At 46.7% G+C, this 285,251-nt stretch overlaps 6 protein-coding genes across 19 annotated transcripts; 2 read left to right on the forward strand and 4 right to left on the reverse strand.

The window, feature by feature from the left end:
* Positions 1-6,211: 6,211 nt before the first annotated feature.
* Positions 6,212-28,904, forward strand: Dhc1 (dynein axonemal heavy chain 1). Its single transcript, XM_076807840.1, has 33 exons — positions 6,212-6,304; positions 11,136-11,375; positions 11,509-11,663; positions 11,777-12,000; positions 12,072-12,349; positions 12,427-12,600; positions 12,715-12,944; positions 13,018-13,217; positions 13,333-13,556; positions 13,720-13,895; positions 13,971-14,153; positions 14,214-14,612; positions 14,748-14,998; positions 15,117-15,604; positions 15,684-15,938; positions 16,024-16,252; positions 16,366-17,039; positions 17,335-18,140; positions 18,217-18,424; positions 18,501-18,887; positions 18,983-19,155; positions 19,220-19,586; positions 19,678-19,872; positions 19,941-20,079; positions 20,212-20,488; positions 20,728-21,169; positions 21,260-22,617; positions 22,757-26,334; positions 26,461-26,687; positions 26,763-27,074; positions 27,322-27,773; positions 27,849-28,143; positions 28,493-28,904. Exons 1-33 carry the CDS (start codon positions 6,212-6,214, stop codon positions 28,877-28,879), a joined length of 14,076 nt encoding a protein of 4,691 aa, XP_076663955.1. The 3' UTR covers positions 28,880-28,904.
* LOC143366636 (RISC-loading complex subunit TARBP2) lies at positions 28,111-31,779 on the reverse strand. 5 transcript variants are annotated; one of them, XM_076807839.1, is made up of 4 exons: positions 31,452-31,773; positions 30,712-31,235; positions 30,346-30,644; positions 28,111-28,129 (listed from the first exon to the last, which is right to left on the reverse strand). In XM_076807839.1, the coding sequence occupies exons 2-4, from the start codon at positions 31,051-31,053 to the stop codon at positions 28,126-28,128; spliced, it is 645 nt and encodes a 214-aa protein (XP_076663954.1). In that variant the 5' UTR covers positions 31,054-31,235; positions 31,452-31,773; the 3' UTR covers positions 28,111-28,125. The 5 variants fall into 5 exon arrangements, with proteins under 5 accessions (XP_076663954.1, XP_076663953.1, XP_076663951.1 ...); XM_076807838.1 differs by lacking the exon at positions 28,111-28,129 and adding an exon at positions 28,992-29,459 and having other exon boundaries at positions 31,452-31,779; XM_076807836.1 differs by lacking the exon at positions 28,111-28,129 and having other exon boundaries at positions 28,992-30,644; positions 31,496-31,768.
* A 1,013-nt stretch (positions 31,780-32,792) lies between these two features.
* Positions 32,793-39,056, reverse strand: LOC143367179 (2-aminoadipate transaminase). The gene is made up of 7 exons (XM_076808802.1): positions 38,343-39,056; positions 36,126-36,402; positions 35,871-36,032; positions 35,533-35,785; positions 35,298-35,412; positions 35,132-35,237; positions 32,793-35,041 (listed from the first exon to the last, which is right to left on the reverse strand). Exons 1-7 carry the CDS (start codon positions 38,502-38,504, stop codon positions 34,830-34,832), a joined length of 1,287 nt encoding a protein of 428 aa, XP_076664917.1. The 5' UTR covers positions 38,505-39,056; the 3' UTR covers positions 32,793-34,829.
* On the forward strand, positions 32,858-35,116 carry Mrrf1 (mitochondrial ribosome recycling factor 1). Of its 2 annotated transcripts, none has more exons than XM_076808812.1 (2): positions 32,858-33,459; positions 35,086-35,116. In XM_076808812.1, exons 1-2 carry the CDS (start codon positions 32,858-32,860, stop codon positions 35,099-35,101), a joined length of 618 nt encoding a protein of 205 aa, XP_076664927.1. In that variant the 3' UTR covers positions 35,102-35,116. The 2 variants fall into 2 exon arrangements, with proteins under 2 accessions (XP_076664927.1, XP_076664926.1); XM_076808811.1 differs by lacking the exon at positions 35,086-35,116 and adding an exon at positions 33,542-33,785.
* A 711-nt stretch (positions 39,057-39,767) lies between the features above and the next one.
* On the reverse strand, positions 39,768-183,942 carry Egfr (epidermal growth factor receptor). Of its 3 annotated transcripts, XR_013084997.1 has the most exons (13): positions 106,074-107,120; positions 66,702-67,030; positions 48,321-48,656; positions 47,647-48,031; positions 46,462-47,138; positions 46,250-46,379; positions 45,677-45,987; positions 45,169-45,470; positions 43,770-44,978; positions 43,198-43,603; positions 42,935-43,114; positions 41,134-42,717; positions 39,768-41,069 (listed from the first exon to the last, which is right to left on the reverse strand). XR_013084997.1 is itself a non-coding variant. In XM_076808741.1 (12 exons), exons 2-12 carry the CDS (start codon positions 66,832-66,834, stop codon positions 42,410-42,412), a joined length of 4,377 nt encoding a protein of 1,458 aa, XP_076664856.1. In that variant the 5' UTR covers positions 66,835-67,030; positions 106,074-107,120; the 3' UTR covers positions 39,768-42,409. The 3 variants fall into 3 exon arrangements, 2 of the variants coding, with proteins under 2 accessions (XP_076664856.1, XP_076664857.1); XM_076808741.1 differs by having other exon boundaries at positions 39,768-42,717; XM_076808742.1 differs by lacking the exons at positions 66,702-67,030; positions 106,074-107,120 and adding an exon at positions 183,210-183,942 and having other exon boundaries at positions 39,768-42,717.
* A 3,934-nt stretch (positions 183,943-187,876) lies between these two features.
* On the reverse strand, positions 187,877-216,369 carry Mesk2 (misexpression suppressor of KSR 2). 7 transcript variants are annotated; one of them, XM_076808792.1, is made up of 11 exons: positions 215,988-216,369; positions 211,223-211,626; positions 210,557-210,676; positions 208,699-208,752; positions 199,184-199,383; positions 198,901-199,021; positions 196,432-196,720; positions 195,320-195,589; positions 194,847-194,931; positions 192,608-192,652; positions 187,877-191,515 (listed from the first exon to the last, which is right to left on the reverse strand). In XM_076808792.1, the coding sequence occupies exons 2-11, from the start codon at positions 211,435-211,437 to the stop codon at positions 191,370-191,372; spliced, it is 1,545 nt and encodes a 514-aa protein (XP_076664907.1). In that variant the 5' UTR covers positions 211,438-211,626; positions 215,988-216,369; the 3' UTR covers positions 187,877-191,369. The 7 variants fall into 7 exon arrangements, 6 of the variants coding, with proteins under 6 accessions (XP_076664907.1, XP_076664908.1, XP_076664909.1 ...); XR_013084999.1 differs by having other exon boundaries at positions 191,374-191,515; positions 192,532-192,652; positions 215,988-216,366; XM_076808793.1 differs by lacking the exon at positions 192,608-192,652.
* Positions 216,370-285,251: the final 68,882 nt, after the last annotated feature.

Here is a 285,251-nt window from a genome sequence, read left to right on the forward strand (position 1 = left end):
TTTAAATAAAAAAAATACGATGCACAGTACTAGATGCAATACGTGAAAGGAAAAAAGATTTTTTGAGAAATGTGTTATAGCTTTTGGGTAAAAAATTTCCAAAGACCACCCTTTTTTCGGCCTCCTGACTGAGCATGACCCCTTAAATTCCTCAGCGGTAACGAGATTCTAAATACTTTAAAGTCGCTCAAGGGGAACGAAGGAAAGGGAACGAAGTGGCGGGAGGCAGTTCGAAAAGCGTACGAAACTCGCTGAAGGAGAAGAGGAGGGTTAATAGTGGCCGCGTTAGAAAGAAACACCGAAGCGTTGCCTATTTCTTTCTTCCTCTTTCTTTTCTCTGGACGCAACGCGAATGAAAATTACGTCGGGGAGAATGAAACCGGAGGGGGGTAAGGGCGAAGGGGAGATCGTGGAGCTGGTCCCTGGCAGTTTTCCGGGCGGCCTCCGTTATTAACGATTAATTACATTTTTGTACCTAGCCGCTAGTTTTGTACTAGTTTTGTAACGTACCTCGCCACCGGACGTGCTGTTATTGCATATTTTAAGTGGTTGTTAAAATGGAAGGTTGATCGATCACCCGCGGGTGCTCGCCTTTCATCGTGTGTTTGTACGATCGATGATCGTCGCGACACTGAACCCCTACTCTGTGTGGTAAACACGAGTGGAACGCCCGTGAATATTTCATTTTTACTGGGCGGTTTCGACTGGTCGTCAGTTTTTTTTCAAATACGGATACTGCTGCCGGTCAATGCGATGTTTCTTTCGCCCCATTTTCCTCGCCGTAAAACCGCGAGGAAAGTTGTCAATTGTAATGCTCTAGCGAAATTGGTTCGCTGCTTTTAAGGGGTCATACTCAGTCAGGAGGCCGAAAAAAGGGTGGTCTTTGGAATTTTTTTACTCAAAAGGTATAATACATTTCTCAAAAAATCTTTTTTCCTTTCAAGGATTGCATCTAGTACCGTGCATCGTAATTTTTTTATTTAAAAATATTTAGCAATAACTGAGTTATTGTCTGTCACTCGAAGGTTCTCTAAAAATAAAGGCTTCTGCGGTGACCACTGCTGCTCGAAAGTCGATCATCTGAAATAAAAAATTCAAAAGAATTTACTTATTATATTATATTATCTAGTATTTGAACGAAGGATTTTTTTATCCCACGCTTAGTTTTCTTTTAAAAATTGAAACTTTTACTTTAAACATCAGCCATTTTTTCCCAAATCAATATTTCGAGAAAACCTTCGTTCAAATACTAGACAATACAATATAATAAGTAAATTCTTTTGAATATTTTATTTTAGATGATCGACTTTCGAGCAGCAGTGGTCACCGCAGAAGCCTTTATTTTTAGAGAACCTTCGAGTGATAGACAATAACTCAGTTACTGATAAATATTTTTAAATAAAAAAAATACGATGCACGGTACTAGATGCAGTCCTTAAAAGGAAAAAAGATTTTTTGAGAAATGTATTATACCTTTTGAGTAAAAAATTTCCAAAGACCACCCTTTTTTCGGCCTCCTGACTGAGCATGACCCCTTAAGTAACGTCCTTTTCAAGCAGTTTGCCCGTGGCGTGCGGCAGTTCGTTGACTTCGGGAGAATGAAAATAAATCCTGCTCCCCTGAATTGGGTGGAATTAATTGGTAAATGAAATGCAGTCAATTATTGCCGACTTCCTCGATCGGGGTTGCCACGTTCTACGGACTCTTAGAGCCAGTTCAGCGACGAAGGTGAAACGCGGGATGAAGAAAATGAAGGGGAAGGTACCTCGTGTAAATTGACATACTGAGTGCTCCATTTTAATGAATTATAATTAAATGCAAAAAGAACGTCACGTCCACTTTGCGATACTTCAACAAAAACCTTTGGAATTTTATGTACTTACGGACTAACTGTAATATTCTCCAACATGGACTAATCAGAATAGAACGAGGAACAGGTTCGTCGTTAGTTTTCAAATCGTACAAATGCGCTTGCGAAATCTAGCGCGTTACGAGCTGCTTCGTTTGATCGCTGAAACATTCAATTGCGCGTAAACAATCAAAAAAAAAAAAAAAAAAAATACGTGAATTAAATGGTGAAAAGGATTGTATAGGATGCAAGCATGCGTTAAGGAATGGTGTTATCTGTTACATTTTGCGCGCAAAGACGGCAGTATCGCATCGACGCGGTGTACCGGCGACGCTCTCGTCGAGATGAAATTCGACGGAGTTCTGTAACCATGCGTGCTATGTATATAAGCGAAACCGTGCATGTTGTAAATACGTGAAATACCACGTGCTTTCATCCTGAAACCGTTACGAAATTTGTAATCGAGGCGATGGGAACTCGATTCGCGGTGCAATTCCGGTTGTCCGAGCGCAATGACGGGTGTACTAGATACGTCGCGATATGACTTCGACGATAACGGTACAATATTAACGATTATTGTCCTAGAGCATAGTATAGTAAACATGACATTCCAATAATAAACTGCGAGATCATAGATACGTCTAATTTCTTTTTGTACACCTGTTCGATACCTCCGAACTCATTTATCCTATCCTCCTTACCACACAGCACCATGCGCCCCTAAAAATGCACCGCTTGAGATCTGCGAGTCCCGAACAGTTTTAGCATCGCAAATTTTACTGCACATCCCTCTGCTTCACCTTAGTTCGAGTGCCTCTATGTTAATCGATCAATCTTGCATACAGCACTAAAGGAGCAGAAGTTATGATATCGTACGATCGATTAAAAGAGGCCACTTCTTTAAAATTTCATAGATTTCATTATTAAGTGCACCTATTCAGAGAGCTCTTTATAAACCCCAGATGATTCCAATTGCTTAATGGTATTTGATTTACCAACTGATAAGCACGAAATTATCACCCGGCAAAATGGTCTAATTACTAGAAATAGCCTGGCGAATATCCACAGCGTGGAACCTCTCCTGCTTCCTCTTGTCCTCGCGCGTTGGACGAAGAGGAGTTATTCGAAGCCCTCGGGGCGTCCCTCTTCGCTGCATCCAACGCAAATACGAGCGAGAGTATCAAGCAACGCGACGAACCCCGGGAAGCCTCGGACTCCGAAAGAATTCATAATCCCTTGCTATGCAGGCGGTAGACCGTCGTTCCACGGAATTAAAGTTTAAAAATCATCGTGCACGGCCCTCTCGCGTACGCTTCGCCTATAGGCGTGCGCGCGTTCATGACCCCTTTTTTCCCAGACATTGGCCAGGAAATGTAGGTCGGTCGACGGAGTCCTACGTTATACCTTACATAAATGCGCCTTAACCATCGTCTTTACACAGAGGGGCCGTAAATGTGACCGTAGGTGTTGTTCACACCATCGTTTTCCCACACGTCCAGCCAGAAATCGATTTCGAGGACAACTTCGATACTGAACTAAGTTTAGAACGTATAGCGAGCCTGTAGAGCGTTTTTAGAGTTGCAGAGGTTGCAAAGTGTAGCATTTAAGTTCGTATAGAATTCTTATTATTACCACGCTAATTAATATACATGTCACGCTAGGTCCACCTTATTCGTCTACCACCCGGCTCCAGAATTTACAAAGATTAACTTCAAACGTTAAAAGTTCGAAGCCGTCGAATCCACGCTGTTCCTTTTGTATAATGAATCGTAGATCTAGACGATAGGGAGGAAAGATCTCGCACGACATTGCTTTAGGGTCGATAGCCGAATCATTAAAGAAGGCGGTACATAGAGTGAAAGAGAACCTCGTAGCCTGGAGTGTGTCCGTCCTGACACGGAGTGGTACTACTTGCTCGGCGCAGCAGCCATTAGTCAATACCTCGACATTAGTCGATACACGCGGTCGGTCCGCCGCACGGGGGCTGGAATAGGGTCGAAAACCCCTTCCATCGAGCGGCTTCCTGGAAACAGCGATACTTGGTGGCAAACTTTTGAATTCTTGCCAGCCTCCTCCATTGTTCCCTCATGAGCTAATCGATACCATTTTATTGCCGGCGTATGCAGAATCTCCGTCTTGCTCGTGTGGCGCAGACGCTTCTGTTGTTTACAGAGGCGGTGCAACGAAATTCGAGAAGATGTTGGCGAGGGAAGCCCTGGCGAACCGCGCCTCGTTTAATCGCGGACTTGATCGCGCTGAATTTTTATGGAGCAGATTTTCGGATGGCAGTAGCGGCAGAACCGTTCTATTTTAGATCGCAGAAGTCTAAAATACGGCACGGAGGAAATTGATAGCTAGAGGGGACATGAGAAATAGTTCCACTTGCTGACTTCCACAAAGAGCAAGATGAGGGAACACTCAACGATCAACCCTCTGACGAGTGGATGTCCCAAGAGAAGTATAAATTCGTCTGTGCAAATATTTGCGAGTAAAGGGAAGCCACTCTGACCGAAGAGTGAACGAGGGTGCTTTTTCTTTAGATGTTATTTACCGATGTCTCGCCCACGTACCACTAACTACCTCTGTGCAAATCAATTAGTACTTGCGCCTTCCCGGTGATCGTCCATCGGTCGATGCTCGCGGGCAACTTTTTGACTCGGTGCCAGGCCAATCAGTGCCGGCGCACATTAGTCATCGGTGCCCCTTTCCTTATCTCGATAATGGCTCCTCGCTCGATAAGGCTGCTTATCGTGCCTCCGGCACCGCTTTGCCTTTCGCCGAGTTATTCGAAACTTCTCGGACATCCCTCGGTGCGAGCAGGTTTTACCATGCCTTCGACCAGGAATCCAAGGAATTTTAGGTAGCCCCCTCCCCTCCGTTTACCTATTAATACATCGTTAAGGCGAGCGGTGTGGGTGGTAGGAACAAAGGGAAGGTAGAGGAGACAGGGGATGATTGCTGGCTAAAAGACCTGGTAACGGAGTTAATGTCGCATTACGACGTGGACTGCACAGGGACGTGGATTGTTCCGGGGGTGCGCCGTTACGAAAGCTGAAGAGAAATCGTCGAAATGACGGAGTCTACCGAGGAAGCCAGAGTAAGCAGTGACGAAAGGCGAAACCGTGCATTTAATTGACACCGTGCTCGCGCCGGTTTTCGATTGGGCGATTTAGCAATTAGCGCGATAGGCGGTTCTGATAACGGGCTTAGCTGTTGCGGAAGGTCGTAGATAATTGGCCGTTCCGTTTTGCATGAATTTGGCAATGTTCCGCGGAGATCGTTACCCCTAGATCCAGAGATAGCGAGCACGGTACGCCTGAGATTTCTGAATTTTAAACGGCTTCACGCGAGATTCGTTTCACGCGCGGGCTTCTTGCAATTTCGATCGTTATCTGGCTTGATTCTTGCACGCGTTGCAATACTCGCTCGGCGCTGCACCCTTGCATGCGAGGAGCGCGTTAGTTTTGTATGCAAATGCGAAATGGGCTTGCGTTATGATCGGCGAATTGATTTGGGGAATGCTCGCGATGTGACGCGTATTATCAAGCGAATATTCTATTTATTATCCAAGCGATGCGTCATCCGATTCCGGTGGAAATGCTGGCTGACTTGTGTGGAATTACGCGTGATGAGTTGCGTGCTAGTAAAGATTACTGTTGACCGATGGTGTTCCGATAGGAATTGTATTTGCCACCAGTTTATTTAATGCCTTGCTTGAATAAATGTGTTGACCTGCGTAACAGTACTATCAACGATTGCGATGATGCACTAAATGCTTTGTCATTTGGAATTTTGTACGAATTAGGGAATACTTGTGGCCTTTGACTTTTACTCGGTGAATTTTATTTCTAAATTTATAATTAACATTGTGCCTCGAACGGATCATCAGTTATGTATACCATTAGCTTATCGATCTTCCATTAGGAGAAAGCAAAATAAAGCTACGATGCAGTGATATAAATACAACTTCACGTAACAGCAAGTAGTAATTTGAAGTTCGTATTCGTTAATCTACACCCCCAACGTTGCTATACATCCCCATCACTTTCCTTCCGTCATCAATAATGCATTATTCCGTCGACTCGCGACACCTCCACCGCAAAAGGTACGAAAAGCACACACACACACAGCGTGCTACCGACCGCTGTTGGTAGTTTCGCGGGGAAATTCCCACATGACACGAACGATACGTAGAAGGGCGGTACCAGACACGAACCTGTGGCATTCGCCCCTTGCACCACTTTCCTCGCTGTTAAAAGCTCCCCCAGTTTGTGAGTGGAACCCTCGGCGAATCCTTCCTTCGTTCCATCCTTCCCTTCGTCAAGTGATTGTTTCGGCTATCTACGCTCCATTCGCTGCAACATGTTCGTACAAGCGCCAACTATGTTGGTCCAACAAAACTCGGGGAATTCGGAGGAGGACAGCGACGAGGAGGGCACAGGGGACGACCTTCAGGTTCAGCATTTTCCATTTCTCTGTTTTTTACGCATCGATCCTTGGTCCATTTCCTGCTTCGCCTTATTTGAAGCATTAGTCAAACTGTTATTTGCGAAGATCGTGACCTTTAACTTCACTCAGCAGTCGAAGGAAATTAAGCATGAAGCTTCTGTTCTAGTGAATCGACCTTTCTCCACTTTTGAAGGGAAACGCGCGGCTATGTTATTCACCATTGTGAACCTTTTAAGCTGTGATTCATTTTGTTGCTTATAAATTTATAAAATTCTGCCTTTATTGCGGTTTCTTGGGTAAAAAGAAATGTAGAAAGTAAATAATATTGTGAGCCTGCTAAAGCCTTGCTAATGAAATAACGGTTCAAACCGTACAGGTAAAGCTACCTTACGAATAATGCGGCACTAGCAAAATTTTAATTACTTTTACATTTCAATCGTCATATACTTTGTTCACTACTTTATTCACTATCACAATAGCAACATAAAGCATGTCGCAAATTCAGGGAACAAATTCAAAAAGTCACAGAAAAAGACGACGCATGTACCTTACTGTCTGACTAGTGATGGGGCGGGACCACTTGCTCCGTAGCTACAGTGTAGATTCTACACTTACGATTCGCTTAAGGGGGTAGACACGTCACGTGACCTGGCCGATTCGGCAGGTCGGTATTACAGCATTTTTTTCTGCACAGAAATGGTAATACCGATAGATCGACGATTACCCGGTGAACGCGAGAGGAAGCTGTTTGCTATTTCTGTATTCTATTCTGAATAAGGAAAGAAATTCTCAGCTGTTCCGTTATACTTATAAAAATTTAAACGGAAAGTCGGCTGGTACTGTAAACGTAGAAAATTCATTGTACATTTTAATTACATGAAATGTGCTTATGCTACAATATTCTACGTTACTAGTAAGGAATTCTAAGTGAAAAGGGAAAATAGATGAGGGAATGTCCCCAGAAAATGAAATTTGTTAGGTTAGACATTTTTTTACTAGCAAAGCACCGAAACAGAACATGAAATACACTTATTACACGTCCTCTGCAGAAAGCAGTTATCAACAAACATTATATATACAAAATTGTATTGAATGTTGAATTGGGCTAGTGAAAATGCGCAGACTGGATGCGCGTGATTATTATGTGGTCGGCTCCTCGAAGTGACAGAAAATATAACCTAAATATATGCTATATGACAACAAATGTTTAGTGGCTATTTCAGCTTCGAAGGCATCCTCGATTCTCTCTCCGAAGACGTTACTTAGTGCCACCTCTTTCGACATCATGTTCTCCTGTTACAAAGCCCAATTTTGTGCATTCTGAAAATTTTTGTCAGATTTTGGCCCAGGTATCAGGAGAACATGAAGCGAAAAGAGGTATTCTGAATTTCAGCTTCAAAGGCCTCGCCTTAAAGTTGCAAATAAGAGGCGCTAAGAGCTTGGTTTTTCAATTTAAAAATCTGAAAAAAATTCAGGACAATAGTAACAATCATACGTACTTACAGTAAAAATATAATTATAGTGCCAAGCCTGCTTCGATACACAATCGGCATTTCGCAGCATTTTTTCGTAGTTTTTTATTTTTCACAGCTTGGTTTTTCAATTTAAAAATCTGAAAAAAATTCAGGACAATAGTAACAATCATACGTACTTACAGTAAAAATATAATTATAGTGCCAAGCCTGCTTCGATACACAATCGGCATTTTTCAGCATTTTTTGGCGTTTTTTATTTTTCACAGCTTGGTTTTTCAATTTAAAAATCTGAAACAATTCTCTAATATGTGCCCCGATAACAGAAATGCCTCTGATTTTTTTCAAAATTTTTCATCCCCTAGTATAGGAGAAATTCGGCAAAAACCTGATTTCCTATTTTTGCCACCTCTTCCGACATCATGTTCTCCTGTTACAAAGCCCAATTTTGTGCATTCTGAAAATTTTCGCCAGATTTTGGCTCAGGTATCAGGAGAACATGAAGCGAAAAGAGGTATTCTGAATTTCAGCTTCGAAGGCATCCTCGATTCTCTCTCTCCGAAGACGTTACTTAGTGCCACCTCTTTCGACATCATGTTCTCCTGTTACAAAGCCCAATTTTGGTCATTCTGAAAATTTTTGCCAGATTTTGGTCCAGGTATCAGGAGAACATGAAGCGAAAAGAGGTATTCTGAATTTCAGCTTCGAAGGCATCCTCGATTCTCTCTCTCCGAAGACGTTACTTAGTGCCACCTCTTTCGACATCATGTTCTCCTGTTACAAAGCCCAATTTTGTGCATTCTGAAAATTTTTGCCAGATTTTGGCCCAGGTATCAGGAGAACATGAAGCGAAAAGAGGTATACTAAAGGGTATAGCCGGTTAAGATGGTCAAATGTGCTCTTGAACCGAATTCGACTCACGATGAATCATTCGAAAGCTTATTAAAAAAGAAACATTTGTGGCATTTTTCAACTTCGTATCTCCACCCGGAGGGTAGTAAAGGGCAAAAATAGGAAATCAGGTTTTTGCCGAATTTCTCCTATACTAGGGGATGAAAAATTTTGAAAAAAATCAGAGGCATTTCTGTTATCGGGGCACATATTAGAGAATTGTTTCAGATTTTTAAATTGAAAAACCAAGCTGTGAAAAATAAAAAACTACGAAAAAATCGGTTTTTAATTTTTTTAACTGCGGCGCAACAAATTGAAAAATCTAAAAAAAATTCAGGACAATAGTAACAATCATACGTACTTACAGTAAAAATATAATTATAGTGCCAAGCCTGCTTCGATACACAATCGGCATTTCTCAGCATTTTTTCGTAGTTTTTTATTTTTCACAGCTTGGTTTTTCAATTTAAAAATCTGGAAAAAATTCAGGACAATAGTAACAATCATACGTACTTACAGTAAAAATATAATTATAGTGCCAAGCCTGCTTCGATACACAATCGGCATTTTTCAGCATTTTTTGGCGTTTTTTATTTTTCACAGCTTGGTTTTTCAATTTAAAAATCTGAAAAAAATTCAGGACAATAGTAACAATCATACGTACTTACAGTAAAAATATAATTATAGTGACAAGCCTGCTTCGGTACACAATCGGCATTGTTCCGCATTTTTTGGCGTTTTTTATTTTTCACAGCTTGGTTTTTCAATTTAAAAATCTGAAACAATTCTCTAATATGTGCCCCGATAGCAGAAGTGCCTCTGATTTTTTTCAAAATTTTTCATCCCCTAGTATAGGAGAAATTCTGCAAAAACCTGATTTCCTATTTTTGCCATCTCTTTCGACGGCATGTTCTCCTGTTACAAAGCCCAATTTTGTGCATTCTGAAAATTTTTGCCAGATTTTGGCCCAGGTATCAGGAGAAAATGAAGCGAAAAGAGGTATTCTGAATTTCAGCTTCGAAGGCATCCTCGATTCTCTCTCCGAAGACATTACTTAGTGCCACCTCTTTCGACATCATGTTCTCCTGTTACAAAGCCCAATTTTGTGCGTTCTGAAAATTTTTGCCAGATTTTGGCCCAGGTATCAGGAGAACATGAAGCGAACAGAGGTATTCTGAATTTCAGCTTCGAAGGCATTCTCGATTCTCTCTCTCCGAAGACGTTACTTAGTGCCACCTCTTTCGACATCATGTTCTCCTGTTACAAAGCCCAATTTTGGTCATTCTGAAAATTTTTGCCAGATTTTGGCCCAGGTATCAGGAGAACATGAAGCGAACAGAGGTATTCTGAATTTCAGCTTCGAAGGCATCCTCGATTCTCTCTCCGAAGACGTTACTTAGTGCCACCTCTTTCGACGGCATGTTCTCCTGTTACAAAGTCCAATTTTGAGCAATCTGAAAATTTTTGCCAGATTTTGGCCCAGGTATCAGGAGAACATGAAGCGAAAAGAGGTATTCTGAATTTCAGCTTCGAAGGCATCGCCTTAAAGTAGCAAACTAGAGCTACGCCTTTCATGGGCCTTTAAACAGTTCGCGGTTAATGTGATGCTTTTGAAAGACTCGAAGCTTGTAATTTCTGAATGCAAAATTTTTTCTGTTGCAAAATTTTCTTCAATATTTTGCTTTACTTTGGACACTGATATTATTACATATCAACACAATCTCGTTGAACCTAGAGCAGAGCGCTCCGCATTGAACCTTCCTCTTTCGAATGAGACCTCGCCCAGCCCCAAATCTGCTCATATAAGGACGAAAAACGAAAAATCCCGAACCCATGTTTCGGGCCAGATTGTGTCGGTATACAGCGCGCTGCATTGCCCGTGTCTACCCCCTTAAGCGAGTGACAGTGGCGCAACCAGAAGGGGGGGGGGGTAGAGGGGCCCTGGGACCCTTCAAAGAAGAGGCTTTTATAAAAAGAAAAGACAACTGGATTTTATTCTTTAAATAAATTTTTATAATCCCCCAAAGAATTTTATTGAATTTCCGTTAAAGATATTTTTATCCGTTCAACTCGGCTCCCCCAAGATTAAATCCTCAGTGCGCTACTGGAGAGGGAATATACTTTCGGTTCTGATATTCTAGAGTAATTACCACGAGGTTCATCACAGTCCTCTACCAAAGTCACTTTGTCCTTCACACGCCAGCCTGACAAGCTCCTTTACTCGAAATACCACTGTACACCCAATGAATACTTAAGTTCATGTCACTTACCCATTATCTGACAGCCTGACATGGCTTATGTAAAGACCTCATCTTACTCCCAATTGATGAAACCTTTTCAGAACGAAATAGGTTCGCGCTACACGCCTTTCAAGCATCCATAAAACATGTGGCCCCTAACCCGTACATATACTCTGCACATTCGCGCTCTGCGCGTGTAACGACGAGAATAAACGCCTATCATCCTCATCGCAGAAACGCCGGGAAGAATGCGAGAGAAAGGCCAGACGAGGGGAAATGGATCCTCGACTAGAATTCGCTTTCCAGCTTTTGATGGATGCGACGCAACTGTCGCGCCACGAGGTCATGGATCACGTATTCGAGGGGGACATGCTCGATGAAATCAATCTACTATTTCTACCGCACATGAGGTCCACCCTGGTCTGGTATTACCAGGAGGTGGAGGAGCCGGAAGCCCTCCGCCCTCCAGAAACGGTAAAGGCTCGCATAAGTGCGACGTTCAGTCATTTTTCCAAGAACATGATAGTTTACTGTAAGAGAATTTGTCAGAACGAAAGTTACTGAAACGGCGGGGGAGTATCTTGGGTACAGTCATCGAATTCTGCAGACACAGACGAAAGTCTCGAGTGCCAGACCAAGTCCCACTGCGCCAGCACCGAAAGTTAAGGAGCAGAAAGAGATGAAGGAGCTGGTGAAGAAGAAACTGTTCTTGACCGATGGGTGGCAAACCCCTTGCACTGGGATATGCATCTACATGTTTAGGTAGCTTCAGCAGCAACCAAGTTACGAAGAACAGATAGTGTTTAAAAGTTCAAGTGGAGGTATAGTAGAAAGCGTCAGGATTAAATCCTGACTGAGGGAGGATCCGATTTCAGGATCAGCACCTCGAAGCAGTTGCCTGAAGAAGGGTTTCAAAAGGACCTATACACTGGAGTAATAGACACAAAGAAGGTAGGCATAATAACAGCAATCCAGCGAGTGGTCGAACACGTATTCATGGATGCACTTGCGCATCCGGGTTCAGAGGGAGAAGACGACTGTCCGATGATCAAGAGTCTCCTGTTACCTGGTTTGAGGTCCTTCTGCAGTGCGCTGAAAGGTGACAGTCCTCTCGCTCTTCAAATTATTATCTTATATGACTAATATGTAAAATGTTCCACATCTCCACAGTCTGCGAACAGGTGGCCCACGAGGGACGCATATTCGACAACGACGAGATGTTGATGCGGGGGGTGCGCAACTTCGAGGAGGCCAAAGCGTTCATAGCGAAGGAGAACGCAGTGAACCTCGTAGAAGAGAGGGTGAACACTTGGATTAAGAAGCTGAAGGATTTCATGGCGGAAAGCAAGCAGGTGAAGCGAGAGAACGACACTTCCGGGCCTCAGCAAGAATTAGAGTACTGGAAACGAAGGGGAGCGCAGTTCAGTCAACTAGTTAACAAGCTTCAGGTCCTGTTCTTACAATCGCGCTGTTTCGTCCATGAAAACTGTGGGGCAAACGTTACACGTGCCTTATACATTTCTAGGATCATGAAATACGAATGTCACTTCTGTGCCTCCAAGTCGCGCGCTCGAAGCTGATAAAAGACTGGGTGGACACAGAGGATGAAGTCACGTACTGTTACAACGAAGCTAAAGACAATGCGAAGTTCATCCAGGCGCTGGAGAAGTGCTGCCATTGCCTGTACTTGGACGATCCAGTAAGATAATTGAACACTGTGACTTGGTATCGGAAGCACTTCTTCCCAATTTTAACGTAACAAAAGAAACGGCATTGGAATAAAAGCTGCTCAACGTCGCATTTATACTTTCAGGTGAAAATGAGAGATTCCCTCGTGTCACTGTTACAAACAGTTCGTTTAATATACAGTGTCTCGAGGTACTATAACACCTCGGAACGAACGAGTTCATTGATGATAAAGATCACGAACCAGATGATCGTGGCCTGCAGAGACTACGTCACGAACAGAGGTCGAGAGTCTGTCTGGGGTCAAGACCGAGCAGCTGCCCGATCGAAGTTGAAGCATTGCTTAAGACTGAACAAGTAATGGTAAAATTTAATGCCAGACGTATTTGTCTAATTTCCTGAGCAGATGGTAATGCTGTGGCGTTCGAAGGGCTTACAGGGAAACCTACAGATTAGTCCGATGTTCGCCAGCTATAACGGAGCAAGAGTTCGCGTTCTCCGAGACCCACGTGTTTGGGAGGTTCGATTCCTTTTGCGACAGGATAAGAAAGATCTTGACCATGTTCGAGCTGATACAGGATTACAAGAGCCTGTTCGAAAGGCGAATGGAGGGGCTACTGTTAGGGGAAGGTACAAAAGCCTTTGGACGATATCGATTAGAGCAGAATACACCGAATTTCACGAATATATTTGCAAGTTCTCAGTTCTTCTTTTGTGATCGCTCTGTTGATTTCTGCTTCAACAGCACTGGATGACGCGATAAAGAATTTCGAAGAGGCTGAACAAGTAGCTACCGCTAAATCCTACGACTATCTGGACCCAAGAAATACTGATTTCGACATCGACTACGACGACTTTATGACAAAGACCGATGTTCTGAAGCAGAACATCGGCAATATCATCGAGAAAAATTATGCCGACGTTTGGGAAACGCCTCAGGGTATACGATTTTTAACACGATTTGAAAAAGTGAAGTAACGCTTTGTGTAAACCTAACAGTCCATAAAATACCATCACGCAATTTTATTGCTATCCAAATTACCATACAATTCTTCACTAACATGCATTAGTACGATCTTGCGTGCACGTAATCTGTATCTAATTAATTCGAAGCTATATTCCTTCATTCAAGGTTAGTGAAAAGATACCATTAACAAAGCTGGACGAGAAATACAACATAGTGGTAAAATACTGCGACCGTGAAATCGACAGGATATTAAAACTGTTTAGAAGACAAAGAGACGATCCGCCGTTACCCAGACACATGCCAGCGATCGCTGGAAGATTGACTTGGGCCAACTCACTGAAGTAACAGATACGTCCCATCATTCATCCTATTTCTACTACCAAATCTACATCCTCTACCTTTCTATTTACAATTAGAGTACACCTCGACGAGCTGGCGACATCGGTGTTCAGTCACCCTGTGCTGAAGACACTGCAGCTCGCACTTGAATTAGAAAAAAGGTACCACCATGCTCTGAGCGTTCTGAGTCAATATAGATCGGACATCGCTGAAGTCTGGACTCATCAAAATTCCTGGGTCATCGAAGACTGCTTGAAACGGTAAATCGATGATCAGCCCCTTGCAATCGATTCGAATGACCACTTTGCTTCAACGACCAGGTATTTGCTGGTGGTAGACGATAAAACCGGGAAAGTCAGGGTTAACATAGAGAGCCGCGTGGTCCTGCTGCTTCGCGAAGCTGACTCTTTGGCCAAGCTGAATCTCGAAATACCGATCGTCGCGTTAACGATCCTGGCGAAGAAAGATCAGTTCACGCTGATCACGGACTCTTTGCACCTGATGATCGAGAGCTTCGTTTCCACGGCCAGGCGTGTTAAACTGGAGGTCAGACCGCTACTGCTGCCACATTTAGTCCGCGTTGCATCGCTACTGGAGCCTGGACTGTTTTCCCTGACGTGGACCAATCCAGAGTGGAAGGATTTCTATGGGAGCACCAAGCAGCAGATCAAAGAGTTCGACATTCTGATCACGAGAGTCCACGATGTGTACGATAACAGGTGCGCATAGACCGCGATAGAAATCTCTGTGGGCTTTAAAATTCCGCGTCTACAAAGCTTTTGGTATCGACCGATGGGTTAAGGAATTCAGTAGGCATGTTCAATGATAAGACTCGTGTGTCCATGGGTTTCAAGGATTCTCCAAGTGCTGACAAGCATGCAGAAAGTTACCTTACACGCGCTACCAGATTCTGATCAGCCTTGGACGATAGAGGAATTCGTGGAGAATACCGAGGAAATATGCAGGCTCGCAGCGGTAGATTTGTATCGCAAAAGTATGATGGTGGAAGAGGCGGTCGAGGAAGTACTGGATCTCGTTAAGAACGCTGCGGAGAACTTCAAAAGCGCCGCTAATTCCGACCAATTTGACTTTTTCAATACCGAAGGTGATACGTGACGTTATCTCCTGTAGCTGGAGGACTCCGCTGTACATCCTTCGCGCTGCAGAATATCTCTCGCTATCCAGATCTTTCTGTCGCGATTTATTACGCGATTAATTTACAGAGACTGACGAAGACGTGGACCAAGCCGTCCAGCAGGACTGGTCGTTGGTCTGGAACTTGTTCGACAATCCTCATCAACTTCTGGTGACGACAGGTACCCTGCCGAAAGGAATGCAGGACATGGTGCGAAATGCAGTTTCCGAAATGAGGAGATACTACTCGAGAAAAGTCGTGGACGTTCTAATAAAGGTCACCAGAACCTCTTTGGACGCCATCAGGAAACGATTCATCCGTGAAATCGATCCAGGTACCTTTCGATGGAATATGAATGTCGCGTGCAAAAATGACAGGCAGGGCCGTAAATTAATTATTATTCTTAAAACAGAAGGGACACCGAGCCCGATATTTCTGCTGCATGCAACCTTAATGATACCAGTAGTGACTGTGAAGCCTAGCTTGGACGATGTTCAAGAAGTTCTGTCACTGGTTGGTAAAACTATTGCTGGCGTCGCGAGGGGTGTTTCGCAGTGGAATTCTAGGGTCAGCAAGGTAGACTTTCAGATTTCAGAACGATGAAAGATTGCACTGAGTATTAGGGAATGATCGGCGGGATTATTTAATCGAATAGAATTCTTGGGGACACGCTTATCCAAGGAGGAGCTTCGCAGATATCGTGATGCGGGCTCAAATGCAGGTTGCGAAGAAGAAGCTGGAGGAGCCAGAGGATCCGAAAATTAGGAGGCGTAGATTGTACAAAATTATTTCGGAGGAACGACCGATTTTCCCCGTTCAAGAGAGGAACTTTCACGCCTTGGTGATGGACAACAAGGAAGTGATAAAACTGTTATCCATACTGAGCACGTCCATGCAGGAATTTAAGCCAGTAATCAAGTTTATAGTAATTTAAGGATTCCAACAGTATTGAAATTTTGTTGAATCCAGGAAAAAGTGCGTTAACGCTGTTACAGGATCTCGCAGAATTCATCGATCGGTGGAAACCTTACAAATTCCTCTGGAAAGACGAACGAAGCATGAGGGAATTGCTGCAAATTTCCTTGCCAGAATTTGAAGCCACCCTTCGGAAGCACAGTGAACTTGAAGACCTTCTAGCTACGGAACTAGACATGATTATCTTTGGGACGTCTATTGCTATCTCTACAGAGAAACTGAAATATGGCCTTTATACGGAAATCAAAGGTTGTCGCTAAGAACTTAATTACAAATATTTACATAAAAATATCAACGGAATTCGCAAATCAAAAGCAGAATAACACTCCTTTGACATAAACTTTATGGTGTTGCTTGCACAGCGTGCACTCACAAAATCGGCCAAGCCATGAAGAAGAAGTATCGACGCGAAATGGAGTACGTTTACGCGTTGATGAACGAAATGGAGCGGAAGCTGGACCGTCAGATTCGCGACCTCGACGATGTGCGGCTCATCATGGACACCCTGAAGAAGATTCGCGAGCAGGAAGTGGACATGGAGCTGAAGATCGACCCTATCGAGGAAGCTTTCAACATCGTCACGAGATACGAAGTGCCAGTGGATCAGGATTGTCTGGAACAAGTCGACAACTTGAGGTACACTTGGCAGCAGTTGCTCACGCGAGCACAGGAGAGCCATGTACTGCTGTTGAGATTGCAGCCTCAGTTCGAAGAAGATCTCAGAAACAATCTCGAGAAGTTTCGGCTGGATAACGAAATGTACTGCGCGGAGTACAGGTCCTCGGGGCCTATGCAGCCGGGCCTGAGCCCAAGAGAAGCCTCTGACAGGCAGATTCTGTTCCAGAACAGATTCGACGGGATGTGGAGGAAGCTGCAGACTTACCAAAGCGGCGAAGAACTGTTTGGCTTACCGATGACAGATTATCCGGTGCTGTCGCAGATCAGGAAGGAGCTGAATTTGCTTCAGAAATTATATAAACTGTACAACGACGTCATCGACAGAGTCAACAGCTACTACGACATTCCTTGGGGCGAGGTAAGGTATTTCCAACGAAACCGATCTACTAAATCACGCGGAAAATAATCAAAAGCCTTTTTTACTGAACAATTTTTACTAAAGTACCGTTAGTACGTATTGATATGGAAATCGCACGATCGCGCAGAAAAGGTCTGGGTTAGGCAATTGCATTCCTCTCTCGATCTGCCTACGAAGCCAGTCCTTCCACAATCCTCTCGTTCCCCATTCTCCTTTCATCTCCGAAAAAGGAACCTCATCAATATCGGTGACTGAAGGTGTGCCGTATAAGGAAGGACGTTGAAATAATGTTCAGGTGAACATCGAGGACATAAACAACGAGCTAATGGAGTTCCAAAACCGGTGCCGCAAGCTGCCGAAGGGTCTGAAGGAATGGCCGGCGTTCTTCGCCCTGAAGAAAACGATCGACGACTTCAACGACATGTGCCCGCTTCTGGAATTGATGGCCAACAAGGCCATGAAGCCGCGTCACTGGCACAGGATCGTGGAAGTGACGGGGTACACGTTCGATCTCGAGAGCGAGGGCTTCTGCTTGAAGAACATCCTCGAGGCGCCTTTGTTGAAGTACAAGGAGGACATCGAGGACATCTGCATCTCGGCCATGAAGGAGAAGGACATCGAGGCGAAGCTGCGGACAGTGGTGAACGAATGGTCGTCCCACGAGCTCACTTTCATATCGTTCAACAACAGGGGAGAATTACTGCTGAGAGGGGACACCACCGCCGAAACGATCGGCCAGCTCGAGGACAGTTTGATGGTCCTCGGCTCTCTGATGTCCAATCGATACAACGCGCCTTTCCGCAAGCAGATACAGCAGTGGCTCACGGATCTGTCCAACACCAACGAAATACTTGAGAGGTGGCTGCTGGTGCAGAACATGTGGGTCTACCTGGAGGCGGTATTCGTCGGGGGTGACATAGCGAAGCAACTGCCCAAGGAGGCGAAAAGATTCAGTAAGATCGACAAAAGCTGGCAGAAGATCATGCAAAGGGCACACGAAACCCCAGGCGTGGTGCCCTGCTGCGTGGGGGATGATTTGCTGAAGCAACTTCTCCCTCATCTGCAGGAGCAGCTGGAACTGTGCCAGAAATCTCTGAGCGGGTGTGCGATTAATATTTCCTCTGACTTTATAATCATTGCGAAATTGTTCAGTGGTCAATGGTAACTGTGATTGCAGGTATTTAGAAAAGAAGCGTATGATGTTCCCAAGATTCTTCTTCGTTTCCGACCCCGCTTTATTGGAGATACTGGGCCAGGCGTCTGATTCTCATACGATACAGAACCACCTGCTCTCCATTTTCGACAACACGCGTTACGTCAAGTTTCACGATATTGAATATAATAAGATGACTGCCATCGTATCGTCCGAGGGTGAAACAATCGTGGTGGGTACTAGAGGCGTTAGAAATGCACAGGAATAGAAGATCCCACGCTAATCCATCGCACTTTTTAATTAAATAGCTAGAGAAAGCAGTGCGGGCGGAGGGTTCAGTGGAGACGTGGTTGATGCAACTTTTGCAAACATCCCAACAATCTCTGCACTCGATAATCAGGCAGTGCTATTCGATGATCAACGACACGAACTTCAATCTCCTCGGTTTCCTGGACAAAATGCCCGCCCAGATCGGTTTGCTCGGAATACAGATGGTCTGGACCAGAGATAGTGAAATGGCTTTGGCGCAAGCTCGCGCGGACAAGAAGATCATGACAGAAACGAACAACAGATTTCTCGATTTGCTGAACACCTTGATCGATCAGACTACCAGAGATCTCGCGAAGATCGAGAGAACGAAATTCGAGACCCTGATCACTATACACGTGCATCAACGAGACATCTTTGATATATTGGTACGTTCTTGGAACAAAAGCTTCGTGTATTTAATCACCATTGCTCGGTTTCCTTTTACAACCATCTACATTTCTCGAAATAATTTCTCGCACAGTGCCGTTTGAACGTGCGATCGGTGAACGACTTCGAGTGGCTGAAGCAGTGCAGATTTTACTTCAAGGAAGACCTAGACAAAACGTCGATATGCATAACAGACGTAAATTTTACGTACCAAAATGAATATCTAGGCTGCACGGAACGGCTAGTTATCACTCCATTAACGGACAGGTAAGTGCAACGAATTACGTCTAAACTCCACTGGATGTACTCCCGAATTCATTCACCTACGCAGGTGCTACATAACTCTAGCGCAAGCGTTGTCGATGTCAATGGGCGGTTCACCGTGCGGGCCAGCTGGAACTGGGAAAACTGAAACAGTGAAGGACATGGGCAAAACCTTGGCCAAGTACGTGGTGGTCTTCAACTGTTCCGATCAAATGGATTACAGGGGGTTGGGGCGAATTTATAAAGGTCTGGCGCAGAGTGGTTCCTGGGGTTGCTTCGACGAGTTCAACAGAATTGAGCTACCAGTTCTATCCGTCGCTGCTCAACAAGTGGCGGTCGTTCTGGCCGCGAAGAAAGAGAAAAAAAAACAATTCGTCTTTACTGACGGCGATCTGATAGACATGTGCCCCGAGCTGGGAATATTCATAACTATGGTAAAGAAAACTTACATGTAATAAAGCATGCTGTATTAGAAAATCAAACTAAAGGACTGCGAGGCTTGGAATTGAAAAATGCGTGTTGTAGAATCCTGGATACGCTGGTAGGAAGGAGCTACCAGAGAATCTGAAAATTCAATTTCGTACCGTTGCCATGATGGTACCCGATAGACAAATTATTATTCGGGTGAAATTGGCTAGCTGCGGGTTCTTGGAGAATATCACGCTTGCTCGTAAGTTTTACACGCTGTACAAGCTCTGCGAGGAACAACTTACCAAACAGGTAATTCTACGCGAGGAAAGTTCGAACGAATAGTTTGGTAAGGGTTGGCAATCTGTTTCTTTTTAAAGGTTCACTATGACTTCGGCCTAAGGAACATATTATCCGTGCTGAGAACTCTGGGAGCGTCGAAAAGAGTGAACTCGAAAGACTCTGAGAGTACAATCGTCATGCGCGTGTTGAGAGACATGAATCTTTCGAAACTAATAGGTAACATTGCTGCGGAAGGCCACTAAATAAGTTGACACCGCTTAAAAGTAGAAGTGTTTAGTATAATTCAGTCAGAGTTCATGTCTCTAAAGCACCGTGAATTTCTTTTAATTGCTCCACTAATACTTTCAGACGAAGACGAGCCACTCTTCATCTCCCTGGTGGCGGATCTCTTCCCGAATCAGGCTCTGGAGAAGACTTCTTACCCGGAGCTAGAGGCTGCTATAACCCAACAAGTGGAAGAAGCCGGATTGATATGCCATCCACCATGGGTGTTAAAGTTGATACAATTATACGAGACGCAGAGTGTGAGACATGGAATAATGACACTGGGTCCAACTGGAGCTGGGAAAACGACGTGTATACAGATTCTGATGAGAGCTTTGACGCAGTGCGGTGATTTCCATAGGTAATCGAACTTAAGCATGTTCACAGAACGATTTATAGAACTTCAGATGGTGAGCGTATCAGAATGCCCACAGTCGAGACTTACGTAGTCTCAACACTATTGAACGGGTCTTCTGGGTTCTAGTCAGTTTCGGCGTAATAATCGCCCATGAAACAAGCTCCAAGTTCCGAGTATCATTAGGGAGAAATAGTAGGAAGTTTCCTCCGTTTGTAGACCGATGATTGACACCAACTTTGCAGAGAAATGAGGATGAATCCAAAGAGCATCACAGCCGCTCAAATGTTCGGCCGACTGGACGTGGCGACCAATGACTGGACCGATGGGATATTCTCAGCCCTGTGGCGGAAAACCTTGAAACTAAAAGAAGGAGAGCACGTGTGGATGGTCCTCGATGGACCCGTCGACAGTATCTGGATCGAAAACTTGAATTCCGTGTTGGACGATAACAGAACCCTCACTCTGGCGAACGGTGACCGTTTATCGATGGCACCCACGTGCAAGATCATCTTCGAACCCCATAACATCGACAATGCTAGCCCCGCCACGGTGTCCCGTAACGGGATGGTGTACATGAGCTCCTCGGGGCTGGACTGGAACCCCGTAGTGACTGCTTGGTTGAAAACACGAACCCCTTTGGAGGAGGAGGTGTTCGGTCAACGTTTCGCGGATTCCTTCGCACAGGTAAGAGGGTATTCAAGGGCCTGTAGATTCTGTGATTCCAGATTCCAGAAGTTCTATCAATTTTATGGCAATGTTTGCACATCGTCACAGATTTTCTCATGGAGTACTCAAGTTCTGACGCTGACCATTGATGTCCTGCAATGCAACATAGTGCGACAGATGCTGTGCCTTCTCGAGGGCCTGGTTCCCCCCGAGACGCCCATAGAGGAGCAGGAGGATGAAGAGACGGAAGAAGAGAAGCGTCAACCAATGACGGCGGACCACGTGGGACGCCTCTACGTGTTTGCCTTGGTCTGGGGCATAGGCGCGCTTTTGGAAAAGCCCGACAGAGGAAAGTACGACTCGTACCTCCGTGAAAACTTCACGAGCATGGATCTACCAAACTCTGAGAAGTATCCTGATGCGATGGTGTTCGATTTCTACGTAACGGACAAGGGTAAATGGGAAACCTGGGCGAGCATGGTGACCAACTACGTGTATCCAGAATACTCGACACCTGATTACAGCAACGTGCTGGTTCCCATTCCTGACAACGTGAGGATACAGTATCTGATTGACTTAATCGGTCGTCAAGATAAAGCTGTGCTGCTAATAGGCGAGCAGGGCTCTGCTAAAACGGTCATGATGAAGTCGTACATGAGAAAGGCGAATCCTGAGACTACGTTGAGTCGATCCTTCAATTTCAGCTCGGCCACGAGCCCGTGCCAATTTCAGAAAACGATTGAGAGCTACGTGGAGAAACGTTTGGGTAACACGTTTGGGCCGCCGGGAGGCAAGAAGATGATGGTGTTCGTGGATGACATCAATCTACCACAGATAAACGAGTGGGGTGACCAAGTTACCAACGAAATCGTCCGTCAGACTATGGACATGAAGGGCTTCTACTCCCTCGAGAAGCCTGGAGACTTCACCAGCATCGTGGATATGACGTTCCTTGCTGCTATGAGCCAGCCTGGCGGAGGAAGGAACGATATTCCATCGAGACTGAAGAGGCAGTTTTGCATCTTCAATTGTACGTTGCCTGACGAGGCGTCCATCGATCGAATCTTCAGCGCCCTGGGGGAGGGCCACTACAACGTTAAACGAGGATTCTCGATGGAAGTCAGGAGTCTCGTGAAAAAGATGGTCCCTCTGACGAGGATACTTTGGGACAGGACTAGAACCAACTTGCTGCCAACCCCAGCTAAGTTCCATTACGTGTTCAGCCTCCGAGACCTGTCGAGAATCTGGCAAGGCATGGTTGGCACACTGTCTACCGTTGTTGACAAAGAAAGTGTCCTGATGCTGCTGTGGAAACACGAATGCAGCCGCGTGTTCAGTGATAGGTTTACTATAAAGGCTGATAAACAGTGGTTCGAGGAAGAGATAGTAAGAGTCGTAAATGACAGGCTGGGGGAAACATACGTGGACATGCTGGGCCAGAATCCTGCATTCGTGGACTTCATGAGGTAAACATTTGATTCTACGCTAAAATTGATACAGGCAAACTTTCTCATATCTTTTAATGTTTAATAATCACTTCATGCTTCACTTATGTAGGAGGAACACCATGTGCCATGAAATTGCTATTTTAATTGTAATTCGTAGGGATGCTCCAGAACCCACTGGCGATGAAAGCGAAGACGCCGACGTGGAGTTGCCAAAAGTGTACGAACCAGTTTACGACGATCAAACTCTTCGAGATAGATTGGAAATGTTCCTATCGCAGTTTAACGAGATGCAAAGGGGCTCTGGTATGGACTTGGTCTTCTTCCCCGACGCTATGTTGCACTTGGTCAAGATATCCAGGGTCATCAGGCATCCGAAAGGGAACGTGATGCTGGTGGGTGTCGGGGGATCGGGCAAACAGAGTCTTACAAAGTTATCCTCCTTTATCGCTGGCTACAAAACCTTCCAAATCACTCTGACGAGGTCTTATAACGTGGCGAACTTCTTGGAAGATCTCAGATACCTTTACCGAGCGTGTGGAGCTCAAGGTAAAGGGACCACCTTCATATTCACCGATCTGGATATCAAAGAGGAAGGTTTCTTGGAGTACCTAAACAACATCCTCAGCTCCGGCGTGATCAGTAACTTGTTCACACGGGATGAACAACAGGAGATCATATTAGAACTGACTCCTATTCTCAAACGCGAGAACCCGAAACGGTCCATCAACAACGAGCTGGTCATGGATTTCTTTCTACAGCGAACTTGCCAAAACCTACACGTGGTCTTCTGTTTCTCTCCCGTCGGAGAGAAGTTCCGAAACCGTGCGCAGCGTTTCCCAGCTCTCATATCGGGATGCACCATCGACTGGTTTCAGCCATGGCCCAAGGACGCCTTGATATTGGTCGCCAAACACTTCCTATACGACTTCGACATCGCTTGCACGAACGAAGTCAAGGCTGAGCTGGTGAACGCCCTGGGCTCCATACAAGACATCGTTGCGGTCACATCCGCTGAGTATTTTCAGAGATTCCGTCGAGCCACCCACGTCACGCCAAAGTCGTATTTGAACTTCATCGGCGGCTACAAGAACATCTACCACAGCAAACAGCACGAGCTTGGGGAGGGAGCTAAGAGAATGGACACCGGCCTGGCGAAGCTGGAGGAGGCTTCAATATCGGTCGAAATCTTGAAGAGGGACCTCGCCGCGATGGAGACGGAACTGGTGCAAGCTTCTGAGAAAGCAGAAACTGTTTTGTTGGAGGTGACCGAGAGAGCGATGCAGGCGGAGGCGTTCAAGAACCAAGTGCAAAAGGTGAAAGAAAAGGCTGAGCAACTGGTGGCCTGCATAGCCGAAGAGAAAGCACTGGCTGAAGAGAAACTGGAAGCTGCTAAGCCAGCGCTGGAAGAGGCGGAGGCTGCTTTGAACACCATCAAGCCTGCTCACATAGCTACCGTCAGGAAGCTAGGCAGACCACCGCATCTTATCATGAGAATCATGGACTGCGTATTAATTTTGTTTCAACGCAAGATTGGATCGGCCGTAGCAGACGCTGCTGCGGCCTGCCCAAAGCCTTCTTGGGCGGAATCCTTGAAACTGATGGCCAGCACGACGTTTCTTCTTCAGTTACAGAATTATCCAAAGGATATAATAAACAATGAAATGGTCGAGCTACTGCAGCCTTACTTTAAGATGGAAGACTATAACATGGAAACCGCTAGGCGAGTCTGCGGCGACGTGGCGGGCTTGTTGTCCTGGACCAAGGCCATGGCTTTCTTCCACTCTGTGAATAAAGAGGTTCTTCCGTTGAAAGCCAACCTGGCCATGCAGGAAGCCAGACTGAAGGTAGCCATGGAAGATCTGGCGAACGCTGAGAGGGAACTGTCTGAGAGGGAAATGGCTCTGCAGGCGGTTAAAGAACAGTACGATTCAGCCGTATCGGAGAAGCAGAGGCTGATGGATGCTGCGAACGTGTGCTTCAGAAAAATGACTGCTGCGACTGCGCTGATCAACGGGCTGGGAGGTGAAAAGGTACGCTGGACTGAGCAGAGTAGCGAATTCAAAGTGCAGCTGGGACGATTAGTAGGAGACGTTCTGTTAGCTACGGGCTTCTTATCGTACTGTGGACCATACAATCAACAGTACAGGGCCAGCTTGGTGTCCGCTTGGATGAACATTTTAGCGACCAAATCTATTCCCTTCACTAAAAACCTGAATATCACGAGCATGCTGGTCGACAGTGCGACCATGTCTGAATGGACGCTTCAAGGTCTGCCAAACGACGAGCTCTCCGTGCAAAACGCGCTTATCGTAACCAAGTCGTCGTCGTATCCCCTGCTGGTAGATCCCCAAAATCAGGGGAAGATGTGGATCAAGAACAAGGAGAGCATGAACGAGTTACAGATCACCTCCCTCAATCACAAGTACTTCAGGACCCACCTGGAGGACAGTCTGTCTCTAGGCAGACCGTTACTCATAGAAGATATAGCGGAAGAGCTGGATCCAGTGCTCGACAACGTGCTCGAGAAGAATTTTATTAAATCTGGCTCCATAGAGAAGGTGATCGTTGGAGATAAGGAATGCGACGTGATGCCAGGCTTTATGCTGTACGTTACTACGAAATTGCCGAACCCAGCGTACAGCCCGGAGATCTCAGCGAAAACATCGATAATCGACTTCACCGTCACCATGTTAGGCTTGGAGGATCAGCTGTTGGGCAGAGTGATCCTCATGGAGAAGGCAGATCTAGAGGCGGAGAGAGTAGCCCTCTTTGAATCTGTCATGACGAACCAACGATCGATGAAGGAACTCGAAAGTACCCTTCTACATAGACTCACGTCCTCCGAAGGCTCTTTGGTGGACGACGAAGCGCTCATAAATGTCCTCAGAGAAACGAAAACAACGGCGGAGTCGGTTAATGAGAAGCTGAAGGTGTCTGCTTTGACTGAGAAGAAGATCACCCTAGCCCGCGAGGAATTCCGCGCGGTCGCTTCGAGGGGCTCCATCTTGTACTTCCTCATCGTGGAGATGAGTAACGTGAACGTGATGTACCAGAACTCGTTGAGACAGTTTCTGACTATATTCGACAATTCGATCACGAAGTCGACGAAGAGTCCTATCACCAGCGACCGTATAAACATAATCCTCCGCCACCTCACGTACGAAGTGTGGGCCTTCACTTTGAGAAGCCTGTACGAAAGGCACAAATCGTTGTTCACGCTGATGTTGGGAATGAAGATAGACTGCCAGCGGGGCGTGATCTCTCACGCGGAATTCAACGCGTTTATAAAAGGAGGTGCATCCCTGGACCTAAATGCTGTCGCCCCAAAACCATTCAAGTGGATTCTTGATATTACTTGGCTGAACCTGGTCGAGATCAGCAAACTGGAAACCTTCTCGGATGTACTATCAAAAATCGAATTCAGCGAGAAAGAATGGCGAGTGTGGTACGAGAAAGAGAAGCCCGAGGAGGAGGATCTTCCTTGCGGATACCAGAAGAAGCTGGACGTGTTCAGAAAGCTACTTTTGATCAGGTCGTGGAGCCCAGATAGAACTCTGTCCCAAGCAAGGAATTACGTGATTGAATCTCTGGGAAAGGAGTATGGAGAAGCCAAGATTTTGGATCTGGAGGTCACTTGGCTGGAATCCGAAGTGAGGACCCCGCTTATATGCATACTATCGATTGGATCAGACCCTAGCCCACAGATAACGGCGTTGGCGAAGCAGAAATCTATTCGTAAGCAACTGAATCCCCTAAGTGCGAAAAGTACAGAAGAAACAAGGCACAGATGAATGAGCTTTGTTAATAGATTGCTCGATTACCGCTCCCCAAGCAACGAAAGACGTACAATTACTGTTACAGAGTTGCGGTCAGTGTCCATGGGTCAAGGCCAAGAATTTCATGCGCGAAAGTTGATCTCGGACGCCATGAACATCGGCGGTTGGGTGCTACTGCAGAACATCCATCTGTCCCTGCCTTTCTGCACGGAAGTAATGGACGCCCTCGTTGAAACGGATACCGTCCACGAGGCATTCAGGCTGTGGATGACCACCGAAGTCCATTCGCAGTTTCCTATTGGTTTACTACAGGTTTGTGTCTTATTCATTAAAACCATTAAGAATGAACTCATACCTACGAGTATTCAAATCGACTTTGTACCCCAGATGGCGATCAAATTTACAAACGAACCACCTCAAGGTATCAGAGCCAGCTTGAAGAGGACTTACCAAAGTGTAACGCAGGACACACTCGACTACAGTACGCAGTCACAGTGGCCCCCGTTGCTGTACGCTGTTGCATTTCTGCACACCGTGGTGCAGGAGCGAAGGAAATTCGGGCCTCTCGGTTGGAACATACCGTACGAGTTCAACCAGGCTGACTTCGCCGCTTCGGTTCAATTTATACAGAACCATCTGGACGATATGGACCCAAAGAGAGGAGTGTCGTGGCCAACTGTCTGCTACATGCTTGGGGAGGTATGTAGGTCTCGTTTGATAAAGTATCATCGGCATTGCTGTGACCATCGGTGATCGATATTAACTGTTCATTTATGTATATCGAATCAATCACCGATCATCAAATCCTGCTCCAAGAAGTCCATTATTACAAAATAGTGTCCTCGTAGTTGGCCATTCGCTATTGAAATTGAAAACACATACTATTAAAGCAAGGATGAGCAACATCATTATCTCTAGTCGTACGACTGTCAATCCTCCAACACAGGTTCAATACGGTGGCAGGGTCACCGATGACTTCGACAAACGATTGCTGACCACCTTTACGCACGTCTGGTTCTGCGACGTGTTGCTACGGCCTGGCTTCGAGTTTTACCGCGGATACAAGGTGCCGCAGACCAGGAACCTGCAAGGATACTTGGACTACATAGATGGACTGCCTGCCACCGATACACCGGAAGTCTTTGGCTTGCATCCAAACGCGGACATCACCTACCAAATAAACACGGCAAAGGGGATACTGGACACGATCTTGAGCGTACAACCCAAAGAGGGAGGTGCACAGGGTGGCGAGACCAGAGAGAACGTCGTGTACAAGTTGGCTAACGACATGTTATCCAAATTACCGAAGCAGTACAACTCTTTCGAAGTGAAAGAGGCGCTTCAACGAATGGGGGCGTTGCTGCCCATGAACATATTCCTGAGGCAGGAGATCGATAGGTGAAGGTCCTACATTCATTCCTCCTTCTTCTTTCGATGAAAACAGACTTTGGTCAATGGTAATGCGTTTCTCAGGATCACGAGAGTAATCAAAGAAGTTCGTAGCACGCTGACAGATCTGAAGCTGGCTATTGAGGGTACCATCGTGATGAGCCAAGGCTTACGGAAATCGCTCGATGCAATGTACGACGCCCGCATCCCGGAGAAGTGGCTGAAGATATCCTGGGAATCAGCGACGCTTGGATTTTGGTACACAGAACTTCTGGAACGGGACCATCAGTTTAGGCAGTGGTGCATCCACGGACGGCCCAAGGTCTTCTGGATGACTGGATTCTTCAATCCCCAGGGATTCTTAACTGCTATGCGACAAGTTAGTTAAAGTTATAGTTAATCATCTTACAACGCTGATCTACTTAACAAGATCACAACTTTTGCAAACATTTCCATAAGGATAAGAATATAACTCCATACGGATTTCGATAGCCTTTACTAATGAAGAATGTGATAAATATGAGGAATATGTTTCACCTGCTTGTAATAAACGGAGTTTTATTTCGGTTATTGTACACTACTTAAACTATAAAATAAGCTCGTGTTCCTATGAAACCGAAAGTTTCGTGTGTACCTCAGTGGATTGCGTGCCTGGTAACGTAGTTCCAAGCTAAGTAACCGAAATATGCTTTTTACATGGTGAAAGGAAATTTGTTCGTATGCTACAGGAAGTGACACGGGCGCACAAAGGATGGGCCCTCGACTCGGTCGTCCTGCAAAATCTGATTACGAGATTCAATAAGGAAGATATGAAGAACCAGCCCCAGGAAGGGGTTTACGTTCACGGTCTGTTCCTAGAAGGTGCATCGCTCGATCGTAAAACCGGCAAGCTGGTGGAAAGTAAACCGAAGGTCCTGTACGAACAGATGCCAGTGATTTACATTTATGCGATAAACACAACGGCGGGGAAAGATCCGAAACTTTATGAATGCCCTATATATAGAAAGCCACAGAGAACGGACACAAAGTACGTGGGGTCGATCGATTTCGAGACCGACCATAATCCTCGGCACTGGACATTACGAGGTGTAGCGCTTTTATGCGACATCAAATGAAATAAAGAGTTTCATAAACCACGTCGATTTCTTTTCATTTCACGCGCTCACGGAATCACCATATTCAATAAGCTGAACTGGGTAGCATTTGAAACAATATATTCTAAGCCAATTCTATGATTCCAAATCACCATATATTTATTGTGTTTTGCATACAAAAGAAATGATTTTGTTTTCGAGAATTCACAATATTCGTTTAGAGCTCAAAATTACTTTACTGGTGAAATTTGTATATCATTTGTTCCAAAAACCAAAATTTCACATAAAAATAAACACTATAAGCGCGTAGCTATAAAATCTGGTCTTGCACTTTGTTTCGTCGTGTTTTAAAAAAATATATCGTTTATCATTAACTCCTTTCCATCTTCACTTACATACTTATTAAAGAGAAAGTACGAAAATTTGATTGTGAAGATCCCAAATAAAAAATTAAGAAAATAAACATGGTGATCATATACATCTATAGTGCAACAGCAGTATAAAATAAATACATAAATCTCTTTAACAACTTTAATAGCGCAATCATTTCTTTACTTCTTTTTCGCATTTCTCTACCTTGGATCGCGGACCATTTAAAATTCTGCAAAAGAAATAAGAACTATATCACGAATTGGTCAGAAGCTCCTTAGTAATTTTTACGATTTCTAGTAAAATTAAAGAATACTTTAAATTATTTCTTTTCATTTTTGTAGTAATTCGTTACAAAAAGAGAAATAACTTTGCCGTATAGACATGTGGCACATTATCACACGTGCAATGCATATTAAATACAAACTACTTTGTATGTTCTTGAAAAAAGAGCTTTCTACCATTGCGATAACGAAAATCTAAATTACGGTTTATACATGATTACAGTTAATCTCACTGATTGGCTTTTTTTTTACAAATGTAAGAAACAACGTTTCAACAAAAACAAAGATTTCGTAAATAAAGAAATATCCTGTGTTATTGAAAATCATTTTAAATAAGACTTAAATAAGATACTTTAGTAAAGTATATGTTGACCTCCCAATAAAATGTTCTTTTCTTTGCGAAAATCTATGTTATCAACTTATTTCAATTTCCAGAGTTCCAGTTATCCTGGCTGCATTTATTCCAAAAGAAACATCATGCTATTAATTAATTTTAATAGCGTGTAATATTCCGCTTCCTCTTTCGTTTTTCCCAACCCAACTTGTACAATGTCCAGTACAGTATTAATTCTCATTACTGTAATATAGGAATCTAGGGCTATAGATTCTAAAGACATACTTGAGATATCTAGATCTATCTTTGACAAGAAGTCTTTAAACTCTGATGATAGGTATTCTACAAACTCCTCGGAAATTTCGCTATGGTCTGGTGGAATAAGAGACTTCAGTTTATCGACCATTTGTTCGCGTGCTTCGCTACTAAACGAGTTCTTAATTTTAAGGTGATACTCCGACACTTTAAAGCCTAAGTTAAGTTTCTTTGTTGTAGGTAACCTTGATAATGTAAGGTAACGGGATTTCGCGATGGCGTTACAACGCGTCTCTTCCTTCATGCTCTCATCTTCTTCCACGTCAGACAAATCTATGTCTTTCATGTCAGCTACCAGATCGTTTATTTTATCTACCATCTTCTTAGCAGCGTCCTGTTTAGCTTGCTTTTTCGTCCTAGAGATGCCGACTTCTTTAAACGCAGCGACTCTGCATTCAATGGTAAAAATCTTTGCATGTGGCGGCCCGATGTCGCTAATTTGAACATACTCGGGGTCTTGTAAATTATTCTCAATACACAATTCCTGCAACAATACGTACCTAAGTAACGCCGCCGCGGTACAGCGAATAAAGTACATGAACACTGCTTACTTGCAAAATACCAACAGCGTTAAGAAATGGCACACTCGGTGGAATCCTCTGCGGCTCCGGAACTACCGGAGCTATGGGTGTTCTTACTGGTTCTTCCCTGGCCGCTGGCAGTTGCGGATAACTATTATACGCAGCGATAACTTTCAACATTGCATGCGCAGCTTCGTGTTTAGCATCCTTCTTAGAACGACCTGTACCGGACGCACGATGACCATCGCACGTCACTTGATAGGTAAACGTGTTCATGTGTGTGCCACCTCCGTCGTGTATAAGCTCGTAGTTAGGTACTAATTGTTTTTTCACCATCATTTCTTGCAGAATAGACACAGGTGTTTTACTCATATTTAATGGTCATAAATCCGGGAACTGTATCTCGGGTTTAATATATTCCAAATATTCGTGTGCACTAGCAATAGAAAGCTCAGTCGAACAGTCTTCTCAATTAGCGATATCAATATTCCACAGAGTGGTTAACAACTCTTTCACATTTGTGCTGCCTTCAAGTATCTCTTACCTAACACTACCTATGACAGAATTAAAAGAGCACGTGAAAACATCTGCGAAAACATGTACACGCAAACGAAAAAGTACGTTCTTTTATACTAGGTCATTTCTGTTTACAGTGCAAAAAAACGAGTATAAACAATTGTTGTTACTGTGATGATGTGCGCAAATACGTGTAAAAAATAACCTAATTACAGCGGTACTGACTACGTAGTGAAAAGAAACTTTCTTAATACCAGTTCTTTGCTCTATTGCCTTAATTTATGTGCTAACAACTAACCACTACGATAAATCCTGAACCGTGTTGATTAAATTGTGTAAATCCCCATGATCTCCAACGCGGCCAGGTTTGTTAATTCCAGCAAACACTGCATGGTACGGCTTGCAACATTTCTCTCGAAAAGTTACGTATAAATCAAATTGTGTGTTAACTTAACATATTTGAGTTCACAATAATTACACAGACGTAAACGTGAAATAATCGGCGACTGCTCTCGCAGCTTCGTTTGAAACACGAAATATTCTGTAGATTCTTGAGTCACGTGACTCGGACGATCTAAAATTTGAACACGCATTGCGAGCATTCTGTTTGAAGTTACGTAAATTCATGTTAATGGAACTGTAATATTCCCACGGAATTAGTTTTGGAAGAAAATCGAAGCTGCGTTAAAACGTCTAGGCATCCACATTGTTCAAATAAACTAGTTATGACCTGTACGTAGGGAATAATGTTATTATAAAGGCGGTTTGAAAATATGCACGAGGTTGATACTTGCGCCGTAGTAACTAACAAATTTTTCAATTAAACTAAACAAATATAGCATGCAACGTATTACCATAACGCGTAATTAGCATTTACTATTCAGTAATAAGTGAAAATAGAATACTCTACTGATAAAAGAACTTATACAAATTTGCAAATGATTTGTGTTATATATTTATTTATTCGATGAATTCTACGTCTTGTCCAAGCCCATTGTAGATCATTGTACAAGACGTTATACAATAATATTGTTAATTTATTACTTTTTAAATAACCTATTTTACAGAGCAGAAAACACTATCGTATCTAATGAAAATAAAGTGCCATGGAGAGTGATCGTTATTAACTGTCAGCGTTAGATGACGCAGTTTGGTTTGTGTTTTCAATTCCTGTTAACAAAGCAATAAATTAAAAACATTTTTCATAATCGGTCGCAGTGGGTCCGGATAAAACCTAAGATTCATCAAATGTATAATATACCTAAATGAATAAATAAATATATGACATTCACTCGTGCCGGAGAACGTTCAGTTCACAGGTATCACCACTAGGCGGCAGTACCGTTCCGTAATCCATAAAATAAATAAATCATTAGTGTAGTAAAAAGCACTTGTCAACTTTATTCACTTTATTATGTAATACTTATCGTTCATAATTGTTTGGAAAGAGCCCAGATGAGATGTAAACTGTACACAACTGAATAAATAAGTGAATCAGATAGTTCTAATGAGGAGGTTCTCGTTGACCTGCGATTTGTGTTAGAACGAGCGATTATTGATTATTGATGATTAATTATTACTAATAACATTAATACTCAAAGTAAACGTCCTTTATTGCGATAGTAATTTCCGTAAGTTGATAGAGGAGAAAGGTTCAAAGATGTGGATTTCAGTGGAGTTAAACATAAACTTGCAAAGGTTCTTAAGACCTCGGATTTTTAAATTAAACAATTGCTCGATAAAACATGTATGGAGCTTGTGCAATTTGAAAAGTTCAAAGAACTTCTTAACAGTACCTTGCTGCAGCGATGTGCATTTTATTGCACATTGTTCTCCTGCTAATTTCAATAATATTAACAAGTTTTCTACCACGAGTATGTTATCGAAAAGTAAAGATCGAGGTAAAAGCGATAAGAAAGTTACTCCCGCACGTGTAAATTTAAATGAAATATCCGAAGTTATGAATGTCGATCGTTTATTGTCACAATTCGACAAGGCGGTGGAAGATTTTAAAGATCAGATGATAAAGCACGTTGGTCTACGCACGAGCACAGGTGCTATCGAGGACCTAATAGTAAAACACGATGGGGACAACTATAAACTTCAAGAACTTGTACAAATAAGTCGGAAGCCCAAAATGATAGTAATGAATGTGACCGCATTTCCACAGACAATTCCTAATATCATCGACACGCTCTCGAAATCTCAAATGAACTTAAATCCGCAGCAAGAGGGCACGACGCTTTATATTCAGATACCCAAGTAAGTTCTATTGATGATTTACAAATTTGAAGTAAACTTAAAAGTATAGAAATTGCATTAAGTTTGTTTCACAATTCGATAGAGTCACGAAAGAACACAGGGAAAATCTAGCAAAGACAGCCAAATTATATTTTGTCAAATGCAAAGATAACATTACTGACGTGAGGAATAAGCATATGAGGGATGTGAAAAAGAAATCCAATTTACCCTTAGACTTATCTTTCAGAGTCGAAGGTTACATAAGTACATTAAGTCACGACTACATTAATAAGGCTGAAAAATTATTACAAACGAAACAGAAGGAACTCTTAGGTGAATCGGAGTAGTCGGTTTTTTTTTAATATTTATTTAAGGGATCTTTCATCATTTGTAATCATTCAAAAAGTATGTATATATATTATGTATTTGTATTAGGCATCTAATGCTGATTACAGTTTATTATATCATCGCATTAAAAAATATACGAACGGCTTATGCCACATAATTTCTAATTTATTGTAAAAAATATAGTTTACGACATACATGCAATATATTAAACTTGAATAATGTCTAGTAATCGTTACAATTTGTAATATACTGTGGCGTACAAAAGTATTCGGCCACCCTTTAAAATCACATAACTTGTTTAAAATTAATCCAAACGACTTGAGTTTTTTTTGAGAAGCTTGAAGGATTAGTTTGCTAAGTGACGTGATTCGTCGTTTTGAAAAAAATGCACTTGGGCGGAATAGCAAAACAAATAGAAAAGGTCGTTTTTTAAACTTTTTTTTTATGAGCCTGTAACGAAAATTCAAAAAACCCGTTTGTAGATTTAAGTAAGTTATATACGAAAATCGCGAAATCCCCGAAATCAGCGATTTTCGACCTTATTCTGCGATATTTAAGCATTTATAGCTCAGAGCAACGTTAACCGATTTTGATGAAATTTTAGGCACGTATATAACTTACTTAAATCTATATACAAACGGATTTTTTGAATTTTCGTTACAGGCTCATAAAAAAAAGTTTAAAAAACCTTTTTTATTTTTTTAGCTATTCCGACCAAGTGCATATTTTTTCAAAACGACGAATCACGTCACTTAGCAAACTAATCCTTCCACCTTCTCAAAAGAACTCAAGTCGTTTGGATTAATTTTAAAAAAGTTATGCGATTTTAAAGGGTGGCCGAATACTTTTGCACGCCACTGTATAATATACATTCTTTTATGATTAGAATGGTATAACTAAAAGCTTTCTTATATTAATACATTCTTAAATTAAGAACAAAACGAGCTGGAAACTTACGTGTAAATGTTAAATGCTTTACAAATGATGCGATATTAATTTCGTTTTCATGCCATGTCAAACTGCTACAGAAACTCTGTGGTATATTATGAGTCCTTGGAATAAATGTTTTTTATATAAGATGCAATAGCTTGGCAAAGTGTTTTTGAAGCAATTTCTAAAACCTTCTTTTTATGAAATCCTATACTGACTCGTAAGAAATTACGAGATTTTTGTGTGTATGAAAACGTTACTCCTGGTATAGCAGATACTTTATGTTCTTCTTGGCACCATTTAATAAAATCACTAGCATTTATTTCTGCGGAACGTATTGATTTAGATTTAACGATGAACATTTTACAGGACTAATAATTCGTAACGAAAGGGAAATATATACTCTCGTACGTACCTAATGGTAGATGAATCCATACAAAATAGCCACCTCCCGGCCGCTGGTAGGAGCAGTCTTTCGGTAAATAACAATCCAATACCTCGCACAATACTGATAATCGTTCCTACGCAGAAGATTTTACATTCGCAATGACTGTAAACTGTCTGGTATGCACGAAACTTACCCCATACACTTTAATAAGCCTATCGAGGTGCGCGTCTTGAATCTTCAGATGAAGTAAACTCGTGATAATACCAGAAACGTAATGATTAACTGCGCCTCCGCTGCGCAAGATCCCTCTGCAAATTTTCCGAATTCATACGAAGTACTCCAATTTCCCAATTTCATGGTGGACGCTATCGATATTCCACCGTCGAAATTAGAGAAGCACTAAAATGGAGGATAGAAATTCTGCTTACGACGATCTAAAGATCTTTGCAATTCGTGGCCTGCACTCGATCCATCCGAAACGAATCGCCGGGGAGAGAATCTTCGAAAATGATCCGTTTGATATAACATTGCCACCTTTGTAGTTGGGATCTATTGGGTCGTCATAAAAGAATAATCGATGGGGTGGAGAGCCACTTCCGTAGTGCAATAAATTGTACACATCGTCACAGGCAACGACGAGAGAATTATTTCGCGCTACTTCCACCAGGCGCTTGCAGCTTTCTGTGGTAAAGTAGCAGTCGGACGAATCAGTAGATTGCTCAGTTATTTGTGGACGGATTAATAAAGAGCGTAAATCATAGCTTACGCGGAGGTAACACTGATCCAGTAGGATTATGAAAAGTGGGAATGGTGTAGAACAGTGCCCAAAATATCTTCTCGTCGTTGAGAAGGAAATTATTTCTCTTTTTCTCCTGTTTCACTATTTCCTCAAAGGCTTCTACGTCTACTACGTCGTCTTTCATCGGTACTGCATCAAAGAAAATACATTTTTTAATCGATCGATACGAGCAATATAACATTGGGAAAAAGAGAATTGTAAAAGCATGATATAACGTAGTACCAGTTACTATTTTCATTAATGGAAATTGTTTCAAAACATCCAAGGCTATCATGTAAGTGACTTCTTCTACGAAAATTACTCCGTCTGGCGAAAGAACGGTGTTGAGTAAGAGCTGGAGGCCATGCGACGCGCCGCAGGTCGATATCAAATTTTCTCTTTTCACTGGATCGCCATATCGCCTACTCAGAAACATTGCCAATTCTTCGCGACACTCCCATAGGCCTGCTGCGATGCCATATTGGAAAAGATGATACTTTCCTCTTTTCCTTTCTTCTTCCTAGCACCGAATACGCATTCACTATAGTACGAAATTTGGTTCTGTGACAAATGCATCTTTCGTTACAAAGCTCAACGAAACACTCGCCCCTTCGTACTGTTACGTCCCGAACTTAAATTTAATTTTTCTTTTTTTTGTAAATAAGCGGGGAGTGCATTGACAACCCTTAGCGTTCTGGGAAAACCCTCGTGGAACGCACTCTTGCTTACTGTATAATAATAAATTTTATCTTTGACAATGGATACCTCCGGACCGTCGTCGTCGCGACACTTGGTCGCTGCGCGATACTCTGATCGTGGGACTGTGCTGAAGCGTCAGCACTCTTCTCAGAAGCCCGTTCGGAAATAATCAGTGTTTCTCATACCTTGCGAAATTTATTTAATGTAAGCGGCGGGGGTGCGTCTTGACAATGCGTTTATCATTCTGGGAGAACCTCGTTGAGCGCGCTCCCGACCGTCGCATCGAAGAGATTACAAAATTGTAAAAGAGTGTGCCGAGTTTAGGGTGCGAAACTGGGTGACTGTTATATTAAGACGAGAGTACCCCGTTTGGAGATTGGGATCAGAATAGTTAGTAGATCGGTAGCGCAGTGTCGAGTGGCCCGCGTCCCAAGTATAAAAAAATAGAAGGATGAAAGTGCGAACACCTAATGACATCATGCATTGGTTGCTGGGGCACGATTAGGATTGCAGCGTCAGCTTTTTGGAGCGGACCTCGCGGCCGGGCGGTCCCGAGGGTGCGAAGCTGGGGTCACTCTTTGTCGTACAGTCGCGGAGAGCGTGACAAGGTGCTCGTGGATCGTAACTTCTTTCTTTTCTTTAATTCATTAAGGTACCTATTTCGAGCCAGAGATTCTGATGTTTATAGTGAATGGACTCAACCTTCCACGTTAAATAGTGTTAACTCCATTAATCTGCGGTTTATATTCTTTTAATACTTTTCTCTTCAATATTACATAATGCTATATTAGTGGCGTTAGGATCAACCTTCAGTTAGATCTCATTTCTTTTTGTGCTATTAAATTCTTGCTATCGTTTGCAATCATAAATATCGCGTGTGAGTGTGTTTCTCTGTTTCCCAGGCATTGAATTGTTCCAAAGCGAAAATCCAAACGAAAGAAATCGTACATTGTAAAGTTGACTGATATAGTGGGTGAGTTGCGCATTTTCCCATAATTTTATAATCACAGTATCTTTTGGAGAACGTCGTCTCACATAAAATTGTTTCTGCGTTCTGTTCAAAATTACAATAGCAGAGCTAACGGAGAGCCAATATTGGTATATCGCCAATATTTTGGGATTTCCCCTCGGCTTCTCAACTTTTAACGCATTGCAATTTGAAGTAAGAGGATAAAAACATCCATGCACATTTGAATCTCACACTCAAGTTCATTTAATTCAACGTAAAGCCTCCTGTTTCCTAATAATCACTGATTGCGGGGCCTGTGCAGGACTAGATCTTTGACCCACGATACTACTCTTCAATTAAAAATTCTTTAACCAATTCTTAACTTTGTACTGTAACGTGCGTAGCCTTTTTCGACGAGATCGATCTTAACTTTTAGAGGGCAGGGATTTTTTCATTGAAATTGTAAATTTTATTTACTTAAAATTTATGCATATATACCACCAAAATGGTCAGCAAAGTATCCAAATTCTTAGGTGGCCACTATAGTGGCCAGCCCGCCCGACCCTCTAAAGATTAAATATCGTTTAACCGCCGTCCAACGCCTACCTGCTAAACACGTTACAGTACAATGAAAGAAAAAACGGAATATAAATAATATTATGCTGCATAGCATAGTGATGGATGTCTAATTTTATTCATCTAAGAGAGATGATGTGGCAGGCTCGATATTCCACGTTTGCTTTTTTATTACGTACTTCAAGAACGTAAAGTTAATAAATATACAGTAACTTAGTAAATAACAAATTTCCTACCAGTCTATGATCCGTCGCTGTCTTTATCATTTCCACGCAATATTGCAGCAGATCGGGGCCCGGGGCACCAACGGATAAATTTACAGCTCCTTCGTTATATACGTTGAACACTGAATCACCGTCAAAAAGATGGTTCAAATGTGGGTCATGTATTGTCTCCATGTTTAGCGCTGCTAGTGTGCAACATGCAACTGACGAACGTTTATCAAGTCCCCTGGTCCCAGGAAGCAAATTACTGGCTTCTTTCTGTGCAATTTGTTGTCGAGAACTTCTGATTGTTGCGAATGTGCATGCGTAAAAAAAAACTACACTGAAATATCGTAGTGTTACACGTTACAAATAGTATCGCATGATTCGCATACGATATTTCACATTTAAAACGCAGTATTATGTTTTATTCTTCGGTACACCTTCTTCGTCGTAAAATAAGTAATTGTATTACACTTTTAACGCATGCAAATTCTGTAACGAAACTGTAAGATCATTTGCTTCCTATGCCCACTGTAAATACTGAATAACGAAGTCGCAAATGAGAGAAAGCATATGCACACACCGCACAGTGACTTGTACGCCACTGATGATAAAAGCGAGAGAAACTCTGGTGGGAGAAAGGTTGTTATTAGTCATTATATAATCGTACAGTTCGATACAACTTATGTGCTTCCAGTCGCTCGAATTCTTGTTATGTAACCGAACACTACCTCCTCCTCAGCATACTGACTCGCGGATTAAACGCAAAGCGGATGTATAATGTTTGAATCGTACGTGGCTATAAGCTCTCACTTTCCTGTTCATCGTGTGACAATAGTAACACGAGAATTAAAGTTTGTAATACAAAGTCTCCTTTTAAATTCATTCCGTGAATCAAATGTCCACTTCGACACTCTCTTACGATGCAAGAATTAGTGTCATCAGTAATTAATAGCTAACAAGGGAACATCTCGAACCCGGAAATTTAAAAAATTCTGAAACTGCGAATATGTAAGGAAGTTTCTCCCCATTATCACGCAATTTTTCTTTACTGCCCAAATTCACTCTAAAAGGGTGTAATTGACCCCTGAAAATCTGGTTATTTTCCGAATTTGTCCTATAACTCGCGAACTGTAAAATAATTTTCTTACCAAATGATAGATCTAATTAAAAGAAGTATCTTTTGTCTGGGAACTTTTTTCTATCTCTTACAATTCGGGAGTTATAACACAAAAACGGAAAATAGCCGAATTTTCAGGGGTTAATTTCACCCCCTTCTAGTGAATTTGGGCAGCAAAGAAAAATTGCGTTGTAATCAGGAGGAAATCCCCTACATATTCACAAAGTTTCATAATTTTTTGAATTTTCGGGTTCAGGATCTTCCCTTGTAAGCTTCTTTATTAAGCTACGTGTTAAGGTAATTGAGCAACAGGGGATGGAACTCGGCGAACGTCGTAAGAATGATGGTGGTTCTTTATTACAATAATTTCTTTACGATATACAATGATATTATAAAGTTTTATAAGTTCTATGTCCACAACCGAATGGCAAATGCAATTCCTCGCAGCTATTTATCTTGGCGATACGAACGTATTGTACAATTTCTAATTCGCACTCGTTGCTTCTGTCGGGTTCTCCTTTTTCGTTTTCTTTTCGCATAAAAATCATGGGACGCGGGAACAGAGAAGGGCAGAGAGGGATTGGAAAGACACGTTTTACAATAATTATTTCTTCGTTTTCCTTGGGCGAGGGCGCACCCCCCCGCGACACCGCGCTGATATCCGCTCAGCAACGAAACGGAAGGATAATATATTACAGGATAGAAATCGCTAATAACGTAACCATTGATAACACTTAACGCAATGTACACGATACACGTATTGGCTTATATCGTTAAGGGAATAAGATGATACTGCATTCCGCGTGTGACGAGACTGGAAACCCGTGGCCGATCGTCCTCTACTTTTGCCACGGCAACGAACAACGAACGCCTATCGTCAATTTTACCTCCGAAGCTTGTTCCTCATTTTTATCACAGAAGTGCACGCGCAGCGAGCGACGTTAAAATTCTATTTGCTCTAACGATAAGATATATCCGCCGCCACGAATGAGATCGTCAATCTCGCACACGCCCATGCACACACGCGCGCCTCTCCTCGCGAAATAGAAACGCACCTAGGGGCGGCGCCGCCCCTAGGTTCTCCCCAACGAAATCTCCCGATTTTGGAACACGTGCAACAAAGTGCTCGCCGTTTTAGCTTGCTCCCTGTACACAACATGGCACGTCCTGATCCTACGATCGCGCGGCACAGCGTGACCAAAATTCCCGTACCTTGGCGCCGCGTCCACCATTTCTTTCTCTTCTTCTTCCTCCCTCTATTTGTATATTCCTTCTTAACGCGATACAGTTGCTTAGCTTTATTCAAGTACTCTCCGTTTTCTACGTGCTCGTAGAAGTCTTACTTTTTAGCTAACCACTAGTCTATGTACAGACGCGTTTGTTTTTTTTATATAAAAGTCGAGATGCTTCCGTGCTTAACGGCCCGAGGCCAATTTCATTGGTCCCTTCGCGAAGGCGATGGCATATAAAGTAACAAAAAAGAGAAAAAAAAAACAGTAATAGAGCGTCGTAAAGTTTAAGTAGAATCGCGAGACAAGATTCGGATGCGAGTCGAGCTTCGAGGACTCTTCCTTCTCGTTTGGTTCTCTCGTTGTTCATCGAGCCCTGGCCGATCTTCGAGTCGCGACTCGGAAAGTCTTCAGATTCGGGCAGTAAACTAAGTAGGACAATTCGTTGTACTGTCGTAGCTTACTGCGATACGAAACAGGCAGCTTGATAGGGGGATCGATGACAGTCTGAGGTGTTCATGAGTGTCCTCGAGAAGCAGTAGAACGTTTCTTATCACAGTCAACGGTGAACCGCGTTGATGTACCGCACCTAGGGCGGTTTAAGTTCCATCGGATCTTCGCACGATCCCTGAACGATTCCGCGTACAATTTCTGCCATCCCCTGCTTCGGTTTCAGATTGAAATAAAGAGACTCGCGTTCCAAACGAAGTATCGTTACGAAGGATTTTAACAAAAGCTTAAAAAACGTAGAAAATAGGTTCCGATGATTTCGATGCTTTGGAAGACAGGGGGTTCGCATTATTATTCTGTCGTTCGCGGTTCAGGCGCTGTGCTAGAATGAAGGGAAACCTATTTCCTGCAGAACGCAGGGGGGAAATGGGGAAGTACGAAGTCAGCGACTAAAAACGGGAGGTCACAGTGATGGATGTGCTGATTACACAGCCAACTAAAATTTGATCTTTTCCAAGAATAAAAATTTGTCTTGTACATAAAAATCAATCTAATTTGAACTAATTCAGACGTCGTGCTGGATACTTTGCTCCAAAACGGGTATATTCTTACGTGCCCCTTCATGGGGCGATTTACCTCAATTAAAACGCACCTTTAGACTGCAGAAACATTACCGATAGAATGTCTCCGTGAATGATGCACGTTGGCACAAGTCCACGGCCACGTGTCTGCTAATTCTCCCTCTACTTTCGTAAGAAAAAGTATGAAATCGATGATCCTATCGCTATGACCTCTCTGTGCAGGTCGAAAGCGAAGTTGGAAGATAAGAGAGAATCAATTGTCTATGCCATTTACTGCACGTCGATCCTTAAACTTTTAGTAGCCTTAACGAAGTGGTAGACAGTACTTTATTTACAAGCCACGGTAAATGGCACATTAAGATTATCTTTGCACTACTCGTTCATCGTACGCGCGCGTAAGAGTTCGTCGCGCGCGAGAGAGTCGTTCCCCTCGCGGCGGTGACATCTTCCTGGTGAAATTAGCACAGTCCACGCGTTCTACGTCTAATCACATCAAACACGGCACTCGTGAGAAGTGTCCTTTCTAAGTACTCTGAGGGATCCCCGTTTCGGGGAACAGGATTCGTGCGTGCACCTGTTCGTGCTCGTTTATTCGCCCGCTTCCGTCGAGATCGAGCCGACCTCGAGCAACGGCTATCCGAACGATACCGAATTCTCTAGCTCCGTCCTGGAACTAACTGAACAGTCCTTGCTTAGCGTCGTTTAGAAGGCTCGGCTTCAGACGGTCGTCTCGTTTTTCCTGAGGGGCTTCAACGGCTGCAACTCCCGCTCCAGCCGATCGAAATCGTTGTAGTACTCGTGGTCGGACTCCTCCTCGGAACTCCTTTGTCTCACCTGAGACCCAAACGTTCCGTTCGTCAGTACCTTCTCCAGGTCCGGCGTTGGAATGCCTAAAGTCTGCGGGGTCAACGGCCCCTCGTCCTGGGACATGATGTACTCGGGATTATCCAGCGACGTCTTGCCTGGGATTGTCAGGAATTCAGGGTACTTCCGGTAACCGTTGTTGACTCGCTTCGGCTCCATTTCTGGAAACGATAAGGCGTCGCGTAAAAATTTGGCGTCGACAAGTAACTTCTTCTCGTTGGTAGAATAAAGCGAAAGGAAATAGGAGGAAGCATTTGTGCAATAAAGTTTCATCTACCGAGTGCCGAACACACCGGTGTTTAAAGCAGTTGCCTCTGGAATTACTTCCAGCGAATGCATTTCGTGCCTACGGTAATTTTTAATACTATCGGTGCCTACCCGCTGGTTTCGAGTCCCCTATGAGATCCATGTACTGCGTCGTGTTCGTCGGCAACTGCGGCGATGGCATCAAGTAATCGTCTTCGTCTAATGGCAAGTCCAGCTTCAGGTTTCCTACTTGAGCCTGTTGATGGGCGGAGTTCACTTCGCCGTCGTAACAGTCGTCCGTCACGTCGCAATCTTTAACAGACGATAATTATTCCAATTGTAGCTTCATTTAGCATTTCTACAGCAGCAGGCGAGATATTAAGAACCATTTTTACCTTTAACGCCAATCATTTTCAACGGATCCGAGCAGTATCTTGAACTGGAGCTATCCGACACACCGCCGTGCCCACAATGCCCATTTGGTGGCGCATAGTGAGCATGCTGAGCGGAATTTCCTGGCTCGTGCGACGCATTTCCGTTTCGATGATTCGCCCCGAACCTCAACAGCTCCCTGTCCCAATTCTGTTGGTTTTGGGGCGTGGGAGAGTCGGCGGCGAGCGGTTTTCCGTTCGGCCAGCAAGCTTTCACGGGCGTGTCCGGCGGAGAGCCGGAAGCGCTGGATGTTGAAAGCCCTGGCGGTATGGGAGCCCTAGATTTCGGCTGAAGGTACTCGTCAGCGTCCACAAGCGCTTCGGGACCGTCCATGGCTGACGCGAGATTTCGTATCATCTCCTTTTCGTCCTGCAAACATGGGGGGACATAAACTTAACATTGAAATCGGAATAGTTCACATTACAGTGAGGAAGTGGTAATATTCAGAAGAAAACTTAATTCTTTCCATGATACACGAAGGATTCGAGTCATTCAGAGAGGTGGATTTTGTACGTGTTACGGTCGTAATACTAACCTGCAGTGTATACGAAGGTAATCTCATGTACTTGTCGCCTTTGATGGCGAGGTATCGACCAGGATCTCTGGACATCTTCGCAAAGTCCTCCGCCAGCTCCTTGAAGCTGGGCCTAGACTCCGCGTCCAACATCCAACACTTGATCATGATCATGTACACGTCGATCGTGCAGATCGCCGGTTGAGGTAGCCTCTCGCCTTTCTCCAACAGCTCTGGCACGTTTCGAGCTGGCACGTTCTCGTACGGCCTGCCACCGTACGTTAGCACCTCCCAGATGGTCACACCGAAGGCCCAAACGTCTGACTTGTGAGTGAACACTCGATGTTGAATGCACTCAAGGGCCAGCCACTTGATCGGCATTTTGCCACCGGCAGCCTTGTACTGTTCCTCGTTGATGTCCAGAAGCTTGGCTAGGCCGAAGTCGGTGATCTTGACGCAATTGGGCGTTTGGACGAGAACGTTCCGAGCAGCGAGATCACGATGAACCAGTCTTCTTTCCTCCAGATAGGCCATGCCCCTGGCGATCTGCGTGCACCAATTCAGCAGCGCTTTCGAGCCGATTTTGTCCTTGAATCTGCGCACGAAGTCGAGCAGACAGCCCAACGGCATCAGCTGAGTGACGAGCATCATCTGCGAGGTCATGCACACGGCCAGCAGCTGGAGCAGGTTGGGGTGCTCCACGCTGGCCATGATGTACGCTTCGTCGAGGAACTCCTTCGAAGTATTCGCCCCGGTACCGTCGTGCAGGACCTTTATAGCCACTGGTATCTTCACGTTTTCTCCCTTCGGCACCCAGACACCTTTGTACACGTTGCCGAACGCACCGTAACCCAGAATCCCGCCCTTCCTCATCTCCTCCTCCTTGATGATGCGCAACTTGGCCAGGTTCGGCTTCACGCCAGTCGGGCGCAAGGGCTCGTTGTCGTCCAAACCAGTCAAAGCCATCGTCATCTTCACCGTGTTCTCCTTTGCTTTGGCCCGCACACGCCAGAAGTACATGATCACTCCTGCCACCACGATGAACAGCAGAGTGAACACCACGACGCTGGCTAGGATAGCTGGCTGAAGTTCGTTCTCCAATTGGAAGCCGGGCCCGGTTTCCAGGGAGCAGTATGGCTCGCTGTCTTGTGGGAAGATCTTGTGAGGATATTCGGGAGGACACGTTTCCGTGCAGTTGAAGGTTGTCGCGTTGCCATCTATATCCTCGTCCTGAAACGATGCAGAAGACTGCACGGTTAGAAACACCGCGGTGGAAGCTTAGTGACTAAACCTTTTATTTGTCAGTTATCCCAATTACTTTATTTAATTCGTCTCGTCTTTGTGTAATTCAAGCATTCTTATCGAGCTTCTTTCCGTGTCACTTATTTCTTCAAATTACTTAATTGCATATATTACTCACCACATTGATCTTGTAGTTCCGGCACTTGTAGCATTGATTCGGGCCCGGTCCAAAGCACCCTCGACACTCGCTGAAGCACGGTATGCAAAGCTGAGTGTCGGCGTCCGCAAAGTGATCCGCGGGGCACTCGTCCTCGCACTGCTCGCCTCTTTTGTATTTCGTGCATTCCTGGCAAACGTGCTCGTGGAAACCGTAGCCAGTGCACTTCTTGCAACGGGGGTGGCACTTGCGGCAGACGGCCTTCCCTGCCAGAGGCTTCAGGGGTCCTTGTTCCTGAGGACTTATCCATTCGTAGTAATGTCCTTAAAAAAAAAATTATATTCGTTTTTACATAATCATCTTTGCAGTTTGATTCCAAGTAGATAATATTGATTTAACCACTTCACTATGTCTTCCAACCACAATGCAGAGATCAAGGTACAAATTATCAAAAATATCCTTGTGTTTCTTTATGCGTTATATATTTGGATCCGTGGATCTATGAAGTACTCTATCAAGAGTCGCTTACCGTCAGGACAGGGCTCCCTCTTCTGCAAGCATCCCTCAGGTACATGATCGTTCATGATCGCCTTATCGCAGCTGTGGCATCCATTAGGTCCAATGTTGTTCTCCGGTCCCTCGCATCCACCCACGCAGTTCTCGTGGCACTCCTTGCACACGCCGTTGTCGTTATACTTGGAGGACGGGCACTCGGGCACGCAGAACGGGCCGTCTCGCGCGTGTTTGCATTTGGTGCAATGCTCCGCGTTCGGCCCGTTGCATAAACCGTCGCATTCCTCGTGGCACAGCTTGCAGGTCTTCTCGTCCGCCTGGTAAATCCTAGGGCGGAACAAAGGTAGTTCGTGAGCGTCTGACTTCGAATCACTTACAGCGCTTGGCGACGGGCAAAAGCAATGCTCGGGAGCTGCGCGCGTTTATGCGGCGCGTGAAACGGAAAGTTAAAGTCCCTTCAGGCTAACGTAGTTTTACCTTCGATCCACAATCTGAGGTGGGCAAATTTGACACAACAGAAGGAACACATGTTATTGGGAAGTTCGTACAAGTTTGTTGAGTAGTTTGACTCGCTCGAGTATACCCTTACCCTGGCGCTTTGCAGTCTTGAAGGCAATCGTTCCCCAGAATGAAGTTCTTGCAGGACAAACACTGCGCTGGACCGGGTCCCCAACAACCCTCCTCAGAGCACTGCTCGTCGCACACCAATCCATCTTTCACTGTAATTAGAGGAAAGTCAATTACAAGTTACTGAGCTGGCGATGTTACGTCGCCCGATGCGGGATACACGACGATGCTTACCGCATTCACTCTCGTTCCGATTATTCGACAACAGACTCTCGTGCTCCGACGACTTCTTGATCCTGGTCCAGTTGATGCTCTGCGCGTAACACAGGTTCTTGTTCTCAAGAATGGCGATGGAGCCGGAGTAGATTTTCTTGAGGGAACTGAGCCCGAACGAGACCAACGACGTCTTCACGATATACAGCGATGCGAAGTATTCGGTGAGTGTTCTCCCGCCGATCACCTCGAGGTTCCGGAAGTACGACAGATTCTTGAAGTCCTTGTGGTCCCCTTGGATGTTCAAGAAGCCGGTGATCTCCTTCAGCGTGCTGAACTCTTCCAGCTTGTCCGGGTGCATCTTCTCGTATCGTTTGCCGAAGCTGAAGTTCGGGTAGACGTGCTGGAAACCTTGGAAGCTCTGGTCCAGAATCGTGATCGATCCCTCGATGATCGTGCAATCCTTGAAGCTGTCTATGTTCCCGGAGTGCACCTTCTCCACGCCCTTGCAGGTTTTCGGGCAAGGGCCGTCGCAGGGCACGCACTCGCCTTTCATAGACTTCTTCTTCGGCGGGCACGATCTCACGCAAGCTCCGTTGTCTTTCAGAAGGTGTTCCGGGCACATTCTCACGCAGGTTGCACCATACGCGTACTTCCCGTCAGGATTAGCCTCCCACGAATACGTCGTAGGATTATACCTGAAGCGAGCGTCACCGTTTCAATGGGCAGTCGTAAAATTTACAGGGGAATCGAACTGCAAGCGTGTGCACTTATGCGCGACTCTGAACCGAGAAATCGATACTGGATAGGATGCGGTGAAGATTTATTGTGAATAAGGTTACCATTGTCAAACATTTTACTGTTTTTCAATCGCTTTAAGCTTGAGAATTACGTGCGTATAAAACCGTTTCATGTATTCAGCTCTCGATCACTGTTCACGGTATCTGAGTACTCCGTGACAGATAAGGATATATATTTATGCAGTATAACTTTAATTACAGTCGATCCAATCGCACAGTAGTGCGAGTCAACGGATCAGCTCACCTACAGTGGCCTCTACGCGAACGTCGGGGCTTTCAGTTAAATTCCCACAATTAAATCAATTAATCCATCTTCAATTAAGGTTTTAATATGAAGTGACTCGAAACTCGCGGTTCATTGGCGGAGATACAGCAGCGCCCTTAATGATTCTGTGGATCTACTTACTTTTGCATCGGCGGGCATTCCTGCGTGCACACACCGTCGTCGAAGAAGTTTTTGCAGGCAAGGCAGTCGCTCTGTTTCGGGCCCGTGCAGCCACCAGCGCAAAAAAGATGGCAACACTCTCGTGGATTGGGCCCGAAGCACCTGCCCTGCCAGCACTGGGGCGAACAGTTCGTCTTCGAGTACCTCTGGCAATTCTCTGGCCCCTCGCCCCAGCATCCTTGCTCGCAGCTCTTATCGCAGTGCGGGCAGACGCGCTCCGGTGACGTGAAATTATACACGTAGAAGTACGTCCCACCCTGGCCAGTGATTATTTCGTCCCAGTTGATCGTTTTGATGTGGCACAGGTTGTAATTGTTGTACATGCCCACGCTCCCGTTCAGGATATCTGGCAATCACACGCGTCATTTACTTCGCTTCAAGCGCACAGTCGGCAGCGAGGCACTAATGCCGGGGTGAAAGAGTTATTTTGCATCTTACAATGTATCGTACGGAGGCTAACTCCTATCGCGAATGTAGAAAATTAAGCATAGATGCTATCGAATGGCCCATTACAGTGCGTTTGTTTTTAAAGAGCAAGGAGGAATGCTATTGCGTCTTAGATTACTTGGTCTCAGACCCAAACTTTCGAACGTATCGATAGGAAAGGAGAAATAAGAAGGCCACTTAGCGCTCACCTCGAAGGGCCGGCATCTCCAAGTTCTGCATCTGACACATCGTAACGAACAGGGCGAATTCGGCATCGTGGATGTTGAGCTTGAAGAGGGTCCTACCGCGTATGATTTGCAACCGCGGCAGAACGATCTTCCGCACGTCCACGTGGCTGATGAGCACATACCCTGTGACCTCTCGTATGTACTGGAGGAAGCTGAGGTCGAATGTCTCGTTCTGGAGCCACGTGATCTCCAAGTTGCCGTCGACGTAAGTACAGTTGGTGTACCGGTCTCGAAGATTCCGGTAGTGGTGCTGCTTGTTGGACGGAACGGAGAGGCGGCCATTGGTCCCGATGCAAACTGTAACAAGAAGGAACGGATATAAACTGTGATCTCGTAAATAAAGGAAATCTATGCAGTCGCTATGAGAACTGAACCCCTCCTGTTCTACTGCTATTCATATAATGAAGCGACACCTTCAACGACCGTGGCTTGGAAAGTAGATATGTACGATTAGAGAGTACATACATGTACTATCGATTGAATCATAATGTCATTTAGTAAATGACTGAAATATAAGCACTGCTCACACGACTTCCGTGCGTCAACGACCCTTCCTGGGTTAGAGCCACCGAGCGGAACAGGCTGAGGTCGCCACCCACATCGTCGAAAGCGCTTCTCCGACCTATAGATAGCTTTCTAAGCTTCGAAAGCGTGCCGCGGCGGTGGGCGAACCACTTCCATAACACGCGGGTACAGGACCTCGTTGTGTAACCACGTACGTACCCCCAGCACCTCGGAATATCTCGTGGCTACACTTCGTGCATCGACATCGCGCGTAAACGTAACCCCAAACGATGATGGATTCGAATCCATCTCGCAATGCCACTGCTCCTCGCAAGCCCAGTGGTACATAAAAGAAGATCGCAAGGAAAGCCTTTCGTTACGTTTCACTGCATCGTTCCCTTGATACTGGAGGGCTAGCTGTCATCCTCCTTGATTGAACCGAAACCTCTTCGGTTCTTCTAGCTAGGCGCGATGCTATTAAAAAGAGCGGCGTTTCAGTGGGTCAGTTTTCCAAAAAACCTAATCGAATCAATTATCGTTCACGCCGGCAACGACTCAGCCGTCGAGTATCGACGCGATATCGTTCATAACTCCGCTAATAACCGGAACACCGATCGACAGCGACGCGGCCTCTCACGCTCCCCAGCAAAAACGCTCGCCGATGATCGACAGACGTCCCAGAACGCGGGCCCGTCCTCCCGCCCGAAACTTCTTCATCGGCCTTACGTCTTCGTCCCCCTGGGCGTAAGGGCGCAGCTACCGATCTTGGCCCCGTCTTGCGCATAGTCGCACGTACCGGGCTCGTCTTTTGGAATTCGGTTTTGCTGCGTAACGCGGCTCGCAAACGAACGCGACGCTGCGTTCCACCGGCGGCAAGGCCCGGGCGAAAGGGCGGTCTTAATCTGGCCCATCGATCGGAATCATGCGCAAAATAATTGCGCAACGACATCCTTCTTGCGCGACCTGGGGGGGCGCATCGCGACCGAAGAAGACGGGACCGCAGCAGAGGCGCGTCATCGGCGGGACAGTGGGCAGGAAAGGGCTGAGGGACCAGGAAAGGATGCTTCGGGACGGTGGAACCGGGCCCTGGTATTTTGTACCGACCAGATGCTACCCCCTGGAAGACGAATGCAGAACGCGCGCACCGACCACGGCGCCACGCACTTCGAGAATGCGGATCGACCGTGGATCTGCATCGGTCCCGGGGACTCTCGTCGGCCAATAAGCTCCGCGGGCCCTCTCAGCTGCGTTTTCTACGCTTCGTCCCGACCGAAGATTAATGTCCTAATCGCTGCGGAAGGTAAAAAACAGCCGCGTTTCTTGCGCGAGAAACACGGGCTAAGCCTTGATCGCGACGTAACCCAAGCGTGCTCCCCTGCGCAAAAAGTTCATTAGGGTTATTAAATTTGCTGGTATTCGGTCGGCACCCTGCTGCACCGCGTTTTGTCGCTTGTCTAGGGAGCCACTCGGTGCACCTGATTTTTATCTGCAGATATAGGGAACGTATATATGTTCGGAGATAGACCGACGAGGATCGTAGGAAATAGGGCAACTTCGAGGTAGCCACAGGCGGGATGTAATTTACCAGTAATCTCAACATACTTCTGGCTCTTCCTATTACACGTACCTGTGCCACAGAGTAGGGCGAAAGTTTATTTAAATAAAAGTTTTCAGTTCGAATAAAAGATAAAAATTTTATTCGTTACTCCGTTAATAAGGATACCTCGGGTTAAGGTAAAGCATCTTTTATTCGATGCGTTATTTAAATAATTTTTTACGTAGATAATGCCCAACTCTGCTATGCTGCGTTCTTTATAACATCCAACAGACCATTATCTGTTTCGCAGCCACGGGAAGAATTTCATTTGAAACAATTTACAAACCCATCGAGACCTTGACGATCCGTGCCGGATAGATTCTCCCGTCGATTAGCCGCGTGTTTCTTCGAAAATTCCATCGTTGTCCACATACCGAGGTACTAATTAGCAGAGTTCGCGAGTACATAACACGTTACCGCTCCTCGCGATCCTCGTTGCCCGCGTAGCTGGAGCCTGGGCTGCGTGTAAAACTAGTCGAAGGGCGACTTCCGCTAACTGGAGGCGCCGTCGGTTTCCTTTTCAGGCAACGCCGCGGGCCTGAAACTCTCGTACATCTCTCGACTCGCCCGACCGTCTGTTCGTTGGCTATTTTACAACAGAATCGTTCCTCCCCCTGTTCTTCTCTTTTATATTCTGCTCGACGTGCGCGCCTCGTTCCACTTTGCTCCGTGACGAGCAAAACGGCGATACGATGGAAATTCTTGGGGAGGTGGAGTATAAGGAGCGTAGAAGAAGCTCGCACCGAACCCACCGGGGACGTGTCGATCACTTTCCTTTTTCTTTCCCCTGTTTCTTCCCGACTTTTCACCAACGCGGATACTTTTCACGATCGAAGCTCCTAAGTTCAATCTATCTTCTAAAAATGGTGAACGATGTGAGCGGAGTATGAAGTCTCATTTCCTCCTTGCCATCTAATCGCTTGCTTATTAGAAAATTATTTGTCCTACGAAATAATTAGTGCGTTTTAAGCAGCGCATACATATTTGTGAGGAATCCAACACCACTCCTGAGACGAGAACGATACCAGTGCTCCGTCCGAAGTGTTCTAAAGACACAAAGGAAGCCCCGAGAACCATAAAAAGGGACGTATATCTGAAATGGTAATTCTCTCGAGGCAGTAGCTGCGAAATGGTCGAGTGGTAAACGCGTCAGGGATGTCGACAGCGTATGACGCACGCGAAACGCGTGTTTCCGCGAGGTTTCCGGGTGACTGAATTACGAGACAGCCCGATGCCAACCGCGTCGCGTCAAGGGGGTGAATTACGACGACGTCGCGATAAAAAGAAGGGGAACGCGCGATAACCGAATGGGCGTTTAGACAGGGGAGAAAAGTGGTGGTTGAAGCAGAAGTGTTGGTCGAGGTCGGTGAAGCAACACGTTCCCTCTCGTTCGAGACCCTACGTGGCATGGCTGCCGCGAGATTCATCGGCCAATTTCGTACCCCGGGGGGCAAGGGGCTGCAGATACATGGCAATTATCTTCGACAACGGGGTTACGAAAATTGCCAGGCGAACTCCCCGGCCTCGAGATTAAAATTCTCCTAAATTTACGAAGGTTGCACGCTTCTGGAAGACAATGGCGATATCGATTACAGGGTCGGGCGTGAACACGGCCGATCTCCAATTATCTAGGGGTTTCTAGGAAGGTTTGCTAGGGTGCCGTTTTTTCGCGCGAACACCCTGCATGCCTATAAATTCATGCTCGTATATGTGCGATGCAAAATTATTTATTTGTTAAAATTATACACATATTATGAAAATTACAGGAGGCCAACTACTGTCATATGAATAATGTTGAATAGCAATAATTGGCCGGGCTGCCGGCAACTATTTTATAACCATGATAACGGTAAAACAGTTATTGGCCCCCTTAAATTTTAATTATCATTGTTATATTACATACATTTATTACGTCACCAAAATTTGCAAATACATTCTATTTTTAAAGAACAAATTAAGAGAGCTCTTTTACCCGGGTCTCCCCTATACATGATCCGAATTATCTTCTTTGACTGGGATATCTACGAGTTTCTCCGGTACCGTTCCCGAAACGGTGATCGAAGCTCGCCTCACGCGAACGAGAACCTACCGTATTCCCAGCCATGCATAATGTATCATCGCTCGGGAACACCGTCGACGTCGATGAATCCGCGAACGCTGGAGGAATCCATCGCCACGTGGACTCGCCAATGAGTGAACCTGCCTGGCAAAAAAAGCCCGATCGGAGCCGCGCTGACGGAGGGAGACGCGGGGTGGGCGCGCAGACGCGAAACCGAAATCCCGCGGCGAGACTTCTTTTGTGGGCGAAAGAGTTGTGCGTTCGCCGTGGGTCCCGGCGACCACCTTCTAGGAGGCGAGCGTCGATTTTTATGCGGCACTTTAGGACGCCATTAAAGGGCCAAAGTAATACGAAATAACCGCACGCCGATGGCAGCGGCCACGGCGCCGCCGACGTCGTTTATTTCGCCTCGTAAACATCGATACACACCGTGGAGCCTCTTCCCCCGTGGGCCCCGCGGGCCCAGCCGATCGGGATCTCTCTCGTTGGCCCCCTCGGCCAAAATATCCGACGGAATAAAGACCGGGTATCGTAAACGCGCGAAATAACCATCGGGCCCGGGCTCCTTCCGAGGCGGACGGGGGAAAAAATCGCTGGTGAGAAGAGACGCCAGAAAAGGGGCCGGGGAGAGGGGGGGAGGACGGTGGAGTGGAGGAGACGGACGAGCGGCCGTGGCTGGCTTGGCCGAGTGGGACTGGAAGCTCGAAGGGGAAACAATAATTTAGGAACACCGGTCCGGGCGAGAGGCCCGACGCCGTGGAACAATGGACTCCCTCCACCTCGGAGGTGAAGCTCGCGTCGTGCCGCACCGAACACCGAGACACTGATTCTCTAATAAAAGTCACGATGTAAACACGAGTTTGCCATCCTCCAGCCCGGGGTAAGCGTTACGAGCGCTGACTCCTGACACCGGCGGATTGGCTGGGATAAAGGGTGGGTACCCTTTGTTGCGGCTTTATTTAAGCCCTCCGTTGCGCGAGAATTAATGTGCGCGGCGGTGGCGTTCTTTGTTCGACGGGCGCACGGTGTTTACGAGCTACGGCGAGGATATTTTCGTCGGGGGTTGCTACGTTTCGGACGCCGATGATGGAAGCGCTTGATAAAAGACGGCTTGGGATTTTGGGCGGTAGGAATTATTCGGCGCTGAACTGTTCCACAGCTAACCCGATTAGACTGCTTTAATTTTCGCCACCAGATTGCGTAGCGGAAATAAGAAAATGTCAATGGTGACCCTGTTCCTTACCACAACCAGCTAAAAACACGGTGGAAAAATCATGTGTCTCTGATTTTAAAAGTTTTTCCTTGCTTATGCTGGACTTTGATTAGCCCCAAGCTCGCGCAACACTCGCGTAAATGTTCAAATAATTTAGAATTATTTTGTTGTAACCACAGTACAGACGTGACGCTTATTATAATAAGAAAAATACGAAATGAGCAGAAATTGGGACATTCACCTTAGAGGCGTTCCTTTATTTTTCTGTCACGGAAAATAAATTTACCGAAGCAGAAATGCTGGGGGCATGGATGCTTGTCAAAGGAAGCTTGAATCTTCAGCTCGCACTGTGCACTGAGCATCCCTCTTTTCAATTGCACCCTCGTAAAAATTCAGCGGCTTGATATCTGCAGGATGTAAGAGAAAAGGAGAAAGTGGACGTACAGATTGTTTGCTCCGACTCGATACGCATTTACGCAGAGCTCGATACTCCCTCGAGGAGCGTGCAATTCCCGAAGCTAACCGCATTTTCTACCACACAGGCTTCTCCCAGCGATCGCGAAACCGATTACGTTCGAACAGCTTCTCGCTCCGGAGCGGGCCCCGTTCGAAGAGCAAACACATCGATTGTTCGCCTCGCGATAAGGGAAATCGAGCGGTCCCGTAGAGGAACCGGTTCCCGATATCCCGCGGCCTCCCCCGATCGGCTACGTCACTTCTGGCCGCGCATAATGACGAGGCCGATTTTTTCTCCGATCGCGATCCTCGCGCGCGAACCTCCTTTATCGCGCCCCATCCTTTTTCTCTGTTTCGAGGGGGGCATCGATCAGGCCGAAAGCCACGCGGAAAATTATTGCGAGCACGAGCTGCGGCGGGCCCCTTCGTCATTTCTGATCGAACTGACTCACAGCCTGGGCCTTAGCCTTGCGTTCTCGATCCGCGCGAAGCGGAATCGAGGAGCGGAGAAGCAGACCAAGGAGCAGAGCGGTCAGATAGAGTACAACCTCTGAGGATGTAGTGGCGTGTATACGTTATAACCATGGCATAACCATTCCAGGGCGTAACATTAATAGCTTTATGGTTTATTGCTTTCGAGTCTGCGGTTAGGCTTCTCTCCGCTCCCTGCAGGGCTGCTATGTCGATGGCTATGGATACTCTGGCACCGTCTACTTCCAGATCCCGTGCCATTATTTTCGATTTCGTTGCGCTTCTTCAGCCCGATCTCCCGAGATCGGTGCAGCGATTCGGTATGTACCTTCTCCTCCCGCCTCTTCGCTTTTGCTTTATTTTATTGGAGACTTATGACCCTCCTATTTGACGACGATCAATATATTTCAAATTATAGAGTTCCATTAGCTACGACACGCTCGTCTCTTTTCCTCCTCCTATTTCTTACGAGATTCAATACAATGCAGCAAGGATTTATCACAGCGGCAGGCTTCCTACGATGCGATAACGCAGCGCGAAACTTTCCACTGGACGCACCAAAAAAATCCCCGCGCATGATACAGATCGAAGAGAACGCAAACTCGAAGGAAAATTATCCCTAATAATACGCTTCGAGTGGCGAAAGGAAATACTTGACGCATAATGCTCCGATCTATAATCGATTACGCAAACGATTTTTGTGCACCGTTACGTAAATCGACTAAACTCTTTCATGCGTATCAACGCCGGAGTATTTAATCGCCCCTGAAGTTTACGGTGTAAAAACACGAATCTCATTATTCCTCGTAATGACAGTACATTGATAAATCATTGATCATTGCGTATACGTATATCGCTTTGTTGGTTTTCTGTTCGCGTTACACGACTGAGGCAGTGATAAACTGAAATATTTACCATCGACTCGCGAGATAGTTCAGCTCCACGCGACCCTAAACGCGACTGACGACCTCGAGGGTTCAGCGCGATTGTTCCAGAGGAATCGTCTCGTCCTCTCTGCCATATTCATCTCCTGCGAGTGTTAATATAGCCGGGGGCAGGGGCGAGGAAGTAATGACGAATCGAAAATGAAGTACGAAGGGCAGCGTGGAGAAGGAGCGAACGACGGCATGTGGAATGCGCTTTGTTCGAGCCTCTCTCTCGCCTCGACGCTTCGAGCGTTTCTTCGCGTCTCGTTCCTTCGCCCTCTCCCTCGCCACCGGTGCCGCGGTGGTTCATTCTCGATCCTTCTCGTTCCCATCTCACCTGGGCAACCTCAGCAGCCGCTGGAACGAACCACGCGTCTGCCGAAGGCACGCGAACTCGCGTCTGCCCTCCAAGATGGCATTAACTCGCGGCCACTGCTCGTAGACACCATTTCTACCATTACTGTCTTTCGCTCCCCGCCATTTCACGGCTTCGTTTTACTTGTCCGTGGCTAAGCGTCGTTCCTGAGATCACAGGGCACAGGTTATGATACCACTTTCATACTTTGGCGACAATATTTCAGGCATTAGATGAGACGCTTCGGTCAGAATTGTTGCAAACTGAACATTCAGTGGTAGCGTCTCTGTTTTTAAAGGTAGACAGTGCGCTTTGATATCCAGATCTTCGTAGAGCAAAATAACGTCACAAATCATGCTGAACTTCAGAGACGGCAGTGTTATTAATTTTAATGTCCCTAGTAGGCCCACCAGACAAGCCGAACTATTTAGCCCGCCTCTCTACACTTCCAGGTTTGGGCATACTCACCCGTTTCACAGGATATCTAACCTGGCGAACCACTTTAGATCCAAGATTGATCTCTTCCACGGATCACTTCCTGCGTTCAAAGCTAGCGTTTACAGAGCGACTTCATCTAATGTTACATAGGACATAGGTCACGTTTTGTATATAACTTTAGATTCTTATATCTCTGTTTATTTTGTGACGTCTCTTTTGTTGTGTTTGGGTGCTGTAACAATGTGCCTCTACTCGGGTCTTTCATATCTTCTGTTTGTTTAAATGGGTATCTGCCCGTTCATGTGTGTAAATAAATAAATAAATTATTATTCGTTGTTTGTTTTCCAAATGGCAGTCTGGAGCGATAAGAATGCACAGCTAGTTTAAGATTCGATTCACCGATTCATGAGGGATGGTAATCTACACTCGACTCGGGGGCAAGGATAGACTGAACCGCCTGCTCGCTCTTCCCTCGCGTTTGCATGCTACTTAGAGACAAAGAACAGATAAGGGTAACTCGTCCGCGGTCAACACGCTGAAACAGTGACCCGTGTTAACAATAGAAGCAGATGCATATCGAGGCTGGTTTCACGGTCGAAGGTCATGTATGAACGTCCCACCTGAAGCACAGTGGTCAAGGTCGCTGTGCATTAACTTTCCTGAATCCTCCAAGACGCTAGTGGTTGCATCAATCCTTCGCGATCTTTCCACTCCCAGTAATATGATACATATATGAATCCTTTCTAACACCAAGCAGCGCCGTCGAAGCTCGCGAGCATCGGAGAACTATCTCAGCCACCACTCGTAAGCGATTTTCGGTAAGAAAACGCGATTAGGCTGAGCAGCTATTAATCTATCCGGCAAGTGAAAGTCACTTTCACCCCTGCCACGATTCTGGAATCCTGAATTATCGATGCCACGGCTCATAAATCATCTCGCCGACCGCCTCGCGGTTTAAATCGGCGGATCCACGATTCGCAGAATGTGCGCGTGTAGCTGTTGCGCCTCGGATAACAATCTGCTTCTCCCTTTCGAGTCGGTTTCGCCAGCTGGGACGCGAGGGGAGATTTTAATATACGAGCCGGAGTTACTCGACGGCCCGTGGCCCCAAGTCATACCTATGGAATCGCCGGGACCGCTGATAAACACGCAGATACGAAAACTCGACACGTTTGTTCGGCCGTGCCCTTTGAAAATCGCGTTCCCGAGACCATAGATTTTCGTCCGTGGATATTTTAATTGCCACGGCGGACGTTGCTCGCGCGAGAGGGGACCCGGAGCTGTCAGCGTGATCGTATCTCTGCGTAATTGTTAATTCCCAGCGAGCATTAAGAACGCGGCGCCTCGACGGGGCCCGCGCGGAGTTCGATCTGATCGCTTCTGCGCGTGCGATCGCATTATTGTCACGAATTTAAAACGGAAAGGGCACGATTGTCGCAGACGATGGCACAGAGACGAGTGGAGCGCAAGTAAAGCTGCGAATAGGCGCGTTGGATAACAGAACGGAGGAGTGTAGGTTTTAGAAAAGGAATTCAACTCGCTTTATGTATATTCCCGAAGCGCATCGAATCCCGAGATCGGTCCCGTTAGCGGTGGCGCGTCTTCTTTGCGGGAATCCGTGCCATCCGGTTCTCTCGTTCTCCGAGCCTCCCCTCGTGGCGAACAGTTTGACATTTAACACGCGGCGGATCGAGCAGGCGCCTACAAAGGGAATCGCTCCGGTGGGATCCTGAACTCGATGCCTCGCGATCGATCTATCCCGCGTGAATCGCGTATCGGGCGTCGACCACCCCTGAAGAGACGTACATCTTCCTCAGGCTCCTCGCCTTTCTCGGTCCCGACCGCTCGAACGAGGAAGAGCAACAAGAGGGACGGTGGACCGCGTCAGGCGTCCAGGACGTGCATTAATGTTGGTGGAAGCGGTCTCGAGGCGCCATGGATCGTGACGCACGCAACACATGCTAATTTCCCGGCTCGTGGGAATCCAGTCGAGATCCCGGCGATCTTCCGTATCTCGATCGGGACCCAAGGTTATCAGGGCGTCGTCGTCTTCTCACGATCACCCTCGCGTTCCACCGATCATCGTGCCAATCGCGTACACGTGTAATACCTTCACGTGCGCGATAGAGGGTGCTCGAGAGTACATCGCAGAACGTGGTTGATCGGTGTCGAGTAGAAAAAGGAACACCTCCTGCATGCACAGTAATGAAATGGAATGGACTGCCTGGTGTACGATAAATACAGACGGTATTCCTCCAATATTTTTCAAATCATGCTGCTGGGTCATTCCACGTGAAGTCGGACACTTTTCGGACCACATCAATTTTTTCGGGGGATCATTGCAAACGTTCAAAAGCAATCTGCATAAAATTGTCATAGATTAAGATAGGGGCACTACTTGACTTTAATTAGTTTTTTTTTCTTCTTCTTTTTATTTTTTCTAGTTCTTGTACGTATGCCACTGTTTTTCTTTATTGTACAAATTGGGCTTGTCCCGTAATAAATAAATAAATAAATAAATGCGGGTGAATTTAAAATCTCGTTAATAACAGAATACAGCTGGAGGTGTTGAAGGAATTTTAATAACCTCTCGCTGCGTTATGATGGATCGATGAACAGCCCAGGTGATTGGGGGTGGGGGCAGTTGTCTAAAGGCGGCAAGTTATTGCTCAATTGAATATGGCACCGTGCAAGAACAGTTTAAAGCGATCCCAAATCGACTACCGCGACAGGGCTCCCTTTATTGTCGCGTTCACCTTGTTATACCCGCGTCATCTGCCGTAAATACGCTTGCCACCGTCGCGCGATCATAAAAACGGGCGTACCGTGACTATGCACCTGCCATATCGAAGATGGAGGGGGATCGGGCTCCTTTTATCGACGCGCTTTATCTCGACACGCTTCGACAGCCGATTTAAGTTGGAGCACGCCTCGAATCGTGCCCCACGAATCTAGCTTCGAGAGCCCGAGCGAAGTGATGCAAGGGTGGATCGATCAGAGGTGGGGGATCTAGCGTGGCTGTTTCACAGGACTCGATCGCGAGGATCGATCGGATCGGGAGTAGCCAGCGGAGCGGCGGGGAACAGCCAGGCCAACTCGTTAGAGGCATTCGACGCGGTAGAATGGAAGAGGATTCGATAAAACGTCGCGAACAGATCCACCAGCTGCTCGACGGATTAGCTTTTGAATCGGCAAAGGGGCGCGCGCTATACGCCGCCCATTGTTCGATCCATCGAACCCGACGCCCCACGAACAGTTCCCGATTCCTTCCCGCTGTTCTGGATTTATGATCGTTTCCATTACCTCCGGGTAAGGTGGTTCTTTTTCCCAAGGAAACGAACAGGAGAAGAGAGATCGCAATCTAGGACCTCGCAGCTTCCACCGTACCCCGACAGTTAGATAGTTTGCTCACGCTTGGCGATTGGGCTCTTGAGTAACGGTTCGTCCTTAAGGTCGAGACAGACGGGGATTCTAATTTCAATAATACTTGCGTTCAGACTGTAACTTGACGCGCAATCCTTCGATCTTAGAATTGTTGCTACTGGAGATCATCAATTTCAAAGGCAAAGAGGAAAGGAACTCTTTCCACGCGAAGGTAACTGGGAATTCTTTTCCTGTTGGTCGCAATTCTTGAAAGTATTAAAAATGGAGCAGCAGCTTACCAAAGGGGCTTCACCTTGCAAACAAGAAGAGAACGGACCACCGTCCCGGCGAAGTATCCCCGTGCAAGAAACAACACCCTGCATCGTGTGAATTCTTCAGAGCTAGGCCTGAATGCAAACCGCGCGAACGCGAAGCCTGGAATTCCGTTTCCTCCATCGAGGACATCTGTCGACCTTGTCGAGGCTTACGCGCAACCGCATCGCGGTCTGCTATTTAGCCTCGGAATGCAAGCGGCAGATTTCAGCGACAGAGGCGATTACGGAGCAATTAAGCTCCCCGAGACATGCGACGATATCGGTGGCAAGAACATGGGATTGATACGAACGTCGTTTGCACTCGGGCAAGAAGCTCGATTTCCCACGTCAGCCACGAGACCACCGTCCACTTTCCCGAAACTCTTCGCAGTGTAGTTACATCGAGTTAATTTTAAAATTGTCACAGTTCTTTTAAATTAAAATATTAAATAATATTTCGCGGAAGGGGTGGCTGACGCTTGTTAGTCCAGAGGCGCCAAATCTCCAAATCCGCCCCTGCCTGAAGGACGGAGAAAATGTTTAAAGCCAGAAATTAGCTTACAGTTGCGTTCGCAGTGAAGTTGTTATTTCGTCAGATTTTAGAAAACACTGCAGTCTTGCAGGAAAGTGGCAAAGTGTTTACAAGGTGTTGCTTTATCTCGCGTTCCAGGGATGTCGGTGGACTCGCTCGCGCGTATCCATTTCCCCTTTGCTTGGCTCAAACTCTTTATGGCTCTTCTCGATTTGCGATCGATGAAAAATCCACCCACTCTCGCCTCTCACCCTCGCGCCGCCGTCCACCCACATTTCGTTCCTAGACCTGCCGGTGCCTGTCTCCCTGTTTGCTCGGGGAACGGCTGGTGGCTCGCCATCCATCAAGCAGCCAGGCAATGGCGAAAGAGACCCCCGGCTTCACTTTCTGAAAGCCCCACCTTTTGACCCGACCGGTGCACCGAGAAACATCTATTCTTCGTGGATACTCCTCGCGGAAGATCGCCGTGCAACTCTCACGAATAACCCGAGACTGGAACGATGGATCATTTTGCAGCGAGGTGAATCGCTCGTTTTATCTTCCACGGATCAATAGCCATTTCGCTGTCCGTATTGAAGAACGATTGCTCGATTGTTGAGGCGAAATCTACCGAACGGCTGCGCGCATTCAAGCTTCTGAACCGCTAAAATGGCATCCCATAGACATTGATATTTTAATATGTTCCTGAGGAATCGAATTCTTTAGACTGCTGTGCTTGGCAATTATCTTAACCCTACACTGCACACGTAGGGTTTGACAGGCCCGAGCGAACGGTTCTCATGATATTGAAAAAAATTGAGGTAACGATGAGCCGTAGTGTTAAAGAGATATTTGTACAGTATTTTATTTTGTTATAAACATTTTTCTTAATAAAAACTAAGTGCAACAGGTAACGTGCAGTCTAAAAATATTTTTCTTCTCAAAATATCCACGCGTTCCTAGATTTGGAGATTTTGGATATATGGGCCCGTGAGGCCCAACGCATGCAATGGTGTAATTTTAATTCACGCGTGCACTGTGGGGTTAACTTTGATTTCTTACTACGAAAACAATGCTACTGATTTACTCATCATAATTTCAAACACGTCAAATTACACGTTAAGTATGTGAATGATTAAATAATTATCTTCCAAGGAATCAAGTTTAATGATTCTGCAAAGAATTCGCATTTTTAAGGGGGCAGACCACTGTAAAATAATAGACGTAGGCTTCTAGTGTCTAAATATTTTTGTGTTTTTTTCAACGCACATTTTGACGAAGAGTAGGTATACCGGAAACGGATTTATGATTCTGATTCTCAAAAAATTGTTTTCTTACCCTTCAATATGTATATATTAACTATACTAAGCAATACACTGATTTACTTGCGTTGTTTGGTTGAAAAAAAATCCCGCAAACACCCTTACTTTTCAGACCATTACAGTGGTCTGCCCTCTTAATAGGTCATGTCTGAAAACACAAGTATTTTCGGGATTTTTTTTAAAAACTTGAAGACTTTTTTAATTTTTCTACAATGCGATATCTAAATAAATAATGGAATTATAAGCGATCTGCAGGCAGCGTGTTTTTTATTACGGTGACCATTGTAGCTTTGAACTGGTTTATCAAAAATAAAAAATTCGACCTTTACGCGATACACGCCACTCTTCGGAAAGGAAAAAGGGGAGGGAAGCCGCGAATCGTGAAGCGTAAAGAGCGCGCTGATTTCATCCATTATTAGTACGCACCTGTTACCATCGGAATCAGGGTTCTCGGCTGGTATGCCGCTTACCTCCCCCGAGGAGGCAAATTGCGAAAGACCTCGGGTGAAAATAATTAATAAGGCTCGCCTCATCCGATATACCGGGGCGTGTGATCGCTTCGTGGAATTCAGGTTTAATTGAATCCGCTCGGCGGACCCATTTACGCAACGGTTACGCGTGTGCGTTCCAACCTGGCGATTCAATCAACTAATTCTGTCAACTCGATGTATCGTTCCGCAGTTAAGAACGAGAAGTGGACGGCGAGCATCGATGGCGATACTGGCTAAATAATAGAGAAGTAACGCTCGCGGCGCGACGTTTATTACCGCGGTCGAAAATACCTCGATCCTGTAATCGACGACGATTAAACTCCGAATGGCATTTATGCGATAGCCAGCTGAAACGCTCGATGGAGGCTGAAGTTTAACAGCGATTACCGCCGGCATTTATTACGCCCGTGAACCGTCCGGTACTTTCTGTCGAACGTACGAGATTGCGGCGGTTGCTCGCAGGCGAACGGCTCGGACCTGTTGCTCATCAGCGGCGCAAACTTTGGGATAATTGCCGCGCACGTGAAATGCTTGAAATAAATACTGCTGAAACGTCTGACGGTGCAGTGGATGGAGGAAACTTAGTAGGCTATTTGCAGCATACTCGTGGTGAGCAAAGATCCTCGAGTATGTAAGTAGTCAAATGTGTCTTTCGTCAGACATTGATGATCACATGAAACTCAAAGTGTACCCACCTTTCTGTGCCAAGTCTAGCGTCCAAAGATTATGCAGAATGCACTCTTTTGCACAAGTGTAATTTATTTGAACCCGAGTCGTTTGGTGCAAAGTGCATCCAAAAACTCAGACAACTGATGCCTCCACGTTTGCAAACCAGAACTTGAACTTCTGCCTTCCAGAGCTTAGAAAGTCACGGTTCCTATGATCCCTATGAAAGCTTGCGTCAGGGATCGCTGCTGATCGACAGCAAATATCCGTGTACCGAACGTGCACGTCGCCAAGACTTTGTTACAAGCGTCCTCCAACGACCGTGGAGACAAACAATGAGCCATCCTCTGGAGATCCTGCCGAGGGACGCTTAAAAAGCGAGGGGTAAAAAAAATGAAGGGAACGCTCTCTACTGTCCCCAACCTGTCCCGATCTCTTCGGGATCCCTACATCGGGCGCAATCCCACGAGTACATAAATATCTGCCTAGCATATTGAACGGTCATATTTCATGGCTGGCAAAAAAAGCCGAACGTCCCTCGGAAATTCAACGTCTCAATCCGTCTCTGGGATCTCGTCAATATTCCGAGCGGTCAATTAAGGCATGCCTCCCAGATGTCCCTCCCTGATCCCGCACATACACACGCCGATAGAGTTGTCCGGGCTAGTCGTATTACACACGAAGTTATTTCGCGTCGCGTTCATGCCCTCCACCGTATCTCCTCCTCCCTTTTGCCGTGGCTGCACCTTCGCGGTTCACCGAGCGCGACGAAGAGGTGTACGGGAGCACGAGCCGAAGCGAACGGCGAACGCGACGGAGAAGACGAAACGGGGATTCGAACGAGCCACCCAAGAAGAGGTTGCGGTGTAATTGATAACTGATAAGCGGGGAACCCGTTCCGGGACTGGCCAAGTGGGACATCCAGAAGGGAGTCGCGCGAAATGCCAAGGGTCGAAAGTGAAATTAGTCGGACAGGCGTGCTTGAGTAATTGGGACTGAACGCTCCGAGGCTTGTTCTACAATAAGACAGTATTGCGGCGACTTGTTCCCCCGAAGTTCACCTCCTCTTTTTTTACTTCAGTGGCTTTTAGCCTGAGAGGGTTCGTATTGGGCCGTAAACCGCGAGCACGTGGAAAACTTGCACGTAACGCTAGTTTATGGCTTCATTACAAAACTTTAATAGGTAATTCACGGGGAATTTAGCTGCTGCGGGGCGCTATAAATTCGATGGTATAAAAGATGTAAATCCGAATGCCGAGATTAACGCGCGGCGCCGCGATAGCCACGGTGATTGCCCGTACGATAATAAATATCGAGAGGCAGCGGCCGCTGTTAGTGGACACATGTTTTCCTCCCGGAGATGATACGCGGGGCTTAACGGGTAATCCGGAAGATCGACGGCGTATCGAGCGCCTACTTAAGGGGAAAGTTGAGGCCGAGCTGATAGAATTAATGCGCCTCGATCAAAGGCCCGGCCGCCTCCGTAAAAACCGAAGCACGAATTTCGTTTAATGTAAAAGCGAACGTGACCGAAAGCGCGCGGGGGGATCGATTCGCCAGCGCGAAAGAAAAAACCGCAAACGGACGACCGTGACTGTGACTGGTTTTTATCAGACGTAGAAACGATGTCTTCGTTAAGCGCTGCTCCAAAATCGCATTCATGGGAGAAGGGGGAGTATGTGACGGAAAAAATAATGAAATCTCCCCTCATCTTCTACCTTGCCTCCCTGTCGCCAGTACTATTTATTCAGTTCCGGTTCTTCGTCTCCTTCCTTGTCCAGTTTCAACGCTTGTATGTAATGCCCTGCAGTTTCGAGCTTTTCAAGGTAGTCGAGTGCAATCACGGAGAGCAGTCTTTTTTCTCAGTAATTGATTATGTGAACGATGCAATGATTTCGGCTCGTTATGTACACCGTGCGCCAAGGTCCTCGTTTGGGACGGATGCCGAATGTTCGGTGTTTGTTAATTGACGCTTCATTCCGCGCGGCGATACGCGTTAAAAGCTCGGAACGATAAAGTGCGACGATTAACTTACTGCGGGGTTTAATCTCGCGCCGAAAAATCCTCCGTCTCCGTTGGATGTCGTTCGGGAACAACGTGCACCGTATCTCCTGCTCTCGGTCGGCCGAAGAAAAAGAATCGAGGAGAATCGAGACGGTGCACAGCAACACGGCGTAAGTTACCGTCGCCTAATGGCCACGGAGGTATCAACCTTTCTTTATCACGTTAATGGAAACCTTTATGGGGACCACTTTAGCTGATATCTCTGGGAATTGCAGCGCCCCGAGGGATCTTGGGTGGTTATCTGCCTGACGAGCTGCATCTTTACGTTCCGGGGTGAGCCCCGAGGACTTTCTAACTCGGGCGTCCGATATATTCCACGGAGGTCGCTATTCGTTGCTTTTCTCGTGCTAATAAATTAATAAATTCTCGCGTGCGTAATTGAGGTATCCAGTGACGAAAGAATTATCCACCTAAAAAGCCAACAATCCAGACAAATTGAGCAAACGTGAAATTCAATTTCACGAACAAACCAAGCATATCGGAAGAGGCAATCTGTAAACTTAGGCAACGAAAACTTTCTCTGTAAGAGTCCCATGTAGCTCCTCTAAGTGCTTGCGCCATTACCTGCGTCGGGAGTTACCGTTTCAACCCCAAGAGGCAACCCTTTCCCCTTTTAATTACCCAATGGCCTTTGCGTGGGCCTTTCCCTCGGCGTCCACGGCGTCGTAACTCTTCGAGCGCGTACATCGTCCAACTTCGGTCGTATATCACGAAGAGGATTACGCGTGTGGTCCAGGAAAATCGAGTTACCAGAAACAGCTAAGAAAGCAATAAAAGTAAACGGGAAAGGTCTTGACAAGCGGCTAAAGCGTGGCTGCATGAGTCGCTCGGGCCGATGTGGGTCAAGCATCGAGACACCATCGGCCACGGAATCCTGTTGTTGTTACACGCAAATGCACCTACACGCGCGTCCCCGAAAGAGCAGCCGCCCGAGCCGCGGCAGGCGAACGTTTCTCTAGCGTAGAGACGCCGGTGCGAGGCGCGAGATTTAAAGAGTTTCCACCTCGAGTCGAGTGGGAAGAACGGTACTTTCCAGGTACTTCAAGTAAAAGGGACCCTTCGGCTAGGCGAGCAGCCACCCACGCGGCCGTAAAGCTGGCGCAACGCTTTACTTTCTACTTTTCTAGACAGCGCCGATGATGTACGCGCGCCCCTCCGACTAGGAAGAGATCTCAGATTGAATTCGAGAGATATCGGTAACGGCGAGCGCTCGTCTTCCGTGCTCCTTATCGCGCGGATAGTTCCTACTCCCAGGCTAATACTTAATTGCGATGGTAATCGTATTGTGCAACGTATATCGACTGCGTTCGAGTAGACAGTTCATAGATTTCGTTCTCCTCCCTTCGTACTTCCCTTAGTTTTATTCTCTATGAAATCTGCTGTCGAGAGAAGGTCACCTGGCCCCTCAAAACCACTCTTTTCTATTCCGTATTCTACTTTTACTAAACGTAATAGAGTAAAGAGACAAAGGATGGTTCAATGGCATTGAGCGTCCAGTTGATCTTGTTTCGACTATGGCGCGATCGCACAACCTTATTCCAGCTGGCTTTGCCGGAATACAAGGCTCGTGACTCGCGATCGAAGCAACTCACTTTTCCCTTTGACGAACTCGGAGTTGAGATCCGCTGACACATCGTAGCTACCGGCGGCGATCAGTAGGAGAAATGTCACGCCGAAGAGGTTGCAGGTCGACAGCGTTCGTGGCCCGTGTCGGTGTTGGAACATGATGAGCTCTCATGCCCTTTACGAACCCATGGGCCTTGCCAAGGTGACCTCGAGGATGATTCCCACTTCTTCGTGCTCCCTTCGACTGTCACGAGCAAGAAGATCGGAAGAAGCTCGAAGACGCGTTTCCGCTGCTGCCATCGCTGTCTCGTCACCGTGTTCCTTGCATGGCTCGTCTCACGAGGATGGTTTACATCTGGAAATCAAACGGTGCTTCGTTAGAATTTATGTAGACATCTATGGTGTAGGTAAAAACGGTGAAACTCTAAGTTTACTACATTGCTGTTAAGAGAAAGCAAGGTCGTCTGATGAATATCTTGCCCCCTGCTTTCCTCTTAAGTACTTATGTGTAGTTAAAATGGATTTTACGTAGTAGAGGTTTAAGATAATCGCTAGGGTTGATTTACACTGGATACTTAGGTGCAATAGAGTATTTCAACTGCTCGATAGATAGTAGTACCAAACCCCTATTGTTTTAAAACACAGAGTACACTGCTTTCACCTGGCCATACATCAATTCTATCGCCCTCGGTTAATTTCTCTGCCCGCTTTCTCACACTCCTCCTGGTTCGCCCGTAAAACCACCGGCAGTGCCTCGGCTCCGCGATCTAAGAGCGACTTTTCCCAGAGCGTCGCACGCTTCCCAGGACTCGGCGCGGCCGGGATGGATTCCCATACTCGGCCGACGCGCTCCTCGATTTGGAAATAGAGCGCCCGATCGCGAAAAAACGTCTATCCGCCTTTTACGCTGGCAATTGTTTTGTCGTCGCCTCGGCCAACGGCTCACCTTCGCCATCCCGGCCGAGGGTCTCGCGGATTGTTCGGTACGGACGGAAAGAAGAAGGCGAGGAAGAAGCAGAAGTGAAAGGAGACGGAGGACTAAGGACGATCGGGCCAGGGACGAGAAAAGGGAAGGAAGACAATGCAGAGAACAGCAGGTGTCTGTTCTTCTCGTACCCTTTCTCTCCCTCGCTCTCTCTCTACCCTCAGCCAGCTCTCCCCGTGGCAAGGATCTGATCCAGGAGGCCCTCTCCGGCCGCTCCTTCTTTGTTCTTTCGCACTCCCCGCGGAGTGGCGAACACGGGTTACCTTATTCGGCCGCGACGGCCAGCGATCAACTTAAACAAATGACGTCGACTAGGGTTTCGTCGGGTTCCTCCCTTCCGAGCAGCAGCCTGATTACGCCCGCCTCGTCGGGGTCATCCCTTGCGGCTGCTCGTCTATTAATTACCACGGTTTCGTGCCGGCTCTCGGCCTCGTCTGGCGATCGCCGGACGTTCGATCGTGTCGATCGTGATTGCCGAGCATTCCTCGCGCTTCGCCTCTGCTTATTGACTCGGCCTCCTCGCTTCTTATACGAGCACTCGTCCTCCCCTTTCTCTCTCTGTTCCTCCCCCTCGGGCCAGCCGTGATAGTCGCCGTGGTACCAGGCTGTCTGCCGATGAGAAAGACGTGGGACGTACGGAGAGGACTCGAGACACGACGCTGGTAACGACGTTACGCTAAAGGGTCGTGAATATTTAATATTCATCAGGACGATCCGGATGCGACTGCGATCACAGCCAGGTGTAGATCGCTGCCTGAGACCTGGATCGGCTAACCGTTCAAGCGACTTAAACGACTCCCCTGCCGTGGATTTAAGCTAATTTAAGGTCACCATCTCTTGCCCCAAATGATTTTTCTTAGATTGTATTATTGGATAACCAGCTATCTGTTTGTCCTTTCTCATTTGATCAAATTCTAAGTTCATAAAAACAGATCGTAGTTTAATATTTCATATTTCATATTCCATATTTCATATTCCATATTTCATATTTCATATTTCATATTTCATATTTCATATTTCATATTTCATATTTCATATTTCATATTTCATATTTCATATTTCATATTTCATATTCCATATTCCATATTTCATATTTCATATTCCATATTTCATATTCCATATTTCATATTCCATATTTCATATCTCATATTTCATTGTTGAATTAGTTTGAAGTATTTTTAGTATTACTATACGTAGTACTAATTAATGTTTAGTTTTATGTTATGGTTAGGCCTATTAACAGTTTATACTGCGGCCTCGCCTTTACTCGCCTTTACTTTCTCCTTATGTACTATACCTTTGTTTTACGAGCAATAAAGACGAAATAATAATAATAATAATAATAATAATAATAATAGTTCTTGGTTATTTTTCGAGAATTACTTAATTCACGTGACCGTCGACTGGATTCAGCCTAAAACGTCTTGTGCACCGTGTTCTAGCCAGAGCCGGCACCGAAACGCATTACATTGTTACGATATAACCGGTCCCCAAGTTTTATTCAAGTTTTATACGCCGAGGCTGCTTATTAAACATTACTCTGCTCGTTGGAGCGAGCGTATGCTGTGCTTTCGAAATAACCGTAATAACGCGTGTCGCAACGGAAAGATTAAGATTTCGTGCACGCGTCGAGTCCATTAACCTGCGGTCGCGTGGCTGGCTTTTTACACCCGTGGTCCTTTGAGAATGTCCTTTCCGTTACGTTCAAGGAGGCACAGTTCGATTTGCCAAGTGTGTCGATACGCGCCGGACCGTTTTGGCAAAAATCGCGTCGACGGATTACGAGGAACGAACCGGTTCCTCGTATGTATCGGTCCATTCCACAGCAGCAAGCCCGCGATTAATGAACAGACACGTTATTAGCGGTAACTGCATCTTTTCTTCCGATTGTTAATGAGCTCGCATAAATCTCCACTGATAACTTCGCGAACTTTAGCTTCTGCTACAGTGCTGCGTACTTTTCCTTATTCTCTATCCAATGCACGGAGGAGTTATTAAACAGATCAATCAGATATCTTCTACACCTTCACCGTGAGAGATTAAGCTTGCAAAACGCGATAGTTTCGGGCAAGCGGGAGAAAGTGAGGGAATTTTTTAGAATTTAGCAGCAACAACGGAACGCAGGTCTTCTAGTTAATCGTGTGCCACTGTTTTCCGCGACATTTCCTGAAAGTCGCTCGTATCACAGAACTTTCCGTCAGGTCCAGCTGCCCGAAGGAATCCTTGTCAGAGGACCGAGACTCGGAGTTGCAACGTAATCGGCTCGCGAAGCTGCGACGCCATAAATAACACCAGCTCGCAGTTTTCCATCGCGGTAAACGTATGTTAAGTATCGCTTACATGGAAGCAGCCACAAAGGACTCGGCCAGTTTCTAATTACACGTTCGTTACTTGTCTCCGAGCGGATAGAAGGCAGAGTTGCTCCGGCCAGCTCGCTCGGAGCGCTATCGACGGGTGACATCGAAAGAATCGAATCGATAAAGTTTCGCTCCCTTCTTTTCCCCGGTCGGCCCGGACAAAGTGCGTTTATCATTGTTACATCGACCGAATTGACACGTCGCGGTGACTAATCGACGGGGTGTGCCTGCCTTTGGTCTCGTTAACTTGTCTCCCGGAGATACGATTCGCGCTTGTATCGCGAGCGAATGCAGGCACGTGGGGCCATGCCTCGCGATACCTTTCTCTTGTAATTGCTCGGGAAATAACTGGGATCAACGTAGACGCTCCGAGTTTCTATGAGCGCCGAAATTCACGGTGACAAGTTCACTCATTGAGTGATTAAAGGAAGAGAATTGATGGAGTAAGATTTCTCTAACTGGTATTTTTTTAGTGCCTGATTCTTTTCGAGGACCACGAAAAGGTTTCTGTAAACATTGGAATATTATTGCATAAATGTTACCATTCTTTCTGCAGATTTAGTAGAAGATTTATGTTTACGAGTCTGCGCAGCCGAGTGTGGCACGGAACGTGCACTCGATAAACAATGAACATTGATAGATTGCAGACTGACATCAGATTCATGGGAGACCATGGCGTTGCCCGTTTGCCAGCTGGTATCTTACATACGACTGTTTTATTAATGTCAACGGGTCGAGATTAAGAGGTGTGGTTCTCCGACTTGCCAAAATAAAGATACCAGGATGATAAACAGCTCAAACATTGCTGCGTTACCGTTTACACCGCGACGAATGTCGTATTTCGTCCCAAGGTGGTTGGAAATTGGAAAGTGCGCTCGAATCGGAGCAACTTTCTTGAAACTCTGCAGACTTGGCCGAGAATAATATCGCTTCTTCCCAAATTCAAATCCGAAAGATTACGTAAACGTCTGCGGTGGCGATTCTCTGGCCCTTCTTTCAATCCTCTCTGCCACAAAGAAAGGCTCCTTCCTTTCTTTCTCCTCCACATTACGAAGATCTACGAGATTGTTCCAAGAGCAAGCTCGTCCCCTCGAACCAGTCGCCAACTGAATCTCCCGGCGAACATTGACTTCTTCCGAACGGCCCGATCGGAGCACGACTATTGACAAATGGATGCAAGCTGTCGCGCTGACCGTCCACGTCAACGACGATAATAAACGACGATAAGGCGGTAAGGACGTAGGCGACTGGTACGCAAGGACAGCGTCGCCCGAACGAGCTCTATCCACAGGGACGAGGGAGGAAGGAAGTCGCGTATCCCGCTGTAAAAAGCCTGGAATCTTCACCCGCGGACCCACCGAGGGAAAGAATCCCTGGAGGAGCTCGGTCGAACGCGGAGTGCCGCGGATGCCGGAGCAGAGTTCGCAAAATGACGATCGAAAAAAAGAAGGGAATCGAGGCAGCCCGGGGACCAGCGCACGGCCACGTCTGGTGTATTTATTGGCGCAAGTCGTCCACCTACAGTGGTTCACACTGGAAATCCTCCACCATTCATGCTTACCCACCTGGACCTCGTAAAACACACTGTATATGAATAAACTAGGCATATAATCCGTGTGGAAATATTCGTACGTAGACAATGGGCTTCAGATATCACCACCCCCACTTGAGTTACTCGACGGAAGCACAGTTTGAGCAAGTTTCGTATTACGTATGAACGAAAGTTATACCTTTCGATATACGGTCAATTTTTTATTTCTAAAGTCGAGCCGCGTGGTTCTATTCAAGAAAAGCCGGAATTTTCCAAATTTCTGTTACTTTCATTTTTATGTTCATTTCGAACTGTTAGAATGTGCACCGTGGTTAGCATATTTGTATATACGGATGGACATAGGAAAGGTGGCGAACGGATTTGAAGTGTGAGCCACTGTACGCTCCACGAGGGTCGCCTCCTTCGATCCTCCCGCTCGTCCTTGTCCCTCGTCCCTGTTTCACTCCCCGCGAGAGAGCCAGAGCCCGGGACCGAGGGCATAAAAGCGGCGTCTTTTGAGGGAGAGGGCCGTGGCAAAAAAAGGGGGGCCCCGTGGAACACGGCGAGCAACCGTGTTAACTGCGCTGCTTATGCATTCATATCCCTGTTCCGCGACAACCTGCTGATTGTTTCCACAAAACGCGACAACCCCCTTGTAGCCGTGTGTCCGGGCCGGTTTTTCGGTGGCCGGCACCTAGCGTGTCTGCTCCGAACGCGACGCAGCAGTCGGGCAAAAAGGATCAATTTGTATGCGGGTGAACGCGCTCCGACACTCGCTTTCTCTCCCCCTAGTCTCTCAGCCCTGTCCCCAGAACCGTGTAACGTCTGTACAACAATGGCCACGGGGGCTGGCGGCCAACAAGAACCGCGGAGGGAGAGATCCTTTCGGAACTGCAACGAGAACGAGGAACCGTGGAACAGAGTCGCGAATATTCCGGGGATTTCGGGAGTCTCATGAACGGGGTACAGATAGGTGGGAGCTGGGAAGGCACCAGCAGCTTCGTTTTGAAAGAGAGCAACGGAGTATTGTAAGTGAAGTTAAAAAAAATCCGCGAATAACTGCAATTCAAATTGGTAAGGATATAGCGTTCAAGTTCAATAAAACAATTTGTGTCGATACCGCACGAAAAATACTTAAAAAAGGCTGGATATCACGGTCACGTCGCACGTAAGAAACCATTTATATCGAAGATCAATCGCAAAAAACGAATTCAATTTGCGAATGAACATGTCAATAAACCAATTGAGTTCTGGGAAAAAGTAATATTTTCAGACGAAAGTAAATTTTGCATTTTTGGCATAAGAGGTTGAAAACTGGTATGGAGAAAACCATGTACTGCACTAAACAAAGAACACCTATTCCCAACTATTAAGCAAGAAGAGGATATCCTACTTTGCATCACTTAGGATTATTTTTAATTTTGTTACACCTGTACGCAGACTTTTCCTGGTGACTTTTCAGAGACATTTTTCGTTTTATTGTTTGTATTTAAGTTCTGGTCATTTTTAATTTGTTACATTGCCATTGCTAAAATTGTAAACATACCATGTACATGTTACAAATACATTTTGACCTGAATTCAAGGATATTTCTATATTTTCATAAACAGACGCTTCTGCATACCTTAGTGTACGCAGACTTTTTATACCCAGTGTAAGTCAAGGGACAGGGTTACCTGTAGGTATCGCACCAAAAAATCAACCGTATCAATTTCAGTCTACCCAGGATCCAAGAATCCTGATCGTATCGCCAAAGTGTGGTCGCCGGTGCAAACAGGAATTCCCGCGCGAGGCTGGCAATAAACGAGCGTAAAGTACGGGTCGGCGATTAACATAAATTAACGTTGTTTACCCGTACGTAATATTTCTTCGGTCGGTATCGCGAGCGTGATTTATCGTAAGGAGAGATCGCGCGGGACGCGCGCCGCGGCGACGTGGCTGCATCGCACGGAGAAAACAAAGAGAAAAGGTAGAAAACTGCCGGATGAAATATAGCAGCGACTTCTGCCACGTAGAATCCCTCTTTCTCCCTCCGCCTGTCTTTTCCACGAGGCGTACGTGGCTGGCTAGGCTCTAACGGTACCGCGCGCTCCGCGCCTTCCTCTGTCAGCCCTTTCGTCAGCGTTCGTTCAAGGTGGAAGCCTCGCAGCCCGCGTTATCTACCGGCGCGGGGAAGTCTGATTACGGGATCGCGATAGCGCGGCCACGGAGTCTCGGTTTCCTGCGGGCTCGAGGGGTACGAAGCGAGGCGGACCGAGCACACCTCGACGAAACGCGACACCGGGACCCCACCCAGGTGTGCGTCGAAATGGATTGCGCCGCTCGAAGGGAGCCGAATCGATCGTCAATCAAGTTCGGCCAAGCGATAATTGACCGAAGAAGAAGGCTGGCTCGGGCCAGAAGAACAGTCGGAAAAAATTAAGGAGACGCGAGTAACAGACGACGGCGAAGATGATGAAGAAGAATAAAGAGCGGCCTGGGGGAAAAGGGAGAGGAAGGAGGTGCAGATGGAGATAGGGAGCGACTAACACGAGAATGAGGAGGAGGCGAAGAAGAAGATGAAGAAGAGTAAGAAGAAGAAGAAGAAGATGACGAGGACGAAGGATAAACATGGGCTAACGGTAAAGTTGGACGTGAGCGCGATTTCGATGCTCTCGGACCAACAGGAGGATACATTAAGGTATCTGGAGGACCCAATCCAAGATACCTTGCAGGGCACCGCGTCCACCTCCCCGTGGTCGGCTCGCTCACTGGCCCCCCATCAGCCTTTCCCTCTTTCTCCTACGTCTTTTGTGGTATCTGCTCGCGAACCAGGTTTGATTTAGAACACGGCACAGTTGCCGGCACAGTTGTCGGCCTGCTGCCTGGCAAAAACTTCCTCTGCTTAACCAACTGAGATCGGACCGCCGCGCCGAGCCGCGCCGGGCCCCAGCGCCGGCTCACTTTCCCACTGGCCCGTATAAGGCACGACATTTTATTTTCTATGGCCCTCGTAGCGAGGGATTGCATGATCGGATGCCGTAAAGGCGAGCCACGACCGGACCCTCGACCCTCTCTCTTGTTCCGCGAGCCCGGCTGGAGCGGGCCACCTTGCTTTTCGATGCAAATCCTAGCCACCGACCGATTGCGCGCTCTCCAATGTATGCACATATGCCAGCCTCGATGGATCGAGCGTGCGGTGTCGTTGTCTCGTACCTAACCGATTTCGAGAAGCCTCGGCGACAAGTTCGCTTATTCTTTGGTAGCTGGTTCAGTTAAGGGAAGCGTAAATCGCGAAGAGCGTGAAAGGATAAATGAAAATCGAGAATATTTCCTTTGTTCGAAATGTCGAAATATCGAAATGTCACTCATTAACCACCAACTGCTTCTTATTTGCAGAAAGGTCCGGTTCTCGCGGATCGACTCCTCGGTTTGGTAATAACGTTCGTGGACTTCGTGATGGCTTTCTATGCGCAGGCTACCAAAACAGATGAAACCGACGGAGAGGGATGATGGAGGGAAGCAATGCCGAGGAAAGTGAAGAAGGCGAGCCTGAAAATCCGTGGATCTCCGCTCACGATCGCTTCGTTTGTCTCGCGTCCCCCCCGAACACCACGATGGAATTTCAAGCCACGAAGTAAGTTCTCCTCGGGGGTCGACCTCTGCACTTCGTGCAGCTCCAGATCGTGACTTCGGCGCGCTCACGGCGAAACGACGCCGCGCCGTGGCCCTTCTTGTTCCACGTATCTGCCACCACGAATCTCCCCGAGAACCGGTCAATTCCGCTGCAAGACTTTCGAATTTCCAAGAAGCACCGTTCGCGAAACCAATCAGCGCCATTGCCGCCATCCCCTTTTACGTATCTGTAGTCTATCATCTATTCGGACACGCCAAGCTGAATTTGTAACTGAATCTGTAACCTTTAGATGCGTGATTGCAATGAAGCAAGGCTTAGGCGTCAGCCAAAAGCATCGGGAGGAACCCAGGCTTAACACATGAGATTTTAAAGATTATTAAGTTGTTCAATAATGGGGGTATCCCACAGGCACAGGGTGCGTAACATAAATACTGGAGAATGGGCGCGAGTGACGCAAAATGATCCATGAAGAATCACGAAGGAGTACGAGAATACTAAGGACCCAGTAATTAGTCCAATGAGCAAACGCCCTGGCCACCTGTAGAGAACGGCGTCCCGTCGAAATTATTGCGCGACACGTAAAGTAGCACGCGATAAAGCCGCGTAATGATAGTGATTATTATTATTATTCCGCCGCACGTGAGTCACAGGGAGCGATCCCTCTCCGGAGGGGATTTTTATGAAGACACGCTAATTACTGCGCGTTCGTGCGGGCAAGTTTGTCCATTTTGTAACTCCGCGCAGGCGTCAATTTGGTCGTTGTCGGTTATTAAACGTCTGCTCGGTATTCGCCGATGAATGGCGTGCTGCACGAACCTCCCTATAAACTGTGCTGCCCCATTTTTCTGATCGGCCCCGAGTTAATAAGAACCTTCGGGGCAGAGAACGGCTACTATGTATCACGTTCGTGACTTGACTCCGCTTTCCTCGATTTCATGGAATTCCATCAATGAACCGCCTGATGAGGCAAAATTACAGAAAATGTATGTAACATCGTTATCCTCGTGTATCTTTTTCAATTCTGTAACGCACGTTATCCAACTTCACAGGTACGAGTTTATCGTGACGCAATCTCGTATCATTTGGTGTTTCCGAATGATAAGAGAGGTGATTCTACTCTTATCAGCGTCGAGTGGTAACAGGTAGGAATGTCCACGGGGCCTTAAAAATTTGGACGTTCCAAACCAATAGAACCTAAACGTTTGAACATTCAGAATAACTTACCGCGCTGAGATTCACGTATCTCCCAACAAGCTTCGCTATCAAGGCGATTATTTAACGAATAATTTAATTGGAGGGCAGTTTGCTGCCTAAAAAAATTAATGACTCCAGCTAGTCTGTATTGAAGGAACCTTTAGTTTTTTTATCTCGCGATCGATCTCGAATTCCGTGGAATTCCACAACGAATTGGATGGGCTATTATTTTCCCGGGCGTAGTGCGCTCCGAGGTCGCCAACAAATTGCTGGTAGCGTCGCGATAGCATCAGCGGCGCGGCGAATGCCATCCCGGGTTCGTGGAAGATCGATCAACGTGCACTCTACCCCGGAGGTAAGGTTATACCTCGGCACTAATCAATGCTTTCACCTTTCCGGGTGCATCCAGAGTCCAGGTATTCCCGATCGGATCGTAAATTGCTGGCTTTGCGGGAGAGACTCGCGCAAACGTTCGTTCCGAGACGGTAGCGCGTCCTCGAGATTCGATTGCCAAACGAAAGCGCGCGGATCGCCGAGAAATTAAATACATTAATTAAATCTGCGTTATTAGAACCCCTATATAGGGAACAAGGAAACCATTCGCCGGAAATTCAATACAATTTCCGCGCGTAGGAGTGCGCGCATATAACACGACATCAGACTTCTGCGTCAACATGTGAATCACATGACTTTGCGATAACTTTCAGAACCATCGGTACAAAAACGGGAGGGTCCTGGCAGTCTCACGTGAGACGCAGTTACGCCGTTGATGTATAAACACTTTTGTAAAAGCGAAAGAGACTCGTACGGCGCATCAGGTATAATAAAAATTATTTTTAATCCGAAACGAGTAAATTCCTTTTCCCGCTCTTTCAAATTAGGATCTTCCCAGAAGAATACATTTGATGTAAGAGTACCGCTCCAAAAATTCCACAGTTCCTAATCGATTTTGTACCGCGCTATGCTCTGGGGATGTCGCAGCGACCGCGAAATCGGAAAGAAAGGCGAGATGGCGAAGATAAAGCGAACGTCGTGATTCGTGGCATTGTGCCGCGTCGAAGATGCCGGCGTTGAAGTCACGCCGGCACCGATTCCGCAGATCCTTATCCTGCGATCAGCCCGTGGCGGGCAGCTCGCTTCTGCGAGCTGAAAGTGCCGCCAGTGCCATTTTTCGAGGCTTACTTACGACGTGCAATGGCACAAAGGGTCTGCCAGCCACGGAGATCCTCGATACCCATGGCCTCGCCGCGGGTACTTTGAAAAATAAAACCGATTGTGCGTCGACAGGCCGTTTTTGTTTTTATTTTTACTGCCATCGTGCGATAATCGTCTTTAAAGTTGTCAGCATCGAGAATCAAAGAATGTTTAGTCGAATTATCTGCGTATGATTTGAAGTGATTCGAGTAGCAGACTCTAGGTTCGTTTGTTTAATGGAATTCACGGACATCGCGTTTGACATTTCCACAAGATGCGTTGAGACCGATCGGAAAGTCTTATCGACACCATTAATCCTCTTCTTTGGTTCGCCCTCAAAATTCCACGAGTAAAAGTCGATTGAATAATACTATCCGATCCACTCCTGAAGCTTCGGCGCCCAACTCTTTCACCGTCCACGAGGATCGTGGGATGAGGATGAGAACATGAACCGCTTGAAATACGTGCTAGGGATTCATGTTCCTCACCGTGTCCCATCCAGTAAGATTCCCAATTATTTACTCCTAAATTATTACAGCGCTATCGGTTTTTCGGGATCGAGAGCATGATTACTAACCAATCGGCCTCTTAAAGACGTATGCAGGAGACATCACTCGGACGCACGATTGCTGAAGTCCACGAGGCTCTTTTCGCCTGGAACGAAGAGGCTGAACGATTTCAGAGGCCTCCATTATGCGGGGCAGCAGAGGAACGGGGTAACCTTTCCAGCGAATTGCAACAAACCGAAATCGACCTCGAGCTTGTCGAAGAAAACGTCGCTGGAGAGAAACTTTCCAGTGCCATGCGTCTACAAAGATCGCCACTCGACCTGTCTGCTCGCGAGACCGACCGGCAGGAAACGCAGCGCTGGGAAGATTAAGGAGAAGATTGCGGAGCCCGCGAAGGACGTGAAAAATTCAAAACCGCCTGAAATTCGCGTAACTGGTGGTCTGGCTGTGAAAGAGCATCGATCCTACGCGCAGATGATCGCCGATTACAGTGAGACGGTATACGCTCGATCTGGCTTGGGGGTCGCAAAAGACGACGCAAATTTGATTCTGTTTAACGGTATCCAGAGAAGTCCTTTCAGCACAGCGTCCGCGGCATCTCCAAAGTGGAGGAGCACGGACCGAGCGGCCAAGAAGGGGAGTTTTCGTACCACTGGATCCGGCACGGTTCAACAGGAAGCGAAGTTCAGCAGCGGGGCGTTCGTGTCGCGTTACGACTGCCGAAACGAGCACAGGAACATCGTGCAAGCTTTTGGGAACAACAGCGACCTCGAAAGGGCGTCCTCGTCGTACGCGACGATGATAGAGAAGTACAGCAACACTACGAACGCGAGCGTCGATCCCAGTGACTGCGGAAACACCGCGATGCCAAGGCGCAACGTGTCCACGAAGTTCAGCCACGCGTCGATGGCATTTCTGGACACCAAAGACCACGATAGGCCGTCGCAAGCACCGCCGGGTGACGCGGCAAGTGTTCCCAAAGACCTGTCCAGGGAGGAGACGAGCAACGTGGACAAACAGGAGCCAGTTGGCTGGATAACGAAAATGGAGGACGTAATAAAGGACCTGAAGCGAATCACCGCGAAGAAGGACGAGGCTCAGGCCAGGGCCAATGAGAAATTGGTGCTGCAGTCGGTTCACGAGCGTGCTCATTGGTTGGACAGGGTAGTTACCGCGCACAACAACAGGATCAAAGACAAAAAATCGTTTTCTGGGGAAACGATGGTGCAGAGGAAAGTGAACGAAAGCATGGAGGTGAATGAGAGTACGTGGGGGAATGACACGGTGCACGCTGCACCGAAAGGAGATCACGATCCCATAACTCAGGCCCCGAAAATGGCTGCCAAGAACAAACCAACGAACCCTGTATCACAGTATCTCAAGGATGGCTCAGCTGGCTCCAACATACCGACGAAGAGCTCGCCCCAGACGCCAACGGCTACTACCACGGCTCCGGTAAAAGAACCTCAAATCGAGCTGAGGATGACTCCCTCGCAGAACGAGTCCATCGTATCCATCAACGTCGACGAGCAGGCGACAAAAACCGCGGGCACCAGGGATCAGCTCTCGGTGGTAATTTCCTCGAAGAGGGACAAAACTGGCAACGTGGACGCGAACAGTCTGAACCTGCAGTCGGATTTCGGCTCGATGCAGATATCCATCAGCGAGAACACGGTCCCCGTGAAGCAGATCGAGTTCTCCATCAACGGCAAGCCAGTCTCGGAATTGAAGAGCATCGTCGCCAGGGCAGACAAGCTTGACGTCGTTAGCTCCATGGATAAAGTGGAGATCAGGATACCGTCGTCCCAGAACAGGGCGGTCAGTGAGCAAACGCAGAACCTGGCCAGGACAGCGTCGGGCCCGGTGCCTGTCCTGAACCTCCAAATAGCCGCGAAGTTCAACGAACCTCGCATGCAGCAGCCTACAGACACCGGCATGAGGACTACGACGACCCCTAAAACGAAGCCTATACCTGCTCCTATTCCTCCAAGGACCAAAACCCTCTTCACGCCAAAACCGCCGTTCAGCGAGGTGAATAACGCGGACGTAACGAGCGTGAGGAGAGACGAAGACGTCGCTGGAACACAGCAAGTTAACCCTGTGCCCACGTTCGATGCTCGTGCTTCAATATCGAGGCAAGAGACAGCTCCGAATGTCGCGGGAAGCAGTCCCTCGACTGTGAAGGGTAACGATGCTGTCATCCATACGGATTCAAATACAAACACACCGCCCACAGGTCCCACCCGTCAACCACCCGTAAACATCGGGAATACGAATCCGAACAAGTCGCCCGAGGATCGTGCCCCTTCGAAAATGATATCACAGTGCACTTCCGAAGACTCGTTCAAGAACATCGACAAAAAGAATGCACCGAATGCCGCGTCCGCGACGGAGGCGCGAGAAAGTGTGAACTTTACACAAACAACTGCGCTGGACCAGCAACTCAGTTCTGTTAATCCTTCCAAGACTGTGACATCTGTGTTACCCGGAAAGGACGCAGCCGCGAAGAAACCGGTATCCGATGAAAAGCAGAAGTCTGACGTCGCTGACTCGACGCATCGCGTTGTTCGCGTCCGGAGTCCGCAGAAACGGGCGGCTGCGAAATCCGCGACTGGTGCGAAGGTATCGAAGCATGCGAAACGGAACAGCGCTTCGAGCGTCGGCAGAATTGTGAAGAAAGTCAAGCATCGCCCTAAGAATAACTCGGTGAAAACCGTTGCTGTTGCGGAAAAGGAGCCCGACACGTTGACTGCGTTCACGCCACGTTCCCCAAAAGCCGTCAAGTACGCGTCGGTAACTCCACAGAGGGCCAACATAAGCGGGAACCCGGAAGCCCCGAAAGCATCGTCGTCGAGGACGGAGGTGACCGATGAACAGCCCATAGTCGCGAGGAAAGTTGAAGGCTCGATGGCTGAGGAAGAATCGAAGATAATCGCGAATGTACCAAAGCCTGCTGGACCTCAAAAATTCATTGCTCCAGTGGGGAAAGCAAACGTACAGAATTCAAAAACGATACTCAAAGACACGGGGTTAGAGAAACCTGCTAATAGATCCGCTGGTGTTTCAGCTGAGTCCAGTGTCCAGTTCGCTAAGGGGAGGGAACAGGACAAGACAAACAGTGCGATCGAAAAGAAGCTGTCAAGAGAAAGTGAGACAGTTGACGAAGTCTCGAGTCAGAGACTCAAGGAGATACTGAAGTCCATGAAGCCGATCGAGAAGAGGGAGGATGGTACGCTGATAGATTACGGAGTGACAGTGCCCTCGAGGAAACCGTCAGGGAAGTTGAGGCAGGCAACGGTGATTCCAACCAAGACGCCCATCACGATCGATCCAAAGAAAGTAATCCCGGTGCCACCGACGAAGCTGAAAGACACTCCGAGTGAAGGAAAAGTCGTCGAACCTGAGAAGATATCTTCAGTGAAGAAGGAAACTTCAACGGAGCCTAAAAACCTGCCCAAACCGGTGAAAATAGTGGACGCAGAGAAAGTGTCATCGACGAAGAAATCGGTTGAAGCGAAAACCTTGAAAACGAGTCAGGAACCGAGTAAGTTCAGCAAACCTGAGCCGAAGGTGGAACCGAAGAAAACACTGACGAAGGATCCTTCGAAGAGCTCGCTAAACTCAGGCGAAAATAACACCAAGCTGTTTTCCAAATCGATATCTCCCGATAAAATAAAAAACGATCCCGTGGAAGGCACCGTTACACCATCTCAACACCAGCTTCCCAAGAATCTGCTTTCGAAGAAAAGTCCGACGCTGCCGGAAGCGCCGCCAAAGGCACCGTTGGAGGGAACAATCGTTCACCCTGCTCGTGCGATGGATAAAAAGGAGGCTAGCGGCGATAAGCTGCCGCTAAAGGGGACGATTCCCGTCTCCTCGCAAAAGACAGGCGTCAAAGTAGCGAAGGACGATAATACGTTTCTAAAGGGATCCTTTGCTGAATTGGAGAGGAGGCTGGGCAATACCGGCAGCGCGCCGTTGAAAGGAACCATCGAGTATCTCCCAAGGAATCAGGACAGTTTATCGTCTATCATTAGTATCAACGGAAAGTCAGGGACAACTGTCGGGGAGACGCAAAGTGAAGGTTTACCAAAGTCGACAGTTACGGAGACGCCTGTGAAGGAGGATGGAGTCAGCGCAAAGCCTGGTGGTACTGTGGGCATTCCTACAGGGCCTGCAGGATTAAAGCCAGCAAGTTCCTTCGCGATGGCCAAAGTATTACCGAACGATAAAATACCTGAGAAATCATCGAGCCGAGGATCGTATATAGAAACCAGTGAGAAGATAAAGAGCGACGAGGGCACGCCTTTCAACGAGGGGCCTGACACTTGCGTATTATTTTCTAGCAACACCATGAGACCGGAAAAGGACATTCTGTACTCGTCCTGGTTACAGCGCTTTAAGGACAAACTGAATGACGACGAAGTCGTTTAATATACCGCGAGAAATTAAAAGAGGAAATATGAAACGTCAGAGTTAGGGGTATTTAAATTTTTTATGCGCTTCACCGGACCAGATGAACACGGAACATTAATGTATTTTTTATATAATACTATATTGAGATTCCATTGTCGTAACAGTTGATACGGAAATATAAACGCGTAACATAAATTCTTCCAATCCTCCGAGCTTCCATAGCCTCGCCTCGTTTCCCTGGCATTTTACCCCAACATCGAATCAAATGAAATCCTTGTGCACTCAATAAAAGTCCTTCCTGGCAGATTACAGTGTGTCACTGTGTATTAAAATTATTATTCCTCCGCGGACGCCTTTCCCTTCGCGTCATCCGCAGGAATGACGGTCCGAAATCACCATCGGAGTGGCGAGGGTACGTCGTGCTAAGTATTCTTGAAGTGAATCGATCAGCGAGGCAATTCCAGTTGATTTCTCGCACAAAGGATAAGAAGGTGATCGTCCAACGCAATTTAATCGCGCGTCCGCGAGTAATCGACACCTTTCGACCGCTGCGAACACAGCCGAATGACGAGTCGCGAGTTTTCGACGTTGTTTGCGCAAGAGTAATCGACCACCTCGGCCACGAGCGTTTTACAAGGGAGGGGACCATGAGAGCGGTCCGGGATTGGGTAATTAAAATTCTCATTAAAGCCAGCGGCGGCATCTTAAAACGCGGCGCGGACAATGGTCTTCGAACGAGGCCACGGGGCCCGAGGGATAAAATGGGTCCGATGGAACGGAGCACGGCGAAGGGGGCAGCGAGGGGAGCAGTCAGTGAGAGGCAGAATGGGACGGAGCTAACAGGCCATGAAGAAGGAGGAAACCCGTGCCGAAGCCTCGTTTACAATCGAGGTATCTGACGGGGCCGAAACTCTGCAGCCCCCTCGTAGCGGGCTTGTTCCTCTGCACCTCGTAAAATTCCTGATCCCTTCGTTACTGAGCTGAACGTGACACGAAACCTTCAAGTCGATTTTTATAGAAACATCTACTCAAACTCCAAATACTGTACAATTTATAATCGTCAACCCTCACTATTAGATTCGCCCCTTCAATTCAAAAATCGCTCACCCCCTTTGCGATCTTCCCTTGTTCCCCACGCTCCCGCTCTCACGTAGCAATCGACGGCTCGTCACAAATTATACCCACGCGAGATTCGAGCATTACCGCGAGCTATCCAACGAGTGGTAAAAAAATAAATGCACCGAGCAAATGGGAGAGAGTATCGCGGACGTTTCAATCTTTCCCAAGATCATGGCTCGATCGCGCAGCTCTGATTGCAGCGGTGCACCGCACCGCGGCCGGTTTCGACGCAGCAGTCGGAGCAATCGACGCGATACCGGTGATTACTCGAACTCGCGGCGGCCAGCAATTTCGGGGCCCTCCGACGCGAAATGCAGTCCCGCGCGCTGGGTGGAGCCCTGCCCATCATTGAGGGCGCCGTTGGTTCGTGCCACGTCCCGAAACCCGTCATTACACACGCGTTCACCGCGTGCATAACCCCGTTGTGGCAGCTTGCCAGTCATTCGAAGTAATGCGCCCCGACAGGCGGAGGTTAAGCGAAGCTTTATCGATGCTTACACGGCCCGTGCATTCCGTTGCCGATTCCGCGGCCAGGCTACAGGCTTCGGATCCTGGCGATCGTCCTTCGCGACTCTCGATCGAATAAGCCGATCGACATTCCTCCTTCATAGGCCCGTCAACGCTATTAGCCAGCATGAAATCACCGATTCTTTATGCCGAGTGGCTCGTTAAGTAGCTGTCACGGCGTTAGAGATTTTTAAGGAGACTGCCACTTATCGTGGATATTAGTTAACCGCGGTTGAAGGAAAATTGCTGCGGCGTGCGGTTAGATGAAGCGTTCAGGGAAAGTTTAAGCGACAGTAGTTCGGACAGGGATTTGAAAGGAAGGTCATTCCACGCGAAGTCGGACACTTTTCGGAGTAACATTTCGGATTTTGGCGCAACTTGGATATGTTGTAGTCTTTAGGGGTATAAATATATCTCGAAGGATTTTTCGAAGTGTCAAAAATTGTGGATGTTACAGCTCTTTTTGGAATATAGTGTTTACTAATTTTCCAAAAATTATAACTGTTGAATTAATAAACTGATAAACATGACCTTTTGGGTGATTACAGTGCAGATATAAGAGTGCCTAATAAAAATTATTTCACTTAATAAAAACGAATATTTGACCATTTATTTAGTAATTGTTCTAAACAAATGCAATTTTATAGTTGAAGGCACCTTTTGAAAAATTTGGAAAAAATAGGAGGATGAAGCCCTGTTTTTCCTCTTTATGGACATGTTTTGAAAAACGTGGACGTTTTAAAATTGGCCAAATGAAAATTAATTGAATGTAACGCTGCGTCAAATCACCTCGGCTTTGCTAATTATTCAGTTGTCCTCGTAATTTGCATCTCGATTAAAATTTTGATATTTTTAATGGAAATGTCAGATTATTCGAGTCAGCTTCGATAATGCAGAACCCCAGATCTTTTGAGGATAGACGAAGACCACAGCCTCGCAGGCAAACCGCGATACCAAGCAAACAATTAGCACCTGCGTCCAGCGCTGTGCACGAAACCGTTCATACAGCGCATTATTCAATTAGTAGGATTGCCCAGTCCGAGCCAGTTAGCGATAATGACAGAGCTTGGTAAATGATAATAGCAATGCACCCTAGCCGAGTGATCGTGCATTCGCGACTCGTAGGAATCGTGGATGCGAAACGCATCGCCGAGCAACAATGAGCAGATGATAAGGTGCGTTGATTATCGAGAGCAGCGGAGTGGCATCGTTCATATTCAGGAATGCAGATGAACGCGGCGCTCTTTTCGCCCGGCATTCATCACGTCCCTGAGCGTCCTTCTTCGTGGCCTAACCTACTCCCCCCGCGGTGGATTCTTTTTCTTTCCCAGGGGGGCCCCCTCAATCCCTTTTGCGTTGCAACGAAAGCTGATCTGACCCCACGAGGGTCCGGTTCATTCCTGGACGGGGCACTGGTTTGATTTATCGCGGCGTTCCTCGCGGTCTCTTATAAATATCCGGGAACAACCCTCCTTGTCTGTCCATCGGTCATCCAGTCGACGGAAGAGATGCCCCGCTGGCTTTTGCTGCTAGGCCATGGGCATCGGGTAAGCTTTCTAGCCTTTTCATATTCAAAGGATCAGGCGAGCAGGAAGATCGATCCATCGGCTGACGTTGTGCTCCTCGGGCGTGAACAGAACTCGGGGGGTTTCGCATCGACTGGAGAATCAAGTGGTACTGTGCAGGGATTTCGCACGTGACATCGACGTAAATTTCATTTACCGTAAAATTCTGTACAATCGTTACAAGAATCGGTTCTATAACCGCTTTTTGTAACTTATATAGAACCTAAAAAATAAAAGTTATGGAACCTAAAAAATAAAAGTTATAGAGCTATATAGTAACTGTAACTTATACTTATATAGTCTGATATTTAGGTTCTTTATAACGGTTATTCCGAATAAAGTTTCTTCATAACTCTTTCAAGAACCGAAATCTTTATAATAACGGTTTCAAGCCCTGCTTTATTTAATCGCGTGTTCGATGGAGGATCTTAATTACCGCAGAGAAATTAATGGAGTGTAGGTTTTAGTAAGACTCACTGTATGCTTCGATGTTAGTTCTGTGTAGATTCCGAAGAACAATAATACTCCGTACCACCTGGACCTCCCTCCGTTAATGGCTCTCATCTATGGCTACGGTTTCCAGTCATACATAGAAAAGTCGACGCGCGATCTGCATAATACTTTCATTTCTATGTACCGACCGTAACGGGAACGGGGAGGAAATATCGCACAGAGCGGGCGTATTGCGATCGTAAAAGCATTCGAGTTACGATCACCGAAGATCCGGATACCCGTGCACGATACGCGTCATCGGTGATAACATAGTTGCGTTCCGCTATCGCGCTCGCTGCAAAGCTGGCGCCGATACCTACAAGCTTAACGAATTTCAATTTCCAGCTTCATGTTTTTCATATTATATCGACTCATCTTGCGAAGCAGTCTCTTTCTACCGAATTCTGTGTAAAAATCTCAACGGCAACCGGCAGAACGTGTTGTCCTCTTTCCTTTTTGCAAAAGGTCTTCGTAGAAGGTTGCAAATTTTTCGAATAAAGGACACTTCTTTGCTCCAGCCGTCGACTCGACATTTCCAAGCAAGAGAACACGACGTTCACACTGACGCACAGCGGTTTCATCCACGCACGAGATCCAGGGACCCGAGCTGCAAGGCCGACAAGGCCCCACTACTGACCGATTCTGCGCTTCCGAGCATTCTTTGTTTGTTTTAATTATGCACCTCGTCGACGCTACTTCTGTTTTATTCACAGCCAGCGTCGTCGACCTTTCATACCTGTCGCGAAACGCCGATCCCACCACGAGGACGGTTTCGACACGATATCTGGAATCCGGCAGCGCGTCGTCCATCTATCCGGAACGTCCAGGTATGTCATTTGATAAATTATTTACGAGAAGAAATCTGGCCTTGGAGAATTTCCAGGGATTTTCCTCGTTGCAGGTTTTTATACAGACCGATTCCGACGATGCTTGAATTCCACTACATTAATCCTTGTGCTTCAAAGCGGACTCTTAGCCACAGGATCTCCATGGAACAAGTCTTTTAGATTCGCTACACTTAGGTAGGTGCTAAAACGTGCCATTTCCGCGACACCCGATCCCCACAGAAATCGATCATCCAAGAAGCTGCTACCCAACTTTAATCCACACGGTCATCGATTCCGCGAGAATCGCTGGCAAGAAACTGGCCAAGAAATAATACGACAAATATCTCCCCGGTTATATGAGACGCGCTGTGCAAACAACTCGGGCCCCTCGACTCCATATTCCACGATTTGTTGCGCATAGCCGCGCGAACGACCGATCGATCACGCGCGCTTTTTACGAGGCCTTTATTAATCGAAGATTATAATCCTGCTCGGCGGTCCGGCGAGATCTCTCCAAAGCTCCCTTCCCTCCTTCGCCGCGTTCTGGCTCATTCCCCTGTTACAGCGCCGTTGCTGCTCCTTCGTAATCCTCTCCCATTTCTGCCCGCGCGGCAGCGGATTAATTATTTTTCTGCGTCCACGTCGGGCTGGGTTCACGGCCGTTCCCGTCGATCTTGGCGATCCCGCCCGGCCATAATCCCCTTGTATCGACTGTATCCTCGAAACACACGAGGCGGGACCACTCGCTTGAGACAACGCAGGACACCTCGCGAGTCTCGTTTCGCGCCCTACCGGCTTCGGTAAATCCGTTGCTGCTTCCCTCGCCGAGCGATTTCGCTGCTTAATCCTATCGAACACGAAACCGCTGAAAGGGTGTGGGGGTGGGTGGAAAAGAGACGTACACGAGGAGCACGGAGGGGGACAGGCGAGAGGGATAAAGTCGCGGAATCGCGACGCTCGGGAGTGCGATAATCCGCTTACGGAACCGAGGAATGCCATCGTCGACCATGCGAACGGGACGACGAAATCGTTCCGAGGGGCACCGCTTAAGTCGCAAAATTATAGAAACATCAAGGGGCCTTAAGGCCCGATGCGTGTCTATCTCGTGGAAACGGGTTTAATCCGCCGGGGATCACGTCCCCTGCCCATTTCTTAATGGGTTCGCTCGGGGTCGGCGGGCAGCAGGCGGACGTTAAGGATAAATTGTTACAGCGTAAGGAATGGTAACTGAAGGTAGTTGACCCGGTTCTCGATCGGAACCCAATTGTCGATCACCGAAGTAAAAAATACTGTTTTAAAATATTTGGTGTGTCGTAAGCACAAGAAATAAAATGTTATATTTATAAACTATTAAAGAAACAGTTAAAAAAATTTAGACGTATAAACAGTGTCATCTGCGAGGAAATAATTATAATACTCGAGTAGTATCAGAGTTTCAACTTTTCTCCTTCTTTCTAGTCATACTGCTTAACGAAGTGCGCAATAGTTTTAATCATTAAAGTTTGTTTCGGAAGTCGGAAAAACGGTTTGGGTTATTTTAATAGTATACTTAAGTAAATATGGCTAAGGAAAAAAAGGTATGTTGCAATGTATTTACTTTTAATATTATTAATTAGATGATCAACAATACCGTCCAGTTTTCCCATCCTCCCATCTCCGAGTTGGAAGCGTGGCCACGTCGAATTCGAGTGCGACGAACAGTCGCAGCCTACTCGAAGAAGACGCGCACCCGTCGACGACACAGCCCAGCACGCTAATTGACCGCGTATTGATACGTCTCTCCGCTGTAAATCGATTACTTTACAGCATGCAAGAGGAATGCGCGACCCTCCCTCGCTGCCAGCATCTGCAACGTGCACGCGCATAGGAGGGGGCGAGTGCTCGCAACGTGTCGTCGATATATTAGCGTAATTCGCCCGGTTCACCGCGGGGTAATGGGGTAATTGCTTTGTGAGTCCCGGGGGCCGCCGTCCAACCGTGTCCCGGCTGTCCCATCCTGTTCCCCGTTTATACGTCTTGCGGCCTGTTCACCGCAAGCCCCCGACAAGCATTACCACCGATAGACATTCTCTCGGAACGCTTTACACCCGGTAGTCGCAGCTGTAAAACCCGCTCCGCAGCAGCACCTACAGTCCCCTCGCAACTTCCCTTTCTTCGTTAAAACGCGCGGCCCTAATGGGACGCTTCTGTATCCCCTATCTACTTACATCGACGGGTCGAAAACCAGACTGTCTTTCTTTCACGGTTCACGGAAAAGCTTAGAGCCAGGTGAGCGGCGTTTTGGACGGAATCGAGCTTAAAGCGCAAAGGTTGCCGAGCATCGTGAAGTCAGAGGAGAGGACAGCGGACGGGCCAGGATGCTCCTTTAGGCTAGCGATCGATCGATCGATCGTCCTGCAGTCCAGAGTTGGTCGGGTGATTTTTCCACGGCTGGTTTCCTGGACACGGAGAACCGTTCGCCGCGGTGAAGCGAAACGCACCGGCGGCGGCGGCTGCTTCTACGGAGACAAATGGAGCGTGCGCGGGTAACCCGTATCGCAGATCGCGCTTCCTCGGGCTCTCCTCCGCCTTCTGTGTCTCTGCTGGAGGCTGCCGAGTGCGAAGTAACGAATCGACCATTGTCGCGTCACCGGCAGTCGCGTTCCTCTCGCCGCGGACCTGAGCGGCTTGATACGCGTGATCCCGGCGACAGAAACGGACAGGAGAATGCAGAAGCGGGAAGGCTCTAGCTGCCTGCTCCAACAAGCCCGTTTAACACTCTGACTGCCGTGCTGCGTTTAGCATCAAGCTCCATCAAGCTACACGCATCGCCTCTTCGCGCTGTTCCCTTTCCAGCTAGAAGCTATTTCGCGTCTCCCGAGGCGTTCTTCGATGACTACGGTACGCGTATCGAAATTGCTCAATCCATTGCTGAATTACTAGCGGTCGATATGGAGCAAGATCGGATCCTTGGGCTTACGCGCGATAACACGTCCAAGTCCTGCTCCTACGCACGAGCAAGAGTAGATTATGCGTCCGAGGTAAGTTTGCAAATTCAGCGATCGCGCTTATTACAAAAGAAAATACGACCACCGTTAAGTTAGACAGTAAGTATACGTCAGAGACCGGTTCGAAAGGCTGGACCGGCTCCGCAAACTGTATCGATCCTCCCGAGGGGTTAATAAGGGCAATAATTACGCTCGATTCTCGCCTTACAGTGTTCGCGACGATATCGATCATCACCTGTTTTTACTACGGGCTCTTTCCTCCTGCTCTGGTCCTTTTTCTCTCCGCCAATCTTTTTTCCCCCCCTCGTTCGCCGCGCGTTTACACGCGCTCCTCTACGACGAAATATAATCAAAGCTCCATTAAAGTTCCAATCATCTCGTTCGACCATCCCGTATCTGTAATGAGAATCGAAATTCTCCCCCCTGCCCCGTCGCTCTTTTTCTCTCCTCTCCCTTCTGCCCCGGGTAGCACGCGTGACTTGCGATTAATAACGCGCGGACGCGTATTTACGAGTCGGATCGTCGACTTTCAAACGCGGACGGTGGATTCATTCTCGATGACCTGCTGTTTCCATTAATCCTTAAAATATTCGCGTCTCGTCTGTTTGTTCGCGCGACGCCGAGCTTCGCGTCGGAAGCGTTCGTGCCTCCATGGAGTTAAATCGCCAATAGGGTATTTTTTGGACCGAAGGGCGGAAGCAAGCTGACAGATGACACGGTCGAAATCTGTAGATCAGGTGTGGCGAAACTTTTGGGCGGAGAAATTTCGATCTGGCATATTTCCGTGGGCCGCGATCGATAAGCCTTAATTACATACTTTCTCTTTGAAAGAGATGCCGGGCACGGAGGTATTTGGCTGTAAGTTGATTAAGTTAAGGGTCAATGATGGGGGATTTTGAAGGAACGGAATGATGATTGGTTCTGCGTTCAATCGCTCGGCGAGCAGAAAGCAGGATAAGTAAGAGTGAACGGTTTCGTCAATCCGCGGCGTATGCATATTTCGTGAACGGTGAACGCCGTCGTCGCGGGTTCTAGCCTCGAGTTGCTTCATTAACGCGCGCGCATTCGCCGTTCAAGGCAGATCGGTCCGAGATTCGCGACGGCGTGAGAACCAAGCATCGGCAGCGATCCCTCGATTCGCGGCATGGAAAGCCTTGATACAATAATCCTAATTGTCATTCGCTGCGTTCGTCGCTTAAATGAGTCACGACGAGCGAAAGGCGCTAGAAGCGTTCGCTATGCAGATTGTCGTCTTCGACGTCGCTCGAGTTCTCCGGCACGAATCGCGGAGCAAATGGAAACAAAGCGCCTAGCTGCGTTGCGGCTTCTGGCGGAGTCCTGGAGCATTGAATTTGTACGAGGACAGGTGAGACCATTCATCAGAGGCTGCGCTCTCCTTATTCCACTCGTTTCAATGAGAACACAGATACCAGCAGAAAAGTCCCTAAAGTCAGACCAAAAGGGAGACCTGAAATACCCTCGGCTCGATCCACTTTATACGCCGCAATCTTCGCCAATTAATCCTTCGCCGCTACGCACACGATCTCGAACCCCTAATAACAACGTTGCCATCAGCTTCAGGGAATCCTGAATCCTCAATCAAACAAACGAGCAGCCGAGCCGAAAGAACCGCGGAATCGACGAAAAAAAAGCGCACGATCCAGCTGTAGAGCAACACGTCGGAAATGGACGGGAACGGGGCAGATCAATGGAAACCCCCTTACCCCCGTGGCAAAGAAAAAGGAACCACCGCGGCCGATCTCCGTCCCCTGATTAGATCATCAAGGATCGTCCGTCGGTGAGCGGGTAAATGGCGACGCAGCGGGCAATGAAATGCAATTTATTCAGGTTAGGGATCACTCCCCGCGAAGATACAATTCGCCTGACGCGTGGAACACCCAGGAGCGACCAGAGAGGGCCGGGGAGACTGAGATAGAGAGAGAGAGAGGAGATGGGAGCGCGCGCGCGCCCCCAGAGCTCGTTATACGGGCAATGGGAATGCGACGGAACGGCGTGCACCGCTCCATGGTGGACCACCCTGTTCGATACCGGCGGACAGGGATCGAAGGACAATGTCTCACTTGAATTTACTATCAGACCCGTTTTCTCCGTACCCGGGCTGCTTTCTTGCGACAAGATTCGCCGTGGGCCGACTACCGACTCGGAGGGGTGCAGGCCACGTTGGCCCACTTCGCGGGGGCAACACTTTGGAACACGAGGCTGGATCTAGTCACTAGTTACTTCGTGGTGGTAGATTTGTCGGACAGTTGTAGGTGAATAGTAGAATTCGTTAATATTCCTCGGTTGGAGCTCTGTTCGCGTGGTTGATTGTTTTGGCGACTCGATAAATGCTGAAGTCGATGAAGTTAGGATTCTTGTATGGTTCGGTAGCTCTCGAGGGTATTTTGATGGTGTGTGAGTGTGAATGGGTAATCTGTGTCAAGTCGCAGAGTGACTCGTGCAGGAGAATGGATGTAACGCACTAGCGATGCGTGTAGGTATCGCTAGATCTTGATTTCAGAAGAACGGGAGTAACCAGTTTGTTCCCCAAGTTCCCGCGAGGGAACAGAGTGCGCAGAACCCGTCGAGCTTTCACATTAGCGGTTCGTTTGCCGATAAACGAATTTCTATCGCCGCTATGCTATTCGCAACCTCCAATAGAAGATTTACACGCCGATGCACCGCGCTCGGCATACCAAAGCGAGTCGCATCACTGTGCGTGGCGATGCGGAGCGCGTTCTTCAGAAGGAAGGGTTGACGTAATCTTCCTTGAATGCCGTATAAAAATACCACGACGCGGGAACGGAACCTCCGATAGAAATGTTAGAATAGCTGCTTCTTCGAGTCGTTTCCCGTAATCGACCGGGAGAACTGTTGCAGCGCGTTGCGTCAGGTGTAAGGCCGCCCACCAGCGCGTTTCCGATCGGCGAAAAAAGGCGTCCGTTGCTCGCCGGGGTGGGGGTGGATGATCGATCGAGTTAAGGTCGACATCCGTTCGACTATTGAGGTCGCATCCGTGCAAACGGAGACGATAAAAGTTACGCGGGCAAGAATAATTATTCAGCGCACTTTTCTCCGTTCTTTCGCTCCATCTAAGTCGAGTCAGCTGACTGGGTGACCGATGATGTCACCGTTGCAGCGTACTCTCCCCGACGCGTTCTCCGGAGCAGCGACACCCACTTGGCCCGACACCTACTTGGCGTGCGACGTCACGATTCGAGTAGGTACTCCTCGTTTCGAATCTCCTTTTCCCTCTTCTTTTTGCAATCCTGCCTTCCCCGTTCCTCCGACCATTTCCCTTGGCTCGCGCTGCCTCTCCCCTCCTACCGCGCGCCCCCTCTCGCGCCGTTCCTCTTTCTCTTTCACCCACGCGTGAAACGGTCATGAGCCTCTCTCGCGGTTGTACGCTCGGCAAGAGGGCTTATTAGAACACACGTAGAGCTAGAATCCTTCGGTTCTGTAAACGGCAGGATTCGCCCACGTGGCCAGAGCGCCTTCAAAGGTATACCTGTCCGTCGTTTTCAAGCGCGCCTCTTTCGAGTCATTAACGAGTTCTCTGCTCGCGCGAGCACCGGACGGGCCGCGGAGCGAAGAGATGCCTCTTTGTTCGGGGGATCAAGGTGACGAGCGACGCGCGCTCCTCCCTGCAACTGCGATCGGATGAAGTCGTCGGTAAGCGCCCCTGCCACCGCGAAACCTGCTGCGAATTCGCCACTTTCCACCGTTTAATGGATCAGCTTGCTGTATTTATATCGTGCTACAGAGATTTATACTGCTTCTTACACGACTCGGTGCCCATCCATTTTCGATCTCTGCAATTCGCGCGATGTAGGCGGCTTGTTCGGAGGCGGTCGCTTCCTGCGATACCGATTGTAAACACGTTGATGTAGATTACAGGTGATACTACCACGACCGCGCTGTAACACAGGAGCATCGAATACTTCTAAACTATCACTTCGGAGCATCCCCCTGCCATTTCAGTGTTGACTGAACCAACCGACCAATGAAACAGTGTGCTTGCAATTAGCCACGGGACGTACAATTCCAATGCTGCTCAACTATCTGAATACTCCTCTAACCGTACAACTTGAAGACAAGGAGACCACAAGCATCTCTCTAAAATTCTTCACGCCACCCTACAGCGGAGCTCTCGCTCGCCGTTCCGTCTCCCTTTCACGGTCGCAAAACACTATGCTCCCAAACGTTTGATAAATCCAGGCCGCGTTTCGCGCTACAAATCCTTACACATTCGCGGCACGTCGGAGGCAGCGGCAGCAGCCGCGTTTTCTTTGGGCCCCTAGGGGTAAAATATCGCGAGGGCCCTCGACTCGTCGCCTGTCTTTTTCCTGCCAGCCCCGTGTCCAGGCGGTGAGCTGCTGGCTAAGTCTCAGGCATTTGCCGCGATCCGTCGAAATATCGGGGCGTCCAGCGTATAATAAGACACGGCAGAACGCTGCTCCGGACACCTCGGACACATGTCACCGGTGCACGGACGAATCCTCTTGTTCCTCGGGCCGCGTCTACGTCCGCCACTCGTCAATTAGAAGCGACATGGTTCCCGACACGAAAAACCTGGCCTGGCTAGTACCACGAATCCGGGCCGAGGGGATTCGGGAGAATGACATTAACATACCGACTGAGGGAGACACGGAGAGCAGGAGGAAGAGAGAGGCCGCTCGCGGATACTGATGGACGTTGGATTCTGCGGCACCGAAGCTTCCGAGCAATTGAAAAATAGGAAGACTCGGATCCTGACGAATGTTAGTCGAAGGCAGATATTCTTGAGAGCACTGGAAGAATCGTGGATGCCTTTTGTTTGAATATTTGGAAATTTCTCCTTTAGAGTGTTGAAATGTTTAGTAGTTTCAAAAACATTGATGATATAGTGATTGATTTTATTGGATATCGTTGAATAAAGTAGGTAATAGGTTTGGCGTAATAATGAAGTTTTATGTGGACTCATACTTTCGTTCTGTAAATTCCATGCTTTAGGAAAGAATCTTGTAGGAACACTGAATCTGTTCGAAGTGACTCGGTGTGTCTCGAGCCCATCACTAGCCGCGGGATAGGTCGTCGAAGGAGGAAGCTGATTGACAAGAAACTCGGCCGACTCTTCTGACTTGAACGTGCTCTCGTGCACCAGCTTTCGAGAAACCGACAAATTCCGCACGATTCCCGGGAATCGATCGAAGTTCGCGCCTGCTGGAACGACGGGGCCCGGGGTAATCAAGGAAGACGACTTGATTCCCCGTTGTCTGTTGTCTTCATCGGGCCTTCGATTGCTTCCGTCGCGATTAGTAGAACTTTGCTTCTGTTCGCTGGCAGATTTGCGTTTCTTCCGTTTTATCGTAAAGAGATAAATACTTGGTTGATAAATTCAGCCTTAGCGCGAAGGGGAGCAGAAAGTTGCTGAGGTCGCAGGCGAAGTCGTGTAAACTACACACCGTCGTAAATTTGTTGAAGCTCGACAGAGACATGTCTCCGTTTTATGTTCAGACAAATGTTTGCACAATAAAGTGTTCAAACACAACTCCCCAAATCTCGCAGTGAACCGTACAAATTCACCCCTCCGAAGATATCGTAATACACTTTTATCGCACGCTGGAACGCGAAAGGGGAACAGAGAGCAACGAAACGAACCGAAGACAGAGAAACGAAGGATACACAGTGACAATGATAAATGCCCCGATAAGCGGAGCAGTAACCAAGAAGATAAAGAACGACAGAGCCGTAGAAAGTACCACGCAGCACGGGAACATGATACAAATTCCGGAATGAAAGAAAATGGCCCGTTAATCGTGACATCCTTTATATCATCGACCACTCGGCATGGTGACCGTTCGTATAACTGTAACACCACTTTGCCATACCTCGAGCGATACAGATTCAGTGAGGAAACTAACCCTAAATGATGGAAAACTTTTACCTTCCACACACTCGATGACACTTCCTCCTAAGTACAGGAAATACAACAAGCTGAATGGACACACATATGTTCACCATTAGCCATTGTCTCGCGACACAACTCTGTCTAGACGCGCTAACTACGCGTCTCCGAGTAGCACCGGCAGCGGTAAAAAGGGGTAGCGCGGCCAGACTCCAAGCACGGGAACGTTCGGTGCAACAGCACTGGACCCGAGGGCTTGCAAACGAACCGGTGACCTTCGATTTTGCCGATGACCGTCGGTCGCCTCGAGGGTCTCGAACAATGGCCCAGTGACAGTCTGGAGTCAGGATCAGGGGTGAAAAGCGTCGGTCAATTATGCAAGGCGCCGTTTCCCGTGTACAATGGCCGGTCGGCCAGCGTCGGGGGAACGCCGTCGGCCGGTTCGAAGACGTCGTGGGATACGCACGCCGAGGAACTTGTACACACAGGGTGGGCGTCAAGGACTCTCGAGGCGAGGCAGGAGAGACGACGGGACCGGTAGGACGGCCATATGTGGACACCGTGTAGACTGCGAACGGGCTGCGTGCACGCCGCGCACGCGAGCCGAGGATTCGCATCGTTTTCGCCTATGCACGAGGACGAGGAGCTCGGACACTTGGTCGGTGCTCTGCCAGTGATTTACGATGCTGGCCGATATGCCACTGAGAACATGGGGTGGGCAGGGGGTGTTTAAGATGCACGGTGGCGGGCAACGCTGCAGAGTTATGCAGTTATTCAGGAAAGTCGGCCATCGCGTATGCGCGCGGAATCGAACGCGTTCGGTTAAGTTTCGGCAACGTAACAGGCAGGAACTGCGGCGCGAATTGCGATCAGGCGGTGCTGATAGGCGATTATTCGATGTAATTGTCGATGAGTTTACTATTTCGACAACCGAGCGGATTGAATTAGCGGAAAGGCTTGAACGTTGACGAGAATCCTCCAATCCCCGATCGTTGGTCCGGCTAATTGATCGGGAGTGAAACTACGCTGATAACTTTACATACGCTGCGGCGGCTCCGAAGGGGATGAGAACACCGCAAGAGAATAGGAGCATAGAGGAGAAGGAAATTAAAAAGTGGCGTGCATTGGGGTCGCGGGCATGCGTGTACACGTTCGAATACTCGTTTGTCGAGTTGTGTCCCGGTGCTGTAAAGCGGACACCGTGTTCCTAGGGAGTCTACTCCGGTTCTCGTCGCAGCGCGCGTGCCAATGTAAGCGACTGTTTCGCGGCCCTGCACCGATCAATCGTGGGCTTTTACACCGTTGGGACGCAAACTGGTTTCACAGGGACGTATTTGCGTTAATGGGGCGCCCGTACGCCGAATACCTACCACGGAATGCGGCACACGACGGAACGAGCCACTCGTTCTGATTAGACACGGAAAAGAAGGCTAGTTTCATATGATCTTTTTTCAGGGAGAACACTTTCTAGGTGCGACAAAGCTCCAGGTGTACGGATCTATTTTTATTAGCCACTCGCCTAAGTAAGCGGTGAGTTGCCCCTGTGAAGCTATTTGGAAACAAACAGCCGAATTGGCAGAGGTTCGGTAAATGGCTGTCCCGAAAAAAAGACACCGTCGATGTTCGTCGATCGCTCGCTCTGTTCCAGATCCCGTGATCGACACCGATAGCGCAGAACTAACGTAACGTCTAATAAAAGCTTCGCCGACGACTACTACACGCGTGTGTCCGTGGATAACCGGCACAACACGCAAGATCAATTATCGGATGATCGAGCACCAGCTCCGTATCGCTTTCCCTTCGTGCGGGGCCGCTCATTTGCGTAAGCGAGCCCGAACCCGCGCACGTAGGCCCGTGGGCTCGCTGCGCCGCGCAATCATAAAAACCGACGTGTAATCGGCGTAATTACGGAGCCAATGAGCGGTTCGTACTTCTAGGTGGATGCAGTGGGTATCTCTGCCTACCCATCGGCCGTCGGTTCGCCTTTCATTTCGAGCGACCCACGTAGAGACGCGAGTACGCCGCGGCGTGCCGCGCGGGTTACGCTGAAAAACGAAATGAACCACGGTTTTCTCGCCGCGCGAACGCCGCAGCGGGCCCGCTTGACCGATCGGATCCGGCGGGCACGAAAGGCGCTGCGATACCTTGTAATTGTACGCGAAATCGCGTGTCGAACGGAGTTCCAGCTACAGGTAGAAAAAAAAAAGGGAGAAAAGCGGCCGAGGTCCTGGCAAGGTCGGAGGATATTCTGCGTACCGAATGGTCCGTTTCTGGAAAGGCATGCAGCTCGCATATGTACAGGAGGAAAGGGGTCCGGGTTCTGTGCGAATTTCACGTTAGCTGGTTTCTTCTCGAGTTGCCTGGGAGTTGTTTCGTGCGCGGCTGTAGGATAAGAGGCTCGCCAGTTGAAAATGTCTAGAATCTTAATAACAGTTTGAATCCTCGCGATCTGGCATTACGCGCACCAAGTCCGGCATCATTACTTGCACCTACTAATTCAAACGAGCTACGCTTTCTATTCTCCTCGTACTTTCGACACAAACGTGAGCAACTCTTGGAGAAACTATTCCTATCACAGAGCACTTGAGTTCCTCTCAACTTCTCATTGCAGAATAAATCCACGTCTTCCTTGAACGTCTAAATACCTCTGAATCGCGAATCCATTATTATCGAACGAGGATGAAGCAGCGAAGGATGAATAAAAAGGTGAAGCGTCAGATGGACGAGTATTATCTCCTTTCCCTCGGCTGCCGCTCTAATGGAGCCGCATCAGCGGAAAAATACGCGGTCATAAGATTCTTCTGCAACCGGACTTGGGCGCTTAACTACGTGCCCGAAGGTTGGATGTGCCGGCGCGGTTGGGGTACGCGCATGAGCGCCTATACATCTCGTCGGAGGTTGAATTCTAGTCGTGGCGAGCCCTCGTAATCTTTAGCCCCCGAGGTCAGCACGAGCTCGTCCAGTACGACTGGAGATCCTCCGTAGATAGAGAAGCCCGCCTGAGAAACCCGTGTTGGTATGTACCTGGGTACACGATGCTACCCCTCTGTATTGGTAGATAGATACCTCGACAGAGACGGACCCGGACCCTCTCCGGAGGCTGCTCGCATATTATGCGGTCGAAGTCGTGCTCTGGCTAAAGACAAAGGGTTCCACGGATGCTGCGCCGAGATAGCAGTAGTCAGAGCACCCGGGTTCAAAGGTTCCAGCTTTCGGGCACCGTGCCTTGGAATTATAGATTTTTTCCTCGCTGCCCCTTTTAAACCTCACCTTTCAGGGATCGGCGATGGGGGGATAGACGAGTTGGATACATGCAGGATAAACGTAAGAGATTATTTATTGATCTCGCGGAGGTCTGAGAAGCGAAAGGAACGTTGGGTATCTGTTACAATTATCGTTATTCGTGGATATTCCAATTTAAACGTACGCTTTACTCGTTAGACTCTTTGTGGGTCGTTCAAGTAGCCAAGTTCTTAAATGTTTTAAGTCACGATCGAAGCCCCGTTGAATGCTGCGTGTTTGTTCCGAGCTTACGTCGAAGATTAACATTTAGATGCTGACGGTAGGTACACAGGTACCTACGTGTAGGAGCGTACGTTACGAGCAACGTCCGTGATAAGAGATAAGAGCGTTGTCCAACAGTGGCTCGTGAGTTTTACCAGGTGTAAGTGGAAACTAATAAAGCTGCTCTTATCTCCCCGATGGGCAACACGTTCGTCTTGAACGTTAACCGAGACGTCGCTCTTAGCAGAAGATCCCTGAACGCGAAAAATTGCGTAGTTTTAAATAGAAGCCTCCAACGTTCCTTCCCGATGACGCTACCTGCACATTACACCGTCGATTGCTTATTAAACCTCTTACCCTCGTCAAAGTATCCAAGCAACGTTCTTTACCGATTCCGCGACGATGATAATTAAGGACGGTATTGGCAATCGTTGAACTCCCTGCTTGTGAAACACTGCTCCCTTGCACGCAGCGTAACCGTGCAAGAAGCGGTGCGAGCGTTCTCCAGCCGCGAGAGGAGGACCAGGCCGCGGCGGCTCTCCGTTCGCGAGAATCGTAATCGCATTCCGCGAGTATCCCAGTCGAAATCAAGGAAGGCACAGCGAGAAAGCCACAGCTCGATTATCGCGCATGGATCTCGGCAGAAGACCGTCCCAGCATTGCCGCTGAATCGAAGATGCTCGTGATGCAATCGCGGATCTATGATCCTCGAGCTGGCTTCGACTCGCGGGAAATCTCAAGCACGAGTGTCCCGGGACACCGTCTACACTCCTCGCAGGATCGCGCCTCTCGTATGCATCCTGGAGCGTGCTGCACGCTATAGCGACCGTTCAAGCGCGACTTTAGCGTCGGTTTAACCTCATTCCTGCCGGTGACGTCACTCCCGCCTTTCCCTCGACTCTGGACCTTCCAGCATCTCCCGAGATGTGCAACTCGGCCGTCTATCGACTATTATAGGCAGACGATTATTCCCTCGAACCTTTCGACTCGTTTTTCCGTCCCGCGCGTAATTCGCTGGAAGCTTCCTGGCCGAGGAGCGCCGAGGAACGACCGGGCCCCATCGGGAATTCGGCGGGATACGCGGGCCAGGGTGCCGTTGTGAAAGCGAGTCGATTGTGAAATTTAACGGGGCTATGATTCGGCACGATTTTCAGGTAATGCGCGCTCGCTTTTTCCTTCGGTTACGCTCGTGCGAGGCTTCGGTCCGTTTTCATGCGCTCGCGGAGGACCGTTTTTTCTCTCTGACCTCCAAGAGTTTCTCTCGCCAGCGTGCGTTCCTTGTAACTCGTGACTGGCATCGAACTTTATTTGGCTCCGCGCGCGACGTGTCAGTCCTCTTTATGCAACGATCGAGGCCCCGAGTGTCAAAGCAATTTCGGTTAATCACGAACGCGGGGTTCGTTCGATCGTTTCGCGGTACGTCGCGCACGATACAAATCGCCCAACGGTTATAATAGTTTAGTTTCTTCGTCGACGATAATCCATACTCGGCGCCGCGAGATTGCTAATAATTGCGCTATCGTACAGTCATTCGGATAAATCACGGTGGAGATTAGCTCTAGGATGTCGCAACCCCGACGAACAATAACGGTTAACGGTGAAAAGTCACTGTGCGCTAAAAAAATTACGCAAATTATATGTCGCTTTCGCGCCGTTCAAACGAACCGCTGACAATTTCACAAATCTATGGCTGATCGAAGTTTCCAATGCCAATGGCCATTAGAAAACAGCTAATGGAGGAGTTAATAGTATCCTGAGCGATGGAGAGGATAACAATAAAACGTTACGCGCCGCCTTTGGAATTTATTGAGCAATCAACCGCTGTGAATCGATTTCAACTGTCTCCCACCTTACCTATCTTTCCGAGTACATATTATTGTCCCCTTAATTGATCGACTCTAGTTTCGGAGCTCCTTATGGGAAGTCTTTTTACGAGCTTTCAGGAACAATGCCTTTCGTGAAACTCCATTGCGATTGCGTAGATTCCATTAAAAAGAGGCAACAGGTACCAATTACAGGGAGATTATTATCTATGCCGGCTAATGGTTTCTGCTTTCAGAAACGCATCGTCACGAGAGGACGGCGGTGATCGTGGAGAGCGGAAAGTCGATGGGTCGTGAAGAAATTAACATTTCTTCTGAAGAGAGGCACAGCGCTTTTTTTCGACGTCCGTGTACGAAAATGGGGAGGATGCGCTGCTGTTTGTGTGCGCGCGCGTGCCTGTGTGCGCGTATTCTTTTCCTAAACTGAAGCAGGTGAGGCATCCCATAGAAAGGTATCCCATAGGGATCCGACGTCAATACCCTCTAACTAAGATGGCCCTTAAGGGTCTGCGCACGGGCTTTAAAGTGTCCCATCGGCGTTCCAAAAGCTACGGTGCCCGTTCGACTCTTCTACATTGTAACCGGGAAACCCGTGAGCCTTCGACCACTTGCTCCAAGTCCTCTTCACGGGGAAAATTATATTTTTAAAGGCGTCAGGAACCAGGTAAAAAAAGCCGCTTTCGCTTTAGGAAACGTTAAGGAGAAGAGAAGGAATTTACACCAAGTGCGTTTCCACCTTAATTTACTCTCTTATGTCCTAGCGCCCCGAAACGTACATAAATGGTTTCGAAGAGGTAGATTTGCTCGCTTATAATTAGTAGCTCGTTAAGTCGCGAGAAGGATGATACGTAATAGCAGAGGAATGCCACGGAATTACACCAATATCGTCGCTGCGGTAATATTTATTAAATCGTGATTTACCTAGTTCGCGCACAAGTGGCAGATCATTGAACTATTTCAGCCAGATTTTACGTGAAAGTTTCGACATTACCGCACCTACAAACTACAACGTTATATGGTACATTCTTATGCTCGCGGGTCCATTAGAAACTGGTCGATGTGACAAATTACGCGATATCAATGGGCCGAGGGATAGTGGAAATGGGCAGCGACTTTGCGCAATCTATTTATCACCGGCGTGAGTCGTGCCTTTCCAGAGAAAATAATGGCCCGCGGCGCGGCGAAACTGCGGCTAACAATGCGCGTTACATCGATTACTTTAACAATCGGTTTTCTTCAAGCCTCCGCGACGGAAACGTGCCGCGACGAGGAAAAAGCGGAAGAATTTCGTGTAGGCCGCCACGTGAAACGCGCGTCATCGGTATTCCGAGGTGTACACCCGTGGCAGCCACGGGAACCTCGATATTATCGGCATTCAAGAAGAACTTTTCCATAAATTCCGACGAAACGTCGGGGGCCCCCGGCTGCATTTTCAGCGACGCGTTTAATTCTATTCTAATCGTATGGATGACATTCTAATGCCATTCCTCGTGATCTTCTCCTTTTTCTCCTCAGCCGGAGCCACGAACGGATTAATGTTCTTTCTGTCTCAGAGTAGGCGCGTCCTTAGACGAGGCAGAACGCCATTTCTTTTTTTTCTTTTTACCTTCATCCCTCGGCCTGCCTCGACCGGGATACATGAACGCATCCTACATCATACACCGACCGAGTGCACGGCATCCATATGTACGCATAACCATAAGACGACATCCCAAACGTGGTATCGCGACGTCCGTACGATGTCGGGGAAGTCGAGGAGGCATCGTTACCGTCACGAACCTTCGCGCAACGGCCACCTAATCGGCTTCGTTTAGTGCATCTTAACAAATTATGCGGGAACTTGTCTGACTTTGTCTACGACGGAATGAATTTTTAATGGGTCGGACATGTAAATCCCCCGCTCCCCCCCCCCCCCGAAGGCCCTATTTCATGCTCTTCAAATGCAGCGGAATACATTTGCCTGTCTGAGGAACGAGGTGACTAGAAACTTTATGAGAATCGACAGGCCGGAGGCGCAGTATGCTGCCCGTTGAATCGGGGAACTGTAGTTTCCACGCATTATTAGAAACTATGCTAGACACAGGCTTCTTCCAAGGCATCGCGTAGGGGAGGCCGGGGCAGATTGTAACAAAAAAAGTTTACACAGTTTTTTCTCGAAAGTGTTTTCCTCAATCAGGAAATAATTTGCGTGAATTAGCACTTACATATGTGGTGAACTGATTGCGTGAAAGTACGTGACAAAATCTTGAACACTTAGACATTTTCATCTTAAACAAATCTGGACCTTTGTTACAATGTGCCCCAGTCCGGGGTAAATTGTAACACATCTGTTTTACTTATTTAAACACAAATATGAACACAAATAAACATTTCTAAAAAAAAATATAAATGGAAACACAGATCAGTATTAAACATTTTATATACACGAGTTAAACAATCGTTGCTTATTCATCTAATTCTATAAAAAATCTTCTTCGCTTTCTTTACTTTTGTCTTTATACTATTTTTTCTACTTTTTGGATTCTCGATTGTTCTGTTGTTCGTTTAGTTGTTCATCCTTTTCCGATGTGTCAGCAAATAGCTTGCTTTATCACCATTTAGAGCGAAATAAGTAGTAACGTGTTACAATTTACCCCGAGCTTGAATTTTTGCGTTTTATCTCAGCAAACGAGAAATTAAACGTCAAATTACTAAAATGCGTACACATTATAATAAACCAATGTGCACTGATTCGTTTGCGACAAAGAAGCGAAAATTCAAACGGTTTCTAATGACGGTTAATTGAAATAAAAGTGCTAAGACAACATTAACTTACGTGCTCTAAATACTAAAATTCTGGGCTATAATCACAAAATGAATACATAACGCTTGTTTGTGTCACTAAAATCGACGGTGCTAATATCGTGAAGCAGCTCTCGCATGCTGTGGCTTACCAGATTTGTCGTTCAAAAGATTTTACTTATGTTACAATTAACCCCGTGTTACAACCTACCCCGGTCTCCCCTACTTAATGTTGCCCAATGATATTAGAGAGCTGCTCAATGTTAGACTTTATGACAATTGACGCGCATATTCTACCCTGCCATACTATTACACGCGCAGCACGATATTCCTCATTTGAACATCCGTTATTTGAACACCCAGGTACCCAGGAGCTTGATATAGCGGTACCGGTGCCGGGCAAGTGGTAACGAGCGGCCGAAAGTGAGGATTGCTCCGTAAATTCGGGGCACGTAGCGACGAAACGGTCACCCCAAAGAGGACGAGCAACGACGGAGGGGTGGAAGGTGGACAGCCTACGTTTTCCCCACGGGCTGAAAGGTTTGAAAAGGTAAGCCACCTAATGGCCCCGAGTTGCAGTGGCAGATGTCACATGCCCTCCAGACCGATGTTTTTCAAACGGGCGTTTGCCGCCAACGCAAGCCGACGGCTTCTTACCCCGGCGTTCAAGTCCCCGGCAGTTACTAACGATCCCGCGAACATTAGGCACCGGAGGCCCCGAAGAGGCCGCGAAGGAGGAATTCCAGGCTTGTGCAATCCGCGTGCTCGAAGGCCTGGACATCGACGCGGAGTTTCTTTTCTGACGACCCAACGCGTGTGCAACGAGTCTGTGAAGCAATTGGAACGTGCCGAGAGGGGGAGGTGGAGCCGGGAAATCTGTTCGCCGACCGTCGAACCGCGTCTCGTCAGCTTTTCAGGGAACGGTCTCGAGATCCCGGACAGAAAATCCAACAGGACGTCCAACAATCGAGATAAATATGAAAATCGATACGACAGGGGAGGTAGGAGACCGAGCAACGCGCTCGTTAGATCGTGTTCACCGTTAGTTCCTAGATCCGATACACCTCTGGCAAGGTGATCGAATTGCGGCGCGACCGCGCCGCGAAATCGGAGTAAGGTCGGTCAAGTGCTAATTCGGATCGCGGGCTGCTCACGCGGAGACGCGCTTTTTCCTCCGCGCCGCGTCAAAATGATCTAGAGCGTTCGGTGGACGAAGGCGGTCCAGCAAAAACCCGTGTAGGTACATCTGGTCACGTAGTACCCGCGACAAGCTACAAATGATTCCGCGGATCTGTTTACGTTTGGAGGAGGGAAAGGGGAGAGAATTTATGGGAGGGACGTGCGTCGCGGCGCGTACGTGAAAGTCTAGGCTCGCGCGATTTCGTGGAAGAAACACGCCGGCGATGCCGTTCTCGGGGGCCCTATATAAATCTTTTGCCCTGAAAAGCGATGGTCGGTATGCCCCGGGGGTTTTTACAGAAAACGCGCGCGTTTCGGTGGCGGCGCGCAAAAGCGCGCGCTACGGACCACGTCGACGAGGATACTCGGAGGAGAGGGCCCCGTGTTGCACGAGGGAAGAATGTACGCAAGAAAGGTTAAGGCGTGTCGATCTACCGGGCCCAGAGCGGCCGTCCCCGACTCTCCACGCCGTTTCTCCAGAAACTTTCGCCGCGCTCTAGCTGCGACCTCAAGTCGCTGGATGTTAGAGAAGACTGCTAGAGTCCTCGGTGGAGAGAGTACGGTAGGGTATGGTCCACGGTAGCGTTGAACTTGAGGAGCATCGAGATATTAAGGAAATTTGAGTACTTCCTGTATGGGTACTGCAAATCGCGAAGAAATATCGCGATACCTCGTGGTTCACGTTTCACTGATTAGGAAATCGGTTCCAAGGTATGCTTCATTTCTGCTTCTTTAAATGTAGAGGTATTATCAGTTATTTCGTTCTCGTGACTTACGAAACTCGAATGTTTTTTCTTAGAAAACATTAATTAAATTTTGCAGGGTGTTGTTATAGTACCTAGCGTGGAGATTTCATGTCGACCAGCTGAAGTTGAAAACAACGGGGTGCTCGAACGTGAGAGGAAGAATGTGTAAAGACACTCACCGATCCAGGAGCGATTCGACCGACGAAATATCCAAGGCAAGGCATTCGACACGTTGCACGTTCAAAACTTCAAGGAAACGAACGTTCACTTTCAAAACAGGCGAGTGTGTCTCCGTGGAGTTTTCGTCGCCGCGTGCACCACACTCAGAACATTCGAGGCATTCGTCCGTTGAAACCCGTATTGCACTTTCACGTAAACGACTTGCTCCCCTGTGGGAAGGGCCGCGTGCACGTGGTTCCTGGATGCCCGGAGAGATCACGGGATTTCACCGGCGGTATTTACCGAGAGCGATGGTCGCTGGATCGTGCTGGACGATCAACGGCTTCAAGAGTCACGCGAGACGGTGGACACGCGCGACAGAAGGCGGCAGACGTCTTCAGACGGGCGCGTCCATGAGATCAACTGATCGCGATGCCACGCGAGATGGAGTTTACGCGGCTGATAAGAGGTGCACGCGCGCGCGCGCGCGTTATCACTGTCGAACGCGTTGACGGGGCACTTCGTGTCGGGCTGGCATCGCTTCCACGAACCCGTTTTCTCGGTCGTCTCGAGTTCCTGGCCGCGAGAGAGGAACGAATTCCTTCGTCGTTCCTTCGAGAGGGCACATAAAATCCCAAAGTTTATCGTCGCCGTTACCAAGCCAACCTGTTTCCACTGACAACAATACCGCGGGGTCCTTCGCGATCCTCCCTCTGTCAACGTGCCCGTGTGCTCCGCTTGCTCCGTTTACGCGCGACGAAGGCTGGAAAGTCTGAGATCGCAGCCACCCATCAGCGTGCCAAGCGTCCCGCCGTTCGAAAACGTCCAGCAGAACGGGTAACGGGGTGCGACAACGATATCGCGGCGGCACACAGCGTTGTTTCACGGATCACTCGCGGCTCCACGATAGTCCGCGGCCGAGAGGAAGAGCGCGCGCGCCCAACAACACACGAGAAAGGAAGAGGCGGCTTTCACGAGAATTCCTGCCGATCTTTCGAGGCCTCCTCTTCGGTCCGCGCGTCTCACCTTGCGGAGAGCGAGTCTCCAGGTCGGCCATGCAACGACGCACAGGTCCACGCTGGGCAGGAGTCTCTCCTTGCCTCTCCTGCACCTCCGGGCCTCTCCCTTTCCACCTTCTACCACCACCACCACCGCACTCGGTACCGCCACCACCAGCGTCGGCAAACGGAGTCGCCACCACCGGAGTGCCTCTCCACCTTCTCCTTCGCTACCTCTGTCAGACTTCCTCGCCTCTCTCGGAACCCCTCTCAACCGGCAACAAGACAACTCCTAGTCCCCCTATACCTCCCCGTACCTCCTCGCTCCCCTTGCCCGCCGCAGAGGCTCTCTCACCTTCCTCCTTCATCCACCTTCTCCAACTTCTCGTCCTTCTTCGGTGGATCACTCGGCTTCTCTACTTTGCTCCTCTAGCCAGGTAGAGAGCGGCCAGCTAGGTATACACTTCTCTCTACGGCCACGGGCCTTTTGTCGCTACGTGGAACGGCTCGGAGTGTGCGGATGCACGGCCACGCATGATCCCCCTCGGTCCTCTACACCTGAGGGTTGCGTATAGTGCATCTGGACGCGGAAAAAACATGTGTTCCACGAGCGTCCGCTCTGACGGAGGCTGGGACGCCGGCCAACTGATTTTACCAAATTGGAGCATTCGGTGGGTGGGCGTTGTGCCACGGCCGCGATTAACATTCCCGAGAGATGTCCAATAAAACGTTTCCAGGGAGGCTATTTGTTAGGGGTCAGATGGCGCAGAGAATTCTAACACGAAGCCACGACCTTGCCGAGGCGTGCTGCAGCTGCAGCTTAGGGTGGAAGAGAGGAAGCGATATCTTATCGAGCGTGGTACGTTGGCAAACGGGAATCTCACTCCGAATCCCGTGCAACGGTGAGGATTCTCAATTCCGCTGCACCAATTGAAGCGTTCGCTGTACGATTCGTAGGTATTCTTAATTCCTGAAACAGGTCGCTGTTGGGGGGAGCTAGGACCACTGCTCGCTGGCATAATCGGCGTGGAAATGTTCGCCGGTACTGTACCTACTTAGTCGAGCAGCGAGTGCCGCGCTCGCAAGAATGTGGAATCGCGTTACGTAAAAGCCACCTTCTTAGACAGGCGTGAAAATACATCGCGCGTTCGGTTTCTGAGAAGACTCCGTTGCTCGCAGCCGTTCCGCGGAAGCAGGCTTTTCAAAAATTACGATTGCACGCTGCCGAGGATTGCCATCGATCTTTCGCTTTTTCCGCGAACCACGCGAGACTGCCTTCACCATAAATATGAAATAACGTAAGCGCCCCGACAAAGAGCCCAGCGGCCGAGAGCGATTCTCCGGTGGAGGTTATGCCCCAAAGCGAGAACGTTCTTTGCTGGTAAATAGCGAAAAAAGCATACGGTTCCGTAGAACTAAAGGCCGTACTGGAATACCAGATCGACGCGAAAATAAGGACAGAGGTTTTCCTTTAAAAATGCGAATGTTAAATATGAATGACCGTGGCTCCGAGAAGAACGTAGCAGCAGATGAAGGTTACTACACGTCAAGCTTTTAGTCAACAGAATTCTGGTTTCTCGCAACATTATGAGCATTGCTTCCAGTACCTTTAATTATGCGAGCTGCAGGAATTCGAGGCTAGCGAAGAATCTCGATGGACATCGTATTTTGATAATATCGCAAAGATTACAGAAAAGTGAAATCAAGACGCCAGAGGTCCAGGCCTGCCCTTGTATCAATCATCTTCAGCCCTCGAGACTTTCTAACAATTGCGTGAGATTCTCTGGAGTGCCCAAGATACGCAACCCTGATGCACCTTTCCCCACGGAGTTCACAAGTGAACCGCGCAGAGGGGTGGCTTCTCGGTTTTAGCAGGTGCCTGTCGATGCTCCCTTTCTATCGTTTAATAGGACCTGAACCCTGAGAAACCACCCCGAAGCCGCCCTTGACATTTTTCGCTCGAACACTGACATAGTACCTGCATTGTTCCCCTCAAGTGGTTTGACTATTTCTACGGCATTGTTTGGCTACGGTCAACCCCTCGCCCCCACAAAAAGGTACCCCGTGGAGAAACATAGCCACGTTAACACGCGTAGCAACGCAGGAACAATGCTGCAAAAATTGCCGACCGAGAACGCCCCATCGAGATTCTATTTGTCATTGTTCGAAAGTCGGCTCATCGTCAGCCTTGCCTTCTTCCCGCTTCCTCGAAGGACGACGCTGAGCTGTTAGTTGGAGTGGACTTTGAAAAATCATCCAGAAGTGTTTGAGTTTGCAAAACAAAAAAGGTAACTTGTAATTAAGGGTAAGACGGAAGGACGAGTCACTATCATCCTTCTGAGGTATATAATTAATCCACAAAATTACCTTTTTAAAAGAAAGGTACAAAAAAGTCCACCAAGTATATGCGCGCCCACAGACGAACGAAAAGAAACTCGTAAATTTATTAGTGTGCTATATTTAGCTTTGCAAAATCAATGATATACAAAAATTGCGCGAATTATAACAATGGCTATTTATACAAACAAAAAATGTATTAAATAATATTAAGCAGATATATTTTTATTTTATACAAATAAATATTTCAATAGCGATAAATATTTTATTTAAAATACTTACGACTGAAGTCCATAATGGTACACTGTGAAACGCTGTTCGAAATTAGTTCAGGTTATTGGGACGTGAAATTGGAGCACTGGGAATTCCTAGCGATACGTGGGAGCTTTAAGGTTTCCACGCAGCCGGAAATGGCGATTCACTTTCCATGGTGACGGTAATTATGGGATGCACGGGTTGCTCCGTGACGATAATAACGATCGCACGAGTTGACCAGGAATCAGCAGGTGGTTTTATGCGCGCGTGGGCCTAAATTTAGCCGCGACATACTCTCCTCTCCTACTCTCTTTCTTCGACTCCCCCTCTGCCGTCGAATTTGTCTCTTTCTGTCGTCCGCCCTTCATCCTGCTCGCTATCTGCTCCTCACCCGTTGATTTCTCGATTCCACGCGTAAAGCAGTCCATTGAGGTGTGACTCGATCTAACGCTCGATGACGAAATTATGCGTCTTCAAGGGGCGCTTGAAAAATGGACGGCAATCGACCAGTAATTAGATGGAAAGTACCGCTCGAAGGAAGTGGGCCGTACGGTCTGGTCAAGCGACAATAATCGTGAACTAATTATGAAAGAATTTCATTCAGTTCGCTGTTGATGCAATGGTATCGAGTTGGTGCTGATTTCATAAATACTGATCGTGAAAAACGACGAGGCAAGCCTGAACGCAACAGTTCTACGCAGGGATGAAGAAACAGTTCTTGAGTACCTTTTTTTTTTAATTCTTAACGAGTACTATCATATCTAAAGTCCACTACAGTTTGCTATGAGATACATATATGTATACTTCAGCAGCTCGAAGGTCTAACGCTTTAAGATTCAACTGTAACCCCAAACTACCTTCACCCATCTTCCGTAGCTTCTTGCAACGAAACAACATCCCAGCATTGTCGAATCTCTGTTTCACAAGAATCCCCATCTCTTTCCAACCCGAACGCCGTCGACCTTAGCACTGCAGCACGCGTCAGCTCTTGGGGCTGCACGGGCAGATCGTTTGGAGGAATTCCAGACGTATCCTGGGCAGGAATCGCAGACAATAATTCCGATAACGTGGAGGACGTTGACGGCCATAAGGAAGCGCGAGATGAATCTCTATGGCGGCTGGCCAGACGTCATGCAGGACAGGGCCAAGCTCGTATCTCGCGCTTCGACGCGCGATTTACAGCTGGCGCGTTGCTTTATTCCCCAACCTGTTCTCCTCTCTGATGCTTCGTCGGAGGAACGCTCGACTCGCATTCCTGCTGCAACGCCGCGCGTTGCTATACGCGAATCAGATAAAAGTGGCACTGGAAAGTATATACTGTGGCCTCCACGAAGACTTTGAAGAATCGCCGTGGATCCAGGGGACACCGCGGCGCAGGAACGCGGGTGCTCTATGCCTGGTCGTGATTTTCAAAATGAGAGAAGGGTATTAAAGTGTCCTCCACCCCGATGCTCTCGATTGCACGAAGCTTCGACTACTACATCTGCACGAAGAAATGTTGGTTTCGTCAGATTTCTGTTAAATGGTCCTCTTGGCGGCTTCTTCTATCAAGATTCACGTATTTTCTCATCGTTAAACAGCATGGCGAGAGGGAACGAAAAGTGCCTAAACACCCTCGAGCCATCTCGCACCGCGACTCTCTCATCTGTGCAACTAACTCTCCCCACGGAGAGCCCGTGTTCCGAGTATACCACGGGCATAGAACACGTCGACTATAACGCTGGTCAGAAGAGAATACCGGTTCGGAAAGCGCAGTGGCGCCGCTACCCGAGGAATTCGCGTTTAGGAAAAAAATCGCGCCAACCGACAGGATTTGAATAAAGCTCGTGTCACGGAGCTTACTCGGCGACTCGTTGGCCGACGCGTTCCTTGAATTCCTCGACACGGGCTCGCGGATTATTGCGCGGAATCGTGTTTGCGACACCACCCCTTGCTGAATTTCTTTCCGAGCCGTCTTCATTCATTCACTGTAACGCTCACACACGTTTCGGCTTAATTACACCTGGTCTTTTGATCGAAGGATTTTAAAGATTTTCTGCTTTGCCGTTAAGCGAACGTTGAGGAGATGTTCGCGACCTAGCGGAAGCATCGACGAGTCGGGCGCACGGTTTGCGGGCAAAGATTGAGCGCCAGTTCCGAGAACTCGTTAATAATAATCCCAGGTGAAATTATTTATTTAGTCCATTTGCACGTTCGAGTCTGTCTCGGTACGTGACTCCAGCGGTAATGAATCCCTCGTATACGTCAGTGAGTTACAACGGCTCACGGGCCCCAGACCGAATATACCTCTACCTGGCTACAGGGCTGTGCAAAAGATGCGCCGTGAGGATAACACCGCCGAGTCTATCGTCCTTTTATTTTCTCCGCTCGCTCGTTCGTTCGTTCCACCCTCCTTTCCCGCCTTCCACGCTGAGAAGCGAGCTCGCGCGCGCGCGCGCGCCCGGGCTCACGCGCCTTCTTGTTCTTCCTCTCCTGTCTATACACCCTTTGTCCGCAGCTTCGTATTTTACTTTCGTGCTAGCAGCAGGAGCCATTGTTCAACGCGTAGAAAATCGAACGAGCGTCCCCGCTGCTCGACCATCTTTTGCAAAAATCACCGTCTGGCGACGGACTTTCCATTTCCTGCGAGACTGCCAACGTTCCTTGTTAAGGGGTTGAAGCAGGGGATTCGCGGTTCTAGTTGAAGTGGGTTTGTTACGAGCACGGTAAGGGATGAATATTCTTGCTCCTTGTAGGGTTACTGGTACGGTAGAAATAATGATGCGATTGGTGGTAAATAATAGGATAAACGTTACAGTAGTTGATCATCTAAGAGGTTCAGTTTAGGTAAAAGCTACGGAATAAGTAACTTGAATTTTATAAATGAAATTTTGTTATACCAGGCGAAAAGAAAAGTATCGAAGATGATTATAACACCAAAGAAACTTTGAAGAAATCAGTAGTTTCAATGTTATGCTATTATAAAAAAACATAATTCAAAAGTATAATTATTTACCGGTCGGGGCATAGTTGTTGACCGGTCTAGGTACAGTTGTTGACCACTTACTGAATATAAAAGAAAATGGCACATTTTTTACTGTAAAATCATTTTTATTAAATCCAACTCTCACCATCACTTTCTGACGATCTCACGGCGGAATGCTTGTACTGAAATCATCGATTCTTGGTTGAAACGAAAGGTAGAACTGTCTTTTCTGATCAAAGTGCATCATTGACGCGAAAGCGCGCGTGTTCATTAGACTATGGCGGCACAAATTTGAAGTGGTCAACTACTGTACCCTGGGCAATAACTGTATCGTTTACCTATAACTGTTTATCGAAAGCTCGTTGTGGTTCTGTCGCTTGTTCTCGCGAGACTAACTGCCCAGGCCACGCTTAGCCCCTCCGCGTCAGTCTCGAAAGGCTCTTCGCTAGGGCAAGGAAACGTCGCGATTTGCGACGCGTTCCGTTCGCTATACTTCTGTTATGAAGCGATATATTCCCCGCCAGTTTTAAACTCGATATAGCGTCTGAATGTATACAACAGGTTGTATTAGAAACGAAGAGAGACATGTATGGATAATCAAGGGTGTTTAAAGGCAAGTCGAGTAGTTGTCGACACTCGAAGCTCGCCGGAAAGAAGAGCTTGTGGCCTGACAAATCCTCATTTGCTCGTCCTCGGCCATCAGCCTCCCACGATTCGTCCCACGGTTGCCAATATTTGCGGAAACGAAAAGGAATGGTAAACACGAGGGCTGTCTCGCCTTTCTCCCGGTGCAGCGTCGAGGCAAAAAGGGTAAATGAGTTACGCCCCGAAGAACTGCACCGACTTGGGCACGATTCATTAGCTGACAGAGGTTTTAATTGCGAGGCCAGGCTTTTTAACCGACGATGTTTGCTTGAAAACCCTGCTTTGTCGAGCTTTCGCGAAGACACAATTACCCCGTTGCTCGTGCCACCGGGCGAATAATGTTCTCGAAGCTAGATTCGAGATTTGTGCATGACAACGACTATTACGGAAGCCCCGTGACTAATCGGCGCACAATTTGCAGCAGCATTAGATACGAGAGGATTAGACGCGCAGTTTAGGAATGTGGACGTAGCTGGGGGACAGGTAAGAAGCGCGACTCCTTTCAATTACGCCGACGGAATCGACATTCCGCGAACGGGCTTCAGCAATATCCCCGCGCGGCAGATTAAAAATTACGTGGAACTTGAGTGAGCCGACCGATAATAGCTGGCATTCCTCTTAAAATCCCGCGGCTCTTTCGTCCGTCGTAAAGACGGCAAAAAGCGACGGCCAGGGTATACTGCGCGATATAACGCCGGGCTTTTAACTAGTTCCCGTTGACACGTGTCAATAAACATTCTACGTTATTGAACGCTGATAGAGCGATTTCTCGGAGGCAACGATTTCTCGAAATATAAATTAGATTGGCGCACATGCAACGTCGTTTTTCCATGCAAGACCAAACGCGCGTAAATTCCTGAAAACTTGCGCTGCTACATCGAAATAGCCTCCGAGCGGTTTTTTTACACTTTCTTCAATGATCCAGCAACTATTTCAATTTCTACAATTTAACGCCGACTAATTGTAAGTTCCAAAGTCAAAGAATTTTTAGAATTTCATTCTTTAAGCACCTGTATGTACTATAAAAAATGAATCCAAGTCACTGATGACGTTAAAAGTAGCTCGAATTATGTAGACACTAATGCCGAATTGCGAATTACTTGTAAACGTAAGGTATTGATAAGGCGGGCTTTGAAATTTATCGGGGCAGTAACAATCAGCGGGTAACGGCAAGGTAATTTAATGGAAGGCATGGAATAATAACGAAACGCACGGGAATACGGTTGATTCGATGTGTTTTTTCGGGTCCCCCTCGCGGTTGGTGCGTTCCGCTGCGGGCCTGTCTTCGATCTCGATCGTTTTTTCATCGATCCGGCCAATTTCTTGACACATGTTCGGCCGTGCAACGTTGAATCACGGGGAGCAGCTTTTTATGGGAAAGCAGCGAGGGCAGTTTAAAAGTCAGCGAGCTAGCTACTTTCACCCGATCCGCGTTGAAAAACAGCCGGGGCCGGGATTTTTTTGGGAATTAACCGGAGCAAAAGTCAGCATACGTCTGGAGATTACGACGTGCGGTGAGTGAAATCCGCGCGGGATCAAAACATTAGCCTTTCTTCTGCTCCCTCGAAGTCGCGCAAGAACCGAATCGCGGAATAACAAGTTGGTACACCTGCCATCCGAACCAGGAATTCGTGTAATTTTTTACCCGTCCACCTCGTCTGGCCACCGTACCTCTCTCGTCTATTAAATCCATCACACACGACTCACTTCCCTCATCGCCTTAAGAGTCACCCTCTCCTCTCTTTCCCTCTATCTACCCCATCCTCCTCTCGACTCCTTCGTTCTGCTCCTTTTTTCCTCGAAATAAAAAATTCATTCGAGTCCCGCGGACGAGGCACGCCGCACTTCCCAGCCGTCCCCGTACCAACGCGACTGGAAAGCGACACGAACGGGCAGCTCTCTGGACGCGGTGCTTTCCAAGTTTCCGCATCGGCGACTCTCCTCCAACTCGCTGACTTTTCGGGGACGTCACTCGAAATCCCCAAGGAGCCCCGGCACTTTGTAGTGACGAAGAGAGGCACGGAGGGTACATCACCTTCGCGTGTTTACCTCTTGCGGCAACCGGTTCCGTCTTCCCTCTGCGCACCTTCGCGGACGGCTATCGTCGTCTCCCTCCCATCGGGGCCGCTTACCTGTGTTCAACCTCACGTAGAACGTACCACCGCCCATCTCCTTTCCTCCTACACCTTTCCAGGTCTCTCCTCCTCGCTTCCAGGTCTCCGCTTCCTCGCCGTTCGTTCCACGGAGGATCCATCCTCGGTCTTTGTCGATCCCGCCTGTCTCGTTCTCCTCTCGGCACCGCGGTATTCAAATGACCTCGGATGATGGATATGCCCGTCTCTCTCAGCTCGCCGGTAATTGCGGCTATTTCTGTCCTTATTTTTGCCCGCGGTGCGTATGGCTCCGGCCGTGCACGGACCTATGCGCACGCATGCAAGCACGCACGCACTCACGGGTCGGCTCCTTTCTTCCCTGTCCGCGTGCCCCTTCTCGCTTTTTCCCCCTTTGCCTGGCCCGTACGGCGCGATACGTGCCTCGGTACCCCGTGGCTCTTATCTGCGGGAATTTCGTAAGGAGCGCGCGGATAAATTGCGCGGGAACCGAGCCGGCGAATGCCTGGCTGCCTCGCCTCGAACCTCTTCTCCCGCTCCTACCGCAGCACCGGAGGTGCCAAGGTACCGAGAACTTCAACCTGCCGATTATCTCGCCGACCTGGGAGGGCACGGCGCCCTCGAAAATGGAGCTCGGGCATCCACAGGCCTCTGGATCTCGGCGGGGCCGAGAGTAAACGATACTCGTTGCCCTCCAACTCTGGCGACTCCGATTCGGCTGGTATCGTTCGGTTCTCCTGGGATACAGCGTATAATGCGGGCTTTCTGCGAACACCGATGACGCAACACTGCCCGTTGCTGGAAGCTTAGGATCAAGGCCCCGATAAGAGGAACAGCGATCAAGCGAATTAACGTAATAATAGTACAATTACGCTAATTAGATTCCTCCAGCTGAACGCGGAAGATCCTTGATGAAATATCGGGACTGCCGACTTTTTCGTTCGACGACCTCGAGCGAGATTAATCCCTTCTCCCTAAGTAGATTGCAGTAAAGTATCCCTCGTTCTACTTAAGTATATCCATTTAAAGATCTGTGCTATTAGACCTTTTACTTACAGGTACTAACAAGGGAAGTTCGGTTACCCGAACAATATGATTTTCTTAAAGGTGCGCAGATTTATGGAGGACCTCGATAGAAGTGTCAGGCAATTTTTCAGGGTGAAAACATCCCTTCTAAGTCCGCAGAATTATTTAACGTATCGTCCTCCTCGGACGTTGTTGCGCATTGAAAGCGCAGCAGCGCGAACCCTTATTGACTCGTCGCTGGACAAAAAGCATCGCGTTGCCCTCCGCGTTTTCTCTCGCCGTTTCCATATTAATCATTCGCGGGACTCTAATCGGCCGTGGTTTCTTGCTTACCGCGGATAATTAATGTTTTCGCGCGCAGGCGTTACGCAAGCGAGCGCGCGCGCTCCGCCGCGATATTTCCAGCGATTCGGGAGAGGACGAGAAATCGCGCAAGAAGCTCCATAAATTGCAATGCGCGAACGGGGGGAGTATCTCGTTACATAAATAATCAATTAGGCGAGCGGAGTTGCTGAGACGATATCATAATCGTCGATCAATCTCCAGCACAGAAACGCCTGGATCCGCTGGAAAATTTACGAACAACGTGGGACCCCCGAGACCATAACTGTGGGCTTCTTGCGTTCCGCGTCCTCGTGCATCGTCGCCGGCGAGGGGGAGAGCAGGAAACGGAGCCACCGCGAAGACGAAAGTTCAATTATCCTACGATCTCTGGATGCAAATGCTACGCGTTGCTCGTTTAACCTTTCCGCCGCGGAGAATCGAGAATATTATCAGGCTCCACCGGCGCCGATATCGTCAAGCTCTATCGCCGCCTCCACTTCCCGATTGCATTCTCACGCCGTGGATATTGCGAGAGAGTTCGCGTATACCGCGGATAGTATCGTCCTCTCCTCTCGGATCTTTTTCACTCGCGCGCTCGTGCTGCACACCGCGCCGCGCCGGGGCTATCTCACGAAGAAATTCTTTCACCCAGCCACAATTCGCAATTACCAACGTGCGCGCGAAACCGTCTGGGAACTCCAGCGAAGAGAATTTGCGAGAAATATCCTCGGTTAAACTGGTTTCGGTGAAACGAGGATTCAGAAGCGAGCCCCTCGCAGAAGTGAGTTGCGAGTCACGCGACTGGGGAGATAAATTATTGCCGAGGAAATGGATATAACTGGCCGTGCTTGTCAGTAACTGGATACTCCTACGATATGGTACCGAAAGAATGTCGAGAGCCAAGAGAAGAAATCGCGTAAAAGTATCCAATAGGACTGTAATCGAGTAATGTCTGATGTTAATCAAAAATCCAAGGGAAATGATTGGAGAAAGGCTCGATCGAGAATTCCTTTACTGCTTCACCGACCTCGTGTTGCGTCCCGGGTGAAAAAGTACAGCATCACTTGCAGAACGACCTGTACACGCGCACGAACGTGCACGGGTAGCTACGGGGCAAACAGCAATCATATCCATAAAGTACCCGTGATCCCTTCGTGCCACAGCCTCGCATGCTGAATAACAGCAACTATTAATGGCCTGTCGGTCATTGCAATCTGTCAGTCGAGCGCACGGTCGTATAAGTGCTTGCAGGTAACCTTGGCGGATGAAACTATCGGCTAGCACGTGCACCTCTGCCTCTCCTGCATGCAGCAGTGAATACGTTAGCCAAGGGGTTCGGCTAACTCGAAATTAAAGGGAAGCACATTCTTCTTTTAGCCTCTAAAGCGCATCAGCCAGGGACTCTGAACACACTGATATAGAATATCCGTGTTTATCACCCGAGGCCTTCACAGAGACACAATAACCCCTTGCTTAACAGAGATAAATGTTACTTGCCGCATACGATTTCCTTTGAGAAAATTCTTGTAGTGCGATTTCCCAATCTTTGCGGGATATTTGGAATAGATAATTTCTTGTTAATTCGAAGGAACAGTGCTAACTGTGATGGATCCCCGCGATGGGAGCAGCAGCACAAGCCCCAACGAATCAGTTTTATGCGAGGAACCGCTGACTCAACTCTCCGGGGAGAGGTGTCTCCGAGTGTCTAGCCGAGTTCGCCCACATAAGACCCGGTTCTGCGACTGCTGCTTAGGCGTACAATTGCCCGGGAACGCGCCAGAACGATCGACGATTAGGCAATACTCGCCATTTTATAATTGTTCCCTCGGCATGTGCAGGCTGTTTCCATCGACGTGGCCTGCAGTTTCGACACACGGGCTGGCTGATACTGTAACCTACGTCTGGCGCGATTAGTTCTCGCCGAAGAACGGAATATTGATGCGAGATTCCGCTCCAGGGAGCCCGCAGCGCTCGAGAGCTCCCACCGCCTAGGATCGATTTTGGTTGGATCGAATCGGTGTTCAAACCGCGTTGAAAGGCAAGCATCGAGTGGCCAGCACACTTTATGGCGGTGGAAGCTGGAGCGCAACGGCAAACAGCTCGTGTGTCGTTACGCGTGCGATTAATTTTAATCGCGCGTGTGAGTGGTTCCGCGACGAGTGTGCAGCTCGATGTTTCTTAGTGCTGATCGAATTTCACGCTCACGCGAGTATCTTGGCGTACCCTCGGTGGTAACTAGCGATTCCGCGTGCCCGTTTGTTGTTGCAGGACTTAGCAAACGTTTCAAAACTGAAACGAAGCACAGCTGTTGCATCAAACAATACACGCTGGTTCTCCTGTTTCGATTCGCCGAAATTTCGACGTCCTGTACAAACCTTTTCTAAATCATAGTTTCCACGTCATCTACGTAACCGCGATAAAGCAATACGTGTGCTCCGCATCGTCGTAATTCATCGCTACTTCGACGTCTGGATTCAACGTTTCAGCGAGTCTTATAAGGAGTTTCGTCGCAAACAGTCCGTCTTAAGGGGTTATGCCTAGTTAGCTGGCGAAAAAGAACGCGATTCTCGAGAATTTTTTGTGGAATATCAATCGAAAGGTTTTTCGAAAAATTGATTTGAAACCACCATTTTTCGATGTCTGAAATGTCGAATGTCTGTTCGTTTTCCGTTAATTACAAATAGAGTTCTGGTTAAAATATAAAATCCTTCGTTCATCTACTGAATTCAAGCATATATTTACAGAATCTTTTTGAACTTTTAATTTTAGAAGATCCCGCTCACAGAAATCATGCTCACCGTACAGCGCCATTTCTCGAAACAGCTTCCGCGAGAATGGCTGCAATTCGTTAATTTTTCAATGTTTTTCTACTACAAAAATTACCGAGAGTTGCTGCACATATGTACTTTTAAAATGCCCGAATAGTTGTAAAAAAATATACAGTAGATATTCCACAAAAAATTCCCGAAAACCGCGTTCTTTTTCGCCAGCTAGCTAGGCATAACCCTCTAATTCATCAGCCCTCCGTTATTCCCGCCTCAAATATCATTTCCCAAGCTCCAAACTTTTGCACGCAAGGGAAAAGCAGACTCAACAGGGAATCGGGGACAACAGTAGTAAGGATAGCGATAATCTGAGCTTGTGTAGCTCCCAAGGAGAAACGTCTGGCTAGGGATGACTCGTAAAGATCCAACCTCTCGGAACGAGACCGGCGACACCATAAAGCAGAGGATACCGATATCGTCCGGTTGGCGTTTACGTTTTCTACATTCCTGTACGTTGCGGAGGCTCAAGTATGCGCGCCTCCACCGCGTAGGGCGTTCGTGGTGTGTACACACGCTCGGCCAAATATATATGGGGAACGATAGGTGATATAAAGCGGTAATGTCGCGAGTACCGTGAAACATAGCTGATTGGGCCGGTTTCAGCCGCGCCTTATCGCTGCCCGTGCTCGACATACATCCACCGTGCAACACCCTGACGCCGCGGCATAGGTGTGCACCGTCGTTCCACGAGGCTACGTTCCCCTGCGTTCATGCGAACCCGCGGAGAGAATTAAGTTCACGTCCCCCCGACCGTGTCGGTCCGAACGTCGTGTACGTTCTATCGTCCCCCTTTCCATCTGCTTAGGAGACGCGACTGGCCTGCAGCCGATGTCATCGAGGCGTTAGATCCGTAGCCGGTATATCTTGCGCGCGTTATCGGGAGCACGGCGTGTCATGGGCTTACATAAAAGAGACGGCTGACGGTATTACGTACGCCTGGCCTCTGCACGGCCATGCAATTGTCTTGGTTGCGTGTGGCTGACACTGTCCCAGACGCGTTTTCATTTGATCATGTGTTTTTCGTTCGATGGGGACCCTTGGGAAGGAAGCGGGAGGCTCTTGAAGAGGTAAGAATGCTTTGAAAGTGATGCACTTCGGTTAGAGAGGCTCCGTCGACGCTCCTGCGCATTTGGATAATGTAAAATCATTTTACTGCTTGCTCTGTCGAGTTTATTGATCTCCGTCATATTTATACCATCGGGTAAAGATTGAAACGGCAAAGAACTCCAATTCCCTGTTTCCGTCTATTGTGTTCTCGCGAGTCTTGTTTCACATAAAACATTTTCGCCTGCGCCGCGCAGCGGTGCTCGCGGACGTGTGTTTATTCGTACAGTAGTTTAGCACGTTATTGTCGGTCTCCAAACGCAATCGGAAAATAACTGTACGGAGGTAACGAAGCTGTCGGCCCCGTGATAGGCAGCGCGTGGGCGTCCGTTCCTTTCCAATAATGTTTTACGCCCGTGCGATTAACTTTTAGCAATGCCGCGCTTTCTAAAATCGTTTCCAGACTGTATCATCTCCTTCTTGAGCCAATACAGAAATTTCAGAAGCAGCGAAGAAGAGACGACGGTCGTGTTATTCGCAATTTTAAAAATTCAAACCACAATGGAGGAATACATGGAGAACGTCGAAGAGGTGCCTCTGAACCTAAGACATCGGGACGAGACGCAAAGCGTGTCGAGCTTTCTTTACCCTGATGTCCGGCACACATCAATATTTAACCGCGATAAAACTCGTCGCCAAGATAATGCGTACGCCGTACCCTCCTTTAATCGCAGATGCACAGAACCAAGGCCCTTCTGAGCTATCTCGTGTTCATCTAACATCGGCACCGATTCAGTTGAACCCTTTCGCATGCAGACGCGCGACTCCTGTTGCAGCGAAGTGCATCCAGTTCTGATGCAACCGCGGAAGCCTCGCCTATCAGGACGTCGCTATTATTCCAGTTCTCGAAATGTCAAGGTGACGAAATCGTGAGAAGACGAGTCTGGCCCTATGAACCTGGCCGCCCACGCGATCTCGCTCACCAAGGAATGGATAAATCGGCGATCGGCGCGCGATTTGCGCCGCCGTTCCCGGGAATAATGCGTCGCAGTACACCTGGCGATAAAGCATCTGTGTGTGTAATTCGATTATCTGCCACGGTTATTGCATTCGTATCGAACAACGAACCAATCGGCTATGGGGGCCACCGTGGTCCTTATCTGGCCCGTTATCGATGTTTCCAACCGTATGTTCAACTCAAATATTGCGAATCGCTCAGCCGATAGCGAGCTTCGTTTACTCTCGTACGCGGCGTAAATCGCTCCAACGTGTTTCCGTGCTCCTGTAAACAAGATCTAGTGAGGTATTACGCGAATCGGCCGCGTATAGTGCCCTGGGATTACGACCAACGTTCGCCGTGGGTCCTTGGGATCGAGCCGAGCTCACCGAGACTCGGATACGATTCGGGGAACGTAATGGTAGATGTTAGAGGCCTATTGGATCAAGAAATACAAGTCTAACTGTGCATGGTACTCTGATAAGTCCATTCTTGCTCCGGTCAAGTGTTAATATTAATATGTGCCGGGATATTACTAACTCTATATCCGAGTGGAACGTTATACCTTCGACTTCTCCGTTTACTTTGGAGGCTTTACTTCTGAGGCTCTCGGTTATCAGTGTCTCGGGGAGATCCCACGTGATCCGAGAAAATATTTTGTAAGTGGAAGGTCTACGAGCGATACGATTCGTGTTTTTATCTACGATCGCGTGTATGGAGCAATCGAAAGTCGAATTAACCTTTGGAGCTGGTATATTTAAGTGGTTACAATTACATTAGACTTTCTATATATAGAGCTTCTCTGCTTACGAAACTCGCAAAGTAAGTTGTTATCGAAATACTAGTTACTCTATTTGAACAAGTCTCCAGTCGACTCTCGGAATTCGGTGCCCAACAGCTGTTTGCTTCTGCCGCTAATTCGAAGTCCACACTCTTCAGCGCGCAGGTATCGAGAACCCACTTTAAGCATACCTCGTTCCCCCGAGATACAGCTGTAACCGTGGCGTCTCAGATTATCAACTTCGCCTAAATAAAGTCAGTGAGCTCTACATTTCACTGACACGAATCTTTCAAACGATCTTCGTTTGCGAAGATACTTCACATATTCTTTTCAAAAAAAAAAAAAAATGAATCCTACAAGAACAATGAAGCTGATCCTCCGCGTTATCCCAATCTTCTCCACCTCTGAGCTTGACGCTTCAGAGGAGACTGCGAGGGCAGTTCCTCTGCGTATGAAAAGGAGCGTGGAAAGGCGGGCAGCATAGGCGAGCCGTACGTAATTTAAAAAAGAGAAATTACGAGCGTAGCGCCGCTCGTAACCCCCCGAGGCCTGGAATGTCAACGGTAACTACCGTCGTACGTAGGAATAATATCGACTTCTTTACGGGTCGTTGTAACAGTACAAAGGCCCCGTGGTTTGCTCCCCCCGCCGTGAATCGCCAGGAGAATGTTGGGGCCCGACCAGTCCTGCATATATCTACGCACCGCGCCAGATGGAGAAAACAAATAGTGTGATCGCTTAACTGTTGCTGTCTAAAGTGACTTTCGTCGGGGCACGGCCGAGTCACGTGTTCAAATATTGTGTAAGGGGGTTTTGTTCGCGGAACGGGGCCACGGACAAGTTACGAGGGTGCCGGGGGATGTGTAGCGATTTGAAATCGTGAGATGGTCGTTTTTGGAGCGGCCCGCGAGACGCGTCTGCTCCTTTCTTTATTGTCATGTCGTTGCTACGTGTTTTCGTGCACGAGGGTTAGCTAGAGTTCCGGACGCCTGTCGATTTACTTCGCTGCAAAGCTATCGCGTAAGGGATGTTCTTCGGTGACCATTTTGGAGCAGGGCACGAGGAATCGCGAGTTCTGTTATAGCCACTCCGTAAAATGACATAAAACTCGTGTCGCACTTATAAAACCCTACGGTTATGTAATCCCGGTCCTGGCGTACGTGATTGTATAATTTATGCGAGAGGGCGCGCAAGAAGCGTGCTTCGCGGTGCCGATGTTTACGGCGGACCTCTACCAGCTGACCAACATTTATTCATTGAAATATTTCGTCGTGGGGTTTGTTTTAACGAGGCGTACTCGACGTTTTGTTTACAGCTTGTTAAGCTCCGATAATGGCGATTACGGTGCACGTGGTGGTGAAAAAGCGCATACGAAGCATGGTTGCACACCGTCACGCGATTACTACACCGTGAGCGATACGTGAGACTCATGAAAACATAACGTTAGCTCATTCATGGCTTTCGTTGAATTCACAGCCCAAACAGTCGAATGTGTGCTCGCCATTCATCGCGCCAGTTCGATTTCGTCTTACGATTTCTTTCATTTGTAAACCGACCGGTGAACTATTCGTAAACAGAATATTCGATCTTGCCCGTGCAGGCAAATAACGAATCCCTTCGAAGCTTTTAAACACGCAATTTGGTGTTTTGACGTGGAAGAAACAACCTTGGAATAGCTTTGCTTGAGAGATTGATATTCAGGGGTCGAATGAAACTGTTAATATTTTCAATTAATTATGAAATAACTGTAATTTTATGACGATTATCTTTTCTGTTCCGAGAAAAATTCTTATAAAATGCAGCGTATTAACTGAAACTTTTATTCCATACATTTTTGTGTAAATCAGAAACTTTCATTTTCTTGAAAGTAAAGTTCTAGTTAAACAGGAACATTTATTATACTATGAAAAAGTAAAAGTTGTGACAAGCAGATTTCCTGGAAATGTTGTGAAGTACCTAGATAAATCTGAAGTTGAAACCTCGGTGAATATAATTGTATAAAAATCACAATTTGCTTTCACTTCTATACATATATATCCTGCTTTCAATTCCTTAAATAATAGTAATTAAAGAATATTCCTAACTTCTATATTTCACCCTTAAATATCTGTTCAAAAGTATACGATCCTCGAGAACTCGTATTAATCGAACATAAAATAACTGTTAAAACTCTGACAAGAAATTTTGAAAGTTTACTCCACTTCAAAATAAACATCTAGCAAGACTAATAATTGAAGAAATTCTTTCTTTCCACATTTGTTCCCCCACCGAAGAAGACAACTTCGATCGCCCTCGCTACCATCGGGGAATAATTATATATTTGCCTCTGCGAAACAATAATATCTCTAATTGAGCGACTCAAAGTGAAGAATACAGTAGCCATTGAATACTAATTTGCATGATTGCATCAGTCTCGCATTATTATCCTATCGAGTTACAAATCCCCGTGTAGCACAGCCGACTTGAACCGTGCGGGATAGGGGATTCATGGCCGGCCATTAAAATTGCAAATTACGTACAAGGGTGTTGACAGAGCGTTCCCGGTTTTTACTGTCCCTTTCTTACGCGTATCGTCCTCTTTTTACGACGCTTCGCGAGAAAAACGTGCGGAGATCTCCTCAACCTTACCTAACGTTTATAGGTTTATACAAAGCTAAATCCATTTGTTGACAAACATAACCGACAAATGAATTCGTTGAAACGAACGGGTCAGAACGTTTCCGCGAATAAATCGCGTCCTGTCCACCTTTACCCATCCTTCTCATGATCAAGTTCAACTCTGACCGAGATTTTCAGGAAGTAAACATCGATGCAAATATGGATGAGTGCAAATTTTATGGACGACCAATACGCCAACCTTCCAACACTGAACACCAGACAAAATTCACTCGAAGAGGGTGCCTTTCTTCCCCGTGTTCGGGGAATCATGATTTCGCACGTGCGAACTGCTCGCAGATTCGCGCGCTGCGCCCAGTCTCCATCCAGCGGCTTTTAGCGAGCGTCGACTAATCATCGCGCGTTGCAGTTACGGGCTTTGACAGTTGCCAGCATTGTTAGTCCGGCTAGAACGATAATTACCAGCCCCGTAAAGGTTCGCACAGCCGGAGCATTATCGTTTCAGCACGGATTTTCGCCGTTCACGGTGCGCCCGACTCTTTCAGCTTCTCCGTTTCTTCTGTCGCAATCGAGCGTTTCGAGCGCCCAGTCCGCGTGTAATTCTTACCTTAGCCGGAAGCAACTGTTCCAGGAAGAACGACGAAAGCAACGACTATTAAAGCCATCGTTTTGCATGGTAGAATATTAGACAGCTAGCTAATGCCACGAGAAATCGAGTTGTTTAATTTATTGCTGCGGAATGGTCTCACGATTCCTCCTTACTTTTCATGACTGACTTGGGGTACGTACCAACATCCTGGAGATCGTAAAGCGAGGATTTATGGTACCCTTTAAAGTAACCAAAAGTAGCCCGTGAGGTGGAAACTTTCTTCAGCTTCGATTAAAGTTAATTTCAGATATTTTAGAGATAGCAGTTTCTGAACAGTGACCGTGATATTTTTGAATTTATTCGATGCACCGAAACCTCGGGCGTCCCCTGTCACGCGGGGGTGCCAACATTCGAAGACAATCGGCTTCTCATGAACAACCACGATTATTCCGAGCCACGCGTCTCGGCGAAGCAACAAGCCGCAAGAAAAGAGAAGAAGAAACGAAACGTGGAACAGGCGAACCAACCAGCCATTACCGATCTCACTAGTCATTACCAAGAGAACTTTCGAGCCCACGGACCGAGCATCTGTCGGCGATAAAACGGCACCTGATCGGTATCCGCTCGTTACTATCTGCTACGAGGTAGGTATGTGGACAGGTATGCAGCCATTCGCGTAACAGCTGAGGTCGCCCTTACGGAAATAAGGGAAAATCTCTTCACCTTCTTCTTTCTCGATCTCCATCGTGGATTGCGAATCGCTGCATCTGGATTTCACTGATCTGATTTAGCCACTTAGTTACTAGCTTCGTGGATAGCACCTTTTGGTAGATACTTGTATTAATGAACAATGTTAATCAGTAGAAAGTGACTAAGATTCAAGGCACAAAGCTTAGGAATACCCAAAGAAGAGTTACTCTCAAAATACGAGACAGCATTGAACTTATTGTAAACAGCGAGTATCAGACGCCAACAGTTGAAGGCTGCACTCCACTGTCCAGTGAAACAGTTCACCGATAAACGTTTCGAATGCTTCCAGCAACTTCGCCATGAAATCCACGACTTTGTATATAAAGCTTAGATTCTGGTGTCCGTGAACTCGAAAGCGATTCTCGTGCCTGGAAGAGGGGCAGGGCGAAGCCAAGGAGCAGCCTGGACGTGGAGCACTTCCGTCTGACGGTGCCGGAGGAAATAGTAGATCGAGGGATTCAGACACAGCCGAGAAACAGGGAGATAGTCGTCCCCACGCGTTCAACGATCGATCATGATCGTAAATCAAGCGACAGGCGGTGTGCTACGGGACAGCAGGATTCCAGATCCGTCGTACGGGATACGAGATCGGCCGAAGTGTCGCTGGAAACGAGGTCGGCCCGGCGAGCCCGATAAATTATCACCGATCGGGAAGAACAGTCCGCGAAACGGATAATTTACGGATTACGGTGAGAGCTATGAATCAAACAAATCCCGAACGGCCGCGGAGCAACTCCGCAAAGCGCATCGTAAAACGTTCCATCCCGCCAAATATGTACGTTTAAAAGCGGCTTTACGAGCCGCGTTATCCTGAATTAGCGCTGCCTCCGCTCGGCTCGCTCGCGAGAAAAGGATCGTTGTTCTCTGCAGACGGACAGGCTGAACAGCTCCATGGAACGAGGAAGTGTGTTTAGACAAAATTCCAGCGACACGTTGGAAAGTTCAAATGGAATATTTGAGAAAAAGTAGTAGGAACTGGCTAATTTTAACTTCCCATTCGAAGGTATTCGTGGAGAGTTCTTTGTGCTCCAAGTCAAATGTCCAATCTACGTGTTTGATGTAACTAACACGTGGATTACGCGCGATACGCTTACCGACCATTAGGACTGTCTTTCGATTATTAATACCCGCGATAATCGATGCAATCGCGTTGTGTAACTAATATACGAAGCTGTCGCAACTCCTTTTACTTTGAACTGCAGTAACTCCTTGCTAATATCTTATCTAATCGTGCCTTTGTGCTCGCAGCGAGCGAGCAACAATCCTATAAGAGATTTTCAGGTTTTCTCTGCGTTAAAGTATGTATAAGGTAAAGGTGAAAGAGAAATGTGCACTCACCGGTGACTGCAGTGTGCATCTTCAGCGCCCAGTTCGCGGTTGCATAACCTCCAGAATTCCGCAGTTCCATCGATTAATCTGGTGCTGTGTGGAAAAAGGCAGAACCAGGTTCCCTTCTTCTTGATCGTGACAGCGCTGTCGAAGATAAATGGCGACTCCGTGGTGTACACGTATGATAGACAATAGGCCCAGAGGCGCGGAGCGTGTGTCGCGAGTAAAACGTTGGAAATTGCATCCCTGGGGTGACATTAAGCTCGCTTGTGCAAAGCGGTGCGAGTCAAGGCGAGTCTCTCCCCGTGTAATTTGTTTATCGAATCAGGGACAAGACGCCTGAGGAATAGCTTGGAAATTATGTCAGCAATTTATGGGAAATTTGTTGCGGAATCCCGAGCTTTCGATTTTCTCGAGAAGATTGAAGCCCCTAGGGGTTTCGCTGTAAGAGAAGCGTTGCGGGTCCATTTTTGTAATAGACACGATAATTGAACTTCAGGGGAATATTCCTCGCGATAGCTGTTCAAAAGGAATACTTATCGGTGGCATCTGCTATAGAGCCAAGCTTCTCGCGTTTGAGAATTGAATACGAAATAGAAATCCTGGTTACATGGTATTTTTTTAACGAGATATCTGAATTAAATGAAAATTTTGCTCGTCTCTGTGTAGGAATATCTGGAGATCTCAATGTCATAGACCAAGAAGCACTGTCACGATCAAATCCTCCTCGCTGATCTGAAACAATCGTCCAGTGTAATACGTTCCAAAGCAAGTCGCTTCTAACGACCTACATCCATAAAACTAAAGAAACCAATATGTACCTTAATACTACCTCAATCACGCGCGAGCCATAAAAATGTCCGTATCGAGTTCACTTACGTTCAGAGGAAAATTATCGGGTATCGCCAAAAGTTGGCACTATTCAATCGTTCCCAGTGATCGTCGCCTTCTCGATCGTCCATATATATCGCTAAGGGGTTGTTTGGGAGGGACGTCGAGATCCTTTCCTCGTCGAACGAAAGGAAACGAGCAGATTACCTTTTCCCCGAGACCCCGCGGCGGCACCGAGAAACGATCCCAAGTATCCCGAATATTTCCAGGGGCACAATCGGCCAGGATGAAACGGGACTGCCGATTAAAATGAAAATCCCGAGGTTCTATGCTTCGGCATCGGTCGTTCGGCTGCGGTCGAACGCGAGGCTGCGGCATCTGCTGGCCTCCAGGATAATTATTTACGTCAGATAGGATCTCGACTGGGGTTCCGCGGCGGGAAACAAAAGAATCCTGCGCAGGGAATGGATACGAGGGGAGGGGAATTCCGAGACAGGGTCTACGCGTCCCGTTTCACGTTTCCCTATGGACGACAGCCGACCGCAGAGCGCTGGGCCTCGGCGGACCAAGGGTCCTGCCTAAGGATCCTGAGAACCCAAGTCGTTCGGCAGTCGTGGTTTTTTCCTCCGATACGGTTAACAGATACGAGACAATGGGTCCTCCCTGCCCGGCATCTATGACGCCGCGAGCTCGAGAGGACCCTCTATGGCTGGCGCGTAATCGTTACCCCTCGTTTTCATAATTGTCACCACGGCGTTGAAAGTTGAAACGTTCGCCCGTGTTTTGCACAATATCGTTACCAGCGCTTCACTGATATATTAGCCTGGGAATCGTACACGCCTGTCCCTCGCGCAGCTAATGAAGAATTATTCGCCGAATGGATACGTGCGCGTGCTTTTATACCGTACGTAAAGTCCGTGCGTGGACGGGCTGTAAAACCGTCGGCGAATAAGCCCACGGATAAATACTTGCATCGGGCAGACGCTGTAAACAATGTTGCTACAAACGAGCTTGATAATTGAGGCGGCCCTTCCTCGCATGCCCGGTACACGTGTACCGGTCGACCGCATCGTAATTCCTCGACTACGCTATAAAGCTTGCTGCGAGTGCCCTCGAAATTGGCTGCTTCGCCGTAAACTTACTCTCGCGCGTAAACCGCGCCAGTCGATTTTGATTTATAACAGATCCACCTATGCCGCGTCCATCAACAATTAAGCAGAGTCGTTGCTCCTTTCGCCTTCGCAGAGCCTCCGAACCCATTGCAATTGAAATCTTCAGCAAAGATACCAGGACACTCAACGACAGCTGCGACTCTTGCCATCCTTGCTGTCCCAGTTACTGCGATTATCTCGCGTATCTCCAGCAGGATCGAGTTTACCACCCTCCCTTTTCCTTCATCCCGTCGAACCGCCGCGACGCCTCTAAACCTAATAAGCGTTGCAGTTTTATCAGCGCCGGCCGCTAGACTATCGCGGAAAGGGTGTCGACATGCAAAGTGAGAGTGCAAGCTTATTCCGGAATATCCAGTATTTCCAGTATCGACGGCTGGCGCCGTTCGATCGATTATAAATTCCGAGCGCGACGCCGCGATTATATAAGTCCCGTGATCGCTTAATTACCTTAATGCTCGAAGTTTAAAGGCTAATGAAACGCTCTCGTTGCGGGCACCGCGTCTCGGTGCAACGGTAGCGGTAATCACTCGTCCCCGGTAGTTGGTAGATTTTTAAGCGCTGGAGAAACGGGCAATCGCGATCGGGAAAGGCGAGCTGCGATACAGCCCCTCCCCGACTATTTGCGTTATGGCGTGGATGGTGGTTGTTACGCGGTGTTTGAGGAAGCAGCGTATTATAAGTATTACAAGTGTTCTTGCTTGTGGACAAGCAACGTTTCCCTTCGTTTATAGTCTATGCAAACCACATCGTATTTCTTGTTACTGTTACTGTAATACGTATTAAGTATAACATCTTCCTGGTGTATCTAAAGTGATTCCCAAGTGTTATCCGTACTTTAATCTCTATTCAGTTCTAGCTAACAGGGGAGATTCGTTAAGGGTCACACGCCGATTTTCGTGCAGCCTCTCAGTCAACAGGTGTTCGCGGCAAAATTCGACAACTGTTCCGAATGTGCCTTATGATCCCGCACGTGACGTAAGTGCAAACAAAATCCTTTCCTGAGAGCGAGCAATGTTCCTGGGCACTTGAGGCCCGTTCCACACCATCGGTCCGGTCACGGCCCGGTCTCGATCAAAACCATATCCGTGAGCGTCCGCGCTAACAAGTCGGACGGGTGTGAACGCTCAGGGATGTGATTTTCATCGGGACCGGACCGGGACCGAACCGATAGTGTGGATCTGGCCTAAAAGTCGCGGAGCCGTCGACAGGAAGACATTTTAAAGCCGTAGACCAGGCCGAAAAGCAATAGTCCGTGTTGAGGACAAAAGAGAGCGGCGACTCTCGCTTCCACGTGGATCAAGGAGACGAAGGGAGGTCCTGGGGCTTTCGCAGCGTGTGGCGTTGTATCCTCCGGTTGTAAAACAACTTGTAAAACGCGCGCCCGAGACGCGTTCTGTCAGGCCCAGTTCTGCCCAGGGGCTATCTACGCGGTGAATCTATGGCGGGCCAGGTGAAAAAGACGCTGAAACGCGACACGAAGCCGAGCTGCGACGCGGAACTTTGTACCAGCGAGTCAGGCGAACTGTCATCCGCGCAATGACAGTTCCAACGGCTACAAAGAGTGGTGCAAGCAGACAGGGATTGCCGTCAGACAGGATTTACTCGGTTGGAAGTTAAATGGTCGGCTTGAAATTGAACTTTGGTAGAGACGATCGGTTTTGCAAAGAGTGTAATTAACGCGTTCCACTTTGGATTACAGCAAGTTGGTTATTCTACCGTGTTGAAAACAGGATTATCCTCGTTTCTGTTTATTTTCGATGGGATTTCTGGTTCTATTGAAATTTATGAAGTTTGAAATTTCCGAAGCGATTTATTCAAATTCGTTGGGGTTTTCTAGGTGAAAATGGGATTAGAGGAATAATTCAAGAGTGAATAGCAAAAGCGGCCTTTCATGCGCGCCCTTCGGTTTGGTTAGTGTTCAACGTTACGACTTTAGTGAAACGCATCAATCTTCTCGCTTGTAACTGTTCTTGGACTCAAGCTCCAGTCATCGTGTTAAAATTATTCAAATTCATTTTCTGAGAAGTCCGCTCTCCGTAGGCAATCCTGTCCTCTGAGCCGTTCACTTAAACTTGACTGGTACAGTCGCTGCGAAACTGCCGGGGGAAAAATGAATTAAGTGCAGACGCGTGTCGCGATCGGTGGACAGTATTATATTTGCATAAATGCAGGTCACGGCACAGTTGAACGCGAACGCGCTCTATAAATGTGCATATCAATTGATTTGCACCGCCAGCGGTTTCGAAAACTGCTGATTTTAATTGGCGCCTCCGCGTATTATCCGCTGCTATGGTAATGATGATCGTTAAACGATTCAGTTGCAGATCGTGGTTTCAAATATCACGAACTGTTGCCCAATAACAATGCATCGAATGTTCCATGTCACTGAACATTACCGTAGAAACTGAAGAAGAGTGACCCAAAAATGGTCCCACGATTTTGGAACTGAATTTTGTGCCAAACGATATGCGACATCATTCGCAACAAATTTTCAAGTTGAGGTGACAATCAGTTTCTGAGATATGAGAGGTCAAAGAAGTGAAAATTCGCTTCGATGTACCTACGGACGTTTATGTCAGTCGGATAATTAAGTAAATGTTCCCAGGGATTTTGCTGACTGCTAGCAACGAATTTGAACTTAGATTTTCCAAATTCATAATGTCTATTGCGAGAATCTCGCTGAACAAGTATATTGATACTCTATCAATCAGAAACACGGCTTCCACAAAATTGAAACTAATTATTGTTAAACCATAAATATTACTTTTGTTTCGAAAATTCATTTTATAATTTCTTACGTTACGAATATTAGAACAAAGTTTTATGAAAATTCGAATATTGAATCGGTCAATGTGAATTTTGAAAATCTAAGTTCAAATTCGTTGTTAGCAGTCAGCAGAATCTCTGGGAACAATTGTTTAAATCTGACATAGAAATCCGTACATCGAAGCGTATGGGCTGACGCGTTAACGAATTTTCACTTCTTTCACCTCCCATGTCTCAGAAACTAATTGCTACCTCAACTTGACAATTTCATGTGATTCATGTCTCATCATGAGGTATCGTTTGGCATAAAATTCGGTTCCAAAATCGTGGGACCAAAAGGAGGCGATTTCTTGGGTCACTTTTCGTCACGTTCGGATAATTTTGGTCTGGAATTCTTGAATTTCCCCAAGTATCTCTGCGCCGACATCTACCAATCTTAATCAAATAGACACGAAGCTTTACCGACGCCCATTAATTTTCCCGGATTTGCTTCACTCAAACTTTCTCCAACGCATCAAACTCTCAAGTACCACAAACTATGTCATCGGAACGAAACATTCTAGCCGCCATCGCTCGACACCTACGTACACCCTTCTAGATTTCATCAGAATCCCTGCCCTACCGTGACCCCGTAAAACAAGAAACGCAGCGACCTATTCTCTAAGAGCGAGGGGGAGAACGACAACCGATCCTTCCGCTGCTGCTGCCCAACAGGGTCAAGATAATTCGTTAAAATGGAATCGCGTCAATCTGAGCCTGACACGTGTATCCCCCTGTTAATCTACCCTCCTGATCTAGGCCCCCATTACACAAGCAAACGAACCACTCTCGTGTGCGGACTCGATCCTGGCTTCAAGTATTATACGCAGGAATATTCGAGTGTTCGTTCCACGAAGCGCGCGACCACCGGGCCGTTTTGTTTTTAAGTGCCGGTTTTTCGAGCCGGCTAACGAACACCGATGGTTATCTGGCCCGGGGCCCGGTGCATTACCATCCTTCCTTGAGGTCAGTTCGGGGTCTGGTTCGAGCCTCGCGCGTGAACTTACCTGAAACAAAAAGAACAGAGCAGCGAATTTAGTCAGATGGCAAATCATCGCGGATACATTTGGCCTAATTTAATTGGTTGTTAGCAAGCTCATTTCTGGAGCTCCACCACGAGGGATAATCGAGACGGGCTCCCTATTAATGTAGCAGATTTCCTATAATTGCTCCATTCCACTCTCATCAAGTAAGTGGAAGCGCGAGGGAAGTGGGAACGTGGATGTAGTACCTTCGATTTGGAAGATTGGAAGACAAACTGTAATTCGTTGACGCAAGAAGCAGGGCAATTTTTCTCAGGGTCTGGGTTGTTAATTAAGGCTTTGGGGGAGGTGTAGAGCCGAAGGAATTGAGATTTGGTTGCGTCAGAACTGAGAGGGGGTATTAAAATGGCCTGGGAACTCGAGTGACCCCATGATTGTTATACATCGATCAATAACCTATTCTCTCAGGTGTCTAGAGGCAGCATTAACATTTATATTAACCATTCATTCATCTGCCCACTAACTTCGGCTACATTAATTCCCGTCCCACCCATCGGGACGCGAAACCATCCCCTCGGATTAGCGAAATAATTTATTGCACTTTCTCTGTCCTCCGCCACCTACACCGTTCCTCTCTCGAACGAGGAAACCATGCATGGCTTGCCACGCTCAAATCGCATTCCAGCAAGGATTCATTGTCAGCGTTCACGGCACACGGGCGATATTTATTGTCCCGATGATAGCGCTAATTCCGCGTGGAAACGCCGGCGGGGTCGTGATTTTATCATTCCTTTACGTTATTCCCCGGCATCGCGTTACCCTCTGATCCACTTCGGTATTCATGCTTTTAATAATTTCAAATTACCGATAAAAATAATTTCACGACAGCTAAATAATTGCCTGAACGTTGATGTTCCGTGCACTGACCATAAAATTTCAGATGGCAGACGGTGATAAATCGTCGCTGCTAAGTATACAGAGCGCGGGTCGCCCGACAGCTTCTCTCGGCTGCAATATTTTATTCAAATTTTAAATTATCGCCCTCAAGAGAGCTGCACGTGTAACCATACTTCCCTGACACTTTCCCTAAAATCACCTTACCCCCGACGTTCTTCCTTAACCTTATCAATTACATCGCGAAGGAATCCGGACACCGAGCACCCAACTACCAAGCTGCAACAGCAGCGGCTGTACGTGGACATGCATGGGGGATTGAATTCTGACTGAAAAAATCGAAAAATCGGTCAACCAAATCCGGCGCCCATCGGCCAGGGGTTGGATCCGCGACACGGGCTTATCCTTGGCCCGCAGGATCGTATTGCTAAGTGTTTAAAACGAGTTTAGAAGCGCTTGTTCAGCGTGGTAGGCTGGGACGTTAACGGTAATCCGCGGCCATAAGGACCTCCGCCATTTGGATTTTATCGGTTGCCCGTGAGTAAAGCATTCTGGGCTGGTTCATTTCGGTCAGTGCCACCTTCCACGTCCTTGCTATCTCATTCTGCTAATGGATCCTGTCCTCAGCTACACGCAGCGATCCTCTACGCGCTATCCAACGCTTACACACGCGTGAAAAATGCCCCAGGATCACATGAGCATCCAACAACACGTTTTGGATTACTCGTCTCTCTGCTCCCCTTCTACTTAAGGAGGTTCGATACCGGAGCAAAAATAATGAGAAATCTTTGAAAAGTGTTTTGATCTAATGTCCAAAGCGTAGGCCGCATCGTGTTAAAATTTCAAGTCGACTGACAGCACGGTTTATGAAAAAATTGAAATCAAAGTTGCGCTCTTATACACAGGCTGTTATGGGAGAAGCGATAAAATTTCTATAAAATGTTACACAGAGTCCTTAAAAATAGTGAGAAAGTCCTAAAAAATGTTGCAATGAAAAGCTTAAGTATTCCTATGAAATTGTAAAAAATAAATTGGACATTTACCGTACGGTTTATTAGATAATTGAATAAATAGACAGCAATGTGCTCGTATTTTTGGAACTGCCTGAAGGAACTGTTTGAAACGTGGCAACGCTGTACGCCAGGTAGTCATCTATACAGTGTATACTTGTACAAAGGATACAGTAAAAATTTGAAAAAACACTACCAAGCTGTAAACATGTATTTAGTAATTTGTTGCGAACCAGCACGAACGCGCAAAGGGACGCCACAAGTGTAAAGTGGAAAGAGAAAAAAAGATGGAAAAAGATACTTTTTGTTTAATTGAACTCCAAAACAAAATATGTAGTAATAATTTTATTAAGAATAGGCATGTAAATAACATTTTTGTCTATATAATTTTTTTTTTATCTAAGATTGGTATCACTGCAGAGCTCCCATGTATAAGCATAGGTTTGCCCCTCTCGCCGCCTGCCCAGCAAGTGAGGTATCGAACCTCCTTAAAGGTCCTCGGCGTTCACAGTCTCTCGCGCTATAACACGGGACGATGTTTACGAAGGAAGGCACAGGAAATTCCTGTCATTTTTTCTACCGTGTAACAGAGTTCCGTAACGTTTTTGATTGGTTATATTGATTTACCCAGGTAGCTGATGGTTAATTAAAGGAACACATCACCGAGGGATCGAACCATTCGCGAGCAAATCTACCGTAGGATCTGCACTTTAAACATTCCGTAGCTAAGAGAACGCGAAATTCCTCAGCAGCTAAGCTCTACTTAGTCTACGCTTAATTATTAAAGCGATGTCGTAATCCTGCAGCGCGCTCGATATTACAGGTAGCTATTCGCAGAGGAATTCGATTTCAATTAAGAGATTACTTCGCCCAGGGCAGGATGGTTTTCTGGAAAAGTCTACCGCACCATCCAACCGGTAAGTGCCTCCTACAGAAGCGTGGGGAGGCTACCTATCCCACTGCGGCTCGAAGAAATACAGCTTTTGTCGAAGGTTCGCTATCAAAAACGCGCGGAGAACAACCATTAATCGTCGGGAACACTCACTACCTATCCGCTGTCGTTCTCGTAAAAAACAACGCTCTTCATCCTCCCCCTGCTGCTACCACCGAACCGTTGATTCCCTCTTTGTCTTCGTCTCCTCCGTCCTCTCCGCCTTTCACCCCCGTAAAATGCATCGGTGCCCGGAGATCGAGACGCGGAGTTATAATTGCCTACTCGTCGAGTCCGACATTCCACGTGCGTTAAAGTTATCGCGGTTGAATCGCCGCGTACGCCATAATGCTCCTTCTTCTCGGCTCCTCTCCTTCTTCTATACACCGTCGGCCCTCTCCGCTTCTTCTTTTTAGACGCTGCTGGCTGAATCTCTCGCGCCGACGAAAAGAACCGGCCGATATCGAGGAAGATCTGGCCGCGCGTTTATCGCGCGCTTATTAACAACGGTCCCAGCCTCTGCAACCCCTGACTATTCTTCTTCGGCACGACCTCGAAGAAGTCGTGCTGTAAGGTGTGCAGCACCGGCGACGGAGGCGCCTGGTTAATTCCAGAGATGTCCCGCACTGACTTCGAGCACTCTCTATATGAACATTGAGTTGACACGAAGACTAATGAAAGAAAAGAGGCTTGACCTGCCACCGTCTAGAGCACCCCGTAGGTTCCAATGAATAAAGTATAAACTGTCCAGTAATTGATAATCCGACTGTGTCATCAAGCCCCCAGTTAGCATCAAATACTTGGAAAGTTATCGAACTTAAATGAATTGTAACAGTGTAACTTTCCTAAGGGGCCATTCCTCAGGTGTGACCCCGCGTTTAATCACCGCTGTGTACGTCACATAGCTTGTATGAGTTTCTCCATACGAATGACACGATTCAACCGTCCACGTCACTCAACGAAACGGGGATCGTGGAGAGGCCAAGTCGGCTTGCCTCTAATTAGAATAATTAACGAAGCTGCTCGCCGCGGATGATCGTTCCACGTCCATTACCCCCAGCCGGAGTGGGCTCTATCGTTGGTATTTTCATAATCACGTATTCGTCCTTGCCGGAGTCCCACGGCCGCCGAAAAATGGCTTTAAAAGGATCCAGCCAGCGCCAGCCGTCCTGGCGGATAAATAAACGGGGCAAAAGGAGAAAAGGGAGAACGGAAAGGGAATCGGTGTCGAGCAGCTAGCAGTGCCGCATTCTACCATCGTGTCGCATGCAAATATCCCCCGAGAACTCTTCGTTCCAGGTGGCACGCATGGCGATCGCCGTTCCCTTCCCGCTCCAACGCTCCTGTCCTTCTCCAAGCAGTCTCGAGAGGACAGTGGACGTAAAATACTAACAGACGTCCAAGCTGCCTCTGAGTAGCAGAAATTAGCGAGCTCGTCCCTTGATGTCCGCTTCTTTCCAGCAGTTTGTGGATCATCGCGTCACACCTCGCGCCTCCAGCACTCTCGAAACGGAATTCCAATCCTGAGAACGATTTCGGCGAACGATTTCAACGAATGGATTAATCGGGCAGCCAGATAAGAGAGATCGGATCATCGGATGTTTCTTCAAATTACTGCAAACGCACAATAAGGCACTTAATACTATCTTCGCTTAAGTTCAGTCTGCTGCATGCATAAATGTGGTCGAAGCCGAGCGACCCCAGATCTCCCTTCTGACAAACGGCAGATTCGAATCGATCACATGCAAATCGCCGTGTTGTGGCGCCTTTTCCTGTATCTGCTGCTTTACTTACAAACATCCGTCGTAAACAATTCGTCTCTCACTGACCTCAAGGACGTAAACACCGGTGACTTCGTTGAACGTAATCGGTTTAACAGAAAAGCAGAAAGCAAACGTGACCGACATGCGTTTTATTAAACCTGAAATGGTAACTGGCCTCCCGGGCATGTATCAGCAGACGACGAATTAAATAATCATCGGCGGAGTCGTAAAGTTCGTTTCACAACGCTTTGGAAATTCGACGAGGGAGGCGATACGCGGTTTTAACGTTGCCAGCGACTGCTAATAAAACACGGGTCATTATGGGTAAATAAACAGCGAGGAGCAAAAGTGCCCGAACGCATCCGTGGTACACGCTCGATCACGATAGCGTGCCTGGCCGTTAATAATCCCGTGAGTCGTGTATCAGCCAGATACGATATCGCATGACTCAGCCATTGTTGTCCTGAAAAGTGAGCATCGTCTTGACCTGCCATCACCGGCCACCGCGTGACCTTCAACCGTCGAGCCGTCGATTGCACCCCGTGCGAGGAGAGTGTGTCCCTTAAAAGGGTTGCGCTAGTGATGGGCGCTGTCCGGCGCTGGGTATCTCCTCAGCCTCGAGCATTGTGATCGATCTCGCCGATAGATAATAACGCGTTCGATCGATGACTCGGCTAAAAGTCGTTAATGAATCACGCTGCGGGAAGATCGTTAAAATTCCAGCGAAATCGGTTCGCGAACCCTTGACCGTAGGGTACAGAAGGTAGACCAATTACAGCAGTTGGCCGCATGAAAACGGTGATGCGAATACGCAAGAGACCTGCACAGGCGCTTAAAGATTTCCTTTCGCGAGCAACAATAGCCAAGGATCACCCGGTATAGCAGCTGTGGCTCGTGATCGTCTTGGGCAGCCTTGGGGCCGCGGTTATGATGTTCTTGTTATTAATTTGTTTTGCGCGCTACCCGCAACACGTCGTGCGGAAACCAGTTTCTCAAGACGTATAGGATTACCGCGCGGCACGACCTGAAGAACCCACCGACAGCTTTCGGACCAATAACGCTACCACGACGAAAGCTCGTCGACTCTTAAAACCGCTTCGGAAATTTCGTTTATCCCGGCCGATCTCGGAACCAGTTTCGAATTTTCGAAGCGGAGGGCCTGCTGCCTCTGCCTACGTGTCGGGGCACATTAGTAGGCGAACGCGTCGCGGACGCTTATGAATTATAGAAACATTAGCATTCCCCTCGCGACAATCATCCGTGAACATTCCTTCGCCCGAAAACAGCGCGTCAGTTCTCTCTCGATGAAAGAGCGGTCCTCGCGTGTCAGCTGGACCAGCGAAAGAACAGCGACGAAATTGAACGTAGCCGAGACTAACAGGTGAACGGCGAGGATGAAAAATAAGTCGGAGCTGAAACTTTGTTCGACGCGGATGAGTTTTGAATGCAGCCTCTCGAGGGACGCGGTGTTCGACGCGGTTCTTATTTACAATACAATATGGAGCACCGCGAGGCAAGAGGAAGACGGACAGAGGAAGAGGTCTGAAAGAAATAGCTGTCAGCTATGTCAGTCGCCACTACCGTTATCTCTCTAGTCTACCTGTTCTTGCCTGGCTGTGGACACAATACGCCGCAGCGGCTGGAGGCAGCAGGGAATTATTTAGTCTTAAGGAAAACGGGGGACAGCCGGTGGTAGAAACGCTGGAAAGCCTGTCACGAGGCAGCAGTTTTGACGCGGCGAGCGTGTGCTTTGATTCCACTCGGAAGAGGAAGAAGAAACTTTTGCCGGCCATTATGTAAAACGTCGCGCTGTTGGACGCTTAATGGAACGCGCGTCGAATCCGAATCCATAGAGTGTTTCTCGCTGCGGAGCGTTCCAAGACGTAACAGAAAAGGCTGCTTGCGAAAGCCGGCATTTTTCCATAAAAATACTTACTAACGAAGGTTTGAATGCAAGGTTTAACGTAATTCAAGGTAGCAAACAAAGTGACTCGTTAATGTACATCCTCCGGAACAGCCACGAGTACACGCGAGCAACAAATCATTGCTGCCGCGAGACGTACACAGTTGAATCGATGCTATACAACTGGAGGGGACATCTTTACGATCGTCCGTCGCGAATGCACCGAAGAATCAATAAGAGAAGCATGGCCCCAAGTTAGAACGAGCGCAATCCAGCGGGTAGACGATGAAATTTCATTAGAGGAGCGTGCAGTCGGCCAAGTGGCAGTACTTGCGTCAAGGAATGCATTCAGCGGGGGGTCAGTGATCGGCCGAATCGTGTCTCGAAGCCGATCTTCTAGTCGGCCACGATCCGGACCCAGGATCCACGAGGCGATTATAAGGAACGGGCGCGCGTCCCGCTCGCAAAAACCTTAAAAGGTTTAAAGACTACAAATTCAGGTCGTGATACACGAGGGAGGGCCCGGTCTTGAGCCATTATTTATGAATTTGGTGCGCCGAAAAAGGCTGCCCGGAGCAGATCTCGGGCCGGAGAGAACGGCGCGGCGGGGTAGATAGCTGGAGCTGGGACCGAGGCACTCTACGGATTTCAAATCGATCCGCAAACCGGATAAAATATTTTATGGAGAACGTGCTTTAATGGCCCTTACGATGGAGGGGCCTCCGCGTCCGCATTGATTTGTGGTTACGGAGGACGACAGACCTTATCGATTGCCTCCCGTGTCCCTCGTCAGCCGATCCGTTTCGAGAGATTGCGATATCTCGCGAGCCCTTGCCTGCGCTGCCTTCTCCGCCGCGGAACCCGGGGAACTCGGAAATTTCGGAATTTCATTCGACCAGGTACAATGGGTATAATGGAGCGCTTCCTTCCAATCGAAATACTAAATAAAACGTCCCCGTTAACAACCCTCATTTTCGAAAGTCTTCAAATAGAAAGTCTCTAAACGCAGCAGAGCAGCGACCGATAAACGGTTAATTTAATTATCGTTAAGCGGTGCGTCTGTGCTTACCAGGTCAGTGAAACACGTCTGATACGAAACACCTATCGTGTTCTATTTGTAACGCGGGTTTCGCGAATAGAAATGTCACGAAGCGACCGAGGCGATTAAGCGGAGTAGTCGTTAAATCCGCGTTTAAGCTCCAGTGCTATCCAAGCAGCGAAGCGCGGGGAGATTTAAGCGGAAGCTGCTCTCGCGCCATTTCGATATCACTCTGTCCATGACGATGGTAGTTTATGAGACACTCTCGAGGCGGATGGTATTACGCCACCGTAACGCCACAGGCACTCGATTTAATTTAAGGTGCACCGTAACGTTCCTCCGCCTTTTTACGTGGGCGTCGAGCGCGTGCTGCCCGTTACTACGATCGACGGGGTGTTAGCCGCGTGTTCAGTAGACCCGACCAGACTTTCGAGAAGCCTCCCACCTCGCCTGGTCCGAATAGTCGGCGGAATGATATTAATTTTTCACGTAGGAGCGAGAGCGAGGCGTTGGAGGGGTCCGATCTGAAATTAATCAGATGCCCTCCTAACCCGAGGCTCGCTCCAACTCGAATGACACTTAATTTATAAGTGATGGACACGGGATACTTACTTAGTACCCCCTGTCAATTATCTTCCGCGTGTTTAAACAGTCGAATAGAAAGCCTATGCAAATGAAGGCGATCTACGCGTATTCCGAAATCGATTTACTTGGAATCGTGACCGAGGCGATTTTGTTCGCTGACGATTGAGAAACCGTGACTGTACTAAGAGTGTTGAATTTCAGAAATATAGGGGGAGCTTCCGATTCTTTTTTAACAGCACAGCAGAACTGAAGTACATACCTAAAAGTGAAGCCAGCCGCGCAATGTACCCAGCTTCAGCTCCTCCATTTAGGCATCGCGTGCCCTCGGAGGACAGAGGTTCCGCGCAGCAGACCCGCGATTCCTACCAGGGGCTGTTAACTCTCAAACCCTCTTCATAAATACCGCTAAGGAACGGTTTCATCTTTACGATCGTGAACGGACGCTTACCGAGAAAACGCTCGGCCCTGGCCAGAGTCTATCCATCGAACGTATCCGCGCTACACACGCATCCTGTGTACCGTTCGGCACGAACAAGCCTCGGCGCCGATCAACGAGGACGTACCGGTCCACGAGGGCCCCGTGTATCGGCTACCGGTCCATATTAATTGCTTTCATAATTCAGTTCGAGCATACGTAATACAACGGCCGTGTTGCCGTCGCCACTTGCCGCGTCGAGCTTTACAGCGGCCCCGGACTGGACGATCCATAACGCTCCCTTCCTCCCTGCCACCCCCTCCCCCAACCCTCGCGATCGCACGCGAGCTCCTTTCAATTAATAAATAAACCGGCGTCGTTCATTAATTCCGGCTTTTCGGAAGTCCAGGATCCGACCGGGACCGCGGCGACCGCAATTAGCCGGGAACGCGCTCCGCGATAAATTAACGTGCCCGCAGAAAGATAATCGGTGCTCGCGGACGCTTGGAAGTTGGGAGATTTAAGGGCCTGCCTCGAGGGTTTCCCTCGGGGGCACGACGGATCGTCGGGCTTTTGGCGCGCGATCCTGGTGCTCCGACCACGAGAAATGGAGCCAGATGATATCTGGATCGGAATGAATTTCGCATCTAGCTCGTTAGCCCGAACGTGCACCGAGGACGGGCGGGCCGCGAGGTCGATGGACCTTTCACGATTCTCCGGTGGCCTCTAATGGAGATTTATTATTCCTCGGTGATCATGGCCGTTCCGGCGAAACGTCGATGATGAATATTGCCCGATCCGGAGGAACGACGAAGGGATTGCATTCGCAGGTGAATCGCGAGGAATCCGGAGAAAATCGCGATAATTGAAATGCGATGGCAATTTGATGGAAATGAAGTGATCGCGAGCGTTCCGTGCCTCAACCCTGCTGAATGCGGGCTTCGCGAGGACAGAGAACAAGACGCGCCTGAAAAACTCGCAAGATTACCTTGCAGTTATCTTTAGGGCAGGCTCGAGGTGTCTGCCAAATATTAGCACAGCCGGTGCAGCTGCCTTGTGTTGGTACCACCAATATTTTCCCTCTTCCCCTGATTGACCAGCGCTTTCTTAACGAGTTAAGAAAGAAAGGATTCCCAGCAAACTTGACGCGATGCGACGGAACAAGGCGATTTTCAATGGCAATAATGCAATTCGTTTTAGATATTACTAACGAAAAGTGAGGAACATCCAAATTCGCGTCGATAACGCTGTCCCAAGAGAAGATTAGATAAATTTCATGGTATTTTTAACTCGTGCAGCTCACCGTGCAAATATTTTACTACCATCGCTGGAATCCTGTAGGTACCTATTTTCGACAGCTTGCTACCACCGCGCGGTATATTTTTCAACACCGCGGACTTGGCGGATAGTTTCTCTGATTATTTTAAGAAACGCGAAGAAGAATAAAATTTAATCACTCGTTTGCCTTCAGGACGAATCGTACGCTGTAGAAATGTTCATCGATCACTGTCATAATTACAGGGAGCGCGTTGCTAGCATTAGAATTAGGACGGGTTAGTTTGACGATGAGAGGGAAAAAGTTGCGCGTGCGTTAGTCAGATTGGACTTGACGGACACACAATCCCCCGCGTACCGAGGCGTAATTAATCGATGAGCTGCAACGTCCATCTGAATCGCGATCAAGACCCGAACGGATTTCACGTGAAGGATTTCGAAAGAGCCTTGTCCCGTTAGGAGGCATTCATTTACCGGTGAAATTGATTATAGTTAGGAAATCCACATCGCGGCAGCGTCAATCAAGCCGCCAGGCTTTTATCGTCTTGGTGAGCCCACGCGCGTCGCTGCCCGCTTGTCCCTTTCTATCACGAATTAAAACGTCCCCTTGCAGCGTTTCCTCGTGGTTCCACGGAGTCGAAACTTTCGACCATCTACAATGCAAATTAGCGGTGTATATCAGATTTCCTGGTGCCAGTCCGATGTTAATTGAATACACTGGACTTACGAAGAAACTCTATCGACATTTAACAAACCTGCCGACTGTTGTTTCTATTGTACAACATTGCGGAAGCAAAGGGGACGTAGATTGAGACGTCAAGTTTTTTCTCCTCCCAAGCAGAAATCTGTCGTGAAAGATTTGGTAACGATCACCCTCGCCCGCGAGCGCAATCAACGTTAAAAGCCACCGTAACGGTGTGGCTCGTTGAGCTCGAATAATCGATCCGGCCTTTAAATCGTTCTTCGCGATCGGCCGTGGTAAGGCGGCTCGGTAATAAACGCGCTACCGATCCACGTTGCGCCCGTTGAGCACGGATATTGCGCAAGCGTCGTTTAAATAGAAACGCTACCAGTCGACGATGGACGAGAAGTCCGCGGCTATTAGCCAACGAGAGTAGATCGATCGTTTCTGCCCAGAACGATACCTACATACCGCGGGACCGATATCTTCGGGGGACGCCGTCGAAGAAACCGGAGATCAAACCGAGTCACGTTTCGAGAGGCCAATAAACAGCGTTCGCGCACAGCACGCGCGGCAAGAAACGCAGAAACAATAATGTACGATCCGAATGGCACAACCGTGCGGCGCATAGGTGCAACTATGGCCCGATAATCGGTCTGGTTTTGTTGCCACCTCGGAATCGTAATTAACAATTTTTTTGCCCCCGATTTCACCCGGGACGCAGGGTCCAGCTGACCGCGCGGCACGTGCCCCGGAAATTGGCTCCGGGGGTTAATTACTCCGGCGAGTTTGCTACCGATAATAACGCTGGCTGCCCGCCACGCCATCATCGTCGATCAAAATTGATTTCGGGCCGGTTCCCCGATTCCCTAATTTCCCTCTCGCACCCTGTAATTTGCACGATGCACCAAACAGGCACCGAGTCCCGGTTCCGGATACTGTTTTCGGTACACGGGCATCCCGAACCCGGGCCCTCGTTACAAGCTTTTTAATGTCTTCTTGGGAGTAGCATTTCGATGCCGCTGTGAACATAGCGGCGAGGAATCGTGGTCATACGATCACTCCTCCGATAATCCTTTAACTTGTCTTTCGCGTCGTCCTCTGCCCTATACCGAAGGCTCGGCCGCATTCTCATGAATATCATCTGACTCGGGCCCTCGGCCGGCTTGGAACCATTCGTTCCCGGTAAACAGGGAGAAACATCGCGGCAGATCTACATTTTTTCTCCCCGTTGCGCCGAAATTTCTTGAACATTTGCGATTCTTGCACTTCGTTAGGACTGTCGGGGCCCGCAATCGTGCTAAGAATAATACATTAATGCGATACCAACGGTGGCCCTTAAAGTCCAAATTCGGCCGTAATGCCGCTGTTTGGAGTTTAAAGATCACCGGGGCCCCGCTCTCCTGGAAACACATGGAAACACTGGCCGGACACGAGGAGGAAGGGTCGTGACATGGCCGATTCCGAGCGGCGATATGCCCGCGGCGCTTTCGGCTGCTCGCTAAATTTGGTAAGACGACTTGCTAATCGCGAGCGATACTTCTTGCACGCCGGCTTTCAGGTAGCCTAATTTGCGTCGTATACCTCGCCCCGTCTCTCTCGATCCTTCTCTCCTCCCTGCTTCTCTCCCTCTACCGTCGGCTGATTCGATTACACGAATTCGAGGCTCCTCCATTTTTGGACGGTCAACGACGATTCGTAATGGACGTGTAACATAGATTAGTGGTGATGTACGGCTTCCGAGTGAAGTATTTATATTTCTCTTTAAAGGCGGCCATTCAATCACCCGACTGACCGCATTAATGCCCATCGATTATACTGTTGCGCACCCAGCGGTAGTATAATCGGTACGATGCTTGGATCTATCAACGAAGGATGATGGAAACTGTTTTTCGCGATCACCATGAACCAATTTCTGGCTCTAATTTCCAGAAAGAAGCGTCTTCGAGCCCATCGCTGTCGATTTCAGGTAACGCTAGCGTGACTGCAGCCGGCAGCCTCATTATCGAGCAGCACTATTATTTTCTGCCGCGAAAAATCCAGAATCGATCGGCAAACTCTTCAGGCTGGGACATTCCAGTTTCGCGGTATAGGATAGCTCGGTACATACAATGTGCAAACACACTCGGTGCATTTCTACGAAAGCATTCGCCTCCCCTGTCGCAGCCTCTTGTTCAGGTAAGAGGCAAGTAAACGAGTTCCATTCCACGGGCGGCTTTTCAAGAGGGAGCAACGAACAGGGGAGCCTCTTTACACCCAAGTCGTAAAACCGTAGACCATCCGGTTCGCTAATCGAACGGACCCCGTGCCCTCTGTTAACACTTACACCGGGCAAATTGTTAATAGCTGCCAGGGGGGCTGGATTCGCAGAAACGCCGGGAATGGATCAATGTAGATGGAAATCAGCGACGTTACTTTTTCCCCAACGTTAATCCCATGCAAATGGCTCCCCGTCGATTTCCATTTCAGTCCTCCGAGCGATTTAAATTTCACGCCGCGCTTCAAAGGTGAAAAGCAGTGCGCGTTACGATAACGAAACGCAATTAGCCTACTTCCATTTCGCGCCGCGATGTGCTTTACTGTAACAGAGGTGGCTTTCACTCGGGGCAATAAAGTTCGCTCGTTAGCGGTGCTTTCGATGCGTGAAACAATATCTTTCACTTTTCGGCGCTCGCGTTCGGTTCCTACCGCTCTGAAAGATCTTCGCCGCTCGTTATCCTTCGCGCGATCTTAACGAACGCGACTCCCTGCAGCCGCCCTGGACGCGACACGACCTGCGGGCGCTGGCTGCGCGTGCAAAAAGCCCGTGAACTCGAGCGCCAATCAGCGAGGGAAGGAGACACGAGGGGTGCCCGACAATTCCGTCGATTGATTCCTCCTAACGAGGAACGCGACAAGGACGAGCTTTACCGAATGGGGATTTACGAAGTGTCGTTGCTTGAAGGCGACTCGGCGCGGTCGCGATCATAAATAGTCCAGGCCCTGGATAGGAATCTTGGTTGTACCGGCGCGAGTTCTGCGGCTTAACGAGCGGCAGGGAAACTGGAAAGAAGTCCCGAGACGACGAGCAGGCGCGAGGAAGATCGAGGGAACGATGTAAGGGGATTCATGCCCGGTGTCGCGCACGCGACTTAACTGGCAAAGAGAGAAAGAAGGCCCGCGCTGAAAGAGACACGCGGATATATCTGATCCATGACAGCCGAGCGGATAACTAACAATTCCAATTCACCGATCAACAGCGGGGCTGTACCTATCTCCCCTCCGACCACCGCGGTTTTCTGCTTTCGCGGCGTCCCCGCGCCTCTACGTACTTGGCTAGCGGCTACGGACGGCTTTCGAAAACCGGCCATTAGGGGCAATTAGGCATGCATCATAGGCTGTAACGTTGGATGCCATACATGGCCAGAAGTCAATGGCTGTGGTAAATAATGGTCTACGAGGCGGAGGAGAGTCCTCCTCCTCGCCTGACGGTGATACCGGGGAGAGGAGAGAGGAGGAGACAGATATCGATGACTATTTTAGAGGGTGCATCCCTAATAGATTGATTTTGTTACACTAGTGGTTCCATTACCAAATAAAGTAGAACTAAAACCTTTTCCTTCTGCCTTCTACGACGCCCCTGCACAACCGCGTCCCTCAAAAGGAACCAGGTGACCTTGAGCAATTCACTGGGAATCATTGCACTTTCATCCGTTCACCAACTGTTCCCCATCTGGTATCACACCGCTATTTCCAAGTCGTTCCAGGGATTTGCAATCAACGCCTGGCGTGATGCAAACAACCTCTGAACCCTCTTTCGAAACTAGTTCCAGGGGACGGTCATTAGCGACTATCAAGCGTCTATCAGACTATCTTGAAAAAGATACCGACTCCAAGGAAGAGAACAGCTCGGCCTGGCACTTTGACAACAGTTTTAGCCGCGGGTCAATGGACGATCTCTAAAAACCAGTGCAGCACGAGAAACCGAACGGAGGCCAGAGAGATCGCAAAATCTCAATACCGTCGCAAGAACGCTCCATTCCCTGGCCCTAATGCACCGATTCCCAGACACGGCGCCGAAAGAAAGGTGAAACGCCGCTGCGTTGCTGACATTTGAAAGTTAATTATCTCGTCCGTGTGGCCAGCAGTGGCGTAACAAGCCCGCGATGTGTCCGCGACACTAGTGGCCACCGTCGCCGCGACGGCAAGAAGTGGCCGGGGATAATTAAATACGAGGGATTGTTCATAAATCGAATAAATTATTTAAGAGGGTACAGGAGGCTGGGGGGAGAGGACACCGTCGACGCGACGCGACGCTACGCGACTCGAGGCGGCGTGTAGATCCTGCTAACGGGTCTCTCTCCTTTCTCGTAGAATGCGGAGTACCGAGGCTCCCTCTCCGACCGATAGGTGATGCTGAGGCTGGAGCTCGATCCTCGAGAAGGCCGTCGACCCCGTGGTTGTAGACGCGCACAACGGACGCGTGCGGAGAGGCCATGCACCGGCAGACCAGCGAAAAGATTCCTCTCTCCGCGTCTTCTGCCCCGTCCTGGACTCTGCCCGCACGCGAGGACTCGCATAGTCGTAGATCCCAGGACTTCTCTGACGGATTTTCACCCGGAGCACCTGCACCAGCTCCGAAGGCTGGCGATCCCGCGGCGACCGAGCAAAAGGATCGATCGCCAATTGCCCGCGCCAATGCATGCTTTCGATTAAACGAGGCCTCGAATTAGTTGCCGGAGCATGGTTTAACGAGGCGCCAAGTCAGCCGGTCTTGTTTAGAATGCCGGTCTCGTTTATTACTTCTGGGTCTAACTGCGTCTTCTTGCTCTCGGCGGAGCTGCTGGAACTCGGCGAAACGCAGACATATTTCGAGGATGCGTCTGGCTGGGAACAGGGTGGATCTACTAGCAGAACCTCCGATTGATTTCGACTGCGCCTCGGAATGACGAGTGGCGATACAAAGAAGGAAGATCGAAGCTTCGACGGTTATGCCCGTGGCCGGATTTTTCTGTACAGTACTTCAATATTTGCGTCGATCGAGGTGAACCTTGAGTCTAAAGTAAACGAAGTCTGTGCTAATGTACTAGCATGGTGAGTGCCCGCTCACGTACGAGGATTAGATCAAATAAAGTAGGAGTCAATATGCTGTCGTTTACCTCGAAGAACTATTCAATATTTGAGAAGTTCTCGAATCCCGGAAATAGTCGGGAGATTTTCTTGTTTCTTGGCCCCGTTAACAGTGCCCGTTACTCTATATCGTTGCACAAACGCCAAATGGTTTCTCTTTTCGAAATAAAAAGTTCCTCTGTGGATTTTAACTGTCCGTTGTGAAATCTCTGCGCAGTTAACTGTCGCTGCAGAATTATAGCTACGAGCACCGTTAATTCGCGCTGGCAGGCTTGAATTGGTTTTCAGATATTTCGACTAATTGGTCATAGATAATAAAACGAACGTTTCGGTGTGCGCGTTTTTTGCTCAATGAAAATGGGGTTAATTAATGCGTTACTGCAGATTGTCTGTGAAAAGCAACGATACATTGCGAAGAATAAAAAACGAACGGCAAAATTGTATAGTTTTTTCTCCACCATGTTCTTTTAACTGAAGTACTAAGATTCTTTAAAATAATTGCTACGAAACTAAGCAATTTGCATGAATTAAAATCCATTTTATTACTAGCGAATTGGGATTTAGATCCTTTTGAATGAAGAATTTTCTGTCTCTGTTCAATTTTGAGCTGTTGATAAAGTAGTTTCGGATCACTTAACCATCTAGGAAGAAAGCGCGAAATAACCAGAACAGTGCACTGACTCAGCTGGTACAGCGATTACCAGTTTATCTATCGCCGATAAGATACCAACAGCATGGATTCCTACTTTACCATCCAACTACCAACATTACATTCTAAAACCCTAGGTTACTAGATCCTCCATGTCCTTTCTCTGCCTTACCGACCAACGCAAGGGAAAATAATGAAGGAATGGTGAAAGTAAGAGGTCATTCGCCAAGTTTTCGCGAATCTAGAGTACGTGGAATACAAATACAAAGTACATTCAAACACGTACACACAAAAAATCCCTATAAATCACCAAGAAAACCTAAAAAATCACAATAGAAGGACAGTAAACCCTCTAAGAAAGATAACGCACCCATCATTAGTACTCGTTTCTCAACAACCGTTATGCCTTTTCTCACCGTTCGAAGTACTTCTATGTAGACGATTGGCTTTGCCTACCTGCCACAAGAAAGTGAAATTAAACTGCCAACGTTCGCTCATAAATCCCATTGATCACTTCCACGAAACCACCCGGCATTCACCCTACAAATCATTGCCCCTGGCCGGTTTTAATATATCATCTGCAGACCCGATTCTCAGCGTGCGGCCTAATTTGTTGTTTGTAAATCAATTGGCTGGAAGGAACGGTGGCAAGAGTTCCAACGTCTTACGTTTATGCGAGCGAAGGTAGGGCGTCACGGATGAGGGCGTACGCGTAGAAGGAAGAAAGACGACGAACATGTACATCGTATGGGCACCGAGTTTCAGAGCCATTTCGGTCGTCATGCGAGAGGACATAAGGAAAACATGGCGACCTCATTGTCTTGGGCTCGTACAGCGACGATCGTGCCGCTAGTGGATAAGATATGCCCGCTCCAAAGCGGGTTAACTCTATCAGCGTAAAACAGTGTCGGTTGGTACGAGCTTGACGGACGGTCTGCTGAAAACATTTCACAGTTTACACTGTCGTAAGCGTGCACCAAAACGCACTACGACTCGAGTTTTCCATTGCGCGGCAAACGAAGCATGGCAGCAGCGGGTCGGTCCCGAGCGGCAAAATTGGAGCCTCGTCGCGTGTACCATGGTACACGAGGAATAACTTTTTTATCAACCTTTTAACATGGTAATGCCTGCATTCGGAGGTTCATTGACAAACATCTAGCAGCTTCATTCATACCTAGCTGCGCGAAGATGAATTACTCGAGATTAAGAAATTTTGTATCACTAACATAAGGAATAATTAATAACTTACAAGGGGAGGACACCATGTGGTAGACACCGATTTTGATGAGCCTTGGCACGATGGATCAATGTCGAAAATAAGTAAATAGGTGTCCGAGCGTTTCAACCAATAGGCCTTAATAATAGAGATATTTACATGGAAATTATTAAAAATTTCATAGTGGGTATACGAAATTTATTTTATTGGGTAAAAATCCCACACTACCCTGGCGCCTGCGGGAGATTCCCTTCTGGAGGCGTCGGGGTACCTTTTGAAGATGTCTCCACGTAAAAAAAAATTTATAATTTTTTTTTTATAAATTATTTTCTTTATAAATTTTATTTTTACGTGGAGACATCTTCAAAAGACACCCCGACTCCTTCAGAGGAGAATCCCCTAGGGGCGCCAGGGTAGTGTGGGATTTTTACCGATTAAAACCCCACGGCCACTATGAAATTTTTAATAATTTCCATGTAAATATCTCTATTATTAAGGCCCACTGGCAGAAACGCTCGGACACCTATTTACTTATTTTCGACATAGATCCATCGTGCCAAGGCTCATCAAAATCGGTGTCTACCACATGGTGTCCTCCCCTTGTTAGTCCAGTAGTAGTACTTACAGGTACATCTAATGGAATGCTACGCCTTAGCAAGGCGGGTCATTTGGAGATAATTATTGCCACCTCAGCGTATTCGAATGAAACTGAGACTCGCTTATCGGTTAAAAGGTGCGGCAGAATGCCAGCCGTTAATGTGACGTCGATTGTCTCGCTAGGTGAGTTTTGGTACGTTTCAGTAAGATTGCCGATCACGTGGGCAAGAATCTGGCAAACGATGAATGGAAGAATCTCTTTCCGCGGACGACGGCATGTAGGCCTGTTCTTTTCGTCATTTCCACGTTATAGCTCGCTCGTTTCGTTCACGACCCCGCTTTCGAGAGCGAGGCTCGTTCTCGCCATTGTTCTAGCAAATTATGCATATGAATTCCCCGCGTCTTGTACAGAGGCTACTGTACAGGCATGAAACGTTCTCAGGACCGACCCAGATGTCTCGGCAGATGATCGCCAATACCCGTTAAGGCGCGTTGAAGAATTCATCAAGGATCCGCGACTGCTGTCCAGATACGAACGCTTTTCTGCTCGAATGGACTCAATGTACCCTATCAGCTTCAGTATTGTTACATAAAGTAGCCGACACGGATAGCTTTGCGGAGACAATTCGGACGACTCACCGTTACTGCCTTCTTCGACGACGCCCATGAATAATCCTTCCGATAATCACCACAAAAGCACACCACGTGTCAGAAACATTCGAAGAAAACAGCTTGCAATAATGCTGACTAAAGCGCAATTTCTCGTATGTATAGCATATCTATCTATCAGCTTCACCGTGATGCACGCTTTCATTTACGAGGCACCGTGCTATTCCCAGAGGACAAACCGGTATTGGAAAAAAGAAAAGCCGAACAGCTCGCTATTTGAACACGCCGCGGAGACACGCTACACCTTGTGCAGGACACGATTGCGTGTTCAAAAATCCCCGGTTCCAAAGAAAGCAACGAAAGCATCGTGTGGACAAGCCGCGAAGGAAACAGGCTCGCTACCTTGAGGGTGCAAAACGAGACGAACAAGACGGACGGGACGCGGCCGCGCGCCGATCGTCCCCGCTCCAGCCGGATTGCATGTTTCCCTGCATCGAAAATCCTCCATCGGTTCATTTTCCCAGGGAGGCAGGCCCAGTCTTTGGTATCGCGTCCCCGTCTTCCGAAGCTTCTTTCGCACGACCGAACGTCCTCGCCGACCACGGACGCACCTAGCTCGAGGACCATCTGCTTCGCTCGTCTTCTGCACCGGGCAGGTTCGGCGGCTTCGAAAGTGGGCGTGCTTCCTATCCACCTCCCCTCGTCATCTTTGGAATGATAATGAAGAAAAAAACTGCACGTCGCAGTGTTCGACGGTGCTAAAGCTGTCCCGCTGCACCAGGGACGGTACACTCGCCCCTCGCTAGTGAAGAAGGTGCTATCGGATGACACTTTCTTCCCATGGAAGCGTCGCGTCGCTCATTCATCCAGAAGTGCCCCATCGGAAGCAGGATGCATCGACAGCCCCTCCATGCCAACCCCTTCTCGCGGCTACACCTTTCTTCCGCGTCCTACGGCGCCCCGATCGAAGACCGGCGATAAGATTTCCGCCCGATTATCCGCACGCGCCGATCGGAAATTAAACGGAGCTGACGCAGCGCCAGAGAGAGCAGGCGAACAGTAGGCGGCTCGATCGAAGCCGAGCCGCTTTTTCCGCAGGAAATCTCGAGGACGGCGGACAATCCGCGCTGATTATTTCGTACCTGCGAGAGAGGAGCGGCGTCCCAATCGGCGGACAGGATGCCGATTAAACGGCATTAAAGTACCGCCGGCGGCGCGGCTCGCGATATCGTACGATTCTACGGTTATCGATTTTACGACAAGCGCGGAGGGCAAGAAATACGAGGAATGACTCGAGCACCTGCAATCCCTGAATCGATTAAATCGTTTGATCGGCTTTCAGTAGATACGTTTAAAGTCGACGCGAACGCGCATCGAGCGTCGTGTGTCGTGCCCCTTTTAGCTTGCGGTTCGTGGCACCGCCGATTTGCGGTTTCGCCTGCCGATTTTTTCACGTAAACGTACATGGAGGAAAGAGATTTGTAGGTGAATGGCTCGCAAGGGGCGTCGAATTACGCGTTTCAGCCGTGCTGCTATAATTTCGTTGAATTTATGTCGCGATACCGTTTCGACGGACCAAATGTAACGCGGCCCCGCCGTAAATTGTATTTAATTCTATGGAACGTGAGAGGTCGGGTCACGATTTTATGTTTATTAATGCCGGAAACATTCTGGAATTCACGGTGCTCGCGTATACGCGCGTCGCTCGTTTCCTTCCGACTAGACGCGTATTTTACACGCTCCTCGTTTGATCCCGATCGATCGGGCGATCGATACTGCAAACACGATTGTCTCGGCAGCCGTAAACTTGGGATGTTTGTTAAATATCGTTAACCGAGTGGAACGCTTTGGGCACCGCTCGATGTTATGCAAACTGGAGACGTTGTATAGACACGAATAAGATCGACACAGTGAGATAGTCATGCTTTGCAAGACGAGTCAATTTCTGTTGAAACGAATGCTGCAAGTTTTCTATAAGTACTGTGATGTGAGGTGGAAATAAATTAGGAGGGAAGCGGAGACTATGGGATTGCCGATAAAACCTTTCGCAAGCAACTGGGGAAAGGTAAGGAATCGCGCGTCCTTTCCTCGAAAGTGTCTTTACCCGCACCAGCATTCAGAAATTCGCAGGAAATCCAAGAACCTTCGGATCAGAATTCAAAGGACAGTTTACGACGACTGCGCATTCTTCGACTTGCTTATACAGTTCCCAGCAGGTGTCTACTGACATAGCTACAACGTGACAGAATTTGCTGGCGTCCATGCGCCACGAGCAGACACGACTATTCTGCTCGGGGAACAATACTCGTTCTTGAAATAATACCAAGAGATACTCGAGAAGTATACTTTTGCTTAAACCTCTTTAGGATCCATCCCAACCGCAATTATTTTGAAGCAACGCGGAAATTTCCGTATGCAATGCCTGTCATAGCTGTTCACGTAAATAATTGCTGTGTGATTATGTGATTTTCAAGAAAACAACCTACACTAAAGTGCCCCGACGAATTTGAAATATTTCAACGCAGATCGCTGCCATATTTCACTGATCTCTGCCACGGCCCACTGCTCATCCTCCCTCGATTTAATCGATTCTCGGTACCTCTGGTTGCTTCTTCTTCTTCTTCTTCTTCTTTTCCCTCGATTCACACCGCGCGAATGTATACATTAAGTCGCGGTTCATAGCGCATCTGGTTTGAATTACGGTTCATACTTTTTATGGGGCCGCAACACGAGATGAATTCTATGTTCGTCTACACATCGTTGCGTCACCGTAAAGCGTCTGCACCGACAAGTTTATGTACTGTACCGTCTCCACGTTTCCCCGCTGTGTTATTGCTCCGACATCGCGGACGATCACCAGCGAGGCGTAAAACTTTGCAGGCGACATCGCCGTCGCGACCAGCACGCAGAAATGGCCAATCAGTCTTCGACATCCGTAATTCGTGGAAGAAATCACGCGAGCTAGCAGTATTAAATCGAGTCTCCTGATAGCTCTATTTATCGATCCCACCCTGATGATTACATTTCAAATCCCGTTTAACGCGATAACTTCTTAATCGCCGCTGTTATATCGGAGGTAACAAACCGTCACACCGTCTAAAAGGAAAAAGATCAGGGAATCCTTCGCGGAAGAATGTGCCTGGAGAAGCAAGTTAGACCGAAGCTAATTAAAACGAGATGGCTTGGTATCGAGGAGGAGAAAAAGGCGATCGGTCGGGGCGCCAAAGGGAGCGCGGCGGCGCGAGATTCACGGAATCTTTTGAATTCTTTGCCAGCGCTCCGAGAACTTAAGGCCCTGGGCTATCGAGGTAGCTTTGTGAAGAGAAAGAGCAGAAGCAGGAGGACGCGTACAACGTTAGCTGCCAGGACACCGCCGTCGTGAAGAAGACTATTTTACAGACTCCAACTTTTTCCTGCTCTTTCTCTAATTTCTAATGCAATCGACTCACGTGACCATTGCCTTCTCGATACACATCTAATCGGTTTCACGGGCGTCTCTCACCTGAAACAGAAAAGAATGGGTACCGTGAGCGTCGGTTCTTTCCAATATAGAAACTATGCGTTGTAGAAAGCGAAACAGATTTTTCAGTGGCTTTCTGGTTTCATTTCGCTGCAACTTCTATCTCGTCGAAACAGTTACGCAGATACTATCGACTGCGCGTTGGCTGATACACGATCGTAAGTCGAATTGAAAACCCAAACGAGAATGCGCCAGGTTAACGCCACGCGATTGGAACAGACACTTGCATAACGCTCCTGATTGAACAACAAAGACATTGGGTCGGTTAATCGAGTGGCCCGAGGGTCTGCCCCCGCTTTTATGCTAATTGCACGGGCCCGGAAAAGAACAACGCGATACGTCAACACCGCGTGTTCGATTGCGTGGACTTCGGCTGATTTAAATTATCCTTGAACAATGTCCACGGCGCTGGGCTGCTTTCACGGGACACCTGGTAACTCGTTGCTTCTATCATGCGTGCTAGTACCGCGTTTCATACAATTACAAAATAGATATAGGTACGCAGTCCCCGGTAGTTTATTAACGACCACCACCGGCGAGTAGCCGCTAATCGCTGATACACAGGTACGAAACGATTGCGTCACGGTGGTTCGTGCGCTATTCCACATTTTTCAACCGCGGGGCGCTGTAATTATAAGTGCCAGGCCCGCGACAGAAAATATTTCGACAGACTCCGGAACGGGTTACGCGGAGGATAATGTTGTAAGCAGAATTTCTCAGCGAAGAAATACGTGTCTTTCGAAACTGTATCGCTGAAACTTTCGGCGGTCGTGGATAAATTCCTTGTAGTGATTTTATCGGCTGTACTTCCGAAAGGGACCGGTGGCCGATCGAGATGAAACTTGGTGGGTATTACGAGGGGTGTGGAAAGACCCCATATATAAAATTTTAGCTTCGGCAATTAATGCGCTCAAAAGATGCAGGGGTAATTGTGCATGAAAGGGTACACCTTACCAATTTTTTGTAATCAGTTTACCACGGTCCCCCCTCTTAACAATATTTCTGTTGACTTATACCGACGCAACGCATTCCACTTTTCAACTTGTCCCGGGTATTAGTATTGGTTGGGGCTAGATTAGTGCGGGGGGCGTGCGCTCGCCCGCGGGCGCGTAAAGCATGGTCGCGAACCGATGTAAGTTTGGCGATGCTAAAAATGAGCCTGAGGCTACAAAATTTAAAAATGATAAAATTGGGGGATGGGAGGGTTTCCGAGTAAGGGAGCCTGCACCAACGTCCAAAAAAAAATTTCCCCCCAAAAAATTAACAATATTTTTTTATTAATATTTCGGAAACTAATAAATACCCGAAGCTGCAATTTTAGATTTAGAGTCCACATCCCCACCCCCCAAACTTCATCTCGATCGGCCACCGGCCCCTTTCGGTATAATATCCATTTTATCGTACACGAATTGCACTTTAACAACATGTTACTTAATTCGAGGCTACTGTGCAATCGAGTTTTGCTCGCACGAACATCATCGAACATTAATAGCATCGCCGTTTCCTTTTCAAATTTGTGCCTGATTGCTCGATCCTTTTCGCCTCGGCAGGTGGACACGCCGATGAATCAAGCGTTATGGAACAAACCGGTCCATTAGCGTGGACATTCGCGGCAACGAGCGATATTCACACGTCCAGGCGATCGGCTGTCGTCACGTGGCGTTTTCCGGTGAACGTACAGAAATCACCCGAGGAAAGCTGAGAGAACTGCAGTAGGAAATGGTATTTTGAGTTTACCACAACAAGTGTGCACGAGCGAGTGCATGCTGGCGAGAGTATGTGCGTTGTGCGATTGCCGAGGACGAATCCGACCAGCAGTTTGTTTCTTTTTCAAGTAAATATAACAGCCCTTCTTTCCGGACGAATGTAAATAAACGGACCACGAGCGAGTAACGCGGTTTTCGATTTCGACCGAAATCCTAAAGAAGAGCTACTCCGCAGCTGCTCCATGTAGACTAGGTCTAGTTGTAAGACACCGCGGGGATATCGCAAGAGAGGATGTCGTTACGTAAGGCACAGCGCGCAGGAGGCTCGTGCCTTGTAGAACTCATTTTACAAGGCGCAAGAAGGTCCGTGCCTAATGGGCTCTCGTAACGGAGCGCGATGAGATCGCCCCGTGAAACAGTCAACGTGACTGGTCTCTTTCGTATTTGCTTATTGCCCGACACACCTCGATGTACCGGGCAGAAACAGCTACCGCTTCAGCGTGCAGGTACCCTGCAGGAATGAAAACTTTCAGCAACGACCGCGTAGCTCGATCTAACCCAGATCTAAACTCACGTTCAGTGATTTCCACCATTCAGAGAGACTCGAGCCAGTGTTTTCTGGCAAGGAAAATATTTGGCGAACCTCGCCGCTCCTTTTCGCCTTCGAGCATGTCGGCTTTGTTCAGCGTACGAAGGGATCGCGTGACGCGCGAGCACGTGAGTGACAAAGCTCGCTTTGGCGCGATCGCGGCCCCGGTGGATTTCAAACATCTGCATCCTGCAAAGAGACTGTGAATGATCTGAGAACGGCTTCGAAGACTTTCACTTCGATTTTGCCGTGGAAGTGGAGCGGACGCGGCAAGTGGTTTCGCGTGTGCATATACGAGCGTTCGATTCCCCGTATTTCCAAGCACTTCATTCCGCTCGAGTATCACCTCCGCCCGTTATCACGCAGCCGCAGCTATTCGCTGTAATTGCTAGATATCGTAGAGTAAATTCATAACTCCAGTCCAGTGTTGCGAATTCCTATCCACCTTCGATTGTATTCTAATCTCGCTAATTACACGTCTACGCTTCCTGCTTCCTCGAATATTCGCAGCCGCGCGGTCGATTCGATTACACGGATATTCCTGATTCATCGATTACAATGGAGAACGTTTAGAAGAGGATGTAACGGGGCCGACAGCCTCAAAGTCCACTAATTTCCGATCGTTAGGTTACGATCCAGGGTCGAGGACCACAGGTATGCCGGGTTCGGCAGATACCGGGGCGAAATGTACGAATCCCTTCCCCTCGGACTCGCGCGACGGTGGTTAACCGGTCGGTTTACATGTGTACAGGTTACTCGAAGCGTGGGCGAGCAAGAACGAGTGGCAGGGCGCGCAAAAAGAAAGGAAGAACCTTCCGTTCGACGGTCGAAAGATATCAATCGTTGCAGCGCTGCAACCCCGCCAGCCTTGGCCGAACAGAAACGTCGTGCGCAATTAAGCATCGTCGATTAAACGAAATTATTCACTCGCTTGTCGTTTCCCCTGGAAATGATATCATATCCCAGTTTCTGCGGACGCAGAAGTGCCTACGCCAAGAGCGGGCACCCGGCGCTGAGCTTTGAATACTTGACGGGGGAAAAAACACTCGTTTCCTCTATTAGATATTCGTAGTCGCGCGTTAGAACTTGTTATCCGGCGAAGTTGCAAGAGAACCGCGAGCGCGAAAATTATACGACCGAGGAAGAAGTCTGCGATGGGTGTAGACAGGCGTTAGTTTCTTGGAACTCGGATCGCGCGGCTGCCAAGCGATCGTTTCTCGATCTCGACACGTCTACCCGCCTGTGCGTCCCGATCGCAGTAGCGTGTGTTTTCAGCGGCGCACCAGAGAATATTAAGTACCCCTTATTGAGTATTCCTGAAATGGAGACCGAGCGGCTAAACGTGTGTCGCCTTCGTCGTGGATTTCGAGAAAAAACGGAGACGAACGTGGGGTTCGATAAGGTTCTGCACGATTCGTGCTGCTTGGATGCTACTCGCGAGCCAAAGACATAGGCCGGCTATAAATTCGTAGAGATGGAATGCTTGATCTTCGTGCGAACACCCTAGTGCATCTGAAAGTATCATTTCTGAGAATAGAATGCTTTATCGAATACTTTTGCACGCACAGGCGCGATGGAGAGACGTAGTTGAGGTAAACCGGAGCGGAACAGAAGCGCGGAGTCGCTGTGCCAGGGCTGTTCGAGCGTCAATGGGGATTTTGCAAGTGCGTCGAGATGCCCCGTCTAATGTGAATGGATCGGCCAGTGAGAGAAGCTCGAAGGACACGCTGGACGTGCTCGTGGAAGTAGTATCTCGTGGAACATCATCGCGGAAACGAACAGCATTATCTCCTCGGGAAGAATCGCATAAAGCGAGTCGTGTGTAATCTGTGCCGCTTTTATCGTCAATGGAAAACAATCAAGAGTGAGAGAATCCCGGGGAAACGGCTCTTATATGCGCGACTGCAAAATAATCCGTTGCTTCTTTGCAGCTGACTTGTTTCGAGCTTCTGCGGGAACGAACGTTTCACGGGACACTGGTAGGTCTCCAATGTCGCAGAAGCAGCGTCGACGATCTACACGACGAACAGAACTCGGTGTTACTTGCATCACCCTGAATTAGCGATTTTATCCTGCTCTTAACACCGCTGAACTGCAGTCTCTTTGGGTTTACGCGATCCGAGGCTTCGTTAAATGTTAGCCAAGCCATAGAGAATAACGATACGGTATCCTTTAAATGAAGTAATAATTCACGGAACGGTGATCTCGATTAAGACGACGATCAATCTCCGTCTGTTCTCGAAGCTACAGGAACCTGCGACCAGGCGGTGTGAGAAAGAAAGTTCGATAGGCGCCGACAACAGGCCCGCATCATCGGCACAGGCATGTCGCGCGAGAGATATGGGCCACTTATGGAATTCTGAACGGTAATTAAGATATTTCCTTAATTAACGGCCAACACCAGCCGCCCGCGGTCAGTTACTCGGAGTGAGGGCGACTATTGAATTAGTACCGCTGCTCGGTTATGCTCCGTAAAGTGCAACGTACAGAAAATAGAAGATAACGGGGGCCGACGAGCGAGGAAATAATTAGCTGAAACCCGTGCCATTGCTCGGATAAATTGGCGCCGATTGTGTGATGAAAATTACTCTCGATAACAGGTGGCGAATAGAAAATCTCACGATCCTATATACTTGTCACAGATTCAATTGCACTCTGTTCAACAGGTCACAAGCAATACCATCAGAGAGGGAAGTACTAAAACCCTCAGAGGACTGGATGCATAGTTTTATGCTCCTAAGATTCTCCTACAATTGTTATATTTTGCGTATGAAATCGTGTATTGCTTCTTCTATTATTCTCCTTGTTCTCCGTCAACGCATCTATCCTGCAAAATGACGGCGCTTGCAGCTCGTTCCGTGTGAAGCAATGACTTGAAATGCCAGCGTTGCTGAAACGAACGGCCGGGACGTCGAAATTACCTAGAAATCGTCCTGCGCGACTCCTGCGTGCTTACGCAATGGTAAGAGTGAAAATGCATCAACACACAGTGATTTCAGCCTGCGATGTCTGTCGATCCTGCCGTGGAAAGTGCACCAATTTGTTTAGCGGTCCTTCATTGTTGCAAATTCATGCACTGAAATGGAATGTGCCGGTCATGTTTCATAGTTGGAAATGAGAGATTTCGGACGACTCAGGTTTTTTACACACCTCTATTAAATATTATTCCAGGAAGAAAAGGGTTTAATAGAATTCCGGAATTAATTATCCCTCGGTGCTCCTAGCCACAACGGTGTTTTTGTGGGGTCGCGTCTGGCACTCAAGATTGGCCTTGATTGTGCATCGCCGGCCGATTGAGAAATGCTCAAGGCTATAATAGCTCTAGCCGCGACCCCCATAGATCACGGTAATTGTCAATTAATATCTCCTAATGGACGCTGGAATCGGAGAACTGCTATTTTATATAACGATTCTGGGACGAAAGGGTTGGTTGTTCTTGATGCTGATCGCCGATCACTCATTAAATACGATGCGCCTTTGAATGATCAATGTAACAGAATATTACTCCCACTGGAGTGTATAGAATTTCACCTTAATTAGTAAAGAAAGTACTAAGTAGTACCCTGTAAACTCGTTGACACGCGGAACGTGTCGTGAACGTATAATCACCGCGTTTGCGACCCCAAGTCGAAGAAAATGGGTACGAATTCCCTGATTGGCATTGTAATTCGAGGAAAGTACTTTCTTGTAAGCACGTCACCTCCCCGTAATACCGTGTCATTAATTTCGTCGCTATAGTTTGGCCCATAATATGTACCTGTCCTCGTTAAGTATGCGTAAAGAGTGCGTGGGTCGTGTACCGGCTAAAGCGTCTCGCGCATGACAATCAACGTGTAAAGCGAACTTAATGGACTAGCGTACCTCGTTTAAATCGGCTTCCACGTTCACGTGAACTTTCAAGCCTTCGACGGTTCAGTTCATCCCGAACAAGAAACTCCGAAGAAGAATAAAAGATACTATGAATGTGATTAAACGCTGCTTTGTGCTACACAACCGTCGTTTCCTTACAAAATGTTCAGCGTACCGTCAACAACAAGGATTGACCTTTACGAAAATTTACTTGACACGGTCGTTAACAATTGTCACCATTCTCTATGGGAATACATTAGAGCAACAATGTTAATGAACGTACCAGGTTTCTCACACACTTTGCCTGACTCTCCAGGTTACGTTAATGATAAGATGACTTATGAAAGTCTGAAGACGTCTGAGACTTCTTATGAAAATCTTAAGGCGTCTAAGCGCCAGTGGCCAAGTAAAGCTCTTCTTCGTTTCGTTCCCCAGCATGCAAAGATAATCTGATCGTTACCGGCGAGTATCAAGTATCAAGATCGTCTTCGTCGCTCCCGTATCTCCGCCGCCCCTGTCAGGATTTAATTACGCCCGGAGAATATCAGCAATCCGAAAAACAGATTTTCACCGGGACACGTTTATCTGCGTCCGCTGGACGATTAGCGAGGGCTGATAATGGCACCCGGCGCAACCTGGAATTACGATCCGTCACCGTGTGAACAGGGCCTAAGGTGAGCTAGCGGCAGTCGCTCGGTTCCCAACGAGCAAAGAAATTCCGTTACAGGGCCGTATCAATCGCGAGCCGCCGTTTCCGTTTTGCAGGCCAATGTACACACGCGAAACGCCGCTCCACCGCCAAAAACACTGCGCGTACTTCCGTTCCATTCAGGGATGGCCCGCTTTATTTCGTTGCAGTAATTACCAACACGCACCTTTGTCCACCCTGCTCTCGGTTACGCCTTCGTGACACCTTGCTGCCATTACGGTGGTGCATCCTTATCCTTCGCACGTCCGTTCGTATGCCACGGAAAACGTCCAATATCTGGCTGGTATCTTCATCGGTAACGGTGCAGGCAAGCAGGTGGCGTCAGTTACATTTGAATTGAAAAAAAAACAAGGACGAAGTCCAACGTTCTAGAGCGAATGCTTGAATATCGAGTACGCGCTTCGTGAACACGATCACCGTCGAGGTGAAATCCGTGTGTTCAGGTTCCTTCTCGTTTGTCAGCCTTTATTTCTTTGTTAAGGTTGCGAGATTATATCACACTCTTCGGTTTTGTTATACAATATCCCTGAAGTTTCTGCGCGTGACGAGGAGCATGGATATTGGAAAGTGGTCGCATAAAAATTGCGTAAACTTCAGCGTCCGCCGTTAGTTCCCCGTGGATAGCACTCTTTTCGTTCTGAGAAACCTTCGGGACGTGGGAAGCGAAAGGCAGGGGCTTCGAAGTATGTTGCACATGTGCCAAGAAATGGGTGGCGCCCAACCATGTGGCGAGAAGAGGACCGATGGGAGCAAGAAACCGCGATACGCTAGGGATCATTGAAAAATATCCATGCGCTCGAGGGATCGTTGCATCGACAGGTGACAAGCTCCGAACCCCCCTGGCAAGTTTAAATACGGATACTAATAGAGCAATCGCGAAACAAACTCCGTTGTCGTTAGAGAATTCCTTGGCAATGCCGTCACAGCACAGTTTGCAACGATGTCAATTAACATTTTTACGCGTTGACACTCCGCGAAACGCGACACAGGTTTAGCAATTCCGCGGCTGTTCGCGAGACGTGTGCGGAATTTTCGTTAGCCAGTTTCGACCCTTTTCCATGGCTTTTTCTTTTTCATTCTGTTCCACGTTCGACCAACTTCCCATTGTAGGGGCAGGCAGCCTGTTGCTTCGCTTTACTTTGGCTCGCTTCCCACACGGGACACGAGCGCATGCATGCATGCATTCTTACGCATACACGTGGAAGGTGATGTAAGGTGCGCATTGAGAAAACCCTTTACGATTATGGGATTGACAGACTCCAACGATGGAGCATTTAAATTGGCTACTGAATATTTATCAAATTGTCCAAAGAAACATTTTCTTGTACTCTGTTAGCGTGCGACTGTGATATAATAAGTTTCCTCGAGTGTGTTTCCCAGCCAGAAAAAGTTAGACCCTAGACGACTTAGGAAAAGCAACGAGTAGTTTCCCTCAGCAAAAATGTTCTTCCGCCTCACTTGTCTGCCAGGTATACTAATTAGTCCTTCCTTGGAATGGGATAATAATTTTCATGCTGGCTTTCCCCCCGGCTCGCCGCTGCTCGGCTGCGTTTCCCGTAGCTGGTTCTCGTGCATAACACTTTGCACGACGATTGTCAAGGATTTTCCTGACGCCTTTATCCGGAAATTGTTCTTCATTCCGCAATTGTCGGTCCCGCTGCATGCAGCGTTTATCGAGTGTTTTTTCTTCAAAGTCAAAGGATTCTCAGACGATTTAATTCCGAAATGAATTCAACTCGTACCAAAGAAGAAGTTTCAAGCATAATGACGCGAGCAGTCTTCCACGGGATACGCGGGAAAATTTACAAGAGTAATTTTATTCGGTGGTGAATAAAAGTCTTGTATAAAATTCCGGAGCAACGCAGAAACCGTGTGATCAGATTTTGTTAATACTTGAACAGCGATTTAAATAAGTAGCGACAAGTGGCTGGGGTGAAAAAACGTGAGAGCCCCAGCGTGATTCTGTAGGGAAATAAACCGTCTGAAGATTATCTGTTTGCTCAACGGGAAGAGGCCCAGAGGAATAAACGTGCTCGGCTTTGAATGTACAGAGTAAACTAGTAGAATGTAAAGAAGGGAAGCAGGACTTTACACATGTCGACTTCGTCGTTCCCTATAAAGGCGCGTGACCCGTAACTGATTGGCGACACGCATGGTTACCCATGGTATTTCGTCTGCGCCGTGCACGTCTATGATCGCAGTTAATTCATCGTTCACCCTCTGTACACGAGCTGCACTTCCTATAGAATCTATACGGGTTCCTATTCCCTTGGTTTCAGCTAAAAGTACACCCTGAGAGCGACGGGTTCTTGGACACTTCTTGGAAACAATAGAATTACAATATTCACTCGGCACGAAGGATATACATAGCACGTAGAAAGCTACGCAGATTTCCCACTGATTAGATATTGCCAGCAGAATATCGACGGCTGCTTATTACACGGAACATACAGTAAGACGTGGAATGAAAATCCGACAACAGAAGGACAATAAAATCTAGTCCTGACCTACCCGTATATGGTTTCGCTTCTGTCGCAAATAAAAACGATACGCCACTTTAAACTATGGTATTAAGTAAATGAATGCCGGTTCCCTCCTCTGGCCTGTAATTTTGTGGGTGACAGAGGCGAAGACAGAGAAGGGAGGAGGTAAGATCGACGAAGGTCAGGATCGTCCCAACGGTGTTCGTGGGTTCACAATGGCGCGCGTTTCCACGAAACCTCGCCGGGCGAAATGCCACTGCCTTCTTCACGGTAGTCCCGCTTGGTGGAGCACAAAACAACCTCGACGTTCGCCAACTCCGCTTAACCATCTTGCTCGAATAACGGAAAACGGTATCGAGGAGCGAGCGCTGGGATTATTATTGTTCCCTGCTGCGGCTCTCGATCGCCGTTGAAATCGGGGGGGAAAAGCGCGCGAAGGACTTTTTGCGCGGCATATACTCGGTGATAACGACTGCCCGTCGCTGAATCGTCGGGAAAACGTATTCATTGTGTTCCTTGCCTCTGGTACCTGCCACGAGATCCACGTCTCGAGTGAAATCGGCTCCGCGTGTAACAGCCTTCCATTGTTGCAGGCACTGGTGTCAGAGATGGGAGCGCAACAAGGTCCATGTCGAATGGGACATTATTTTACGGAGGTGGGTAGTGAAGATTCGTTCTGTTTGATCTATTAGCTTCTGCATTTTCATGACTTTTCGTCTACGAGCGATTCCCTTTTCCGTTTATGGTGCGGCGAATGGAAAGGAGACTAGGCGTGCTTCCATTTGTAGTCCACCTGTGGCGTGGAGGCCGAAGGTCCGCGCAGCGGCAAGGTTGGTGGTCGTTAGAAGAGAAATACGACCGGCATAGCCGCGTCCTCAGCGTCCGCACGATGGATCGTCCTGCTGGATCATTCGATGCGTACGGTTGGATCGATCCGCTCGGCACTACTCGAATCCACAGGGATACTTGGTCCGCGTGGATCGGTCCCTTTGGTCTCGCATGATCGTTCAGAGGCCAACTACGACTACCTACTTGCGATCCGTGATCACGAGGCGAATGATTAATGCACCACGAACAAAGGAACGGGCAGAGAAAGCCAGGTTGTTCGCCGCGGTTGTTATCCAACGATAGAATGCCGTGCCGCCCACCATTTGCTTTTCTCCGTTCGTCGTTCGTGTTATCAGTCGGCAGTGATCCTCGTATCGTGGGTGGTCATCGATGGCGCGAGCCAGCGTTTCGTTTCGGTCAGAATTTTTCCGCGTCGATCGAGAAACGATACGCGGAAGCGAAGAGGCTTAATGAACTGCCTAATTAATTGAGGATAATAAAGTACTCGTTCCTTGCCAACGGCAGCGACGGAGCCCTATAATCTGTGGCTCTAATCAAGTTAGCCTCATAATTGGAAGAGTACATAATAGCGTATCGATTTAAATCAATTTCACACAAGGAACGGTTAGTGTCTGCCGCGGGGTGCCTCGACTTAATGAAACTTCCCGTAGGAGCGAGCAGACTGCTTGGTACCTGGGTGTATTCGATATCTTGATAGAACTCTTAATGACCGCCGTAAATTGCGCGAAGATAGTGGCGCAGAGTGTTGGTAAGCGTGTTGGAGAGGTATGGCAGATGCGAGGTGTGGAGCAGCTTGAAATCGAAAATCATGACCTAGACCAACGGGAGAACGCGAAGAATATAACATAACCTGCGGCAACTCGGGCCCATCTTTCGGAGCTTGCAATGGCTGGGGGAGTGGTTCATCACCTGCTCGTCATTGAGCGTGGGATGATGCACCGTTGCAGGTAAAAGGCTCCCAAAAGAAATCGAGTGAAAAGGGAGAGCCAACCTTGAGGATAACACGGGTTCCCTCCCATTATTAATGAATCATGAATGTAAAGATCCGTACGGCGGCTACCACGTCTATCTGACGGAGTATCGATCCCAATGCGCGCTCACCTTCTGGACCGCAGCATTCACGAATCTTTCGCATATTCGACGGGGCGATTTGGGACCATTTTACCCCGTGTCCTGGGGATCCAGGGCACCTACAACTGTGCGAATGAATACGTCGACATCTGCACGGTTTCTCGCTCCGATTAGTTATCATCTGGGTCAAGTGACGGCAATTGTATTTGGTAGTTTCAGATTTCCAGACACCGAGCACCCTGTTGATCCTCCAGCGCCACTGAAATAGTTATGGACAGATATGCTCCGTCTCTGTTACTGAAAGTATGGCAAGTGTAACTTGAGTATTCTGCGTATCCTGTATTCATTTAGAATCTCTACTGTCGATTGATAGTGAGTCGTGTATACGGCGAGAGTTTGACGTTTCCTCCTACCGCGGAAGGTTGCATTAAGGACGTGAACCTTAAAAGCACAGCAGTGGAAAATTGTTGCGAGGATATAATATTGTGATTCCAAGCGGAAGTACAGTCAGGAAGCTATAAATCTCTTCGTATCGCGGGCTGCAGTTCGAACACGGATCGTGTCAAGATGAATCTCGAGGGTGTTTCTCATGAATCACGGAACAAGGAAGTAATCGAAGACGTTGGCAAGCTGGCAGCTTGCTTTTTTCTCAGACTCTCTGGTCCAGACGCGTCATAAGTTTCCTTAAAACACCGAGAAGAGGCAAGTTGGCCAGCTGCCGGGGTCCATGGGACGCCACAAGGCGAAGAGCATGTGAAAAGAGGGAGAAAGGAGGCGAAATCCTTAGAACAGGACGTGCTGCTCTCGTACGAGAAGGCCTCGCTTCCGGGTTCGCCTCTGTGTATTAGATATTCATGCTCATTTCCTACGGGGCACCTGGTGCTTTTTCTTCCACTGCCACCGACAGAACGCGTAGGGAACTAATTTTTAAGACCCCGGCCCACCGACATATCGGTCGACACAACAACCTGCTCCCGACACCCACCAGCTGGCCACGATTCCTGCATTTAACTATTTCACGCGGAGTTTTATATCCAGGCAGTCATAGGGAAAGTAGCGAGACTGGGTGGATAGAAGTGGAAGGGTTACTCGGTGTTAATCGGTATATAATGAGCATCGATTCCTGGGAAATTCGAGTGGCTACGACCTCCTCGGATTTGGGCCTCGTAATTAGGCATCGAGACGAGAAAGGGAGGGCAAAGGAAGAGAACCGAAGAAAAAGATTCTGAACATTGGATAAAAGCTTGAACGAGTAACAAAGACAAACCTGTTCCAGGTTTTTTCCAACGAAACACGAGAGTTTTCATAGGCAGGTTAACCTGACCGTTTCTTATCGTACGCCTCCGATAAGAATAGAAAGAAGAGCGTTGAATTTCAATACACAGCTTTTCGAAGCTGGAAACAACGTAAAGCCGAGCTACGACAGGTAAATTGATATATCAATATGAGCCGATCAATGAGTCGCAGTCATGAATGAACGGGCACGTTTCTTGGATATGTATGCTCCCGCGTAATGTTTCGTGGTTTCCGTTAAAAAAACATGATACGACGATCGATGCCGTTGTTGCTTTCCTTCGGAGGCATAAAAATGGTTCCAGAATGTTTTATTAGGAATCCTGTTCTCTGAATTCTTCACGGCGTCACCTGAGTGCTAGACAGAAGAGGGCATTTTCCCATGATAGAAAGGGTGCTGTGTAAATTGTCAAGGGAGCCAGGTTACCGCGCTAGACCTGTCCCAATATTTACGGAACTGAAGTGCCCCTTTTCTCTCTGCTCCGGGTCTTTCCCTAAAGAGGACACCGCGAAGAAGCTGAAGACCTTTTTGACTGTGTACGCGCCCTTTGTGCCCGTCCGTGCATTACTAGACAACCACTTGGCCCGTCAGGGGCAGCAATTTGTTGGGACTTAGAACGCTGCCCCGAAATGGTACTTGGAATCACCTGAAATCGCTGGACGGACGAGGATGCACGGAAGTGGATTACAGCTAAATGCTCGAGCGCACCGTAGTAAAGAGCAGCCATTCCTTAACAATCTAGCTTACACAAAGAACCTACCTTTCACTCTGTTAATAAGCAATTTCAACTGTATCTGACAGTTTCGTGACGGCGCTAAGCATTGCTTCCGTAGAATAAATTAGCCGCGATAACCTCGTCCCTTGATAGACCGAGAAGTTACACTGATACGCTCGCTAACGAACCCACTTCCCTTACTCGTAAGTCTCGAGCGCTAAAGGGGCGGATTACGATTAAATCTCTTTCCCACAGATGGTGCAAAGCTACTACAAAACGTACAACGTGTGCGCATCATTCACGCTGCTGCAAGGTGCTAACTCTTGCCGTTTGTGTTTCTAAATTCCTACTTGGCTGTTTTAAAATACCCATCACCAGTCGATTTAGCGATTGAAACGGTTGGCCTAAAATACGGCACGATTCAAAGATTGCAAGATACGCAATCTCCATTCCTCTGCAGCCCGAGTCGCGGCCTAGAAAGTCCACGATGCACGTGTAAAGGTCGTAACACGAGGAAGGCCTAGGGCACCCGTTAATATAATAACGTCCTGGGGTGGTACAATGGGATCTCGTTTTTCCTATTTATGTTAATACGAGGCCCTGACGCGGATAACACGAGCCGTCTTCGTGGCCGCGAGCACGCACACGCGCTCGCGCCAGCCGCGTACACGGTGTAAATAATTATTCGCCACGTCGGTGTACGATCAGCAAACATGTAAGTAACATTACGCCGACGATAGTCAGGTAACAGACCAACGAGAGGGAAGCACTCCGAGTACGTGTACGTTTATGGCACGTCGTTCTATTAGTATCAAACGACCGTCGCGAACTACCTCCATTATTGGAGATTGCGCTAGGAGGAGCGAGGAATTCCGCGGATGAATTCCTTTAAAAATATTGAATTGCACGTAACGAGGCGTTATTGCCGTTAGGAAGCTAAACCACCCAGCCCGACTGTTCCGAGAAAAGCATTCCCCTGAGTACCGAGCTAACCGAATTCATTTATCAAAAGCTGCTTCGATTATCGTTTCGCAGATATCGAAATGATAACTTAAAGATCGGAGGTAGGTACGTCCTTTTTCGCGAGTTTTGTTGGGTGATGTCTAGATATATCAGAGTGACAAGCGTCATTTGTCAAGGCATGGGATAGGCGGCGAGTCGACGGAATACGTGAATACCTTAACTTCTACGTGCTCGTTCTTCAATTTAATCCCCTCCGACCCCTTCATCCACGACACGAACCGTTCGCTGTTTCGTGGAATTCTTCGACTTTTATCGACTACGGTCATGCAGCGTATACGAATGCTTTTTGTTTGGAAGGAACATCGGTACGCATGCTAGTATCTTGTATCGAGAGGCCGCGAAAAGGGGCGAGGGAAATCATAGTGGATCGCAAAAAAAATTCCAAGCGAATGGTGTGGTCGTAAAGCCGTAAAAGTGTCCATTAAAGATCGCTCCTTTTTCTGATTGGAAACGGAGCACTCTGCCGTTTGACAGGACGAGAATAAATTTTCAAAAAGCAAGTACTAGTATATATCTGCGTGTGTTAAATTGTTGCGGAGAAAACTGTTAATGTGACGCGGTGGGAATTTATCGTCTCCGGAATGTTGTTAATTTTCTGGGACCCTGAGACCACGTTAGCACGCTTGAAAGCGCAGGCGCATTTACATCCGCGGCGAACAGGCTTCCGAAGAGGGTGGATTACGCGCGGCATCCAGGCTGAAAAAGATCTTTTACGCGAACCAACAAACCGTTTGGCTTGTCGGCATTCACTACCGGTTGCTCTGACTTGAAGTGGTCCGTGTATGCCTTTTTCTACGGGGCCCAAGTTGCCGGTGCAGGGCCATCCAGCGCGCTATTGTTCGTCCTCGCGTACAAAGCGACCTCGATACTACGCAGATTGCATTGACCATGGCCCTATCTTTCGTTTAGAGGAGCGATCTCATCGTGTCATCGAGATCGAAGGGGGAGAGAGAAAGCGAGAATTTCGAGGGTGGAAGAATGCCACGTAACTATAATAAGCGCCGAGGGGGAGCTTCGTTGCGTCTTCCACCCACCGTGTTCATTCTGCCTTTTCACCCTCTAAAAACCAGCCTCCGCGCATCTAATAATTACTATTCACAATTCCTCTAAAAAAAGCCACTCCAAAGCAAGCATCCTCAATAGCGGCTCGTGAATGGTGGATGCTCCACACGAAACGTACACCGTATGTTTTACATTGAATTTCTATGCGTGCAATTAACGTTGCATTCTCTATCATGAAACATAGCCGCATGGACGAGTCATTGTTAGCGTGGCGTGTCAGACAGTTCTAGCCGCAGTAATGAGGAGCACAGTTCGTAATACGATAAGAAGGAGTTCACAGTGTGATTTCGGTTATCCCCGGCGTGGATAAAAATTAATGACGAGCTGAATAATTCAGCGAGTTCTTTAACCACAGATCGACCGATGCCCCGTGTACTTTTTCCTCTGTTGAGAGTGGTCGTCTGCCTGATGGCAGAAGCAGATTCGGGAGAGAAAAAAAAGGGTACGATATTATATATCGCCAGACGCGGGTAAAGGAGGGCGAAGAAAGAAAGGTTGGAGAAAAACAGACTGTGAAGAGCGCGGGAAGACATGGGATGTCAGCTTGTCTTTCTTTTCCCGTAACGGGACCAGCGAAGAATCCTCGGATTGATTTACGCGTTTACTACCTCCACGTACTTTACTCTCTGTGTCTAATTAAGCGTTGCGCGGATCGTATTGTTCTTGCGTAGAATTGAAACGATCATTGTAGTCTATAAATTCTCAATGCCCACGGAGAAAGATAAAATACACGGCGGCAGAAACCTGCACCATTTCTTTAACCCGGCGCGGCTAAAAGGCCTAGCTATATGAGCCGCTCCACCCTGGCGACGTAAAACCTAAAAGACACTAAAATCCTGATTGATTTCGTCACGGTGTTACACGGTCAATTCTCTGCCGGCGTGTCCCGCGAAGGCAATCAAGTTCGGGGTAATTTCACGCGTGTTCGCAAGGCACGTTACCGACTCGCGCGTCAGAGCCGAGGTAGAAGCGTCTCTTGACTCGTACGGCGAAAAAATGGTCGGCAAAAAGCTCGACATGTGCTTCAACACGGCACTGCTACCAAGTGTGCCAACCATGATGTGCACATGGCCAGCGGGCGAGCTTTTTTCTTCTTTCACGGGAACACGATGTCCTCTCCTGCGGCGTGCTGGCGAAACGAACTTTGCGTGCGGCTGCATTTTCGCCGAGCTATGCCAGGGGCCGATAAAAAAAATTCAGGCTGTAAGGCAGTAAACAGCCTTGGATGGCAATTGAATAGGGAGATCCGCAGAAGCAGCCTCTCAAAATCTTCTGGACGTGTACGCACGCCGGCAACGAACCTCCGAACGGAATGTTGTTGCACAGAATGTTCAGCGAGGATTGCGGAGCTCATTACAGCGACCAATAGCCTCGGAACTAGCTCGTACGAGTATAATTCGCCCGTACGTTTACCGTATTGCGGAGTCGGAGCGTCCACGGTAAAGGTATCCTCCGTGAACGTAACCGAAGAGTATCTTATTCCTCGCGTATACACCAGGTTGAACCAACACGGTGTTCCTTAACCGCGATTGTGCCCGACCAGGAGCAGGCGTACACGCCGCCGCTTCTTCTCGCACTTCCATCTCGCTGGCGTTCCCACACCAACACTGCTACCAGAGTGTAACGTTATATCTTCGCCGCGCTATGCTGGTTCTTTCACCATGGCGACGAACTCGTATCTCGCACACGTTGCACTTCAGCACACTGCATGGGTGGCCGAATTGTGGCAAGCGGCAAGATCTCCGCTCCCTTCAGGTGCTCCGTTCAAGGTGATTGGCAACGGGGGACACGTATGTGAGATGTCGCAACGAACGCGTTTGCAACACCGATCAGGGGAAGGTAGCAACGAAATCTTGACGATTTTTGAAGCAGAGAAAGCTTTGTCGATCGGGCTACCGAGATACGTAATAGCTTGGCATACGTTTTCATCGTTGGGAATAGAAATCTGCTAAGGTCGTTCATCTTTCGCATCTTATCTCTTCCTGCTGGTGGAGTCCTTAAGGTTCTAAACACGGCTGAACCGCAAGGTGCATGCAAACTAACTATGCCGACGTCTTGCCCTCTTCCTTTTTTTGTGTCCCTTCGAGGCGAGTTCCCGTCTCAAGTTCAGTGCCACCTACAAACAGGCTCGCAGGTTAGCCTCGGTTCTCCCGCTGCTTGCTTCACTCCACCTCCACGGTGCGCACTGTACGGCTACGGCGATTCGTACCACGGCCACGACGCAACAATGCAGTACCTGAGTGTCGTGGCCCCTCGGGTAACCTAACCCCCGGTGCCTTTCATCCCTCCTGGACCCCCTGTCTCGCCTACTGCCGCCGCCACACCATCCGAGATCCTCTGGAGTCCTGGCAACAATGGCCAGCCAGATTTTCTTTATGCCTATTCTTCGTGGATGCGCCATTTTCTTGGTGCACATGCCGCATCATGCGAGGTACAAGGATGTCCTGGAGGTGCAAAAGAGACTCGCACGCTGGTGCATTTCGCCGGTGCAGCCGGAGTCGGGAGAGGAAGTGAGCTTTGTGCGCTCTCAACCACAATCAACGCCATGTGACAAACTTCTTCCTCCGTGCACACTTTCAGCAGAGCCGTGTACTCATCTGAGTCGCCTTGCCGCGAATAACTTACCGGCTTCTTTTCGACCGTGTTGGAGTACTATTTATTTCCGAGCAACACGTTTCTGATTCAATATTCCCTTGTTTTAGCAGCTCCATATGGTTAATGAAGACAGAATACGCGAATATTCCAGTATTTCTCGCAGCAGCCGCTGGAATTTTCCTCGATCAATCGACGAAGCATCCGCGATGAAGGATCGACACGAACGGCGCGCGTGGTCCGAAGGCTAGATGGACACGTTGAAGATGCAATGGAATGGGAGCTCGAGTTCACTTGTTCGTCCAGTCTGGCCGACGACGACGGGTGGACATTCACCTCGGCCGACGAAGAGAACAGACCGCAAGTTCGCGATGTCGAGTCCCGGTTTGGACGAGCGCTAAGCTCCCCGGGGACATATCTGGGCTGTTTTCTTCGAGACTGGTTGCCCCATTTGGTATAGAAGGGAGCCACCTTGCGAGAGCGGCCTCGTCTTGCGGCGGATCGAACTGCGGAGACGGACGGATGTGGCTCGTTCTTCATCCTTTCGGTACACGAGCGAACGTCGTAATTTTGCGCGAGCTGGTCGTCGGACAGGAAAACATCACCTTACATGGCCGAGCAATACGATTCTTTTGTTGATCGTGCACCGAGGATTCCGGCGAGCCGAAGGGCTTTCATGGAAACCGCGGATTACATACCGATCGTTCGCGATACAGTTATCATAACTATCGGGACGGTGAGCAGTGAAATCACGGGCTTCAAGAAATACTCATTTATCGTCGATTAATACTACTCGAGCAGCAACGGAATTATTCTTTAGAAACGAACCAACAGGAATTACAACTTAATGAGAATTTCTTTGATGCGAAAATTCGTAACTGCGTGCATCGACCTGAGTGAAAGGCTACTTTTACCCTTCGAGAAACGAGTCGTTTTCATTAGCACGCAATAACACACAATGCGTCGTATGACAGTCGACGTTGAATTGCAAATAACCGAAAGCTGGAGCCAGGGAAAACGTACGAGAGATCTTTGTCAGCGCACTTTTCCCCGTCGTAAACAGCAAGAAGCTCAAGGAACGTGTTCTCCTCGATTTCTAGGGTAGCGTGACCGAGCCGCGAGGGAGAAACAAGGAAAAAGAAACGGAAAATGAAGAAGCGTTCTTCGCTATACATACCCCTTTCCTACTGGGAATCGGATGTCGCCTTTACTCGCGTGACGAGAATCTAGAACACGTGAGAAAAAGGCAACAGCACGATATTCCCTCGTATGCGTTACCCTTGTTACTTGGCCATAATTAAAGTCCGTTGGATCCGTGTTTTACGCGGATCATCTCGTGTCAGTTCTACAGGCAACAAAACGGACTCAAGGGAATAAATAAGCGCCCTTGCGACCACCCTCTATACCTGTAATCATGCCCACGAAATTGATTCTCTCTAAATTCGATTCTCGACCCACACGCATCTCCTTAGACTCTCGGCGCGACGCAGAAGGGGGTAGAAAATCGTATTCGCGAGACGTGGCTGCAGCCAGCTTCTTCGGGAATGGGGAACAGGCAACGGGCGAAATTAGAGGTGGGGGAAGGAAAGGAAGAAACATACAGACGTAGAAGAGGAGGAGGAGAAAACAGAAAGAAGCAAAAACGAAAGAAAGAAGGAGAAGAAATAACGTAGAGGGGGAAGGGCGAGAGGGTACGAGTGGTGCGGGAGAGGAAGAGGACGCGGAGGACCGGCTCGAGGTCTCGTAGCGTGCAATCTTCGCCCATTGAAGACGCGCTGGGAAACTGCACGGTTATTATGCCTGAATGGAACAGGGGACGGGATGTGCAGGACGGGTAGGAATGTCGAAGGTAGCAGAGGATGGACGCGAAACGTACGCGTTACTCCTGACAGAGGGGAGGTTCTTGCTCCGCGACCGCGGCACGCAACCTGCAACCATGTGGTGGGGTGTCCACGACCGGGTTCCCCGTCGAAAACTTTCAGGAACCACGTTTCAAGAGCATCGCCGCGCGAGCCACGGTTTCTCGAGGCAGCGTGTTCGCGACTTTTATGAACTTACTCAACAGGTCGCTGTTTCATGACTCCGGCGCGACGCGTCGTTACTGGACCCTTGGCGAACCGATTAAACATCGCCACGGCAAACATGTTATCGCCGTTACATAATATCGTCGCAACAAAACCTTAGGTGAGTGGGAAAAATAATCCCGCGCTTTAGGAGCCATTTCTAGCGACACTCGCCTTTCTAGTTCGCGTCCAATTTCATCTCGCCGGCTGCAGTCGTTCCCTTCGATCAGATTTATCGTTCTTCGAACCTGATCGAATGCAAGATTCGTTTATTCTTCTTTCGAAGGTGGGGAACCGTGCACCGTTCGTGCTTATTATAGCTTCGTTCTACATTACAGAGGAGGGAATAGCGGTATCGGAGAGCATCCATTAGCTATCGTAATAAGCGAATTTATTAACGCGCAAACATCCAGTGGCAATTGCTCGTTCATCCTTTGTTTAAGATAGCGTCAGTTTCTAGGTCAGTGCCGTGATTTCGTTTCCTCGTACATCCGTGACAGATACATATAAATGCGCGCGTATCTTCCCAGGGCAGGATGCTGACGACTCGATCGTCGAAGCAACTGTAACGTCTCCATTCAAAGAGTCCGCATCATACGAGCCGCGTACAAAACGTTCTTGATAAGAAGCACCTATAGACACTCATAAGGCAGACATTTGAATAATGACGCCGCGGAATGTCGTGAAAGGCACATCAGGAGAGACGAGTGGAGTTCGATCCGACACGTTGCTCCCTTGGCCACTTTTCGCGGCTAAATGGTACTCAATGAAACGCGAAGTACTCTTAATTAAATATATTACTCCGAGAAACTTGAAGAAGGAAATAGCCGCACGAGAGTTGTACCGTCAAAGACAAAGCTTCTCTCTGTGACCTCATATTTTCACAAACACTTTGAAACATTCTTATCTTTAAGTACCTCAACTCGATCTACTCTTTCACGATGTTGATAAACGAGAACCCAACGCAATGTATTTCCGAAGGCATACGCCAAGGAGAAAGCAGCAATTGAAATATACAGAAAGGGTGGTGCTAGAAGATACTACTATTTACGTTCCCCGCGGAAAGTTTGTGGAGGCAATGTTTCTTAAAATTCCGACTCGAAGCAAACGTTCCACGACGCCGAATCGTTAGGAAGAGTATTAGGCGAGTTCATCGATTTTTCTGACGCATTCTCTCCAAGACAACGTCTTGCTACAAGCAAGGAACATCATCGCGGCATTGAATTCCGGGCCAATACGAGCGCCCCCCTCATCAACCTCAATTAAACTCCACCGTCTCGCACTTATGGTCACTTCGCACCCGAGGCGCACCGAGTGTTGCTGGTGTTAAGTCACTATGTATTATTGGTCCAGCCACCAGCTCGTCTCAAGGAGGTTCTTCTCCAGGCTTGGAATCATCAAAGGAGCCCTTGTTTCCCCGTCTGTTTCTGATCACGTAAAATCGCTCCGAATGAGCAGGCGATCCTCTCGCGCGAAACTCCTCTTCTCGACGCCCAGACGGAGCGCGCAATTAAAAGGCTCGATGGGACCTCAACGTTTTAACGCGTTACCGATGCTGAATACTTTCTTCATACGTTTCCAGCAACGGTCCAGCGAGCATTGCATTGTTCGCGCAGCGTGGAATAGAAAGTCCACGTTTACATCTCATAAATTATACGGCAATTATAGAATCGTGCCCATTGTATCGTCGATACTCCGATTTCTCAGCGTTTCGCAGAATTTCTCTGGCCTCGAGTCGCTATCCAGCAACGTTCCTCAGCTGCGCCCGTTTAATTCCCAACACCAGGAACGAACGGGGGCCGCGGTGCTTTATCCGTCGCTTTATGGATCTTCCGTGAAATAAGTACTGTACTCGAGACTTCTTCTTACAGTGCGGCAGAATAGATAACACGCCCGGTGGGTCTTTACCGTGGAACGACGCCGGTCGAACGCAGCAACTGGCCCTTTTTGCCCCGTCGAATAGCGCGACATTTAGACTCTTACAATCAACAGCCATTAAGAAGCGGCTGAGATCCTTTCCTGCTGGTGACCCTCGAAGTGTGACCATGCTCCTTGAGACTCGCCCGATTCAAATTTCACGCTGGACATGACGGTGAATGTCGCTGTGCGGATTATGCATCGGCGAGGCCAGCGTCGTTGAACTTCAATACTCGATCGTAAAAAAAAGGGCAGATCCTCCGGCTTCGAGGGCCGATTCAAAACCATCCGCCGCGATGAATGCCAGCGTAGGTCTTTGAACTTGCTCCTCGCGAGCAACAAGACTCGGTTTCGAGCGTGTAGCTGCGCTTCTTTGCCAGCGCGCGCGTTTCGAACGAACCGTCGCATCGGTTTCTCACGTCTCGGGCGCAGGAGAAGAGCAGAGGAGAGCTGGCAGCGAGCGAGGCTCGTAAACCGCAATATCTTTCATGCAAGATTGAATATCGAACGACGACGTAAGTAAAAGCAATCCAGGAAAAAAGGAGCTCCGTGTCGATAACCGAGTTGGTTTCGACACGGTTATTTCGCTAATTCAAAGGTAACGTTCTGTTGCGATAGACCATCGCAATTAGTGTCTGAATTGGTGGAATATCTGCGTCCAGTTCGTAAAAGCGTGAACGAAAGGTAAGCGGCGACGGGATCTGATTCGTCTGCACTCGGTCATTGTGCATAGATGTCTCGAATGAAATGACTGCGATAGTGTAAAGGCGTAGAGAAATTCTCCGTCGAGCAGGAAGGTCGCGTTTCTTTCATTTTGTGCCGGCATCGGATGACTCGTCTTTTAATAAAACCACATCGAGAAAGGAAAGCGTATTTAGCCGGTGTTAAATGAGACACACTTGGAAACGGTGTGCAACCGGATGAAACTAGAAATCAGTGCATTCTGTGTAACATACATGCGTTTGAACGAAAGAGTGCAATCGAGTGCACGGATAAGAAAGATGCATGCACGTTGCTGAATTTCTGCACGAAGCTGGAATGATAAACCAGTTATTTTGGAGGAAGTATAAATTTCTTTTTACCCACAAACTGGAATGCAGGGAGAATATAGTTCGCTCCTTTCTTGGACGATACAAATCACATCCTCGTAACATTTAAGCTAATACCGTCGTAACTTCTACGCGGTCGCGGGAGGCAGGTAATTCTGAGATACCTTCATAGAATGAAAAGCAACATGAATGGGGGAAAGGTAGTCACCGTTAAATCCCTCGCAGCAGGATGCATCTTTCGCCTGTAAGCCAAGTAGGCTGCATTTCGCCCAAAATTTCTCGACAACTTTGCCGCTTCGAAATTCCATGTAAAATATGAAGATTTCGTACATACTTCGAGAAGATATTACTGAGTTTCATTGTTAACCTCGCAGCGCTTAGAAATATTCAAGCTTTCTACAATAAAAATACGGGTGGCTTCGAATTAAAGAAGACGAAGTTTGTCGGCGATCAGTTCAGATTCGATTTCGATACTTGTTCAGAATACGAACATATGCGATCCCGTTAGATGTAAGAAGCAGGATTCCTTTTAAAGTGAAATTTCGCAAAATAGCTTAAGATACTCCGAGACTACTTCTTCGCTCACTATTTCGCGAAGATATCCAAGCTACAGAATGGCTTCCCATGAGAAAATTTATTAGGTGTTTAACTACGAAAGCGTAAGGTATGCATGCACGGGGTATCTCTCGATCTCCTCGCGGATAGATGATCGCACGAAGTCAGGATAATCGTGGAATGTCGGTGGAGCACAATTGGCTTTTTGTGCGCGCATAGATTCGGCGGGTGTATCATTTCATTAGCCCATTAAACAATTACGGTTAAGCCCGGTACTCTCGGGCTCGTGTCTACAACCAGCTGTGAATGCGTTCCTTGTAATTGAACCACGGTTACATCGGTCTCTTTCTTGGTTTACTAGACACGTGGGCCCGCGGACCCTTGCAAGTAGACCGATAGTCGAGTTCCCACTGATTCAGAACAGCCGCCTCAGCCTTCCAATTAACACGTTACTTTTATTAATTCCCGATTACACCATCTAGCCGCGGATTTTCCCTACTCGCCGCCTGGAACGTTTCACATGTTTTCCATCAACCTTCTGCACGAAGCAGTTCGAAATAAGTATCTCACGAGGGATTAAGACTAATTATCGAAGGAATACTTCGAGGGCTACTATTATTTCCAGATTATTTCTATCGCGAACAAAGGCTAGCGAGATGTTGCTGCAACGGTTGTGATGATGCTCATTACGAAATCATCACGGCGGTTTTGTGTAGAGGAAATGCAGTTAGCCCGGCACCAAGTAATACAGATAAATAAGTATATCGTTAGAACGCGAGACAATGTACCAAGTAAAGCGTGGTCGATGCACGAGGTGAATGCATTGTCGCTCGACCCTGATTGCTTCTGCTGACGCCGTTGCACCAGCAGAGATAGCTCAATTGTTGAACATCCAATGCTACTAAAGTTCATTCGCGGTAAGTCAAGAGCGTTGCGGTTTTCAAGAAATTGCCACTGCAACGGTGAACAAATTAAATGAAACATTACTATACCCGAATATATATTATTATTATACCCGAAGAACTAGTATTTTACTTAACACTCTGCTCCAAAACTAATTCACTGCTCGAGATCTCCACGGGCAGGGGATTGGAGCAGACCAATGTTTTATTGGCTCCGCTCTTGCTCCGCTTCGACATTAAAATACATGCTCCAGCTCCGCTCCAGCTGTTTTGTTCTAAGTAAAAATTCTTTTAATACACTCAAACAGCGATCTTTCATTTGCAACGAATCCCACCTTTCTTGCTTTCCATTTTCGAATACAAAAAAAATTCATAAATAATGCTTAATTTTCGTAAAAAGATAGTACTATGCCTCCTTAACACCGGACTGCGAGGCCCTACGATATAATATTCTTTCAATGATGAAAACCTAAGATTTCATTCATCTGCTCTTATAAAATGAAAAAAAATTTTGAAGCAGTGGAGCAGTGATAATTTTCCGTGCTCCAGCTTCGCTCCTGCTCCGAGCAAAACCCCATTGTTCCGCGCTCCAGCTCCGAGCTGCGCTCCAACGCTCTATCCACGGGTGCAGAGTTGTTCCCGAGTAAACACCGTCGCCTGGAAATTCCTTTAAACCTCTATGAACACGGTCTATGGGGACACGTTCCGTGGAAGTACCGCGAGGAGGGAAAGCGAGATGTAAATCGAACGGATCGGCCAGAAGACAGGCATCGCGATGGTCAAATCACTTGGAGACATCATCGCGCAAGATGATTCGCGAGGTGATGCGTCATCGGTCGCGATCGTCGTCATCGACATCGGTTCAAGTGGTGTTGACCCGGGCTCGTTCCCTTGCATCCATGCGACTCGTTACCAATTCGTGGGAACGTCATGGCAATCCCATAATAATTTTCTATCCCGCCTGCTGGCGGGATTTCGCGTTCGGTGGAACGATTATCCTACAAAGCGACGGCTAGAAAACGACCCCGATGCAAACGAGTTTCACAAGTTCGAAGCGAACGGGGAACCGGGACGAGAAAAAATTTCCTCCCTTAGTGCTCGGAGCGTGCATTAATAACGCTGCTAAGCGTTTCTAATGATACAGTGAAAGGATATTGGTCACGTTCGTGCCGCGTTACCGGGCGAATAATCGTTAATTAAAATAACATTCCTTTGGCCGCTCAAGTGGCAAGAACGAACCATCGATCAACAACAACTTCTCTGCAACGACAGTTTAATTAGCGACTGGTTGGCCGATGATTCGATCGTCATCGGTCCCACGGTCTGCGCTCAGCGCGATATGAAGAGAAAAAAAAACACTTGGATAATGAACCGCCAAGATGTTGCTCGAGACGAAATAAAGGAAGTAACGCCTAAGTTTCTAGATTCAGGCGCTATTAGTTTCTGCGCGCGATGCAGAACGCGAGGAGGAGGCATCCTGGATCGCCGGTGGATCGGTAACATATTTCTGGTTCGCGTCCCGATCGTTGCATAGCTACCGCGCGAAATTGTAGCGTTCGATTCGAGTCTCGACTTCATGGTCGGCTGGCCACCGCTCCTCTATGCCTCTCCTTCGCATACTAAAGAGAGAAAAGAGAGGAGACGTTGCGTCAAGAACGCGAGGGAACGCGTTCTTGCCTCTCTTCCGCAGGTTGCTGCGGCTTTTTCAGCCGACCGATACTTGCTCGAGGAATCCAACGAAGAATCGGCGCATGATCTTTGATTCTGCCGTTTCCCTCCCTTATTTGGTACCTCGCTTTGTATTATAAGGTCTCACGGCCGATCTTTCGCCCTGGGGATTTTCTACATAGACGACTCAACGACATAACAGCCTATCGCCAAGGCCAACCAACGACCGGCAGATAACTTACTGCCTGCAGAAGTATCTCCTTCTAGCAGTAGATTCGCTCGGTAGCCAGGAAGGCGAAAAATCGCAACGCCGGCGAGATAAACGCCAGCGAAGCTTTATCCGCGGAAAATAGAATTATAAACAATGCGTAGACACGTGGGGCATGTGTGTCATCGTCAATGTCGAATCTAATCCTGCGCTACGTAAGCGAGCGCACGGCTTATTCATACGCGTTAGCTCGATCGAGGATCAATTCTTAATTAAGCCCGACGTGCTCGCCGGACATGTGCAAATAATGGATTGCAGATGGGATTGTTCGAGCGACAAAGGCGCCCGCGGGGAAAGCACCTGGCAATGGTGCGCTATGCCTCGCGGAATGGCATTCTCGATTTAACAAAAGTTCCAACGAGACGCGTTGTACCATTGGCCTCATTCTTGCCGGAGCGCTCTGGGTGAACCGATCTTATTAAGGCCTAATTAGCCATTTAACAAGATATATTTAACTCGCGTTGTACACAGTGGCCATGTGACGAAAAGTGAAAGAATCTGGGATGGTAGCGGGCCGTTAAATTTTTTTTTAACAAATCACCATCTGACGTTTAGAAGCGAAGGACAATATTGTGTTTGCGTAACAGCATTCGAACTTTTAATTAGCTTATCTGCAAGGTAATAACGTTCCTCTGCTGTTTCACCGAGATAGTGAATTCCTTGTTTTAACTTTGATAAGACGGCTCGATGCGAAACATAAAGGCGACATATCAGATTAGTGCAGATTGCAAAATGTGTTTTTCGTCCGAAGAGAAATGCGATCGTACAAAGGCAACGAAATTTATCATTATTCGCTGAAAAAGAAACAGCACGTCTCCACCTTTTCCATTATGCAAATTCTCCTTTCAATTGTGCCGTAGAAAATATACAAACGGAACTAAATTTTATTAACGCTAAGTACAGTCGCTTATGTAAAGGAGCATTGCAAAAGCATAAGTGGACATATTTTGTTGTAAGCGAAGAATTAATGACAGTAGTTCTCAGTAGAGCATACTTTTGAAAATTGGAAAGCAAGTTTTTCAATTTTCGCTCGCCACAGACAATGGCCACGTGTGCAGGTAATATTACGCGCCATTGTTTGTGTACGAAAACGATGGAGCCCCTTCGATTCTTGGAGGACCTTTACGAGATATATGGAATGATGGTCGACCTCTATTCGAAATCGGTTCGAATTCTATTGTCGCTCTAATTGAAAGTAAACTGCAGTCTTACCTCTTTCCTCGATGACGTCCGCCCTGACGACGTACACCAGCACGAAGAGAGCGCAAACCCCGAGGATCTTGGCTGGTCCCATCTTTTTTATCCAGGGCCCTTTCAATCCGGGAAGAATTCCTCAGGCACCTTCACAATACAGATCGACGCATATCCACTGCACTGCCCACCGCACACTAAACGATACCGCACTTTATTCCACTCCGACTTTCAAGACAAACGACGACAACGCGTCTACGAGCTAGCGAGTTTCACATGGAGAACGTAGCCAGTCACCGAGCCGTGCCGTGCAGTTCCCTTATCACGATCGGTCGGTTAAAATTTCACCGGTGTATCGCCCCGGCAGGTCTTTGTGTCAGTCCACTCGACGAGAGTCAAAGTCTACATCGTAGCACGATGCATCACTCGATTCCCGGAATGTTTTGATCTGAATCGAGCATAGACCACGTGAGACGTCAATCCACGAAGAGTACGCTCCGTTCGTGTCACGACGCCCGTTTCCACTGCGATTTGTTTTGCGACGACGCCGGTCACACGGCGGAGAGGGGACGGTTCCTTCAACTGCGTGACATAGGCCTCGAGACGTTGCCGATTCGAACGCGGAGAGCTCACACGCGGTTACACTCGATAGGATGAACCCGCTCGGTGTACGATCGTTCGAGAAGGTTAGCAGCGGTGCGCGAAAATTTTCGAACGAACGTAAGAAGGCATTTGTCGACCACCTTCTCAGGCGTCTCTCGTGGACAGCCTTACTCCCACGCTGGCCGAGTCAAGAATACGCGCGCCTTGTCAAAGGCGAGCGGTAATTCCGTTCGGTGGCGACAGATGGCGGTGGCACGGAGCTCCGGCGAACACGCACGAACACGCACGAACACCGGCGACGATTGACGAACCGATAACCGACCGCGAGCAAACCGCTCGTCGAGTTAAATAAATGCTGATTTTTTAGCTGGCGATTAAAATGAGAAGAGCTCCGGGTTCTCATCAACGATCGTGTCAACATTTTGGGCATCCAAGCTGCGCGTGTCCATTGTCCGTGGAGAAAGTTTTGTAAACGTTGAATCTGACACGGTAGACGTACCGTTGTAAAGAGTCCGCGATCATACGAGATTGTTTAAAAGTTACAGATTGTCGGGTGAGATTCAGGCGTATCGGGTCATTGTCCATCGAAGCTGGTAAGACATGTAGGCATATACGGTCCCGTCGATTCCTTGAAGACAGCAGTCGCTTTATCGTCACAAAAATCGTCGCGAAGACTGGTTTCTAGCGGCCGCGGTACGCACCTAAAGTACGCGCGTACGTGCAACTGCGCCTTTCGGGCGAAACTAAAGGCGGCAGAGTTGCCAACAACGAACCACGAAAATTGGAAATAATAAATACACTTTAGAATACTGCTGAGATACGTGTTTCTTGATTAACATCGACCTATCGATTCTAACGACTCTTTTACACCAAACAACTGTTTTTAAATCAATTTAACTTTGCTGTGAAATTCATAAGTATACACAGATTTTAGCATTCAATTGTGGAATAGTTTGCCGCCACTTCGGTTTCAGCATTTGGCAGCACTGCAAACAATCGTTTGCGCGGGATACGTACGTGTGTCGGGTCGTGTTTTTCGTGCAGTGAATCTTTCTGTGAGTTTTGCTGAAATTTCTGTTCATTCCATACTTGCTAAATAGAGAATTAATCGTTTAACCAAGAACTTCAAGCTGGCATACGGTATATCTGTATTTAACATCGATTTTCAGGTTAATCACAGAAAACATGAGCAACCGCTGTTTCGGCGGCGAATGGACAGGAACGGGATATGTTTTTCCCGTGATTTGGACAGAAACGGAAACAGCGAGACAACGAAAGGTAAGGTACTCTTATTCGAGTGATCTTCTGAGCGTTAAGCGGGAATAAAGTTTTTACGTGTAGAAATGTAGCGTAATCGTGCTTTGATGTGATACGCATAGGAAAATGTTCTGGATCTAGCACTCTGTCAATAATTTTCTGCAGAAAATGGCGGTATATTGAAATGTTCTCGGGAAAGATGTCGTCAATTGTTATAATTGTTACGTATGATTATGAATACTTTTCGAATGGCATTTCCGATTCGTATGATGGTTGATTTATATTGTTAACTAGCTTTACTACTCGGCTTCGCCCGAAACTTAGATTCTAATTTTACAAAAAAAAATTTTTTTCATTTATTTTTTTTGTTGAAAATTGTCACATTCATCTGGATAAGCTGGGCATAATGAGCTGGTGGTGACACATTCTGTGACACCAGAGTTTACCCTTTGGAAGTTTTTAGGTGATAGATAAACTCACAAACATTTTCTGCTTCATATATTAAGATTTACTAAAATGTGTCATCTAATTTAATTTTTGTTTTTCTTATTCGAGAATAAGGTTTTTTTCATATATATCATCTATCATTACTATGAACACTTATAGCTTTTCTCGAAGGACAATAACTTTAACACAGAACTCAATAGCATATTTAATGAAATACCAAATGTATCATATACGATGGAAATTTAAAAATTAATATGCCACCGCAGATAATATGCCACTTCTCAATAATTTTTTAAATAATGCACAGATGCCCTTACCATTTGCACTAATTCTGTTCAATTTAGTGTAACTGCTAAGACAACAATAAATTTTGGCTTTTACTTTCTTTTATTTTCAGTAAATCCTGGTAAGTTATAAAAGTATTATCTTGATCTAATTTCAGACTGTAACTAGAATGCAGATTATACATTTGTGTGAACAGTTATACAAAAAATCAATAGATTATGACAAAGTTGACTAACAAACGAATTTTACAACCTGTCGCACATCCGTTAACACTATGTACTTTGTGGAGAGATTTTCAATCCTTCATTTTATGACCGTGTGGAGTAATATGCCACATGTTTGTCGGTACAATATGCCACAAACTAATATTTTTATAACTCTTTTTATTTAATGCCATCGAGTTGTTTTTTCGTATTAGAACCATGCCTAAAAAGTATGTACGAACTTCAAACCGTGCTGTTTGGTCAGACGAAAGTTTAAAGCAAGCCATTCGAATGGTGAAGGAGGTTCGTACTACAATATAGAACAAAGTTTGAAAGTGTAGATATTTTTTATGATAATTCGACTGATGCAGAAAATGTGCAACTACTTTGCAATATGTGAACTATATTATTACAATGAAAAAGGACCTAAATGTGACTAGGTAAACTACTTGTTGCAAAAAGTGGGTCCATGAAGACTGCGTAGAGATTGGAGACTGTTTAGTTTGTAAGAAATAGCTATTTTTTCAAATATATTTTACGTTTCATTGAGTTCAAATATTTGTTATTAGTTACTAATAGCTTGAATAGTTTAAAATATTGTTGATTCTCAAAAATTTGAATGATTAGTTCGCACTTCATAGCTTGTGGCATTTTACCTCAGACCTTGTGGCATATTTACCCACCACTTGGGTAATATGCCACTTTCGAGGACTTTTGTATTTGTACGTTTCTCATTGAACTATAAAAGTTACATATCTTTACTTATTAGTCAATATACAGAATTAGTTACACTTTCATATGCTTTTATCTATTTCCCTGTATCTACTTATACTTGTGAGATATTGCGTTTCAAAGTTAACTGTGGCATAGTTACCCTAAGATGTAATTGCATAGCAAACTTTTTGATCTTAACAATTATGACGGGCATATATTAGGAGTGTGGTTAAATTTAATAATTCATATTAAAATGAAAATGTGTAATATGTTTTCTTTGATTTTTAAAAACTATTATACCAACTTCTTACTATTCTCTAAATTTTGTTATACTCATTGTATATGTACGTTCCTCATACTTATTAAAACCAACGAGTTTATTTTAGCAATTTCCCCCTTCATGCATACATTAAATTAATCAAGTGATTAAATTAAATTAAAGCAGATACTTTGCATTAATTTATACTTTATTATGAAAGACACCAAATAATGATGGGACTTTTCCTGTGTTTGCGAATTATCGTTTCGAACAGGTTTACAACAGCTTCCAGTATTTTAATCGTAAAGATGAACATGATAAAGTCATTTTAATTTAGTCATTTGTATCTCGCGGTGTATCGTTTCCTGTTTTTTTTTTCGAAGCGGCTAATGAAACTCGGCTCCATAAAAATGTGCGTAAACATCTTCATCGCGAATTTCTTTCATGGCATAGTTTTTTCCTTCATTTAAATCGTTATGCCACATCTTTCTGGCGTGGAAGATTCCAGATGAGATCCGGGATGCATGACGCGCTCTTTTTGTAACTGTTCCTCGTAGGAAAAAACTCTGACGAATATGTTTATTACTGAAACCATATGAGATCGTCAATATACAAAAAGTTGTGTACATTTTTTTTGTTAGAGGAAAAACTCCACCGGCGTTCCGGTTTTATATTAGGTTGATATGACTGTAATTAGATGACAAAGAACAACGTTAACACAAGTAAAACATGCTAACCATTTCATAATATAAAATTTACGAATAATTTGATACTTGCTGAGAAATTAACACGATGCGTCGATAAATATCTTGAGATAAAGAAATTTAGACGAATGTAATTGCCATGCTTTGAAAAAAAATTGTAATTGCTCGTACGTAACAGAGTCTCGACTTAGGAGTAGAGTGAAATCTCGGGACACGTTCTTCTTTTCTTTTTTATATTCATTTATTATAAATAACAAGATGTATATTCGGTGCGCACGTGTTGTTTAACCTGTATATTTATATATGTACTCAAGCTCCGTCTAAGTTTATTTCGCTTACTGTACTATACCTTGTTTTACTTTGAGTTGTTGTCAATAACATAATTCCGCTACGATCTATCTGACGATACTGCGCGTGGAATTTGGAAATTTGCTTCAGAGGCAATAACTCCACGTAGCACCTCGATGGAAAAAGAAATCGTTATCCTCCCGCGAGATTGTAGTGGCGTTCGATACCGATCGTGTGCAAAATGAATACTTAAACCCTTCGTAACCAACAATGTCAGCTTTCGCACCCCCTTCGAGCGTTATAGACATTCAATCACCGTTAGCATCACAATTAAAGTGCCAGTACACGGCAGAGAATTCTCGAGTACGAGTCTCCGGAGATAAATCGTAATTCTTTTTTTTTCTTTTGTAGCTTTTTACATCAATCATAACGAACACGTAATTCGTAAAATTAGCACTTAATGATATGCGTCTCGTGAGAATCTCTTAATGAAAGATTAGAGATTACGATTAGATCGCTGAAACGATTGTATATAGATTGGTATCACACTTATCCACGATATGTTCAATCAAATACAATTAATGGGGAAGGAGGGGGGGTTGGGGGGGGGGGGTTAGGGTAGTGGAAAAAACTGGTGGGATTCGAAATTGGCGGGATCTAATCCGTTCTTGAATGTCTCTATAATGCAGTCCCAAGAGCGAAGTGGAAACGAAGGGATTAATGATGGTTGTGTCGGTGGTCCTTAAAAGCTACGTTACTCTTATAGCGCTCGCGTTAGCAATGATTAATGCGTGCATTCCTCCACTCCTCTCGAATCGAGCCTCAAATTTCTAATACTAAGCTGTCGACTACGGTGTCTGTCTCAATTCGCCATTGTCTAAATAACGCGCCGTAGGTATACATCTAGAATATATTCGCTCTTTTATAAACTCTCTTTTACACGAAACGATTAAACCTTCGTCCCTCGATACGCCCTGTTTCTCGACTTTCGTCGCGTTTTCGCGCATCTCCTTTCCCGATGATGGTCATTGTTACCGTCCCCCGTTTATCCACTGATCGAATAGCGGCTCCATCGCCTCGTCGTCGACGTACACAGTACACGCCATTGATGGTTCTAAATGCCGTACTAGATTGCCGAAATTTTACCGAGACATGTGGGTTCAAAGAAATTTTTTCGACGCGTTCTGTCGATGGTGTGCACGCGCAGAGATTTCGGACACGTTACTGACCGGAGATTATCGGTGGGGGATGCATAGACGCTCCACTAGTAGCAAGTACGGATATGTCGGATATTTTCATTCAGAGAATTCGGTGGAATTTCGTGGCGACGATTATTACCATGAATGGTGGCGTATTGGGCGCTTCGATCTAAAGGGCGCGCGAAAATAGGGGAAATCCGGGACGCACAGGAATCGCATAGAAAACTAAAGGCGGTGAAACTTTCGAAAGCTACGTACGACATTATGTAGCAGGCACGTCTTATCATATCACGCTAAAGGCTTTACGAAGCCCGGTAGAACCGTATTTAGGTACCGAACCAGATACTTCTTCGTTTATTTTTTGTTTTCTTGCGATCTTGTATTTTATTTTGTAACGACTATCTACGTACCCTTCTTCCTACGTTACTCTCGCAGACGCACGCTCTCACGCATTCGCTCCTCCTCTTTCTCGTCCCCTCGTGCACGCACGCATCCAACACTCTTTCTCTCTTTCTCTCTCTCTCTTCTAATTAATCTCTAAACGCCTCGACCTAAGGAAAGGGTGCGAACGGTGCGCGAGCGCAAAACAAACGAACCAGCGTCTCTTCCGTTTCTGGAGGGTAGTGGAAGAAACGTTTCGAACTGATCGACCCGTTCGAGGAGGGTAACGCGCGATATCCTCGAACGGGCTTCCTGTTAACGCGAAGCACATATCACACGTGCAGCCCTACGAGAATTTTCTTATCGAGAGAACACGGACGATTGCTTTAGGCTTTCTCATGCGTTCGCCGGTTAACTTCTGTGGGCAACGAGCAAGCAAAGTCATCGAAGATACTTCGACGCGTCTAATGCCACGATACCTACCTTGTTATCATGTCGCTTTAACTCCACATCGCGTCCGCGACGATCCGATGCCGCTCGTCATCGGTGCAACGCGCTTCGCCGATTTATCCCGAGTAAAGTCGGCCCTCCCAAATTCGACAATGATGCGCAAGCGACGTCGAGGCTCGACTTACTCGTGATTCGTTTATTCTTTGAAAACATCGGTAGGTATGGGTGTACGAGTTTGAATCTTCGAGGAGACATCGCAGCGTTGTCCCAATTCATTCGAACAGAGTTGCTCGAAGGCGCGTACGTCTGCTATCGATTCTTTTCGCTTCGATTTATGAACACGGAAAGCAATAGTGCGCGCGCTCCTCTACGATGCAGTGCTGCCGTACGTGTTCGTCTCATTGCAACACACAGATTTCCCGTCGTCATCTAATATCCGTGCGGAATTCGTTTGGAATTCTAAGATCATCAGGCCGCGTGCTTAGTATTACCGGAGACCAAATCTTGTCTCGCGTACATTCGTGTCCAATACCAGCGGTCTCTTTCTGCTCGAATCCCTTCGTACGTCATTCGACATTTGTTTCGATTGTTTCTTTCATTGTAAAAGTCGCGTTTGTGTAAAACCATGATATTTCGTTGTCTCTGACGTTGCAAGAGAATTGCAATTGCACGTACCGATGAATGCGATGGCTGTTGGATTTCTTACGCGTTAAATACAATTCGCGATTGCACGTCTGTCGATCCTCGAATTTTTGTTAGTAAAATGTCCGTCGGGGCCCGGCGGCGTGACGTTCGTTGAAATTTTTTTAAAAAAATACGCTGTTCCGCTGAACAAAGATTTCACAGATAACAACAGTAAAAATCGTTAAGTCGCCGCGGGCGCGGCTTGTGTGTGGCTTTAAAAGTGGATCCGTGTATTTCGAAATTTACCGAGCGATTTAAAAAGTCTCGTCAAAGATCTCCGAATCTTGGCCGACGATTGAAACGAAAAGGAACGTTTCTCGCGCTTAAAGTACAGAAGAGCAAGTTAGAAACTAAACGTATTCTTAATCTACAAAACAAGATGCGTTTACTAAGTATAAACTACGAAATATCTTGTACCTTCGTGGGGGATTAACTTGAATGTTAAGGGTCGTAACGTTGTCATAAATATAAAGGAAAGGAGAAAGTCGAAAGGAGTCGGTGAATGTAAAACACGGTTAAACTAAAGGTTAGATATGATGTTGGTTCGCGAAAGAAATGAGAAATTGGTGTGGGCGTCGATCGTTGCCTCGGACGAAACCTTGGTGAAATCGACGTTCGATTCGCGATGGTGCTTTCAGTTCTTCCATTTCGTTTTGTCATTCGAGAACAATCGACGGCGGTGGTTTGTAGGCTTTAGTTTAGAGGATTTAGCAAACGACTGCCTCCGATATGGGATTCTCGGTGATGTGTATGGTCGCGGTGGGCCAGTCGATTTTCTTACTACAAACGTGGTTCAGTCCCTCGATAGAGGCCAGTCTGTAGTCAGCCATTTTCAATGGTGAGAGTGGTGCCACTGTAAAGAGAAATCAAAGAAAATACAGGGTCAGAGTGATCGGGGTGTGGTGTCGTGCCCTTTCGACCTCCCTCTAACAACAAGAATCGCTAATTCCGGCGAGCGGACCCACGTGTGCGTTCCGTTCATCGAATATCTCATGGTACCGGGAACAAGAACGTAGACAACGCTTAGCTTGATCGTCGAACGAAAGGACAAGAAACAAAATGTAGGAAACGAATTAGAGAAGAAGACAAAGAAAGGCGCGCATGCAAAACAGGAAAGTAGAGTAATGTGTGTCAGTGAGATTGTTTCATGTGCAAGGCATGTGAATCCGGCGCAATCTGTTGCCTGCTACTCTACTGCCCAGTGTGTGCGAGTCGTTTCTTTCGTGAACATTATCTGTTAATATCCCATCGTGAGTGAATGCTGCTACAAGGAGAGAGATTAAAACAGTTTTGAAACATCGAAATGATCGAGCCTTAAGCGTAACGTGTTCCTAGAAAGATCTCTGATTTATCGTTTATTGATAACGCTATTTCGTACCAACTACGGATAAGAAGAAAGTGATGGAGGGACTCAGTCGATAATGATTTATGCCCACGGTCTAATGATCGGTTGAAACAAATATATGAATATGGCAAATGCGCTCTCGAGTAAAATGATCGCGTGCCTCTCGCTGCGAGTGGGCGCACCTCTGGACGCATCGCCAGTGGAATTTTATTGTAGTTTAATTATCCAATCACGATCAGTATTTCGTTCAGAGATTTCGTGGTTTTTAGAAAGAAGCATCAGCGAGAGGGATGATGATTTTGAGATGTATTCAATGGTTCATGACGTATACGAGAGTTTAGTAAGTCCGAAGAGATAGACCCACATCTGCAGTCCGAAAGAGTTAGTTATGTTAAAATGGAGCAGTAGTTAGTTGCCTTCCGATAATCCTTGAGAGAATATGCCCGAGGTTGTCTAAGAGACAATGTTAGTCATGATTCATCGTCGGTTAGTACCTCCCGATAAGAGTTTGAATTCCGACTTACTTAACACATAGACGTGGCCTAATTGGCCAACTGCGCGCTTGACTCCTTGCGGCCCTCAATTCCTAATTACAATTACCTTCGGGTGTTGTCGGCGTCACGGGCTTCCGCGGGGATTTCACCACTAAAACGCATAAAAAAACAAATTCTCTTTAAAGACTCAAAACATAGCATTGTTGCGTCTTAGCGAATGTTCTCTTAACTCAATCGTTCGCGGAAAATCATCCTGGTGCGATGCATCGCCAGGCCAATTGTCGCGTACCAGTAAGTTTAAATAAAAACGAAGCAACGAACGATCCCGCGACACTCGTCCATTACATTCGATGAAATGGACGCGAGCCGTAAACGCTTTCGATGTTAGCTACGCGAGGATACATTAAAAGTTAGAATCGCTTTAGCGGTAATTAAATTAAGATAAATTGAATTTCAACAGCGAAAGCGCAAACTGAAGTCCTTCGGACGTTTATGGGCAAACTTTCGGTAGAAGGCAGGTGTAGCTCGGGATCTCTGCCTAAGCTACTTAAACGACAGCGTGATCTTTAGCGTTGGCAGTAAATAGGAAAGCAAAGAAAACAGCTAAAAAGCCGAAACTATTTACTGACTACTTCAGTCGAGGACTAGTATTCAATGTGTATATACGTACCACTCGATCGATCCGAGACGCGTGGGAAAATAAAGGCGCAAGTCGGTGAACATGTATTTTCGTATTTTCTTAATTGCCTTTGATAATCATTTGGAAAGAAAAAGCTTTGAACTAAATGGCGATGGTGGTGAGACTAAAGTGATGAATTCAACGATAATCCTTTTTCAAACCTCTTTTTATTTATCAAGTTCGAGCCAGTGGCTTTCCAATGAAGGAAAGTACATGATCGAAGATGTTGTTAAATCACAATGTAACAAGGATGCAACGTGAAAGCGTGTTACAGAAATCGATCGAATCGTCCAATGTCCGTGTTAAAAATGTTTGATTATAGAAATGTAAAGAGCGTTGCACGCGACAGACCCTTAATGCATCAGCTATTAACAACATCTTGGCATCGCGCCATTCGTACAACATGAAAACTCTATTCGTATAACAGAGACGATTGTAACAACAACAATTAATTAACGACAGTTACCACGATAGGAACGATTAAGTGAATTAGAACAACTCGGGCGTACTTGGCTAAGATTCGCAGATACCTACCGCGTAAGATAAATAATAAATTCATTGTCTTATGCGAGTCGATGAAAAGAGAATCTGAGATCAGCAACAGCCGGGAGGGAAATGACGAGGCGTTGCAATCGTCGGCGAAATACTCTATTCGCGCGATAAATTGTACACCGTGTCTCTTGTATATCAACTGGGCGATAGTGGTAAAGCGTTGTGTTTTGTGATAGGTGCTATCGTGTTTCTGTGACCAAGAAGCCAAAAAAGGATAATAAACTTCGATTAATCGCGTGTGACTAGCGTCAATTAGTCAGTGGAACGGTACCACTATGTATGTACGTATGTATTAATTGCTTGTATGCTCGTTTACGAAGCTTTCCAGCACTTAGGGTATAAAGAATAAATGATAACTGGCAAACGTTAAGTTACTTCGAACATGGAGAAATAACGCCTAAGTCAAATAAACGTATATGTGGTTGAATTTGCTCCTATCCAACAGGGTGAAACAATGTTTACGTTTGCTACAGCTAAATGCAGCCTGAACCGAGCTCCGAAGCTTTTCAATCGACTTCTCTAGCGAGTTCAAAGGCAAAAATGGTCGAAGTGACTTAATTTACAAGCGTGATTTCGTTATTGGATCGCATTCCATCTAAACCGGCAATGTGATTGAAAGTTCAATTCAATCGGTAGCCGTAAGTGTGATTTCCTCGTCTCGTGTTTGACACGCGTGTAACACATCGATTCATGTCCATAGGCCAAAAGTACTGATACTCGTGAAACGTAGCAATCGATAGAACGAACTTAAGTCTACGAATATTCACGATCTACGACATTTCGTTTTTTTTTCTTCGTATTGTCGCGTAGGAGAGCACGCGAGCGTCTTCCCAGCGTCGTCAACACCTGATTAAGCTTTCACGGTTCTCGAACATCCAGCGTTACAAACTCTTGGAGCGATTGGCGAAAAATATAGTTCCTACCCTACTTGTTGTCTTTGCAGAGTTCCACAGCGATTCGAATCACTGCCACTCGTCATCAGACGGTCGCGTGCTCTTCTACGAAACAGCATGGCGCGCGCGTTTCGTTAATACCGGTGACGATCGATGGGAACAATCATTTGACAATTCGATAATTAATGTCTAAATTGTAGATCGCCAGGGCGCTCACTTACCGTATCCTTCGCCCTGAAGAAACAGCCGGAAGGCCTCGCTTACTTTGCCCGGTTGCTCCTCCAGCACCATTCCGCAATCAGAGATCTGTAAATTCAAACGATCGAGTCACCATTTCGCTTATCAATCACGCTTCACCTCATGTTTAGTGTTTCTAGTTTGGGAAAGGCCGATTCGATTCATCGTCAAACGTAGTAGCTACGATCTTGCAGAGTAGAGACCCGACAGAAATCTTTCCAAATTGTATTTCATAGCTTTTGCGGCGACAATTCCAAGCCAAGGGTGACGTATTCGTGGAACATACAGAGGCATCTCCGCCATGAATACCGAATTCAATGCACAGAGACAATCGTTCGTTCACACTTCGTCAGTCATGAATTAGTGAAGCGTTGGTAACAAGTAGAACACTGGATAAGGTTCTTTCACTATAGATACTTGACGTAGAGGGCGATTAACGTTGCCAAGTGTCGCGTACCTTCATCCAAGAGCTGTTCGTCGGATCTAATCGTCCGTTCAACGTGACGGTGTCGTCGACATGCGGGCTCAGAGCTCCGGTGATATTCATGACAGGTACACCGAGCGTAAGACCTTCCTTTTTGCGTGTCGGGTCTAATTCCCTCGCGATGTTGAGATCCGTACGGCGGACGTAGCTGTCGATGAGTAGCGCTAGATTCGTTGGATTTACGCGACGCTCGAAGTAGTTCTTGTACACTTGAACTAGATCGTGATTCCTTTCCTCCGTGCCCTGAAACACGTCCTCCAATTAGGCTTCCCTTAAACTGTAACGACAGAGCTGCAACTCCGCTCGGTGTTATTTATTAGAACGTGAGATGAAGCATGCTCTGCTAGATACGTGTTTGCTTCGAACACGGGGCTATCACGCAATTGCACGTATCGCAATCACGATTTATTACGAGTTCGAGCAATTGCGCCCGGGCACATCACGAAGGGAACTGACGATAACATTCTCCTGTCGGCTGTAACTTGTAACCTATCGTCATTGAAAAGTTCGCGAGGCCTATCATTAGTATTGGTCAGTGAATGAATTTAAAGAGAAAGAGGAAGAAAGGGTTGACTCGACCCGCGGCTGTTATTCGTTCCCTCGAAATTGGGTACCTATCTCCTGGGTCGAATTATCTTTACATCACTATTTTTCTACGATGCACGCGATAAGTCTATTAAGAAGCTACGTGTTGCATAATAAGAGCGGCAGAATTGCTGCTAATGCCCTAATCCAATTTTCCAGGTTGCATAGAGACACTCGAGGGCGCAAGCCATCCCCAGACCCGGCTCTGTCGTCGATAATTTATTAGCCTACGTTTCCGCGTGAACGTTGCTTAACTAACCTACCTCGATAAAGCTTTGTGGGTCACCGAGGCTATTGCCTCCTTCGTCACATATGTATACAGTTACTGCATACATTATCATCGCTATTGTCTTTTCATTTAATCAAATCGTCTGTGACCGTGCTCGATTCAGCACGAATTAATCCATTAACTTCCTCTTTAGCTTATTTTACTTGAAGCGCGGATTTACCCTTACTGTTAAATCTAGACGGTGTATGTTTACATAAGTCCATGTCCTCACCCTGCCAAAGTGATGCCACATCAGGTAGTCGAGCACGCCCTGAGTCATGCCCTGTGATCTCAGGTGACGAACGTTCAGCTTCTGATAACCCCACTCGATCCAACCTGCCTGCGTCGATACGCAGTTTACCAAACAGAGGGCATTGATCTTCTCAGGATGAGCAAGTGCCAATCTCGCTAGTATATTGGCTCCAGCGCCGACCCCGAAACCGATTACGGACTTCAGGCCAAAATGGCCCAGGACGAAGAGCAGCTGCTCTGCAAGCTCGTCCATGGACGGATAAACGTAGCTAAAATACAGTGCATCAATTTCAGACACTTGGAATTTAGCGCTAGTTTCCTTTTCGTAAAAGACTGTCGCTCTAGAGAATTATTATCCTTAACACTGCTGCGGGGGCAGGCGTCGGGTGTGATCGTGTATATTTTGAAGCTTAAAACTCAGCTTGCGTCTACTTGCGTACATAGGAATTAAATACTTCTCGAGTGCAAAGTTACTCTCTTAAAAGCGTCGGCGCCACTAATGCCGAATTTGAACTCGAGTCGATGTTAAACGCGAAGCTGTCTCTCAGTTAACTTCCCCAATTAATTATCGCGCGCCAATATTTATCGCCGTGTCTCAGAGATGAAACGAATCTCTCCCTTGATGATAAAGGGATTTACAGTTTCCCGCGCACGTTGGGGCAGACGTAACACACCTGCGCTTCTATAAATTTGGTAGCACAGCGTCGATCGCTAGATTACGCCCATCACTGATCCGACATTTTAACGAGATTTGCTTTGTTCTTTTTCGAGATTCAATGTTACGACCGCAGAATTGGCAACGGAACGTTTTTAACGGGCCACGTAGTTCCCTTGACTTTCGACGGAAATATTTTACAAGCAACATAGCGTGTTATCGATATACAGCGGTAACCTGAGGTATCACTGAAAATATCGATCGAGCGTTGATATATTTCGAATACGTACTCGTCATGAAATTTTACGGATTTGGCACGCGAGCGAAAACAGCTCGTACGCTCGGTGCCTGAAAATCTGCATTGCGGTCTAAATTATTCCGTAACACGCTGTTTAGCTACGTGTGCGTTTGTCGAGGTGAGCGTCGATTGTTTGAGGTAAGCTTAATCGGATGTCGTAGGTAGACACCGTCAATCTTCTAATTCAACCGCGTAAACGATCTCCAACTATTGCGTTGCGGCGTTTCTAATAGATGCGCCGATATCGAGCAGAGAGGCGAATGCGAGCAGAAAAAGCCGATTGCGTTGCTCGCTTGATCGGGAAAAGAAGGTCGCGATTTCGAGAGCTGTCGCGAAACTGGCGACGACTTTGCTCGTTCCTATTTCCGGATTTCGCGGCAGATCGGGCACTGGGAAACGGGATTGCGCAACGGCCGATAAGATCGAATCCGTAGGAATGCAAACGGCGATAGAGGCGAAAGCGCAGGGAGGAACTGGTAGCGCGCAGGCATGAACGAAGAAGAATCGTTCTTGAGACGACGCACGGAATTATCCGTGGTGAACGCGAAAGGGGTACACCGTCGGGGCTTCGGGCTAATTAGAACGTTAATTGGGTCATTGATTCGCACTAATTGAATTCGATGCCGCGGAGTGACGCGCGTGCAACGCGCTCTTCAACGAGATCTAAGTATGCGCATGTGTAAGTAAGTACGTATGGGGATCTTTCGATAAATCGGCTCCCGCCGTATTCACGCCTGTTAATGAGCAAGCTCGTTACTGGGAATTGAAAAGCATCGAGCTTTCGATGCAAGCGACAATCGGAGCCAGTCGTCTATTGACAGCCGAATGACTTCGTTGGCATATCCTAAAAATAACGCGTCCGTTCCTCGCACCGACTCGGAAATCATAGATGAAGATTCACGTTCCAAATGAGACAGTCACGAATATATCACAGTGAATTTACCTTGGCATTAATGTTCTACTTCTAGGTTTGCTCCTAATTGATTTTCTTTTAATAATACCTCGATTTACAAGGGAAGATCCCGAACCCAAAAATTCAAAAAATTATGAAACTTTGTGAATATGTAGGGGATTTCCTCCTGATTACAACGCAGTTTTTGTTTGCTGCCCAAATTCACTCTAAGGGGGTGAAATTAACTCCTGAAAATTCGGCTATTTTCCGATTTTGTGTTATAACTCGCAGACTGTAAGAGAAAAAAAGTTTCAAGACAGAAGTTATTTCTTTTAACTAGATCTATCATTTAGTAAAAAAATTATTTTACAATTCACGAGTTATAGCACAGAATCGGAAAATAACCGGATTTTCAGTGGTCAATTACACCCCCTTAGAGTGAATTTGGGCAGCAAACAAAATTTGTGTTATAATCAGGAGGAATTTCCCTCCATATTCACAAAGTTTCAGAATTTTTTGAATTTTCGGTTTCGGGATGTTCCCTTGTTCGTTAGTAAATTGTTGATCATAGGAAACTAAATTTCTGAATGAAAAGAGTACTCACTCCTCGGGTAGCGTCGGTGCACCTTCCTCTTGACCCGGTGCATTTACGTGGTAAACGCAAAAGTTTTCGAGTAGAACTCGCATGTCGATGTAGTTGAAGAATGCCTGGAAGCTCGATATATCTGGGAACAGGCATCAGTGTTTTCGTTTTAAATATTTCAATTGGACGAAGAAAAGTCGCGAGGAAACATTATGTCATATATCCGGCAAACATCTTGTCTATTGCGCTTAGATTTTTTTTTATACTTTTCATATCTAAGATACTGATGAAGTGGGTTACTCACAGTTAAGGCCTAGGTCGTGATAAGTAAGAATGGCAGGTTTCATTCGATTTCCTTGCACAGCCACTAGTATACTTCCTTTGTCGGTTTCCACCCTCTCTTCCCGCACAGAACTGTCATCTCTGGATAGGTATCTTAGAGCAGGAAACTGGAGCTGAATATTCTTCAGCTCGATGTCATCCATACTGTCTGAAGGCATCGTGCTGCGCATGTAATGAGAACTCTTAATCGCTCGAAGATCCCATAAATCGATCGACGTGCTCTCGGCACGCGCGTAAACGGGCAACTAAATTTCCAACACCTGCTGAGCTCGAGACTTATGTATCTCACTAGTATTTTCTAAATTTCTAGAATTGGAAAGTGCAATTCTGGTCGAACGCTCCGGCGAACTTTCAACATCGATTTTTTTCTTTTAAACGACAGTAGAGAATATCGTGTAATTTATGTCTTTGTGGAATTATCTTCTGAAAAAAACCACCAGCTTCACCTAGGTCCTTGCGATAAATTGCTCGCGTGAACATGTGTGTTTAATAAAAGGGGATCTCATTCGGTCGCCAGACCAGAAAATTTAATATTCCATTTAATAGAGCAGCTGCAGAAAAATGCACCGCAGCAAATTTATGGTGAATCGATACACAATTCCCCCCGCGGTTATGCGTATCTCATACGGATACGGGGACGGAATATTAGTACCTTTGTACTTTCTTTTGAATTTATAGTGATACCTACGAAATTGTACGAATATCACTGCGGGTCGCGTATAAAATTACCAAGTGTTCAAATATATTTCACTATTTAATGCTTTTTTTAATTAAAATAGCATTCTGTCATCAGAAATGGGAGAAAGTAATTTCCAACCTTGTATAAATATTCCGTAATTGCAAAGCGGATTTTTGGGAAAAAAGTAAAACTTAATCGTGGAAAGAGTCGCTGAAGCAGAAGGCGTTACTCCTTGTTGCTTGTGTCCCTTTCATTCCGACTACAAGCAGAGTATCATCAAATATTCGCTACGTCAACAGCTGAATATAAAATGTGCCAAGCTGATGCTTTCAACGAGTAGGTATGAATAGGCAGTGCTGCAGATTCTTCTTTCGTTCAAAGCGTCGAACAAATATTTCCCGAACGAATGTTGCCTTTTTTCTTCTCTGGTAGTATTTATTGGCGTAGGCTTTCTATTCGACTTCCAAAGTTTCCTACAAAACTTTCATTTTCGTTTAAAGATCGTGCAGTTAATTACAATTTTCAGTCAGCGAAACTTGGAGATTGAAACATCAACAAAGAATTGCGTTTCCCTTTTCTAATAACATGTAATGATACACTTAGAGCAACGGTAACGATAAAAAGCTAGAGTCACGGTATTTAATGCTTCATCAGGCAAACAATGTTGCACCCCGCTTTTGCCATCACGTTCTAATTACCGGTGCGCCCGATTACATCATAATCTACGGAAATTATCCGCAATTATTCGATGCACTATAATTCATATTCAGTCGACCCCTGAATACAGAACGATTGCACGAGTATGCGAATCGTTGCAGAATTCATCTGTGCTTAATTAATGAAGTAATTAACCCGAATACATCGGGAGCATGCTAGGCAAGAACAAGCCCATGTTACAAGACAATCTACTATGTCATAACGCATTAGTAAAACATGATAGATGTAATGTGGAATTTGCGTTACGACGCGTGACAATTTTACTAGTAACTGCAAACTCTGCCTGTCACGTAGCTCCTTCTATTTCATACAATGGTGCCAGTCTCCATTGTCCTAGTGAAGTATACCGATGAATACTCGGCTCGCAACAGTTTCGTAGTCTTCCTAAAAGGAACATCTCTCCAATCGGAACTTTCGGCTCTTCTCAGTAATGTCCACTGTGCGCGAAAGGGTGCAGTCAGGTGCGCAGCGACAGAAGGCGTAGGAAATTTGCATGGAACTGTTTGGAACGTTCAACACCTATATCCACGCAAAGTTGCGCACTTTATTGCACGACGTGGACGTTCAGTGAGCTTTTTATGGTATCGATCCTGAAGGCCACGCCCTGCCGAGCGTGGCGAGGTAGGATGGATCGTCTGTTTCTGAAGGTGGCTCGTGTCACCAGGTCCATGCACCACGTGCTTTCATTCTGATTTGTGTGAGTAATTTCCCTTTGACGCCTGCACTCTTATTCAGCTTTAGTTACTTCAGAGGGGAAACTCGAAGCACCGTTCTTCTTCATTCAAGCTACCCGTAACGTTCAAAAGTGCATTACACTTCTCGGTGAAATGGCAGCTTAGCACTTCTCAGCACTACACGCGACACCGAATCACGGTTTCTGCATCTTTTAAGGGCAACGAACCGAACCGAGAGCGTGTCCGTCTTCTGTATATTGTCTCGATCAGAACCAACAAGAATTCGTGAGCGATCAGTGTGGACAACTGTCTCCAGCATTAAGTAGGTATTCAGCTCTATACGTATAAGACAGAGTCAACATGTATACTGTTGACGTTTTTAAGAATATAATCCCAGTGTGAAGCCAGAATGAGTGGGTATTCTCCTCGGGGCCAAGAAATTAGCACAGTAGCGTTTTGCACAAAGTACTTTGCACTTTCAGTCGAACGCGTTCGCTTAATCTTCCGTTCGGGATGCTAAGTTAAACGCCTGCCAATTTGTCACGGAAATCATGAGCGCAAGTAAATAGTTTCCCTGGTGATTAACGGCAATTGCGTTAATTGTCCGCGTGGCGCTTCTGCCGAGCGACCGGCACCTATCTAACGCTCCGCGAACCTACTTTGACCTGTATTCCACAGGATTTACGGGACGACCTAATTTAGCTTCCTGGGAAAATGTCAGGAACTCGGGCTGACCTGTTCTCTACACGCTGACGCTTCTGCAAGTTCGAGTGAGACAAAGGAACGCTCCCTTTGCAGAAATATCAGTGAAAATACCATCCCGTGACCTCGTAAAGAAGTTACTTTCTTCATTGGATACCCCGGTGTATTCCTGGACTTTTGTTGAGAATTTCTTTTCTTTTGATTATCATTCTGGAAACCAGCGTCGCGTAAATTGCTTTTCCAATAATATCACTTTCACGCCTCACCCTCCCTACCTTCGCTCTTGCTCCTTCAAGTAACAATTGATATAAATGAAATTCAATTTCGCTAATGATTCTCGCCTGTTTCGTTGTGTCGCTGTTGCCATTTTAATAACAAGCTGTTATTGTCCCAGGCAAATTAATTTCGTTCATCACTCACTGCTCTAATAAAATGTCGTGGTCGCAAGAGGAACATATTAAATGGAATTCTTTCTTCTAGAATGCGAACACTCGGAGAGATCTCTCTGAGAGTATTTTATTAAAGTTACCCTCAAGATTTATGACCTCGGTTGGCCGGCGTCAGGTTGGCTTTATTTGAAAATCAATACACTATTCAGCGGACTTTATTATAAACGCGATCTCAAAGCAACCCTATCTCGCAGGTTGCAATAATAGAGGGGGTCGTAAGATTGTACACGGAATATTTATACATTCAATGTCCTTCGAAGTACAATTTCTCGCTCATTAATCGACTTCTTAATTGAAAGGCTATTATGGGACCTTTAAATATGCAACGGCCCTGATGCAATCAGTTACACCAAAATGAAAGCTATTTCTCCCGTCAGTGTGTATCTGCTCATAAATAAAGTCCGTGGTAGATATACCGCATTCTGTGTTCACTCTGATATATTATTCCTTGCAAATGATAATAAACTTTAGTTATCTTACTATCGTGATCGTATTTCCGTGGTAATAATACCGTTACCATGTGAATAGCCGTTCAAACGAGTACAGACAACACGAGTGTAAAAGAAAAAAGGTAGAGAAACCGGGAAAATAGAATTTAAACGGGAGAGTCACGCGAGACATAGCAATCAATAGATGTACATATGCAGTGTACGCATCGCTTCGAGTACAATTGTTGACGTATTTTCACGACACACGTAAATGCAAGTAAATAAATACGTCCACACACGTTCACAGAGCAAATATTTATTTCCATTTACGGATGTCCAATCATCTCGTGAAGCACGAAATCGAATAAGCGAGAACTTTTTCAAATCCTACTGCAAAAATCAGGTTCTATGGAACAACCGTTTCCATCACACTATTCCTCCTATTTTTTTTACGCCTGGATTACGATAAAGGCCGAGGTACCTAATTGGAAATACGCCCGGTAATTGTGAAAGGGAAATTAATTGGCCATTTATTGCTATCGATCATTGGCTGGAAAGCGAGGGAAACTTTAACGGAGACTCTGAAGTTCCTGGTCTTATCTTAATTGGACGTTTTCTAATTAAGCTGAACGTTCTTATAAGCAAGAATTCTTTAACTTGTTACTGAAATATTGGTAATAAGAGAAGTATCACCATCTTTCCAGATTCTTACGGTAAAAGGGAGTAATGAAAGGGAAACGATTGTTTGAAATACATTTTAATTTCAGTGGTTTTAAAATCGCTTCTGAGAACTCTTTTACGATTAACGTTTAGCAGATACTGCTTTAACAGTAATCTCATTTTCACGGATCAAAAAGTAATCCGTCACTACGTGTAAGTGGAATATCGGACTTAGTGTTCCCACACTAAGCGTCTCGCATTGCTAATCTGAGTGAAGATAACTACGTCTGTATAATTCCCCATTATTTCATCACCTGAAGCACAAAGAATGGAGTTTCTTATCCCGCCCACGTTTTCTTATTTCCTCTCGTTATTGCATTATAAATGTTTGCTCGTTACGTAATATTTCGTTCGATTTAGAACGTTACATAATTACGCCCTTCTTGTAGAAAGCAACGTGTATTCTCTGCCAGGATGTATGGGGCATCGTTAAAATTGTTTGTTCCTTTAGATTTCTTCATCCGTGAATGAATGCTCGAAAATAATCGGTTTCTCTTGCTTTTTCGATTCATTATAATAATATAACGATCTCGCTACTTCCCCAGTTCTTTCACTTGCTGGTTAAAGGTAGAACCAGTACTTGTGGTGGTTCGAATGTGTCGTCCGAGTTCGCTTCATTGAATTTCCAGGCACAGTAAATCTGTCTACGTGGTGGTTTCCCGTATCTTTCGCACGTCACGCTATCGTTTCCGGCTCGAGTCAAATCCGGTCGTGTTCCTCTCTCTGCTTGCTGTTGAAGACAGTAGTGATAGAGCAAGGTTTGAACATGTTCGAGACTGTTTCCACGTTTAGAAGAATTTTATACTGTGCGTCGTTCGAAAATTAATTGGAGGAAATTAATTTTATTGAAAGTGATATAACCGCCTACGTAAAAGAAGCTGTTTCGCAAATACGCAGCAAGTCAAGGTGCAATTATAAAACGGATTAGAATATACCTCTTTTTCAGTTTGCATGTTAAAAGAGACGTCGAAGACTACTGATCGATTCAATTGTTCTGCTCAGTAGTGTACGATTATAAACGTCTCAAAGAAAAGGTTGAAGGTTTATTATTCAAGGATTCGAAGATTTCTTTTGCACTTGGATGCAGGAATATGTATTATGTAAATTCTGATGGATTACTTTACAGAGCATCACTATTTCCGGACGCTTTGATGCAGCGAATGTTTTATCGTCAAGAGCATAGGCGCGGATTAGTGAGAAAATAGCGAGCAGGCGCAATATCCCTGAAAAATGGGATTTAATTTGGTCCACCGTCAACGATTCCGCGACGGAGAAACGAAAGGACCTTCTGGTCTACTGGCGGAGAGGGCTTAAACCGAGCTTTAAACTCGCTGCAAATTAATCGCAGTTGCTGAATGCGAGCACAATCATACGGGTTTTAGAGTCGATTCAGATTTAAAGTTGATTTAAATTTGGAGCAAGATAAACGCGGACGCCTGCTGCAGGCTGGAGTGGCTAAGGCAGATAGCGTGTTCATTAAAGTGGTACAGGAACAAAGTCACTCACGACTGAATGTGTCTTTAAACGCGTAGAATTGTTTCATTGAAACATTGCGATGCACTGAAATAAAGTCACACAAATCGTGAGCAGACTGCGGGAAATGCTTATACGTTGTCGTAGAAAAGTAAAGGAACTGGCCGGTTCATAAGAAAGCATTTGATCAACCGGTCACTAGAAGCCGAGCTGACCACTGCGGGGGAACACTCGATATCCCCGTCATTCGATATCACGTCCGTATCCTTTTTACCGATCGATTAACCGAGGTGTACACGGGTCTTTTTGCGAGACGGTTCTGCGCACGGCCGACGTAAAGATGTATGTAAGACGAGGCTGCCGGGGATAGATCGATTTACGTGTTTCCTTTCTGGAGTCGAGGGCTTCCCTTTGAAACCAGGGAGGCGAAGGATTCCCGCCATAAATCTATGCAGAATGCAGGGCACGTTTCGCTAAAGCTATTCCATCCAGAGAAACAAACTACGTAATCTCCTCTATGTAACTATACATATCTAGCTGATCGCGTATGCGCGTCAATAAAAGATGCATCTGAAGGTAGTAGAAAATATGTAACTTTGTCTATTCATTCCATGCATTAACCGCAATCGCACAACAACTTTTTACCTTTCAGCTTCCACCGATGCTTGCCGAGTTGTCGCCGGGGACTTTGCTCTGGCTTTTAGCGATCCGCAGGCACCTGTCCTGTGTTCATGCGTACCCGCTAATTATGAAATGTATGTCTGCCGTTGAGCTATGGCTGGTCGCAAACCGTGCAATGTTAGCGCTGCACGAAAATAATGCGAGGAGCGTGAAATGCTATTTCTGATCGCTTAGAGTTGATAATAGATTTTAGCGCGATTGATGAGTAGAGAATTATTAAATGGATAGTCGGTGCTACTGTTCTTCTTTGGAGTCCGCAAGGGGTACGATTTAATTCTAACGCTTTGCTGCTCGCCAACGATATAGAGCCATTGCCCCCGTTTCGACGTTGCAGTTCATTGACGGCATAGAGCCGGAAGTCCAGGTTCAGGGGATCTGGTCCAGGTCTAGGGGACCTGGTACAGGTTAAGAGACGCTGGTCCAGTTTTTGTCCAATGGGAAATTGAGCTAAAACCCAGAATCTAGCAGTTCAGATAGGTCTGGCATGCAGCCAAGTAGCGTGAAAACGAATTTTCAGGGAAAGTAGAGCAAAATGACGTATGTGACTATGGCGTTCCAAGGGACTGTTATATTTTAACGTTCTGCGAACGTAATTAATCATCGCGTAGGTCTTATGCAACATCCCTACCGAAGCGCACGAAGATATCACGTGATTGTAATTCAGGAAGATTAATTTTCACACTTTTTCCATACCAAGGTGCATACCATTTATATTTTTCTCTCTATCCTGTGGCGAAGCGTATGGGCTTCTTCGACTTCGTGAATTTATTCTCGTGGCATTAGAATTGGTAATCTCGAAATTCTTTTAACGCATTCCGAATCGATTAACGACACTAACCGGGGGATTAATTTCTTCCATCCACGACGCTATTTCAGTCGACGCGTGGTATTGTGAGCTATCACAAGCCTGTGACACAAATACCATATAAATCGATATCACCAAGTTCTCCATTCCTTTCCTTGGCAATGCAGCCAACGCGCTCCTCGCGCGCAAGCGAAGATGTACTTTCAGAACGGGGCGCCAATGTCGAACGATAGCTCGTCTATCGGCCCCTCCTAATAACTCGTAACTAATCTTAATTTCGCCGTTAACTGCTTTAACGCGAAAATCGATTAGACTGGAGGTCCGCTGTTTCGATTGGAAGTAGGGCGCCAGCCTGTCTGCCTCTTCAATTCCAGGGCAGCGGGAAAACAACAGCTATTTTATGAGCTCGAGATTTCGCCATTCAACGGGCACAGATGTTTCTTCATAGGAATATACGAATGCGGACCCATTGGCTCCTGGTCACTCGAACCATAATGAAACGCGTTTCGATCACTGCGGCGTCGATGCACCGATGACCACTCATTCTCATAAAACGTGCCAAGGGCGAATTCATCTCAAAATTTAATTACCGACACGACGCGTTGGCTCGTCCTTGTCGAATCGTAAAACATGTTTACGGGATCGCAATACACCCGACATGGATTCAATCGAGGTGTTCACCAGATCCAACAGATAGAAGCGTAGTTCTCGAGCTTTAATTATGTCGGAACAATGCGTCGCGTCCAGGAAGTTTGAAATTTAATGCCGTGCCGACCATCAAAGCTATTCACTTTATATCCTATACGCGAGCAAAATATATGAGCCGGTTATGATCCTTCCTTTAGCACAATTCGATTCTGTCACTTTGCTCGGGAACTTTCCATGAAGTGACTGATTGTGAGTAGCTACGGGGTTACTTTATAATCGAGAACTTAATTTCCACACGGCTGCTAATCCTGGGACTTAAGTTCGCCTGCGTAGTTGAGCTTTTTTAAGGGATATGCATCTAGGAACTTGAAACGCGTGTTCGGGGTGCTTAAGTGTCCCAGGGGAACCTTGAAAGTTCGGGTAGTATTCGAGAACCCTAATTATACATGAAATTTGCATTTAAACGGGGAAGGGTAATCGCAACGACGATGGAAGTTCCCAAGAACTTTCCACGATTGTATAATTTTGGTAAAGAATACAGAAGACAACCAGAGTGCAGTGGAGTCGAAGGTCGTTGAAATAACTACGAATTCCAATTTTCTCACCGAGAAGTCGGGAGAATACTCCTTTCATCGGAGCCGTGTTCTAGATAGCTTCAAAGCATCGCTTCGGTGTAATCGAAAATATTTCCCACTGCTGGTAACTAAAGCGGTACGGCCCATTCAATAAACGTCGCAAGAGATGGGTAGCACGCAATGCCTCGCCCCTCGTCGTTGCAATTTCATTTCTCCTGAGCTCGAGTTAATCCATGCTATCGATTTGCTTTCTCGTAGTAACTCGGGGGATTCACGATGGATTCAATGAAACGCGCTGCACTTACAAAAATAACTTTTCGACCGAACCTAGGAGAGGATAGAGCTAGAATTTCTGCAGGATGTTTCAGAGCTGTAGGTACCACCTTGCTCGATCAATAGAATTAATAAAAACAAGCGGTCCAGCTTTAATGAACGTAGATTTTATTTCAGGGCCTACGTTTATTAGAACCCTTTCGTATCCTTCCACCAATTCCATTATCCAGTTGAGTTTCTACTTGCAGTTCTGAAACATCCATCTACAGCGTGTACGTTTGCTCATCTGACACTGTCAGCTGGCAATCCGAAGCCTTGACTTGTCAGTACTTCTGAAAAAAGAGCAATCACGTTGCCATCCTTAATAACGCAACTGTCAATTGCCGGCAATCAGTCGGCTTGGCCGACGTATCGAGGTCAATGCTAATTCTCTGCGAGACCTCAGAATCCCTACGGAGCAGCGGACGGGTGCCGATGAATAGGTACGTACGGAACATGTGCGTCGAGGGACACGTTCGATTGAAATGATCTACAACGAGGGTCCAAGTTTGGCCGAACGAAAGCTACGCCGCAACTGCAATCTACTTTACAACAGGCGAACGAATTACAACGCGAGACGCTGGATGGTCCGTTTCGTTCGTGGCAAAACTTACCCCAACAGAGCTGACTCCTCGGCTGTGGCGGCGGTCGGCATCCTGTTTCTTTCCCTAGAACAAAATGGCGGCGAATAATAATAACGCCCGGCCCTAGCGGCTTACAGCCTCTACCCGGGTGCCAACAACGAACAAATTAGCAGGCAGACTCGTTAAACCCACACCAGAACACGTTATCGCAACCGTCCGAGGATTAGCGCGGACACCCGAATTTCTTCATCGCTTTTGCATTCGACGCTACGCTAGATTCCAAAGAATCCTAACCGCAATTTCGCCGCCGAAGAACTCACTCGCGGAATTGTTTCCCGATTACCGATCGAATCAGGTACATGGCTCCGGGTGCTGGGCAATTGGAGTCACGCGAGTTAGTTTCTGTTGCGTCCCTGGCGATTCGAAGGGGGAATCAGATTCGGAGGATGATAGCCGAAGCGAACCGCAGCGAACATTGGTTCGTATCGATGGCAGTGGCAGAGAAATCTCGCGTTTCGAGTGTCCTTGGCGAAATTGAGGGTCCCCGCGGTTGGGAAGCGTGTCGTGCTGAATGTTGCTCTGGTCCCGTGCTTCTCGGAGGATCGACCTCGCGCGAGGATCTCTCGAACCGAGGAGCCGGTTCCGCAACGCACGCGTTGCCGTCGCGCGCCACGAAGCACACGCTAATGCAACTCGAGCGTTGCAAGGACAAAGGAGCATACCCGACTACAGTGCATGCAGAGAAGAAAAAAAAAACGACGACTGCTATCGATAATAATAAAGCGACACACCGGTGATAGCTTTGGGCTAAAAATTGCTCGCGAGAACGCGCCTTACGCGCTCGTGTGTCTTTCACACGAATGAATTTGTAATTTACCAAAGGTGGGCTGGAAGCGTTAGATAGCGATGTACATCGCAACGCTTATACATTCCCTCGATAAAGCTTATCTGTGTGTAAACGTGTTCAGCTTCAGCTAACACATGGAACTTGTATCGTCGCCTGGAGTTAGCAGATGGACGAAGTCCATCCTGTTTCCCAATTCAATATTAAACTGCAGGCTTTATCCAGGAAGGCGAAGGGAAGCAGGTATTAAATGTTTAATCTAATTGAGCCGCGAGCTTATCACCAATGGTAACTAGGAGGTATGTGGGTGCATAGACAGCATGCCAACACAGCCAACGACTAAAGCATTGGGCGTAATTGCAACCAAGGAAGCAGAGGAAAGAAGAAAAAGCAGCCGCGATAGCAATGAGGTGGAAGTATGTTCAGCGTGAGGAAAGGAGTGTGACGTTCAGGTCGCATGATGCGGCTTACCTCGTGGCCTGCTTTTGTACCCAGGCCGATCAATAGTCACGGCAGCAACTTCCGGTCCTAAAGTCCGTTCGTGCTTAAGGTTAAACCAGTCTTTGATTATCCTGATAACAGGGACACGTGTGTGCCTGCTTCGATCCGTCGATAGGATCGAATAAGCGCATATCGAAGCGGTCGCAGGTTCAAAATCGCCTGGTGCATACTACCGTGATCGCCGTTATCGAGTCTCGCTTAAGCGACTCTTGCGAAACAAGACTTTTACCAATTCAAGACGTCCTAATAGGTATTGGGAAAGTGAGAAGAAACTGAGCAAGCGAGCAATGTTATTCTTTCCGTCACGGCTACTTTCAGCTTATCTAATGAACACCGAACAAGTCTGACGATCTACCACGGTGATGAGAAGAGAATGGCATAGAAACGGATATGTATGCGCGAAATGCGACCGCTTAGATTCAGTCCAGCACGTACGGTACGAGCCCCGCGCCTGTGCCCGTTAATGCAACGTTAGTAAGTCAGACATTTTAGTGGGGATGTATTTTAATAATCATTAAGTGGTTTCGTTATTTCAACGCGTACCTCGCAAGTACACCGAGTAGATTTCCTGGGATTTTGCTCACAGAGTACGTAAAAAGGGCAGGAAACTGTAACGATCGATTCCTCGACGCCAGTCCACCACCCTGGCCAATAGCAAAAGCACTGTAACCGTACCACCGACATTTTCGACCTCGAACCGATTATTCACGACCTCCTTAAGCTTTGCCCAGGTTACTCTGCCACTGTAACGCGCATCTCCCGATTCAACAATTTTTATGCTCCTCTATGCAGTGCTGTTTGAATTTTCATCGACAAAATCGTGCCGGTGATATGGAAGAAGTAAACGGCTCTGATTATACAAGCTGATTCACCTTAGAACTCCTTTACCTACTTGAACATTGGAGATAAGTGGTTTAATTGAATGACCCATCGGTGCAGTGTCCACTATCTTCGCTCTAAATACGCTTTACCATTATCAGGCGTGTCGAGGCTGCACCTACAATGATATCAAAGTGACCTGGACAAACGTCTAGTGACTAGACTATAGTGGCACATCAAAGCTCTAACAGCATCGATCCCTAAGAGAATAGACGGGCCCGAGGTCGAGAAGCAACGAGAAGAAGCGAACCCCTGTGTCCGACGACCGTCACCCTACCTGCCGACCGGTTTTTCCCTCGTATACGCGGACAATATCGTATAAGGCATTACCTTGAGACAATCGAGACGCTCTCACGGCGGTCCTCGATCAGCGGGTCCTTTTTCCTCAGCTCGACCTTGGGCGAGGCGAAACTGAAAGCCTTCTTCACGCTCTCGAGGACGCTCTGCCCGGTGGTCTGAGTTTGGTCGACGATCGTGGTGCTTTTGTAAACGTCTTCGCCCAGGTCGCCTAACGACCTGTACGAAGCGCCAATACCTGCCGGCATGGCGAACTTCCCGTTTGCTATTGCTCGCCCACGATGAAGTCTACCCACTGAGACGACCTACTCGGGCGCCTTCCTCGAGGAATCGACGTCCACCGTCGCGGTGGATCTACCTCTGACGCGTTTCTTGGCCAAACGCGCTCCGGCCGCCGGCCTCCTCGTTGCTGGGCTGCTGATGTTGCGTTGCTGATGCTGATACGCGTGCCCGAAGCCGATACGCCAATATCGTGCGTCAACAAGGCAAACGAACGGGCAAGCGGGCAGACGGGCAAATAAAGAAAATCCAAGATAAAGAGGTTCCGTGTGAACGCTCGGACTATCGACCGAGGCATCGGCAACCGAATCGTACCTGCACTCTCCAGTCAGCCCCTCGAATGACGCTACGGAGCAGAGGCTTAATACATTTTCGTAGCGAGGCGCAGTGTTTTTCCCTATTGTCATATTAATCCCGATTTCACTTAATGATATTTACAATTGTTCCTTACGCTTTCAATGCAAGGCAAGCGCGTTATATACGACGTGCACTCGCGCTCAGAAAAGGGGATTTTACTGCTGGAATTACATGGAAATGTAGCCTCCAGGTTAAACCGTACTGTATAGAAAAAATAACAGCGTACGAGACCGTTTCTCATTCCGTAGCAGTTCTCGCTAATGCTCCAGTAATTTCCTTCATTACGTGGCTTTTTTTCTCTTTAATTTAATTCCTCTCTAGTTTTTACCTGCCCGCTGTCGAGTAAATAACTGCTCGCTATTATTTCGTGCACCGTGTTACGAATAAGGCGAGGCGCGGTAGATTCGGACGATATTAAATAACGAGAGTATCATTCCCGATGCGTTTCTCCATTCAATTTCGCGCGACGTGGCTACGTTACGCTGCCGTTGGAAAAGTGAGAAGGAAACAGAGGAACACTGCCTGCGCCTGCGACGCTACCAACTTAATGTATTAAAAATCCGGCCTGACCAAACCCGGTCGAAAGGCACGAACAACCCTACAGGCACTCTGCTCGTGGCGTCACGCGGTTGAGAGGGCAGTTACGTAGACCTGTCTTCATTATTAACGCCGAGACAAATTTGCAATTACGGTTACGGTGCTGCTACGCCAACAATCGCTGAAACCACGGCGAAACAATGCAAAACGGAACAAAACGGAGTGTGCTCCACGGTTACTCGAACCGTTACGTAATCCCGCGTGAGTAGATGCACGGCTAGAAGAATTTAATTGAGATTACAAGAAGCATCTACGGTTACATTTTTTTTTTTTCACCGTCGACATTCGCGGTTCTTCAACATTCATCGTTACGAGCAGGCTTGCCTCTGACTTGAAAAAAAAACTACAGAGGCCACGAGAATTACATTATCTCTGTACACTTGTCAGGCTGCATCTGATGTCCCTTAATTGGAACCCGACTAAGAAAGGGACAGCTGTTTGCTGGCCTGAAAGTAATAGATCGTTTCCGGCCGGCCCGCCCTTCCTTCATTTCCGATCGTGATAGAGTTCGCGCGATTAAGGCCGATCCAGATCGACTGGTGCGATATATTCTTGATCTTCTCGTGGCATCTGCGAGTTCGTTACTTCGAGCAATGAGACGTCTCTGTGCCGATGCCTCGTCAGACAGTTCTCGCGAGAACGGAAAGTAAGAAGGGGAAGTGAGATGCGTGTCAAGGTGCCGCGAGAGCATGCACAAAATCCATCGACTTCGTTACACATCGAGACAATCATGCGTGGCCGCGTGCCAACTGCGAGGTGTCGACGTTATGCGTCTTCGTGGATGCACGCGGATGCTAATGCGCGAAGCAGTGATCAGCGACGGTGTTCGTCGAAGACGTCCCCGCGCCGGAATCGCTCGGGGCTGCGCGAGACCGATCCCGGGCCCCGTGCGTTTTCCACGATAATCTGGGTCACTGATTACGTGCTTCGTCCACGTTCCCGAGCGACAACAAATTCGAGGGAACAGGCACGACGCGCATGCAGGCCAAGATCCGTGCGTGCACAAGGAATAGAGTAAACGATCGGCAAATTCGTGCGGCTGCTGTATCCTGCTGCGTGGGCGAGAAGTTGATCCCGAATTTTTCCAATCGTCGCGGGGCCAAGTTGCGAAATGTCAAACGGCAACAACACGATCGATAAACCCGGCTACCTCTCGCGAAGAAAATGACGCTTCGTATTGCGCTTCCGGCGTAATTCAGGTCGGCGTGGCGATGCTCGGTGCACGTTCGGAGAAAGGAAATTTAGTTTCTATCGTTCCGTTATCGTACGTAGAAGCGAAAGCGTAAATGGAGTTTTTACGACCACGAGCCTCTTCCTTGGGCATTAGCGTTACCGTCGACCCTCGGTCTCGTGGTGTTCCTGCCAATTAAAACCTTCGCTGACCAAGAAAATTCGTTCTATAACGAGACTAGGAATTGTGCGCCACGCTCGCCAGTATCGAGCTCCGGGGATCGTGTTTTGCACAGGGTGATACTAGAAACTGGGACGCGTTACAGTTCTTTCCTATGGCAAAGGTAGAATGAAAATGATAGCCTGTGGTCCTCTGATAGTCTTGTTTTCGTTTATGCCAAGGACACGAAGAAAATGCAAACGGTAATTCCTTTTAATAGTTTCTTTGATAGGTGCAATCGTTTGCCAAACTATCGAAGAAGCAAACAGTTGTTCATATATAAATTGGTATTTGTTTTAACGGAACTGTACATTTTCGTCACCCGAGACGCATTTACCGAGATAAATAAAGTGCACCTTCGCTCGTCCACTGCCAAGGCACTCCCATGAGTGAATAGTGATAAACATCAGGTTTATTGACCGTTATAAAGCCATCACGTAACGATAATAAAAATGCTTTACAGAGCTCCGTTTATGACCACATCGCGTGTGCTTATGGGAGTATTTGGTAAATGATTGATTAGAAAATGCAAAGGAATCGATTTTTCACATCATTCTCTGTGCGAAGCCAATAAAAAAAAGATTTCGCAAGCTATTTACGGCTAATATTTTTACGCGCAAGATGATCAGAAGCATCGATATATTATGTATGTATATAAAAAAAAGTTACACGACCGCGATTAAACAAAAAGTGAAATTGCACCTTGCATCTTACATGTGCACTGCTGTATTGCAGAAAAAGTCCCGAGATGACAGATATTATTAAATCATCCATCACTTCTTTCGACCAAGTTCATCTTATTAACAAGACCTCCAACCCGTTCCAGTTTCAAACATCACCGTGTTTAATGCACACAGCGCGCATGAGTGAAGTTACAAATCTCACCGACGTGACACGATTACATTTTTTTTAACTCGATCACGATTCCACCATCCTTTAATAGGAGCAGAGATAAGCAGCTGCGGGAAACGTTGCGCATCGCAAATACAAACCGCTGCATTCTCGAAGGATAATTACGTAGAAAATAAAACGATATCGATAAAGTCCGTGGCTCGAGGTACGTGTGCGGCTGCAGCCCGCAGCGATCTATATTTCGAGGCCGACGCACGTACGGAAAAGAACAATCGATAAGGAACAAGATTATAAAAAGCACGCTGCACACAGATTCACGCATGGAAATAAACCGATTTCGGTATTAGCCAGTGTCCCGCCTCCGTCTTCGGAGGCTCGTTAATTCGATATTCAGGCGTAACTTCGAAATCCCATTAAACTCCACCAGCGAACCGAATATGCTCCGAGTATAAACATCTATCCGGGAACTTTTCCAATTTCATCTGCATCGAAATCGCTCGGTGAACCGTGACCCATGAACGTGCATGGTGCATCGCCCAAGCCCCTTGAGCCCGCGAAAACCGACATTAGGGGTGATCAGCTGCTGCTCCTATTCACGAACGCAGCCGCGCCAGTGCACACGCACGCACAGACACACAGGTGTGCCCGACATCGAGCTGGTCGAAGTTGCGTTTCCTGGGATGGAATCACGGTGATCGGTGTTTTCGCGGCAAGGGTGATCCCCAGGAATCACGGAATAGGACAGCGCGCGGCTGAATCGCGGCCCAGGAGGGTCGCGTATTGATTTTTCCCGTGGATAGCCGCGTGTGTAACGTCTAACCTCGTTTCTCACCGAGTAACCCGGGCGGTCGCGCGACTCGCGTATCGAGCTCTCGATCGTACGTACCACTGACGCTTGGCGCGGCACGACGAACGGGGAGACTCGACTGGCTTGCTGGGTTGCTCGTTAAAAAAAAAACGCATCGTGTATGGAGAACCAGGATCGATCCTTCGCAGTGCGACCTTCGTTGGAACTCGGCTTGATGACTCAAATGAAACAGCGTCGCAAGCGGATTATTTCTGCTTGACGCGAGGAGCTCGCGCCTCGCGGATCGCGACGATCGAGGGAAGTTCCGCGAGCGCGATATACATACGTATAGGACGAGCACGCATGTATTCGCGCAGAAACGTAGACGTTGACGACGTCGAACGGTCTGACATCGCCGGAATCGTCATCGATCGAAATTGTGGCGCGGCGAGGAACTTTCCCGTTCCCGGAACGGGGAGAACGGTTCTCGAAGGTGGAAAAGTGCGCGCGTGACAGAGCGCGGGCGAATGACTCACCTCGTGTCGCGCGGCTCCCGCTGCGGAATCCTGCTACCGAAGAAGAGTTGCAGCTTCTCTCCGCGGCTTTCGGGCACGACAACACCGGAAACAGAGACGCGGCAGAGGAGTACGAGGCGCTACAGCGGTTCTATCCGCACCTGGTCGGCCCCCGTCTCTGATTCTCAGTCACCTCGAGTACTGGCGGCGTTACGGCGCTCTCCTGGATTCTTTTTTCACGATGCAGACGTTCCCCTGTCCGTTTGCCTTCTCTCTGTCCCGACGTGACGTGTGGCAGCGCACCACGAACAGCAGACTAACGAGAGACCGTGCCGTGTTCTCAAAGCCACCGCACGATTACTATTGGCCTGAATACACGACTCTCGACTACGAACTGGTCAATGGGAATGCGCACCACCTTGTGCGCGGTGCACAGTGGATCGAACCAGTTACGGACGGTGTACTGACATCTTGCCACCAGGCTGCAGACCTTGCCGCGCGAGGGGTGCTCCTCCTCGATCGACCAGCGAGTTTAATCGACCTTGGATAAGTTGAACTTTCGCTTTATCGAGCGAGGAGCATCGGGCCGTGCGGACCTCCGTCGATGACCCGCTGTCTCGTCCTCATGGTAGCCCCTCGAAGCTCGCTCCATCGGCCTTGTAGGAACCCGCGGTACCTATTTCGTCAACGACATTTGCTACTTTCTTCAAGGTGGAGCTGCATTCGTTTTTTTTAGTGTAATGGATAATTTAAACGAAACATATTTATAATCTGTGAGAAATATAGCTCTGAGTTTCGTATATTCTGTTAATGTATTCAGTGCCAATCTCATTTGCAATGTTACGTGCGAGGTGAAACCAGACGTCTAATCAGGCACAGACCTCGCAAGAATTATAGCGGCGTTTAACCGGAACGATCCAGCTGGATCTAGAGTCAACCGCCAATGAAGTCAGAAAGAAGATTAGTCAGAAAAAGCCGCGCATTATGAGTTGCAACAAACATAAACCGACGCTAATTTGGTGGGCCCTTAATTTAAAAATTGGACTCGTGACGAATGACCCGAGGATATGCACGCCCGCCTGAGACTAACTTCAGGGGTTATACCTAGTCAGGAGGCCGAGAAGAGGAAAAGTCAAGCGCAAAAAACACGCGAAAAAATCAGGACTTCAACTTTAAATAGCCACTATTTTTTTTGTAAATTAATATTTCGGGAATTCCCTCCGCGAATCAGAGGATACATTAATAAACTAACAAAATCTTTGTTTTAGATACCTAATCTTGTTCCGCATGAAAGTGCTCACCCCAAAACAACTTTTTTAAAAAGGCTTCTTGGATGTCGCTTTAATTTTATTATAAACATAAATATTTTTCTACAAAAAAATTATCAAATGTTCTTTAAATGTTGCTCTTTTAAGTGCAACAAGTTCTGTAAAAATATATGCTTCCGCTTTTCCAAAAAAAAATCACAAACATTCGCCTCTTTTCGGCCTCCTGACTAGGCATAACATCTTAATCATCAGAGTCATAAAGACACTGCGAATTCTCAGTTCTTTGTACGTCGCCACACGAAACTTATGTTCCGATGATGTTCCCGGACCCATCGCGACGTCACACGTAAATCTGGAATTCAATTGCATTCCAAACAGTCACGTCCCGCTTTCATCCCCGTCTCTTCTCCGTTGATCAGTTACCCTTTACCTCGTTCTCGGGATTAGTCCGCAAGAATTCTAGACTGTGTTCGAACACGTTCCCCATCTGTTCCTGTCCCTCTCCTTTACCGCCCGTCCGTCGCTGTTTCTCCCTTTCCTTCGTAATCGAGTCAAATATGAGAAGAATGGGACAGCGAAACGGAAGTGCTCTCTCGAGGGCTTAAGAGAGACGGTCTATTTTATGGAATTCACTTTGACGCCAGCGAGAGAGATTAAATTTGCGAGGGACGAGGTGGACCGGATCTCCTAGATAGAGACGACGTTTTTGAATTGGTGGACGTGGGTAAAAGTAGGGGGTTGGATAAAATCGCAAGCCATTCACTCTAACAGCGACGACGCCCCAGTCGACGACACTAAGGTAAACGAGAGTGTCTTCCTCCCGCCTCGTCGACGCCCGAGTAATCCTCCTCGGAGATTACCTGGCCGGGCGTGCCTTTATTTATGTCCGGTTAAAAGGATTTTAATACACGTCGGCCATGGCCCGTTCTAGTAATTCAAAAAGACGCGCGCCATATTTCTTAACGGCGCTCCCGGGACGACGTCGCCGTGAGAAATCTCCGTGGATCTAAACGCGCGGAATAACGGCGCAAGACGGGGGGAGGCTCCTGTACGATTCACCCTGGTTGAACCGGGTGGTGGGATCATCCGTAGCGTATTCATTTTCTCCTGGTTCCCGCGTAATCGCCGCTGTAGACGGAGAAATCTCCGAACCGTTTAATTAAAATCCTTCCCTCGCATCTCGATTACCGCAGTCAGGTGGACAGCCCCGCAAACGTTGGGATCACTGAATCAGAGATCCAACAGGCGGCTGAAACTTTGCCCGTAAACAACACCGCTAACAATATTTGTTGCTGACATTAGCCCGTGTTTTGCGCGGATATTTACGCTGGCGTTTCGCAATTGTTGCGGAAGTTATGATACAGGGTCTGATGTTTGATATAGCTCAACGATTATCCGGTGATGCGATATTTGCTGATTATATACGCAACGTGTTAACTGGGAGCTTCTGTTACACGCTGACGTTTTCAAGTGTTCAGTTAGGTGATAACGTCGACTGATTTCTTACGCCTTCTATCCGATTGTAGCATGTTGTTTGGCCGTGTAACTAGAGTGTTTTAGGGGTAGGTGCCTACTTTCGGCGAAGAAACATCTCGCGTCGTCAATAAGAAATGAAACTTTGATAGAGATCCTCGAGTTAACACTGCTTTCCCTACATTTCCTTCCTGATTTTGGGTATTACGTTCCAACAACGCCCAGAGCTTCTGGAAAGCTACTTCCCGTTTTTCAGGCATAAACTACGGCCGTAATTTTGAGAAATTTTAAACCACGAAGGAAAATGCATCGCCCCACGGAAACTTAAAGGTAGCGTAAGCACTTTGATAAGTCCCCGACCTGATTTCGAGATCCGACGACTCGCGGCGTTTGTGTGAGCCACGACGATGAGAGAACTTCGTCCCGACCAAGGCGGCTTTGTTTTAGGTTGAATAATAATTAGGGGTGCAGGAGATTGTTAGGTTGCACCTTAAACGCGCAAGCATCTACGGGAAGCGTTTATGGAGCAGTTCAACACTGAGACTGAACTCTGCCTCGGTTCTACCAACAAAGAAATGTTATTTACGTGAAAAGTGCGCTGTGAAGGAGTGGGACGTAATTCAGTTCCGTTGAAGGTTTAACTCACGGAGGTACTAGCTAGTAGAGCAGGATATTAATCAAAGGTATTACAGTTACGACACACTCGCCCTTTTCGACGAGCTATTAAATAATAACTCGCGAAGAAATTCGCGAAGTTTCACTTCCCCTTGGCTTTGTACTCGACGTTTCGACAGCGTCAGCGGAACAAGAATGCAGTTCAAAGGCGGCGACGCCTGTACGTCTCACTGGTGGGCCTCGTGGAGCAGCTCGTAAACCTCGCGGGGCCACTTTCCGGCGACGTCGTACGGCGGCTACAAATAAAATTCCCATCGACGGTCTCCAATTTGCCGCGGCACGGCGAGCGTTGCAGTGCGAGAGGTAGGGTCTCGGACAGAAATAGAGGAGCGGCGGAAAGCAGAAGAGTGTGAAATATCCGGCGTTAGACGTGACGTTTCTTCTTCGCATCCGTTTACGAGTTTCCATGATGCGATACGGTGCACCTGAACCTCCGCAGCCCCCTCGGCCCCATCGCGCACTGTCCGCCTTTGGAATCTCCTCCTCGAAGCGATATACATTTCCTTTAGTGTATTCATCATAAAAATGTATATTTATGTACATTTCCAACGGTCTGCTCCGCGGAATATATATTGTTGCGACGCGGCAGCCCCCATTCGCCCTCTCGTCTACACTGGACTCGCGGGGTGGCGGGCGTGCGCGCATGCACGTAGGAAGGGGTGGTTTGTAATACACGTGCATCGTCGAGCGCATATTTTTTCCTGCGCTTCACTCCGCCTTACATCCCACCCTCCCCTCCCGTCTACGTGCTTCTGACGCCGGAAGCTCTTCACTGGAGGAGGCCAAGCCCTTATATAAAAAGTTGTCAAGGGACGGTATTTAGTCTGTCAACCGTTGTGAAGAATCGCTGTAAGCCTCGCAGAGGGACGAGGCTTAAAGCTACTTTACGTGGCTGCGTTTTTGCCCGGAAAACTTGGATGCTGATCGATATTACCCGCTGACGCTCTTCCTCCCTCCTTTCTCCACCCCTTTCTCAGAGTTCGACGTTTCGCGTACGATCCTGTTGTACCTGTCCAGTCACGGTAAGCGCGAGTGTTATTCAGTACACCGAGACGTGACTGGAACTGGATCGGGGATGCGTACTGGATTATTTAAGCGGCGTTGAGTGGTGTTTGAATTGCGCCGTTACTATAATGTAATTGGATCACGCGATTGCTTGTGTTGGATATAGGATGGTTGCCAAAATAACGAGCTGAAATCCCTCGAATTGGATGCGCTACTTCTGATGGATATCAGATGACCGGTTGTTAATCCTTGCGACAGGGGGGGAAAAATTGAATCCTGCTGAAGCGGCCAACTTTCCAAATGAGATACGCACGCAACGCATTAAACGGGAATGAAGTTCGCGCGAACTTCCCGTCAGGCAAAAGATTAATGTATATTTTTTTAACTTCGCCGGAAATTGGATAAGTTTGCGTAACGTTACGAACGGTATCTACGGCAGGTAGCGTTGACCCTGTCGCGAATGACGAGCACTCTGCGACCGATGGGGCTGCTTTGTCCGGTGAATCGTTATCGCGAGATCGCGGAGTGCACTCGATCCTGAAAAGAGCCTCGATCGTTAAGAAGTTCGGAGTTTCCCTCTTTTTAAGAGGGAAGGAAATCTTTCGTGTACCATCGTCTAGATTCAGCAAGATTATCCGGGCGCGACGAGCATTTCCGCGTGATTCTCGGACACGCCAGGGCGAATTAAAATCTTCTGGCGACGGTTTCAAAGAAACGAGCTCCGCCGCGACGCTGGCCCCTTTCCCGATGGTGAATAGCTTTGCATTTTTGTGGTAGAACTAATAAGGACAGCGGCACGTCTTCGATGTACCAGCAAAGGGCTGACGGAAGTTCGGGTTTGCTCATGCAAATCCTGGAGTCCGTCACGATCGCGCGACAAATTTTAAATCAACGTCTCGCTGGATTGGCGCTAACGTAAAAGTTCGTCCTCAGTCGGAAGGCCCTCGTTGGTTCTGGTCGAAAGGAAACGAAGTGGCCGAGTGAAACCACTCAAAATGGTAATAAGAAAGCTCGCGGATTAACCACGACGTTTGCGCCACTGCGATTTCTCGACTTATTTTCAAAACACAAGGGATTCGACGTTGAACGTCGTCGACTACTTTCATATCGCATTAGAGTGGGCGGATTTAAACGGCGCTTGTCTATACATACAAAAGCGTCTATCTATTTCAGTGGGTGATACTTTAATTAACCTCGTGTTTACTGTGCATTATATTAAATCTCAAAGTTGAGAATCTTTGTAGAACATATTTCGAGTCGAAGGTGGTGGAATTTCATTCTCCCCCAGCGATTTTAAATGAATATTAATCAACGTTAACGCGGAATATCATCGGTCACTGTCCTAACTTGCTTCTACTTCTCCATCCACACTGTTTTCTCCGCAAACTTTGCGTCAGGGTAGAATTTTCATACATTTAAAAATGTCTGTGGCAAAATTATATGAATTAAAGATGAACTCTAGTCTAACAACGTCCCACATCCCTCCACCAGAGACTTCGAATTGAAGCTCTGTTGACAAACTCCCTTTGGAATATTACGTTTTCGGTGTTCCCAATTTCTCGTCATAGTTCGCATCCCCGTCGCGAGAAATCTAATTCCCATTGCCCCGATAGTAATACTTACACTTTAGAAAGAAAACGAGTTGAAATTTGCATTGCAAATCGTTTAAGGGGAACTGAGATGTGACACGGGAGGAGAGCAGCAAATCTCGAAATCGTTAAAACGAAGATCTTGAACCGGTACACGTCCCGCGAGTATTTTTTACACGTTCGCCGATGATCCTGGAGCCGGGCCGCGTAGCAAAGATCTCACCGAGAGTAAAAGATATAACAATGAGACACCGGGGTGTGCTTGGTTCGAGTGCAAGGGAGGTCGGTTACTTCGTTGTATCCTCTCCCGACAGTAGAAGCTTCACCGCGGATCCCTCTGTACACATTCGTGCACACACGGGGAAAGAAACGGAACGGACACTTTATCGTCGTTTGTATCCTCGCCGTAGGTATATTCATATAAATACTGCATTCAAGGAACACATGCGCCTGCTACGCCTACAAGACAGCGAGGCAAATTGTGTATTAATATTAAATCCCTATGAAACTCTGCGGTAGCGTGGATACCTTGTCGCGTCCAATAACCCGGTTAGCAGTGCACGACACATGTATTAATGAATCATGCCAAAACACGTACATGCTTCCACGTTCGCTTTCTAGTTAGCGGGAGTACGCGAGACTCCGTGTTATAAATTGGAATATTGTATTTCAAAATTCCATTATAAAATTGTATCGTACATCGGATGAATTCCAAGTACCTTGGAAATATTACAACACCTCTTGTTTCAGAGAGAATAGCGCGTAGGGCGACAGAGAAACGTACGTATCGATTTTTGATTATTGATGCGTTGATATTGGTAAAATTTCCAGCACTTTTAAAGCCACGGTTATTACATTTATCACAGGCCGCTGGATGTACGCAGGCGGATCGCGTGATTAAATATTCAGTTGATCAGAACGTATTCAGGGGAGGAAAAATTCACGTGCAGGCACCGGCGCAAGTAGGAGCGTAGAATATTACGGTCGGATTCTAATGGAGACAAACGTCACTCCAGCGACCTCTTCTCTGCGCGTTTGTCAAGGTTCCCCGTAATCATTCCGTGCTTTTAGCTCTGTATCCGCTTGAGAACAGGTTCAAAGTATCGCGAATAAATCGTGATAAATGGCGGGCACGTTTTCTATTAGTATTGATCACGTTCGGGTATAAAGGAAACAGGCACATTTCAAACATTCGGTTGTAAATGTAGACTGAACAGTCTGGTAAATTCGAGTCGTGTAATCTCCGTTGGTAGACTTCTTCTATGGGAAATAATGACGTCGAATTACCATCACGCCGTTTAGTGATAACATGAATGTTTCTGTAATGTAGTCTATAATATATTTGAAAACATAACGCCTCCAATGGAATGCATAGCAGCATGTTTGTGGTTGTTTGTATCATATTTATGATTTCTCGAATATAGTATTCGGTTGGTAATATTATTCGATCCCCATACATATTAATGGCTAACGCGTCACGCGAAATTATCTATGAAAATTCATTAGTGGACCAGTTTACTCGGCTTTCCCGCGAGTAATAAGCGTATTAATCAATTCTTCAGAAAAAGGTTCGTGCACATGAATGGGTTATACAGGAATTTGTCCAGTGTTTCTTTATAAAACCTACAGTAGGGGAGACCGGGGGTAAGTTGATCCGACGGTTCTATCTTCAAAATGAAAAGAGCGTTGTACTTTAAATTATTTTTTCCGCGTGAGTTGATCACGCCACTCTGTCGCCCATTTTAATAGCGTCCGCGACAGCGATTAGTGTGGTTGTAAAGAAGAATCTTTTAGTCGCGCACCAGATAAGTAAATATTTTTCTAGCATTATATTTTAGTCTATTTCGATTATTTAACGTCGATATTATTGATTGATTCGTCATTAGTGAAGAGAATAACTACATTATTTCCCAGTCATTTTTTATGTTTTATCGAAATCCGAACTTTTAGCCCCGGTCTGCCCTACGACTTCGTATCTCCTCGTGTCGTTCTCAGCAAACAAATGTTTGCGCTTTCTTGCGAATATAGAGACAGATACAAGTACCTGCGTTTGGAACTTGGGAAGAGACTCAAGTGCGATATCCCGAACGGAGCAGAGTAGTCGTCTCGACGCGAAGGGAGCCGAAATCGAGTTGGAAATTACGAGGGCTTTTAAAATGACGCGTATTCGCATAAATAATTCATCGGTCGGGATCCGGAATCCAGGAACGAGCAACCGCGATGCTCTGCATAGGTCGTAGACGGCTCGCGGAGAGCCAGGCAAATCCTTCTCGCAAAGTTCGAAATTTGTACGCACAATTATGTAAATGCATCGGCATTCTCTATGCTGAATCCCGCGGGCGGCCGCGATATACATACGTATGTAACTATGCGCGCGAGGAGCTCTATTTTCCTCAACCAAGGGAAGACCCGATTTCGCGTAATCTTGACAAATCGAGCGGTCCGCTCGCGGAAACGTGGCTGAATAAATATTCCGGGTCCGCTACTCACTCTGAGGCGTGTACAGCGCGGAACGAAGCGAACGCTAAGGCTCGGTAAAGACCCGATAAAGTCTCGAAGAGTTCGCGGGACTTGGCGAGAAGTTTGGGAAACCGGCGCACCGGCATTAGCATAAAAGGGATTCGACTTAATTAGAGCTGTTCCTCGATCGAGACGGCCCGCCCGCGCTGCTCCAGGCTCCATACTTTCCGATGTCGCGACGCGACTCTGTTCACGAGTTTCCCCTTTGCCTTTCATTCTGCCATTCGATCCCGGTAAAAACGGCCGATAGTCGATTAAACGTTAATTACTTGGAAATTTTCGTTTGGGATACTTAATTAATCGGAACGTCTTCCTTGGGGGAGGAACTAAGTCGAATCCTAAGTAATTTCAGTTAGCAACTTCGAACGAGAACGTATGCAGACGGGTATCGCCAATGTGCAGGAACGATCCATGTTTTAATCGCTTGCGTTTGCAGCAGGCTACTTTTACAAGTTTAATCATTCTTCTTTCGAAGCTAAGGTTTGATTACCAGTCGTACAATACTCTGTACAATTACCGTTCAGACGAGTATTAGTCCCTGTTACGTGGCTTGCCTAACCGAGGAGGGAATTTGCTTACCCAAACCCGATTACTGCGAATTGTTCGGATATAATAAAGATGCGATGCAGCTACTGATTTATTTGCGCGTGCTTTCGCAGGCGGGAGCTCTAGGACGATGCAGTTTTACCTCCGGCTCCTGGCCACTGTAAATATTTAATGGCGAAACCGATGGGGTTTGCCGATCAATGTAAACCCTCTTTGGGTCGTCCAGCTTCCGAACAGCCATAGGGCAGCTTCTCCCTTTTCGGGTATCTCACAGAGGAGCAGGCTAGAAAGCGGCCGGAGGGGTGGAGGGAGCAGACTGCTTCTCCTGGCAATTTATTTTCGACCAAATGGAGAGAGGTTCGACTCTTAGGTCGTCACCGTCGCCGATGCCTTTTTCGAGGTTAAGAACGGAAGAGCGGGTTTATATCTTGCCAGGAAAGCTAGGACGATTCCTGGCCTCTTTTGATATCCCCAGCTCGCTTGGCTCGCGTCTGCCGCAGAATTTATTGGCATTTTGATGAAAGCGTCCCTCGAATTATATGTACTACCTAACTTCCTCTGAACGCCCGCCTCCATAGTAGATACGTCTCAGGAAAAAAGTTTCAGCTTATGGTGGAAGTAACATCCATTGTCGAACAGAGTAGTCGAGTTTCATCGAGTGATTAGACATTTTCAATCCGAATATCTGTCGTCTGTTTTCGATAACAGCTTCACGTCGTGCAATGATGCTCTTATTAGTCTCGCGTCGCCTGCGTTGGTACATAAGGATTTCTTCTTGATTGGCTTCGAGGAGCAGATGAAATTCTGAAATTCTTAAATTGGATGTAAATGCTGTAGAGAGGAGGTATCGATATCGCGTATGTGTATAGTTGAGGAGACAGGGACACGTAAATTATCAAAGCGTCGAAAGCAACCCGTGAACATTATCCAATCGGAATGGTCAGAACGAGAGAGGGCAACGGTGCACTTTCTAAAGGAACAACGCGCGCAGTGGATCACGTGCGCCGAGGGAATGTATTCGTGGCCGGCAGTTGCAATTCGCAATTGCAGTCGTCACTTCCCTTTGCACCTGTACCTTATACTTTCGCAGACACAGGTTCCAACGAATGGCACGCACGTGCACGCGTTGGCAAATTCTGAGCAACGAGGTTTGCAAGTAGCTGCACGTGAACGTCTTGGGGAATGAGAGTCAAGCGCCAACACATGCTACCCGGCCAGTTTTTCGAACCGTCGCGGGTGCATTCGGATAGTTTGCCGAGGGGGAACGGTTAAACTTACGTCGAACCATCAAACTTTCGAGGGATTCAATTTTCCTTCGTTGGGCAGTTGACTCCTGTGTATTTCCCTTCGCGAGATCGAATTTATTAGCAGTCCATATCCTTCGTGTCGGAGGAAGCATTCTTCTCTCAGACGCGAGTTTTTACGTAGGATATTTGGCAAAGGGGTTCGCTCTTAACTGCGATGCAATTTTCAACTTCGTTTTTACCGACGGGGACACAAATTTGCGGTATGAAATTATCTTGTGGAAAGAAAAACGCCCGAGGCAATCTTGGCGTTATGAAAAGGACTTTCATCTCTTTAAAGATTGCTGCACTCATGAAGATATTACGTATACGCGGCCACCACAGACACTTCTCTTGACAATCCTGGTGGGGAATAGAAGCGTGAAAGTGGCTCTACCATCACGCAGATCTAATCCACTGCGCGATCCTACAGTCGTAGTTCATTCGAAGTACTTCTGCTTTCGAAAACGTATTTATACAACTGGAAAAGCTCGCAGAATCTAGGGCAATATAATATCCCGCCTATACCTATGTATACACAATCTATAATGCACGCTCTGGCTTTTATACGTCTCAGTATTTCGGAGTGCACATTGGCTCTAAGTCAGAACATATGTTCGTTCCTGTAAAACGAAATATTTGATTGGTACTTGAGAGGCAATCGATACCTGGAAGAGTTAGAGCCGACGATAACCATCCTCGAAGGCTCTAAAATAAAGAGATGTTCCTGTTGCTTCGCCCCCGCATCGCGACATGCCATGGCTTCGATTTCTCGGCTGCTTCCACAGCTCGATGAGCCGGAAGTTGTTGACATGGAGATACCATCGTTCCGCGAGTGGTAATCTTCCTCCGGGCACCATATTCTCGGTTTGCTGGTTTCCGGGATATTTTTTATCATTTCTCTCCCCCCCCGCGAACAATATCCCCCTTTATCGAGCAGCTGAACGGTGTTTCGCCAAAGTGTCTAACAAAATCCCGCGTACACGCACTCGATCACTTGCACTGCAATATCCCGGAGCGGCGGTGCTGCGCGGATTCTGCCGTTGAATACGTATCGTTTCGATGGGCAGAGAGGCACGACTGACAATGAGTTCACCTTTCGTACGGATCCCAGCTAAATAACATCGTTCCTCGGACAAACGCCGCGATTACGTTACAGCTGGGAGGGTCTGCCAGGCGCAGGTTAATGATTTTGTTACGGTGGGCTGAGCGCGAATGAACATATGCACGTCCCCGTGGCATTATTGGTGCTCAATCCACCTTAAAAACAGGTTTGAAAAGACCGGCCGACAGGAGAGAGACACTTGTCGAGAAAACGTACGTTACGTAAGCCTTTGTAACGCACTAGCCCCAAACGGCTCCTCAGAAAAGGAAATCCTTGGCGAGGAGAAGACTTCCTCGTAGCCACTGACTTGCTAGTGAAAGGAAACCACGAGGACGTTCTTGCTCGCGAATTCGCCACTTACTACGCGGCAGCGGAGCGTGTGTGCAGTCCGCACCAGTGAAATACGCGGCACCCCTTCCTCCCTATTTCTCCCTTTTTACAGAAATCCGTCGGGTTTATTCGTTTCTCACAATTAGTCGAATAGTAGGAGCAAGTAGCTCCTCGGGGTTAATTATTCACCGCCATGGGGGGGTAATGAATTCCTTCTTGAACTTCGTGACGTTTATTGTCACTTGCTCTGTAACGCTTGCAAAGTAGACGTGCTTCAGTGATTCTGCTAATGCGTGTCGGGTTCTCGCGTGTATTAGACACACCTATTCGTAACAAAGAGCGTCTGTTGAAATTTAAATTCGAGCTTCACGGCAGAAATTTTATTTCTCGACCGTTACCAGGTTTCTCTTGAATTTCGTATTTTCTAATCCTAGCTTCGGGGGTGAAAGATCTATAGAAGCATCGCACGAGCTAGATTCGCGCAATTGTGCAAAGTCGACGGCGCTGGATCCCGCGTCGAGCGGAATTGCAAATTCTCGAATTGTACGAGACATTGGGGGTGAGACTTTTCAAAGTATAGCTAAACGCGTTCGGGGCAACGAATTGAAATGCTCTGTGAGTTCGCTTTCGATCGCCGGTGCTTTGACGCTCCCGTGAAAGGGATGCGATGTTAGTCCGTGAATTGGGGTTAGCATAAAGTAGACGATACGAAAGAAAGGGAGTGGGTTCGAGTATATTTTGTTATCTTTACAGTGCTGTTCTGCCTTTCATCCCTCGCATTATACTTGCAGTGGATCAGTGCTGCGAATGTTATGGAATTTTTCAGACGTTTGTTCCTCCTGTATTAGCGATCGAATTCTACCAGAGGACATTGTTGAAAGGAACGCATGTACATCTGTAAATAATACATTGCACTTCCAAACAATGGTAGCTACCCTCCTGGATGCTTCTATTACCGAATATTCAGAGTGGAAACTCCAAATATGATTGAACTTTACAAGTGAACGAAGTTCCTTTCGTCGCAGCTAATTTTATCATTATACCGAAATTACCTGTTTGAAATTTGTTTATTGGAAATTGTAAAATCACTTTACCCGAGACGTGGAAAGCATGATAATTTATTCGCTGCGGCGTGTATCCCGTCACATCAAAGTAACAGTACCTACACGGTATTTCCGATAAACGTGTGGCTATGGTGGTTGACAAGACTTAACAACACTAATAGACAACCGCCCCATCATCGATCAATTACCCTTCTTAACTTTCTTGTTGGTTATCGCGCTTCCACGTGCATCGTCTTCCGTTGTCATTGCGCAAACGCGAAAAAGTACACTGCTCTCCAAGCTGCATAAAGAACACGGAGGGTGGCTAAATTATTATACTAAAAAAAACATATAAATCACATTTGTTTTTAAAAGGGAGAGGATAAAATTATTACGAATAAGACAGAAATAATAGAAAATATCATCAGGGTATGGCAGAATACTCCAAAACTGCGGAAAGTAGCCACAGAATGCATTGAAAGCATGCCACGCCGAATTCAAGCCTTCGTAAAAGCTAAAGGTGGTGTCGCCAAATATTGAGTAATTGTATTTCTCGAACAATATAGTCTTAAACCTATATACCTAAATTTGCCTTCTTAAATACATATACTAGTATTGAAAAATAATATTATAATATTAAAAACGAGACATCTATTTTATTCCATCTCTTATTAAACTTACAAAATCTGAAACCGTTTTGTTTGAGTACAATAATTTGGCCACCCACTGTATTTCTAATTAAAGCTTTAATTAAAAGTACGTAGTATTTCTATATTATCCTATTCTGCGCGTAATTCTGTAGAATTGTAAAGCTTTCATTGCGATTCATGAATTTCCATTCAAAGCCAAGAGTGAGATCCTTGCATAGTTACACACACGATTCTCTTTCCTTGCATTCATTTTCCATGGAAATATAAAATTAGCTCAGTTTATGCGCGTTTCTTCTAAGCACTGTTTTACCATTTCAATGTAACGAGCCTGTCGGTAATATTTAAATCTGTTTTCGTTACTTTCGAAATGGAGGCAAATCGTGCTTATCCAATTTCAATTCGCTGCGCACAGAGATATATTAGAAAACCCGCGCGAAAAATAACGACTGAGACAAAACACGACGGGGCCATTTGTATCTCTAATGGGGGCGTAATTCTCCTTTGAAATACATGTACATGTTATTACGTCTATTTTCCCTCGCACGCATTCGTTTCCGTGGACGATGCCAGGAATTCCGCTTTGTATCTCTTGACTTTCACATCCATCATCACATATTTCTTCCAGCATATGGCCATGGGACACACTACAGAAAGATGTACGAGCGAAAATTAAATTCTGACGTTTAACTTTCACACGGGTTTCCCGGTACGAGGAGGTGTCATTTTTTAAAATATTCCTGGACTTCTTTGGCTGGGATTTAAACACGAAAAGCTTCGTTATATCGCCAACATGCTTCTTATCTCAACAATTACAGCATGCCCTTTGATTCGCGCTGTAATTGAAAGCAGTCGTAGCTGTAGACCAGACCTTGGCTGGAGGAGAAAGGAACACTCGCAAAATCAACTCCTGAAACGTAACAGGCGAAAGAAACGAATTGGTCGTGCTCGAGAAGAAGAATATCGACACGATCTGGATTCTTTGGTAAATTGCGAGCATCGTTCTTCGGTTCTTGCGAGTCCCGGCGCTGGTGCAAACGAATTAGGAAAAACATGCGCCGCAGAGGAAGATTCATTGCCGTTACGGGCAGGCCGCGGCGCGTAATTACTTGTATCCTTTTCCGCAAACACGCCCGCGTTGATGTCCATGTAGCCATTCGCGTGTTCGGCCTATGGGTGAACTTGGCGCTGGAGTACGCTGGAGGTCGGGCACGAATGCGTTTGAAATTCATGAGCTTCCAGCGGTGCGCGCGGCTGACAAAGACGGAGATAGAAGGCTCGCGGAGGGTTCCCGGAGTTCAGGCATCGCCAGAAAGGGAAACCCCTCGGTGTACTCTGAGAGCCCGTTCTTCTGCTTTCCTTCCGTCCAACGCGCGCTAACTCGCAAGCCAGAGGAGAGGAGGCCGCTGTGTATGTACGTACTCAGCCAGCCCCGAAACTAGACCGAGGGAGACGTGAGCGCAAACGAGACGCAAGCTCTCCGCCCGACCGAGAGGGATCACACTGGTTGCAACGGTATAAGAACTTTGCCGTCGGACTGGACGATGCCTTCGTTGTCCTTGCTCCGTCGACGAACCTCGCCACGGTGTCGCGAGTACTGTTTTGGTTCGTAAGTACTTCGGGACTTCCTCCTGTTGACTTTGCTACGATAACACCGGGACGAACACGTTTACGCCGGGACGGCAAGGTGCGTCGGACGAAAGTTATGGAAATGTTAGCGTGTACTCTTGGAGTAGAAGATGCTTCCAGTGATGGGAGGCAAATCCTGCTGCGGTCATCAATTCAACGTTTGGAGAGCTACCAAGGCTTTGAAATAAAGTTATAGCCGTCGACTGTCTAAACAGAGATTCTTGGACAGTCGTATATCAGTGGAATATCTCTAATAATTCATTAATTGCACACGTACGGAATACAGATACCTGTGTACACGAACATAAAGAAAACTTCCCTTGTTGGTAGATTTTAATGAGGACTCGTTATAGCGTCGCCCATTCCCAGCGGCAGTTTATCGCCGCTCAGAGTAGATTGCGTTTTTGCAGGCACCCAGAGCGCCGGCAGGGGGAAGGAGACTGAATTACGCTGTACCAGAAGCCGGTTAGTATCCCGTTTTTTCTGTTTTAATGGATTCCGGGGATCATCGACGCTAAACAGGAATAGGCACTCGGACCCTGGCGCGATCCGCTCAAGTACATAAATATTCCCCTGTAAAAGTTTTCGGGTCGATCGCATCAAACATGGACCACCCCGTCCCACCCCCGCCCCGTGCACGCGCGAGCACACTTAGCCGTTGTGTAATGCGAGAGAGAGCGTGGCGGTTTCGCCCGCAAAGAGCAGTAAACTCTCGATTATCCACGGGTAAATTATCTGGCCCGCGGATAACCGCGAAACTTGTTAGAACCGCAGTATTACGCATCTGCGCTCAACGTGATACGTAATAAATTGTGTTTAAGCATTATGAGATTCAGTGGCCGCTGCGCAAATTGCTATAATACTGAAAATTATTGCCACCGATCGGACAGTCATCGCTAGCACTACTGTTGCGCAAGTCTCTTCCTTCGTTGCCCTCTCTTGTTCACTCGATATTTCTACCGTTTCGAGGTTAATGGAATGGTATCGCCTGTGGTATGCCAAGTAACCCCCACCTTTCAAGAGAAACTCAATGAAATTAGAGGGAAAGTGAGATTGCTTATACTGTTATGCAGCGTGACTCAATTGTACAATTGTAGTCACGGGATTATCTGAATTTCTTTAGTTGTATAGAACTGCTTTTCGTTCGAAGGGCTACCATGGTTTTGTTAGATACTGCGACCTTGTCCCATTGAGTTTGACACCTATTCCAGGCGTGACGTGTTCCGTGAACGATCAATCTGTCGCGTTTCAATTCAAAGTGTCTCCTGGCTGAGCACATTGCCAATCATTTATAAGCCAAAAATCCTCAAAGCGAGAGAGGAAGATATTGGATATCGCCTAGGCAAGAAACGAATATAGACGGGTCGTGCGCGAGGAGAGGTTTACAGACGTTGACGAGATGGATAAGGACGCGCCAATCGTGTCGCTTCCAGCGGACCGAAAACAGGAAAACCGATTCGATACGGCAGCCTTTAACGTGCCGCGAGTATAAAACGTGCGATACAGATCGTGGGAAAATTCAAAACGACCGACACGGATGAAACGTTATTGCGGAACGCTTGTGACTACGGAACGATGCTTTCAGTCGCTTTGCCAGGCGTCTTTCCACCAAAAATAGCGGAGAAATTTATCGTTACTTCATCCTAGAAGAAGCGTATACTTAAAAGATAATAAGCCTCCAACAATTTGTTCGCCGAATGAAGATGAATCTCTAACTGTCCGCTCAAAGATGGCTTCTACTAATAAACCATCCAACACCTGCAGCACTTTGAATTCCGTAAAGACAGAGGTGAAACTAAAGACGGATAATTGCCAGCTGCGGCTGGCACAGAAACGGGATATCAACAGGACGATCTACGGCGTTCGCCAAAATGATAGATGGTTGCCAGGGAAATCTGGATAGCGCGGAGATTGGTAGGAGAATGTAAATTATATGTTACCCAGCCGAATATATGACGCGATTATAACTTGATCTAAGTTGAGCCCTGCCCCATGATCTCCGTGGCAACCAACACAGCCGAGAAATCTGCAAGTATACGGGCAACTTCCGCTTCGATGGGGGAGAATTTGATCTGGCCCGAAGGTCTCGCCTAGACGGGACCTAACCCTGACTGGGTATCGCTATTAATTAGAGCGCGGGGTTAAGTTGAATTGTCTCCGTTTCCATTTGCGGTACCCACGGACTGGCTAATTACTGCGAAGTTACATCCCTCGCAGCCGACACCTTCTTACTTCCAATTATTAAGGCATCATGATTTTGGCCGACAGCTGCTAAAGCTACTGCCGCCCCAACTGTCGCTATTACCGCCGCTTCTCTGGCATTCTCGCGAAAGACCGTACCATCCATCGCCTACGCTCAGGTACCCGATGTCGCCGTTCTGATTAATTAGCCCCGAAATCGGCCCTGGCCGCTCCTCCACCGCCGGGGCATAGCGTGCGAACCGTTCTCCCCCGTTGCTGTATTTTGTTGCCTCGTTATCTCGCCTCACCCATATTTTTCCGGAGACGCGGCTATGGAAATAACATACCCGAAATTTATTGCGGGCAATGCACGAATCACTGGAATTTATTATGACTCGTGCGCGGACACTTTCTCGTGCTAGAGATGTATCGCGAGTAGGCAGGAGTCTTTTCATTTCCTAATCACCCACGGAACTTAGCTAATTGACGTTAAGATGAAAGACGAGAGTAGGTAGAGAGCGGCACGCCAGAGCAGGCCCGCCGGTGTACCGGGTCAAATGCGTCCGCAGTTTCGGTCGGCCGCAAATTCACGTTCCAGATGAAATTTTCAGTGGGCCCCGATCGGCTGTACATAAAGTAACCCTTGCTAATGTCTCTATCCACGAAGGCCCGACACGTACACCGTATCGGCAGGTAACGGAGTAAACCGAATTCATTCGTGGTTTCGACCGGCTACTACTTTACGCTGAAGAGGTCAAGTACCGTCGGCTTTACACGAATCAATGTGGCAGTACCATAAATACCGATCCCTTTACGTACGACTGGAGGTTCGATGCAACGAGCACGAGCCAGCTACCGGCCGCTGGCACCGGTCCACGGGGTGCACTTCTGGATCCTCCAGCATCCGACTCGCCCCTCCCGCTCCCCGTCGTCCCTTCGCGCCTGTATACCGTGCACACGACCAACCGGAAGTCTTTATTGCGGTCTTGCGATCGCCGCATTTTACGAGCACGCGGTCCGTTTACTAGCCGCCACCTAACCATGTAAGCGTGCGTTTCCAACCATCACCGCTTCCGTGGCTTCGCGTGCGCTGCGGAGTAATGCGCGCTTAGGTCAGCCGGGAGAAAACGAATGATGCTTAGAGTGCTGGAGGGTGGAAACGGAAGGGTAGCCAGGCAATAAACATCGGTACATATAGGTACGTATGTACATGCGGGGACTCTTATTTGATTTACCGTAGCTCCAGATAATATGGCCGAGAGCGGGGTAAAGTGAACCGTGACCATCTTACCGAATAAATGACACGGTGCTGGAAGTGGCATGGTCCAAACCTATTTTGTAACGCGGCTGTTTTTCGTAGTCGCGATTAACCTTCTAAATCGGAAGAGAATATTCTTCAGTCGCCTGCTGGTTGAGAAGCGGGGATATTATGTTGCAAATATATGCATTTCTTACGTAGTTGCTTGCGAGAGAGAATTTGTTTCTCCTTCCGTTGGTTGGTCCAAGCGCGGAGTGCAATTATTTTTGAGTATGCATTAAATTCCCCACGGTGGAATGGAAATGTTTATTTGTCGACGGGACGAAGGAAAATATTGAAAGTGGAAGAGGTTGAACTTACCCCGTATATCCTTTCATTCCGCAGAATCTTGCGCTTTATGCGGTAAAAACATGAAATGAAAGCGACGCGAACCCCCAAGAAAATACTCGGCAGCCCCGGTTGAAATGATAACGAACCGTGTAAAAGTCCGTGGCTGAATCTCTTTCTGTCTTTACGCGGGTATATCTGCGGCTGGTTAGTTCAGAGGAACAACCTTGTTGCCGGTTAATAGCTGAAATTACGTTTTCTTGTACGCGGAACACCGGCTAACAGCATTTTCTACTCTCCTCGTCTCTCCCCACGGTGTTCCTTTTCGTTGTACAACTTCGATCGTGAACCTTAATAACGCATTTAGGGATTTTAGCTGGGGAGCATGCAGATTCGCGGAGGGGAACAAAAATTGTATACCCGGCGAAGGGTTGAATATCTTAAAGAGGCAGGAATATTAAAGCAGAAACGTAAATTCCAGACTGCAAATATTTTACGTTATTTTCTCGTGCATTCACACTTTTGCAGAAACACGGATGAAATTAAGAATCACGCGTCTGACCTCTCCGACGGTACAACTTAGAGCTTTTAAAGCTGTAAAAGCTGAGGAATTGTAAAACCACTATGCATGTACCAGCCGTTGGACATCGTTCATGGTTTCCTGTAAACTCCTTGCAAACTTCTTGCCCAGTCTAATATACCCGAAGCTTTTTCTTCGTCGCGACTCCGCGACGCGTCATTTTTTACGCCCTACTGAGAAACTACGGCAGGGATATGAAAGGGAAAGTTCTAATCATCAATTTGGAATTCGTGAAGTCGGGTTTGCTAAAAGGTCTACTGGCAGGCGCGTCTAAAGTTCGCAAGACATCGGTAGAATGTGCTGCTTAAAACGAAAAAAGCGTTGGTACACGAAAAGGACATTACTGGATAAAAAACGGTAATGCCGAATCTGAACGCGGCCGATGTATTATTAAATCAGAGTCATGACAGCGTCGGATACGCTCGGTTTGGAGGATCTCTTAGTCGGAGATGTCTCCCAGCTATTATTTCACCAGGCTACGCGACCGTTCCGAACAGTCTTTTTTCTTTCCCTCCGTTTTACCGTTCGCCGGCGCCTCGCAAATCCACGTGGAAGCGTGTTCCTCGTCACGGATACGATTCCCGCGCGGCCGGGTTCCGTTAAAAATGCAATAATCCTGCGCGAGGCTTCATTAAATATTTGAAGATGAAGCTTTAAGAGCGTTAAGCCTGGTACCGTCTCAGTTTTTTCTGGGACCGTGCGCAAAACGGGGATACCTGTATGTCTATCTACTTGTGCTTGCGTGACCTTTCTGTGCAACATTAACGCATCGCGCGATCTAACCTGCCATCATGTTGCGTGCTGCAACTTCTCTACTCCCGCTTTAATGTTCTGATATTCATTGCGATTACCAATTTCCAGTTGACTTTTGCAAGGGCGAAAGTCGTGATTGCGACTCATGCAACAGCGTCGGCAGTGATCACTGCTAACTTATGTGTCCATAGATCAAATACTTTTCATTGTAGGGTAGAAGGAAAACAGGGTGCTTTAATACAAGGAGAATTACCTTTGAAATATAAATACCATCTATTTGGCACTGTCGAGTTTAAATCGACGCAATGCATCGCTATGGACATTTCCATCAACGTCCGTGCTCGAGTTCTCGTTCCAGTGCTTTAATGTTTTTCATAAATACTTGAAACCCCGGAGCGGGGAAAAGTAGAGAGAAAGGAAGGTGGATGCAACGAGGGCGCAGCTGTATCTGTCTCGGTAATAGTCGTTCCTGTGATGAACTAATACATAAGTAAAACCCTTCTCTAACTTCATAAACTTTCAAATACATCGCGCACCTCCCATTGCAGCACCGACGAAAAAAGTTCCTTCTACATTAGTTCCTTACTCCCTTCGCCTCGATCTTCCACTTCCCCACTTTCCTTCCGTTTGCGTGTATCGCAAATTGTTACGTTCCTTTGAATCCTTCGAATCTGTATCTCAAAATTAGTCGTCGAGACTAACGTAATTTCGGAGAAGTATCGTCTTCTCGGTCTAGCTGTGTTGCCTCTTTATGGAAGAAATTGTGTTGCGCGGAACATCAAGGAACCTAATCGACTGTCACGAATTTGCATAGGGTGAAAAGGGTAGAACCGTGCTTGGCGTATGCAAACCTGGCGTAGTAAATTTGGAGGGAATGCGTGTATAGATATGTCTTCTGGTGTGTAAAGGTACTGCGATATGAGATTACAAAGCGTGTTAGAGGCGGATTATGTGTAGTGCGCGAGTCTCGGCTGTAACTAAAGATAGTGTATCCTGGTAAGGGTGCGTCGGATGCTTCTACGTTCGAGTACTTTGAAACGCTTCATCGCGTTACCGGCTCGCAATCTCCAAATTGCAACGCAAATTATGTAATTACATAATCATGTAAAATCGAACTATGTTGCGACGCATATATTACGTGGCTCAAATTGTCTTTTAGCGCGTAATATCAACAACCATGGTATCAGAATTTAGTACATTAAAATTATCAGAGATTGTAAACAATGCCGATTAAACACGCGAAGGCAAAAGTTGTTCAAACAGAAATTATAATTAACAGCACCTGAAAGAAAACATGTTTATGGGCAGGAACTTTACTCGCTCAAGATGTGAAAATTTAAATCAGCAAACATTTTTCTGAAAATTAATTTCTGCCACTGTGTAACGTGTAAAGAAACTTTTGTAAACTTCACATTCTGCGTGGATAAATTACGTAAAGCCCGGTTTTAAAGCCAGCAACCTTTAAAACAACCCTTAATGATCCTGTTGGTGACCAATTTTTAAGATCGCAGGCTCTTAAACTTCTCGGCCTTGTGATGAACTCCGAACGACCCGAGCAAAGGAACCAATTACAACGAATTACAACTCGTAAAACAGGCCCGTCCTTTTGCTCGTGCAGCTTGAAACAAGACGGACAAGTACCGTCGCGTCGGTCCTGCCAATCGATATCTCTCGCGAGGCCGATTCAATCGTCCGTGATTGTTGCTCTGCACTCCCAATTCCAACTAAATCTCATTCTCGACCACGATCCTTCGTCCATTCTCTCCATAATCCTTCCCCTTCTTCGACGCCCTCCTTCGGCCATCCCCCGGGCATCAAACGATGATTGCATCCCGGGACTACAAGCTGAAATCGGGTCACGTTCCGAAATCCTCTAACGCAGGCAACTGCCTCGTAAAATTCCGCCGCGGAAAATGATCCGTGGGGAGCGAGTTTGATTCAGAACTGAAGATTACGTACGGATCGAAAATTAATATGGTCGTCCCTCTGGCTCCAGTTAATCCTTTCATCGGTTGGTAACTTTATTCAACAGTTCCTTCATCCTTCTATCGGGTCTCAAATATTATTGAGGAATCGTCAAGTTTCGGTTGTAGGTATTTGAAAGTTCGTCTACCGTGTGCTACGTATCTCTACAGGTTCATTTGAGAAGACGAGAGTAAGATGTGGGTCTTGAATTTTTATGACGACGGGGATAAAATCGTTTTGAAAGTGCTGCTGTAAGGGCAGACGCACCAAAAGAACTTTCACTCCTCCCGAGGCTTCAGGACATATACGAAAATGTATCGGAATTCACGAAGATCCCTGAATCCTTTTAGGATCCTTAGCCCTCCTCTCTCGCATGATACGTACTACACTTTGCACTCTTCATCGAAGCACGGCAGAGTATCGAGGTTTAAGCCGATTCCTGATCCCCCACGCGAAGCTCTGCCGGCTTGGATCAGCTTTATCCGCTTCTATTCGAAGCTGTCCACACGCCGAATTCTCTTCGCCTATCTCTACTTGTTAAGGCCCCCGATCACAGGGCTAGAATAACATTTCAATTTCCATTCTACCGATTAATACCTTGCTATACGATGCAAATAGTTACGAGAGGTTCAAGTGGATATAATTAATTAATGAAGTTATTTCAGACTGCTGGGAGGATTAAATTGACGCAAATAAAGTATTCATATGTCTGACGCAGTAACGAAAATAAGTACCTACTCTTATGTACGACAGGATGACATTTAGCTCGCAGTGGGGTCTTGAAAGTGTAGTCGATAAGGAAACGCGGAGTTTCCTATAAACGGAATTTTCGTTCGACTCGTGGGGGTGGAAGTAAATTTGTGAAGTGATTTGGCCAAGTGAATTCCGGAATAAAACGGATGATCAGGCCGCTTTGATTCTATCACATTGTCGTTAAGAGAGACACTACCGGTAGGTAAGATGAAAACGTGTTACTTCTTTGATAACTCGAGACCCCGCTGAATCGAAGGGGGATGCGAGCATACGGATTTGCGAGGAAACATTTGCTTTTATAGGGTCGCTAAAATTTCACGAGGAGGATCTCCTTCCTCCTATCTGGTTGCTTCAATTCAGTCCGAACATCAATAGAAACTGGATGCGCTGCATAAAACGCAACCAACTTTATTCTCCCCGCGGAAAATTAGAGGCTATAAAAATATGCATTACAGATTCCATCGTCTTATTAAGCCCCGTATTCCACAAAGGTTTCCAGTAAGCTCTTCTTGGCCACTTTGCACAAAATCAAATCTTATATTACACAAAAATCGGAGATACGCTTCATCGAATATTTCTATGTTGCTGAAACTTATCCTATCCAATGAAAGTGAAAAGACACTGGTGGGACAGCGGAAATAATTAATTTATCGCAGTTCTGATAAAGCAACGCGATTAACAGCTGATGTTCCCATAAACTGTAGACATTGTAATACTGTGACCCAAAGAATTTGCTCATTTCGAATGCTAATTGTCACGATATCCTTGCAACTCTGCGTCAAGGATGTACATTAAGTTTCAAATACTCACCCCCTTGTTTCCAAGCGAGGACTCCTCTCCACTGCATCCGACGACATTCTTATACGCGCGGCGTGCCCGTTTGTGATTCGAGAGTGAACCCTAGAAAACAACGCAAGGAAATTATGTAACTTTAATGTGGCTGGCTGTCTGGAGATCGGAACTATGAAGGAGATCGTGTCGCGAATATCGTGTTTGCCTGCCCCCATTCTCCGGTGGGAAACGGGACGATTCGATACATATTGTACAGAGTGTCACGTACCTTTCCCAGTTACTGCTGCATTTTAGATTCAAAGGGACCGTTTTCGTCTGCGATACAGCTCCTGTACAAAGCGCGCGGCACCGTCGAAGAATTTCTCCAGCGGACTTGGCCTTTTCTCGTTGTATAAATGAAACAAGCCGGCGCTGTAGCATCGAAAACGGTAGCTCCCGTACGGATTTTTATAACACGCGTATAAATGTCGCCTGTCCCCGCCTGCCCGTTCGTTGCGAGCACCTGTCGTTTTTGACGACAAACGGCGGTGACAGTTGGTTAGAAAAACTGACGCCATCAAAGAAACCCGAAACGCTTAGGCGTCACGAATAATGTCACTAGCATACTACAGCGTGGAAACAGTGCCGAAATACCTGTTTGCCAAAATTTGTGGCATATTCATGGACGCTTTGCTTTGAAACCTTTCAAATAACCAGTCGGGTCCTCTGTGGGGGAATTAAATTGGAGGGTTGACCGTTTCTACCAAACTTATCTCGCGTCACGTGGATTTAAAAAGGACAGTAATTATTCGTCGTTCGTGATGTATCGGTACACCAGGCAGGCTACAGATCACGGCGAATGTACAAAACACTTGTAGAACGGGGCGGAGTGGATTGCTTGGTACACAGCCATAACATAACCGACTCGTTTGTTTAGAGCCGGGGCACACACGTGCCGCGCGAATCCGCCAGTCTAATTCCGCTCGCCTCGGAAGCAAGTGTCTCCGTTCAGCCGCAGTGTCGCTCCTCAGGATCGTGATTCCCTTAAACCAGGACACGTGTTTGCTAACCGGGTTAATTCTCGACGCCATCGGCATGCTTTCGTCTGCTCTCACGCTCCGTTCATAATCTCGTCGGCTCTCAAGACGTCCTTTACCGTAATTGCGTTCCCGACTTCCTTCTCGTTCTCGTCGGAAAGGCTCGCGGGAGCCGTGAAACAAGGCCCTCCTCTCCCGCTCCGGTCTATCTACCTGCCCGGGCAATCCCATTTCTTATTGTTCCGCGTTTTTCCTCTGCCGCGGGAACGATGAAAACGCGTGTTCCTTTGGGCTTGTGCAACGGAACGCAACGATTCGTTGGCTACGAGCTCGTGTAGGAACACTCGTGCGCCCGTCCTCCGCAGCGTCGTTTCTCCGGCACACAGAACGTCACGTATTCGTAGAATTCACGTTGCGAGACCACGTTTCCCTTATTAAAGGTTCGCTGGCTGAAGATGAATAGATGGTCAGTTTAAGTTGGCAGTCACGTGATGTTTATAGGACTCCCTTGCTTGTTACTGTCAACACATGGGGACGTCTGTCCGTTTTTCTCGTCATTTCTGCGTTTCGCAGGCATTATCGTTCTACATCAAAGAGGAGTTATATTAATAAGTCGCATTGGTGGAGGCGCATACGCCGCAGTGGGGAATATCCCTGTGTGCAGGATGCACTAATGTAAAGGAGCTTATGCCTGATGACGTACGCGGTGTACGGAATTATGGATGGTATCTCGTTACTGCGTGTACGGTCACGCGTGAAGCGTATTTCTTGTCCTGTTTGCGCTTCGGAATGCTGCTTGAGGAAGGTATTAAGTTAATCAGTCAGCATTGTGCGCTGTTGACAAATTAATTTGTATCCTGCGATCTGTAAACCCCAGGGGGCGGCAAAAATATTAGTGCGCGCAATAAGGCGCCAAGTTAACGTTCGCTTGAAACAGCGAGATTCTGGTCGGAACAGTCACGTAGGAAACTACCGAACAACCACGCCGCTCCAAGTTACCGAAATTCTTAGCCGGGGCTCCCGTAATTGGTTAACCCTATTTAATCGCAGTAATTGCGACAATCGTTGCGGACAACGTGCAGAACATCGAAGGAAATCCTCTTGCTAAAGCCCCCGTGGTCGAGTAAAGTCAAAGGCATTCCGGTTCATTTGTCTTCCCTGAAATGGCCCCGCAACGGCCTCGGAGAAATATCAAACTACAGGGAGTCGTCCTTTGAGCTCCACCTTTTAACCCTCTTGTTGGGAATGGCGAATTAAAATGCCGATAAAGTCTTCTCCACCCAACTCTCCAGCCGAAAACTTTCAAACCGTTTCACGTTCCACGCTTAAATTATTCCCGTTGATGGAAAATCCGTCAGATTTCACCTCGCCCATTCCATATTATGCAGCACGTGTTTAACGTTTCGTTACAGTGGAGTTTGAAAGCTTTGCAGGTAGGTATTCCATGGATATCTCGCATCTACCACCTGTCATGCCGGTCTTTTAATTACCATGCAACGCAAAACACGTGATTGGTCACGGACGTGGCATCATTATTCAGTCTATCAAGATCGTTTCGGTGATTAGTGCCGCAGCGGTAACGAAGCTCTCGCAATAGCGCGCGCTTGCCACACATCGGCGATGCTCCATAGATTCATCTTTCGCTGGCTTCGATATTCTCGACAGGGAAATTTCGTAACGCGCGTTACTCATTGTCAGTCGTGGGACGAAAGCTACGCGTAAAGAAGATCGATTCGAGCACCATAGTTACGTGTCTTTCTCCTAGTAATGGAGAATGGACGAGTGTACGGGGTAGGTACCGTTTTTACGTGTGCCGCTACAGTTGAATCGAAAATGTCCACCGCGAATCAGGAGCCATCGAGGAAATCGTTCGGAAGCAATTTATGCGGAGAAAGTGTCACGGAGGGATTTAACTACTAAAAACTCCTTCCTTACGATCTAATCGAAAATGGAGGTTCCCGTGTGAGGTAAAATTAAATACAAACACGCCAAAGATACGCGCAAACATTTGGATGAAATCATGGAGAAAGGGTCGAAGGATGACGCGAGGCGGAGAGATTTGTGGGAAATATTAGAGAAGGAAGAATGGACCGAAGAAACGAGACCCGAAGATTTTATTCGCTGCCAAGTAACCCGGAACCTTTTCAAGCGATTGTGTAACCGTACCTAATGATTCTTATTTTAACGAGAAAAAAAAACAAGCGCGAGTATAGGGGCGCCGTCGTTCATTACGTATAATGGCTATTGTACCGTCTCGCTGTGAGTCAAGCAACAAAATTTTATTCAGACCGCGCAATTCAATCCGGTGCCTAAGTAGCATCCGAAACAAAGCTTGTAATTTTTTTCTACTCCGTGCATCCCGGTATCCAGCGTATGAAATCCTAGGATTCCACAGAACAATCAGAAATGTACGCGAAATATGAAGGCTCGTGTAGTTGGACGAGGATGCGAGTGGCATGGAGGAGCTCGAGAGGGAAGGGCCAGGAAGCTCGCAATAAGACCGTTCTCGTTTCTTTCGTCGAACGAAAATATGGCAGCATCTAATGGTCGGCATTGTGACGGGGAAAGCAGAGCGCCGCCGAGGGGGGGTTGAGATGGCCCTTATTAAGAGATCCTCCGTCAGTGATTCTAGCTTACGGGCGCGGTCTTTGCATTTCGAGACGAAAAGTTTAACGATATTCATACAAAGCCGGATGATATCGCGGCCGGCCGGGTCTGGGGTGCGGGGATCTGCAAATGAGCACTTTTTCCGCGCAATTCCGGCAGCCAGTGTTATTTCACCGTGGAGGGCCGAATAAAAGGAAAAGAAAGCCCGGCAAAGTGATGGAGATGTTAAGGAAAATATCCTCCCTCGACCCTCTGTTTCGCCTCGGCCGCACGGCGAGTTTGTTGAGATGCGACGAACCGTGAAAGACGCTCGTCTTATCTTCAAGCCGTGCGCGAGATACTTCGCCTTCCCCTCTTCTCCTTATTCGTCTCATTTTTCTTCTTCTTTTCCTCCACCCCAGCCCTTCTCCACCCTTATTCCGCGCCCTTCGTCACACTCCCGCCCTCGTTTCTCCTCGCTCTGTGGTCCAGGCTCACTTTCCCGATTTCCACGGGCAAATGTACGTCATTCTTGTTCTTTTCTGGTTTTATTAGGCTGAGTAATAAGCTCGCCTGGATTTCCAAAACGCGTAGATCAACCTTTCCCGAATACTTCATCGCTCGCTCAAGGAATCTGCCACACTGCGAGGAGTTGATCGACAATAGTCTGATGAATCGATTCAATGGTCGCGTAATTTCTTTGATACTTGCGCGATGACTAATCACTTAATTACTATCTAGCAATAAAGTCCCGTTTATGTTCCTACGCGCTCGAAAGGTAATTACCGAAATGGCAGAACGTGTTAGGGGATAATTAATCGATTCGCTTAACTACAAATCAGCGGCGCATTGCGTTTAATTAATGAGCCACCCTCGCTCGATACACGCGTTGATTTCCGAGTTTACGTGTAAACGGTTGTTTAAATAATTGCTCCGATTGATACAGCAGCCCTGTTTAACTCCGGCTCTCGAAACATCCCGTTGCCGTCGAAAAACACTATTGTGTCGATGGGAAACCAAGCAATGTCAAAGGGAAATGCATCCTACTTTGCACAGGGTTGTTGTTCACTTTCAAACGCGTTTCTGTGCAATGAATATATTAGGATCACTTCGTTGCCATATGCGTATTTCTAATTTATTACCTGAACTGATTGATTTATTGCAGTAGTAAAGTATTTGGTACATACCCATGAATAATTATAGATGATTTAATAAAGGAAATAAATTAGATTTCGCTTTAATCCCATACACTTTCGTATGTTTCCTTTTTATTTTTAATCAATAGCTTCCGCTATGCGAAATAGATATTCTTCCACTTATTTGCCACGAATATTCACCACAATTTATACTCGGTGCAGTCGTTGAATGCAGGGAGAGACTAAAGTCCGACTGCTATTTGCAAGCTGTTTGCGCCAGAACGGATTTCGAGTTTTAATGCGATCACTAATGGATGCTAAAATGAATATAAACATTTCCGCTGATCCGCTTTGGAGATTTCACGGTAGGTCTCTCGATGCTCGGAAGTTTCCTACGTTTCGAATAGCTCCCCTCCCGCAAATGAGAGGTATCCGAGTACTTTAAGGGGGTACTCTGGTGTTACCGCCCGCTTTTCAACGCTATCTTCGGGAATTTATTTAACAGAAACTACAAATTTATACTGTCTGGCGTTCTGACTTCATATTAAGGTATGTTTGAAGTAAAACTCAGAATTTTTGGGGCTTTTTTACCGCACATGCAAATACATAGATATAGTCGGTGTCTCGACAGAAATTGTTAATTGAGCTCGGAGCTATAGCGACACTTCTACCGATTAAGAATCTTTTGGAATTTTTTGTTTCTGATCCGGGAAATCACCTGCGCCATGAACATACCTCTCTTTTTAGGTGTCACATTGTCGCTGTAAAAAAAAACATTGAAACAAATTAAAAAAATTCTTTTTAATTTGTTGTCTAAAATATAAGCGTAGCTTAATAAATACCAAAAAGATTTATTTCATTATACGTTCTTTTTACTGAGAAAAAAATCTTTACAAATAGCTTAATGTTTCGGCCGATCAAAGTAAAATGACCCCTTAAAGATCTAGTTGGTGTTAAACGAAAATTCTAATTCGAAGTAAATGGCGATTTACAGTTCAACGGTCCAAACCAGATTGTACGAATCAGCAATTGCCGTTTCTGCTATCCGCGGCTATTATAAATATCATCTTCCAGTAGCGTGCTTTTTGTTCGGAAAATAGCTCCGTTCGATCAAGCAAACTTTTTACCGTAATGCATTCGACGTGCTGTGGTCGACAATTCGAACTCACATCAATTCATTCTACAGCAAGCCGTACGGACAAAAACATGAATTTTCGCTTTCATGCATACGCTTCGTTACATTTAAATCAGAGTACATGATTTATCCCGCGACTCTAGCGATCAGAGAAATTTTTCGGCCGTTTGTTTCACTCCCTATACTCTCCAAATGGTCCGGGAGTGTCGTGTTCCTATGCTTCAGTCTACATTCGTGGATAACGTTAAGCGTGAGTTATTTCGACTTTCCAATCGTTTCAAGAACTCTTTCGATAGGTTTTAGTCGTCTGGCATTACGGACCGATTTCCTCAAAATCACTGTACATTTACAAGCATCGAAGACGCACCATTCCGATTCAGTCTATCGACGCGCTTGCAGCAAAACTCCCCGAGTCTTTCGCTCTGGTGACAGTGCCAAATTACCGACTCGCCAATGACCAAAATATTGCTAAATATTCAAACCGCGGCGAAGTTTTTGCGAAAGGGACAGCCGGTGCTTCAGCTCCGGATAATTCCGGCTTCGGCTAATTCGTCGGAGCGCGAGCCGGAAGAGGAGAGCTGGAGTAACAGGAAAGAATCGAGTCGAAAACGTGGTTTTACGCGCCATATGTACGCTCTACTTTTAGCCCGGTTAACACACCGATTTATCCCCACCATCCCCCTTTCCCCCAGACCGAAAGCAATGACTACCGCAGTTTTTCGGGTAGCTGTGCAAATCTCCAGCGTTCGCGCGAACGCTTTTCGGCCAGCGCGAAATACGGGTGTGGATGCTCGCGTAGGAGGGTTTGGGAATGAGCCCAACGATTTAGGAGGGCCGGGGGGGAGGGAGGGAGAGGCGGGCGAGCTCCCGTGGCATTGTCGTTTTTCCCGCGGATCCGATGGGGCGACGGGGGTGTGTTGGATGCGCAGGGGGTGTGCCGCGACACAGCCTGGCGTTATTCCAGCGTGGAAAACATTTAAAACAAAACCTGGTCGGCCCTCTCGAGCGTTGTACACCGGCCAGCCGGGTCAGGTATGCAGCCAGGTATTCATTACTGTCAAAAATATGGCTGGGTGCGTATTATCTACGCGCCTGCTGATTCATGTTTGCTCCGGGGATATCAGGCTACGTGTGTGTCTTTCTGCCCTGCGAGCATAAATGATCGGCTGAGTGTCACGGCTTTGCCAGTCCTCGTGGATGCCTCCGTGTCGGATCCTCGTGCACATAGTGTGAATAACGTGCCCTTACACAGGGCGCCCGGTAAATCGCGGCAGAACCAGCCGGGGGGGTAAGCCCTCGCGATGAAACAGGCGAACGTGTACAGTTGATTGAATTGACATGGGTCTAACATACCTGCAGGTATTTGAATTGGAAATACTGGAAATAGTGCGCGTTGACGTTTAATTATTAGGCAACTTGTGGTGGTCCGATAACAGTAACTACCTACGTGTGATGTAGCAGACAACGATTGCAACCTCCAGTCAATCAATCCTGACTCATAGCGGCGTTGAAACTTTCGCGCCTGTTAAATTACTCTAATTAAAGCGATCACGAAGTGGCCTGACACGTACCATTAATTATACGAAAATTTGAACTCAAAGGGTTACGAGTGCTACTTCCGAACTTGTTTCAGGCTTTAATTCTTTCTAACCCCCATTAATCAATTCTCCAACACTTTCAACGTTCCAGTTCTTTTTATTTCGGGTACTAAATGAATTTCTTTTGCTTTCCAGGCCCATACTTTCTGGCCTGATTGATCAGCCTGCCTCGGAGTCGGGATTTTCGAACTTGAGGCCGTCGCGGAATAAAGGGTAAGAAAAATTAATAACAGTTTAAGCTTCGATCATTTTTTTACGCTTTCGGCGATGAATTTCGGTGGAAATTCGAATCTATTTAAGGGTTAAACGCACCAAATCGTTCTCCTGGTTTAATTATTATTATTATGATTATTATTATTATGCAATTATATGAATTGCATGCCAGAGAGGGCCTGCAGACGTTTGTATTAAACTTTATACGATGCGTTTTGACGTCATCATTATAATATAATTACACGAAATGAGGGTCCAGAGATGTCTGCTGGAAAACTGCTCGACGCGCACGTGCATGAATATTTTTCTAGATTAAATATTCTCGTTGAACGGTGTTTCCTTTCCCGAGGCTGGGCACGTCCGCGCGCGCCACAATTTACATTAACAAAATTACTCCGCGTCGAAAAGTGCACGGGGAGCTTAAAAATAGAGCGCGCGAAGCACACTCGTCGAATCAAAATGCGACCGCGCGGAATTTCGTGGCAAGTTGCGCGATTAATGCGAGCGCGTCGTTAAATGCGGTAAATTAAATTCCACAAACAAGCGATTAAATAAAATACACCTGGCGGCGTGAATGTGGTGTGCCGAATTCCCTTGCACCGATATAAAACCACCCTTGACCGTTCGGATTCTCCTGCCCGACGAAAATTCGTCGTTATCATTTGCTCGTGCTCCACCAGTAACGCAATCCCCAAAGATTTCCCAATATACGGTAGTGGAAAACAGAGAAGCTGGATCGAAGGAAGCACGAAAGTACAGTCTGAATAATTGATGGGCGTATTATTAATCGTTCAGTTCCCCAACCGCGAGTCAATTTGAAACGAAAGCGGGGAAGTGCACGATAAATACCGTTCGGTAATTGAATGGCCAAATGGCATGATAAACGAGACCGGTTCATTTCGATTTCCTAGGCAGAAATATTGGTTCTCATTTATGAAAATATCGGGACGCTGATACTGGGATTTTTTTTTCTTTTCTTTTGTCAAAGTCGTCGTCACGGAAATTGCGCCTGCCGACTTTTTCGTTGCGTTGCGATTTTTATTTCCGAAACGCAATTGCCGTGGACCGCGCGCGCACGATCCTCCACTTTCAATCGAGCGGCCACCCCCGTCCTTTCTTCGTGCCTCTCTGCCAGCCATTCTCCTTCCTCTCCGGCCTGCTTGTACTTTTTGCTGGCTGTTTCTTTGCGACGCGTAATCGCCTTGCGTTCGATCCTAGCCGGCGAGCGGACGACCCGTGATCGCGAACGTGCCCGCGACGAAATTCTTCGAGCAGCTCGTTTGACGCAGAAGGAAACACTCCGTGAAAAAAAGAAGCTGGGGTGGATGGCGACAGAACGGGGAGGAGGAGACTATTACCCTCGGCTGGAATCGCCGCCTCGGTGATTCGGTCAAGTACAGTTTAGCGGGAGTTAACGAGCAGGGTTGAACGCTCACGCGAGTAAGGCAGCCGCGTGGATTCCGCGCCCGTTCCTCCGCTCCGTCGATTTAAAATCCGCCAGATTTTCCGGCGCGCTCGTTTATTTTCCGCCTTTAATGCGCGCGATAAGCAGCCGCGCGGATGTAATTCTGCCGCTCAGACGAATTTTTATGACCGGAACGGGATACAACCAAATGAAGTGGACTGTTTACCCGTTCAACTGGGAGCTAATAAAATTTATTGATTTACGTTATAGCCCGGATTTTTCGGTGAATCAGCCGTACCGTGGATTAAACCGGTCGCGTATATCTACTGCGATTACGAAGCTTCTTCCTGAAACCCCGAAGACTGACCAAATGGTCAATTTACGATAATGACATGTGACAGAAATTATGCGCATTCTATAGGGGAGACCGGGGCAAAGTGAACCTCGGGGTAAAATGAGCTCTCTTAAATTATTCTTTAGCGATAGAATATATTTACAAATTTTGCTGACGTAATAAATGTGTGTAATACCACAAAGATAATTATGCACATTCAGATATCGAAAAAGGGAAATTCGTTTAAAAAATTAAAAATTAAGTTTTAGGGACTTCCAATTGGTTTCCTTTTCAATTTAGCTTTTTGGATAAATGAGTCTTAAATGTGTTATTTTTACTCCAAATTTTTTCTGCGTGTTTATAACAAGCTTATAAACATACGTGTACACGCGATTGAGAAAACATTAATGCTAATATTATTAAATAATTAATTTTCCACTGAGTACATATTCGGGGTAAAGTGACCGGGGTAAACTGAGCTGCAAATGGCTGCTAAGAACCAATGCGCAAGTGATGCGCGCAATATCCTACCCTGTCAGCTGACCAGAAAACTAACCTCAAAAAAATGAAAAATCTGCCACAGTTTTTGACAACCACGGTGCAAAAAGGCCAGAAGCTGCCGTGCTACACGCGTCATTCCAGCGCAAAGGGTTAATATTTACCTATATCCTTAATTAAAGTTCTTATTTTATTGCACCTCACTTTACCCCGGATAGTAGTTCACTTTACCCCATGTATGGGGTAAAGCGATACCTCTTGCATCATTTCTTTCAAGTTGAATTTTATTTTAAGTATTGCTATTCGTCATTTGTCAATAGTAATATTTTAATTATATTATAACTCTAGTTCCAAACATTTTTATTGGGAGGGAAAAAATTTCATTTGACTTCAAACTTTTTCCGCCCCACTTTGCCCCGGTCTCCCCTATCAACCTGTAATTGGGTCTAAGGTTCTTATATCGACGCTTATATTGAATGTTTACCTTAGCAGGAAACAATTTAACGTGTCACGTTCATTACTTTCGTCATTGTCACTGATTTATTATAATATGGAGTGCACATATTATGCAGCTTGCTCATACAATATCAGCAAATCTACATATAGAGTCCTACTGCATACCGTGGAAAAGCGTCAGCAACTATTTACTTGTCAGACGTACAAATAATGAACAGTTTAATCAATACCTCATTGATTAATTAAAATTTCACCGTCTGCCATTTCTCTGTTTAAATTATCTCGATCCATTTCCGGCCACGTAGTCTCGCGGATACTATTTCCCAACGAACATCCTCCTATGCAATGGCGAAGCTGAATATTATTACATTAATACTACACTGAATGAAATATTTTATTGCAATACTATAAAGAGGAACGGGGGAATAATTAAAATTGATCAGATCGGTCTGGGTTAAGGAGCAGGTGAAGGAAGAGTTGGAGAACGGCGGATAAAACGTGTAGCAGTCGGTTCACCTAAGATCAGTAGTTTACTACGAAAACGAAGAACAGTGATTCGGGTCAGACGTTTCTCTTGCTTCGGGAGTAGATTGGCTCCGGGCTGTTGCAAATCCCGCGCCGGAAATCGATGAATTAAGTATCAATCTTATTCTAGATAGGGGAACGCTAGATAAGACAGCGGAAGAGCTTTAGCCGGACGACTAGAGATTCCTTGCTTCCTTAAATTGCTCCACAGTCAATGAACGCGATAAAAGAATTTCCGTGTATCTGTATCTCTGCATCGTAGATATTTCGTACCTTAAAATACGGGGGTCAATTAGCAGCAGCGATATTTTAACTGCATTTCTGTCCACCACTGACTTTTTAAATTCTGATATATTATTGATATTTAGGTATACTCTTCTTTCTACTTCATTGTTATGCAATGGGTAAATCTGTAAATGTTGAATGTTAGAATGACCGGAACGGGATACAACCAAATTAAGTGGACTGTTTACCCGTTCAACTGGTCGCTAATAAAGTTTATTGATTTACGTTATAGCCGGGATAGCTTGTGGATTCATCATCGAGAGTTTTTTCAAATGCTTTTAGTACTAACCCTCAGTTACGATGAAACAGGCCGACCTATTTCAAAAACGTGCTGCTGGAATACCGAATATGTACGTCGTGTATTTGGCGGAGCTGTATGCGCGACAGATGGAATATATAGTGCGTTAACGGTGTCCAGAGCAACATCATTCTCCGAAGATGAACTCGCTCTCCATCATCATAAGCTGGAAACCGTGTTACCCTGTGCCGAATTTCGTGGAATTGCTATGGCCTACGTAGCAGAAAATGGACCGTTTGCCCCTAATGGACTGCACCCCCCCTCCCCCGATACATATCGAAAGCTCAGAGTTTCCTAACTAACATTCGGCGAAAGAGTTTACCAAGCTCCTCTCCTGGTCCGAAAGGATTACGATTCGCAGATAAGAAAGAAACAAAGGCTGGCGTTTGCCAGGTGTCTAATAACGGTGGTCTTCTAAGTGGCGTTGCTTTTATTGCCACTCCCAAGTAGCGCAGAGTCCCCAGCTTTCAACTGCAGTCTACAATTTGCAGGCGGATTATCGATGTTTGCGGCACTTCAAAACGGCAATTAACCTTTCCCATCGCGAAATTTTCAGCGTAACGTAACCCGTGTCACCGGGCGAATTAATGGGCCCACGGTCAGCGAAACGCTACGCGGAAATATTACTTTTACAAACCAAGTTAACCGGAATAATTAAACCGCGCGTGTAACAGTGTTTTGATTAGGAGGCTCGCGCCAGTGCGTATCGGTGTCCACCAGCGCCGGTGGTATAAATTCAATGCCCGATCGGTAAAATAATCCCGGCGGCGATTGAATCGCAACTTTAATTGAAATTGGATCGGTGGAATTGGACAAATTAAATAAGGTGATTAATGAGCGTGTCGCGAGTAACGCGTTCGCGTCGCGAAATTCGTGTTGCCTAATATCGAGTTACCGAGATTCGTACGCGTTGATCCTTTGACAACCGTAGACAGCGGGTGAGCATTAAAAGGTAATTAATTGCCTTGCCCCAATCGTCGACGATCTCGTCTTTAATACGTTAGTCAGAAATGCCGGTTTACAACCGAAATGAAGCATCTTTTTACGATTCGAGTAAAACGTATCAGCTTGACCTGCAGCCTCTCCGCGAGATATCCCTCGTAAAATGTTACGGAAAGCAATATCGGGGAAGGCTCGTAATGCGCGATCGTACGAGTGGCTGTGGCCGTTCATTCAAAGCGTTATTCCGTAACCGCGATTTACGTGTTTTCTCCGCGAAACGAAAAAGAAACGCTGGCGGAAAGAGAAAGGTCTCGTTACGCGGTGAGTAGTGGTATTCGTTTCTCATCGGATTTTCACCTTTTCGTGGGCAGCTTACGGCATAACGAGTGGTCGGGGTAGAAGGGGGGGCTGAAGGTTTCAGAGCTAAGTGAAAACGTTTCCGTTTTCCGTCTGCCAGTTGGCCTTAATCGCGCGGAAACATAACAGTATCGTAAACGTGGAGCGCGCGTAGACGAAGGTTCAATTCGCAGGCTGGAACGGCCACGCCGGGATTTTCGTCGGTCGTCTAATTTCTCGTTTGGTTACGCAGTTCTCGGCGTATTAGCCGCGAAGACATCGAAACGGAATTAAAAGTACCGCCCGGGCCGGCATTTACGCGGTATGCTGCCGCGCCACGTGGTTTATTCGCTTCATTTCGTGGAATGAACCGGGGAGAAATGAAACGCGAATGCTTTTTGAGAAAGTGGCTTTCAAGATTTTGCGTGGAGCAGTAACTACGTGGCGGTAGTATAAATAAGAGTACAATTGGGCGAGAGGTATTTATTTCAAGAAGTTGTAGCATCGACAGAAGTGTCGGCGCCGCGCGTTTTGCCAAACTATTTCCCTTCTGTATTGAAAACAGAACGGTACTTTCTACTTTTCTTGATGCTTCCCGAAGGAAAAACGTCTGCTGCATCGCGCGGAGTAGTCAGATTTTCTGTTAGACCTTTAGTTTTGGAAATAAATTGAAAGATATCTGCGAAAATAAGTGCATTTCGGGTGTTCTTTTCCCATTTGATTATTGTTTAAACATATTTAAATGTTCTTAATGCACTAATAACTTATATCGTTGTATTCGATAGGGTTCATACAATAATTTGATGCAACAAGCAACCGGAAAACTACTACTGTTTCGACAGAAAAGATGTTCAAAGCCGAAAATTTGCAGTTTTTTTTTCAAAATTAAATTTCTCAAAAACTGAGGGTGATAGCGACAAATGGTTTGGGGATTCGTTTTCAGCGCACGAAAACCTATAAGTTATTCCAAGAAGCGCCCATCTCTCATCCTTCGTTTCTTCTACTTCTATATCAACGCAAAACGAACGGGTTCGAATTTTTATCAGTCAGAAGCGCTATAATTAAACAAGATATTTCAGAGAATTATCGAGTCCGCCTCGTCATATCCGAGCGGCAGACGAGTCGCAGGACTTCTTTGAAACCTGTTTGCACGATTCGTCATGCTTAAAAAGTTCCGCTCGCAGCTTTGCGCCGAATGATAAATGCACGGCCGTCGCAGTATCGCAAAAATCTATTATATATCAGCAAACAGTAGCGTGAGCGCGCAGGTAGATGGCGAGTTCTGATACGCCGCGGCATTGGACGGTTCCCTAGTTAAGCCGACACTTTATTAGGTTAATTCAATTTAAAGTTCCGGGAAGTGCGTAGACAGGAGGAACTTTGTACGGCCAGGGCATAAAGTTCTCGGCTATTATCCTGAGCGGGGAGACGCCTGGCGAAAGAGAGAAACACGCGTAAGAATGTTTCTTCTGCTCCGCTGTGTACGGCGGCAAGTTTTTAATTTCTACACCGACCTACCTGTCCTCTCGCCCCCTCTACGACCCACGCTTGCCGTTTATGAACTTCCGCCTAGGAGGGCGGCGAGTGACTTTTTGTGTCACGAGCTTCACGAGCGCGGTGAGCCTGCAATATTAACAAATTTTCCGTGGAAATACGTCCCCGACGTGCGATTTCTGAGAGATCAGCCGGGGACAGAATGAAAGAGGGGGCGTGGACGGGGACGGATGGGGGGAGTCGCAAGAGGGGTGAAATAACCCTTAGAAAAGTTCAACGTTGATGCCGAGGCATCCCGAGGCGGGCTGAAACTTTTAACGCGTCTCGAACTCGCCTCCACGAAGAAAAAGAGGCAAGGAAGCAGGCAGAAATCGAGCTTCCAAGGGAATTTCGCCTGGAATGTCCATTTCTCCGAGCTCACCCCCTTTCCCCGTGTCACCGGAAAATCAGTTATATTTCATGAATTCCTCGTGACCAGTAACGCAGTCCCCCGGTAAGCTTTGAATACCCGACTTCCACGTCTTTCAGCTCGAAAGCTACGCTGGATGCGGGAATCCAAAATATCAAATGAAAATGTTGGCTGTGGAAAACGGATTTAAGTAAAGCTTGCAAGCTGAGGCGGGGGTGCTGTCAGGTACTAAACTTGGGAAGATGAATGTTACACGTTACGTACGAGTTCTTTCATTGAATGTGTCACTAACTTCTCTTCTTTCTCAAGGAAAATATTTCTCAGGCTTGCCCTGAACTATCACGTCCGCGCCCTGCGTGGTAGCTACGACGCCAACACCGGGCACTTGCTCTGAATTACTTAAGAAGCTCGACTTTAACTGTTCGAAAATTCGATCACCTCTCCGGGCTTTGGCACTTCATACCAGGCATTCTTAAGCCCACCGGAGCGGGGATTCCAAAAACCGCTTTCCGATAGTATCGACCACTTCCCGCGGACCCTGTTCCCGAAGCAATTGGAAGAAGCCGTTTCTCCCTGTGCCGGAAAATTGATCGTGACCACCAGATTGCCCCATAAGATGGGATGGTAACGTTCCGCGTTACCTGCATGCAATTCCACGGGTCACGAATACAGGGCGGTGGAAAGCCGCCACCCTGTTGTTGTCTACGCCTCAGCCATGATGTAACTGTCGCTGCTGATACCGTGTTGTTACTGTTGCCACAATTTCCAGCGCGTTTCACAGTCCGGCCGACACGCTGTGCCTCTCCATCGGTAGGTTAAGCCGCCCTTTGACCGAGGATCCGTTAATAGTTGGACCGTGTATCGTTATGATCACCCCCTTGTCTGCTGCCTCTGACTACCGGGACTATAACGATAATTGTGTTACTTCGCTGTGTCCTGCTACGTGTTCATATCATCAATAGGAATCTCCTGCTTCCTTTCGACCACAGCAACGGCATTTGCTTGTTAACACTTTCCTTCAGTTACATTCCTTTATATTCGGTTCTTTAGAATCTCTAAGCCAGGAGATATTGAAGTCGATCTTTTTAGCGGCATGCCCTGCGTGCATTAATTTATTTTTTTGGCAAGTTTCTCTGCACTCGTCGAATACTCTGGCATTGCTACTTAGGGGAGACCGGGGCTAAAAGTTCCGGGGGTAAGTTGTTCCGACGGCTCTATCTTCAAAATAAAAAGAGCGTTGTACTTTAAATTATTTTTTCCGTGTGAGTTGATCACGCCACTCTGTCGCCCACTTTAATAGCGTCCGCGACAGCGAATTGTGTGGTTGTAAGCAAGGACCTATTAGTCGCGTACCAGATAAGTAAAAATTTGTCTATCATTACTTTTTGGTCTATTTCAATTATTTAACGTCGATATTATAGATTGAATCGTTCTTATGGATCAAATGACATTTAAGAACATGGTGTAATAGTGTTTATCGTTTGAATACATGTATAAGCAGAATAGTCTTTGAAATTGCTACATTTGTCGGTAGGGGCTAGTTGTTACCGTGACTTGGGGCACGTTGTACTGTAAAAACTTGCCCCGCCGCAAATAGGTCTGTGAAGATAGCACCCCCAAATTCGATTTTTTAAAAAAACTCAACGGCATTCGTTTGTTCATCGTATGCCCATGTTTGCTCATAAAAAAATTTCGTTTGCCCACCCTTCAAAAAAAAATTATGGCAAAAAAAAATTTGCATCAGCACCCCCATGAAAACATTTTAATGATTTGTCGGTGGGAAATGATTGTCCTTCGTTTGCCTACGTTTGCCCATAAAAAATTTTTTTTTGCCCACCCTCCAAAAAAAGTTATGAACAAAATAAAAAATTTGTCTTCATCACCCATCATGAATGCATTTCAATTTTTTAAAAGAAGGATACGAATATACCCGACCTGGCCACGTTTGCCCACTCTCAGATTTCATTTGCCCACCCTCCAGAATTTAAATAAAAAATAAAAACCTCGAAAAGAAGGGTACAGGTGAAGCGATCGCGTTACAGTTCGATTTTTCTGGAAAATATTATCGAAATCGTTCTTTCAACGATGCAGTTCATTAGTTTAGATGTAAAAGAGATTTGCCCATGCATTAATTTCGTATGCCCACCCTCCAGAATCGAATTATTAATAAAGATAGCCAAGAAGTGCGGTACCCGTTGAAGCGATCGCGTTAAAGTTCGATTTTTCTGGAAAATATTATCGAAATCGTTCTTTCAACGATGCAGTTCATTAGTTTAGATGTAAAAGAGATTTGCCCATGCATTAATTTCGTATGCCCACCCTCCAGAATCGAATTATTAATAAAGATAGCCAAGAAGTGCGATACCCGTTGAAGCGATCGCGTTAAAGTTCGATTTTTCTGGAAAATATTATCGAAATCGGTCTTTCAACGATGCAGTTCATTAGTTTAGATGTAAAAGAGATTTGCCCATGTATTAATTTCGTATGCCCACCCTCCAGAATCGAATTATTAATAAAGATAGCCAAGAAGTGCGATACCCGTTGAAGCGATCGCGTTAAAGTTCGATTTTTCTGGAAAATATTATCGAAATCGGTCTTTCAACGATGCAGTTCATTAGTTTAGATGTAAAAGAGATTTGCCCATGCATTAATTTCGTATGCCCACCCTCCAGAATCGAATTATTAATAAAGATAGCCAAGAAGTGCGATACCCGTTGAAGCGATCGCGTTAAAGTTCGATTTTTCTGGAAAATATTATCGAAATCGGTCTTTCAACGATGCAGTTCATTAGTTTAGATGTAAAAGAGATTTGCCCATGCATTAATTTCGTATGCCCACCCTCCAGAATCGAATTATTAATAAAGATAGCCAAGAAGTGCGTCGTTGGAAAGAATTCGAGACTATCGCAGACATCTGTTTACGTTTCGGCAGTGGCACTCGGCGCTGCTACCCTTTAGGGTATCAACACTGCGTGTCGTCATCGAACGTGCCGAAACGTAAACAGATGTCTGCGATACCCTCGAATTCCTTCCAACGACGCACGAAAGTCAGTCGGTCTACAGAGTTCGGACGCAACTCTTGCGAGACCGTGCATTCATTTACGGTTCGTGAAGTAACTATGAGATTATATTATTTTCCGTTGTGCGATATCATTGCGGTAATTAGTGAAAAATGACTAGAAAACCACTCTGGTGTTATTCTGCACATGCTGCAGATGTGTGAAAAGTGTGAAGTGTTCGATGAGCGATACAAATTTAAGTGTCGTTCCAATAAAGTGAGAAAGAAGTGTGTGCAACATTTTTTGGATAACATGTCACCAAACACCTTCAACCTTTACGGTAAGTACAATTGATTTTGATAATTCATTCGGGAAAAAACGAACGGAAAGGTATTCGGTTCAACGGGTACCGCACTTCTTGGCTATCTTTATTAATAATTCGATTCTGGAGGGTGGGCATACGAAATTAATGGATGGGCAAATCTCTTCTACATCTGGACAAACGATATGCATCGTTGAAAGAACGATTTTGATAATATTTTCCAGAAAAATCGAACTTTAACGCGATCGCTTTAACGGGTACCGCACTTCTTAGCTATCTTCATTAATAATTCGATTCTGAGGGTGGGCATACGAAATTAATGCATGGGCAAATCTCTTCTACATCTAAACTAAGGAACTGCACCGTTGAAAGAAAGATTTTGATAATATTTTCGAGAATAATCGAACTTTAACGCGATCGCTTCATCTATACCCATGTTTTCGCGGTTTTTATTTTTTATTTAAATTCTGGAGGGTGGTCAAATGAAATCTGAGAGTGGGCAAACGTGACCAAGTCGGGTACATTCGTATCCTTCTATTAAAAAATTGAAATGCATTCATGATGGGTGATGAAGACAAATTTTTTATTTTATTCATAACTTTTTTTTGGAGGGTGGGCAAAAAAAAATTTTTTATGGGCAAACGATGGACAAACGAATGCCGTTGAGTTTTTCCAAAAATTCGAATTTGGGGGTGCTATCGTCACAGACCTACCGCAAATGTATAAATTGTTTCCGCTGTGCTTTAAGATGCGAACATATGAATGAAAGGCGGAAAGGGACACGACTTCGATCGAAGTTATGCGTAAAGATAAATAAAAACTGTCGCTTTTGGTTTTCTTTTAAAGATATTACATTTTTGTTGGTCCGAACCTTCATAAATAACCATTATTAATAAAATTCTGCTTTATTTCATTAGAAAATGAAATATTTCATTAAAAGGCAATTCTTATATCATAGTAACAACTTACCCCAATGCGATAACAACTTGCCCCATATAGGGGTAAGAAGTTCCGCTTCGATCAGCCACAAATAAATTACTTTCTATGGGAAACCTATTACAATATATTAAACACAAGCTTAAACTCAGAAGATATAATAAATTTAACAAGAAATTAGTCCATAGTGAAGAGAATAACTACATTATTTTCCAGTCATTTTTATGGTTTATCGAAATCGGAACTTTTAGCCCCGGCCTCCCCTACCTGTCTCGATCGCGCGATTACGCGGAAGGAAGAACGATTTGAAATGGCGAAGTTGAAACGCGACCTGGGATGAATTAGACGCAGCGCTACGAACACCAAGCGAAAGGGAAAGTTCACAGTGAAGCGTTATATCTCAGGGGTTATGGTTGTTCCATTTCCGGCAGCGACGACTACTGAAACTACAACGATAACCGCAGAATTCCGAGATCTCTTGGTGGACCGCTTTATTTGACCTCTTCCTCTTCTCTCTTCTTTGTTCTCCGTGCACTAATCGATCCGTGATGCCACGAGGAATATACGTACGCGTACGTGTGTGCAGGGGCACACGTAGACGCGTTTCGAACGGCGGCCATGGAAATTGCGTTTCCGTGCGGCGATCGGCCAATGGTTTAATTACTAGGTTCGATATATTCCTCGATATCGCGAAATCAGAATGTAATAGAGCGGATGTCGGGTCCGAATACATTTCGGTTACTCGTTATCGTTCGGTATCTGATACCAGTATTTATTGTAAATAATAAACGTTTATTTTCCCGTCATGCCGCGGACACGACGCGATAATCCAGTACCACGTCGATTAATCAGAAAACTTATATTTATTTTACCGGGCGACCTCGCATGAAAACGCCGGGATCGGTGGAAGAGCAAAATGCGAGTTGCGGTCTGGACATCGGAAAAAGCAATAATAATACCGCAGCCGGTCTCCTGCTCGTCAAGGATCAATGATCGAACGCGGCCGTGGATTGTGTGCAGTTGTAAGATGCATGCCTGTGTGTCGAGTGGCCATGGAAATTGCGTTCCCATACATCGATCGGACGATGGTTTAATTGTCGGCCGAGGCATTTTCCTCGATATCAAGACCAGTCGGTACTCTATACGAAATGGGCCGAGAGCCGTGGAAACGTGGCAACGAGGGCCTGCACACGTTGCAAATTCAATTCTCGCTTTTGAATATTTATACGGTAACATAGAAGAACACAGCCCATCAATGATTCCGATGGGAGCTTCGAAAGCCAGAAAGAGTAGATTAATATATTCCCTTGGGAGAATGGTTCGTTTAATGAAGCTTCTTTGCGCCTCAAGTATTATCTCGTACTAGCGTCCCCCGTGTCGGCTTCGCCCGAGATATTAGCGCGACTGCCTCGTGTTTATTAGAATTAATATCTTTTAAGGAAATTAAGTATTTTGAAAAAAAGGCTAATTTCTTCATAATATTTCGGAGAAGATAACATTCTCTCCTTTGGGAGATTTACTTTCCCTCCAGCGCAGCATATACCAGGCGCTTCTTCGTTCCATGTTAACAACGCGTTTTTGAGACATGCTACATAGCCTATGTCCGTCCTAGAGTATCCAGGAGTAACGTCTTAAAATTTGAGGAAGATCGGTTCAATAGGTCTTGAGTTTTGCGCGAACATAAAAATCGACCCTCTTTATATAATAGTATAGATATCATGCATCGTCGAATCGTGTATCCTATCCTCCTTAAGAGCACTCGAATTTCTGCGCATACCCAATGGTTGTTCCTGGCGTTACCACCAACCGTGCTAGAGACATACGTACTTGATTATAATTACACAGCCTTTCCAAAGCCTGCCCAGCCGCCGTATGAAACGATAAACCCGCGAGAGTCCTAGGACTCGGAATAACATTCCCAGCGCCGTTGTTGCCACGGAACAAACCCGGTGGTGCTCCGAAAACGAATAGAATCTCGCGCAGAGCACGCCACATGAAAATAATGTGTGTCATCTTATTACGGCGAAGACAACGGCTGGTGCACGGCAGTAATTCAATAAAAACAGAACGCTAACAGCGTGGGCTGTTAACCTCCCGGGCTTCCTTCACAAAAGGCTTCACATTAGCGGGAGCAACAGCGAACTTTGATTATCCACGGAACGCCGGTGCGTTCCACGCGTTTGCCTGTCGCCAGTAGCAGAACAATCGTTTTAACAACAATCTGAGCCGGGTTAACACCGATGAGCGTGCGGCGTGTTCCTCTGTTTCCCGTCACGAGGACCCAGCACGGAGGCCACCAATTAGCTGCGTAAATCTTCACGCTTTCAGATATCCGGGAATCGCGCATTAAGCTCTCGCAATTAGCGGGTCCAATTAAAAACGGGAATGCCTCCCTCGCCGGGCTCGGGGAGCAGCGAACATTTAAACTCGCCCATCGACGCGGGGCCCCGAAATATTTTGCGTGTCGAATCGCATCGCGTCGGAAAGTTTCGCGCCGAAAACTTTGGTCAATTACCGGGCCGCGAATGGCGCCGCGGTTCGCCTCTAACGTTACAACCGCTTGCGAGATCCGCGCAATTATCGTTGCGCGAGGTTCTCGCGCCAACAGAAACGCACGGGAAAGCTGAATTCGCTTACCAATATCCAGGATAATCAGGTGTTTCGGAATTACAGTTGATTCGAGCTTTCCTTAGGTTAGCTTTATTGAACTTAGGTAATACATGTCGGGGTTGACAGAATGTGCTGGGTTTGGTTTCGAATGCGGTTGAAATTGCCGATGTATTCGAAAATTATTCATCGCTACTGGCTAATTATAAAAGCGCATATTAAACGACACATGCTGCAACATATAGACAGCTATGATTCATTCGCGTAACTGCAGGGAAATCCGTATAGAAGAGCAAGGAGATCGGGCTGGTCTGTGGTCAGACGTACGTAACGAACCAATATAACTGGGACTGTATCTCTTTGAGATCTTGCGATTAGATTATGTGCTCTTGTAACAAAATGTATTGAATTGGAGGGAATGTGAAAGGTGTTGCTTTGGTAAATGAGATAGAGAGGTGCAGTAGGGTGTTTCTAATATCTCGTGTATACTTGGTCAGTTACAATAGATTCCGGACGACAATAGATCCGTACTATCACATTCTGAAACTGACACACAATTAGTGCAAACGATGTAGAATAGTGTACAACTCTGAACAGACTCTGTACCGCCCTTGTATGCAGTTTCAATTTATTTGTCCACAGGGCTGAGTCTAATTTTCATTTCAATTTATATAAACATTCTATAAATATGTATATATTTGACGCTTAAAGTATCATAATTTCACATTTTCAATTTAAAGGATACTCATACTTGCGGCACGTAAGTGGATCCATTTCGATATAAAAGTATGGCGAAACATCGGTAGCACCTAAAACATGGGCGACATCATTGCAAACGTAGGCGGAAAATTCAATTTCCGGCTGTAGCGCCAGTGAATATCACCGAACGGTGTTGTGCCCCAAAAGGGTACAGAGATCTAATATGCGATCTATAAATTACACTCCGTTTTTGCCGTCTCACTTTCACGCCTACTGCCAGAAACTTTCGCCCGAGAAAAGGTTCGGTTGGCAATAAATTATGAGTAATAGAAACGACCGAATCACTACGTAGGCAAAGAGTTCTATGCTGTTTTAAATTGATGTCCCTTTCTTTTGCTATCCTATTATATAAAGCAGAAAGTTTATATTTTTGTGTTTGTCTGTCGCCTAAAAACTTTCGAACGGTAAACTCTGGGGTCACGAGATGTGCCTCAACTCCTTTATGCCCGGATAATAATTTTTTTTTTATTCTAAAATCAGAATCTAAATTCCGGACGAAGCCGGGTAGTAAAGCCAGTGTTCAAGTAAAAGGAGAAAAGTATTTTAAACTGCAGAATCTGGTTTCCAATATGATTTTTTAAAACTTTCCACTGTTCGCTACGAGCAGATTTTAGGAACAATGACAGCGCCAAAGCAAAGCGAGAATTTGCACTTCCTCTTTATGCAGATGGAAATCCAACTTTCCTGTACGAGCGGTGAAAATTGGAGGCAGACTAATCGCGAAACCACTCTGTGCAACGTAAAACCTATTCCTTGTTCTTGTAGAAATTTCGAAAGTAATGAGGAAACAGCATCGTGTCGCGGTGTCGACAGTCTTTCTCGCGTATCTTTTAATCTGTCTGCCAGGAGTGTCTTTGTTTGCAAATTGCTTTGTAAGTCTTATGGAGTGGCAACTGTTTCATACACAAACGCGACTCGTATTTCTGATTAAACAAAAGCTGTACGAGCATCTGCTCAAAAGTTCACAGCGGGCTAGAGAGCACGGATACTTTCTAAGTTCGCCTAGATCTAGAGAGGTCTTGCCTCGATAGGCCGTTTCACTGAATTCCTTTTTCGGGTCACCACTGACGTATCTTCGAGCAGCTATTCGATGATCATCCATTCCCGATCTCGTATATATGGGCCAGGTCTATCACAAAAGTAATGGAATCGATTCTACAACAGGAGATGCGAATATATTATGTATCTTTACTGCATATTGGCGTGTAATTTGATTCCTTTTTCCTACGCTCAGAACACTCGCGCGATTTATGGAGCTGGAGACCTGCGGATAGAACCAACCTGTGTTCAGAAAATTATTTCAATGTTATCGAATAAGAGAGTTGAATAAAGAATTGCAAGAATCTTCACCAGCGATCAAAAGATGAATTCGTATTCAAGTCTTTTGCCTGATGAACGCGTATTTCAGTTATCAATTGCTCGTGTTACACATCTCTGACCATCGCGAAATTTTTTTAATTGGTCGCCTGTAGAATAGCATTAAATATTTAAATATTGAGTCAAAGGATTGGATTATGAAAACCTGAAGAGGATTTTATTCCACGTCGAAATTTTCCTGATAATATTATATACGCCTACCGTAATTTTAACAACATACGAGGTGGCTTTTGAATGGTTATGAAAGAAAGTTTTGTGCTCTCGATTCGAGTTTGTGTCGTGGCTAACTGCCGTTTTGCTATATATCTTATGGATTTGGTGATTTGAAAGACCAAGAAATTAAAAATTTAAAATAAATTTTCGAGCAAACTACTCTGCAACATACCTTGCAAACTTTTTAAATTTTTGCGTAATCGGAATTTCGTTGTTTCTGTGATAGAACGTATGCTCGCTCTTATTTTGGCAGTTTACCTATAAACCTTACGCATATTCATAGGATTATGCGCTTAATCGTAGTGATCCGACAAATACTCGATCAATAATGAACAGCTTTCATTAATAAAGTGGTATAATCGTGAACTACATCCTACATTCAAATAGATGGTTGGCTGTACACGACTGTCATAATAAATGCGACAGGAAGTAATCTCTCGGTCTATTATAATAATCCGTGAATCGATAATGGAAATTACGTTGATTTCCATGGCGGGCAGTTTTCCGTGTTATAAAATCGCCGGAATATTGTGAAATGAGTTTAACAGCGATAAATTCGAATCAGCGAATCGTCAATAACTTTCATTTTGTTGCCTTCTTTTTAAATCGATTTTTGAATCTTGTTATTGGTACTCCAACCATTCCCCTCGAGTTAATCGTTTTTCAAACATTATTCCTTTAACGAGAAAAAGTGATTTGATCCACCCATTCCAACAGAAACTCCAATTATTCGAGTGTTATACGAAAGAGGAAAACTGTTCATTGTATGAATAAACATTGAAAGCTTCGCCATTCATCAATTACTGCAGCCCACAAATATTAGGATCATTTTATAAATTCAATGGGGATAATTGACGGGGTATTTTAACTTTCTCGCGCCCGCTAAGCTCTTATAATATCAGCTTAGGATTATGGTAATCCGCAATACTGCCGCGAGTTTTAAATTCTATCGCTTCAAAATTACAGGGGCAATTTTTTTAGTAAATTCGTTTTAATGAGAGTGAACTATGTTCATTGTTGAATTACCTGTTACTGGATGGATTAGTGACAATTGGTTTCCTATAGGATTCCGTAATTTTCTCAGAATTTTCTGATCGCAAATAAAATGAATTCTATGCTCGAAGGAAAATTTCTATAGCGAGACGAATACTAATTTGTGACAGTTTATACAGAAGCTGATTAGCGAATCATATTTAATTACCCCTCGAAATAGGCCACTCTATAAATCGCAGTTAATAGTTTTTTTTTGGACTGCAAAGAGACAAAGAGAAATGGAGAATGCGATCCACCGTGTAATCCTTGCTACACTGAAATTACAAACTCACACCAATTCGACTTCAATGTCATCTGTTGTCACATACGATGAATACAGTCTGCCAAACTGCAAGAGGAAGCAGGAATCGAGATCCAGTGTGCAGTTGTATACGTACAGGGTTAGGTGTGCCCCGTTGCAGTTCCGTTTACACTCTGATTGCGTCACTTTACACCGCGTTTATCACATGGTTTCGCCGTTGAACCGTTACGGCATTGCTGACAAATTTCGTAGCCTTTTAAAATTTATCGCCGCTTTTAATCGTTCCTCGCAGTTCCGTAGAATTCAATTCCACACGCTGAACAAAAATTGCGTCTCCCTACTACTCCTTGGTGGCTGTTCACCTGTTTCGTTTATCAGGCCCGTCGACAATTTCGTGCAACTTACGCTAGGGGTGTCTAAGCTTCGAACAGCAGCACCTTTCAAGCTTTTTATGTCGTTGCCGAGAGTCACTAAGGTGTGATCCTTTGTAAGTTTATGGGCACTTAAACAGGGTCGACCCTCCACGGGGAGCGCGATAAGAAGCCGATCTTCTCGCTAATTAAGTGCATTTTACGAAGATCGTAGCGCCTCCGTGGAATTGCAAAAAGTGTTGCTCCGAAGTAATTTCACAGTCTAGAATGCCCATTACCATGCAGCGCGCTACCGTGCCTCAAAGAACTTTCCGTGGGAATTTACGCGGAGATCATCGACGCGTAAATAACAGGGCTTTGCCCGCTCCTTAATTCCAGACACCAAATGCAAATGGATACAAATTCGCGAAATTCCTGGAGCAACTAGCGGGGATATAGGAGGCGGTGCGAGACAACGCTGGCGAATACTGCGCGCCCGAGCTACCCGATAGCGAAAATCCTACCCAGGATCACGGGATCCGATAGCAAAGACCCTGGAATCAAGCGAGTTGACGCCGAGCATCCTGGATCGCGCTATCGAGCGTCATAACTCCAAGCTTTCCGCTAGTGATTCCTATAACGAGGCAATCCTTGTGTTCCATGACACTCGACTCGTTGTTGTCAGCTTTCACTAGCGGCTGTCATGGAATTTAGGGTCATCAATCCAGTGTCATCGATGCTAGTTTACGTTGACCCCCGCAATTTCTCCAACATTAACCATAGGTCCTCGTGATTTCCAGGCCTTCAATACCGGATCCCCAAAGTTGTCACTTTATCCCACATGATGCTAATTTCATAGATGTCGTCTCGCCCGAGTCTATTGTCTGGTTTCACGGCGCCGATCATTAGTGTCTCGTGAAGTTGTGACTCTTCCACCTGTACATTGCAATCCTTATTCCGATGTGCTCACAATAACTTTTATCCTGCAATCTCCTCGTATCTTTTGAGTTGTCGATCAATCTTCAGCCACCTCAATTTAGCTCAACAGTTCAACCCTTTTCTCGCGCGATCGTGCATTAGCTCTCTCTCCCAGCCTCGGATCGTTTTTCATCGGCGACGGGTTCCTTGCTTCCCGGCAGCGCGTCGAAAAACGCCGTGTCATCATTCGCTGCATCCTCGCGAAAGCAATCGGTGACACATCACGCGACCGAGGAGCTTTCGAACTTTTGCCGGGCGCACCAACTTTCACCGATCGCTCTCGCTGTCGTTCGACAACGGGCAAAAGACGTCCCGCGACGGCGATTAACGAGACGACGAATCCGTGGCTCGGTTCTCGTTACCGGCGACGAAAACTCACCGGCGAATGGTGTGCTCGCGGGCAAACGACGGGCTGCGGGTTCAGCGAGGCTTGCTCCTCAATCAGAAACAGGCGGGCAACGGGAAACGGACAGGAGGTTTCGCCATCAGACATCCTCGGATGTGTAATTTCCGGAGCCATTTTAATTTAGTTTATTGACCAGCGTGTCCCTTTGCGCCGGCCCCCGACTTCCATTTACCATATTACAGGGCAATCTGCATGAGCCGAAAATAATTTCCTTATCTATCGCTTGAACGATGTTGAACGTCTTTGAGAGTTCACGCGGTGAGATGAATTCTTAATGGAAAACCGAAGGACTGAGGAACGTTGTACCGAGGCAAGTTAACATCAAGGTGCTGAACGGTAATTAAAGTCCATAGTCGATCATTCTGCTTTCACAAGAACTTTCATTGTTCGTGTTGAACACTTCGATGACAGTCTTGCGCAAGGGAAGACTGTTAAGTTGTTAGGTATAAAGAGTATAAGGTGGTTCCAGTGATATTATACATTAATATCCACTTGTTCCCGTGGTGACGTTCCCGTATAATTCTTGATTCTTTCGAATGCAGGGAAAATGGAGAACGGAGCGTGGCCGAGATACGAAAGAATTTTTTAGCGGGTACGTCGCGGCTGGAATATAAATCTCGATTTCCTCGGAGCATCGTCCGGGGCTTAGAGCACTCAATGCCTCCAATAAATCCGCAGTGTAATCGAGTCTTCGCGTCGAACATCCGGGATTAGCCACTCGCCCGGGTATCTACATTGTTCCGTCTAGGGGCGGCGAAATCCGCAGGAATTTTTGGCCCTCCATCGGTGCGCGGGGAAAGGTCAATATTGTCGGAAGAAAATTGGCCACGTGGCGCGAGGCGGTCTTTCTCGCCGCGAGCACGTATTCCAGGAGCTGGTTTCGACAACACACCGGGAAACGTCACGGCCACGACAAGCCGTGCGTTTCGACGAATCGGGACACCTTTCTACCTCTGATTGAAAATAAATCTTTCGACGAACCGACGTTTTCAACGCGCCGCGAATTTCGCGAGTTTCGCCAGCTACATCGAATCCCTTTCCAGAGGTACTTAAATGGCCACGCTATGTGCCCCGCTGTGACCGGTGGCAACAATGACATACGTAGCCATACGTTCATTCATTTCGGGGGCAGGTATATATTATGAAAATAGCTAAAATTCTACAGAGTTTCACAATTTTTAGGATCGTTTTAAAATGGATTTCGTACGATTAAAAAATAATCTTAAATTAGCAAGTAAAGGTTCTGAAAGGAAACTTTCTTAGCTTTCCAAAACACTCATGGAAATTTGTCTAGGATCATGAGTTCCCAAGTTATAGGTGTTCAAAGTGAAAAGTACCTTTTTTGCTTTGATCGCGAATAACTCGGTCAGTAAAAATCATACAACAAAATCAGAAAAACGAAATTAAAGAGAAATGTTTGCTCTATAAGAGGATTTTCGTTGGATTTACGGGGAAAAATTTTTTTTAGCCTGCGCATACGTTCAAACTCGGCAAAAATTTCTGAAACTTCATTTCCTGCGAAGTATTCCTGATGAAACAGTATCATAATGGATGAAAAAAAATTAAGTCCTCGATGCTAAAACAAGAAACTTCAAGCGTTAAAATGCGTTTCTTAAATATATTTTTGCGACCATTTTTCGCAGAGATACAGCTATTCCATCGCTTAAACTTACAAAATCTCAAACCTTTTTGTATGCGTATAATAATTTGGCCACCCACTGTATCTCGACGATTGTGGTTAAGAAGCATGTTAGTATTCATTACTGCATATTAGCACGACTGTTTCTTGATAGGAGCAAGATAATTAGCGTCTCCTTGCCCGCAGACACGATCGATATAACAAGGGTTGTAGTCAAGACGTCAGGCTGTCAACGTGCGTGTAATTCCTGTGGATGTCAATGTCGTAAACTACAATTGTGACTGTAATTGTCATCATCGTGTCACGGCTTCGCGAATGGCGACGGTATAATCGCCGTACATCGGGATGTGATTCCTTTGACTGCAAAAATTTGACGAGCAACGGCATGTTCGGAAATACCTTTCCCAATGTAAAAATGACTGGGGAGACAGGCTTCAGTTTTACACGTCCATGATTCTTTTTCGTCAAGCTTTTGGGAGTTCCATACTTCATAAATTAATTAACGCGGCGCGAAAAGCGATGATGGGTTGCGCGGTATTAATTAATTTAACGTTAATTTAACGTTTAGTTTAACCCGGTAATTTACACGTGTTCGGGCGAGGCGAATCTAATTTAATATTAACGACACTTTGCGAAGAGCGCATTTAATTGCCTCGGAAATGCGCGCCGCTGTTAGCGAATAATCGAGGCGCCCGCTGAACCTCCGACCGATCCGCGCGTATTGTTCGATTTTAGCTGTAATTACGATTCCCAAAGCACGCGATGTCATCCTGGCCTCAGGTCAGCTGGACGATATTAATAACACCAGCTAGACGGTGGCCAGTTTATTAACATTGCTGTTCCCGGGCGTGCCGCGATGTTCCACTTTTCCATCCTCCAGCTTGCACTCGGTTTGCTCATTAATCTGTCTGTACAGGACCCGGTTAGACGCGACGTTCCGTAAATTGTTAATTTCCCCGGGAAATTTCCACGCACATTGAAAACTCCGCTGCACTGTCCCCAAGGAGAATTGATTTTTAATCGAATTGCGTCTTTAATCGAAGATTGATTTTTACCAAGTTCCTGATACTTCTCGCGCCGAGGAAGATAAATCACTCGCCTCGTTAATCGGAATTGATGCGTTCAATGTGAACAGAATGCAGATTCTCTGATAAAGGATGCAGAGTTATTGCTTCCCTGCTCGGAATCGGGGAATATCCTTCCATTCTTCGACCACCTCTGTGGCATATACCTATTTGTTATTCTATTTGCATTCCCTTCGGCTATTCCTGTCACTCCGCTATATTCTAAGTATTTTTTTCACGACACAGGCACGTTTCTCTTTTGCAGCGTATGTTATTACAGTTTTGATCTTCAAAGGGTTTTCCCAGCGCCGTTTAATATCACACTTTAACTTCTATCCCCCAACGCTGGAGTCCGTGGACGGGAGGGAACCACTCTCGCGTTTTTCAATAAAATCTTCGTTCACGTATCGCGGCCTTTTCTCGTTTTATTGTTCAGCAGAACTGCCGCTGCGCCGCATGTAATTAAACCGTCATCGCCGGTCGACATCGTCTGAAACTTTTTTGATTCAAAAATGTTTGAAACCGCGCTTTGTTCGTACGATCCTTTCATTACACTTCGGACGTGTACCTGTTATTCTCGCTTTAATAACACGTCCAAATATTTGTCCAATTCTTTATCGCGCACGTCGCACAGTAGTTTTCTTATTACACTCTTAAAGCAAAATGTATTCCATCCTCCGACCTGTTCCTGCGTCTGTAATTTTTTCTCTCCAAGCACGGCAGCGTTTTGGTATTCGGCGAGTATCATTCGCTAAACGCGACAAAGTTTGCCGCTTACGACACAGTTTGAAGGCACCGTGTCTGCATAGCACTGCACATATGCACGTACATGGGAGGCAGATGCGCGTGCCACAGTGTAGATCACAGAGCGCTCGAAGAAGCCTGCGGAGAGTGCTCAGAAATCGCATTATTGCCCTCGCCTCGGTATATTCCATCGCGCAACAAACTCGCACGCCGCTAGAACAGCACGGTCTGAAGATTCTAATTGAAGTAACTGTTTAACGATAGGTGAAACAGGATAATAACGTGGTGTTCCATGAACAGGCTCACAACGGTTCTTCTAAGAAGATTTATTAAACGGTAGTCGTCGAGTACTTGCTCCTAGATCACGTTAACATTGTTCCCCGCCAATGAAGAATTATGAGATGATTAGAGACAATGGCGTAACTTCTAGGCTTGTGTGACTATTTTATTTAGCTAGAAAATCAAATAGTTGATCTCATTTGCATAGTGATCATATTAAACTGTCTGATCAGTCGCGACCATAAGTAGCATTACTGTGGTTTGCATCGTGACGTGCATAGTGCCAAACGTTTTATATATATTGCCACTCCTCTGAAGCAAGAATAAAGCAACTATTTTAATCCTACATTAATTCGCGCAGAAACATACACTTGGAGATATTTCCCGCAATCCAATATCGCCGCCTGAATTTCTAAATTTGCTGAAAGGTGCCAATATTTGTTTTTCATATCGCTAATGATACCGACACAAATTCTACGCACATAATGATGCCACTTGTTCATATTTACTAACGCATACGGCGCAAATAGTAATTAACCGCAGGGGTTTAGAATAGTTTGTTAATTCTGATTAATCGTAGGGGTGGATTATTCAGAAATAGTTGATAATTCCAATATGCTAATATTATTTGGTGTTTGAGCAATTAAACTGTGAATTTGGAACGCGTTCTGCATTTTGGTATCAGAGTAATATTTACTCTTAACCCTCGGAAGACGAATGGTGGATATGGTCGCGTGAGACGAATGCAGGGTCAGTTTGACCCATAGCAACATTTCTATGGTACACCGGTTTCACGAAACAATTGAATATGAAATGAATTAAATAATTAAAATTTCTCAAGTTAACTAAAATTTATTAATAAAGAAATACACAAAAAAAATTATTTATGTACATTTGGTACATAAAATAGGTGTATCTCCTGTATGATTTTTACAAATAATGTTACTGCAATTTAGGCATCATATACTATATTTTGCCATTGCCAACACGAATATAACATCGTGATAGACTTTGTCAGAGTTGGACCAAAATGACCCTGCATTCGTTGTACGAGGGTTAATTATGTTATATATAGTGGTACAACACATACAATCAATTGAACTGAAATACGAACCTAGATTGTTCTTTTGTGCACTAATGTTGTGCTCCAAGCTAAATATTCGCAATGACCACTGCTTATGCACCTGTGTGTACAAACCTACTTAGTCTTTCGTTACACATTTCATTGCATTCATTTTGCAGATAGCTGTAGAAACATACAACGTTTGAGAATGAACAGCAGGTGAAATGATCTCGAATTAATGAGTCCATTATTTGACGAAATTTATACACAGAAATACTCGACGATCATTAATTTCAGCGTACAAAATCGTTCAGTGAAGCTGAAATTCGCCAATTAGAAGAGTCCAAAGTGAATTCTCTGGGCAGCAAACATTTCTATATTCATTAAGCAGTTACCGTAAGCGCGTTACAAAATTATCGTGTCAAAACGCAAATTACACGACCCCGTCATTTTTGTTCGTTCGCGTAAACATATTTCACGATATGCTGGCAGAAAATTCGATACCAGTTGACCACGCGAAGTCACGGGCGCCTTTAACGGCGAAACGATGGGAGCATAAAGGTTAACGAGTCTCCATTCGAATTAATGAACGTCCCCCATATAATTGCACGCGCGTCCAGGATGGAACGAACCACAATCAATTGGAGCAATTTTTTCTCATAGAAACAGTCAATTTACATGATCTCGTTTGCGACATTTCTGTAACCCATCTATCCTGTGAAAAAAAGGAAGAGAGAGACAGAGAGAAAGACAGAAATTGTAACTGCATGCAACGCAATTGAGATCGCCGAGCGCAATCGATGTTGAAACAAGTTGTTTCGGTGAGTCGCATCGTCTTTAATAATTCGTTCTTTCGCTGTGACGAATACAGAGCGTTTCAGAATTATAATGGCAAACAAAAGACCCTTTAATACAACTCTGAACTATTCAATGTTTCCTTTCATTATAAGTCGATAGTTCTTCGAGCAATTGTGCATACCGATGAGTACGTAACTCCACAGTTCTGGAACACCCTGCACGCAGAGTGCAAACTGGCGACATTCTTTAAGTAACCGCCGCGCCAGAGACGGCCAGCTCCCTGAAAATTTGCTTTTCATTTCGCGTGTAAATGTTTGCGCCCTAGCAAAGTATCGTCGGGGCAACGACAGTACACATGAAGCTCTAAAACAATATTCCAGTTGAATCGGATTTCAAGAGCGTCTGTCTAACCGGCTTATGGGTTCCCAATAATTGCAGACTGTCCGTCGTTCCGCACAGGGGATTGACATCGATGAAAACGTTGAAACGCGAGGGAAACCAATGAGCAGGGTGGGAGGGGGGAGGGGATGGGGGGGGGGGTAGAGGTATGGAAAGAAGGGCACGAACGCGGGCATGGATTTTTGTCGCTGAAAAATCTGCGACGGTGTGACCACTTGACGTTCCCGGTATTGCCGGCGCCCTCTGCTTTGATTCTTTTTTTCGCGTCGGACGCATTTTCCATTGAATATTGTGAATATCCAGGATAGGGACACCCTCGCCAGGCCAGCCACGCGAAAGTCTATGGAAAAAAGAGGGTGCACGCGCGAAAAGAGGGCAGCAACCCCCGGCGGGAGTCGCGACGCGATCAACTATATAGGAACGCATCATCTAATTAAATCGTACCTGTGCATTCTGTTAACGAGTATCCCTGGTACGAGCAGGCGTTCCGTTGCTAATTAATCCTCCGTGACTCGTTGCAACTTTCAGGCGACGTTCCACGGCGCCCCGTTTCTCTGGAGTGTATTTTTTGAAAGACGCGCACAACGCGCAACTCTGAAAGAGACTGTGGGACATCGCGGATATTTGATTAGTCAATTTTATCCGCTCTGTCAGTGCCTCCTCCGTAACTCGACTGACGTTTCACACGCGGGGTTCTAGAAGCATTCGAACTGTAATTCAGGAGTTCTGTAGTTCAGGTAATTTCGATGAAGGCGTCGTCTCGTTGAGATAGGGATTGTAAGTAACGCTTTGGTCCGAAGGATACCGCGCGCGCCTGCGAAACGATTGTTAAATAAGGAGCGACACACGGCCGAAGTGCATATCCGGATATTGCAGTTCCGTGACGGCGCAGAGTTCACGTATCGAAAGACGTCAGGGAAAATTTCGCGCCCGAACGATAAAATATGTCTTTTAGTTGATCTTCGAAGAAACGAATACATCTGTGAAAGCACCTGTTCTACGCTGTCCCGGTATTGGTTTGCAGTACTTATTACAGCTTCCAAGCTATTAACAGGCTTAATGCGAATGTCACTCAGGCTTTCCAGCGACGAAGGAGCAATCTCCATAAATTTGAGCATCGGCTTTTAACTCGAGGTGCATCCTCTTCCACCGAGAGGCGCCATCGAATGGTGAAAGTTGACCTCCAGAAAACTTTCTACGCGCGGATGCAGCTTCGAGAGATCGTGATCTTCGCCGGGTAGGACGAAGGCCTCGTCGATCGTGCGTTCTCGAAACTGACAATGCGCGCTTGATTCGGAATCGTGATTTCGCAGTTTCCCTGAAAGTTTCACCGAGGCTGCTCGCCGGGTTCGTTCCGCGGGACTCGTTCCTTACTCGCGAACGCTGGCGAAAATTTGTAGAGTGGCTTGTCACGCGAGCGGGACATTCCGACTGATAACGCGAACAACAGGGCAGAGTTCTCGAGGATTTCGATGCATCACGTCACCTAAATAGGCCTGAATACCCGCATATCGAGTGGTACGCGACGCCTGGCGAGTCATCGACCTTTCGAGACTTTCTTCTTCAGCCTTGGCCAACCGTTATTCCTTCCTGTGAACCGCCTGCTCGGATTCAACGCACGTTTTACATTTTTGGCCTCGTCCTAAGCATATGGTGCTCTTAACTTTGATGTTCCGAGGGAACTTTCTTCCTTTCAGATACAATTCCGGATTTTGCTTTCCTGTAGAATTACTCGTGGCCGTGGCTTGCAAGATTCAAGATATTTCCAAGTAATTCGCGAAGGAATGTCTTTACACAGAAAGTCCTTTATGCCCCAATTCGTATAAATGTGCCTTTATCTCGTATATTCAAAGTAACAAAAACGCGAGGTCCTGAGATCTTGAAACACCTCGTGTCACTAGATACGTATATCGCGAGTGACACGCAACCCTGCGTCTTGCTCAAATTCCTCGGCAACGACTTATGTGCTCAAGATTACAGGACGAGCTATCAAAGAGTGCAGTCGAGCAGGAAATTATCGCACAATGTTCGACGGTAAAACGCTGAAAGGCTTTTCATTGCACGTAACTTGGCGCGATAGTGCAACGAAAACGTAAGGAAACTATTATGACAAAGCAAAGTGTCCGTATAGACTTTTATGGAGGGAATGTAGATGGGAATGGCTGCAACGAACACAGATTGGATGCTCTTGATTCGTCAAGCCTGTTCGATCAGAACCTCGCAGCTAACACTGTTCAACGAGTAATTGATCATTAATTCGATGGAATTAACGAACCAGCACCGTCGAACAGTGGTAAACCACCCTTACTTTATCGCAGATTCGGCTGATTGATTGATTGCTCCCCAAGAGTGGAGCACTTTCGTTTCTCACGTTCAACGCGTTCGCATTAATCTCGTGCAATTGATTTCACTTTTATATCGAAGAGTGCTCCACGTATCGAATATTTAAACCGCAGATCTTCCGTGCACCACTTTGATACTTCCACGCGATTATTCTGGCCGCGTTGGTTGCCCGGAAAGATGCAACCGGAAAGACTTCCATGCATTTTTCCGTCCATTAGACAGCGAGTTCCAATAATAGCGTCATTGCAAATGTATACAGTGTAACGAGTACCTATATCGCTTTTCGTGAATGTTTTATACGTGTTTGGGATCGCGTCAGATTCATCCGGCAAGGCTAATTCAACCCGCCAAACGAGCTTTATGGACCCATAAAACTTCGTGTCTGCACTCCGAGCAGGGAATCGTATTTCTGGATTTCGAGCGGAAAATCGTGACGTACTTTCTCTAAAGCTGTCGTCGATGGTATCGAAACAGGGCCGTGTGACATTCATTCGCTTCAATGGTCGTCCGCGAGGGTACGTTTTGCTTCCTGCACTGATTATTTTCGATATTGCAATATCGGGATGGGAGTCGCAACAAAAAGCTCATTACGCGGCTCTTCGGATCAACTGGCGACGAAAAAATAGTGGGGGGAAAAAATGTTCATTTCGCCGGCCGAAAAGACCAGTATTCTGCCAAAGCAATATGACACCCCCGTTTCGAAACGGGGACGCGTTATTAGTTCGTTCGAATTATAAACCTCATTGGAGCGTAACGGATTTCAAAAGTAATTGATGTTTTATTTTCATTACTCGATTTGGTTTCAAATATCGCCCGGGAGTTGTTGTTCGAATGTAAATAATCCTACATTTCCTCGATACCTCGCTGCGTTCATTCCCTTTCACATTGTGCTGATTAAAATCCTGTTTCAGAGATACGCGGAAACCTAATTTGTTTTCTATAATTAACATTTATATAATTATAATTTCTGCGCGTCCGAAATGAATCAAATGAATTTCTACGAATGCGTCGCTCTTTTTCCGTAATTTTTCCTGAATTTCTGAAGGAAATGATTTTAGTTCATTCAACTGCATTAATTCTTTCTTTTATGCGGAATTTCCACGAATTTGCATTCAACAAGCAGCGGCCAAGTGTGCACAAACGTACACGAGCAAGTTTCTTTCTCAATATGTATTAAAAAAATATTCGAATATCTCAGTGTTCCCGCAAATTCGCGGGCGTATAAAATTCGTCGATTGCCAGTCGCTGGGGGATTACTCGGCGGCGCGTGTTAACTCGCGACCGAGTCGGAAGTAGCCGATTGTTCGAACTTGGAATGGCAAACGGTAACCCGAACTTTCCGTAGGAATTTCAAACCTGCTCGGTACACGTCCAATTCCCTCTGACATTCGGTACACGGAGTTCAGGCATCGACGTTATCGATAACGGATGAGAAGCTTGGTCCACACCGCAAACTCCATTACTATGGTTAGCCTCTCTAAAATTAACTGCTGAAATTAGCGATCCAAATAGATCCGCATTCCCGCGGGGCACCGCACAAATTTCCAAGCTCCTGCTCTCTCAAGAATTACAACGGATCGATACGATCCTTTGCTATTTCCATAGTTCCTATTCCACGGGAGATAGGGCTGGTAGTTTTCGCCTGTTAATTAACGCGTCCATCGATGTTTATCGCGCGTTACCCGACCGTCGATATTCGATTCCGATAATGATAGGGACTCCATTTGGCAAGTAATTGAATTTTATTCGTCTGGCACATTGAATGGAGGATCAAGGCTAAGGTATCTCGTACTATTGTTGAGAATCTACAGGCATTGCTGCTTGCTACTACCACCAGCTATCGCGGGAACAGTGCTCTCCTGGTCGTGTGCAACTATGTTTGTCCGGCAAATGACTTCCCTCTAATGATTCAAAGCCTGTACAACAGAATTTCTCAATGTTCCTTGGACAAACTAACAAACGCTGGGTTTTTCAATTAGGATTAAATTTAGCAATGTGTTATGTGTATTTCTAATATTTGTCGAACCACTCTGTACAACAATTATTGTAGACAGAACACGAACAGGTACATTCCATCACTTAATAGCAATGTGAGATTTAACTCCTGGATCTTGAGTTTAATTAATACGATTTTCGGGGGGCCCGTGATATTCAATCATTGATATTGCGCTGCCCCTCCCCTGATAGCGCCAATCGAAATTGCGTACGGTCTATACCACAAAGTCAATTTCCATGAATATTAAACCATCTGTATAGGATCGAGGCAGGAGAAGGTGCAAACATCGCGAGGCATTATAATATTGATTTAAGAACAAACATCCTACTCTCCAATAACGTTAAAGTCAACGACATTTTTGCACAAGCATAAAACGTGGATCGTAATAACATAAGATCCACACTGTACTGTCAGAATTGATAACACATTTATCAAGCAGGATTATCGTGGACCCGACGTGGCACTTGAAGAGTGCGTCCGAAAATAGGAGGTTGAAAATTTTAGTATCTCGCAGCAGAACTTTCATCGATGATTCATTCACGCGGGAGGGCCCCTTTCGTCCTTAATTCAAGCTCCTGAATATTTTCCCCGCGCAAGTGTGTCACGCGAGTGTCGCTTAAATAAACGATGGCACAAGCTTGCTCACCGTGGGGCCGTGGTACATTCTCCAGAAATCGTTACTCGAAAAATCCGCGACCGCGCAAACCGTGGATGCCGGGCATCGTCGCGAGCAGCTATCATTCGCGGAGCCACTCTGGAATCGCTCGGGCTCAAAGAAATTTCTGCCTTGAGGAACAGATCTCGCGGCGTATCGCCCGGAAGACTCGCCAAGACACTTTAATGGCATTTCCCGTTTCTGTCGCGGCGAATAAAGTTCGACGGCGCGCATAGTGAAAACCTACGTACCTACCTCGTGGGTAGAAATTCGATTGATCGAGCGGCCCTCCCAGTTGCGTACACCGCAACGTTTAACTCTGCTCGGCAGAGTCTGCTGTCACGAAGCCGAACCTCCTTTTAATCCTATGTAGAATTTGTCGGCGGAGATGTCACAATGGGCCGCATCGGGACGAATCGCGGATCGAACGTGCAGAGAATTCACAAAAGTGTGTCAGCGGCACGCGCAACGTCAACACCTCGGGGCGTTCCGCAGAGGCGAGCCTGGCACTGTCTGCTACAGACGCGCTTAACAGTTGTCAACGTTGTCAACCCGTTGTCAGCGATGGTAAACATTTAGCAGGTTCGACATTGATCAGCGCGGCGGCGGCCTTGATAAGCGCGTGACGACGTTATAAAGTTGTCACGCGAGAGACACCTAGCCGAGTAGGGAGAAATTTTTGTACACGATTACGAGAGTGGCTCCGGAGAATTTAGATACGGGAATACCTGATTGTGTACTTTTGTATTAGCCAAAGATAAATCACGGTGTAGATACATTGTAGGAGTTTTATTCTCGGTGCTCCGAATCGTGTACCATTATGATTGATAATCAAATGATAATTAATTGGTGGACTAAACTACTTAGGGTAGCCGGCAGCTTGTATGTAGAGGCAGGGTTGAGAGCAGCAAGTAGGTACAAGTATGATTGCTGGCGTGACTCTTTTGTTTGCTTAATACTTGGGCCCCAAAAGGCTTACGAAACTTCGTCTCGCGAAAGACACGTATAGCTTCTAATTAGTCGCGAACCTGTGTCCCCTGCACGAACGTGAATTATACAAGCGCCTAATATGTAATGTGGCGGAACCTTTTGGCGAACAATCCCCCGGGGATACCGCAGTCGGCGGTGTTTCCCTTAACCCAGAACTCGCTCGCGGACGAGGCTACCAGTTTAGCTATCTCTGGCATTCAAACTGGCTGAGGCCCGCGTTACGTGCACCCATGCTTTCGAGCTTCCCTGTCGAAACTACGTCGCGTTTAACCGAGTACCAGAGTCCAATGGAAACGAGCCGCCATTAAGCTCGGCCCATTTGCCGCTTAAACGTTCGTGAGATCAGGGTTTCGCGACCATTCTTGCGTGTATCTGTGTTTCACTTTCGAATACAAGTAATATCGATCCCCGCGGATACTAGAAAGTCGACCATTACCCGATGGACATCGTAGTTATGTACTTGGTCGATCATGGTAACCGACGTATCACCCACGGCACTCGTTGCTGAAGCCACTGTACCGTAAGTGATAGTGGATGGAGTTTGGGTGTTAATAAATTGAGACACGCATTCGGTGTAGTGAGCAGGTGCTTTGAATCTGTAACTCCTTATAATGATTGAAAAAAAAAACACATTAGGGTGGCCCTTATTTTCAACCTGCGATTTTTTTTGCCCTCACCCTCTAATATGGTTCCATTTCATAAAAAAATATTCCCTGAAAAAAAAAATATTGCAATCGGACAACAGGAAAGGGTGCCGACCAGGCTTCAAAGTTTAGAATTCATCAATAGCTTGGATTTAAAGAATTTCTCAAAAATGGTAAGTCCTATCGAAATTTTGTTAAAATAATATTAAAAGAGCATTCAATTTTCTACAATTACTGTATATATAATTTTTTCGTGGTTCCAACCATTTTTTAGATAATAGCGTTTGAATATAGGGAAGTCACGCCGTACAGATGGGGCGCGCGAAGTGCGGACCTCTCTATATTCAAACGCTATTATCTAAAAAATGGTTGGAAGCACGAAAAAATTATATATACAGTAATTGTAGAAAATTGAATGCTCTTTTAATACTATTTGAACAAAATTTCGATAGGGATTACCATTTTTGAAAAAATTCTAAACTTTAAGGCCTGGTCGGCACCCTTTCCTGTGGTCCGATTGCAATAAACTTTTTCAGGAACTATTTTTTCATCAAATGCCACCGTTCTAGGGGGTGAGATCAAAGAAATACAAAACAAAAATTTCGACACGTATAAATAAGGGCCACCCTACTATACATGTTCCTCTCTCAATTTTGTAGAATAGGATTACATACTCTGGCAGATGGTCATTATGTACCTATGACATTGTTAGCTGTTGTTGCGATCTGACGTTCACTATCCCCTCTCAGGTAACTAGTGTTGCCACTAACTGAATTTACAAACCCGGAGGGTTTATTATAGGTCGTAACTGGTCCAAAATGTCATTGCGGTGCTAGGCACGTCTAGGATCGTTACTTTCGTGACCAGTACTGTAACAGCATCACTAATTATAACGAGGGCAGTATGTCTTGCAGAACGCTATCCGTGTATATCAAACTAATTGATTTTCGGAAGGAGATGCGTTATGAATAAAGATATCGATGTTTCGACAAGAACGACTGCAGTAAGGTTAACGTGTCCACTCGATATACGTCGCAGTGTTTAACAATTCTGCCTGCGTTCGCTTTAAAGACTTTTTAACCATTTTTAAACTTGCACGCGTTGTCTCATTGTTTCCATATATTTCTGTTATCGCAGCAACGATGGAATTATATGTAACGCACTTCGCTTTTACTTTGGACCATGTTCGGATGTTGCAGTTCCGATAGATTTTTTAAGTTTCACGCGCAACATCCCGCATTCAGAATAAACGGAACAAATCGGTCTATTTGCGTTTCCGTTACTATCGATATCCGCGGGACAACACTGCCTTCGCAGTAAATCGAACGGTATGCGGCAGGTATACCTACATACGTATAGGCAACAGCGACGTGACGGGAATACGAAAATTCCTTTGCCCCGAGTGTTCGCCTTGCGATACAGCCGTAACTGCCTGTAGAGATTCAAGGAGCGACGAGCAATGGCCTGTGAACCGTTATTATTTGCCTAATGCCGCCTCTTGCTCCTCTAACGACAAGAAAATAAATGATAACAGTCCCCTTTTAGAATCTGTTTGCTTTGTAATTTGCGTGCCAGCTATTCCATAAGGGAAAAGCCGTATAGAAGACGGAATCTGTCGACCCAGTAACGTCACGACTTACAGAACGTAATGCAATTCGCCGTAGAGCTCCGGAGAGTGGGAACATTTTAAATCAAAATAGCTGAAATGCCATGTTATGAAAGAGTATGTGTACATGACACGCTTTAGGCATTAGTTTCTCAAAACCAGGGCGAATTGGCTTACCTCCATCTTCATTTCCATGGGTCAATGGGTACTCTAGAATATACGGTTGTGATTATCACACGTGTAGTTTAACACTGAAGTTGGTGAAGGTACAGAGAGTTTATATAGAGTACTTCATCACTAATCTTCTATGGGACTCTATCCTACGGTATATCGATACCTCTTCAAATACCTACATCAATAACTGCTCGTTGCACGTGACGGAGGAAAATCGAACGGCGGATTCAAATAATTTCACCTGCTTTTGTCAGCGATATTTGGTAAAAATTACCCTGCAATGAGTATCCACGAACAATATCGAATTCCTGTTGTGGGCGAGGCAATTAATGTCCTGCGATTCTCAGGACTCGAGGAGCGCGGAAATTCTCCAGTCAGACGGTCGCGCATGTTACGGATTTAATGAACCGGTCCCATGTTTGTTTCTCGATCGTTCGTTCAATTCACACCGGCACCCGGTGCGTCTCTGTATTATCCGCGACTCGAGTTATGTAGATCCAGGGGCTTATCGCTCCAGGATTTCCATTCTGCCTCATTATTAATTTCCATGCGTTAAGCAGCCGGAGCTGGGATTAGTCGGGGGCGTCGTTACAGGAGCCGACGGGATTGCCGTGTTTCTATGGGACCCCATTGGATTCGCGGTATAATTATTCTTGCTGGGACACCTCCCCGACTAACAATAATTCGCCACCACTTTTTCACTTACTGCCAATGAACCATTGATCCGTTTCGTTCATACCACCCTCGAATTTTCGTGGCATAAGTACTTTTTTTTAATAAGAATCTGCCCATCGGTGTCCTCGTAACGAAACGATATTAAAATTGAGCACGAAAGTGGGTAATGATTTATAACACAGGCATGGATACATCAGTGGAACAGAAGTAACTGTACCTCCATCTCATTATACGATCACTGCCACGTTTAACTGTTATATGAAAGTCTCCTTCACTCCACTTTTGTCCTGGGGTTTTTCCATATTCATATTCCTGCCGACGATACCACGCGCGAGTGAGTTAAAAACCGAGGGAATGCCTGCCGAGAAAGCCTTGCTTTACTGTTTCCTCAAGCAGCCATTATTTTTAAGGATAATGAACACGACTGTGTACATGTACGCGAGCGGTGTAAAGTTCGAGCTAATTAGAAGCGTGCCGTGCTCGATATAATGAAGCTCTTAGGAGGTTAAAGCGTAACCAAGCGTATTATATTTCTTACGTCCGCGCGATAAGACTGAATATTTTTGCCAAGTACCTAGCCGCAACTCTCGCCCACGGGGACGAACTTATTACCGGAGGAAACGATATGTCCCGTGGAAATAACAGTTACGTTCAACTTTCTGGTACGCTAGTTCGCGTCACTTTCCCGTTGTTCCGCCCGTAACTTCGTTAACAACGCGAAGAGACAAAGTGCCGCGGATTGTGGAGCACCGATGTCGCTGCGAAGAAAGGGAACGAGATACATACATACCCGGGGGGGATCCTTCGAAACGTCCAAATTAACCGTGCGCGCACCAAAATCGAAAAAAAAAACTTTCCCCCCGAAAGAACGTCGATTTAACGCGATCGACCTCGATGCTCGTCCCCGACGGATCGCCGTACTTACGCTTACATCCGGGGGGCTTGAAACGACGCGTCGTGGCGCTCCTTGTTTCCGGGGACTTTTAAAGCCTGAAAAGGCCGGATCCCCCACGAATCGCATAATTTGTATGCATGAAGTCGGAATGTGGACGCGTCGCGATAGCACGCCACCGAAGTCGGCGCCCCGGCGAGATTTCTGCGAGCCCCGGACTAAAATTCAGTCAGAGCCTCTGCTGGCGTGTTCCGGGTAACGAATGTGGGCGCGGGCGGTTCAACGTTCCATGGTGGAACCCGAAGACGCGTGAAACACCGAAGCACGCGGCGGCCGCGTTTCTTCTCGTTAAAGCGCGCAAAGGAGGTCAGCCGTGTTTGTACATGGGAAAATTATGAGTTCGAGCGAGTTTGCTCCCGAGGCTTTGACGAGCATCGAGCAGGAGAAAGTAACAGAGTAACACGAAGTAATTTCACTCGCGAATTCCTCGTGTATGTGTTCAGTTGTTATAAGATTTGTCAAACGTCTGCAACCTGCAGGGGAAGGTTTTCGTGCCCCTTTTCGCCTCGAGCTCAAAAGACATTCATCACGAAGGGTATAAACTGAGAAGCAACGCAGCTCTGAGTCTCTGCGACGCAACTGGTAACTGGTAGATAATGAACTTAACAATCGATGAGAAAATGCAAGCAGTGTTGCGACACTCGCGATTACGAAACAACTCGCGAACCAGAGGGGAGCAATTTTAATCTCATCTTTTTCATTGACGTTACTCCACTTTTTTTTTTTAATTACTCGGTCGGGGATGGAGAAGTTTCATGTTTCCCGGTTCGCTGAATATTTTACGAGCGCTTTTCTCACGACGGCGGGCCACGTCGACCTATAAATTATGAGTCCGCGTTTCTCGAAGGGACGTTGCTTCGTTCCTCCCACTTTATGGACCGTGTAATTGTGTATATTTACGTCCCGCTGAATCCATTTAACCCGTGTTCCAATAACCCGCGGAGAAAACGAAACAAAACGGGAGTTTTCCATTTTCAGGCAGCGTTATTGTGTTCAATGAATGCCACAGGTGAATTAGTTCAGCGGCAAAAGGAAGGCGAGAAAGTTACGAGCATTGTAATTGCAAGGGCTGCCGTGTTTATTCGAATTCTCCAGCTGGAACTGTCTAAAGTTCAAAAGCTCCGACTAATGCCAACGATACAAAAAAAAAAACGAGACCTTTGAAAACAGACTGATTGGACGGCGAACAAAAGGCAGTCGATGGAATTTGTTGCGATGTATTTCGTCTCTCCTTATCGGAAACCTGGCCAATCATTGAAGCACCCCTCGCGATCACTCAGTTTATAGAAGTTTTCATTGCGGTGTCGATTCTACATATCTATCATCCTTTCCACGGTAAGACCCTCAAAGCTCGGCAGCGGAGCCAAAGCGATATTCGCAATCACCGGTGGCGTAAACTATTTTTTTTTTTCTTTTGCGGGAGCAAAATGCTCCGTTACGTTCGCGGATCGTGGAATACACGTGCAACTCGGGGAAACGACACGATGCAAGCGTTGCCTGTGACTCCGTGCAAGAGGAAGCGTATTGCGATGCTCCAATCCGCTTGGCTGCGGCTGTGACACGGGCGGCAAGCCCGAAGAAAGTAGGACGATGAGCAGCGTAAAAGAGAAAGGGAGGAAGCAGTCGCTGTGACACGGAACAGGGAGGTGAGGAACAGAGATAGGCGGGGAAGGGAGAGGCATCAGAACCGTATCTGTTGTGTACGCACACGGCGGAATAGTGTAGGAGGAGAGTAGAATGTACAAAAACAGGAAGAATGATGGAGAGAGAGAGAGAGAGAGAAAGCGAGTAATACGAGAGAGCGACGGTATCGCGTACCGTCAAAGTATGGGCCGAGAGAAACTTGGGAAAAAAAGAATTACGTTCGAAAGACAGGGGTTTTAAAGGAGTTTAGAACGGAGCTGGAAGACGTTTGCGAGACCGCAACTGAACGAGTGAGTCGGACGAGGGGGGTGGAAACGGGTAAAAGTAGTTGGAGACGAGTGGACGAGTAAAGGGGAATTAATTGCGCCGCTGATAGGAATGTTGAAGGGATTTTCAACAAGGACATAAGTTAATTAAGTTTCTCTCCCTTTGACACACCACGCGCGAGTTTAGGTGCATAAATCGGCACGCGGTGATTACTGATTTCTTTGTGGATGGTGAAGATACTTAGGGTAACTCGGGGTAATATGCCACAGTTAACTTTAAAACGAGATATCTCGCAAGTAGATACAGGGAAAAAGATAAAACCATATGAAAGGGTAACTAATTCTGTGTATTGACTAATAAGTAGAGATATGTAACTTTTAAGGTGAATGAGAAACGTAGAAATACAAAAGTCCTGGAAAGTGGCATGTTACCTAAGTGGGGGGTAAATATGCCACAAGGTCTGAGGTAATAAGCCACAAGCTATGAAATGCGAACTAATCACTCAAATTTTTGAGAAGCAACAATATTTTAAAATTTAAAAAATTCTGAAACTTTTTGAATATGTAGGGGATTTCCTCCTGGTTACAACGCAATTTTTTTTGCTGCCCAAACTCACTCGAAGGGGGTGAAATTAACCTCTGAAAATTCGGCTGTTTTCCGATTTTGTGTTGTCACTCGCGAACTGTAAGAGATAGAAAAAAGTTTCAAGACAAAAGTCACTTCTT

Source organism: Andrena cerasifolii, chromosome 3, assembly GCF_050908995.1.
Source record: "Andrena cerasifolii isolate SP2316 chromosome 3, iyAndCera1_principal, whole genome shotgun sequence".
Classification (NCBI taxonomy): Eukaryota; Metazoa; Arthropoda; class Insecta; order Hymenoptera; family Andrenidae; genus Andrena; species Andrena cerasifolii.

Coding starts and splice junctions, on each gene's coding strand:
- Dhc1 (XM_076807840.1), top strand. CDS start 6,212: ATGTTCGTACAAGCGCCAACTATGTTGGTCCAACAAAACTCGGGGAAT. Junction 18,141..18,216: donor TGCCAGAAATCTCTGAGCGG/GTGTGCGATTAA, acceptor CTGTGATTGCAG/GTATTTAGAAAAGAAGCGTA. Junction 18,425..18,500: donor CCGAGGGTGAAACAATCGTG/GTGGGTACTAGA, acceptor TTAATTAAATAG/CTAGAGAAAGCAGTGCGGGC.
- LOC143367179 (XM_076808802.1), bottom strand. CDS start 38,504: ATGGAGACAATACATGACCCACATTTGAACCATCTTTTTGACGGTGAT. Junction 35,238..35,297: donor GGCTTATTAAAGTGTATGGG/GTAAGTTTCGTG, acceptor TCTTCTGCGTAG/GAACGATTATCAGTATTGTG. Junction 35,042..35,131: donor ATGGATTCATCTACCATTAG/GTACGTACGAGA, acceptor TACGTTCCGCAG/AAATAAATGCTAGTGATTTT.
- LOC143366636 (XM_076807836.1), bottom strand. CDS start 31,053: ATGAGTAAAACACCTGTGTCTATTCTGCAAGAAATGATGGTGAAAAAA. Junction 30,645..30,711: donor ACGCTGTTGGTATTTTGCAA/GTAAGCAGTGTT, acceptor GTATTGTTGCAG/GAATTGTGTATTGAGAATAA.
- Mrrf1 (XM_076808811.1), top strand. CDS start 32,858: ATGTGGATTTCAGTGGAGTTAAACATAAACTTGCAAAGGTTCTTAAGA. Junction 33,460..33,541: donor CTTTATATTCAGATACCCAA/GTAAGTTCTATT, acceptor ACAATTCGATAG/AGTCACGAAAGAACACAGGG.
- Mesk2 (XM_076808792.1), bottom strand. CDS start 211,437: ATGCCGGCAGGTATTGGCGCTTCGTACAGGTCGTTAGGCGACCTGGGC. Junction 208,753..210,556: donor CTACTCGGTGTACTTGCGAG/GTACGCGTTGAA, acceptor ATTTTGTTCTAG/GGAAAGAAACAGGATGCCGA. Junction 195,590..196,431: donor TGTGGCATCACTTTGGCAGG/GTGAGGACATGG, acceptor GACGTGTTTCAG/GGCACGGAGGAAAGGAATCA.
- Egfr (XM_076808741.1), bottom strand. CDS start 66,834: ATGTTCCAACACCGACACGGGCCACGAACGCTGTCGACCTGCAACCTC. Junction 48,657..66,701: donor CGAGTTCGTCAAAGGGAAAA/GTGAGTTGCTTC, acceptor TTCTTGTTACAG/TTTGCATCGGGACCAATGGC. Junction 48,032..48,320: donor GGAGATGCCGGCCCTTCGAG/GTGAGCGCTAAG, acceptor TGTGATTGCCAG/ATATCCTGAACGGGAGCGTG.